The 259,058-nt window shown below is 42.9% G+C and overlaps 4 protein-coding genes, 1 long non-coding RNA gene and 1 other non-coding gene across 21 annotated transcripts; 2 read left to right on the top strand and 4 right to left on the bottom strand.

The window, feature by feature from the left end:
* Window positions 1–32,761: 32,761 nt before the first annotated feature.
* Window positions 32,762–206,961, bottom strand: utrn (utrophin). 12 transcript variants are annotated; one of them, XM_034579148.1, is made up of 80 exons: window positions 206,524–206,961; window positions 204,012–204,174; window positions 186,877–186,938; window positions 186,486–186,578; window positions 185,018–185,095; window positions 183,467–183,559; window positions 182,754–182,926; window positions 181,349–181,464; window positions 180,572–180,732; window positions 177,021–177,251; window positions 175,479–175,660; window positions 174,328–174,478; window positions 173,948–174,067; window positions 173,348–173,449; window positions 173,031–173,138; window positions 172,689–172,868; window positions 172,024–172,190; window positions 171,785–171,908; window positions 171,612–171,699; window positions 170,834–171,078; window positions 169,469–169,637; window positions 167,553–167,680; window positions 165,646–165,783; window positions 165,441–165,554; window positions 165,098–165,253; window positions 164,743–164,913; window positions 164,463–164,654; window positions 163,523–163,657; window positions 162,335–162,484; window positions 161,389–161,550; window positions 160,857–160,988; window positions 160,398–160,571; window positions 160,150–160,305; window positions 159,856–160,026; window positions 159,021–159,200; window positions 158,249–158,377; window positions 157,497–157,667; window positions 157,285–157,341; window positions 156,396–156,593; window positions 155,567–155,704; window positions 155,318–155,413; window positions 154,594–154,764; window positions 154,214–154,386; window positions 153,167–153,317; window positions 151,545–151,720; window positions 151,033–151,168; window positions 150,397–150,546; window positions 149,898–150,050; window positions 149,692–149,793; window positions 149,272–149,392; window positions 148,442–148,659; window positions 148,231–148,348; window positions 147,902–148,107; window positions 146,899–147,053; window positions 146,005–146,194; window positions 105,720–105,892; window positions 104,002–104,158; window positions 94,605–94,734; window positions 92,181–92,449; window positions 90,958–91,104; window positions 87,900–87,978; window positions 86,142–86,202; window positions 77,948–78,009; window positions 76,682–76,756; window positions 73,073–73,274; window positions 71,745–71,830; window positions 70,156–70,313; window positions 66,181–66,347; window positions 63,676–63,787; window positions 60,347–60,483; window positions 54,468–54,506; window positions 53,890–53,955; window positions 50,803–50,868; window positions 43,177–43,338; window positions 41,303–41,540; window positions 37,644–37,719; window positions 37,324–37,407; window positions 35,506–35,531; window positions 34,205–34,318; window positions 32,762–34,150 (listed from the first exon to the last, which is right to left on the bottom strand). In XM_034579148.1, exons 2-79 carry the CDS (start codon window positions 204,082–204,084, stop codon window positions 34,310–34,312), a joined length of 10,665 nt encoding a protein of 3,554 aa, XP_034435039.1. In that variant the 5' UTR covers window positions 204,085–204,174; window positions 206,524–206,961; the 3' UTR covers window positions 32,762–34,150; window positions 34,205–34,309. The 12 variants fall into 12 exon arrangements, with proteins under 12 accessions (XP_034435039.1, XP_034435041.1, XP_034435040.1 ...); XM_034579150.1 differs by lacking the exons at window positions 204,012–204,174; window positions 206,524–206,961 and adding an exon at window positions 194,530–194,650 and having other exon boundaries at window positions 156,396–156,410; window positions 156,444–156,593; XM_034579149.1 differs by lacking the exons at window positions 204,012–204,174; window positions 206,524–206,961 and adding an exon at window positions 194,530–194,651 and having other exon boundaries at window positions 148,442–148,641.
* On the top strand, window positions 57,157–57,692 carry LOC117757946. The gene is made up of 2 exons (XR_004613205.1): window positions 57,157–57,487; window positions 57,537–57,692. It is a non-coding gene; the product is annotated as an uncharacterized LOC117757946 (long non-coding RNA).
* A 3,669-nt stretch (window positions 206,962–210,630) lies between the features above and the next one.
* trnal-uaa lies at window positions 210,631–210,713 on the bottom strand. Its single transcript has one exon. It is a non-coding gene; the product is annotated as a tRNA-Leu (tRNA).
* Window positions 210,714–212,287: 1,574 nt separating this feature from the next.
* Window positions 212,288–220,146, bottom strand: LOC117757954 (syntaxin-11-like). Of its 4 annotated transcripts, none has more exons than XM_034579179.1 (3): window positions 220,117–220,146; window positions 214,129–214,246; window positions 212,288–213,491 (listed from the first exon to the last, which is right to left on the bottom strand). In XM_034579179.1, exon 3 carries the CDS (start codon window positions 213,484–213,486, stop codon window positions 212,584–212,586), a length of 903 nt encoding a protein of 300 aa, XP_034435070.1. In that variant the 5' UTR covers window positions 213,487–213,491; window positions 214,129–214,246; window positions 220,117–220,146; the 3' UTR covers window positions 212,288–212,583. The 4 variants fall into 4 exon arrangements, with proteins under 4 accessions (XP_034435070.1, XP_034435069.1, XP_034435068.1 ...); XM_034579178.1 differs by having other exon boundaries at window positions 214,129–214,259; window positions 220,117–220,135; XM_034579177.1 differs by lacking the exon at window positions 220,117–220,146 and having other exon boundaries at window positions 214,129–214,355.
* stx11b.1 (syntaxin 11b, tandem duplicate 1) lies at window positions 215,130–218,119 on the bottom strand. 2 transcript variants are annotated; one of them, XM_034579182.1, is made up of 2 exons: window positions 217,775–218,119; window positions 215,130–216,651 (listed from the first exon to the last, which is right to left on the bottom strand). In XM_034579182.1, the coding sequence occupies exon 2, from the start codon at window positions 216,638–216,640 to the stop codon at window positions 215,747–215,749; it is 894 nt and encodes a 297-aa protein (XP_034435073.1). In that variant the 5' UTR covers window positions 216,641–216,651; window positions 217,775–218,119; the 3' UTR covers window positions 215,130–215,746. The 2 variants fall into 2 exon arrangements, with proteins under 2 accessions (XP_034435073.1, XP_034435072.1); XM_034579181.1 differs by having other exon boundaries at window positions 215,130–216,647; window positions 217,767–218,116.
* On the top strand, window positions 219,375–254,727 carry mthfd1l (methylenetetrahydrofolate dehydrogenase (NADP+ dependent) 1 like). Its single transcript, XM_034579176.1, has 27 exons — window positions 219,375–219,780; window positions 220,938–221,022; window positions 221,288–221,338; window positions 221,431–221,484; window positions 222,225–222,349; window positions 222,990–223,090; window positions 223,994–224,130; window positions 224,767–224,866; window positions 225,122–225,189; window positions 225,284–225,381; window positions 226,024–226,197; window positions 226,461–226,597; window positions 227,440–227,486; window positions 228,495–228,602; window positions 228,866–228,940; window positions 229,656–229,758; window positions 231,174–231,250; window positions 232,752–232,892; window positions 234,369–234,437; window positions 238,610–238,721; window positions 243,592–243,731; window positions 244,972–245,013; window positions 246,605–246,708; window positions 246,847–247,024; window positions 247,770–247,877; window positions 248,120–248,272; window positions 253,327–254,727. The coding sequence occupies exons 1-27, from the start codon at window positions 219,551–219,553 to the stop codon at window positions 253,414–253,416; spliced, it is 2,907 nt and encodes a 968-aa protein (XP_034435067.1). The 5' UTR covers window positions 219,375–219,550; the 3' UTR covers window positions 253,417–254,727.
* Window positions 254,728–259,058: the final 4,331 nt, after the last annotated feature.

Below are 259,058 nucleotides of genomic sequence, written 5' to 3'. Positions count from 1 at the left end.
ACACACACACACAATCCCCCCCCTAAATTATCCTGCAACTCTGAGGGACTGTGAAACTGCCAAGCTGATGGGAGGGCAGAGGGGGATTGTGGGTAATTTCATGTCACATTTCCAGCAGACTGATGTTTCTTTGGACAGATAACAGCCTACAGCACACAATGACAGAAAAGTCACAGTGAACCCTCTCTTCAAAAAAACCTTTTACGAAATGGTTCTATATATTTTTTTTATTTGGAAAGTATTTGCTATTTTTCCACATCTATAAATTTGCATAGGCAAATGAAAATAGCTTGTTTCTCTGAATGTTGACATTATTGGCTGCCATGTCTCATTGCCTCTGCGAATAATACGCTTCCATTACCGAGCGCAGAGCGTGGAAAACTTAGACGACACACCGATTCTCAGACTTGTTTCCATCCCATTAAAAGGGCAGAATGGAGTGAACCTCCATCAACCTCTGTGATGAAGTCAAACATGTGCACTCAATATTGTTCCACTTTTTCCAGGCAATCCACATTCACATTAATATTTCAGTGCACAGCTGGAGCAACACCAAGGTTTGGCCGAGCATGAATCATCAGAACAAAAGATGAACAACTGATTGGAAAAAGTTTTTGGATTTGATAATTCTTACTTTCTAGAAAGATACTAATATAGTCTCCATTTTAACCCAATAAGACCAGAAACACCAACATATGCATTCCGTATATATCCTTATAGGACTGGGTGTGACGTCTGCATGCTTCTTAAAGCAGGTGAGGCGTAAGTTTTATATGATGCTGTCGTTTTTTAAGAAACGTGAACAATGAAATGCATCGAGATTAACTGTTTATGTCGAGATGGTGAAATGCATTCTGGGACAAGTATGTGTTTGTTTTTCTAGTCCAGACGATGGCTGAGGAGGAGAGCGAGGAGAGGGAGGAGGTGAAGATTGGCCCGATGTAACGTCATTACACTCTCATCAAGATCATTACATTTTTCAACCTGTGACAAAGACAAAAACATGTATTTAAAACCAACTGAGAGCTTGAAACTTTCACTGCAAATCATTGCATTGCAAAAGTTGATAAACCACAATGACCTCAAAATGTAAAATAAGTTGTAAATGTGCTTGTAAAAAGCTTTATTTAAAGAGCGCCTCAGGTCTTAACTGATTAAATAAATGTACTTTTAGAGTCTGGGAAACTGGTGACAACTGGCTGCATTTGTTCTCATTTGCAACAATTAAGTGTTGAAGTTAATTCTGCGCGCCTCTGATTCTCTCTCCTGACGGACTCCTTCTCTTCCAACAAAGATGAACTCACCGCTGTATTTCGGCCAAACTAAACCTGTAAATACAGTCACACCACCGACGCCAGCTCATTTGAAATCAACTCTTCAACAAAGCAGGGAGCAGGAAGGATCCACAAAGGTCTGTAGTTGCAGCAGTGTTGTTCAGTGCTGGCAGAAACAGCAGCGGCATTAGAGGTAACGAGACCGAAAACTTCGGGCTAATTAAAAATAATGAGCTCCGTTTGTTGTCCCTCGTTCTCGTGACTGGTTCGAACCTTGTCCCAGTTTAACATAATATTATTTGAGATATGTAAAGAAAATAAAATTCTGTTTACCACCGAGATCCACCTGAATCACATTCACCTGCAGCTCCTTGACGGCAACCTGAGGAGAAAACACTAAGTATGTCAGGCTGAAAATAAGGAAGTGTCCAATACTATTCATCCCTTTCTGATTCAGATACCTGGAAAAACCTTTTTGTTATTGTTCTCCTAACCCTGTATGGATGTAATGAATGCTCTGGCTAACGCTCTTAAAACAGTACTTCCCAGTGGCAGTACAACACAACTGCTGATTTGGAGCAGTTAAAAGAGAGTGACCTCCGGTAAGAGGAAATTCCAGATAATTATTTTAAAGACGTGGCATCGGATCGGTACATAGATTTGTCATTTTCTGGTATCAGTATTAGACCATCTCTAGTGTTCACGCTTACTAATTGGCTTATTTGACCAATTCCAACACCATTTTCTTAAAAGTAAATTAAAGCTGTATGCAGACACTGCAGACAAGTACTGAAAGGTTTAAACATTTTTGCTGACCTGCATCTGTGCCACAATGCTTCCTGCATTTCCACAGCCGATTATCACTGACTGTCAATCAGCTGCATATAAATGGGATTCGTAGAAAACAGGGTTACATCATTTCTGCCCTTTGGTCTCTGTACAAAACTTGATTATTTTTAGTTCACCTCCCTATTCACTCCTCTTCCTCATCTTATTTTCAGTCTTCTTTCTCTGCTCTGTTTGCAGGTTGCTCAGGTAAAATAGCGGTTTCTGATCTAATCTGGCTCCTCTGCTGAATCACAATGAACCTCATTCCCTATTCTATCACCCCCTCGTTCCCTTTCACCCTCCGCCTTCACTTGTTCCTTTTTTTTTTTTTTTAGAGCTTCTCTCTTTACATTTAAAGTCTCATCACTTTTTTTCCACTTGTACTTTCCCCATCAGCCACTTCTGGTATTGTTTTCCTCCATATTTTGTAGAAAAACAACTTATTCTATAATATTACAGGAATGTAAATATGCATTGTCCTGCTGAGAGAACACATCCTTTAAAAGCTGTAATTTCTAATCAAACAGATGATTTATAATGTTTTATTATTAAAAATAGACTCAGGGCAGTGGGGGGGCTGACAACCCTGTCTCATCGTCTTGTGTCTGCTGTTAATTTAGTTTGGCATCTTCATGGGTAGGAAATTGGAAAATGTTTGGGGCTGTGCTTCAGTGGACACAGTAAATGGTGCATCGTCACACGCAAGCAAGAGCAGTCAAACATTAACTTCCCCAGCCCTTCCTTCAAAACCCCAAATGTTATCCAACACACACACACTCACACACGTGATGTTGTCAGCACACGATATTCAAGTGTTTCACTTCGGCATGAAGGTCGTCATGGCAGGAATTCACAGTATCTCCTGCCAAAAAACAATCAGGAATGTTTTTTTCCTTGCTCGCTGGTGTGGAGGGCGAGAAAAAGATCGAGGTGGGCCAAAATCAATGGAGAGTAAGAACTTGGTTCAATGCCTTCAAAAGAGCGGCTTCACGTGCCAACCCCCATGTGAAAAACTCAAAGTTAAACGCAGAGGTCTTCAGTTTGCTTCCTTGGGTATAAAGACTAAGCCTAAACACATCACACAGTGTGTTGAAATGTTGCATCAATTTGCATACATCCAGGTTTTTATGCCGTACTATTTGGAACTTTTGAGGCATAAAATAAAGCTTCCTCCCAACGCTCTTGTCTGTCAACGATTATTCTCCCTGTACATTTGCACACAACAGAATAAAACAATCTACGGGCTTATTTTTTATTACGTATTCCATGCAGGAGTGAATTCTAACTGCCAGTGATGATAAAATCCAACTGGCTGCTCAGCATCTATCAATGCAAAGACTCCAGAGTATCATGACAGGTGGGTTCGACTATGGAGGACCACTACGGCTCAAACTCACTCTTATTAACAGCCATCTCCTTTTTGCTACTTCAGGCTGCTCTGACATGTCCGCCACTTTGTGTGCTGGCTGCCCAAACTACTGCCTCAGTTCAAGAGCCGCCCTGTCAGCATGAGGACGGAAGCGGTTTAGCTGAAAAAAACGAGACAGAGATAAGAAGTGGAAAAAAGCTGAAGTCCTTACATATGGTCCTTAGACTCATGTCATGGAGCTATGACTTGTGGTTACAGCAGTGAGCGTGTGTCTGTCCTTCTTTGGCCATTTTGTGCTGCATCCGAGAGCAGTCGGGTCCAATTCACTGCCGTCAGTTGCAGGGACAAGGAAGCAGCACAAGTGAGATGCATTTGCAGGACATTGTCCCGATCTCACCACTTTGAGATGCTTTAGTTTGCATCACCCTTGGCACGTAAACAACAGACACAGAGCTATGTGCTCTTACGTAACAACTCTCCACAGCCTTCTGCTCCATTTAATAAACAGTCTGCTGACGCGTGGCAGCGCTGGAAACATCCCGCAGGCAACAAGCAAGCAAGTTGAATGAATTTCCTTAAGTAGTTGGAAGTTTTCGTATTCTCAATGAGCAACACAGAGCTGTTTTGGGGGAATGAGGGAGGTGGGTAATCAGAGCTGCGCATCCTTTTGTGCTTGAGTAAAATAGAAACAAGATTTAGTATCAATTATTTTTGGAGAGGATTAAGATGGCAATTCAAGTTGAGCATGAATTTAAATAAATGTATACCATCATTTTCTGGATTTGCAGAGTGATGTTGCTTTCTTTTTTGTTGCTGGTCCAACAATTCACTTGTTTTTTCTGTTAACATTTTTCACTGAGAAAAATATTAGCCAATTTTTTTAAATTAGGTTTTTACATATTTCACCGTAGACAACTGTGTGTTTCAGTTGTGTTTGCCCTTTAAGAACAATAATTATTTTAGGACTATTTTGAGTGTCTACTGCAGGGTCTCATTTGAAAGATGTGATTAATTGATGCTAATTATTTTGAAGGTAGGATTGATGGAGAAAAATAATTGCCACAATGCACCACACACGCACTCCTAACTAACAAAGTTATTCAAGTGAATTCAAACTCTGGACGAATTCAAGAAAATCCCGAATACATAAAGCAAGGAAACCCGTATACAAGAGGACAGTGTAGGATAAGGTTAGGTCATCTCTCTGCACAGGTAACAGGAAAAAAATGATTTAACCCTCAATTCTGAAATCAAGAGTAAACTTTAAACTCTCCTGGACTGGGGCCAGATGCAGGACGTCAGAAGACAAAAAAGAAAGCAGAGAGCATGAGCTGTGAGACACAACAATACACTTCAAAGAGGGATTGGGAAATAACCATCACTACATCGATGAAATTGAGAATCATCAGTGATGTATACGATGATGAGTATGAGATTGGTTTTACCCATTTGCGCTGTGCAGGAAAAGAGAGATCCACTCAGGAGTCGACCTGAAAAGTGCGTCTGATTGAGTTCTGTAATTTGGAGGCAGAGACAATAGAAGGCTCTGATTGCCGGGATGCAGGGAGACAAAAGGGAGACGGATGGGAATGAAGAGACGCAAGAGCGAGAAGAGAGGGCTGATTTTGTACAAGTGATTGGGCCACGTCCTGAGGTTGTCTGCCACTTTCATCTAAGGGAAGCCACTGATGGCTAATGATGAGCATAAATTCGAAAATGGAAAGTAGAAAAGAAAGAGAAATAACCGAGAGTGTGGACACAATGACGTTAGAGAAGTTAGAAATCCTCTCAATAATATTCTGGAGACTTAGAAACCACTGAGGTGTAATGGCAGTGGTACTTAATGTAATTAAAGCAATATAGTTAAGTAGCTACTTAACATTTAGAATGAAGATGACCAAAGAGTATTTTCCAAGTGGGCTGCTGGAAAGGTGGGCCATCAAAAAGAAAATCCATTAGGTTTATACTGGGGCCGTTTTCTGTGTGTCTGTCCCAGTGGATGTCCAGGCAGGGGAGTTGCAACAGGCTAGGGAGAGCGGGCCGTTGAATAGAATCCTTTTTATTGTCATTGCACAGTGTACGAAGAAATTTAGCAGCAATCCTCAAAGTGCAATATATACATAACAAAAAAAAAAAAATAGAAGTAAATACTCATATAAGTGTATATATGAGGTAGAAAAAGAGGTGAAATTTAAATATAAAAACAGTAGAGACAGGCCCCATGGGAACGTCTGATTACAACAACCCAGAACCCGGCTATGTACAGGAGACAGCAACAACTCCATGGTCAGAAACTCACCAACGAGACCCAATGCAACATGCAACCCACACAGAAAGACTCCGGGCAAACTGGGATTCAAAAACCTCTTCATGTTCCTTGTGCCGTGCTCCCAATTCAATTATAGGTCCACTTTCCATCCTGGGAAAGTGGACTTTTAAAGACTGAAATAATCCCAATAGTTTGGAGTGAAATACAAGAGCAGAAATATAAAGAGCCCCGATTAATCAGACGAAAGACACCCCCCCCCCAGCCCATGTTTAGGAGAAAATGCGAAAACACTATTCAACAGACACAAGAATATGAAAGAAACTACTGTAATCTCATTACAAACACTGTGATACAATGCTCTGAGTGAGGCGGCCTATTTTAATGAGTCTCTAATTGACAAGCACCCCAGTCCCACAGAGCGTCCTCAGTGACACGCGCGCAGCTTTCATGTTGCTCTTTTCTTGCTGGTGTTTTATTATCCTTCCCATCTGTGTCTCTCTGTTTTCGGCTCTCTGGGGGTGGGGCAGCCAAGGCTGCTGGTGATTGCATCAGGTTTTAATATCTGTCTGCTGGATGTTTTCACAGACAGAACACAATGGGCGAGAGTGGAGGATATTGAGTGTGTCGAGAAGGGAAGCATCTGTCCCATTTCCACCCACATATCAGCACCCAGTTCCCGTAACGAACACAGAACACTGGATGCACACACTCACAGAACTCCCCTGTTGAATGTGAGACTGTGTGTGTGTGTGTGTGTGTGTGTGTGTGTGTCTGAACAGAAGGATTTTTTATGGTCTGGGCAGGCACCAGAGCTGATGTATCAGAAAAACAAAATGGCACAGTCATACTGGTGATACATCACAGTCAGCCTGTGTAGCAGAGCAGCTGGTGACCAACGGTGTATTATAATGCCAATGACTTTTCCCATAATGCTCACAATGCCGCATGCCAAAGTGTTAAGATGTCTAGACAAACTGAGAATGTGGCCTTCTTCAGGACACAGACAAATGATAACCTTCTTGCACAGGAGGCACATAATGTAGCTGCAGTTGCATTAAGGTTGCTCTGATTCCACCCATCAAAAATGCTGCATGTCAGACTAATAGTACTGTAAATAATGATAATACAGCTGTGTATAAGTAGTAGATCACTCATACTGGGCGATGAAAACACGTAAATTCATCCCGTCTTTCCTCAACCACTTTTCTGGAAGAGAATCTGTAAATATTTCTAGTGTAAACTCAAAAAGGAGCTTTGTGTTTGGTCTGAACGCAGATTTGTACCTTCACTCAAATTAGTGACAAATTAGTTGAACATTTGTAGATTTGCCAGTTCTTCTTTGACATATCGTCCATTTTGTATTTATTTCAGATTCCTCATTTTGTCCACATCTTGCTAGCAGAGCTGCAGCTTGTGAGCCTCGTGATTACGTGTCACTTTACCAGTGTACGTAATTCTCATAATGCACAAAACTACATTTGTCTCTTTTCAGCATAAAGCTGGTGTTTTTGTATTTACAGTTTGTTCCTTACATCTCAAAGTTGTAAAGGGTAAAATATATAAATATATTATAAATCGTGGGAGTAAACACTGTAGAATATAATAAAATAATGTATATAACTTTAATACTGCAGTGTTTTCATCCTCCTGCCACGGTTGACCAACTCTGTTGTAGCTTGCTACTGCTGTGGTACCTGGATTGTCTTCACAGCCTGTGTGTGTCTGTGTGTGTGTGTGTGTGTGTGTGTGTGTGTGTGTGCAGGCGAGCCACATCAGTATTGTCTCTTGCTTTATCCTCTCAATTCCATCAGCAGTTTTGTATAATTACACTTTAAAAAGAAGCAATACAATAAAAGTTGCTTTTTTTGGTTACCCCATATGTTCTTTAACCTCATTGTTCTAAGTGACATCCAAATGTGGAGAAATGGTTATTATAATTTACCTGTGTGTCTGAGAGGAGAAATAGAACTCTATATGATCTATGATCTATGATCCCTCACCTTATCACTTGCTTTGAGGAGCAGATTTGGATGTATTTATGATTCAATGCAAGTTTTTGCAATTACTAAATAACCAAGGTCAGCATTTACAGAGTTTTACTTACCAATCCAGCAAAATTTGATGATAATGGTGCAAATAATGTGAACATGTATATTTCCACACTGCGAACTGGACAAAGCCTTCCTCTAAAAAGCCACACAGCACCTAAACACCACAAAAGATCACCTGACGCCTTAAAACCCGAAGCTTTAAGAGCAAATAATCCAGAAAGATATAAGATATAAAAAAAAAAAGGCTATAGAAGCCATCTCAAAATAATTTCATGTTGACATGTGTTGTCCTACGAAAAACAAACATTAGGAACGTAGATGTATTGATTCATTTATTTTTTCCGGCTTTTTACATTCTGCTAAGAAACTGTCCAGATCTTGGCTTCCAAGACAAATCACCCACTGGTGCATCCCATCAGTCAGAGCTGTGCAGCAATGCCTATTACTGATATCTATGTGACGTCTGTTGTTTAGTCCCGAGCTCCTTAAAACCCTCAATCATGTTCTGTAGCGACGAGAGAAAACCCAGATATGGAGAAATCATTTTTATGGTTTCTGGGGAGGAAATCAGCCCCAATTTGGAAAAGAAATCTCAGTGCTTGATGTTGGATGTTGTTGAATAATAGACAGTCCAACTGGCAGCAGACACGCCACTCTGTCCACATGTCTCCTTTTAGTGAGGACACCAGCTTGTGCCCTGAATGCAGTTCAGGAATTAGATGCCAAATCCCCAGTGATCTGGCAGTGGTGAAGCTTAGATAATGGTCAATGATTGCTACTGTCAACTGGGAGGATATGAGGATTTGAGAGTTTAGCTCATATCAGCCCCCAAACGTTGGTATAACTCTCAGTTGTAAATTTTGTAGTGTAGAAGCTCCTCAGCCATTTATTCATATTTTTCATTGGGGACATAATGACACAGGAAATAATTTAGGGAACATGACTGCAACACAATAAAGGCACAGGATGTTATCGAGACGTCCTGTAACATGGACAATAGTGCAAAACAAGGTTGCAGAGACTATCGAGGGGGTGACTCACCGAGATACAAGATTGAAAACTGCGCATCTTTTGAAAATCGTCCAAACAGCAGAAAACCCGTGCCAGCAGGAGGAGTTGGAAAGCAGTGGTGCAGATGTAATTACCGACCTGCAACAAGGGGTAATCCAACGGAGATTAGATGTTGCTCATTTGGAAAAGAAGAACAAGGACTCAGGAGTGAGGTCTCGACGTAATGAGCTCATTATCAACCTGATTACACCCAATAGGTCACAACCCAGCGGGCTAAGTTCAAAGAGGTGCAAGGGATACTGGGAAACACTGGGATTGCTCTACTCGTCAGGGTTTAGGCTGTTTTTTGTAGCGAAGAACCGGAAACCACAGACACAGGGTCAAAGGTAAAATATAACCCAATTTCCAGGACACTGGATTTAGCCATTTAGGAGGAGACAGGCAGACATTAGGTGGACGGAAAAGTTTAATTGGAAGAGAAAAGGTTAATTTGGTTCCCCCTGAAAGAAATGCTACAGACCAGAAACCCTCTCTGACCGACCTCTACACAAACAGAGGTGGACACTAACTACAGAATCTAGTATGAATATGAAGACCGAGGTGGTAAATTGCCATCTGCTGAATCGGTTTATTCAATCAGCTCACAGCATAATCACTGATCAACACTGTGGGTGCTTTCATTGACTCCATCAACTTGGGTTGAAAATATGTGAAGAACAGGGATTACTCTGGGTAATCCTCGGCCATAATTCTCCTTTGTATGTCAAGAAAGTAAAATCCGTGTTTAATGGACTGCACTGTATATTCAGTTAAGTGAAAAGCTCATCCTAGCTTATAGCTAGTCTAATTCTCACACCTACAATACAAGAAAGAGAGGTGCATATAGTATATACTGACTTTAATAAAGAATTTGGACGAATTGTACAATTACAACAAAATGCATCTTTATATTGAAAATGTATAAAACAGCCTGATATTGTATATAGTATTTTCTTTTTTATGGTTTCTATTCTTATGTGTATGTATTTCTTACAATTCCCCTTGAGCTGCTGTGTTAATTTTTTCTATGGAGGACCTATAAAGGTGCATCTTATCTAATCTGACTGTCAGATCTGTTCATTCTACTTATTTAAGTGAAGTCAAGCTGAGTACAGTTTGAAGGTCTCGATTGTGAGGTTTTTATGAGGCATTTGCACATAGTGTAAAATCACAAGTGTGTCTACAAAATCAGGTGACAGCAAACACTGACTCTTCTTCACAAATGATTCCACTTTGTTAAGCAGAGAAAATAATATTGATTATTCCCCCTTCAGAGTGAACATGTCTCAAAACCTTCCAGAAACCCAGAAGCCCTTTAAAAATAAACCCATTAGATAACTTTTAAATGCCTAACAGTAAAATGGTGGCTTATTTTCTGGTCAAGGAACAAAACTGAAAAAGGGTTAAAACTATGTGTCTAAAAGCTTGAACTTTAATAAAAAAAAAGAGAGCCATGTTTAGGCTGCAAAAAGTGCAGGGCAAAGAGGTGAGAAATGTACAAAAATAACCAGTATTCTACTCAGTATTATAGGCGTCAAACATTCATATGATTGGAAAGACTGCTCCCTAAATCAGTTCAAAGTTACTGCTGACGTTCTGCGATTCTAGCCTGGAGGAGAAGAGACATGTGGGGGTGCAGAGTGCACGCCTGTGGAGACCAATATTTAAAAGCAGAGTGAAGGATGCTCTTAATCTTCCCATTGGTATCTTGGAGTCTGTGTGCACCGACCCCTCTCTGCACGCATGGTGTAATGAAAGCAGGAGTCAGTGTGTCAGCGTCCCGATAGCACCCTTCAGTTCCAGGACGGTGGCTGTGCTCTCGCCCTCGGGTCCCAGAGCAGGATCTCTTTATTCCGCTTGGATCCTCGGCTCTTTGTAGCCAGCTGCTGCCCTACTTGGGTTTCTCACTTTCGCCCCACTGCTTACAGCTTGTGCCACTTTCATCAGACGGCCCATTTGAATCCATCCCACCTTGAATAATTGTGCAGGTCAAGGCTCTGTGTGGTTTGGAAAATTGTTCGACATGCAAGTTTTACTGCCGTTTTCAGCATGTGGGTAAATAGGCTCATTTGGAAAAAGCGGCATATGGCGCATGGGTCTTGGTCTGGCTATAAGTGGCACATTGGTTTTATTTCTTTCTTGTAAAGTCTTTCTCACCCAGCTCGTGAATAAGCCGTCTGTTTGGTATTCAGTTTGAGCCGCTCACGCAGTAATCGAGCCCGTATTACCCCGTTACATCAGCACGGGCCATTTAACATTACTCAAGCAGGATTGCGGCTCATTATAAGAGGCATGGGAGAGAATGTCTAAAAACGAAAGAGGTGCATTGTATTTATCATAAATACAGTCAGAAGGTGTGCAGGTGAAACATGAGCCTTGTTAAGAATTTTGCAGCAGGCAGCAAATTCAGAACCTTCTTTACGACGATATGACGTCAAGACAACATTTATTAAAGCTTCTCTCCTGTTATCATTAGCTCGGTGAATTTATGAAGCTGGTAATAGATGTGGTTCCGTGCTCGTTAGGAGACCCCGTGTCCGTTTGTCAGGGATTAACGAGAAGCGGTGTTCATTAAGAGCAGATAAGCCACGGGAAGAAGGTTAACCAAGGTCGTCCCCTTCTCCCATCCATTTCAGGTGAGTGTCTCATTCATTTTCCGTTTCGTTTGTTGTTAATATTTGTTGTATGATTACGAGCATTTGCTGAGATAAACACTGGGATTAACGGCGATGGGACAAGCGGTGAGTCAGATCTGAGGTTGGACAGAGAGCGAGGGCAGACGGGGACAAACAGGAAGTGCCGTCGTGAACAGTCGCCCTTTGCGGTCCCTTCAGTCCGTTACGGTTCAACTCTTGAGAGATGGATCTCCTCTCTCCTGTAAAATCAGCGCCTCCAGCCACTTCCTGCCTCAAACATTTCCCCCCCCGGTTTCTAATTTTGTGCTCGTCGGAGTTTACACGTTCAACTCTACCTGCCCTCATCCCGTCTCAGGCTCTCGGCTCCTATATTCATCAGCAGAAGGGTGAAAATAACGCTTTCCCTCTTGTACGCTCTAAAACTGACAATTTCCTCACACGATTCAATGCGGACACGTTCCAAATGTGACTGGCAGTGCACAGGATGTGTCAGTGCTCTTCAGGTCTGAGGTGTGTGCATGTCTCAGTGTGTGTTTTGTTGCATTGTGGGAGTGGAGGAGGAAAAGGGCAAGGTTCAGTGAAATTCAACAGCTATAGTACATGACCTTTACAACAAATGAATCCCCTGTTTTTTTCAGGCCAGAGAGGGATAAGCAATTCATCCATCCAGTCAGTCGCAAGAAAGCAAAGTTAAACTTTAACTGAAACTTTTTGTTTACTTTTACCTGCAAGGTAAATGTGAACTAAGGGCACTGGAAAAAAATGTTGTGCAGCTAGGCCTGAATGCACACGCAAGTTGTTAGCTGCTATATTAATATTTAAAATCACAAACATTCACTCTTTATAATTGTATAGATAATTATCAACAAATTACCAAAACCCCATGATTTCATAGATCTCTCTGGCAGGCTATTAGTTTTACTTCACATATTTCTCCAGACACAATTATCTGCTGATGATACCGTTTGTTGCAATGTACTGAGCATTGAGTAGCACTCCTTCTAATCATATAATGTTAAAATAATATAGTAAAACTAAATAAATAACAGTAAAAATGTAATCCATACACAGGACACTTAATATCTTGTCATGGTGCTGTAGCCAAAGATAACTAGTGTCCAGAATCCTTAGGCTCCACCCCCTGGAGGAGAGAAATTGTGGCCAAATAACTGTCATTCACTAAATTTACTCTCCAAGATTATGTCGGATGTTCTCTGCCAGAAATTACCAAGAAAAGAGATATTTCACGTCGCAGGTAGCAGCTCAGTTCATCATCGACTCAGCCTCTCTGGTGAACTGCACCTGCACCTCGCTGGCACTCTGAATTTCCCTCGCATCGTTTCTCAGACGACTGTTTCAGGACACCATGGATCAGTGAGTGTGAAAGCATTCCTACAATGATTCACACAGTGGCTGGAACTGACTTTATTTAGAGATGGGGGGGGGGGGGGGGGGGGGGGGGGGGGGGGGGGGTTGGGGGGGTTGGCATCGCAATTGAGTCATACACTCGCCAGTAAGCTGCAGTTTTCTGTGAAAAAGTTTCATTCCATTTGTGAAAGCTTCACCACCTGTTATTTCCCTGTCTCGCTTCATCTCAGTGAAGTGGGTGGACTGCTTCGGGGGGTTGGCTGCGTTTGGCGCACTCATGGAAAATGCCATTAGATTGTCCACAAGTGGCATTAGGAACCTATTTCTAGGTGTTATCAGGGTGGATGCTGGCTGGTTCCTGCATTCCTCAGAACCATCTGTTGGCGGTTTGAGAAATGCCATTACTGGTCATAATCATGTCTGACGTGATTACACCAAAGTCTGAATTATTACCTGCTTCCTGTCTTCACAGGGCCGGAAGACAAACAAAGACCTATAACATCATATCATCCACTGGTCTGACATGGCTGAGGAGCATTTTGATGATTCAGACACACAATAGGTGCAATTAAGAATCGTGTGTGTGTGTGTGCTTTTATAGATTATATTTCCTCATAATTTCATCAGAGATTCGAATGACTTGTTCATGACATTTAATAAAAGCTATGTATTGAACCCTAAAGTGGGTAGAAATGGGAGTTGGGGATTCTTACAGTGATGAATAAAATCAGACCTGACCAAGCTTTTCATACAGTCACTAGACCAAACTTACTATGATTACTTAAAGGTCTAATGTGTGTTTTTCAATGCTTCAAATTAAAAAAAAACTACAGGCAGGTTGCTTGAGTGTATTTGATTCCTTGTGGCTTTTCTGTGCATAAACACCCACAAACTGTTTGAATGGGCCTTATTATAAACAGGCGGTGGCATTTTCAACAAAATGACAAGAAAACAACCACTGCAGCTATTTTGGTTGCGAAACTGCCTCCATGTTGAATGATCACATTAAATAAATGAAAAGAAAAAACATTTAAAAAGGATTAAAATGTCACAAGAGGAAGTGAATGTGCACTGTACAAATTGCACAATGTGCAAATTGGACCTGCAATAAAATGCAGTACTTTTGTCCTATTAACAGTTAAGAGTTTGTGCAGTGTGGCCTGTGCACACTTTATTCAGTGAGGGAGCCACGGAGCCTGATATTGCCAGAATCAATTTCGGGTAATATACAGAGGGAGTCTTTAAGAGCGTGGGCTGGCTGGCAGCAATATCAGTCCCTGGTAAAGTGGTTGCTTTTACAGCATTGCACCCTCACTAACACCAACAGGACACTTTAACATTAAAAGGTGACGAGCAGCAGAGCAGAGGCAACGGATAAAGAAACGGGTATTAAGTGATCAATGACTTTAAATCGACTAGGTCAGCAAACGTTCAGTGCGACTAGCGACCTGAGGAGATTGGGGAAATGCAGCCACTCCTTGTAGCCGACGTGGACACGACCTGGGTGCTGTTAGAGGTCAGAGAGACACGGGCTGGACAGGTCTGCAGAGGAAGTACATGCAGACTGTGGCAGCCAATAAAGGGCTCTACTGTGTTTGGCTACATGTTTTTTATAAATGTAATATCAAAAATGAAATAGCCATTTATTATAATAATCATTTCCTCTACAGATTCACCCTTTGATTCACTGTTATTGATGCACCTTCACTCTGACAAATCTAGATTAGTCACTAAATACAAGAGTTTAAATGGAGTAAAATTATGTTTTTCTGGAGGCATCTCAGGGGTTTGTCCTCTAATTAAAATGTTGACAGCCTCTCACTGCTGGCATGTGTGGAGGTTTATTATTAACATTACCAGCCAACGACCCAAACTAAATTAGTTTAAAACCAGAGGGTTTTCTGGCCACTGCTCAGAGCCACTTGTCTCGATAATTGGCAGGAAGAAAAGACACTCAAAACTGAAACAATATTATAGTAAGTACCACACGTAACTAAAACTGATCTCATATGTAACTTAATTTGCCCAAACAGGTGGCGCAGTGCTGTGATTCCCGTCCATCCAAGCACCTAAAATGAACGACGTCTGTTGCCTTTGATGAGTAATAAACAGTTTACTGCTCATGACATGTTTCTTGGTGAAGGTATTCTTTGTATCATTGGTATTGAAACATCGTCCTCCAGCTGCCACAGATATCACCAGGTGTTTGAAACAGCTTTTCCAGGCGAGGGCATTCGTTTGAATGATACTGTGATCAAAACCAATTTTCTCTCGGCCTCCTGTTATTGGCCACGAAAGAATTAAATATCTAATAAGAAAAGAAAGGGAGCATTGCTATCATGCCTGCGAAGATGAATGCAATTTGAATTGATCCTGTTTCAAATAAATGAAATGGCGGCCCGGCATCGACACAGCCTGAACCAGCTTCCTTGAAGATAAACTGTTCATTAAGGGAAAGCTGGGGGAATTCAAAAAAGTTTCACGTACGTGGAGAACTGGTCGCAAGTGGCAATGGTTTATTTTGGCCTTTCTCCAACGGAAGTAATTGGATTGTTAAGGTAAATTACTGCCCTGGGCTGAGGCTCAAATCTACATGGCTGCCACCGACTTCCACACTTATACTGAGGTCCTTGAAAAATGGATGATTTGAAATAGTGGATACCAGCTCTTTTACAGGGGGTCGGACCCTACGGCTCCGTTCTGAGAGCCTTTCAAAGGAAGAGCACATTGTTCACACACAAATCCTCTCGGTGTTCACGTGAAGGGGAACAGCCCCGAGAAGCTGACGTCTCGGTTCCATTCATTCTTACCAAAAGAAGCAGATCTTCCATGAACATCACATCATTAATCTGAGATATTGTTGCTATCTGGACATCAGTTTGGAAAAGTATCAGCTAAACATTTAGATTTCTTGTTTTCGGTGACACTGGTGTGAAACTGAACTTTCCTCCCCAGACCGAGAAGAGAAAATATATTTACTTTGCAGGTAAATGTATCATCGTGTTTGCTTCTCAGGGCTACACACTCACATTTCCACTGGTCAAACTGGTGATAGCAACTGTCTCAGTAAAATGCAGCAACTTTAAATGGGAGTTCCTCTATGTTAGAGACAGTGTTGAACCTGTCCATGAGCCTTTTATTCTCCTCCACTGAGCAACTTCTCTCATCTGGAAAGGAGTGGCGAGGGTCAGTCCCTGCAGGATTTGTGTTTATCACTGTTGTCGTCAACATCAAAGTTTTAAACTGTGTTGTCAAGCTTAAACTCTGTTGACATGGTAACCGGCCTGAAATGAACAGGCCACATTTCCTACAATGCACTTGCCCTCATACTGCAACCATGGGCACTGTGGTAGGCATTGTTGTATTACTTTTTCCTGAGTGGGGGCTTCTCATTGGCTCTCCCTTAATTTCCCCCAGCCTCCTCCTCTCTATCCTCACTTAGATTTCTTAAATAATTAGCTACATACTGGTGCAGATTGGGTGAGACCAACTGGGACAATTGGGGGGGAAAAGTGCTATTTTCAAAACCACAATGGTTAACACACAACATGCGCCATTGGGAGACCAGACAATCATCATCATGCATCCAGACAAATGCGATGCTTGAAATTTTAATTTGCACACCGTCAGATGGTCCCATTTTTGTTAGAGCCCTGCTAATTATCCTGTCCTTTGTTTCATCATCGCATTCATTCAATGGGAATGCGAAACCAGGGCAAAGTCAAATCCTCCCATCTTTACCCTCCTGACTGTCGTGTTTCGTCTTGAGTGATGAAGCTCAGGAAACTGAAAATGGTATTTGCCAGAAAAGCTGTACATTTTTTCCTATGCAGAATATTCAACCCTCCTCTGTCTGGGAGGGTTTGGTTGTGGAATTAATAGCAACAAAATAATTTATATACAGCTAATACTCAAGAGATCTGTGTGGCTGTGCACAATGACCAGACCAGTGCACACTGTGGTAAGACCTATTCATGGGCTGGAACCACAGCAGCTCTGAGGTACTTGTCTGAGGATGTAGATAAGGAATGTCACCTGGTCATGATTGCCAGAGAAAATACACACAAGTACACGCACAAGTACACACGCGCACACACCAAATTCAAAGAAAGAATTGAAACTATGACCACATCAGCCGACCATGACGAGCCTGACAGGTAATCTTGCGAAAGCAAAGAAAAGGGCATTCAATATGTATCTGCCTCGAGTCTTTTTGTGTGTGTGTGTGTGTGTGTGTGTGTGTGTGTGTGTGTGTGAAGATGGGAAATTGATTTGGTCACGTCGGTGTGTGGAAAGCCCAAATGTCTCGGACTCTTCAAACCTCACAATAACATGCAATGAAAAACTAAGGTTGGGAAGAAGAGAGAAAGATGTGCGTACAAAAATGTTTTTTCTTAATTTTCTAATGATGCAACGCAAATGTCCCACACCAGCAGTTGTGTGAGAATCAATATGTGATAAGGTTTATCTCACTTGTTTATGTAATCTAACTTTCTCTCACTTTCTTTTTATCTCCTCTCCCTCCTGCTTTGAGCTCCAGCTGCGGCTCCAGTCACTTCTTCACCTTGGTAGTGTTGCAACATGACACTACTTCTGTAATTGTGACTTATGACACTGCAGTGGCGATGATGATTTTGCAGCAGCGGGTTCACCACTGCATTATGTATATAGTGGAAACACCAAATTTCATTTGGCTTATCTCTATCCTGGATGGATGCAACAGCCTCGCACATTCACCAGGAGCATTCATAAAAGCTTTTTACTGCTCCCCTAGAAAAAAAAAATACAGGAAGCAATGCAATTCTACAACAGTTAAAGGAGACATTATGCTCATATTGCGGCTCCCAATTTTAACCTAGGTTATTACTTGATAAAGTTTACATGCAGACTGTCACCTGCTGCAGCTCCTCTTGTCAGCCTCTGTCTCTTTAAGCCCCCATCCTGTTCTGTTCTCTGTTCTGATTGGTCAATCCAGTGCGTGCAGGAAATGTTGGCCTACGCTATCGCTCTACCTGGCTTTGTTAGGGGGCGGGGCCGGACTAGCCGCTGGGCGTGGATATGCAAATGTGGTTAATCATGGTGTGGAAGTATCAGACAACTGAAGAAATGAGAAAATCCTTTTACTTATGGCTTTTTGACTTTAAAGACCTTTTACAATTTAACCCACCTTTAAAATGAGACCGTAAAAAGAAAACCATCAACTACACATGGTCACCTATAAAAAATAAAAAATAAACACATGGCAACCAATACTCATGCACGACAACACTGTGGTCTTATAGTTTTCTATATTAATAGAAACCAAAAATAGCAGCATCAGGTCACAAGAAGTAAACACAGTGAGGGGGGGGGGCCTAATTACACTGGCTCACATCCCAATCTCAGTGCCAAAATTTGCCAAGACATTGGATCAATGTTCTCTTCCAAATCACAAAACAAACAAACAGAAAAAATCGATTCCTTTCCTGTGCAAACAGAGGACGTGCTAATTCAGCTGAAGCTCATCTTCAACGTGATTAGAGCAAAGCAATGTGGTATTATTACGAAAAATGGATCTCGGTGTTCAGCAAACAAACAAGACAACAGATTTATACGGTAAGGAAATGAAGCTGCGGGGGGAAAAACATCAAGTATTTTCCAAGGCCCTCAGCACTCCACGCGCACACACACACACACAAAGAAAGTAACACTAACAACTAATTAGCTTGCACACATCCTTCTGTTGGAGAGGAATGAGCCATGTGAGGGGAGCAGAGGTGTCTCATATCAATCCATCTCTTCCCACTGAAAATCTCAGCTCATCACATTAGCATGAGACAGTTTTTGATATAAAACAGCGAGCTCCCAGCCTCCCAGTACACCGCCTCGCACTGGGCTTAGTCCCGTGCGACGCCACAACCTGCCTGGAAAACAAAAACAGCACAGTAGCACAGGGGGGGGGTGCAGGTTTTCACATACACAAACACCAACAGTGCATCAGGCACACACATGGGGGAAAAGTCCCCAAAGTTTAAATCAGTTGGAGGAAGATCAGACAATTTGGCATCAAGTAGTGGCTGCCGAGAGAGGTACTATACAAGCCAAAAATGTGTGTGCGTGTGCGTGTGTGTGTGTAGTATGTTATCAGTGAGGTTTCTTACTCTTTATTTCTTTTTCGCACTTCAGGCCAGAAAGTGAAGTGTAACACGGCCTGAAATCATTATCTGCGTGCAGCAGGTCGTCTCCTGCCACACCATCGACCCCCTCAATCCTAAAATGTGAGGTGTCACCATGGCAACCTGCTCCAGCAGACCCCGTCATCGGCGAGATTAGCACAGATTAGTGTAAAGCTGCTGCTCCGATTCTGATGAATTCTACCGGGCTTTTCCGACGCATTGTCTTGTCTCTGGTAAACAGTGGTTTGTACAGTGTCCGACGGAGATAATCCTGTACAAAGGGGAGGGATAAGCCTGAATCAATAATGGCCGCACACCGCGAGCCTGTCATGGAAACTGGCGTCCGCCTCACTGAGGGGTACAGGTGTGTTTGTCCAGGGTTTGTTTTGAAATCAGGGGGAAGAATTAGCTTTCAGGATTTAGAGGTAAATCTGTGGATTATAATGTAACACGTGTGTGTGGTCCGGCTTTTCATCTGGCATACAATGAAACTAACTCTTCCTCATTTACTCAACACTGAACCTTTCTCGGCAAAGATCCGATCAAAGTTCTAAACCTCATCAGTTAAACCTTACAATACAAGGAACAGTTTTCCATATATGTTTTCTTTGGAATCCAATGATGAGGACGTACAACAAAGCTCAGGAAATCAGCACAAATAACAGCTACAGTAAATACCTGCAAATTCAAGTCTCATTTGTAACAGTGCTCAGTTCTGCCCATTGGATTTGTGTTTGTATTATCTGAAGACAAAGCGTGATTCAGAAGCTTAGTCTTTGTAGATTTGTCTTTTATTGTGTGATGCACATTCAAAGCCTTTTTGTGGCTTTTGGCTACAGGTTTCGGTTTATAGAGGCGAACTGGACGATCATTTTAGGAAACGAGAAAGGCTCTCAGTGGGGTGTATATCACTGCCAGGTCCAAACAATCGTGAATGTCTCATTCTTATAGTAGACACATAAAATAAAACTACTGCCCTGCTGTTGTAAACATCCGCCAACCAGTGCAGCTCTACATAAAATAAGTTCCCAGACTCAAGTTTAAGAAATTCAACTCAAGGTGTTCTCGCATTGACCTTTGACCTTCAACCATCAAATTCAATGTGGACATTTGTACAAACAATTCCCTGGAGGTTTTTTATGAGCTCCTTAGTCCGCATAAAAAATATGTTAATGTGTTTTTCTCCAGCCCCTTCACTCACCTATGTTTTCATATCTATTTGGTGTTTATATAATGTTGCTAAGAAACAGATGGGTAAAATGTAAAGTAAAGAATACTGTAAACATTGACAGGGCACACATATAATAGTAAAGTGTGATCATGGAATCGTTTCCTTGAATCACAGTGTGGAAGTCTGGACTACTGAATAAATATTGGTTATAGAGCACATCCACCATCCGTATAACATGAAGTTCTTTATATGTACTTTAACTGTGACTTTAAACCAATACGTCCCTTCAACGTTTTATTCAAACACGGAAGAGAAAAATGAAGACATGAAGGACAGAGCAAGAGAGACAGTGAGAGAGAGAGAGAGAGAGAGAGAGAGAGAGAGAGAGAGAGAGAGAGAGAGAGAGAGGACGTGGAGCAATGACAGCAAAAGATGAGGGAAGTGAAGGAATCAGTGCGAGACAGTGGGAGAAACGTGGGAGAGGGATTAACAGAATTTCAGCAGCAGAGATGCGAGCTTGAGGGTGGTGGAGGAAAGCGAAAAGGGAGCAGAGAAGGAGAGAGATTCATTAATGCAGGGGATTGATATGGCCCATTACGTGAGTCCCAATAAGACTCTCTGGGCCGAGTAATTCACCTGCAATCATTTACCCTCCAGTAGGTTTGATCACAGGCACAAAGGCTGCATGGTGATCATCATGCAGGAGAATTAAGACCGTGCCGTATGCATGTGTGCACGTAGATCACATAGCTCGTGCACCTTCTCTCCGTCTCAACACAAGGTCGCTCTCACAACGTCTCAAGGTCAAACACTATTTTGTTTCCTTCCTGCTCCTTTATTGCCGTTTCTTCCAGGAGCTGTGATAATTAACAATTAACCTTAAATCGACAAAGCTTGTCAGTGCTCACACTTAACTCGTCCATTGGTTTCATGTCAGCGCACGGCCGACATTAGCAGCATTCACAAACTTAATATCTCACACAGGCCGAAGTACGTGAAGTCTGACCTTCCAGCTATTGAACAGATGATTAACCTTAATGCTCGTTTAGTCTCTGGTTTGCTTCATTACTCTATGAAATTTTAATTACAAAGCTGAAATCACGTTCTGAAAGCCCTCCCTAGAAATCCATTTCCAAGCTCTCGCTTGAAGACGATCAGCTAATTTGTTAAATTGAATCTAACCCCATGTTTTTTTATAGCTCATTACAAGAGACAAAAAAAGCTTCCACCGGAGTTTGGGTCGAGGAAATTGTCAGCTCAAACTTGGAAACGTCTTTTGTCCTCGGTTTTTGTCATTTGTTAAAATTTCCATATGCCAGATTAGCTGCAGCAGAAGCCCACATTAGACACTTCTTCAAACCTCTTTGCTGATTCGAGTTCCAGAGCTTGACAAGGAATTCTCCAAAGCAGATGTTGTTTTCAATAGTTAATGGAAAGATGTCTCCCAGAGAAGAACTTGCAAAACTCCAAAGCTATAGACATGTGATACATCTAAAACAATACTCAGGCCCACAAGAGCACACAGCTAAACAAAGCCCTGCGTCAAAGTACACAACATATATAAGCCAAAGCAACTGCATCCGTGTTCGTATTACTTGAGTAAAAACACAAATGAGCAGCAGCTCCGCCAGACATATGGTAGATGCTCACACTCAGGGGCACCACTGATCATTGGGCAGTAAACAGGTTTATGTTATATTTAGCTGTTTTGCTCCACTTTTGCACTTTGGCTTGTCCCTTGTCAGCAGGAAACAGAGTGTGCACACAAGACAGGGCTTACCGCTCTGGTTCAGCTGCTGTCAGTGCACAGCCTCTATTGTTCACCTGAGGATTTGGCAACACAAACAAGTTGTTGTGTTGTGCCGTGTCATCCCGAGCCGCCGCCTGTGAAAGAATAACCTGCTTTCCGACCGCAATCCGCGGGTTCGGAGCCCGATTCCCAGCTAATTCTCATTAAGACTGCACCGCAACGCGAAGGCCCCACCTGATTGGTTTCTGCTTTTTGACAACATGTTTGCAGACGGGAGGAAACGGAGGAAAAGTGGGGCAACACTTTCCCTGGCATCTCTTGTCACGCATGAATAATGGAATAGAGACATGTAGGGAGGGGGGGGGGGGGCGAGGAAATGAAATAGGGACTGAGATTACAGACAGATTCTCATTTTATCACGAGAATGAGAAAACAAAATAAACATATGACTCCTCCCTCCCACACCTCAGAGCAGAACTAAGGCTGTACAATAGTGGTTTGCTGCAGTCAATAACAAATGCATTGATGATCCTAACTATCAATTTATGTATCGGCATGTCTTCCAAATTTCTGCCATGTCTCACATGCTGTGTTATGATCTTGCTAAAAGGGAAGTTATTTGGTTTCACAGTGCAGCGTCACTGGTTTTCTGTAAAGGGATTAACGAAGCACTGAAATGAGAATAATATTATGTAGGTCATTAAACTATTCAAGGTTAAGGTAACTAGGGAACAGATGGCAACAGTGGATGGAGGTGAGACACAATACAGATTGAAAAAAGAACAAATACGTCAATGAAAAATTGAAGATGGAAGGTGGTTAGAATGTTGATGGAGTTCTAACTCAACTTCCAGGCTTGAGAATTTCTCCCAGAAAGTTCCTCTAGAAAAAAGGAAAGTCAAAAGTTGTATAAACTTAACTAAACTCCAACTGAAACTAGATATTAAGAAAAACTATAATTACCATCTCCACCAATCAGAGCAGTTTTAGTGTACATACAGTACTTATTACTTCCACAATCATATGAGGTCACAGTGACCTTGACCTTTGACCACTGAAATCTAAACAGTTAACCCTCGAGTCCAAGCGAATGTTTTTGCAGATGCATGTACAGACAATCCAAAGACACAATATAACATAATTCAAACAATAACACTGAGTTAGATTCACATCCTCCTGAATGAAAGCTTCTGTAGTAAAAATCTTTATTTCTAGACTTTTTCTTTATTTTATAACTTCACTTTTACTTCCTCTCATGTAGTTCATCTATATTTTACTTCAGTTTAGGTCTTTTCTGTTGTTTTTTATACCATTTCTATTCTTATACCATCATTGTTCACCACAGCTGTGCTGCCACGTCCAAGGCCGGGTCGGAACCAGATAAGAAAGCCTGAGCTGCTTCGCCACTGCCAAAGAAACTGTTTACAAATCTCTGATGCTCCTCTTCACTTTGCTCATTCTCACATCTCATGTAGCCGATGTGTGAGTCCGTCTGCAGACGCTGGATTAACCGTCAGAAAGACCGGCGTTGACTTTTCTCTGTGTTCAACTGAAACTGCCACCATGACACGTCACTACCTCACCCGACCCCCACACTCTCTGGCAGAAAGTCTCGAGGGGAAAACATCTCCCATGTGCACGTTTCAGCGCCTCTGACTGAGCAGGATCACTTCTTATCCGCAGCTCCTGGAAACGCCAATTTAGAAGAAATGAAAATAACAGACGCCAGGGATGGATATCTCCTGCACTCCTCACCTGGCGGATTATTGGAACAATTAGTTATTCAGGTATGATCAGAAAAAGGAGCAAACAAGCGTCTGTGTCTGAGCTCTCATACTGTATCACAGAGCAGGGAGATGAATGACAAGTGATTCAATATTCAGTTATTCACAGCAGAACTCATAAAGATGGACTGAATCTGAAGTGGCTGCCACCGGCTGACAGCTTGATACTCGACGTACTTTTCTCTTTGCTTTGTCTACTTTATTATTTCTGCTTATATATGTCATTGCTACTTTAGCTCAGCGAGAAGCTTTGAGTCTATCGGTTGAAATAAACAATATTGTTGCTTTGAGGTTTTAAATCACACACACACACACACACACACACACACACACACACACACACACACACACACACACACACACACACACACACACACACACACACACACACACACACACACACACACACACACACACACACACACACCATTATTCACTGACATCTTCTCCGATTCCGCCTCAGAGGGATTCCCTAACAAAAAACTGATAACCACCTGTATTTAATCAGCATGATCGAGAACTGAAACTGTGCCGCTGCACGTCTTATATCCTCCTGTCACATGTCAAAATATTTGTGAAAAGGGCCTAATGCTCTTACTGCATCTATACATCCTGTTCTCCACACTCTCTATGGCAGCTGAGGTGTGGCTGCTAGTCATTCTGTGCTGCTTACACGTCAGGTGAACCCCCCCCGGCTCAATCAGCTCAAAATAATGGAAATCAAACACTATGACGACAGAACGACAGAAATATAAATCATCGCTCCGGCAAAAAACCTTTATCTCCCGTCTGTTTGTATTATCTGCGTTTCTCATCTGTTTTCCTGCTCATTTTCTCTGCAGCACTTGTGATAAAGCTGCAGCACGTTCAGACGCTTCATTAACAAACTTGACAACGTGGGTTTACTACAAAGAACCATTAAGGAGACAGACGTCATTTCAAATACACAACCTCGGGCTAATTTGGAGCGTGTAACTGAACCTGTCTGGCACAGAAGTGTAATCATCGCTGGGTTTGCTGGCAGCAAGTGTGTGTTTAGTTTTTATATACATGAAGAAGATTGTGTAAAGCCGGAGTCTCAAGCGCTCTTGTTTCGGGGCATTTTTACGAAAATTGACGATGAGCAAAACACCTGCGAGCACATTTGCATGTCAGGAGTTCAGCCGCATTCGAACATCAGAGAATCATCTGCATAGCAAACAAATTATCATTATGCAACAGTGATCACAGCCCCCTACAGTTCTAGAAACTTTTTGTTGTAATTTCCCTGCACCCTCTCAACCTTCGCTTTCACAACATGGACCACACAGCTCACGGTGACATTTTTCCTTTTCAGCGCCTCCTCTCAGATTCCACCAGTTCTTCTGTATCGTGGATTCTGCATTTCAGTATCGGACTCGCATCCACATGCTGGTGATGTGGCAAACGCCCAGCACCATGACCGAGGGCCATCTTTAAATTATTCATTGCTTCTCATTCTCAACCTGCAGGATTCTGGCAAAGTGTTGTGGAGCGTCGAGATCAACCACAACCTGTCAGCCAGGAAGGTGAGAGGATTCGCCCCCGGCTGATGGTTTGTTGGGAAGAGGGTTGATAAAAAACCACCTGGGATGCTTCGCCTCAACTTGCCAACTCTCACAAACTGTACAGGGAAATGTGTAAATCAAACTGCTATCGATTGGACAAAATGGATTTGGGCCCCGTGATTAGTAATTCTTGTTAAACAATAAAAGTCCATTTTCTATTTCCCCACATATATATTTCAGCAAAACTCCCTAAAGCCCGAGACAAAACGCCCATCATATTCTGTTAGAAGCTCATCTGCTGTGTTTACAACTGTGTTTTGATTGGTTGGTGCCGGCGTCGCGGCAGCAGGCCACTAAATACTGCGAGCAGGAATGCCAACGACCTGCCTGAAGCTAATGGGCCATGCTGTAATGAAACTGGGAAGATACTGACTGATGACCTGCACACCTCCCACTGCTCCCATCTCAAACACACCCATTTCACTTTGTCTCACTTCATTAGTCCTGGGCCCTGACCAGGCAACCTGGCTGAGGCTGTTACACACATTTATCAAGTGCGCCATATTCAATAGTCTTAAAAAGCTTGTTAAAATCATTTGGGCTTCAGAGAGAAAGAGAGTCGGAGAACTCCACACAAGTGCATCTGTTCGAGGGGAGAATCAGAAAGAGTTCAGACCACTTCACTGTCTTCACACTCGTGCAGTGTTTACCTGGCCTGTGTGAACGTTGGTTGCAGCTTTCTTTCTCAAACTGTTAAAGTGACCTGCACTAATGGAGCTGTGGCAAATTAAGAGCTTCACCGCTGCTGCTGCTGCACAAAGAGCTGTTCACCTGTTGATCATAGTTTGGTGAAGCTCGACTCAGTTCGCTGAACTGGAGACGTTTGAGATTTGTGAGCCACAGACACAAAAGACATTTCTGGAATTACTAGAAAGATTTGTCATGTTTGCTAAAATCATTTTTTCAATTTTCCCTCATCGATCTCAACTCAATATCCCACTATGACAAATCTGAAAACAGAATTTTTATATATATATATATTTTTAAAAATGAATAAAAAAAAGGAAAAACTGAAATGTCAAAATGAAATAAGAATTTAGACCCTTAACTCAGAACTGTATGATGCAACAAGCTGCACATACCGGTCATTCTTCTCTGCAGAAGCTGTGTGAGGTCAAATGGAAACAGACAGTGTCAGGTCCCTGCAGTGATCTTCGACTGGGTTCAGCTCTGGGCCTCTCACAGTTTCCCCTGCGTCGTCTTGGCTGTTTTCTTAGAGTCACCGTCCTGTTGGAAGATGAACATTCGGCTCAGTCTGAGGTCCTGAACGCTGTGGAGCAGATTTTCATTAACATCCTCTCTGCACGTAGCTCCGTTCTGCTTCCCTCCACCATGACCAGTCTTTCTGTCCCAGTACATGGATGGGTACGCCTCTGCAGCCCTAATAGGATTTTCAAAGTATGTATGCATTTCTGAACATGAATATTCAATATACTAAACTATAGGACTGTACTTTAGGGTATTGTTAATCATTAGCATCTTTTAACACTTCATTGCGATCACATGCTTTTCTTCATATTTCATATAATAGGCTCTGAGGTATTGTTTATGCCTGGGATCGTTGTTTACTGCTCATGGTTAAAGCCAATGTGTGTGATCTCTGAATTTCAAATGGATCCCATCGCTTCCCCGTCCACACAAAGGAGAGGATGTCAGTTGACCTGACTCGTCTTCACCTCATAACTTTGGGTTCAGCTGCGAAGGGCCGGCTCTGAGTCGACCCTGCGAGAGAAGGCGAAACGTGACTTCAGCCGCCTGTGATGAGTCGATGTTGGGTCCTGCTATGAATTATTCATATCAAACCCTGGAGTTCCCACTGTCCTCTAATAATTCTGAATTGTACATTTGATTCAAACTAAATTCTACTTTATTCATCTGTTTGATTAAGTCCTTTCTGTTGTGTGCCCATTATGAAAGTGTAACTAATGCAGTTATTCATAGAAACGGAGCTGTAATCATCCTCCATTCATCGCCCTGATATTTAGAAACAGGAGATGGCTGAACAGGGAGCTTAACTACCTCTGATTATACACAGGGTTCCCACACCTTCTTAAATATCAAGGTCTGAGTCACAGATCACAGCTAATTACTGTTACACCAGCAACAACATCATTTCATAACTGGAACTAGCAGGAAGCTCACAGACCACAATTAAAAGTGAAGAGGATTTAATGTGTGAACTCCTCTGAACTGAGCATCGGTGAAGTGATGGTCAATTATCTTCATGCAATCAGCGCTTTTTTGCTCACATAAAAAGAAGAGGAAACATATGAATTCAATTTCAAATTTTCTATTTCCTATCTAATTTTTATTTTCAATGACTTTTCTAAAATCCACAAACTTTTAAGGATATTAAAAATGTACTTAAGCTATTTTAGCAAAAGGCTGCAACAAAACAAAATGCATAAACACTAAAGAAGTCTAAATACTTGAATAGGGATAATAATAGTTAGCATATGACCTGGTGAAAATGACTGCCTGCTTGAAATATGAACATGTAGAAGAATGAATGAGACATTTTACAAAATAACAATAAAAACAAATTATCTAAAGTAAAAGGAGCAACAATTTGAAAAGTCCTTGTTGCTCTGTGCCGCACTCAGTCCGACCAGCACATAAGAGTGATATAAGAACGTCCACTTGACACATCTCCTCTGTTTGTTTTTCTTTAAAAGCTCACAAGAAAAAATGCTGATATCGGACAAACGCCCAGAAAATTCCCTGAAGCATCCAAAGTGAAAAACCTGAGGTCGATGCCCTGCCACGAGAAGGTCCGGTGCAATTAGCTGCTGAAAATTAATTGTCAAAGAGAGAGCTAATACTTTGCTAATGCTAACTCACCATGTGCACTCAGCACATTCTTGAGATCTAAAGTGCACCGAGGACAATAAATTTCAGCAGGGCAGTACAGCGCGGGAGCTATTAAAGCCGGACGCTTCAGGAGGACACGAGTCTGACTGGAGTTTGTGTTAAATTGGGACATTTACATCAACGACTACTGTGTCAGCATCGCAGAGATTCAACTGCTGACAGGACACAAATAATGAAAGAAAAACTGGCTCTCCTTCTGATCTGTTTCAGCTTGTCCCCTCCAGGCTAGCTTGCCTTGTACTTATCCCCTCTTCCCTTTCCCTGACTCCATCTCTCTGGGGTCCGGCCTGCAGCCCATATCCCAAAAATGTCCTAGTGTCCTGCCTCCGCCCTCGTCAACATCTGTTCCCCATCCCCGCCCGGTGCCAGGGACGGCTTCCCGCCAAGTCGCCCAGTTCCAGCAGCACCAGCACCGGCTCTGCCGCTGCCGCCTGCCAAGCCTCCGATCAAAGGGGGCAGCTGTCGAACGGATCTGCATCGAGGCAGCAAGTTTAGCCGCATGAATAAGAAATGTGCACAGAAAGAAAATAAACGTTCAATATCACCACCGTCCCATGAGAAAAGTGGTTTGATTGGTCGTGGACAGCTGAAGCCATACGGCCGAAGCCTGGAGGAATCATCGGAGTCTGTCCTCACACCAAAGAGAATAATTAGCCGATCCCAGATGGTGATGCTCAGAGGAGAACAGGGGGAAACAGGACAAGAAAATTAAATTGATTAGATATTATCTGTTCTCCTGTGAGAGGCCTCTGCACAACAACAATGTTTCTGCACAGTATCTAATCCTCTGGGGGGGGGGCAGCTATCGTATATAAGGTGCCACACTGGGAGTACTTTAACGGCCGAGTACTTCGGGACAAATGTATCACTTTATTGCTGTTTGTCATCTATGTCACCTGCTGCCTCTGCGCTCGCTGGCTGTCCCACAGCAACATGTCGGGGAGGAGGGGGTGTTCACCGCTACTCCATTATCCATGTGTTTGTGTGGGAGAGAAAGAGAAGTACATGAAGCTGAGTGGATCAATGCTTCATACACAGCTCCACAGTGAACTAAGATACATATTCGAAATATTAAAAGAAATAGGAAAATCAATATGTGGTTGTTCATGTTGATTTTGAAAGTGGCCGCTGCGAATAGATCGATATATGGGAAATGATTAAAGAGAACTTCCTGCGTAGTTTACCTCAAGTCAGTGAGAGAGAGTTTGGATACAAGAGTTGCTGACGTCATCACTTACAGACCAATGAATCAACATTATTTTACAATCTGCTCTCAATAGCAGCTTCTGACGTCAACTTGTCAAAAGTTACTTTTGTCACTTGCAAGCTGCACGTTCATGTTTCACAAGCACCGAACACCAGACTTCATAGCCAATAAAGATGTTAATGATTAACAGTCGTACATTTTAAATTATATCTACGTCTGTCCCACCTGATCCTTTGTGTCGTTTAAACGCTCTAAACACAGTTTGTTTTCAGCAACCGTGTTTTTTTCTACGTTCCGATTTGAAAGCACATGAACACACAGAAGTCGGAATAGCGACTTCTCGACTTGGGAAATGAGAACTTCTGTAGACACTTGTGCAGCAAAAAGTCACAACACATGCAAATACAGGTACGCGCTGCAAATTGCATAAATGACATCAGAAATGTTTCCAGGGGACCAAAAAGTGATGAACCTGGCTGTAGTTCAATGCTTTGTTAAGTTCCATCACCACTGACGAGTAGCAGACTTCAGTAACTTCACAAAAACCTCCTGTACCAACCTGGAAGACACGTTTAAAGATGGCGCCTGATCCTCCACAACACCCGGCAGGTGTGAACAGGTGGAACAGCCGCTGATGAGCGTCTATTAGTGCTCTTACGGTAAAGGTCCTAGGAAAAAAGGCCCAACACTAACAAAATGTATATTTGACCATTTATTTGATTTCCACACAACACATTAACAAGTGTAATGACATTAATTATTATATATATATATGTGTTTTTAATGAAAATAAGAAAAAGTAGCTACTTTTTCTTTATAGTATTCAAAATGTGCACTTATTAAATTTATGTTAAAAAAAATCCTTGTGAGGTGACAAAGATATGTCTCCTCACTCTTGTTCATGGTGACCCCCCACTGTCTGTGTGTCGAGCTTCAGAAAATTGTACTGAAGACATTTTGAGAAATTGAATAGAGAAATATTTGAACACAAAGTGGGTGCTGAGGCAGAGGAAGACTGACAGCTCTGAGAGGAGCTTGTGCTGGGTTCATGCTGGTAACTGTTATTTCTAAGGTGAAGAATAAAGTTTCAGAGTCAGAATCTGAACCTCAGAGACGCTCTGATGAACAGACATGATGACCTCACAGCTCCGTCAGCTGAGGAAGGTCATGTGATAAGGTTAAAGCTTCAGAATAATCACCAAACTGACCTTGAGTTAACATCATTTTATACCTTTCCCTTTGCTAAAAAGCAAAATGCACTGTAAAGCGTAGAGTCACATTTTTTGCCTCAGTGAAATTGTCTCACTCGTCTCCATCCATTTTAATCATGTAAGTAATGACCATCACAGCCCCCTGGTGGCCGCTTTGGCAGTCGGCCTTTAGTCCTGCGGTCTGATGAAGTCTGGCAGGATTCTGTCGGTTAATGTTTCCCGACGTTCAGTTTTCCACGTCCACAAGCTACCAGCTCCAAGCGCTGTTCTGCAGCCGGGCCCGACCTCTGACCTCCATTAGGACGGACCAGAGGATTCCACTAACGCTGTTATCATATCATTAACAAAACATCCATTATACGAGCCGAGTTTTGAGCTGTGCTGCAGAATGCTAATGGCTGCTCAGCGTAGCAGGCGGCTCGAGGAGAGGAGCTTCACTGGAGCCTGACAGGCTGATGTGCTGAATCACAGAGAGCAGCGTCGGAGCGGGACTGAAAAAGGCTTTGGGACTCGTGCAATCGGGTTTGGACCAAGTTTCACATGAGCAAGTTACAATAATTAACCCAAATCCGCCTTTACATGCAGCCTAATTGTCATATAAATATTAATAACAAAGCCAGTTTTTGCACCGGGAGCCAGTTAAGACCAGCTCCCCTGTGTGTGCTACTTTGTTACTTCCAATCTTCTTTACTTTTTACAAACAAGCTGAGTCCTGCTGTGCATCACAGATGTTGTGGCAATTGGCAGTGAGTGGTAAACTAATTAAAACACCTCTGGGATCCCGGAGGTTTGCGAGCACACCGACTGTAAAGAGTTAAGAGAACATGCAGTAGCCCCGGATTCAATTAGGGTGCAGCACCGTTTGGCCACTGTTGCATTATTGAAGCGTGTTATGAAATGGCTGGAGCCTGGACCAGAGATGATGGGCAGTGCTATTAGGAGAAAACTGATCCTGCGTGGAGAAGTCGTCTCCTTGAATTACTCTGTGAGTTACTTTGCCACAACACAAGACGATGGTAATGGATCTGGGGATTGATACGTCAGTGATCACGTTCCTACTGAACCGTGGTAAAGAGGAGAAAGTCGTACAACTCAGACTTTCTCCTAAACATTCTGTCAAAATAGGAAGAAATTCCCTCCGGCAGAGTTGAGATATGTTCAAGAGGACAAAAACGTGTTTTTTAAGGCCACCTCGACCTTGACCAGCTAAATGTAATCAATTAATCAGTGAGTCAAAGTGATTTGTGCCAAATCTGAAGGGATTCTCTCGATATGTTGTTATGGCAACGTGATCACGGGGCTAAAAGGAGTTTGTGAGGTCACGCTGATCTTAATCTCTGACTTCCAAATTCTAATCAGGTCATTGTTTACTCCAAGTGAATATTTGTGACAGATATAATGAAGTTCCCTAAAGCTGTTCCTGATATATCATAAACACGAGGTCACCATAGCCTTTGAACATCAAAATCGAATGGGCTCATCTGTGAGTCCAAACAAATGTTTGTGACAAATTTTTACGAATTCGCTGGAGGCGTTCCTGAGATATTGCGTTCACAAGGTATGAAGGAAACAGTGACCTTGACCTCTGACCAACAAAATCTGAAAATGAACTTGGGAAGGAGAAGTTAAAGGAAGGGAACAAACAATGTTATATTGGTGCGGTCTAACAACTGGAGTCTTAAGACATGTTAATCTGACTGGTTGCTATAATGAGCTGATTTTACACTGAAGAGACTCGCGCTGTCAGATTTGATCTAAAACCTCCAACAGGCGACGCAGCCACGCAAGACCGAGGTAAATACCTTTAATCTTTAAGAATAATCAATGCGACGTCACTGCGAGTAATGCTGCTTGAATGAAAGCAGGTATTTGTTATGGTTTGAAAGAGAGTTGAGTGAAAAGAGGAGAGGATAATTACCCTTCATCATTCATTTGGGTTTTCAGGTGCAGCTCAGCGCGCTCACAGCAAACATGTAATAATGATCCAACCTCTCACTGCACGAGGTCTTTTGATAAATAATAATGTTCCGCTCCTGGCTGGGCGACGCTGAGGAGTCGGCACTAATGGAGTTTACATTCCTCAAACCTCCTGCTTCTAAATTCAGGAGGCGAGCAGCTCTGCTCAGTGTGTGTGTGTGTGTAAGAGTGAAATAAATAAATAACAGCTGAGGGGGGAAAACGTACTTGTTATAAAAATTTTATTTAGAATAAAACAACATAGCCATATTACATGTAGTGTGGTCAATCTATTTTACATACCTCAGGAGAAACGACACAGTTCTGCCACGGTTGGGTTCATCATGATTGTAATCATCATTAAAAACTACCACCACCACCACCATCTACATCATCATCACCATTGCATCATCATCATCATCATCATCATCATCATCAGTCTACAGCCAGAGGAGGTTAAAGTAGTGTTGTTCAGTCTCACAAGTTTTACAGGATAGCATATAGCACAACAACACGCCGCGGTGAGGGACCAGTGCTAGAAGGCCAGTGGAAAAACCAACAACAGGTAGAGTGACGCTCATGGTCGCGGGCGGCTTCGCTTCAGCAGGCCACAGACTCATGGTGATACAGTAAGAACTTCAAACTTGGTACCTCCTCGTCGCAGTGTACACAGATACAGTGAGCTAAAAGCGTAGGGCGCTAAACCAGGTTGTTCATGTTTGTGTAAATGATCACGACTGTTTTTTAAAACAACGAACCACAAAAACAAAACTGTGTCTATGAGTCTGAGGTAGCAAGGCAATCATGGCTTTCCTCTGATTTCTCAACATATATCTTTATTTAAAAAAACAAACTATTCTACATAATGACGACGGGGCCTCGGAACGAACCCCGGATTCAGAACAACTTGAGATTTAAATCTACATTTTCCAAAAAGGTCTCTCTCTCTCTCTTTGTACACAGTCCCACTTTAAATTCCTCAACTCTCATCTCGTCTTCCGCACGTGGAACGGACAAACTGTATAGGCACAGAAGGGGTAAACTTTACATTAACAAATCGCAGTCAACACAAAGTCTGTCGGCATGTCGACGCTTTAAAGGGGAACTCGATATCAAGCATGCTACGAGATAGATCTTTAAAATAAAGCAGACACTTGTGACAGCCTTAAAAACCATCCTTTCAGCCACTGAACGTTATGACTCAGTGACCGTGTGTGTGCTCCCAAATATGGAATAAAATCTGTGGCTAATGGCGACTCGGGGCTGGAGGGTTCCAAGCAGTGGAATGACATAAAAACATGTAACAGTTTGATTCCCAGTGAAGGCAAAACTTAACAAGAACAAAAGACAAACCCCAAACCACCCTCTGAAAAACAAGAAGCAGGTTTCACTATACAAAGCCCTGTGCCATATACTCTTCTGCTTATCTAAACAAATCACTGACAAATGTCGAACCAAATTCAGGTACAATCTACAGTTCATAAAATGTACAATTTGCATAGTACAAGACAAGGTGGTAAAAGTAGTTAAGTTGTCCGGTCCTGTGCGTCTTTGGGATTCAGGGTCTTGGGGGGGTTGTTTGTTTGGGAATGTTCCTGTCTCCTCCAGCACTCACTACACACACACACTCACAGACACACACGCACTCACAGACACGCACGCACGCACTCACAGACACGCACACACACACACACACACACACACACACACACACACACACACACACACACACACACACACACACACACACACGAACGTCATCCTGTGTGGTCCTCACATCACCTGTAAAACAGAACACAAAGACACAATCGTCATATTGGATCAAAATAAAGTTACACAGTTTAAAAGCCAAGTCTCCAGGATTTAGTGGCATCTAGTGGTGAAGTCGCATATTGCAACCAACGTCATCCTCCTCTTCCAAGCATTTAGGAGAACCACAGTATATAAAGATGGACGACGCGTCTCTACTTCCTCCAACTGTACAAAGAGGAAGGTAAAATATCTCAGATACTGATGGCGGCATATTGTCGTATCGAGATTCAGCCGACCAATCGGCGAGTGAGTCTCAGCTGTCAATCATGACATTTCACTTAGCATCCAACAACTCATTTAAACAGAACTTACTAGAAACATGAACACTAAAACCTAAAAGGATGAAAAAATATTTGAGAAAAATGTATTTGTGTGTATGTACTTTGACTTTATTGTTTGGCCCAAATCCCATCCATTAACATGGAAGAGGCAGGATTTATGCCCTATACTGCAGCCAGCCACCAGGGGGTGATCAAGATGATCTGCCTTCACTTTTGTTATGTCATCCATCTTTATATACAGAGGAGAAGCTGAAGGGCTCATTCTAAAGTAATGGAAATCCATCGATTCTTGGTTTTAGGTTATTCTCAAGTCAAAAAAGATAATAATAAATATTTTGTTGCATTTCTGCCGATAAATCCTCCTGAATCCTACACACACTGAAGTACAATAGTGTGTTTGGGTTCAAGAGGATCCACAGAGCGTTGGTACACAAAGAGCAAAAGGTGAAGCTGCCTCGTTTGTCTGAAAGACATCACTGTCTGTTAACATCACAAGCTCAGACAGAGTAATGGCCGTCTGAAAGGTGGTGAATACGAGTCAGTCCCTCACGTCTGTTACAGTCCATTAGGAGCTGGGTGGGGGTGGGGGTGGGGGGTGGGGGGGGGGGGGGGGGGGGGTGAGTGCAGATGAGGAAGAAAACATAGCTGTCTCGGAAATGGAAACACGCAATTAAAGCTATTCAGCCATAACCTAACTTGCTCTGACTGAGATTAAGTTCAGAGGTGTAAAATACTGGAAGCGGTAAACTGGAGCATTATGGTCATCGAAGGAGAAGGAAGTGAAAATCAAAGGGGAAAATATGAGCAGCAGTCAATACGTATTGATTCCTGGGACTGATTCACTTTACTGGGTTATGCAGAGGAGCTCGGTCTCACCTGTGGTCTTGAGGGGAGACTTGAGGCTGTGGGAGATGAAACAAAGAGACAAAAGAGCAGTTAAACACTTGAACCCAGCTCATCTCTGTTTTCATGAGTTTGAGCTAAATGATCAGCCTCCGGGTCCGTCTACGTTCTGCTGTTCTGTGCTGCTCGGCCGCCGCCGTGCCGCCGTGCCTCCGAGCGCTGCAATAACCAAACGCTCGTTGGAGCGTCTGCCCGATTTAAATGGATTTTTAACTAAAGCCCTCATAGGAGTTTTAATTTAAACAAAAAAAAATTAAAGGCTCTGAGTCACTTTTTTTGAATCATTGTATTTATTTTACTCAACTTCCCCAGAGGTGGATATTCCATCAAACTCTGCTATAAAGAGTAATGCGGTTACTCTGAGGTTTTTTTCCTGATCATATGAAAACTATAAATTAATAATAGAAAAACCTCAGGGCCCTATTTGAAATCTGTGGTTGAGAAAATATTTTATCGGAGAATCAAAAACACAAAGTGCCGATGCAGAGGAGCCTGAACACAGCACACAGGTTTGTAAAGAGCAGCCTGTATATCAGCGTAGACCAGACCTGTTCAATTCATGACTACAGATGAGAGAGAGAGAGAGCTCAGATGAGAGAGATGCCATTTATTTATACATATCACACACACACACACGCGCACGCACACGCACACACACACACACACACACACCATCTACAAACAAAGCTGAGTGACAGTGTGAGGCAGAGCAGGCGAGTGCGTGAGACTGGGAAAGATGAGAAAGAGAAGAGAGAGGGATTGACACGAGGAGTGAGAGGAAGTGAAGGAGACAATCAAAAGACGGAGGATGAGTATAGTTGAAATGTAAATGATGATTGCATCGGGAACGTTTCTGCGTTTCTCCGTTTTTATTTCATCTATCGCTGCCACGTCGTTCTCATCGCGGCCTGATGAGCGTCAGAGATGAAAAATACCGACAAGGATAAACAAAGTAGACAACTGATGAACTGAATTCATTTAAATACAAAAGGAATGAAACAACCATCTGTAAAATGATCTATGTAGATGAGCAATGAAATGTGAAGTCTTTTATTTGATATGTGACGGGCTGTGCACAAACTGGGGACTCAAGACTTTCATGCAGTAGATGCCTTGTTCACAAGCTCCTTCTACAAATTCCTGTTTATTATTATGAATTATAATATGTACAATGTAAGATTAAAGCTTTAAACTTTCATTTTGTTCTAAAAAAAGTTTGTTATTTGATCAATAACAGTCATAAATTGACGGAAAACGAATGGACTTTGATCAATCAGCTTCGTGCACATTTCAAGCAAAAATGCAAAACTTTTTCCAGTTCCTGATTTTCTGCTCGTCTTTGTCACATTACGACGTGAACTAAATATCTCCGGGTTTTTCGGTCTCTTGCTTCAAATCAACACAGTGTCACTTTTGTATTTTATCTTATTTTAGAGTCCCAAAGATTAATAGAGACAGTTGTTGTTGATCGAAACAATCATTGGAGCCTTTTAAATTATTTCTAACTGAAATAAAGGCTACTGAATTACATCTGGTGGAAACTAAACGATTTCTTGTATCGCTGTTTCAAGAGGGTACAAACTTGCCTAAATCCACATCTTACGCGCCACTTGTGAATTTTCCCTGTGAGGGATGAGTTATTAACAGTCAAACGGAGCAACGTGCACTATTTTTCTGCTGACAAGCGACCTTGTGGTGAAACACAAATCTACCCTCAGAGGCCGGGGAGACACGGTGGGAGAGAGGAAGAGGAGGAGGAGGAGGAGGAGGAGGAGGAGCGGGAAAACTTACGACTGCATGCAGGGAAGGAGTTGTTAATCTGCTCCATTACATCTGCCAGGTCAGAGCTGCTGTTGTGGGAGTCAAGCAGCTCATCTACACACACACACAGACACAGACAGGGTTAAGGTGACAGGGAGTTTAAGTTACCATAGAGAACGTTGATAAGGTGCCAAACCACAGTGAGCAACAAGTTTCCAAATTTGCAGTGTGAGAGTCAAACTGTCAGTGCACCTGCTTGATGCTTTAAAATGCTGAATTCAAAGCACAGAGCTTCTTCTGTCAAGATCAATGATGAGTGTTTCTGTGGCTCTGAGGTCTGAGTGTCTCACCTGAGTTGTCAGTCAGGGGCCCTCGGTCTTGTCCGGCGGGAGAGGACACTCCGTTTACCCTTGCGTCCACTTCCGGCTGAGAGACAGAGGGAGAAAAAAGAAAAAAATCCATCAGCTCAACATAATTATTCCGCCTGGCGTCCGCTTGACAACTTCAAAATCAGCCGTGCGTCACTGTGGCAGGCGGAGACGGGGAAATACCAGGGGGCGCGACGACGAGGCTGTCATGTCTACAACAACATTTCTCATAAACATGTCTCTGCCAATGTCCCAAGCTGAGGTTCACCTGCTACAGCATGAATCACACTCAAACAACCATTTTCATGGATTTATAGTGTTGTGGAGAAAACGCTGAGGTATTTTCAGTGAGTGCAGCTGTGGATAAAACAAACAAACAGGACTGATGACTTGAAAAATTTAAATTAAGATCATTGATCCTGGCTGAAGATAAAACAAATATTCTTATGTCCATAATAAAATATGAAAGACGTGTATTTGTCTTTCTATCCACAGGTTTTCTGCACAAAAACCTGCAGCTGAGAAGTTTATTTGCACCTGAGGCTGATCTGTGCAGCGAGCACTAATGTTGCAGAGAGTGAATCCAGACGACCTTCAATTATCTGAAGAATAATATTGATAATCAGGGTTTGTTTAAGGGGTGAGATTGTATCACTGCTCATTTGGTTCAAAGTGCCGTCCCTGCTCTGCAGCCTCAGACTGACCTCAGATCAGACTTATAAATAAACTGGGGAAAAACACACACAGAATAACGACCTCAGATTCAAGTCACGCCTGATAAGAAAGTTCTGATAAAACAAGGCAGAAAGACAGAAAAAGCCCAGTCACTCCACAGAACGTAATAAAACACTGTTTTAAAACAATCAATTTGACATGAGGGTTTTTTTGTAGCATGAGGGTTTTTTTGTAGCTAAAACATTGAAGACAACTGATCAATGTTTGAAAACACGCTCTGCTGCTCTGATGCACAGAAGCAAACACCTGAGATCCGCTGACATTTACGGCAGAATCCCACATTCCCTCTTCCCTTTAGCTTTTTCCACAGCAAGAAACCAAATCAATGTGCCCCCCCCCCTCTTTGCATCAACCCTGTTCTCCTCCTCCTCCTCCTCCTCCTCCTCCTCCTCCTCCTCCTCCTTCATCTCCTGGTGCCCCCCAGCGCCAGTAAAGGCTAACATGTTGGAAACGTCTCCGGAGCGCAGCCAGTGTCTGGAGGCTCGTCTCAGAATAGCAGGGTTCAGGGCCGTGGCGAGCCTTTCGGGGGGGGGTGGATTTTAATGTGTGCCATCAGGCTGGCCGGGGTTATTGCTCTGCAGCTTGGCAATAACGCTGCGGTTGACAGAAAGACATGTTGACGTGTTGTCAGGACTCTGGGGGCCGGATTCAAATGTCAGACAACGGAAGTTGTTATTTAGAGTGTAGGTAAATAAGTAAGACAATTTCATTTATACGGAAGCTTTCACACAAAGTGCTTCGCTGCAGAAGGGATAAAATCACAAAACACACGAGGCACCAGATCAAATATGAAAGAGGAGACATTAATCATAAAATACATGTTTCCTAAATGTCTGTCTGAACTGATGCTTTTAGCTGCATTTTAAAGTTAGTCTTCAGAGTCCAAAGTCCTCAAGCTTGAGCCTTTTTCAGACATGAACTCCTGAAAACATCTGAACTAATGAAGGCGGACATTTATTCAGACTTTGCCTTTTGCATATGAAGAACTCAGCAGGAGATTCTCAGAGTATGAAGTGTTCACAACAGGAGGTTCAGGTGAAGGGTGACGGCTGAGTGCAGGAGGCAGGACGTGACGTATACATGCTGCTGCGGAAATCAAATGTTTCGGCAACTCGACAAATCGTTTTTCCAAGTTGACATTTTCGTCTGCGTGTTCTACGTGTAAGATATTTGATATTCATATTATTTTAGTTTTTATTAGTTTTGCATCCATTGCATGATAAAAACATCAACAATCATCCTGCTGTATTCTCACAGGGGCTCACTCAAGAGTTCAGAGTTTCCACTCTGCGACTGGCACGGAAATGTGACTCAGACATTTGCCTTCTCACATTCAGCCCCTCTGGATATTATCAGGAGATTATCTGGAGTTCAGTGCAGCTCTGAAAGCAGCCGTATTGGGAGACTATTCCAAAGCTTAGCGGCTTTAGACTGGGAAGCACCATGTCGATCTGCAGCGAACGGGGGGGACCTGATGGCAGCCTGGACAGGGTGCATGCTTTATGGGTGCAAACACCCCGAGCAGCAGGTCCCCTGTTTCACTGCTGGCTGCTCGGACTGTTTACTGCCATCCCCCCACTCTGTCCCTCTCGTTTCCTGTCTGTCCTATTGCCGCTATCAAATAAAGACATAAAAAATGCACCCCCCCTCCAAAAGAAAAAAAAAGGAAACACAATAATAATAAAAGAAAGTTGCTCTTCATCCATTAAAAATCTGCAGAGTCACTTCAGCCGCCTTCCTCAGGCCATAGTTGTCGTGAGTTATGACTGTGCTTCCAGCCCCACATCTACCAGACAGAGCCAATAACGGCTCCGGTGTTTGCTCAGGCTGATTCGTCAGGATCGCCGGTTGTTTGGTTTTGGGAGATTGTGCAATTTTCTACCGTGAAGAAGCAAAGCCACCCTTAGTGAGCAATTAGGCTGCACACAAACACACATCTGAGAGCTATCGATGGAGGGACCGGAGATGGATGCCGCGCTCCTCGGTGGAATGTTAATGATTTGATTAGGATCTAATCTGAGCGTTGATGAGCATGTTTTGTTATTCGAAAGGCACAAAAAGCTGAGGATGAAAACGGATGGGTTATCAGGTTTTGGCTGAGGGGAAGTCTGTGTTAATGAGGGGACAAGTTTATGTTGATGACCGAATGAATCCCTTTAATTTATTGTTATTCTGCATTTGCAATATATTTTACGAGTTGTAGTGAAACAGCGCTGCCAGCTGCTGTCCGGTGTGTGTGAGTGTGTGTGTGTGTGTGTGTGTGTGTGTGTGTAAGAACTGGGATCACTGGCCTGATGCTATTCAGGAACAAGTCTAATAAAGAAAAAGCAAATTATGGCAGAGATAAACTTTAAATCACTGTCGTGTATCTGCAAAAACTTTAATTATGGGAATATTCATGGGAAAATCATTAATTATAGGTATTTATCTAAAACTGCATGTAACTAAGATACAAAGATGGGTTCGGTGGCGTAAGTGTGCTAATAGGTAATAATCATCAATTCCATTTTCGCTGGTAATTTGCTGTTCATCTCGACTTTTTAATTTTGACACACATTGGTGCGATTTTGAATCCAAATATCCGCTCCCTCCCTCCTTGTTGCTTTGAAAGCTCACTCATGACGCCCTCCTTCTACAGCTGATCACTATCCTTTATGTCACTGTGATCGCACCCCTTGAGGTTTTAAGTCCTTGTCTGGGTTGTTTTCTGTCACCGCTGCACTTTGAGTCCAATTTCAGCCACTCTCCATTTTACAGCTGTCAAGGTGAAACCCACAACAGCCAGAGAAACCCGGGTGCTCTTTTTTTTTTGTCCGAGGAATGACAATGTATGAGTCTATGAAAATCCATCTGTGGCTCCTCTCAGCCACTAACTGTCCAACAGATCAGTGGAAGTGTCATGTCACCTGGTGCAGTAGCTGTCGGAGGCGGTGGAGCTGAGACTCCAGCTGTTTGTTGTGTTCCTCCAGGATGTGCATGCGGGCCTCCAGGCGGCCCTTGTGTTGTCGCAGTAGCTTGGCCTCTGCGAGCAGGTCGGCCTCATCGGGATGGGCAGAGGAGCCATCCGACTCCCAGGGGCTGCCGGCGGGGGCCCCTCGCTGGCCATGCTGCTCCTTCAGCTGCTCGTACTCCCTCTGCAGGGTCCTGGGAGTGAGGATAAAGAAGAGATAGTATGTACACAACCACATCTGTATTCAAACACGTTTCCTGAAAGCTGGGCATGCTGCAGCCAACAGCACAAGAGGGGCTTGTGTGATCTTATGGTGACAAATATGTGGTTCAACATTACTATTACTATGTTTTCACCCGTCTGTTTATTTGTTGGTTTGCATGTTTGTTAGCAGGATTATGCAGAAACCACTGGACAGATTCCCACTACACTTAATGGAAGGATGAGATATAAGTGTTACAGTGTAAGATAGAACTTTTCTCAACATTTTCTTTGATTTCCCAGGGAATCATTCATGGATCTTGATTAAAAACAGGCATATTTAGGGAACTGATATCTCTAAGTGTGTGAAATCTGGTGCAGCTTGATGGAATACATGGAGGTATGCTGTTTACTGAGTACCATCCTAGTTCGTAAGATGGATTACACAAGAAGTATTGAATCCTTTTGCACCGTGAGCCAGAGAAGAACTCATTATTTTTGAGTGCTGATCCAGTTAAAGGTGCAAATCCAGGAATTGTTTTTTAATCACTTTTCTTTAGGTTTTGTGAAAAGCCATCTTTCAACATTTTGGTCAATTCTATAAAATACTGAATGGATCCTGATGAAAGATTGCGGTCAGCAGTATAGCGTCACAACAAGAAGGTTCCCAGTTCAAATCCCAGCTCCCCTGTGGAGTTTGCATGTTCTCCCCGTGTTTATGTGAGTTTTCTCCCAAAGTTTAATGAAGGCATGCAGGTGGGATTGGCTCCAGCTCCACCTGCGACCCTCAAAGGATAAATGGCGTAGATAATAGATGTATGGATCTTGATGTAAAAACACTCAGCTACATCTATGGTGTTGAGATGTAAGAGAGAGTTTGGCCTTGGAGGAGGTATTCTAGTTTTATAGTTTTTAGTTCTTTAATTCCTGAAGGACTCAACAGTGCGGGGGGTGAAAATGTGAACACGTGAAAATACCACAGACTCCTCTCCTTTCTCAGTTCGAAATGGAACGACAGACCCCCCGCTGAATCTCTCGCCTCTCTCCCCGCCTCACCCCCTCTCTCGGTGCATAACCATAAGCTGCAGTGCTTTACTTAAGTTGGCATTTATGAGCCTGGCAGTAAAGCTCGCTCTCTCCCTCCTCCCTCTGCTCTCCTGGAGCGCCCGCGTACGTGGATAATCAGTGTTAAATCACCACAGTCGAGCCACCGTCTGAGCATCTCCCCGACAATACATCGTACACTGACTCTGAGCCATCGCCATTTACTAATCAAACCGAGGAAGGTGTTGGCGTGCGAGACAGATGGGGGGGGGGGGGGGTACGGGAAGTGTGTGTATGTTTACGTATTGTGCACTGGAGAGTGACATTGAGCATGTGTACTCGAATGGCACCAGGAAGCAGAGTAAACAGTGCATGGGAATAAGAAAAGAAAAGATTAACACAGATTTATTTGAAGTATTTGAAACATTCAGGTTCCATAGAGGGGACTTTTCTCAACCTCATATTGATATTGAAGAAATCTGAGATTATCCACGGACATAAGTGATACTTATTATTCTCTGGGTGTTGAACAACCTCTTGTCACTCTGAGTTATCTCACGTCGCTTGCATGATAGAATGCCGTACCTCTGCTCCTCCTCCAGCCGAGCGATGATCCGCTCCAGCTCACCCCGCTCCTCCCTCTCCACAGCCTGGAGGATCTGGGCAGGACTCTGGGGCTGACTGCAGGGGGAGCCCTCCCCTCCCAGCGTCTGGCAGTACTGCAGGATCAGGGCATGCTCGTCATCCCTGTGGAGAAAAGTAATTTTGTCCCAGTTAGATCATTTCAGCTCACTTTCTGTACAGTTGCTTCAGAGGATGTCATTGTCTTCTTTCATGAACCAATTTCCTTGTACAGCTAATAACACAAGGTTGTAACAAAGGTGTGTGTGTGTGAGGAAAATGCCACCTTTCTTTAAATACGGATAAAAAACGACAGCTTCCATGCAGCTAATCTAAACAAAGATCGTGGTACAGCTGCCACCGCGATATGCCAGATCCTAGCAACTGTAGGTCTGTGACACTGTAAGCTCCCCCCATCCCTGTGGAACGCAGACGTGTCAGTCTCTACTGATCTGATAAGTGGAATGAGGGAGAGCTGTGAGGAGACGGGGGGGGAGCAGAGAGGAGAGACAGAGCCTGGCAGACAGATGGAAAGATACGGGGGGGGGGGGATGGCTGCTGGTGTGTAGCTGTACATGTGTGTGTCCGTTTCTTTATGTGTGATCTCAGTGATCGGGGCACAGCTGTCACCTTCACTCCGAAAAGAACGACCTCATCCTTGAAGACCTGACAACCAGACGTGCACACACAGCAAAAAAGATGGCAGACTGTTATTTAAAAAGCCCTTTTCGTTGCTAAAGTAACTGTCATTTTCAGACACACTTTGACAACTTGAGTTTGGCTGAGAAAGTTTAGTGGCAGGGCTATATCTGGGTAGTTTTCATGAATCCAGCTCCAGTTCAAGTGTCTGCTCGTGTTAAAGCACCTGTATGTAACCTTTACTGAGGGACAGCGCCCTCTGCAGCCACTTGTGGTGATTCATTCAGTCGGGCTCACTGTGCCAGTGATAAAGTGGTTTTCACCGACAGAGAAAACAAAGCCTATAAATCTGACTGTGTAGCCCCACTCACTAAAGTGAAACATAACTGAATGGTGGATATAACCCATGATCCCCGGCTTCCTGAGCCCAAAGAGCTGCTGCTGTAACAAATTCACCAAACTGCAGGATATTGCAGATAAATGCAGTTTAAATGCTTTTTAACTGATCTGTGGTTCAGCATTAGTCTTGAACATGCCGGGCCTGATTCTGACGGTTTAAGCCGCTGACTATCAGTTTGTTCTCACTGGAGATCGTACCCACTCACCAAAACTGCATAGAAGAGATGTTATGGGTGAGGAGTGGGAGGGACAATTTTCCATATAACAAATCAGTGAACCCTCATACTTTTATTTTAAGAGGAAGAGTTGCTTTAATATCCTGTTGATACATTGCATTAAAACAAATATATCTTGACCAAAAGTTCTGTTATGAATATTAAAGGTATTATATAAATAAAACAACACTCTTATAGTTATGTGGGAGACAATGAGTTGTCAGATAATCAGACAATTGTTTATATTTTATACACCAATAAAGTGAAAAGTTATAACTCATGGGTACACAAGAGAATTGGCCGTGTCAAGAAGGCCAAGAAAATTAAGAATCAGCACTAATTCCTGTTTTCTGAGTTGCATGTTTTAGATTTATTCGTTTTTATGGTTTAAACATACGCTTGACACCTTTTAAAACATTTACAGGGTTTACACAAACACACTTATCTGGGCACGGCCATAAGTGAGTGTTTAATCCTTGGCTATAATGAGCACGTTAATCAAATACGCTCCGGAGGGCAGGCTGACAAGCTGAAATGTCTAAAGTTTTTCAGAAGACAGCCTTGAATCGCACCATGGGAGACAATCAATGAGTGAGCAGCAAAGATATTCAGAATGCCATTATCACCACATGCATAACAAGAGAGGTTACAAATATTAAGTATTTATAATATTCGTGATTGGGGCAAGTGGAGCCGGTGAGAGGTGCAGAGAACGAGGCTTTCACTTGTTCAAATAAAAGAGACCAGTACGCCGAACCAGTAGCCTTCCATGTAGACCTAAGAATAAAAACATTAACCAGCCTCAGCTCCTTCTGTCATTCAAAACTGAAGTTCGGAACCTTTCTTCCTTTAAGAATTGGATTTGCGTCAAACTTGGGTTCAACCAACTCATGTTTTTTTTTTGTGAAATGAAAGGTACGACCGATGAAAGAGACATGAAACAAATTTTAAAAGGAGAGAACACAATGTTTTGAACCTTTCTCCGTTAAAGAGGAAAACACTACGCAGCTGTTTTGATCTCCGGCACCTTTTATATTTACAGTTCCTTCCAGAAGTTCTTTCTTTAAACATAACTTTTTCGAACTTTGCCGATACAGTATGTACGCACAGTATGCTTGTGGTTATTCATCAGTTTCCCTCTGACATGACGACTGACGCCAAGCTGAAACTGCTGATAGACTACACAAAGAAAGCTGGCAGACACAGAAAGATGATTGTTTTCTGTGGAGAGTGTTGAAAATAGGTGGCAGCGAGGCCGGCTGGGGGGCTGGCGGATGAGCTCTTGTGCAAGCGAGTGACCAATTAGGCCGGTCCCTGACACTGGGAAGAGGCAGCAGGACTATGCAGCGGGCAGGAGGAGCCCAGAGGACGGCAGGAAGGGCGGGGGGGGATTATTACATGTGAAGACGGTCACTGTACAGAGGCTGGAGCCGGCTCACAAATCAACTGCTGAGGAATACTGGGACAAAGAGGAAGTGCAGTAGAAAGGACTGCGGAAGAAGAAGAAGAAGAAGAGAGACGATGATAGAGGAGGAGAGCTTCATTGTGGGGGGGAGGAATCAAATGTGAATAATGGTGATGAATGGCGAGGCTATTTGCTGCAAGGCATTGTGGGTATGGGTGATGTTGGGTGAGGGTGAGCAGAGGACACAGCTGAGGGAACTTTTACAGTCTCTGTCTGACGATCGTCTCCGGGCCTGAATACCTCGGCCAAGGAGGTTATGTTTTCACCCCCTTTGTTTGTTTGTTTGTTTGATAGTAAGCAAGATTACACAAAAACAACAAAACAGATTTCCACAAAACCTGGTGGAAGGAAGCGGTATGGGTCAGGGAAGAACCCATCAAATTTGGGTGCAGATGTGGAACAGGGGGCGGATCCTGGATTTGTATTATTCATGCTTTCTCTTACATTTCTAGATAGGCTGTTTTTCTACAATTTCGCAGTTTTCCCAATAATAATTTATGGATCTTGATAAAAAAAATAAAAAAGATCAGCCTGTAGGGAACTGATATCTGTGAGTGTGTGCAGCCTGATTGAATTCAGGGAGACTGTTGGCCCTTCTGGTTTCTAGCCATTATATCGCAAAGCAAGCAGCTCCTCCAAAGCTGAATATCAGCTGAGTAGACAGAGCGAGATAAAGAAAGAGAAACAAGGAAATAGGGGATATGAGAGAAAAAGCAGGGACCTCTCCCTCGGGCAGGGGCTGCATGTCTTTCATTCCTCCCCTCTGGTGCGATATTAAAAAACCTCTCTCTCTGCGGACCTCCACATTTGGGGACTGCTCATTGTGGAAGTGTATTGTTTATGACGCAGGGCTTCAAAGAAAAGTATCTCAATGTTTACCTCTGTGCTTAGCGTTCAGTCTGAAGGTTGCCTGGGCCCAAAGGTAAAACATGATTAGACTACATCTAAAAATGATGAAAGGAGACGAGAGAGAGAAGGAGGGGTGGTGGAAAGAGAAAGGGGTGGAGAAATTAAAGAGAGAGCGACGAGCGTAAAGGGCAAAAATATGAAAGACAAGGAAAAGGGGACAGCGCTGGGGAGAGACTGGAAAGCGAGAGATAACCAAACAAAAAAAGGCCGGGCGCGAAAAAGAAAAAAAAGGGGGAAGCTGAGAGTCTCTGCCCTCGGTTTGTGTCCTGAGGCGCTGATGACAACATTGTGCTGTAGCTGGAGGTCAGAGGAGGCAGGCAACACTGACTTCCTAATTAAGGATTCCCTTTTAGATAAAAGCTACACAGGACTGAAATGAAACAAGCAGTGAGGCCACACACAAACGCACACGCAGGCTCTGAAAGATCAGAAAACACAATCTGAGAGACCTAAATGTGCAAATTGGCCAACGCAGTCAACCGTGTTGTATCTGTGTCGCCAAGACGCGGCCAGGAAGACACCTCCCCCTGAACAGTCGTGCAGTTCGGGGATCGTTTCTGCGAGCGTGCGTCCTCAAAATACAACCGCGCGGAGCGGAGTGACAGACAAAGAGGCTCGCGTGGAATCAGCTGGAGGCGGGAAAGAATAAATCTCACAATAGAAGAGAGGAGAGACAATCAAACACTCACACACCAAAGGCGTTAAAAGAAGGAAGGGGGAGGAGAGTTATTTCTTAGCTGAGAAGTGTGACAGCACAATGGCTCCGTCTTTAGTGAAGAGATACGGCTGAGGGGACTGTTTTACTGTCGTATCTACCAAACCACAATGCTGCCATTTTAACATAGGATTTCAAAGTCACTTCTCCTTAAAAGTGGGACACATTGGTGAGTAAAAAACAAGGATCCTCCCCCGATTCTGTCCTTTTCAAATGAATGCAAATGGGATTTTATCACAGCACAGTAACATTTCCCTGCAAAGACCTGAATTAACTCAAGCTGTAATAAAAAACGGTTTTCACAAGTAGCAATTTCCATCAAAGACGATTCAACATTAATTAGCTCATAGTCACAATTAAGAGTCAACGTGTAGGGAGTCAATTAGGATAAGTATCCTCCGTATAAGAATAAATTATTTCCGTGCAAAAACAGCAATAACAATCCATAAGAGGATAAAAAAGTTGTATGGATGTGCTTCATTTTCATTTCCAATTAGTGCTACTGTTTCGAGTGCAATACACAAAAATTAACATCATCTCTCAGAACCCAAAGTTCTCTAGTGAGAGGTTGGTCTTTATATAATACACAGAATAAGACACATTCGGCTTTGCAATACAAAAAAGTACGATAGGATGAAGTACTAGTATCCGTTCTAGACACGCCTCTTTGAATGGTTCTCCTAAAGCAGCTCTATAAGACACTGTCACTTTTTAGTTTGCATGTTTGTTGTGTGCAGAGGTCTTTACCAACGTCTATGCTGCAGAGTGAAGTTATAAAACGTTGTGTTCATCCTACCTGGTTTATCTGCAGCGAAGATTTTATAGTACAGATTTGAGAATTATAGTAAAGTTTATATAGAATTTGCTTAAAAATGTTCAGGTGTGTGGTTTACTATAAGTTTCAATGATTAACAATTGACTTAACTGGTGGTATTTTATTATACATTGCATGTCGGATATGTCAGTGGCCTGTTTAAGCAAGCGACACAACTTTTCAAAATAAAAGCTTGGTAATTCAACTCGATATAAAGCAACGCAGCAGAAAAACGAATGTTGTGCTTATACTTGAAGACAAATAACCAAACAGGAAGGGATTCCATGAATGTTGCTGTCATGACGGAGATCAGCCACTGCGACTCCCGTGAATGTCTACGTCAAATGATCTGGCGGCGATTTTGACCAGCAGTTTGACCCAGTTGCTGACAGCTGCTGTCGTTTATCCGAAGAAGTAGAAGACGACATGTTTAACTCCATCTGATTAACAAGAATGAAGCCGAAAAGATGAATGGTTCACGAGATCTGTGTTCCCCATACAGACAGACAGACATTTGTGGAAGAAGTCGGTAGATACAGTACATACACACACAGGTGCTATATTGTGCTTCATGCTGATAAGTACAAAGCCGTTCTCGTCAAACTGAAAAAAAACTGACTGACATTGAAATTTCCTTTTTTCTCCGGCTATTGTTCTCTTTTTTTTCTTCCCAGCTACATTATAGCTGCTGTTGTTTTGCAGAAACGCACAGAATGAAACTCTCAGAGAAATGACACTGATGTATAAGTGAGTGAAACTGTTTTTTTTTCTCTCCCTCTGCTGTTAAAACCATTAGCCTTCATCCAGCCATCATCTTCCTCACCTCATTAGTGCTCCACACACTTCTGTGTTCGAGCCTCTGTGTTGTTTCAGAGCTGGCAGCAAAACATAATGGCTGCTTCTCTTAAGTAAAGCCTCAGTACAAAGCAGAAAAGCGAGAGCGAGGAGGAGGAGGAGTGGGGATAATGTGTTTGTCCCGCATTACGAGTATTTTGAGAAGAAAATAAATCCACCTCTGCCTCCACCTTCCCCTGATTTTCACTTTCTATTCTTCTTTCCTTCGATTGATCAGCTGAAAAGAGAGAGATCGGAGAAACGCAGCTTTTGGGAATCTTCCATCGAAAACACCTTCTGTTCCTGAAGAGCCCTATTCTGAGAAGCAAGGTCGGATGGAGGTGAGGTGTGGGAGCAGCGGTCTGCACAATGCACGCAACTACAGCGAGGAATTCAACCCACAACAGACAGATGATGGTGCATCACTTCATCTTCACTGAAGACTCTCGAAAGGTTTAAACATCTTCCCATGTGAATCCACTATTGTGCTGTAACACTTTATTTTGGAAGAATTTCGTTTTCGTCTGAAAACTTCATACAAGCAATCTTTTTGCCCTCAGTCTCTCTTTTGTTGCTTTGTGCTACTTTCTTACTTTTAGAAAAAATAATCTGCACACTCAATGTCGTACAAGCTCATGCACAAATGATTGATTTCAATGATTTTCACACATCCATCCATGAACTGCTGATTTACAAATCTGTGAAGAAGATCTAGGATCAGGGAAATCTTGAGATCTACAAGGCAAGTGACAAGTACTTTTGTTTCCACACACGTTTCCCTCCTCCTCTCTTCTGTTGCTTTTGCACACTAATCTATTCTACATTTTCCAACTCTGTAAAGACGATCTGGTAAATCTTGAGATCTACAAGACAACAGCAAAGTGACAAGAGCTTGTGTCCGTGGGCCCAGAGGGCGTTTGAACCTTAAGAGCTCATTCCCCTGATTAGGATCTTGGTTGGGAAGACAGACTAATGCGCCCCCCCTTCAACCTGAATGGTCTGTAGGAGACATGCACATGCACTTGATCACAGCAGAGACTGATGCTCCTTATCAGCCCCCCCCCCCCCCTACGATTTCTTCTCCTCTTCCATGTTCTCATCTCCTGTCATCAGAGATAACTGGTTGTTATCAGAGATCCTGAAACCAATCACTCCCACTGCTCAGTGTTGGCACTCTCATCCATTACATTTGTCCCACAGCCCACTCACCTTCCCGTCTTACTCAACCACATCCCATTGTCTTTTTTCTTCCTGACTCAACATTTCTATTGCTCTTCCAGTTCTCTCACACTCTTTTCAGGAATGTGGAGGCCAACCAGTTTTTTTGGTCTTTGGCTGGTTTTGATAAGATGAAGCCAGGTAATGAACGTGGATCTGTCACAGCAACATGATGAAGCTAATTATCAACAAATATGTACAGAGAAAAACTAAATCAGTGAGAAAAAAAAATGTAATCTTCAGCTTCCAAAGTGTATATATGAAAATAAAGAGGTTTCGATATACGTTTGTAGACACGTGGTAGTTTAAGCGAGAAAATAATACATGTTTTTTTTTTTTTTGTGACGTGTAAAATGAAATATTGGAAATGACAGTCACTTACATGCTTCCTGTGGCTGAGCTGCTGTCTGTGGGCAGGGAGCCGTTGGAGCGTTCCATCTGGGCCAACCTGAGGTAAAAAAGAAAAAAAACATCAGGGACCAACTCGCACACATTTAAAATCTGTCATCATCTCATAAAATTTCTGAACGTCAGTGTAAACAAAGGGGGGTCTCAGAGGCACAGCGGCACACCAATGAAGATTTGTAGTCCCAGAGCAGGATAAATGACAAAGGCCTAAACCGACTATTGTATTTCTGTGCAGAAACATATTTTTGAGACCGTGTCTGCAGGAGCATTTTCTCTGGGCATAGATCCACACAGAGAAGTGATGCTAATGAGGCTGGTTCCCCCGATTAGAGCCTGTGTTCAGTCGAACTGTGATACAGCAGCAGCAGGGTCGTCCAGCAGGTTAATGATATGATCCACACACTGTACTGTGGGATGAAAGTGCACTAAACCAGGATAAAGGTGTGATATGTCGGTTAGATATACTTTATGCTGGAATTGCATGAATCAAATCATTTTAAAATGCAAATCTACACGCCACAGTATAATCTCCAATGTCAGCATCCACAGTTCAGTTAAAATTGTAATTCATACGCCTCGTGTCTGTGTCAGCGCTGATAAAACAGTGCCGTCAGAAGCACTGAGCGAAGGTTAATGGTGCGTGACCGACGGAAGGTTACAGGCCGAACACAGCAGCGCCGCATCAGAGGACCACTGATGATTAAAGGCTCGTGTGGAAGGACACGCTGGGGTCTGTTTTGACGTAGCTGTCCGCTTTGAGGAGATGAGATCGGAGAGATTCCTTCAAAGGGCTCGATGGGATTCATGCAACGTGGGATACTTGAGCATCTTAACATTCAGACTTTCTCTCAAAATCGGACATGACAGGTTTTCAGTCTCGGTGCAGCGGAACATTAGTTTGAGGATGTTGGCGATGATTTACTGCCGCACACACGCTGTGTACATGGGTGTGTGGATGTTCGCTGCAGCATCGTTTGAAGTGGGTGGAGGGAAAAAGGAAAAAAGCCACCGGGCCAATCTGTTGCTACTCGGATCGCAGCAGTAAATCTATAATGTCAGCAGCTACAGTGGGAGGTAGCTGCATGTTTTCTAGGTTCACTAAGCGAGCGTGTTGACAGTTATCTGACATTTAATGTATGCAGGGGTTTTTCTTTACCATTAGAAAGCTTAGGCAGAGCGCCTACGCATTTTTACACAGCACCTAAATCAAGTGAACATAAAAAACGTACTGTTCTGCTCTGCGGAGCGAGGACACCGCATTGGCCCTAATATTAGAAAATATATTTTTCTTTAAACTTGGTTTTTAAGCTAGAATTAACGCCCTGTGGTTGTGTGTGCTTCTGTTAACCACTGCAGCTTCAGTCTACATACATGACATCACCGTGACCTTTGACCTTTAAAAACCAAAATCTTAATAGTCCATTTTGGAGTCCAAGTAAACGTTTGAACTAAATTTGAGGACATTGCCTCAAGCTGCTTCTAAGCTGTGGCTTTCACAAACCAAATGAATGATTTGTAAGGTCATAGTGACTTTGGACTTTGACCTTTGACCAGGAAATTCTAATGAGTTCATCCTTGATTCCAACTGGATGTTTTTTAACCTAATCTGAATTCCTCTCAAAGCGTTCTTGAGATATTGTGTTCACAAGAGTCCAACGAATGGACAACTCCAAAATATATTTCCTCCGGCCACTGGCTGTCGAGGACGCAGAGGCATAAATGTAGAGGTTGATTATTTCACTAGACCTTTCTTTTAAATTGCAATGACTACCAGTGCAACTACATTCTTTTGTTGCCTTACTTTTGCTAAGATAATGAGAGTGGTTCGTTCTTTAGTGAGAGTAAATTTGCATTACAAGTGTTTAATATGTCCAGTTTAACTTGCAGGAGATTCTGAAGGCTGCTGTGATGTGTTCGTCTCCCACAGAGGGAATAAATTCATGACAAGTGAAATCGAGTTTTAAACATCTCCCGACGTCTTTACAAAAATGAGAAAATCTGTCAAACGGACAAGAATCACGCCTGTCGCAGATGATGAGCTCAAAAAGACTGAGCCGCAGGAAAAAAAAGAAATCATGTGAGAAGACAGACGTGAGCGATGAATCAACTGGCTACAGTAACTCAGTCAGCTGACCAGCAGCCACTGGGACAGTGAGCTGTCTGCAGACGCTCAAGCGAACAGAAAGTTTGGTCGGCAGCCAAACGCCGTTACATTGTCAGATGGTTGTGAGAGCTTGAGAAAGTTGCAGCTCAAATCCATTCATTACGAGCCTTGTTGTAGCAGTGTTATTTTGTTTGGCGCACAGTGCGATCACTCACAAAGAATGTGAAGGATTTCTTCAGCACATAGAGCTCGCTCCATCACTGAGCATATTTGTTTCTCTGTTCTCCGGGCTAATGGAAAAACAACACCGGGAGTTGTGTTTGTATAGATACTGTAATAAGATTGGATTTCTGCTTCGTTTCAAACATATTCCGATGGGTTTTATTCAAAATATCTGCACTACAGGCTGCTTATGATACTGAATCAAGTTTTTGGTTTTTATTTTATTTAAATCCATCTACTGCAAATCAAATTTATACATTTATATTTCTGCGGATCCTTTAAAATAACATAATATGGTGCTTTTTAACTTTGTATTGATTGGTAAATGTAATTTCGCCTGCTTCCAGGCCGCTGCTGTTTTATACTTAATTCATGCTTTTAAAATCACTGTACAGGGATTTGATTTGGTTTTTCTTATTGTTGTCAATATTAGATTATTGTTGCATAGTCATGCATTTTAAATGCAAGGCAAATGCGAGTTGGAGTGAGGGAATTACACTCTGGCATTTCTTGGAAAAAGGTTTGAAACAATAGAAAGTATTTATTTATTATTTGTAATATATCATCTAAAACAAAGATAAACATTCAGACGGTCCTTTAAAAGTTGGTTTCTTGTTCTGTAATCAAGCTCTTGAGATTCTTTTCACGTGCAACATACAAACACAGTTATCAACTCTTTGGATGTGTGTTTGTGGCGTCTGACATGACGAGATGATGGCAGTGGAATGTGCGTACCTGCTGGCATACTGCTCTATCCTGGAATGGGTGTCATCATGAGAGAACTGAGGTGACGGGGACAGCCTGGAAATGAAGGGGAGGGGGGGTAATGGAGATGAATCAGATTGGGCATGCTCACACAACCTCGTTAACACACACACACACACACACAAACACAGGCACATGCATGGACAACCTGTTTGCACACAGCCTAATGGCCCCTCACAACATCACCTAGAAAAAAAACCCAATCGGATGATCGTAGAGAGAGAAAGAGGAGAGCGGGATGATCTACGGAGCGGTTGGATGGATTCTGACAGCCACTGCTCGGGTGAGCGACTGAATTCTAGTCGGATGCTCTAGAGAGGAGCAGGAGGTGGTGGGAAGGAGACAGTGGGGTGAGTTTTGTTTTTGGTTGCATGTTCAGCCAGTGGATGAGGCAGGCAGGCAGGCAGGCGGGCAACATGCAGTGCGGTCATGGCTAAGTTGGTGTGAGGACGTAGGAGGGAGGTGAGCGAGAAGAGGAGGGAGTGAAAAGGTGGTGCATTCCAGTCTGGACGAAGAGGGGTGCAGTTTCTGGTGTCGTAGATACTCACTCGTACTGCTCCGGACACATGCTGATGAGGGTGACGGGACTGTAAGAGAATCGGAGGGAGAGGAGGGAGGGAAGGGTACCACAAAAACAGTTGAGGGTCAAATAAACACAGCAGGTGGAGGCAGGGTCTGTGACTCAACACACAGGGAAGTCATGTAAAACACACGTAAAACAGTCACCGGTACGCGACACCACATGTCGCACCCCTGTGGCGTGTTGTAAAAACCTGCTTCACAATAGACCTGGGACACATTAGATGTAGGTTGACGGATTAAAAAGCGGTCAAAATGTGCCAGTGGGCGCCTCTGCACTAATGGACCCTGGTTGTGTGGGTGAAAGCTTTTACAGAGCAGGGTTGAGTACGTCAGCTGCTGTTACACACGTTAAATTATACGATATGGTCTTAATACATTTATTTTTCTCATTTATTTCCTGCAGGACTTAATCAAATGGCATGCCAGGAATAAATATACAGCAGAATCGATTCTCGGGTTAATGTATTATTGACCACAAATATCAATATAATGATTCCAGATTACCCTTCATCTTATCTTCTTCACACTTGACATTTGAGTATTATGGGCCCGAAGAACTGTTGTGTTGAATTTGGTATGATATATTAAATATGAATTAAATGTAAATTCTGCTCTTTGTCCAGCAGGGCCCAGACACACGTCCGTGAATGTACCAGTGGCAAACCATCGCCTCACGTTCACTTCCAATCTGTGCGAGTGAGGAGGTGCACAAAACATCCTCAAATCGCTGCATGGCTTCGAGTGGAGTTTGACTTTGCTGAGCTCTGACCCGTGATATTCACTTTGTGTGACCTCGCCCTCAGGGTTCTAAGGACTGAGTCTTGGATTCGGTCTTTAGCTGCTGCGGCTCAGTTACTGCAGGTCACTTTTAAAGTTGTAGAGAAAAAGCTGCAACCAGCATCACCACAGGCCAAACAAACAGCCAAGTCCAAACAGGCAGACAGCTAATGAAGCTACTGCTCTTTAGTGGTTTTGGGATCTAAAGCATTAACAAGCAGGAGGATAGAGTGTATGTGTGTATGTGTGTATGTGCCACAAATTTCACAGTTTCTGGTTCCTAGTTTGTGGGAACTGCTGCAATTCTGAGAGACACACAGAATAAACTGTTATCTGTAAGCGAGACTGGACGACTTCTAATGTCATAAACACAAAGAATCGTGTTGTTTTCATGCATAGCAATTGGTGAGATAACAGTTGACGTTGACGTTCTTTCGCCTTGCTCTTTTTGTTCTCACATTGAAGCAGGGGAAACTCAGCGGGACACGTGTGGCATGGTGGTTAGGAATCTCATGGCTGGGCGGCCAATATAGTCACACTTCTGTAGCTGTGAGGAGAATTCAAAATGTAGCCGGGGATTTGTGACAGAATAGAAGTTAAATAAAAAGGAGGGGGTGAGAGAAAAGGAGAAATCGGGGTCGGCAGGGCAGACTGAGCGAACTACTGCGAGCGGGAGCTGGAGCGGTTTACGTGCCCCTGACCACAGAAAGAACAGTCAGTGTGTTCTTTTTTGTTTTTAACGAGAGCGATGACAGTTTTCATCGGCGTCAAAAAGTAATAGGGCATTGTGAAGTGTAGATTGTTTTCCTGTCAGCGGAATTTGTCCAATACCAGCATCCAATGACATTACTTTAACCTTCAGATGGGCGCACTTGAGCACTAGTAAAGGGAGAAACACGCGAAACAGAGAGAGAGAGGGAGGAAGATATTGGACTTGAAGCATAAGAGAAAAAGAATGGGGAAAAAGGCGAGTAAAGCAGAGAGAGAGGAGGAATTCACGACAGACCTTGGGAGTATTTGAGGTCTGACAAATGTGGCTGCATGTTGTGCCTGCTGAAGTATAATAACAGGGCGCGGTGCAGAGCTCTGTTCACATTTCACTTCATTTCATTTCACTGGTGTCGCGCTAGAATTCTGAACAGACGGAGCTGCAGTCAAAATCTGTGGCAACGAGGAACCAAGAATATATAATACAGTATTCATGAGAGATCACCGCCAGTTGATATATTATGAGCATTTTAAGTCAACCGCCTTGATTTTAAAAAGAAAAACGTGCTTTAAGCAATAATGTGGCCTTTTTCTATTCAATCTGAGAGCAAATTACGAAAACCGAAAAGCAAAGTGAGTTTTCAAAATGACACAAAATTAGCCGCTTCCGCTTCTCCGCCCTTTTATGTGGTGCTGACCAGACTGAGCTCGCAGAGAGTGAGCGAAACTCAGTCGGGCAGAAAATTCCTCAAACACCATCAGTTTAAAGATGGAGAGGATTTAACAAAGCTTTTAATAAGAGAAGTTAATGTCTTGATTTTTGAGCTTGTGGTTAGCAAATGGTAATGGGCCTTGGTTGAGCAATAAACACCCTCACACAGGCTGTAAATCCCGGGCTGGTGCGAACACGAGGAGCTCGGTGTTTTCCACCTGCTTCTTTCAGAGAAGTTGGAATGGACTCAGAAAGAAGCTGAAGCCAAAAGATCTGATGTATTTTGTCATCGTTTTATGTACTCGACACATCACACAGTGGGTTTCGTGTAGTTTAGTCCATCATGGTGCGGTGGTCTCTCTGTCACTGTGAGCGCTGCTTCTCTCTGCTTCTCTCTGCTTCGCTCGCTCCTCTGTTCTCTCTCTGTCAGGAGTAAAAGAGCATCTGAGCCTGTTGACTCCTGCACCTCCTCCGCTAGTGACTGAGAGATTGACTCAGTGACGCAGTTAGAGATATAGAGAGATACTCCCGTTTTAATCATTTTGCTCATATTGTATTATGGCTGTATAATGTGAATCAGAGAGTCTAGTGGACATGTCTTTGTGTTTGCATATGAACATATACAGTATATACACTATACAATCTATATAAATGATATGTTTTAATCTATATACAGTGGGTATGATTGGAAGCAGATCATTATATGAGGGATTTGGATGCTAAATTAATAAATTCTGTATAAATTCCGCTGCGTCTGCCTTCATCACCAAATCGTCCAACCATAAATTGGTCTGTGGCTTCTTCCGAGTATGAAACAGACTCGGATATTAGTAATTAGTTTTTTAAGGAAAAGTCTGGAGCAACGGACTGGGACATTTGCCTTCTCACATACAGAAACCCTAGTCCTACTTACAGCACACTTATCTCCATATAGTGTACACGTACCAAAGCAAAGGGGATGTTTCCCTAACTATAAATTAAAAAACTACTTTGCTGTCATATGCCGATAAAAAGTTTACAAACCAAACATTTTTAGGACCTGATCCTGAAGAGTATAAAGCAAAAAACGTTAGTCACTAAATTCCAAATCCACGTTCAAAGCCCTTAACCTCTCAACTAATGCAGCAGAATCCTCTATCTGGTGATGTCGGGTGAAAGGCAAAAACCAACAGTGAGTGGGAAAAACCATTAGAATTAAGTTCTTTCACATCAAATATAGCTGCGACAAATCAGAAATCCTATCTGGCGTGAAATTAAGCAAAGATTAAAGTGGGAGGTGAGAGTGGGCGGTGGTTTTGCTCTCTCAAGGTGGAGGGGAAACGGAGTGGGTGGAATAAAAAAATGATGATGATACAAGTGCAGAGAGACAGAGAGTGAGTGCATTAGAAAGGGCAGTTATACAGGAGACAATCTAATATTCTCGGCTGCCGCTCCAGCACTTGAAAAATTATAACTTCTTAGAAGTTCTCTTTGTTAAGATGACCAATGGAGCCTGACAGCGCATTAGAAAGGATTTAAGGGGACATTAAAAAGAAAATCAAATCTCTTATTATTAAAAGTACACAGCAGAAGGAAAGTGGAAAACTTCTATGGCGTTCAGTCCATTACTCAGCAGTCCATCAACGAAGCTGAGAAATTGGGAGCAATCACTTTCTTATTACAGGCAAAATGGCAGCATACGATATGATGTTTACTTAATCTGTGTAAATCCTCTTTATGAGCAGGGACTAGACCTTGCTCCAATTACAGAGGAATCCATTTCAATTTGGGTCAGAGTTTTCATTTTCAGTGATATGAAGATGAGAAGAGCCAGAAAACGGTGATGCTACACCACAGGCCTCTGAGTGAATGAGCATTATAACACGGATCCAGAACTTTTACGCAGCTTTAAAGCTAGAAATCGCACACACAGAGGCTTCTCACTGCGCATTAAGCTGTCTCTAGAGAACACATGCCTGTGGTAACATGTGGATAGCTCACGGCTCGCAGAACAGACTCAATGCAGTGAAAAGAGATGGGGAAAATGATGGCCGTGAAACAGAACTAAATTTCCTCCAAGTCTCCATTCCCTCCTGCCATATTTCGAAAAGATCTCCACGTTCTCACCCGCTATTCCTCTATCTTTCTGAGGCATTTATCAGACAGGCAGCTCTGCAGGAGTCATTTTTCAGAGGAAGGGAAGTGAGAAGGGAGCGAGGTGGGAGGCGTGGGGGAGGACAGGCGAGGACGGGAGGGATGAAAGAGGGAGTGCAATCCATCTGCGGGGCGACTGCGTGTAACTGGATGTCGGAGGGGGGAAATGTATCGTAAGTGAACAGGTGAGTCACTGTGTGTGTGTGTGCGCGCGTAGACTTCTTTGAGAGTTTCCTGAGCAGAAAAGATACAAATCTAATTTGTGCAAAAGTAAAAAGGGAGCACGGGCGAGAAATGTCCGGGTCTAACGTGAGCAGTGAGTGAGTGAGTGGCAGAGATAAAAGAGCTGATGGATAAAACGCAGAGAAAACAGTGCGACAGTCTCCGAGCACACAGGGCACAGCAATTAAGACTTTGTCAAGTTGAAGAAAATTAATATCACGAGTCCTGTCACCTGAGTAATATTGCCTCGGAGGCTAAAGTGTTGTAAATGAGAGTCTGTGTTGCAAACCGGGCACATGACGTTTTTGAGATATGTGGCGAGCAGGGAGGTTAAATTAAAAGAAGCCATCAAGTTGCATTTTGGGAGGTGGAGGATCCAAAGTTTTCAGGGGCTTGAGGCAACATCCACACTGACGCATTTTGGTGCATGTGCCTGGATCATTGTCTCCAAATGCTTCAGGTTCTTCTCCCGCCATAAAACACAAAGTTTTCAAACTAATTCTGAGCCAACGTTACCCCAAACTTCTCCATTTAAAGTCTAGGGATGGTAATCCTGGAAAAGCAAGGGAGGGCTACACTTAGAAATATGAAACCGATGCATCCCAGCCCTACGTCCCCCCTAAGAAAAGTCCCTTTTCCGTGACTTCCTCGCTATCGTCTCTGCTTCAGGAGTTAGGGTCTGTCTCTCCGGCTGAAGACTCCAGGTTGGCAGGCAGGTCAGTTAGCGACAGACCGGTACGCCAGCGAATAATCTGGTCCAAATGAAACTATTACAGTCCTGCAAGGGGCCACTTTTCCCCTGACCGCTTTATTTATTGATGGCTGTCCGGTCGTGAAGAGGATTTCAAGTACGAGAAAAAGTGTTTCAGAAGCAAATGATTCTCTTCCTTTAAGGGATCTAACCCTCCAGGTAGGTGTGAGAGCTCGATGTAGACGTAAGAAAGATGTGTTTTAAATCTAAAACATATGAGTGTGGATGCAGCCAGTGTCACAATATGTTTTGACCTCTGCAGCATCTATGTTGATTATTCATATTTGAATCTGTCTCTTACTAGTCCCAAACGTGCAAAAGTGTCTCAGTGTATAGAGCGAGGACGTAGGATACAATCCCACGTGGTCACAGGAGACACATTTATACTCTGAACAGGAACTCAGCGGCTTGTGGACCCAACAGACATAAAACTAAACGTGGTCTCTGGTTCATCCATCATTCAATTAAGAGTTTTTATTGTACCTCCGCTCATCAGACTTTAGCACTGCCCCGATTCGCAAAGACACTTAGATGTTACTTACGTTTCCATGTTGTCTCCTTCCAGGACCGTCTGGACCGGCAGGTAACCGAGCCGAGGATGTTTGGCAAAGTACTTCTTCGATCGGAATTTGTTCTTCAGCACTTTGGTGAAATCGCGCATGTCCTCACCTGATGTCGTCTGTGAGATACACAGAGAGAAAGATGGTTTAATTCAGTGAGAGTGTGTGTGTGTGTGTGTTGAGTGCACACATAAGCAGCATATGCATTTGAGTAGAGGAGAGCGTGTGTTGTTAATTAGACACTTAGCAGAGGTGTTCCTCCTGCAAAGTGCTTTCTGCCGCGCAAGCAAACAACAAATTACCACAACAGTCCGACCAGAGGGTGAGAAAATCCTTTCGCAGAGGATTCAGGCAACTAAAACTAAACACACACACACACACAAACAGATAAATACGCAACTCCCTCAGTTGAAAGCTATGTGTAAATTAACATATTTACTTCGCTTGGCTTATTGACTAATTCACACTATTTGAGACGGTAGCATGAACAAACCATTAGCAAATAAAATACAATTACACACTGAAGCTGGAGACGGATTTGTGCAAGTTAAATGTGTGTTTTTGTGTAAGCTCCTTCCTTTTTTTTGGAGATATATTCATTTTAACAATGTTTTCTTGCCTTTAATAGATAGTGACAATATAGATACTGACAGGAAACAATGAAGCGAGAGAGAAAGGCAGCGGTGTGACGTGCGACAAAGGTCATAACCAAAGCAGCATCTCCTCTTAGGAAAGGTATAAACATTGAAATTACAAGCAATCGATAAAACACAACAGCAAATTTGTCTTCATCAATATCCCTGACAAAAGCCCAATGAAACGATATAAATGCCCCTCCTATAAAAAACTAAACGCAATAAAAAAAAGGCAATATTGCAGCCATAAAGTAAACAGCACAACGAAGATGAAAAATCCCATTAAATGACCACAGAGTTTCACAAAAGCCACTCTCCATCTGCAACTATTATTCAATATGGACTCAAGTTTCCAAAGACATAAAGTAGAAAGGCAATTTGATTTGAGCACAGGGAGAAGCGTAAACATAATTATATATAATGCTCACATTTTCTTGAGAGAAAACAAAGCCAAACAATAAAAAAAACTTCTCACACTCTCAGGTGTCGAATAAAGTCGGGTTTAACTGCAGGATTTAAAATGACACAGGAAGTTGGTTCAGATAAGGTTTTATTCGATTCACCCCCGAGCAGGAACTACAGGTTTTGGTCTTGGACTCTTGGAACAGCTCTGAACTGCTGGACTTCTAACAAACTCCAGTGTCTTGTGGTTCAATTAACATTTGTAAAGTTGGATAAACAGTGTTTTTGAAGAGCTTGACCCACACTGTGGTCGATCAATATCTTGAAAGTAGTGATGGTGATAAGTTGTGGCTGGTTACTGGCAGACAAAGAGCTTGAATTTAAGGTAAATCAAATAGTAACTGCATGTAATCTTGTGTCATATCAGACCTCTTGGTAATTTACAGGCTTCTTTGCGACAGGCTACTGACATTAGCATTGTTTCTGCAGCCTCCTGCACCAATTATTTTATCTGTATGATGGGATTTTGCATGTGAATAGAAAGGATCTGTGTAGGTGAGGGAGTTTGAGCAGGCTATTGTTGCCCCACAGTTAAATCTGCATTCATATGCAAATAGCTTTTAATACAGATTAGCCAAAATGTCATCTGGACCTAAAACACCTAAGTGATAAAAGAAACTAGTCAGACTGTTGGGCCGGATTTTCACTGTCTACAGCCGAAGCCTCAAAATATTGGCAGTTGCCCCCAGAGGCTAATTCGTCCTCAGATGATACACAGTGGGCTCATAGACTGCCGATTATTATGCTTCTGATGTGTCATCATGGCAGTATTATCAGTGTGGTCCGTAAATCCACGATCTCATTAAAAAAACAGTCCTGCCAGGCTGCTCAGATCAGTTTGATGACCCGCTGTAGAGAGTGGAGGACAGTGTGAGGAAGCAATTACTGGGCAGGTCAGAGATACACTGATATACATGGATGTAAACAAATTCGTTTGAAATCAGGTCTAATGACACGCGGCAGTGAGGGTCACGCTGTAAACAAATCTCACCGCCATTAACACGACAAGCTCAATTGTTAGTTTGAGGTTGATTTGTAAGCAAAAAGCATGCGAGTTCATTTTTTACTGCTTGCATGAATTTGAAAATACATTTCATACGCCGGCTTGTTTTGAATAAATCAATAAATAAACCCGACATTAAATCACTTTGATTTTAAGATGCAACAGTAAAAGTAAAAATGTGGAAAAAGTCAGGAGGAAATGCTGAACCTCCCCTCTGAGGTCATTGTGTGTTTCTTCTTTTTCGATTAAAGTTGTCGATCAGTAAAAACTTGAGTGAGTAACATTCCCTGTAGCTGAATAATAATTTTGCACAAACCTTTTTAAGAGCTTGTTGCTGCAGTAAAGTTAAACACGGTATAATGTTTTTATTTCAAAGTTGCGGCAGGCGGCTGCCGGGCATCTACACTCAGGGAAGAATGATCACTGCTCCCTACAGCTGCTCCTCCGAAGTCAATATCTATCCCATTTGCAAAATTGAAAAAGCAAATTAAAAGACCAAAAAAAGAAGGAGAGGCATCACCGCTCCAGTCAATCAGAGTTTGATGTGAAGCAATACTGGAAAGAGTTGGCTCGCAAGTGTGTGATTAGAATTGAGGAGAAGAGAGCAAATGTTCAATTTCCCCAAAGGCCCCCCCCCTCTTTCTCATATTCTTCTCTCTGCGCAGTCGTAAAAGTGAAATATGGCTTTCTGGCAAAAAAATTTAAAAAGACCCCAGAGAGCCATGACCATTTTAGCGTTTCTTCATGTAAATCCAAATAAGCCGGAGGTCTGTCGGTGGGGTTGATTGTGGAACAAGTCGGAGGAATCGAATCGGGAAGTGAGACAGTGGGGGGGGGGATGCAAATCAGATCAGGTGCACATAAAAGGGAATACTTCTGGCAAAAGTAAGCTCACATTGTTAGACGCTTGTGATCCACCCCTTGAACATCATGCACTGTGACTTGCAAATTCTCGAATTACCAAACATTTGGAAAAGTAACACGACGGAACATTTTCAAAATAAAAGCCCAGTGGTTTATGTAAGAATATGACAGAATAGAAAGTAACCAGAGTCTGACAGCGTCTTGTGAATTTGTGTGCTGTCATTAAATGGACGGGCATGTGTAGAAGAGATAGGAGAAGACTTGCTGAACGTGTGTCCATGTGTGTCCATGTGTGTGTGTGTGTGTGGGTGTGTGTGTGTGTGTGTTTGTGTGCTTCAGTCCCTCACCGGCGTGCAGTACTCCACCATGGGGTAGTTGAGCTTGTGGCCCTTGGCGGTGCGCCCGGAAAAGAAGCAGCTCTGACAAACGTCGTAGTTGAAATGCTTCAGACTGCGATACCTGGGGAGAGAGGGAGGCGAAAAGTGAGATAAGTTGAGTTGAGAAGTTGTGTAAGTGTGTGTGTAAGTGTGTGTGTGTGTGTGTGTGTGTGTGTGTGTGTGTGTGTGTGTGTGTGTGTGTGTGTGTCAACATGTGCATGTAGAGGACTGCGTGACTGAGTGACAAAGTAAATCGAAAGCTGTCAAGGAGGCACCAGTGTAGCCTGGAGATGAGTCATGTTGGAATACTGCATATGTGCACACACACACGCACACACATGCACACACACACACCTCACTATTCTGACAGTGTGACCGACAGTTGGATTTCTATCAAAAACACGACGACGTGACAACAGCTGTCGGGATGTTCTCCCCTGCAGCCACTGTAGCCAGGAAGCCATTTAACAGCTAAATTGAGACAGGAGCCTTTCAGACATAATAGCTTAAGTCCTTTATCTGTCTCTCGTCTGCAGCTCTCCCAAGGTTAGCGGAGTGCTGAGCACAGAGAGAGAGAGAGAGAGAGAGACATATATTAAAGGATGCAACGCCGCACACGACGCCGCCAAGTCAAATGCGCCATTACGTACTGACATTGGCGTCGTTAGCCTGGAGCGTCGCAGGCTACAGCCGCCAATGTTTCATGTATAGCCCCCAGTGTATAAATCTAGCTATATAAATCTATATACATACATGTACTTATGCATATTCATCGGCCGTTCCGGTAAGGCACTAAAACCCTCGAAAATAATATATTGTTTGCGAGTATTCAAGGTGGCGGATCTACTTCATGCTTCTTGGCACGGGTACATTTTTGTGAGAGAGATGGACAAAGAGAGAGAGAGAGATGGACAGAGAGGGGGAGAGAGAGACTTATTGTTGTTCTGGTTGTAGCTAGCGAGCTTATTTGCTGAGACAATACTTAACGACTACGAAGATAATAAGCTTTTTCAATAATCATATCAATAACTGTTGATTATTGCTATTCTTTAAATAGTGCGTCTACAAAAGCCACAACCATTCCTGTAAAAATGCTGAATAGCCTTAAACAGCAAACCTAACACAATAAAAGTAAATGAGATGGTCGTAAAAACAAAGTTTAAAACAAAAGAAGAGAAATAAAACTGCATCAAAATTATAGGTCAGCAATTTTATTATCATTATCAATTGCACAAATTATCCTAAAACTCCCGCAAAGGCCGTTTGTATCCCTGGCACTTCGTAGCAGAGGCCAGTTTTAATTATCGCTGAGAATGTAATACATGCACGGAAAACGTTTGCATGAGCGCACAGGAAATGGTGCATGTTGACTGCGGTTCGGTTGCTTGTTAACTATCCAGCTGATTTGTGACAGTCGAGTTGACAAAGGAATATCCTCTGACATTTAAATGCTGTTTGAATTTCCGGATGATCTCATGTGCCTCGTCTGTTAAAAAAAAAGAAAACGACTACGAGAAAAAAAGCACATCTCCCGTTATAACACAACTGGTGTCATGTCTCACGGCCGCACAAAATGCTGCTGTGCATTTTTTCTTGCTCTCTCGCCGTCTCCTCCCTCCGTCGCTGCCGCTCATCGATCACTGACAGAACCTGGGAGACATGTGCTTCATCAAGTGTCCGACTGTATTTCTCTTTCTGCTGGCAAAGCAGGGGGATGTGAGGGGGACGATTCTGCCTCCCGATGTCACTTAGCCTGGTGTTGCACCTCTCTACGGGCGCAGAAAAATACTTTCCCCTGCCAGAGTCGTCCCTGAAAAACTGAGATTTGTGATAAACTGATTGAAACTGCCGCACCGCCGCCCGCGTCCTTTACCTGTTGTTACTGTGTAAGTCTAAGTGAGCGGGGACCAAATGAAACTAAGGCACTTAAGTGTGTGTTTTTATTGTCAGTATCAGAGGGTGGTCTGTTATGGATTGCTTGCCAAGCGATCAGCTCCCTGTGAACTTTGTGAATGTGGTGCTGTGGAATATGTTTGTGTGTGTTGTTGTTTGTGTGTGTGTGTGTGTGTGTGTGTGTGTGTGTGTGTGTGTGTGTGTGTGTGTGTGTGTGTGTGTGTGTGTGTCGCAAACCTCCGGATGGTATTTAGTCAGTGGTGTATCAGCTGCTGACATTTAGATAAATGCCTGCCCTCCAGAGCAGATCTGCCCTTTATGCTCAACAAGGAGAGAACAATACTGTGTGTGTGTGTGTGTGTGTGTGTGTGTGTGTGTGTGTGTGTGTGTGTGTGTGTGTGTGTGTGTGTGTGTGTGTGTGTGTGTGTGAGAGATGTTTGTGTTCGGCCTGTAACATGTTGCAGCCTTGTCACATCTATTTATCACGTTTTATCCACTAATACTTAATTAAATGCTAAATATTAGCATGTGTGTGTGTGTGTGTGTGTGTGTGTGTGTGTGTGTGTGTGTGTGTGTGTTTACCTGAAGCCAACAATGGGACATTCCTTGCAGATGTTACACTTTGCCTGATGCTTCGCCGTCTCTGCGGCGGCGACTCTGTGCAGCACAGGAAGCCAAACCATGGACTGAGGCTCCAGACGCATCCAATCAACAAACTGCCTGGGCTCCAGCTCCACCTTATTGGTCACCTGGCCATAAAAGAGGCGGGGCGAAAAAGTTAGACACTTCATCTCAAAGTTTGGGAAAACAGGTGAAGTTTAGCGTTTGCAGCCAGCTGATAAACTCTAAAGGCATAAGCGTGAAAGAGAAACATGACCGACACCATGCCAAGAAATGTATATGAGGCTCCAACTCTTTTGCTTGTTACCCAAAGTCTAATAAAGATGAAGACAAATTTAAGATTACCATACATATTAAAGTGACGTCTCCCTCGGGCGCATTATGGCCTTGAATTGTGGACGTGACTAAATAACTTTTACAAGCCTCTTATTCATGTTTATTGGCTAAAATTTCTTAGAGTAAACATTGATTTACTCCAACATCCTCCCTGACCTTGTCCTACACTTCCCCCGCTGCCATGCAACAGCCACACAGCTCCGTGCGAGTGTACAACACCCGAACCTCCAAACTGCCGCTTTAAAGATCTGGAGGAGTTCATGATGAATTAACGAATCATGTCAGAGTTGTTAAAAGTGTCCACAGTCCAACCTTTGTCCCTTTTGCAATGAACTAACTTACAAACTTGATACAGCAGAGTTCACGATGTACTGTATTTTTAAGTAGAACCTTTGTTCAACTGCAGGTTATAATGAGCCCTTCGAAACGTCAGCTCAGGGGAAAAGCTCTGACATGGCTGCTGTTACCGCTAAACAAATCAAAGACGACCTTTCCATCGTCCCTGACAGGCAAAAAGGGCAACAAATGCAGCGAAGGGCTGAATACATATGAAATTGGAGGAGAGAATAATCAAAGGGAATAAAGCACATATCTCTGTCTGTGTGTGTGTGTGTGTGTGTGTGTGTGTGTGTGTGTGTGTGTGTGTGTGTGTGTGTGTGTGTGCGTGCTCCCACGATCCCCTCCCAAGGCTCATGGTGTGTACGACTGTCTCAGTTTTATTAGCATATCCTTCTGAAAATAAATTCACGCTACAAATCAAACTAAAAGCAAGCACATTCCAACCTGAAAATTGGAAACAGGGATTGGCTTATTAAATTAAAATTCACGGTTGGTTATCAGAGACAACATTCATCAGTCAGCCTGTGTGTGTGTGTGTGTGTGTGTGTGTGTGTGTGTGTGTGTGTGTGTGTGTGTGTGTGTGTGTGTGTGTGTGTGTGTGGGAGAGAGAGATAGGAGACATTTTATGGTGCTGACCCAAATGTATTCATAGCACCAAATATTGAAAAAGTCAAGTGCTCAAATATTTACGAAGATTTCTCCTCTTCTGTACTCGTGAAAAGTTTCTTGATTAAGTTTTGCCAACTACAGTTCAGATGCCTACATTTATGCAAATTCAACATTCAGGAAGTTCTGGGTAATTTTATATAAAAACATGTTTATGCTTCTAAAAAGGAAGGTATCTAAAAGAAAATTGCTTTTGGTATTAAATCTGAAACTTTCAAATGACTCCCAGCCTTTAAGATAATGTAAAGGGTTAGGTTTCATTTTAAGTGAGGTTTAATAATCAATTTTTAAAAACACACGTTGGTTGTTTCAGTTGGGTCTAAGATTGTCTGAAGTTAAATTCCATGAGAAGTGATGACGCTGCCCATGAAACTTTTTCGCCCTGCAGTCATCTTTAAATCCTCAACCCTTCAATTTGACCTTCCTCAGCATCTCTCCTCTACGTCAGACTCATCCTCACCTTCCTCTCCTCCTACTTGTCACCTCACTGTAGAATTATGGCGCTTAATTACCGCTGGGGAGAGATGGCTGGAGGGATATCGACGCATAGAGACGGACGGACGGATGGATGGATGGATGGAGGAGAGGGACAAAGGAAGAGTGAAAGGTGGCATATTTATTGCAGGAGCAACCTGTTCATCACAGGCCCATTAAAGCAAATGGACTGGGTGACTGCACTGTCACTGGCAGGGCAGACTGAAACACAGATGGGACAGGGCTCTGCTTGACTGTGTGTGTGTGTGTGTGTGTGTGTGTGTGTGTGTGTGTGTGTGTGTGTGCGTGCGTGCGTGTGTGTGTGTGCGTGCGTGTGTGTGTTTCTACCTGCCAACTTGGTTTGATGACTGAGTGATTAATGAGCACCTGGACTACAGCCGGCCCAGCAACTTATGATCATGTCTGTAAATAGTTTGTGCACGTTCTTGTGCTCATGCATGCTCGTGTGCGTGGATGTGTGTATCAATGTGTCATCCACGCAGTGAATTGTAGCCAATGCGCCAAGGAGTTTGGCCCTTTACCTTTTGCATTATTTTGAGAAAGACAAGGTTTGAAAGTGCCTCACTCGGCTATTTTGGGAGCCGCAGCGCAGGGTATCAGTGGAATTTACAGCTTCCTAATTTTAATGTTTGGCATTTATGACTGCCGAAGCATGAGCCAGGGGAGAAGGAGGGAGAAAAATGAAACGGTGATCCCGGGGGATGAAGACATCATTAAACGCCAGTAATGTCTCGAGATAAACCCGGTGGAAAGTGGTTCGCTGGCCGCAGTAAAACACCAGAGGACAGCCAGCAGAAGCCCGGGGGCCATTTTCAGGCTTCAAGATTGGTCAGCACAGCTTAAATATTAAAACACTTTTATAGAAGTGAGAGTGACAGGAGGTGGATGGCCGGGAAATGCGGAGGCGACTGCAGGTATCTGATGACAATTTGATTTTAGGGAAGATGCAGCACAGAACTGAATACTTTGTTTTACATATTGCAGTATTGATAACTGTCCCAAAAAAAATGTTACCAGGTTAGTTGTGGCAGATTGTGATTAAACAAAAAAGTTAGGGACTAATATGCTCAGCAGATTACTCCTTTTGGGCAAACAAAACCAAATCTTATTTTTTGCATAAATTCTAAAAAATTATATTGTGTGCATCCAACAAACATTGAATACAACCGTGCATGAACTCGGCAAAACCCAGCAGCATTTTCAAGAAGCAGAGGCTCCTTGAAAAGAAGTTGAATACCTGCAGAGTCCCACTGAGCTGCACATCTTACCAATAGATGGCATGCACGACTATCCATTATCTGTAGCACTTATCCTTGCAAGGGGGCTGAGGCTAGACAGGTCTCACGCACGACTAACCCCAGAATATTGAGATATTCCATAGTCCAGGCAGATCACTCAATATCACGGAGGCCTTAGGTACTTATTAGATTTAATAAGATGATTTTTTTTGTATTTGATCACATTTTTTTCAGTTGAATTTGGTGATTTAAACAGTTCATCTGTTTGTTTTTTTTGCTTCATTGCCATTTTCAACCCATACCTGGCAATTAACATTAAATAAGAAAACTTTCTCCAGACTGGGCTTCACCTCACTCACGTGCACCTATAGAATAGATGGAATATTACAGGAGTCTTACAGGAGCACCGCATCCACACAAATACCTCTATACAGACACGCAGACATATCCATACACCCACATACATTATACATGTACACATACATCTACACATGCATTGGGTTTTTATATCCAAATGTAAGGGGAGCAGGATTCCTAACAAAACTAATTGGTGCAAATCTCCTTCAATAGAATAAATTTGTATCTGTGTTCTAAGTGATAATATTCTAAGATTGACAAGACTTTATATGATGGAAAAACATGAATCATGTGGATTGTTGTGCATGTGTCCTTTTTAACACAACTGGTAACAACATGGCCAAAATACAAATCTAAAAATATATTCCCCTCCGCTGCCAGTAAACCGTACAGTATTAAGAACAATATGTGATTACTAAAACCTAATCCCCAGCTGCTGTGCTTATTTATTCCAGATGTGTGTATGAGCACAGTGATGCTTTCTGCGTGTTGCATTTGAACATACGTGCTGGAAGCAGCTGCGGACGCTGGGCTCGATGTTGGAGCCGCCGAAGGCGGCCACCTCCCCCAGCTGCCTCGGAATCTGGATGGCTTCGTGCAGGAGAAGTCCGAGCTGCCGCTGGTCACACGTGTCACCTGCCGACGCCACCTGGCTGAAGAGGTCTGGGTGGGAGGAGAAGAGGAGGCAGAGAAAATATGAGAAGAGAGGCTGTGAGGGAAACAGTCATAGCATGTGGGTGATATTTAAAGGAAAATATATAGTGTGGGTATAAATACACTCGATGTAGAGGGAGAAAGAGTAAAAGTATTGCAGGGAGAGGGAGGGAAATGTTGGTGTGTGTGTGTATGTGGGTGAAGTGTGGCATGGAGGACACATGGAAATGATGCATTTTTTATCTTTCTGTCTCACTTCTTGCACACCAGGCTATTTTCCTCTCTAATCTGCCGCTCCCTGCCTCCAACTCGCCACCACATTCTCATATAGACTGATAGAGTTGTACTGGACGTGGATACCTGCCCATTGACACGTGCTGTAGGCTCAGCCAGTGTCAGCTTGCTTACGGCGGTTGTATTTTAGATAGAAGTTATGAAACGTCTCCGGAGCTCGTGCACAAACTGAGCAAAGAGAGGAGAGAGGCTAATGCGGAGGAGCAGGGGAGGGAGAAGAAGGAGAAACGGAGGGCATGACAGGTCTTTCTGCTCCGCTTGCAGCTGACTTTGATCTCTGTGTGAGACCTGGCCCTGACACTAGCTTCTGTTGTGTGTGTGTGTGTGTGTGTGTGTGTGTGTGTGACATGCAAACACAAGGCGCTTGTTTCATGACCCCTTTCCTCCACACACACTTTGTGGCATCTGACGGTTCAACCCCCTCATCTCCAACTCACGACTTTCTGCCACGAGATTACATTTGACATAAGCAAATGGCTCCTTGCCTGGTTACGTGTGAATGTGTGTGGGTTGCTGTGCAGCTATATGCACGGGACTGAAAGACAATGAGACTTTAAGATAGTAAAAGGAGGAGGGATGCAATTAACCGTGCTTGATACCCTTCTCAGGCTAATAGAAACTGCCAGTGGAACGAATAGGCTCAAGGAGTCCATGCCATGGCAGGAGAGAGGGAGGAGGGGAGGAGGAGGCGGAGGGGAGGAATGAGGATGGAGGAAAGAAGGGAGGAAGGAGTAAGTAAGACAGGACAGAAGACAAAGTGGCACCGTTAGATGGATGAACAATGGTGCGAGCAGTGACAGCGGAGGAAGAGAGAGATAAAGCAGTCGAAACACAGAGCAGAAAACAAAATGAGTCTCCTCCCTGTGCAGGGAGCCGATATTCACGCTCCCTAATCCTCAAAATAAATCAGAATAGAGAATTAAATAAAAAAAACAGAAGGAGCGCGTAGGAGGTCTCTCATCCAATTAGACGACTCGCTCTCCAGCCCTCTCTCCCTGGCTCTCCGCGAGCCTGATTAATACTGCTGGGATTACAGCTGTACTGGAGCAGTATGGGATGGACTCGCCGCAGACTGGGTTCGTATTGTGTGTGGGGGGGGGGGTGTTTATATTCCTACCCGCTAATACCTTCTCACCGTACACTTACATTTGTATTTCTCCTCCAGGTGACCCTTAGACAGAGAGAGCACGCCGATCTTCATGGACAGGACGCGGATCTTCCCACTGCGGCCACTGCAGAGAACACAAACACCGGCAATTAGGCCTTTTATTGTATTTAATGTGGGATTATACGTTTGTGTCCAGTAGCGAGAAGAAAGGATGTGAACCCTTCTTAATTCCTGCTTCTTTTTAGTGTTGACTTTATTAGCCTAAGAGTTCACATACTATTTCCAGCTAAAGTTATTATGTTATTAGTTAAAATAATTTCTTCATAATTATAACTATGAGGATAAAACAATATTTGTTAACATTTGCCTGCTAGTTTGAAGGATTACAAAAGCTACTTGAGGGATTAATTTGAAACTTGTTGGAAGGTTGAGTATGGGTCAGGAACATTTTTTTTAAATAATAATTTTGTATATCTGGACCAGTGGAGGGATCCAGGAAGTCTTTTCACAAACTTTAACATGAGATAGGGTGTTTTTTCTTTACATTTTCATTGATACATTGATGAAAATATGAGGGCCGTTGAGTGTTTGCCATTTGGTGCAGATCCAAATAAAAACCTGGATCTAGTGAATATAAATGTAGTTACACAAGGGGACAGTTGGGCCTTGGTGAAGAAATGTGCTCTGAGTGTCCTTCCACTTTAAGATCTTAGTATCGAAATACAGATAATTCCCAAGGGTTCACTTATTTTCTTCTTACCACTATATATCCAGTGTGATTATGTGTTTATTTCAGTGCAGTTCTGAACTATATGCGACAGGAAATCATTATGTGCTTGGAAAAAAAACTTAATTGTGTGCATGTTCCCTTAGTTCCATCTTTTGGAAAGAGCGATTGAATTTCTAATTGCATCGTCAGTACAGCCACAGAAAAATGTTCAGACCAGTAAATAAGATGTTTACAGCCTGAATAGACTGCTGTGTTTATGCTGTTCAGACCAGTGCAGAGCATATTTGCCCATTTGTATGGGAATTTCCAAACAAACACAGTGTGCAACAGCGATTTGAATGCCAACCGCTCATGCCGATGCATATAGCATGTTGACAATGTCAGAATATGAAGCGCATGAGTCTATAAATATGTACAAAACAATCATTATGCAACATCATCATTATGCACAGATGGCACCAACAATAAGGGAATTTGAAAATTCAAAGCCTCGGCACCGCCACTTTCATCCAATCTGATTCAGGACATTTTATACACTGTATTTAAAGATGTAGATGGCAACGTACACAACGTGGAACAAATTCCTGCCTGATGCATAATCCTCTGCCCTGAACGCAGAGCAGTTGGCATACGTACGTATCGTAAACGTTGAGCAGCCAGTTGAGACACATGTCGACGCACAGAGGCACGTTGACCAGGTCCTTGTGCTCCTGCTCCAGGCCGTCGTAGATGGACGTCAGGCAGTTGATGACGTCGGGGACGGAGAGCAGCTGACTGTTGTTGGTGAGTTTGTGCTGCTCGAAGGTGTTCTGTGCCACGCTGAGGTCCAACAGGTCCACTGTAGGTGAGGAGGAGGAGGAAGGATGAGAGGGGGTAGATGGAAAAGATAATAGGGGACACCACAGGGCAGAAACAACGAGGAGACAGGAAGGACAATTATTAGGAGAAGTGAAAGTGAAGAAGGGAGGAGAGCAGGCGGAGGTTAACGAGAACAGACAGAAGGAACAGAGGAAAAATGTAAAAGAGAAAAACCCCATGAGGAGTGATGGGACAGAGGGACAAAAAAAGGCAAATTAGAACCATCAGTAATCTTCTCTTCTTGCTCATTGGGCTTTCAGCAGCAGACTATTCTTAGAGGCACTTTCAAAATGCAGACTTGACTGATATTTTGTCCAAAATAGTTCATAACAGCAAAGCACGGAAGTCTGTGGGGAGCACAGACGGAGGACAGACGGATCATTGCTGTGAAATATTAATACGAGAAAGAAATCTGAACAAGAAAAGACAAACGAGACAAAAACATGCAAGACAAAGCACTCTCGTTTCCACTAATTTAATTTTTGGTTACGTCTATGACAAAAGGAAGGATTGTTAGAAATCAATGTCTCAAGCAGATTTCCATTATCTTCCATACTTCAGCTTTGACTTATGTTAAGAGTAAAGTGGAATATTTAATAAAACTGGCTAATCAAGTCCTCTGGGACAACACTATTAAACTGCTGCATAGACAGACACAAACACAGAGAGATAACCACGAGTAATAGTAACATTGATCAAGTAAATTACACTTTCTGCAGCTGTGATGCAGCAGATTGTGCCACAGACAAACACACACCAACTGAAAAGCTGTGGTATATATATATATGCTGTTTTAACACTGAGAACTGCCCCAGTCTGACTCCTGAAATATTATTTTTCTGAAAATAAGCAGCAGATCTGCCTGTGGGGTGAGATTATTTCACCTTTTCTAGGTCAGGGATCTGCCTTAATCTGTCTCCCATCAAGATACTGATGCTCCTCGACGTGATAAAGAAGAATCTGAGACGAATTAAAAGTGAATGTTCTGCGCTCTCAAAACACAGTCATATTAATAGATCATATGCTTTCAGGAAACAGTGTTTAAATATGAGTTTACAGATCCATCAAGGGCGAGCTCAGATCCCGATAAGAATCCTAATCAGTGTTTTATAAACGGTCCAGTGGAAAGGTCAGCACCTCATCTCTGTTCAGAACATGACTCCAGGTGGTAAAACACATGCACAGTGTCTGGTCTGCTATATTGGATGAATTAGTTTGACCAAAATCACAACAATTACAGTGTAACATAGAATATAACAACGTTTGTTTATCAGTAGGATTACACAAAAACTACTAAACCGTTTCTATAAAATTTTGGTGCGGATACAGGTATTTTCCCTGCAGCGTTTCCCAAAGAATGAATCTAATCTATGGCAGTAGTGGGGGTGCCCACCCATTAACTTCCCCCCCATGTGCTACAGACTCTGAGTGACAGATTCACTGACTACAGAGTGAAGAGAAGTTCTGCTGTGAGAGAGAGAACTGCATTGCATGCCACTTGCACCGCTGCAGCTGAAACTAGGAGGTCTGGCCGTCTGCGTGGAAAGTAAAAACTTTATGGACGATAGGGCGAGTTGAAAATCTCTAATGTTATTAGGAGTGTTTCAATTTGTTTGGTTCATTATGAATCTGTGCTGGGACATATTAGAATATATTGGCCTGCCACAGTTTAGATGATAAATGGGAAACACTGATTTGACATGGAGGGAAAGGACATTAGTCCTGGCAGGGGGATGAGCCCTTCTAGTTACCATTAAAATAAATTGCACAAGTATATTTTATTTTGACAAACTCCTGCATTAGCTAATTTCAGGGTTAAATCAAACCATATTACTTCAGATTTACCACAAAAATACTGAAACACAAGAGGCTCAACATTTTTTTTAATGGCCATGTTTTCACCTCTTTCTCCTCACTTAATTCTCTTCATTTGCTCCTGTCACTTTCACCTCCTCTGCGGCTCCTTGCCTTAAGTTACCCCAGACAGGACTAATTACTGGAGTGTATCCACGTGGAGGGAGCTCAGCGGGGCAGCCATGCTGTCGGAAAGCAAAACTTCTCTCACTACGCATGCACGGATGGAGCTCAGAGGCTGGCACATTAGCGGGATGCCACGCAAGCTCATTTGTGCTTCTCCAGCCCCCCTGGCACAGACTTAACCCAATTAGCCGTTTTATAGTATCCCTGTTTGTTAGTGTGTGTGTGTGTGTGTGTGTGTGCGCATCATTCTCTGACATACACAATAAAATACACACACTTTCATACAGCACACTCAGGTCTTCAAGCAAAGATTCCACATGAATCCAGGCTAATAACTAATAACTACTGATCCTTCTGTGTGTATGTGTGTATAGAATCTCTCACACACACACACACACACACACACACACACACACACAGAGAGAGAGAGAACAGTTTTGGGACTCTTCTAATCTAATGGATGAAATTGAATTGCAGCGCCCCAAGTCGAAATCACTCAGGCTAATGCATTCCCGCCACAAACGCATGCATGCAATCAGAGAGAGGCAATATGAGATAGGAAACTAAAACTCCTAAATCACTCAAGCTCATTAACAAACATAAAAAACACCACAACGCACTTTGGTTCCCACGAATATCCAGGTGCACATGTGGAAAAGCTGCACACACGCCCACATGAGACCAGGTTATATTTTATCTGTTTGTTTCATACACGCACACAGAGCAAATTTCCTACAAACAGCGGGATGTAATTGAGGAGTGTGGGCTCGCAGTGTGTGTTGCTGTAACGGTGTCAACCGCTGGTTAATGGTTAACATTTGTCACCATTATTACACTGTACGGGGCCCAAGTAGCTGCTGCCGTGCTGGTTGAAACCTCATGAGAGGGGAGTCAGCATACACCTGCAGTCTGTGTGTGTGTACAGGTGGGGTTGATAGCCACATGAGACTGAAAGAAGTAGCTTCCTTCATCAAAGCTTCCATTATAACCAATAAAACAGTGGCTCTCGCTTTGAAAAAAATGGTAATAGAAAAAAAACACAGCAAAAAACAAATATCCCACCTGTGCACATCCAATGAGTCTCTGCTCAACAGGCTTAACAAAAGCACCTGCTGTGACTGTGCATGGACAACACACACACACACACACACACACACACACACACACACACACACACACACACACACACACACACACACACACACACACACACACACACACACACACACACACACACACGAACACCCCAACCCTGTGCTTGCAATTTAAAAAATGAAAAAGCATCTGGCAAAGATCCAAATCATCGCCGCATCCCCTTGTTCCACCCAGACTTCAAAAGAAGTGGACTACAACTGTCAGAATTAAGGTGTGCGTGCACGTGTGTGTGACTGTGTGTGTATTACTTACAACACAGTGCTTTCTGTAGTCGGCGGATCTTCATGGCTGTTCGGTATGCTGAGAATCTCACATTGTTCAAGTCCGCTACAGGCAGGGATAGAGACAGAGACATGAACAGATGAAGGACAAAAAGAGAACAGAGGCAGAACATCAGGAAACATAACAACAAAACAAATCCTCCAACTGGGCATCAACAAGCAGAACCTCTGTTCTCAGTGGAAGCCGACTTTCTGTTAGTTATTGTCCACAGGGGGAGCGGCTGCTAATGTGAACTGTATAATTAGGTTAGTGATTTGGGTCTCGGTGGGGTGCGGTGCTATTTGTTGAGCCGCTGGCCTACAGCGAATGCTCCCAAAGTTTCACAGCTTATTACTTATCCGGCTGCTCATTTATGAACAGTCATACGGGGCCGCCCCGCAGGGACGCGGACGTGCATACGGATATTAGCAGAAAGCGGGAGAGAGGGAAATGATCAGGCTGCGATTTTAAAGAAGTTAAATGTAAAGACTAAACTAACCGGACAAGTGAGAAATAGATCTGTGGGATGCGGGTTGATCCCCGACCACGAAACCAGCCCTCAAAAGGACCAGAGGATTATATTACATCATTTCCTCTCGTGTTAGTTTTGCGTGACGATCATTTGTGATCTGTGTGCGTGTGGTACTCGCAAATTGCTTTTGTGAAACAGGCTCATTGTCCTTTTAAAGATCAGTGCACTGACATTACTTTACTTGTTTATTAAAGAGTCATTTCAACCAAACGGCAGAAAAATATTTTATTTTACTTTGAACAGTATTCTGATATAGTACGACTCCGTGCATGAATATATCATTAGTGAAAAGGTGAAGAAAATTATGTCTGCTCTGTAAGTAGTTTGATTTATTGGCCCATGGTCTGAAAAATCAATCTTTGGAAATTTTGGCTACATCCCAACACGCCGGAAGAGAGAGACACTTTTATTTGTGGTGCTCAGAGCACTGACATATTACATTTAGAAAATGAAAGACGAAAACATCTGTTTTCAGAATCAGCTTCCCTATGAAAACACACAGAACTTACAGATTTTATTCAGTTTTTTTCTGCTGAAATGCAACAAAAACACAAATAAAATGATCCTCGATTGCACTGTGGTGGCGGCACAAATGCAAAAGACATTTAGAGTATTCAAAAACCAGGGCAGATAAATACAAATCAAAACACTTATTTGAAAAGAACCTCAGCCTTAGATTTTTTGAAATAAAATCCACACCACGAGTGACTGTGAGTGTTTCTCACCTAGTGACTGGTAGAGTTCTGTCATCTTTGGATGGTCCCAGCAGGTCGTCTGCGTCTGGTGACTGAAAACCACAACAAGAGAAAACCGTGAGACGAGACACAAACACACACAAAGAGAGAGAGAGAGAGAGGGAGAAAGTGACAAACACTTTCAAGAATCACCGCAAAGGACAACAATAAAACAACGACAGACAAAAGCGTTTTGAAAGCAGAGCTACACAATGTCAGGATGAATACACATGCGTCACTCTCATCATCATTATCATTTGACAAACTTTGTTGAAAACTATATTCAATTCTTTTGATGCCGCTTCCCGAAATGAGGACAGAGGCTACAAAATTCTCCCACAAGTCAAAATAAATAACACGCAGAAAATGACGTCCTCTGAAAGAAACAACAAGAAAAGACAGACACACACACACACAAACAGACGCACAAATAGACACATCGCTCTCATCATCACAGCGTCTGTCTTTTCACATAAAGGGACAGAGCCTCAACTCCCTGTTTACATTTCTACTACAGAGAGAAGCCTCACACACACACACACACACACACACACACACACACACACACACACACACACACACACACACACACACACACACACACACACACACACACACACACACACACACACACACACACACAAAACAACAACCCAAATCTACTAAAAACCAACACTACCAAAAAAATACATTAAATAAAAGTTGTTCCAGTAATGATCTAACATGGCCGTCTTCACACACAGGGCCACAAAAACATAATTCTCTCAAGCTGCAGCTGCCAATCAACGCGACTGTTTGAGCTCTGCCGGCCGCGGTGTGGCTCTGTGTGTATTTTAAGAAGCCACCTTAGCTGTCAGAAGCTGCACTCAGATCTGTGCGCTACGTTTGAGGAGGAGATGCGTTTTCTTTCTTTCCTGAATTCAGAGGCTCCCCTGTGGTTCCTGCGACGGCTCGCTCTCCGCTGGCAGCCAACAGGAGGGGAAGTCAAGAGCTGACAGTAAGCCGAGGTGGCAAAGTGGACGAGGACGGCCGCCCCCTGCTCGTCTCGTCCGCAGATGTTCATGACTATTTAACGGCTTCATGACCCTTTTTCACACCTGCACAGGCACCTGCTCTGACCTCCCTGTGCAGTGGACACGTTGCTGGTTTATTTAAACGAACAAGAGCTCGCCTGAAAACCTGAAAAGGTTAGAGTGAATCCAAGTCAGGGGATTTGCTGATATTTGCTGCGCACACATGCAGAGTTGGCTGACAGCTACCACCACAAAACGCCGCTGTCACTCAAGTGTAGAAGGGTACACTACAGATAAGATAAAGCGAGTTCAAAGATGGGACACACAATCAACTCCCATCGCAACAACAATCTGTATCATATCTTTGTACACACAGCACAAAGCAGGTAGCATTTCCATCAAAGGGATTAGACAGCTTGTGCTTATATCAGTAGCTCATGAATGCCATAATGAGGACAACTGTGTTGTCAGGTTCAACTGTCCTCAACGCTTTTCCCTCGACGTGTTCCCTTTGTAATGCCACAGCAATTCTTTTGTTGTCCCGGAGGAGCAAAAAAACCCCCAAACAAACTGATGACGCATATAATACAAAGCTGAACACAGCTCAGATAACGCAATGCAAACGTCCATCGGCGAGGGGAGAGACGTCAGAGACTATGAAAGGGCAGAAGGAAACTTTATGGCATCTCAGTGAACCTCAGCACAGCGTGAGGGATCTCACATCTAAGACTGATATGGACTTTTTGCGCCGATGTAACTGCTGATATTAGGGAATAAAACATTTCTGATACTGATATATCTACGGATTACAGAGCCCCCTGGTGACATTGGTGGGAAAATATTGTGTGTCCAAATATTGTGTGTCCACAAGAATACTAACTCCTAGTAAAGTCCTCCCTTCTGATAAAGAAATGAAAATGAGGTTTGATATTTTACTGTTTAACTTGAAAATAATCACTTTTTTACATAAAATGTAAACATACATGTTTTCATATATATATATATTTATATATATATATATATGTTTTTTGCATTGCATGTTCTGTGGAGTAAAAGATTTCATGATGGTGCATGTCAACAAACAAACTCTGATACCGTCTGTGAAAGGCTCATATCCGATAAATCAGTCGGGCTCCAGTTGCTTTCACGTCTAATCAGATTTGTGTGCACACCGGTATTCATGACTGATTTATATCAGATTAAGCTAATCAAATAAAGCATGGGAAGTATTAAAGCCTTGGAAGTTCGTAAAGTTAGGAGTCCAAACTTGAGTTGATGTCTCACAAACACAGTGTCGGAAAACACAGGGTTACTCGACCCTCTGATGCATCATTAGGACAATACTGTAGTGCAGGTAGAATGCCTGTATGTTGCTCTCAGGACAAGTAACACAGGAAGACAGACTGGTTGGTCAGAGGTTCATCCAACAGCAACATCCCGACCCACAACATGAGAAGAACAGAACCAGAGAGAGGATTCTAATGATGGAGGAGCAGCTCAGCTCAGTCTCAGATTCAAATTTTGTTCAACGAGAACTAGACAAGATTTATGATTCCTTTAAAAACATCTTATTGCTGATCTTGATCTGTGCTTTAATTTCAGAAACAATGAGATGATGAATTATGTAAATCACTCATTTAATCATTTAACATCACAACCACATTCATTTAATGATAGTTTAGCTGTTAAATTCATGTGGAAATCACACATGAAATCCGGGCACAACCATTTTCAAATCGCATTTGATTGACAGCTTTAACACCAGCCTATATTGTAGAGACTCAAAAGGTCGAACACACCAGGAACTGGACCAAACAGGTCAGATGATCAAGGTGCCCATCAAACCTTCCCAGTCATGGGACACAAGGGTGGTGAAATAAATGTTATTAATCGACCAACAGTAAAATGATTGCTTCTAGGTTCAAGGCATTTTCACATTTTTATGTATATATCGATGTTTTTATCCTAAACATAGTTGTTTTCCCGTCTTGTATCATTGTTATTGAATATCTTTTGGATTTTACAGTGATGTCAGACAAAGTAGGGAGGAGATGATCTGGGTTCTGGGAACTTGTGATGGGCAGCAAATAACTTCATTTCCTGGGATAAACATAAAACCACTTCTGTATCCATAATAACCCCTGTATCCATCTTCTAATCTCATAACTTGTAAACAGGTCAAAAATAAACACATGGTAATTAAAATACCTTGTAAAAGAATCAGTTTCCTGGTAATTCAGAAGGTCGCTAACTGTGAGCGAGAGCGACCGGGGAAGAAGCCGCTCGTGGTCTTATAAAAGACATGCGACATTTTCCTTCATAAACATCATTTAATGACATCGGGAGCGAGAATCAACACAGGAAATGGGGTCACAGGAGGGAATACTGCGCCAGACGGGAAAGGACGAAATTTATGTAGCCGCTGAGGAGCCGTGAGGGAGAAAATAACCTTTTTACAAGATGTTTTTATGAGAATTTCTTTCTGTGCAGGTGTTGGACGAGAGGATGTGAGCCATCTCACCTCGCAATTAAGCATATCAAAAATATTTACTATGTTCCGTGACTTTTGCTCTGTTGCAATCCAACTGAAGGTTTTTTTTTACCAATTTCTTTCTTCTTCTCTGCTGCATCATATTTGAGCAAAAACACATTCTCCCTCTACGAGTGGCTGTATCTGTCTTCCTGTCACTCCAACAAGAGGCAGTGACAAAATTCCTCTTGGATACATCCATCCCATCCCGGGCAAAGGGGGGGTGATTTTATCCCGTCTAACGGTTGGCTGCAGACCAGCCAACACTTCTGCACAACACTTCTCTTTCCTGCTGGGAGTTTGTCACTGTCAAACACTCGGAGGCAGTCATGAATGATAATGAGTGTGCAGAAGAATGATTACGAACATATCTGGATATCCAAAGAGGCAAGATTAGTCAAATATCTGATTGAGCAAGGAGAAGATTTCAGGACGTTTTTTCTGTCGGTGACAGCGACCTGCCAGACCACTCACAAAGTGTCTGTGGCAGGTGATAAGTGTCTGTGTTCAACGCCTGACTTCTGCCTTTTTCTGGCTTTTACATCTCCTCCTCTGCCTCTTTAATTCATCTTTAAAAAATGAAACCACTCCTTCATCAGAGTCATCGGAATACTAATAGTAAGGATGGTCCCAATGGTCCAGATGCAAAAGAACCCAACAACGCACGTCTGGATTTTCACCAAACTTTGCGTGAATATTAATTGGGAGGGTTTCTCCACATTAACTGGTTTGGAGGACGACTCCACGAAAGAGAACTGTTTGCTTGTTGCTTGAATGTGCACAGTGAAAACGATATCCTGGCTGCTTGCCGAAGATGGTAAAATCATTATGGATGGCCACCGATCAGCAGCCACCATCCACCGACCTGGGTAAGATCTGACTGTGACAGAAGGATGTTTTTTTTTCGATGCCATTCCATTTCACTATACTGCAGAACCTGTGTTTGAAGCACAAACTATAGGATTTTCACCTGCACATACATTCTCTCTCTTTCTCTTACAGGGGATCTGGGGGATGGCAAAATTGACAGGTTGATTAAAGGGGATGTTTCTTTGGTCGTTCTAGTTTAAAGGGGATGGCATTCAACCATATCCCCTTAAAAAAACGCCTATCGAGTGTTCTGCTTTTGCAAGACAGTTCAAACAGCTTGCAATTCTTTTTCAAACCTGACATGTTGAGGAAGGTATACACATTGTCCATGGATGTATATAAAGGCTGTCAACTCCGCTAGACACATGATTTACCAGCACCCACTTTTTCCTGGCAAAAACATTGCAACCCAGAAAAGCCTTGGAATGAAGGCTGATCTTTGCAGAGATGCAGTCTTGCTTTATTTCCGCTCAGAAGGCCCTCAAGACTCGCTCAATTGCCAGAATGGGGCAAAATGGGACAGCATGCGAGGCAGCCAGCATGAGGCTGCTGCCGTAACTCGTGTGTCGCCTGAACTCCTCACTGCAGGGGCTGGATAAGGTGCAGGTTTAATCAGGGGCCCTTTGTCAGCCCGAAGAAAAGCCGGAGAATTCGAGAGGAGATGGAAAAAAGAGACGAGGAGGGGGCCTGTGGAAATGAATGTGTCAAAGACTGATGTGGGTGTTCCAATGCTGTCACAGCGCTGAATGTGACCTGCGATTAGAGATGGATTTAGAGTTCAGTTTTCAGGCTGCAAATTAAGTGGGTTTGCGTGTATGTGTGTGTGTGTGTGCGGGGGGTGGGGGGGGGGGGGGGGGGGGGGGGGGTGGGTGGGAGGAGGAAGATTAGAGAGGCCAGGGTACAGCAAACTACATCCATTTCAAAACGAAAGAAACACCACACACTGGGGTTGAAGGAAAATTGATTCTTCCTGTTTTGGTGAGGCAGCACCCAGATGATGTGAGAGCCACCATGGGGAGAAAAGGCCCTGGTCCAACCATCCTAAAGGCATCAACACAACATATGACATGTGCCCAGAATGAGTCGTACACTTCTTTGAGTGTGTGTCAGCGTTTCCCTGCCAGCGTGAGGGTGAGTGAGTTCTCACCTGGTGATCAGATCTCACTTCCCTGCACTATATGCAAACAAAGACATCCGTGGTCAACAATGGTCGGATGCAACAAAGCACAATTACTAAGCACAATTATTGATTTTCTGTTACTTTTCACATTAACTCACATTTACATATATCAGCAAATATCTGTACTTTATACTTATAGTCCTGTAAATGTTTTAAAGAAATCAATAACGAGAGCAGCACTCGTTGGTGTGGAAGAAACACCTCATATGGATTTGAAGGAAGCCACTGCAGACATTAGGACGTAGTAGATTGCTGCATTAGGAAATAGGCTATACTCTGCAAATGCTTTTTATTTAGTATATTTAAAAGCACATACTTACTTACTTTTACTTATGTAAAAAAGCTAATGTGGTACTTTTATTTGAGTATATTTTTGTCTATTTATTTGTACTTTTACTTAAGTAAATAAAATGTGTCTATTTTCTCCACCACTGGTTGTATATGTGTTGGTCTGTGAGGGAGGAAGAAAGAGAAAGAAGGGCAGGTGGGGCTGAAAGAATCAATACACTGTGTGCAGCTCGACAAAATAAGATTTAACTTATTTGAAATCATAAAAAATGGAAAATCCATATGTGGAGGTCAGTGTTAATATTATAGCATTGGCCAAATGATTTTATATGTTGAGATTTTTAAGTTTATGATTCATAAAATGTTTCTCTACAAGTTTACACCATACTACTATATAAAAAAATGGTATCGCACATTTTGAAGAGAGTCAACCTATCACGGAGACGAGACTTGTAAATCTTCATTGCTGAAACTATAATTGTGGATTGCTCAGTGGAGGCTGGCCTCATTTATAAAAAATGACCATTTCACAATTTTACCGAGCCACTGACATTTCAACTCAGGGCGAAGGGCCATTTAAAGGGATCAGCCTTAAAAATAGACACACTTTACCGCCGTCAATCACAAAGTTAAGGCTGTAACAGTGTCCCAGCAGAAATGATAGAGAGAGACAAAGAAAGCGCGACTGACAAATGATCGCTGAAACTGCCTTCCAAAGATTTCTCTAACCACAAGGGTGAATTCAGGTCTGGTTAGTCAGCAGTTTGCTGACAGACGTTACATGATTTCCGGATAATGAGGTGAAACTTTTAAAAGTTTTCAAAAACTGACACATCCTGAGGAGCAGAGAAGGTGTCCTAGTTGCTACCATCATCTCATTGCTGGTTTAAATAAAAAACTGCTGTTTGGCCTGGTTTGGTAAATCAGGAAGCCACCTCATGTCAAGCTAAAGCTGCTATAGTGACTGTTAGAACAGCGTGGGAAGATGTCCACAGTGGATTCCGACAGGTACTAGTATATTCAATATCAAAAGAAGGTGCTGATGTTGGACTGAATGAGAAATGTGCAGGTGGAAAAGTTTGAATTTTAATACACACTGAGGAGAAGATCAGTCGAAAGAGTCGAGGTGGGAGTTAAATATTTGATGTGTGCATGAGGAATATACTTGAAACCACAGCTTCTATTTAAACATTAGAGGGTGATGTATATGAGAGGTCACTGGAGGTCAGCGCTATGATGTGGAAAGGTTAAAAATAGGTGAAGTGTTACCCACAGAAAAATGCTTGAGATAAAAAAGAAAATCCTGAGTAGACTAGAAACATCAAAAACTAAAATTCTACTTCATTCGCACCATACTGCCCACATGTTGGTTTACTATACGCTGAGGAGGATAAAACAAATGGAAATACAAAGAGAAAGTTTGACGATCTGACAACACAGGGAATTTTGATTTAGTTTAATTTCTTTCCTGACCTGATGGGTACAGTTCATGGCCCATAAATGACTCATGAAGCAGCTGCATATAATTGATCCTATTATGCATATTATTCACTTTTTAAATAATTTGACCTTGTCAGACCCTCTACATTTTCATCGAAAGAAAATTAGTCTGAAATAAGAGATGCAGCTTGCGATGAATGGCCACAGGCAGAATGTATTGTAGTAAAGAGTCAGATGAAAAACAAACCTGAAACCATTAATATCAGAGATGGAGATAAATACCAAAAGGAATAGTTCAACACAGGACCATGTAAGGTCAGTGTGCAAATAACTGCATTACAGTAATAGATGCATAATGTCATTCCGCCAAATTTGCATTCTGTGAAGTGTCAGCCAACTTCAACTGATCCCGACATTTGTGTTTGATCCGAGCCCCATTTGGCAAGAACAGGTTTGGACAAAAATTTCGAAATCACAATCGGGTTCAGATCTGGTCCGTCACCTTGGCTGGGCGGATGTTTTACAGTGCAAATGTCTTTAATCGGAGACAGGGACACACAGACTCGGTGCAGCTTTAGTCTGGTTCGGGTTGGGCTTGGTTTTTCTTTAGGACTGTGACAGGTTGGGACAGAAAGATGCGGCCCGAGCCTCACTCTGGTTCACAGCATCTCCCAGTTAATGTCTAGAAAAGCAGCTTTTATCCATCACACAGTGCACAGCCACTGTCTGGACAACAAATGGCTGCTTTGCCTCTCTGACACTCACTAGGCAGAGTCCAGCCCCCCCAAAACCCCTAAAAATAATAAAAATCATTGACAAACACAGGCACAAACAGGGCTGTTGAAGCCGGTTCTCGCCACTTACTTGATGTAATATGGAACCTTATTCTGGGAAACTGCTCGTTGCCAGGGGAGCTGTACGGAAGCTGCAAACAATGGGAGAAAAACACCATCTTAATTATGCACAGTTTAACCATGAAGTTTAGCATTCAAGCCTGACTCGAAATAATTCTCACATCCAACACATCCATAATAACTTTACCATTAACAACTGGGGGGAACATAATTAAAAGGGGCATTGTTTTCTCAGATGAAAGAGGGAGGAGGGATACGCTGAGGCATGAAAGGAAAAAAATCTGTTGACAAAAGGCTCCACGTGCATGGATTTAAAATAATAATAAATACTGACACATCCAAGGCAATCTTAAAAAATGACTGATACATTGTTAAAAGCAGCGGAATCTAAGACTTCAGAAGCTCTCAAGAGCAATACGGAGCAGAAATGTTTCCTGATTTATCGCCCTCCCACTTCCCCTCCTCCTTGACACAGCTCCACGCTCAGATACAGAGATGAAAAGACAGTAAGAGAAAGATTAAGCAAGATTGGAAGATATACGAGATGGATAGGACAAGATAAGAGCACAGTACTTTATTGATCCCTGAGGGAATATTAAGCTACTAGTGTAATGAGAGCGAATGTGTGATAGAGTAGATAGTGTCATACGGAGCCAGGAAGATGAAAGAAGAGACGGTGTGGTGTTTTGTCTGCAGCCGTTGCTGAGCACTCAGCAGGGCTCACTTAGTAAATTCGTGTCTGATGGTGACACAGCACGGCGTCGGAGCTCGCCACCTGCTCAGGGCATCGCACGCCGTCCATCTTATCTCCGCGTGTGACAGCCAGGAAAACTAGAATCAGTGCAGTTTCTGCTGCGCGTATTTCTCTTCTTTCCAGATTCATATGAGGCTGCTGCGACTTTTGACCACTGAAATCTAATCAGTGAGCCCAAGTGAATTGTACCAAATGTAATGAAAATCTCTCCTGGCAGTCTTTTTATATTACAATCACAGGGACGTGAGGTCACTGTGACATTGACCTTTCACCTCCAGGCACCAAAATCAAATCAGTTCATCTTTTAGTCAAAGGGAAGGTTAGTACAAAATTTGAAGACATTCCCTGAAGCTGATCTTTATATATCACCAAAAGAAGTGATTTAATTCTTGAGTCAAAGTGAATGTTTCTGGCAAATGTGAAAGGATTCCTTGACGGTGTCACCACAAGGCAAAAAATGTGGTTTGTGAGGTCACCGTGACCTTTGACCACCAAAATCTAATCAGTTCATCCTTGAGTCTAAGTAAACATTTGTACCAAAGAAATTCCCTCAAGGCATTGTTGAGATATTGCGTTCACTAGAAAGGTACGGACAGAGGTTCACAGACGGACAGACGGACGGAGAGAGAGAGAGAGAGAGAGAGAGAGAGAGAGAGAGAGAGAGAGAGAGAGAGAGAGGCTTCTTTGTTTAATGTTCACACTCGTGCATTTGTCTTTTTTCTCGATCTTTGTGTCTAACCCACTCTCTGCTAATGACCACTCTAAAGAGGGAGAGAGAGGAGAGAGCCAATGGAGAGCTGTAATTAAGCCTTGCATTATTCAAGAGTAAAGTGCCTCGTCTGCAAACTCTGTCCGCAGGCACCCACATATCCAGTGAGCATGACAGTGAAGCGTATAACATCTGAAGATGAGACGATAGGACATGAAAACACTCAGCGATCTGAAATAGTGGGAATGAGTAGAAACAAATCAGGTCCTTTCCAAAAAAGAGAGGATGATTGGCGCTGTACTCACTGGAGAGGAAATGTTGGGAGGAGGGGCCAAAGTCTCGGTGGGCTTCCTGAAGTAGCTTCAGCCTCTCGTCAACCGCCACCTGCACGAAAACCAGACAGAGAGGAGAGAAGACAGTCGGCTGTGAGAGGACTTCATCATGAGTTACATTTCAATCCATCCAACCATCCATTTTATTATCCATCATCGGGTAAGCAGGACATTCCAGACACCCCTCTCCCCGGTGACACCTTCCAGTACCTCAAGGGCGATCTAGAGGCATTCCCAGGCCAGATGGGATTTTTTAATCCCTCCAGCAAGTTCTGGGTCTACCCCTGGGTCTCCTCTTAGATGGATGTGCCCTGTTCAACCTCCAAAGGAAGGGCGCATACCTTTTCTTACAAAGGTACCTCGAGCATAGATCGATAGATTAACATTGAAACTGTGGAGAAAGATCATTTCAGATAAGTCTTTTTTTGCTATGAAGAACTGTACCTGGAGAATATAGGTGAGACCCCAACTCTCTAGAAGACCAACTCGTCTCACACTACCCGAGTGAGACGTACCTGAAAGGTGTGGCTCACGTGGGCAGTGTGGTCCCTCTAATCTGATAACGTGGGCCCGGAATAGAAAGCAAGATGTTATGCAACGCGCCCGCTCCTGAGTGTGGCCCAGGAGTCTGACATTGAGAATGCGAGGGGATAAGTGATAAATTGAGAGGATAAAAATCAGGTAGACTGGTAAATCCAGCCACATCCAGACCCCCAGGCTAAATTCATCGTCTGCTGTTGAGGTAACTGAAGGATTTCAGAACTGGCAGAGCGAGAGATGAAGGAGTCAAGAAATGTTGGCACCGGCACACAGACCATGACCCTGAATAATGTTGGGATTATGTCGCGCCTCATGTCGTCTCATTCAAGCAATATGATCAAAACAATGTTTTTTTCCTTGTATACTCTGCATTATCTGTATTATTATAAACCTGCAGGACATTAATAAGGTGAAGCTTCATACAGTTTTTAGTGATCAATCACACACACACACACACACACACACGCACACACACACACACACACGCTCCCGCTCCTGCTCCTGCTCTCCTGTGCAAGCTGTGTATTGACCTCTCGTGTGCCCTGAACGGCTGTGGGATTGCTTTGCTTCATCAGTCTGAGAAGCAGGACAATATTGGCTGTAATACTGACACAAACAGACACACACACACACACACACACGCACACACATACCCCTAAGGTATTATGGCAGCCACACCACAGCTGCCCACACAGGGAACCTGAAGAATTGGCACAGAAAGGCCGTTAGCTTGGACTCTGTGTGGCCACTAATGGCTGTTATGGTCACTGTCCCGCCGAGAGGAAGATGAGAGCTGAATATACATGAAAACCAAATCATCCGGCTACACAGTCAGAGCTGGTTTATTAGCAGAGCTTTGTCCCTTCCTGCAAACTGAAAGTAAAAAGAGCAGACAACAGAGAGACAAAGTGTGCGTCGTCCACTGAGACCCTGCGCTGCTCTGACTCTGTGTTTGAGTTATGGTCATTCTCCAGGCAGAAAGACTATCAGAGTGTGTCCGTCCACAACATGGGAAGTTTCACAGGGCTACAAATTAGCCCCGATACCCAGTTTCACTCCGTGGCAGTGTCCTGCTTTCAAAGGGATGGTTTTCTCGGTTTCTGTCTAAGATTTCATTTTTCTTAACGTGTTTCTGGCCACAAGCCTTTTTTTCTGCCCACGTACTCGGCTCACTTATCTTCTGCAACGATGATGCATGGTCCCATGCGAGGAACCTTCACATGAAGTCCGTCGAAATCCAAGTTTCCATGTCGGTATCTTTGAAAGCACAGTCTATTTATGGACCTGATCTGATTCACACATTTGATTGACTCCGTCTCTGAAAGCACCACTGATGTTTAAATAGCCTCTTCTTTAAAGGCTCCATGGAATGAAAAACACTTGTTTGTTCATTTATCCATTGTTATCATGTCAATTTCCTTTTCCTGTTTCAATTGTCTCATCCTGCACTCTGGGGCGCTTATTTATTTTGCGTCCAATGAAAAGGCACTACGGGCTTCGCATCTTGGCTCGAACACAAACCGCCTTACTCCCCAAAAAAGCGATTAAATCATGGTTGTCATCTTCGTCCGTTTCATCGGTTAAATCCGCAGGCGTAGGAAAACGCGGTGGCGGGAAGTCCTCGACAGTAGAGAGCCGGCTGTCGTCACGGCTTTCCATGTTGAGCTGTTAGCTTCTTTCAAATCTGGCACGGGGGCGTAAAGGACTTAAAACGCTACAGGCTACTGCAAATGTCAATCAATACCCATAACAGTTCCCCGCATAGCTTTGTGTATTTAATGGACATTCGTAAATATGTGGAGTTAATTAATGCTCTGTTTCATGGGAACTTTTATGAGAGGCTGAGAACACAGTGTAGAAACTGTTAAAACAGGACAGTCGGCCATTGACAGGAATGTTTCTTCACAACTTGATGGTTTAAATGTCCACTTTGCTAAACTCTCGTACTCCCTAATTTATTGCAAACACAGCTTCTCTTCTCTCTCCCTCTGGTGACTTGTAAAAAGACTTTTCCACAACTTTCGCTCGAGGACTGAGACGCGCTCGGCTCTGAGAAAGTCCCTCAGCGGATCAGACCGAGACTTTCGAGCACGTCGGGAGCCAAGAATGTGACTAGTGCGCTGTGAGAATAGTGTCCATTGATGTGAAGTGACAAAGTGTCGCGCCGAGCACAGAGCTGTGTTCAAATAAAACAGGTACACAAATGGGGGAACAACTCCCAGTCTCCAGTGTGTTTGGCTGACACAAAGTAAAATCAGCATGCACAAGCCGAGAAAAACCGACGGAGACCCAGACAAAGACACAAAGAGGAGATGAAAACACACAGGCAGGCTGGGAATGAGGATCTACATATATTGAAGGCAACATTAATTTGACAAGTGTGGACAAAATACTGAAGGAGGGAAAAGAGGCCAGGCAACAAAAGGGTTTTGTGGGAAAATATCATGTTAGCTTCAACATCCGCGGATGATTCGGGAGGATTTTTAAATACCTGCAGCAGTTTCCACCTCATGTTGAGCTGGTCCAGTTGTCTGGAGGCGGTGGAGGACAGCTGGATGTCCAGCGGGTTCAGCTCTGCAGAGAGCTCATTGACGAGTTTGACGTCCTGTCGTAAGGGGGCCACCTCCTCTCTGAAGGCCTGGACAGAACATTTTATATTATTGCAATGTTAATGACATATACTGTTATCATATTATAATACAATTATAATACATATATTAGTCTAATTTCTTAATCGTGACATTTGTGTTTTTACTACAACAGAGTATTGGGCCATATTGAAGAAACTCTGAGACTTTGAGAATTATGTCATATTATGAGAATAAAGACTTAATATTACAAGAACAAAGTTTGAGTAAGTTAATGAGGAAAAAGTCATAATATACTGAAAAGTTACCCCTTTAAGTGGCACTAATAATCCGTCATACTTTTACAATGAATAACATGTTGCAAAGAAAGTTGTATTTCCTGTTTTATTTGAACTTCGTTTCCTGCGTTGATCACACACTCACTCTGTGGAGTTAGGTTTGGTTGTGCTATAATTTGCATTTACAGTATAGACTTCATTACTATTCTCTTTGGTTGTAATCTCATATATTGTACGACAGTGACATGACCTGTTTATTAAGTGATATAATTGGTCACACGGAGACGATCATTTCGATGAGGTGGTGTAACAAACAGCTACATTAACGCAACAGTTGTCTTTCCTCATGCAACCTGTGAACCATGACTAACTACAGTCAGAACGATTTCTCCTTTGTCGCTCCTTCATTCATTGTTTACTGTTCATTCGGAGATGCTGTCATTCTTCTGCTTGTTAACTGAACGTGTTGCCTCTTTCTAGGTCGGTTCTTTTCAAATTTAATCGAAAAGCAAACTGTCAAACAGTGTTCATCAGCAAATTAGTGCGTTTTGGTCTTTGGAGCATTGAAATCGTGACAGATTCCACATCCAAGTCTCACTCACATTATTGCACATATTTCATGTACGTGCAGTTTGATTATCACGTTTTACTTGATCAAACTGCAGTTAAATCAGCAATTTACGAGGTCACCGCCAGCAATTCTCAGTGAATGGATTCAGTGAAGATTTTAAGTTAAAGGACACTGAGGGAAAGAGGGGAAGAGGAGTGAGTTGTCTAATGCCTGTTTTACTTTAGGGACACATACACACACACACACACACACACACAGACAGAGCACTGTGACTCACCATGGTCTTGTCGATGTGGTCCTGCAGCGAGTCGATCAGCAGATCCCCCACAGGCTGCCAGGTAGCTTTGGCCTCCTCCGCCTGAGTCAGCCGCAGGTCGAGCTGGTCCATGGAGCTCTGCAGCTCCTGGAGTCGCTCCAACGCTCGCTCCACCTGACTGTGCCAGCCGCCCACGTGTCCTTTGAGACGCTCCCACCGCTCCCTCACCTCGCCTGTCTGCTTGCGGATGGCCCGAGCCAACCCCCGGGCCTTCTCCTCTGGGGTGAGGTCTGGAGGAAGACATCAGAGTAAACAGGCAGGTTAACAGAGAAGTAAGTTTACTTGTTAACAAACACAGTTTTCTTGCCCTTTATTGGTCTATGTACTTGTTCCAGTGTCCTCATCAAATCCAGTCAAATCCTTTCAGCCGACCGGCTTATTTTATTTCATAACCCCAACTACTATATGCACCTTTTTTACAGACGAGCTGCAAATGAGAGACGGGAGAAGCAAAGTTTCCACAAAATTCAATTCTCTCCTTCACTCACTCAATTAGAAAGTCATTTATATTTCAGGAGCATGCGGACAAAGAGGAGCCAAAGGAGTCGGCAGATGAGAAAACTGCTCTCCAACCACCCATTTCAACTACAAAGAAACAAGAGCAGCTTTTCTTCATATCTCCAGGGTCATGAATGAATTAACATCTTCACCTGTTGCACCTCTGCAATGTCTCTTTCCCCCTATTATCTCCATCCCTGCCCCATTCATACACACACACACACACACACACACACACACACACACACACACAGGTCTGTGATTAGCACCAGGTAGCGCCACATGCAGACACACATAATAAAGAATGTGGGTTACAAATAGAACTATCCAAAAATTACTTTAGTAGCATTAAAAAGAAAATACTGAGAGAGCGAATGTGGGACAATTAAAATGGTTAAGACTTTAAACACAGTGTCAATCTAAGAAATCCCGTCTCCTCTGATTACACGACGAACGCACCCTCTGATCTCAAATCAGCTTTTTATCTATTTATATAGTGAGACGACGCTTTGATATCCGTACGAAAGATCACACACAACAAGCCGATCGGTCCGCGCTCTGAAGTCTCACCACACCTCTACACAGCCCCTTGGCTTGCTTTAATTATTTACACAGCAGGGATTCGGTTTAAAGGGAAATGCGCTGACTTAACCGAGACTTCTGCTGCCGCATACGACAGATACCGAGAGGAAATGCCGAATGAGTCGAGGCATATTTGATTCTTGGATTCCCCGTTACATGTTGGTATTGCCACCCACTCAGATATTAATCGAAAGCCGAGGATCTTTGATGCGCGGCTTCGCCCCCTTTTTCTATTCTCATTTCCTGGCAGATCTCAACTGTGTCGCATCCAATAAAGGTGAGAAAACACCCGCAAACACTATCATCACAGTTTAGTCTTCTTGTCGATGTGACACCTAGTGACAGAAACCCCTCACTTTACAAAACTGGAAAGAGGTCATCTCTCTTGTGTGGTCCTATTCAATATGTGGAACGCTATTTTTAACCACATGCCAATTTATTTCAGTGTCTGGATGTAGAGTGTGAAATTTATACTCAATATAGTGGCCTAAAAAAAAGAATCACACCATAGAACTCAAATGAAGTGTTTGTGGTATGTAAAGAATCTCACAATAGAATGATTCACTTCATTTTATAGATGCAAATATGTGAAATGTGCCGGTCAACATCTGTCCATGATGATGTCACTGAACCAGGAAGAGAAAGAGAGGAAGAAAAAGAAGAGAGAGAGCCTTTGTCTGAGCTTTGACTTGATACCTGAAGACCCACTGCAAGATCAAACCACCTGATGCTTAATGTAACCTCAGACTTTAATAGAAATTGTCATGATAAGGAAGCTGTAATAACTGCTACAGGATACTACAGGATTTTCAACTCGATTTCTGTGACGTTGCAGATTTGAGGCTGATCTGAAACGATTATCAGGCCAAATGATCCTGTATTGCTCGCAGATTTTGATATCACTGACTAAATCAAACCCTTCCCGATTAAAAAATCTGGGATACTTGTGTAGCATGAGAGGATCAGGCATTGGGAGAGTGATCTTAAACCTGCAATAACCAACGAGACTGAACTGCCTGGAAAGCGTCACCAACCGGATGATCGCTGCTTACTAAAATTGAGGTGACAGTGGTTGTTACAAAACATTACACAAACAAGTGCAACCCTCTGACGACAGTATAGGTTTGTTTTTTAGGTTTCTGTGAATTCCCAAGTCTCTGGAATCGCAAATCAGAGTGTGTGGTCCTGCGTTTCGACTGGATCATCTGGTACGTGCTTTACCACTATGGTGTCCTGCATTTATAACATTTTAAAATCCTCTAGTGTGCAGCAAGCATCACTGCTACTATGAGAGATGAAACGTACCAGTTTTTGGCTGCGGGTTCTTGCGTGGCTCTCCAGGACCCTCAATCGGCTGGTCAGCGAGAAACATCCTGGCCTGGTCCAACGTACTGTTCACCAAGTGCTCACGCTCCTTTAGCTCTGCCCGTATCCCCTGTAGGTATGAAGCACAGAACAGTGGAATACATGAAATCACAGATTGCTCTCATGGACAGAAGTGGTTCGAATGAAACTTAATTTGAGGCAGTAAAGATTGTCCATTGATTTTAAAGGAGACATATTAGACCCTTTTAAGTTGTTCTTTCCTCTCGTGTGTTGTACAGGAATTTAAAAAGGTCTGCAAAGTTGGAGTCATGTCAAAGAGGAGCTGCAGCAACGGACAGTTTGAGGAGAGATATGCGTTTTCTAAACATTAGAGCATGAAAACCTTTTCAACCAATAACCCAAATTGAAACTATGAATCAGAATATGACTTTAATACGTCTCCTTGAAAAAAAGAACATGATGTTTTTTGTAAGTATTTTAAAAATGGGGTTAAGAATAACATTTGATTATTCTCTCCTGATCTCGTCTTGTTTCCACATTGCTGCCCCCCCCCCAATCAACGAGTTCTGCTTCGATCAGCTGCGACTGTCAAAATATCACAGAAGTCTCTCATGATTAACTCACGCACTGCGAATGTACACAGTCTACACGAGAACAACTTAGGGTGTTGACACGCAGCTTATGGAGGAGATAAACAACCCTCTCAACGGCTAATTAGGTGATTACTGCATAACAAAACACTTCTCCCTGCCCAGTCTTCCCTTATTAAAAGGAAAAGCAAGAGGTGAAGCAGAAATAAGGAGAAAGAGAGAGAGAGAGAGAGAGAGAGAGAGAGAGAGAGAGAGAGAGCAGCTATCTGATGAGCGTTGGTGGAAGTGGGAGCTCTCACAACAGAGCAGTGATTGAAGGCGAGAATCGGGGGGGTCAAACTGGGTTACTTCCTCGGGGTCGATGTGAAATTAGCTGAGCGACCCTTCGAATAGAAGTGAGTTGCTGGGAGCTATAACCCTGCAGAAATTATCATTACAGGGCCGGCGAGCAATACCACATATCCAGTTCCTCTTCTGAGACAACGTACCACACACACACACACACACACACACACACACACACACACACACACACACACACACACACACACACACACACACACACACACACACACACACACACACACACACACACACACACACACACTTCAGGCCCTACAGTACAGAAAAACTGATGAAAAAAGTTCACAAAGTAATTTGATGGACGTTTTTTTGTTGACGACTCAGCTTTGCCGAAGCTCACAGCCGGTCATAAAACTAGAAAGAGGGAGCGGGCGCGTCATGTAAGAAGATAATTATTCTTAATTATTCACTTCGTTGCCCATCCGAGTGTGTGATTTCTTTGTGAGGAGGCAGCGTTCTGTAGTTTCTGGGCCCCGTTGATGAGATGGGACGACTCACTTAACGGACTCATTGAACAGACCTGGGGGGGTGAAAATGAGATGCCGAAATTCGTTATTTTTTTTGTGGTGCAAACAAAATTGAGTGACTGAGCACCAAATGACAACATGCTGAGTTCAGTGGGATCGAGTATATAGTGTAATTTGAAGAGATGGGGAAAACGCGGGGGAGTAGGGGGATGGGGAGGATGGGGCGAGTCAACCTTGAGACGTACAAACCATTTTTTGTTCTAGTTTGAAAAAACTAAAACTAATTTCTGGGAGTAACTTCCTCGACAAGTAAAGTTGAGACCACTGCGATGAAAATCCCACACACCTTTGTGCCAAAAACTGAGCATCCGGCAGAACACAAATTAAATCAACCCCCCCCCCCCCACGCTAATAAATGGTTTGCTCCGTTCCAATGATTTCCCCCTCGCTCACATGGAGGAAAGATAATCGGCAGGTAGCTCTGAGAGGGGACCTTGAGAGATAGAAACTAAATGAGGTGATTGAGGAAGAGGTGTGTGTGTGTGTGTGTGTGTGTGTGTGTGTGTGTGTGTGTGTGTGGGGAGCGGAGATAAGAGGAGGAGGAGGGTGGGGAAATAAAGCTGTGAGGTACCAGTAAAAATTCAGCTCCTCCTTGGTTTTTTGTTCTGCACACGGGATTGAATGAGTGTGAAGAGGTTGAGTTCAGCATGTCAAATATTCTGATATCAGCTCTGTTACGTCACATTTAAATTCTTTCCTCCTAATCACAGACACAGGAGGGAGCTCCATCATCCTGGTGGAAACGTCCCCGGTCGGATAAACCAGAGACGCCCTTTTAGAACTGAATATGAAGGGAACTATCTTTACAACACAAACCACGCAAGCTGTCTACTCTACAATATGCTTTTATCCACTATGTCTTGATTTTAGAAAAAAAAACTATATCTCTCTCAATGTTTTGTTATTAAAATTCACAATGTGTTAAACTAGCTAATCACGTTAATATTTAATTATACAGTTACAGAGCTTGATTATAAACTGTCAAACAACTGGAGTGGATAAAGCATCACAACACATTGGAGATCATAGAGGTTGCCGTAGAGATGAAAACATTTCTGGTCGACTCCCATCAAGCCCTAAGTGCTCAGAGACAAAGGAAAATATACAATTTAATAATGAAGATGGAGCGATATGACTGAAAACTCAGTAATAGCTCCATACTATATGCACACTTATTTTTGCACATTCCCTTCAGCCCGTTTTGACTGCCCACCTCAGTATGTATGGATATATGTGTAGGTTGTGGTTGATGAGTGGATATGAAAGAGCATTTATTTTTTTTATTCTCAGATTTTATTTCCATCTTTATATTCTTCTTTTTGACCTCATTCTATTTTTATCTTTATATATTTATTGACGACACCACGTGGAAACTGTCGACTTCTGTTTCCAAGGTCACGACTGACCCCTGAAACCCTGTTTTATTATCATACAAATAATACTACCCAGCCTTGGTCAGCTTTAGGTAAGTGTACCACTTGCCTTTCACAATAAATGTTGAAACTTACGACTGCAGTTCCCCCCCCAGACACCTCCCTTCAATATTAACTGCCTCCAAAGAGACAAACAAATCCTCAGCAGGCTGTAACAATGGCGAGTGCAGAGTAATACCCCGTGTAACAGCCGCTCCTCCTGTCATCCCGCCACCGGGTATCCTCGCAGTTCAGACAGTTAACAACACCAAAGACCTTTTCCGAACGTGCAAACAAGTCCCTTTTTTTTTTTTTTTTTACATTTTGTAACCTCAACACACTCGCATGATCAAAGTGCCACACAGGAGACACGGTTTTCAGAGGTAGATATCAAACGCACGTACGGCTTTCAGGTTAAGAATCAGGCGAATCCCAGCTGGCTCGTGATGAGTCATACCACATGGTTTCTATGTGAAAGATAAAAAAAAAATGGCTTATTCTTTTTGAACAGTTTTCAGTATTGGAACGCCAGAATTAGTCGAGGCTTCTGTGGTGAGTGAAGACCAGGAGAAGAAAAGCCTCTTGGCAGAACCCCTTGCAGCATCCATCTTGTAGCTATGAGTGACCTTGGCTGTGTGTGTGTGTGTATTTTGGATTGTTTGTGTCCAGGTCTGAGTTTGTGTGTGCGTGTGTGGCCAAAACAGCACAGCAAACTCTTATCACCGTGTACTCGGCGCTGATGAGATAACATCGCAACACAACCACTTTCGGAGCCCTACCAAACATCCCTCTTCCTGCTCTCGACCCCCTGATGCAGTGGCCTCCTCGCAATTTTACCACAACCCCTCGTCTTCTTCAAGGATGAAAAAAGGATTCCGAAAGGATCACTACAACACTCCAGCTCCTTTTTTCTCAGGCAAATATAATAAACTCAAAATGCCGAAAATGATAACAAATGTAATGAAAAAATTCCTGGATCAGCCCCTTAATCCGGATCCGCACCAAATTTTTATGGATTTTTCCTTGGCCCACGTCCCATCCTTCTTCCAAGTTCTGTGGAAATCCGTTTTTCTGTGTAATCTTGCTTACAAACAAACAAACTAATCAATCAAAGCACAGACGGCTGAAAACTCCTCGGTGGAGTTAATAATATGAGTATTTTTTGTACTACAGCCTGAACAAAATGATCCAGATTAGATTTTTGTTCTTGCTCACAGTTACACAGCACTTGATGAAGGAGTCTCAGTGTGACTTTAATTGCTCCTTTGCCCGTAGCATCCGCTTCTTGTAAAAGCTCGTGATAGGTGGTGCTTGTTTAAAATCATACTTTCTGACACGCTCTACTGATCCACTGCCTCCAGCTTCGGCCATTTTAAAACAAGTAGAGACGCCCACTGGCTGTATTATGCCCACAGAAGTGTCAGAAATAAACATGCGACTGCTTTGCTGCTAATAAAATAGGAAAAAGCAGAGTTAAATAATAATGTATACATGAGTTTCTTCAGCGATAAATCCTGACTCGACACGGTTGTTTTTATGATTTTTCTTTAAAATATGTATTGGATGTTATGTTTATTTTACAGTGCTGTGCTCCTGCAATTATTTACAAGGATTTTAGAGAAGCTTGTTCTGATGCTTCTGGCAGGAATGAAAAATAAAAATGAATCATATGGTCCTTCTTTCCCAATGGAACTGGAATTTTTAAGCATGAAATAATCTATTATTATTTAACATGATAGTACTATGGACAACAAAGTGATGATGCACATGTGGTGATTGACAGTAAACACTGCACTGACATATTATTTCTTTATAATTTGACATGGTGAATTTACAGCATATTCACCAACATACATGGAGAAACATTAGCATTCACGTAGGGAGGCGAGTCCACTGCGCCGCTCCTTTTTTAGTCCTAATGAATTCCTGAGGGAAATATCTGGCTCTTTAGCTATGAAGGTTCCAATATGGTCACCAATGCCGGTTAATTGGTGTTATGAGTGTGGATAAAACATTTTAAATTTAATTTGGATTCAGTCACGTTGGCTGGGGCTTTCTACTTGCTTTTTTAAGGCTGCACATGCCTGTAATCGGGAGGAAACATTGGACTCGGGTCGGGTTCATACACAAAAAACAGAGGGCCTGTCAAGTTTGGCTAATTTTCTCTCTGGCTCGGTTGGGTTTGGACAGAAAATTGCGCCCCCAGGGTTGCACTCTAATTGGTGTTTGGAGAGATGTTTTGTCGAAATATTGAATGCATGCAACTATAATGAAACTGATAATAACAACACAGTTGTGGGCCATAAAACAATCAAAAATAATGACCTTGTAGACGTCCAGGATTTGCAGCAGGGTTTATCTAATCATCTGAGCCATTTTCAATATGAAAAGATTCATTATAGCAGCTTTAATGCTGCAATATTGCTCAGGTGAAGTCATGTTCCCCCGGTGGTGGATAATGATGTATTTTCTTTACGTGGTATGTACGTGACACAATGATAAAATAATGTATTTAGTGTCATGGAAGCAGAGGAAAAAGATTAGAGGTAACTGAAAGCAAGGCAATCACAGTATTCAAGAAAGAGATATGATAGAATCCAGCGTCGCACTTTAATTTAACTCCCGTCTGGGATCTGTCCCTTCAGGTGCAAATGGCGCTAATCAATCATGCAGGTAAAGTGATTTAAGACGTTTTCTAAAGTGGAATATTAGACCCTCCTCAATTTAGAGTGGGTAATCGTATACCATGTAAGACTACTAAGAAAACAAGGTCAACTAAATTTGATCCAGCTATTGTTCTTCATACTTATTCACACTTGGATGAGTTTCAGAACAGACCTGATTGGACAGTCCTAACACTGTAGACTAAAGGCCAACTGTTGCTGAAAGATAACAGTCATTAAAAGTGCCCACAGGCAGTTGGTCCCCTGTTCCCACTCGCTTTATCTCAAAGCTGTTAATTTAATACAGCAGATTGATGAGTTTAATCGGACGGATGCTGACGGAGGCATTTTATTGGATAAGTGAACGTGCGATTAATAAACGCTATTACTGCCAATTAAGCCGAGGAAATCAGACGCAGATCAATACGCGGAGGAGGGAGCGGGAAGTCGGTCAAGTAAGATGGGTCAATAGTGCTCTCCGTTCAGAAAGGACAGAAACGAATGCAACAGTTGATGTATCATATTTGTCCTTTTCTAAATCTGCTGACCTTGTTTCCTCCACATTAAAACCTATTTTCTCCTCATTGAATTTGAACCATTTCCTGCTGTTGTTCATCCCTTTTCTTCCGTGGTTGTTTAAACCACCGTTCCCTCATAATGCGTTTCCCTGTGATTCTTCAGTAACAGAAAATATCAGTTTTTCTCTGTTGGACAAAGTGGCTTATGCTTCCTTTTATCTCTCAAAGTCCCAGATATAAAAAAGAGGAGAAAAAAAATACAAGGTTTCTCCATTCTATTGCTTCCCTACCTCATAGATGCAGACAAAACCATAGCAGTACATATTCCCTTCATCTCTCTGACAGAGCAGCTGCTGCGTGTGTGTGTGTCAGCAAGTGATAGAAGTGTGCGTCGACGTATGCATGAGCTATGCAGGAAACTCTGTGTGTAGTGTGTGGACGTAATAGAGCATGACGTGTTCAAAGCCCCGGCTCTTTGTGCAGCTCAGCCTCCTCATAACTCTCAGGGTCCTCCAGACCTCCAGGCCAATCGATTAAGAATACAGAGGAGAAGGAAGTGGAGAAAAAAAAGTAAAACAACGTCCAAAATGAAGAGCTCCCCTTCCCCCCATTCCGCTCCCCTGTTCCATTATTTCTTATTTTAGCTTTCTAAAAGCTGGAGACCTGTAGATGGGAAGGAAGGGGGTAAAAAAAAAGTGTCGAGAAAAGGAGATGGGGCGACCAACATTGGGCTGGACACCACAGAGAAGAGAAGAGAAAGAGGAGCTGAGAGAGGCTGATGAGGAGAGGAAGGTGAAAGTGGAGGTGCAGGATCTGCGGGGGGGGGACCTGCCTCTGCATCAGGTGACAAGTCAGAGACAAACATCTCAGACCTCAGAGGACACATTTCGATTAACCTGGACAGACAAATTGTTTGAGTAGTTTTTTTCCGTAACCCTCGCTGACTAACGAATAAACAAAAGAAAAAATCATTTCACCAAAAAAACAACTTGTCCTGGGTAATAACTTTTTAGCCATGATCTTTGGGGGAAAGTCTTCTTCTTCTGTTTTATTTTCAATCTGTTTTCCTTCTGACTGGTGATTCTTCATTGAATCATTATAAGACTACACTTAGCAGGCATTAAAGCAGCCAAGAAATTGATCATCTGCCACTGGAAACGGCCCCACACTGTCTCCACCGCAGATCAGTTATCCATCTCTCTCATTGGGTGAGGACGGGGTTTAAAAGTGAAATATTTTATAGACTTTTTGTATAACTATATTTCTTTTCATTCGTCTTCCCTTGTCAGTATTTCTTGTTTTTCATTTCGTCTTCTCCTTCCATGTAACATTACAGAGATGTGTTCAATACACTTCCTCCTCATAATTGAGCACACATCTCATTTCAGCGTTTCCTGAACGGGTCGTGCCTGTGTGCCTGATTGCTCGATTAGTCTTCATTGGTATCACCTCTCCCAAATGTAATGGGAACAATTTTATGTAATATATGATTACATAATCACATTACGAAACAAATTGTCCCACTCTAATAAAGCCGATGCACATGCACACACAGATGTGCTTTAGTCATAGGAGTGTGTGTGTGTGTGTGTGTGTGTGTGTGTGTGTGTGTGTGTGTGTGTGTGTGGCGTTTGCCCCTGAGGGTGTCTACTGATCTGTCTAAGTGTGTCTGTGATCCTGCGCCCACGCCTGATTGCACATGTGTCTCCTCTCACAGCATTTTGGAGAACAAAATAATAGCGTGGTGAGCGGGGTGCAGAAAAACGCATTACAATGTCACGAGCGACATCAACAGTAGCGGCGGCGGCCGCGCTGGCCGGCGAACCGGGAGTAGCTGCGGGGCGAGTCATCTATCTGAAAGCAATTACGCACAATAACCAGTGGTTAGAATAAATAATACAGTGGGGAAGACGGATGACGAATGGCAGCGGTGACAAAGATATGAATGGGTTGGCACAATGATGTTATCGATCGCTTGTTAGAATAAATGATACAGTGTGGTATAAGGCAGATAAATAACAATAATTCTGAGAATGAAATAGGTGGAACAACAGTATTGATCGTGCAGTAGTGATTTTGATTTTGCTCCCTGAAAAAAAAACAAGCTTGTGTATGAGTACTACTGAGCTATTATAACAACTCCGGGGATTATTAACCACGGACACATAAAAACACAAAGCTGTGATCAGGCCCGACTGCTGCGACGTGTAGTTTAACTGATGCACTGGAGCCGCAGCGCTGATGAGCCTGATGCTTGATAATGTCACAGTGTCTTCTTGTGGCTTCAACTGTTCAGCATTTGCGTAGGAACTGAATACAGTACGGGAGGGTTATTAAACATGAGACTGTGCAACAGCGTTATAAAATATTGTGAATCAGCTGTCTGGGTTATTAAATACAGTCTGGAACGTTATAGATTGTTTTGTCTGTTGTAAGGTTCTTTGTCCTTGAAGCATATATCTGTTTATCAGCGTAAGCCAGTGCTGTTGTGATTATAAAAGTCTGGCCGCAGACTGATGCTTAATTATGCAGATAGCAATCACCAGAGTGATAAGTGTGTATTTGTCAATATATACACACACACTCAGGCACAGGTATAAATAAAACAGTGAACGATGGCTTAGTTTAGTGTTCCTGCTTTTGTAAATGCCAGTGTCTGGACTTTTAGTAGAACCATTGCAAAGTTAAAGCGATATGGCCAAAGTTATAAACATTTTCACATCAGTCGATAGACAATTATAATGATAAACATCGTATAATTATTTTTTTAGGGTTTAAGGTTGCTCCTGAGTGAAGGTTGTGGTTTTAATTTAAGATACATTTTACAAATCTGACATAGATTCATTGTGTTATACTTCTTTACTGTAATTGCACAATGCATAAGCAATATTAATGTATAATGGACTTTATACGTTATATGGTTATTGCTGAAAAAGTATATTGTGATAATAATAGATATTGTTTTATAGCCCAACGCTACTTTGACGTCTGCACACCACATTTGGGTGTTCCTCTTTATTTGGGCAGGTTAGAGCCCTTCTCAGGTTGTTCAAACCACATGAGTCAACAGTGAACGATAAACTTCTCCACCAAAACATTATGATTATAGCAAAGTAAATAAAAAATGTAAAACCTTGTAAGGGCCTTAAATTCAAAATGGTACTTAATGCATCAGGGTGAGAATATGACTCATGTAAAAAACTCAAGAACACATTTTGGATGCTGGATGAGAACAATGAGAGAAGAGGTGTGATGAATGGTTTACAGCGTGGCAGGAACACTGCCTGCGGCCGTGGTACATACCGTGCAGTGGTTCTGCTGTTGCAGTAAGATGGGCACGTCTCCTCCGATGGGCATCTGCTGGGCCAGCTCCTCGTCCTTCATGCAGATCCACCTCCACAGCTCCTCCAGGAGGCCCAGCAGACGAGACCAGCGCTCGGCACTCGCCTCCAGGTGCGCTCTGACAATGAACAGCATCGAGGTGAAATATAACTATACCTACATTCTATTCATGAGTAACATGCTTTTCATGATATGCAGATTTACATGAATATAAAAGTAACCTGGGCAACTATGCAAGGCTAATACTTTTTATACAGAAGTAGAGCCACTTAAATTCATCATACAGCTCATGGAAATCAACCAAAAAGTTTTTATCACCACCAAACCGTGATAAAAAGCCTCACAGTTGACCACTCCAGAGCGGCTGCTGCCCTTCAGGAGTAAATGTTATTTGTAAAAGCGAACACAGTTGGCTGCTAATTGTGTGGGTGGTACCAAGCATGCAATATGTGTTGATAAGCGCTTTTGTTTTCCTGCTCTCCTCGGGGCATAATGTATCTGAACACTGTGCACAGAGACCTCCTATTGCCACTCGCCGAGTTAGCCTTAATTACACATGTAGTGCAATTAAGGCATAATGGGCTGTACACAATCAACATCCAGAGCAGCGCACCACCCACACAATCACACACACACACACACACACACACACACACACACACACACACACACACACACACACACACACACACACACACACACACACACACACACACACACACACACACACACACACACACACACACACCTCTCACTGTCAATTTTTTCTCTCACTTGTCTTCCTGTGGAACAAGTCCAACCTATTTTGTCTGCACTGTCTGACCTTGACTAACACCCATTTATTACATTCCACTCAAGCTGTACAAGTTCCAGCACAGTTTTTTTTATTTTTTATTTCCCCCCAGTCTCTCTTTACTCTCTCTAACCCTTCACCTTGTCCCTGTGGCTCCGTCGGGCTCCTGTGCCACCGCTCTCTTACCCTCACCTCCTCCACTTTGTCTTTGAACATCTCCATCTGGCCCTTGTCAACTTCACTTCCACCTTCATTTCCGTCACCCTCCACGTTGCCAGCCATCACCAATCACATTTATTGATGCCAAGGTTGTGGCTGACGCAGCGCTGTCTGTGTCCTCAGAAGTTTATGTGAACTGTCAGGTCCCTTTTTTGTTTTTTTATCCCTCTGCGCCAGCTTAGATGTATGGGAAATCGGACAAATGTGGTTTTTCCATTAATCCAACACATGAAAGTCATGTTCCATCAATGTTTTCTTTTCATGAGCGAAGAATACTGCATGGTCCAGTAAATAATAAGGAAGTATTAAGAGTTGAGCACAGTGTATTTGTGATGTAACAGAGACTCAGAGTAATCCTCGAAATGTGTCAGTATAAAAAAATATTTCTGGTTTCCTGGAGGTCAAGTACTTAATGGAATTCAGAGTTTCAGTTCTTCAGAGCTTTTCTTTTGAGAATCATACTTTCTCTCTTAAACTAACTTTCACAATTCTCTGTTTGTGTAAAATATGAAACTGAAGCATGAGACCTACTTGAACCATTTCCACAATCATGATGTGGGTTTTTTTTTTCTAAGAGCAGCAAAAGAGCAGCGAAGCAGCCTGACCCAAAACACGCGAGAAAGGAAAAATAAATCCATTTCTATTTCAAAGTTTTGGTTTCACTGACCTAATGTTGGCTGATTTGGCCTTCAGGTCACTCCAGCGTTGATTCATGTCATCCAGCCTGTGTTGGAGGAACACGGCTTCCTCCGAGCTGCCCAGAGCCTTGACCATCTTTGACTTGTTCCCGTCCACGCTCTTGTAGATGTCATTGTGGGCATCGATCTCAGCCTGAATGTCCTGCAAACACACAGAGGAACTGTCAGAGCCGACCGTTTCTTCGGGGTAAAGTTTCTGTGCACACGGACGGGACGGCAAAAAAGTAGTCTGCATCACAAACGCCCAAAATTGGATGTCACAGTCTTCTACGCTGTCACAACTGATTATTCATGAACCGAAAATAACATTGGACTAGTCTTGGGGGAGTTCACGGTATACTGCTCGCAATATATCCAGAGGGCAGAGAAGTTTATATTTTCATGAAACATCCTCAAGGTACTTTTTGACTTTTTTGACAAGAAAATATTTCAACTTCTACATTTTCACTGAGTCGGAAAGGCCCGACCCCGACCTGAAGCACGTCCCAGAGCAAGTTCAACATCTGTACTAGAGCGCCATTAGATTGTGCCACGGCTACTCCAAAGCAAGCTTAGCTAATTAAATGCTGGGATACAGTATGCAATTCTAATGTAATGCAGAGCTACTCTAAAAAAAAAAATGTGTATGTGGCTCCAGGAGTCCATCACATGCAATAATGTGACAGAGCACAATTTTTCCGTGTGTGTGAGTCCTGAACACGGCGGCTCTATTACACAACCATATCTCAAAGGGTGTGTGTGAGAGTTTGTGTGTGTGTGTGAGGGTTGAACCACAAGGGGGGCTGACGCAAGAAGAGGATCCTGTCAAATGTGTTATTTTTAGATGTGTGAAACTGCTCCATTTTCTCCTCCGTCTCTCCCTCCCTCTCCAACTCTTTACTGGGACAACCCTCAGTTTAAGCCATTTCAACTGCAGATGAAGAGACGACCATACGGCTGGGTGTTACAACACCTGCAGCAGATGTGCAAATGGGAAAGATTCGTGTGGATAAGGGTAATGACGCCTATAGGTTGCAACAGTAATAAAAAAACATTAATAGAACTGGAAGAAATGACTGATGTCTGGTGCCTGTAGTTGCGTATCCTTCTCAGATTGGAAATTATGCAATTAACTGGGTTTCATTTTACATTACTGCCCTATCTAGGGAAACACTAATAATGTCTCTGCATGGTTTTAATTTTGGAGTCTGCATTTTAGGAGTAAATTATCAATAATAAAAATACATTTATTAACTTTCAATTAAACCTCCAGAGTAAAAAAAAAATGTTATTTGAATAGAATATTGAATACATTTTGTTCCAGGGGGGAAAAATAAAGTGTAAAGCAATGGGAACTGGTGCACACACAAACACATGGTAGACACAGATAGAATGGGAGTAAGATGCACATGACAACACATACCATGTGCACGTTAAGCAGAACATGTGACTACACATGAGCTACTCTGGAAAACTTGTTTGAAAAAAGCAAACCAAAGTCCAGCCACAGTAGAATGGGACGACACACAAAACAACTGTCAATTGCCACAGTCATCTGAAGCAGTGTATGTAATATACTGAATGCCAATAGGTATTTACAAAAGGCTGAGACAAATCCCTCTGCTCTGATCTTCAGGGGAATCGTCTGCTGCCTTTTTGACACAAATCAAATTCCTCTGAAAGGCGACAGATGAGAGAAAGAGAGTGAGAGACAGACAGACGGAAGAGAAAAGGAAAGAAAGACGGAAAGGCAAACAAAAAGTAAATTACAGAAAAGTAAAAAACAGAAAGTCATTCGGGCCACTGAGCCTGTTGGCTGCGTTTCAAGTCATTACCCGAGTGCTTCCTTTTTGTTTTTCTTTTAGCACTTGCACTTCCCCTGGATGTAACACTGACTGCACTCACGACAGAGGAGCCACAGACGGAGCGGTCATATAGAGGCACACACTGTATATTCATTTACAAAAGCCCCCTTTAAATCTAACTTCACCCACTGAAAGACCACTTGAAGTTGGAGGTTTATATATGTCAACTTGTATCCGGAGCTACTTCTGTGTGATCACTTTCACTCTCATACACTAACAGACACACACACACACAGACTAAGCATAAACATTTGAATGGCACAGTTCACCATGTCAACTACAAAATGCCACTATTCTAGTTTTAGTCACTGATTATTGTAGAAAAACAAATCAAAAGAGTCTAAAGTTAAAGAAACTCAAATTTGTGTTTTTTTAATTACCTCTGCCAAGGAGGTTACATTTTCACTACTCTCGGTTTGTATGCAAGCAAGATTACACAAAAAAACTGAACTCCTCAGAAACGTATTAATAAGATATTCTATAGGTCAGGGAAGAACCCATTAAATTTTGGTGTGGATCAGGGAATTTTTTTTATTCGCTTTCTTTAACATTGCCAGATAAATATGCATTTTTCAACATTTTCACTATTTTCTCAGGGAATAACCCAGGGATATTGAGTTAACAAACAGGAACTGGTATCTATCAGTGTGTGAAATGTCGTGCAGCTTGATTGAATTCAAGGGGACTGTTGGGCCTTGGTGGAGGCATGCGCTCTGCTGAGTGCCATTCTGGTTTCTATCTGCAATCACACACTCACAAAAAACAAGCTAGGGAGCCTTAAGCTCAACTGTGAAGATGCTGAGGTCTGTGACACATATTTATGAGCACTCATAACACAGTCGGCTACTAAGTCATGTGAAACCCTGCCTCTCTGATCTGCTAAAACACAATCACTATACAGATGTGCACGTGTGGGTTTGTAGGTAAAAATGAATCACATGCACATTGTAAAAAGTGTTGGAGTTTGTTGGATCTAGGCCTGGAAATCAAAGTTACAACAAGTACTTTATAGCTTTATGGAGTATAAAACATTAAATACATGTAAAATACACACAAACTTAATGTCTTGTTTTTGATCCTTTAACCCAAAGTAGGTGTTTTATATTGAAAAACAACAGTGGCCTTGCAGGGCTAATCCATATTTCTAGAAAACACAATTACAGTAAAGGTCTACTTTGACAAATCAGGCTTAATTCAACTCTGGTTTTCATCCTATATTAATTCTCTCTCTCTGCATGGTAGCACTCCCTGATAAGTAGCATAGCAGGACAGAACAGATTATTCCATTTTAATGAGTCCAATAATGACTCAGACCTCATAAAGCTGACTACGTTAGATCACAACTTCAAACACGACGGAGACCAGGGTGAATCTTGGCTGTATTTGCATTAATGGTACACAGCAACTCATAAGTCACCGACAGGCCAAGAACAAGCTGTCATAGAAAGTTAGTCCTTAACTCCGAAGATATATACCTGTTCAAACTTTCCGAGAAAATCCCGCAAGCTGAAGTTCAAGCCAATCATATTGGAGCGTGTGCTCTGACTCCTCCCACTGTCTACATCTTCACTTCTGTCACACAGGTAAAAGGTTGGTGAGGAGACGGGACAGATGGGTAAGTCCTCCAGTGGTTATGGTCAAAACCTTCGAGGTTAGGGCCAAGATCAATGGTAAATCCAAAGTTTGAAGAATCTGGAATCCAACTACAGTGAAACCCAGCTGTTGAAAAATGTTCAATCACAAGACGGCCAAATCCAGGTCGTGGTCCCGAAACAGGCGATCTACACATTTCACACACCCCTTGGCAGCACCTGTGCATGCATGCCGGTGTGAGTGCTCGCCCAATCCCACCGCATGCTCGTAGCATCCTCTTTGGGCAGGCAGCCAGCCGAGTTAGGGGTGAGAGCTACCCTGCAGTCATGCTTCAGAGCCGGGACTGGGATTAACAGGACGACCGGTGCCACTGGAGGTCTGACAAAGTGGCAGCCAGAGGCTGGAAACCGAGTTCCTTTGGCCCGGAGATGGGCACTGAAGCTGGGAGGGAAATCCAGCAAATCTTGGGCGGAGGTCTGCAAATTGAAGATAACGGTTTGTGTCTTGAGGGACAGGCAGGCTGATGCAAAACGCCAAGATGACGAGGACAGGTCTGGCTTTCTCCTTCAGCTTTGCTACGCTTCCCTTCCTCTACTTCCCCTCTGGGCATGAAGGAAGCTGTTTACACATCGTCCGGCAGTCCAACCCTGGGCAGGGCTGGGGCGTTTGTTTTCAATTGCTCAGATAAAAAGTACCTTATCCCCGGCCGTCAGTCACACAGCCCTACACACTTCACAGAGGAGAGACGGCGCAAACAAAGAGGCACATGGTTTGCCCTCTCATTCCCCTGAGTGAAGGTAACACGGGCTCAAGGAGACAAAGTTACCTCAGTGTCTGCCTTCCTACCCGGCTCCCAGGTCTCCAACTCCAGTCTGCTCTCGCTCTATCACACCCCCCTAATCACTGCCATGACTGGGCCACTTAAGTCAAAGAATGCCTCCTTCTTTTTCTGGAGCCACGTGTTGGCAGGGAGCTGCCTCAAGGTTCGTCGTCTCGATCCTGGGCAGCCGGTCCGACTCGCCAACTTCTCTTCAGTTGGAGCGCTGATCTCTTCTCCTCTTGAGTAAATGTTGATCTATTTGTCATCCCATCCTTTCTTCTCTCCTGGCACGAGACAACTCCTTAAAAAGTTACATTTCTTCTTCACTTTTTGATTCCCTCTGGGGTCACACAAACACTCTCCCCATCCCTCTCTCTCCTTCCTATGTTGCTCCCGTTCTCTCCGGCCACTCGTCCCACTCTTTCACACAGCTGTTTATTATTTTAATCAGTATCCTCCCTTTCCCCTCCTCTCTCTGCATCTCTCTCTCTCCCTCTCCCTCTCTCTCTCCCTCTCTCTCGCCCTCCAACTAACTCAACACACTACACACCCACTTCCTGAGGCCTGTGCGAGCAGACAGCATGGTAGAACGAGTTTCAGAGAAAGGTTTCGATCGAACAAGGATCAGTATTCAGAAAGGCCTGAACGGAGAATGGCTGCAAAATGGAAGGGATGAACGAAAGAAATTGGGAATTGAGAATGTGCAACAAGACAGGAAGAGAGGAATAAAACGGAAAAGGATGTTTGGGAGGGTTAAAAAAAAAAAAGGAAAGTGAGAGGCGGGTTCCAAACTTGCAGAGCTACACTGGTAGCATTCAACATATTTAGATGAGGAGTGATGCAAACAGAAGAAGACGGAAGTTTGTGATGATGGTGTAAACCTCTATTCCTGAATTTGAATCAATTAAAAACCTGTTATAGTTCAGATCTCACAATTTAAACCCCATCTGTCTGCAGAGAACTGTATTAAACAGGCCCTGAAATTAATTCTAGAAACTAAAGCACAACTCTTTGAACTCAATAAATGTATATAACATGGTTTGAGGGGCTTGGATCCCTGCTGCGGTCTATAGGGCTATGTTGAAGAGGTGCAGGCGATAAAATGCATTCCATATATTAAACCTGGATGTGTGTGAGTGTGTGAGTGTGTGTTGGCATTTGGAACAGAAGTGGAAACATGTGGTGTGCATCAAAGACGTGCAGACAGATGGCTGTCAAGAGAGAGGGAAAAAACAAAACAATGTGTTGCATATTCATAGGACAAAGACTTTGAAGTGCGCTTAGCTGATTAAAAATATTTACATACCTAAGGCCCCTAAAACTGCGTTTCTGACGTATGCTGACAAATACATGCTGTTTGAGGGCTTACCAGTGAAGGATGTAAAATGAACTGGCTGGAATTGACACATTTGATGAGCATAACTAATTCACCAATGAGCTGAAGCTAAGATTTAAAGTAATAAAAAGTATGACAACTTTAAGTTACCAAGGGTTTTGATACTTTGGCTTATTAAGGATGTAAACACACAAATCTATAAATGGAGCTCATCGCAGGATACGTGGGGGTTAATGTTGGGCTACATTACTAAGCTAAGTGGATTAGGACCATTACAGGGGTAAGAATGTAACGCTTCCAGCTCTGCAGGCAAAAAGGGGGAGAAGAGAAAAATAAAGTTAAGTGAATACGATGAGAAAGAGAGAGTGAAAACAAGAGCAGAGGAGCAACACTATAAGACCAAGAGAGGGACAAGGGAAAACAACATCCTAAAACAAACGATAAAATATTAAAATGTCAACGAGGCCGAGCAAAAGAATTGGAAGAAAGAAACTGGAAGAGAGCGAAGGAGAGTAAACAGAGACGAAAGATAAAATAGTTATAATTCTGTCCTCTCCATCGATGCTTTGGTTGCTCAACTTTTCCTGCTGCACATGTTTAGTCAGTCTTGTTGTGACTGACTCAGCCTTCCAATAAGTTAAGTTAAAACTTTACAGCGCCACGAAAATCAATATTCTTAGATTAACAATGTATAATGTGGACAGCATTGCTAATGGAGCGATGAACCCACAGAGAATTAACAACAACTCTGCGGTTCCTCTCTGATCTGCCGAGAGTTTCAGCATGAGCTCATTGTTTGGTTCACTCTCATCAACCTTCATTTCTTTGGTGAAAAAAAATCTATGTTCTCTACCTGCTAAGCACCAGACACCAGAATGCAGAGTGCAATTTAAAAAGCAATAAGCAGCTAATGACCCAGATACAGTATTTCCCTCAGGAGCTGGTGGAGACCAAACATGGAGTCAAAACAAGGATTATGTACCAATACTTTGATTTGCTGCTCCAATAAAGATTTAATACTATAAAGCCATGGAAATCTTTGACAAATTATTTGTGTAACAGATAATTATGTCAACGAGGGGCCAGGTAGGGTTTGTAGATTAATATCATTTAAAGCTAGCAAGAGCAGGCTACCGAAATGCAACACATAAATTCCACCCCACCTCATCAGCCCTCTTGTTAAAAACATGGCCCCATAACACTTGAAGGTGCTCTGACTGACACCTGTTAGAGGCTGACTTTTCATCACTCGCTCGCTAACTTCTGACTAACTGGCACGTCAGCTAGAGACAGACAGGTGCACCAGCCAATCATTTCATTCGGAACAACTTTATCAATTAATGGCTATCAGGATTTCAACAAATAAGATTAAAAAAAAAACTACTTTCAAGTGTTGCTAAAAACAGTTTGGCCTTTTAAAACCCAAGTAGTGAGAAAACTGCCAAAAAAGGAAAAGAGTCAAGGAGCAACAGCAAAAAGCGAGGAGGAAGGAAGCAGAACAGTTTTCTGTCTGAGATGATGTCAAGAGGGAGCAGGGGCCATACTGTCGAAATTAAGTTGGACAAGCATATCGCAAGATCACAAACAGCAAGTGAACCAGCGTGAGCAAACAAAGACAAACATGGTGACATACACAGAGACACAAATACCCCCTGAGCCCAATACTAACAGCCGAGCTCTCTTTCAGCACTAAAGCTCAGTCGCTATTCCCCAGTCGGCTCATCAAAGATTCATTCAATTACATTTAATCCAGGTTCTCTGCCACTGCAGTGTATAGCATCTGACAAAAATCAATGTGGCTGAAGCATTCCACTGTAATTCGCAGGTCCTCAAACAGGCCACATCCGATGAAATCACTTCCTGTGCCCCCAGGTTATCAGTGACACTCCTCTTCCTGTTAGGAGGGCAGCGTCGTTCTGGGGAGATCAGGGCCCTGATATGTGTTTGCATGTGTGTGTGTGTGTGTGTGTGTGGACTGGAGAACAGAGTAGCTCTTATTTGCACATTTGACAGCAAAACAAACGAGTCAAACTGTGGAACAAATCGGAGTGGGGGGGCGCAGAGATGAAAGAACTGTTCCTGTGCGTTAAAGGTCCGGCGCTCTGCATTCAGATGAAGGTTGTGAGTGGAGTTTTACTCAAACAAAACAACGTAAGCCTTTTCTTTTTCTTGCAGAGTACAATCCCAGATTTATTCATCTAATAGATGAATAAAACCGCTTTGACAAAATGTTGAAGTTCAATAGCATTAGAGTCATCTGAACTTCCGTTTCCCTGATAAAGTATATAATGTACCTGGAACACATAGAAATAGGTTATATATATCTGCACAAAGAATTCATGCTCCTCATGTTGCAGTCCCAGAGTTCATGAGGAAATACTTGTATCTGGCAAAGCCTGTCCACATGACTCTATCTAGTTCCCATCAGTGTGTCCTTTCGAGTCCAGATCAAAACCACGATAACATAAAGACAAAACAAGAGCAAGCTAAGTGTAATGGAAATCAACATGACCCGGAGAGCAAAGTCAAAGCAATAAAGCATGTCCCTGAATCTCTCAACTGTCGTCATGCACATTACAAAGCCGCTGTCGGACACTCGATTGACACCTGACCTTCAATAATGTGACAGAGCTGCCATTAGAGACGATAACTCGAGTCAAAGGTCACGCCGATCACCGATAACTTATTCCACGGGTCCAATAATGGACCACGATTCACATCCTCATACGCAAGAGGACATCCAGAAATTCATATGCAAGCTCCTAAACCGGCAAATTGAAATTGATTAGGAGCGCTGTGTGCTGCTGCCCAATAATCAGCTATTGATTCTGGAGAGGCTTTTGAGATTTTGAGTCTACAAGACACTTGGGTGCTGGATTACATGTAATTATTTCCTAAGAATGCGTATTTAAATACAGCAAAAGAAACAGGATGAATTAGGTCTGATTTCATGAAATGTTATTACTACTCTGGGTTCAACACAAAGCCAATGAAAAATGATTACTTCCTGGACCTTTTTAACCAAATGGATTTCTGGTTATTGACTGTTGAGGAAACCGGAGGTCTGCGGGGGGCGCTCTAACTTCTTATCATCCTGCTCGTCACCGGCGTTCAAAGACCTCTGCCCCTCCCTTCTTCCTTTTATCACTCTTTCACTTTCGCTCGCCTCCTCACAACTATCTGAAGTGCTCTGCCTCCCGGGAACTGAGAATCGGGCCCATGGTGGGTAGTCTATCAGCATGTAGCCTCAGTGCACTACAGTAGAAGTGACGTGATTGGTTCTGAAGCTGCTGTCGCCTCCACCACGGGCCGGGATGCGAGTACAATTAGCGCATGAAACCGCGCACCTGCTGTGTTGGATAGGGAGGAACCAGGCCTGGAAAGGTTAGGTGACTGGACCAATTAGTGCGCCGCGCTAACGAATGAGCTATTTCTGGCTGTAGAGGACGAGAGTGTGAACATAAATGAAAAAGGACCGTCGTGCGGACTGATGGCAAAATAATAGGCCGTCACACATCATAACTAAGACGTCCCAGTTGGTGGGAAACTTAAAGACGGAAAAACTTTGAATGTGTGGACTGAAAAACTAAATCACAAACAATATGTTGCACATGTAAGAAAGTCACAGGCCCCCCGAGAAGAAAATAGCAGGCGTCATCAACATTTTATAAAGACGGCAGATGGCCATGATCTGTGGGCTGGCCTGGAGCAGGACTCATGAAGAAACTGATGTTTGGACAGAGACAATGATGAATTAGGACATGTTTAAGTGAATGAACAAGAAAAAGGGAATAAAGACAAATGAAGGAAGAGCCAGAGAGACAGTAATATCAGTAAAAAAGCACAGATGGTATCATCGGAATACCCTCAAGAAGGCACCACTACCGATAAATGTGCAGAAAGGGAAGTGTTTAGTTACGAAGCCATGACAAGATTACCTTAGGTTGTTTTCCAGTCATATGAATTGCTTGTTTAGGAGCCAGAGAAAACAGATCCTCTGCCCCCAACCTCAACAAAATTCTGAGTCTGATACCAGCCCATAAAATCCACCTGGTGTTCATACACTTTCCATGGAATTTACTAATTCATCAACATCACCTCTACCACCCACACGTCCTCTTAAATATACTCTCTATATCAACCCAATAGCTTTATAGATGGATTAAAAATAAGAAGAAAAAAAAAGGGTGACTCATTCCGGATAAATTCGCTTCATAAATATTAATTCTACCCTGAGTTTCACCCTCAACTTCAAACATTCTCTTGGCCTTCAAGTGACAAACTGCAGGAAAACAACAACACAATTCAGAACAACAAAAGGATAACTTCAAAATCTCTGGACACTGTGAGCTGTGAAAAACTGACCCACTCACATATTGTTTACCGCTGCCTTTTATTGAAGTTTCAGACTCGCAGTTCAGCTCTGGAGCGACATTTACTTTCCCGCCGTCTGCAAGACAATTTATTGTGAGTTCACATCGTTCAGTGGCGGGGAAGAGTCGCCCCGATAGGAGTGGCCCCCGATGGTCGGGGGTCCAGCTCAGAGCTTGCAGGGATGAAATGATCTGACAGTTTCTGTGCCCCCTCAAAAAAACTTGCCAAATCGATCTTGCAGGATCGGCCAGCTGGGATTTTCAGATGACGACTGGATGAGAATCAGACCTTCATTACTGTTAAAAAATCTATATATGATTTGCTTCCCGTTGATTGAACCTTGTTTGGATCGATGGCCACAACCCGCATTCCCACTGCGCTCTGTCTCAATTTAATGACTATAAATACTATGTCACTGTAATAAGCCACTCAAACGGCACACAGGGTACACACGCCACTGATTGGTGCTAGATGATGGATATTTCTCAAAACTGAAATCATCTAGTGGTCGGGTTTGTGTGTGTGTGTGTGTGTGTGTGTGACTGCGAACTACACACAGAGTTCCTGTGCAGCCCCTCAGGGACAAACCAATGGGTGGGACTCACAACAGAGCTGCAGTTTGGGGGGGAAAGATAAGACTCTGGAGTTTCCAAACCGCTACACATGTGTGACTTTTCCAAACACAACACCATTGATTCTGATTTATCAAACTCAAAAAAATTTAACTATGGAGCTATTATAAATTATTTTTAAAATGTCAACTTTTGGAGTGCTGGGGTCACTTTGGCCACTAGGGGTCTCTCAATCAACAATAACAAAAGACCTGGTTTGATTACATTGCAAAACAATACAAATAGTGGAATAAAAAAAACAACAGACCTGATAACTGGCTTTGTTGTATGTGATTTGCGCGAAAGCAGAAATGGACAAAGTCACGGGTAAAGAAGATAAGACGCAACTACAAGGCATCCAAATCGAAACGTCCCATTACCTTGAGTAAATTTGGAAATTTCTCTGGGTTTGAACATTGTAGGAAACATTCATATGATGTAAGCACACAAGTCAGCAAAAATATATGTAATATAGGTCTAGTTGTCTTTAGACATTTAAAGAATTGTTATATATTATATTTCTGGAAGCTGCTGTTTTTTAACCACTTGAGGAGAGAAGGACATCAAACCAAAGTTATAGCTAAATTGAACATTGATTTATGGGTTAACAGCTTTTACTGGCTACTATCAGCAAATGTATTCATGATCACACATCCATCAGACACAACGTGACACAGGACTCAACGCCTGAATGGAAGTCCAACCGATTTGCATTTCTGCCCACATTAAATTCTATCATATCCTGGGGAATATGACATGACAGCTTGGTTAAGAAACATAGAGGACATCTGAGATGGATGAGACAAGTAAACAACGTTTTCATTAAAGGAGAACAAAGGGTCACGGGGAGGAGGAGTCGGTGATGAGACATGATTTTTGAAGCGTTTGGCCTGACAGCAGAGATGTTCATAGGAATTAAAACACCCGGCAAATCCCCGGTGAGCAAGGAGTCAATGTTCAATAAAGTGCAGCTGAAACGAGGGGTAAGATACATGAGCGGTTAATACTCCATGCTGTATATCATGATGACAAGCCAGGTTGTTCAGCGCTTTTTGAAAATATCATCTTTTGAACCTTCAAAGGGACAACGCTCAGACAGAGAAAACCACCTTTTCCCCTTCCAATCCGGTTCTGTGATCACACCAAAGGGACATTCAAATACAGAATTACTGGCAAAGCAGATGAAAACAAAGGTAGCGGTGCTCAGTGAGTAACACAGGAGAGGAGGTCGTGAGCAGGAGGCGATGACACTGACGTTGTGGGTGCACAAGTGTCTGATGACTTCTTTTTTGTATCGCAGAGGCAGCTTTCTGGTTATACAACCTGTGTGCTCCCTCCACACCCCTGCATCTCCATCCAGCCCCTCAAACTCTTCATCCCTTCTCTTAGTCATGTTCGTCTTCCTCCACTGCTCCCATTAACTCCGACTCCCTCCTCCGCCCCTCCCGCCCTCCTCTATCTCTCGCTTTCACCACCTCTATTTCATCCTACTCATCTTCTTTCTCCCCCACCTCGTCTCCACCTCCAAAGTTAGTTTATTGCTCGGGGAAGGTGAGTGAGATATCCAACCTCCACAGGTCGTCCTCCCCCTGAGCACATCCCTCCTCCCGTCACCAAAAATGGCCGGTGGTTGGCTTATTACTTCCTGCGATGTTTACCGCAGGAGTTGGGCTCTTACAGCACTGCAGCGTTTTCTGTCACGCTGTGCCGAATTACTTCACCTATCACTCACGCGCGACTCCGGTCGAAGTCCCCGTCTTTATTTGTTCCACTCCCCACCTGATCGACAGAACAGTAATTTTCACTCCTGAGAGAAATTACTCATTTTATGGTGCGTGGTCTACAGCGCTCCGATATCCAGTGGAGCCACCAGATTTAGAATAGATTTGATTCTGTATACGTTTTTTACCTGGTCTAATCCGCTTTAATTCTGATGATCGTGCAGAGAGTTTAATGGTCAGTATCCAACTGGAAATCGATTACAAGCACCACTCTACTCTATGAAAATGGTTTGTCGTTTAAAAATCCTATCCTAAAATAAGTCTTGTTATATTGTGTCTTTTTCTCCAGTCTCACTAACACAGACTTTGGTTGTTCCCTGTTGACTTCCACCCAGACAGACATAAGGGCATACAGTCAGCTTAGGTAACGTTCCGTGTCTTCGAGGCCTCATCAGGTGTCTCACGAGGGAGCAGATCCCAGCTCTTATAATTGTGAAACCTGGAGTCAGGACAGCAGACATCTCCTCGCCTGTACTACTGCTCCCTGCAGAGGAGGAATCAAGACGACTTGAATGAACTTTTTTTCACTTTTCATCCCGCGCACCCTCATCAGAGTTCGGAGGAGACAACCACTGAGTTTTCCTGAACTCTCAAGCACTTGGACGGGCAAAAATGTTTTCCGGACAATGCAAGTAAGGATAAGGATCATCAAAGCAGTTAGTTGTACAGGCAGTCCAATAACTGAGATATGTCCTACTTAGTAAATGTAAAATTATCACAGCTCAACTGCACAGCCTTGTTTCTATGACTGAGCCACAAGGTGATGTTATGAAATCTCCATCTCTCCGCAGTTGATTTGCTTTGCCGCTTCACACAACTCTTAACTCTAAATTCTAGCAATTACTCATCGCACCAATTAGCTTAACACTTGACCCAATACACAACCTTTTCATGCTACTAATGAGACACATTCTCCGGGACGTTCACTAAGGCGCAAATGGGAAATCTGCAGATTCATTGAGATGGAATAACTCCTCACAACATTTGGATGCACCCTGGAAATTTAACCACCTACACTTTCTAATCAAGGAGAAAGTGATGTGGCCAGTTGCAAGTCATTAAGGTGCATTGAGCTTATTTTGAGGCCTAGAGGATGTGACAGGCTACCATTAATCTGACAACCAACCAGTTTTTAGAGCCCATTAAATCAGCTGGCCATACAGCAGAAACCACCAGGTGCTATTACAACTAAATGACAGTTTAATAGTGATATACAGTGGACAGGACCAAGCATCATGCCTGTGAAGCCACATACTGCCACACTATGTTATCTTTATATGGCTCAAATGGTCGTCTCTTGGATTGGCATGTTTACGTGTACTATATGTGAATTGTAAGTCACTGACATGATAAAAACCCAGACACATGCACAGTCTCACAGATATTTATGCACTGGAGTGACAGGACAATCGTTTTTTTAAGATATAACTCAAACATCCACCTAAAACCCAATGTAGGACAAGCGAGGGTACAGATACACATGTACTAAATGCCAGACCGACAAAGAGACATAGATATATTCAACAGCCAAATCATTCAAAAGAATAGCTGTGATGCAAAATGCATCTTCTCCGGAGTTTATCATCCGTTATATGGGCGTCTTCACGGCCATTTTTTATTGGTATTTTTAGGGTTTTGGTAAATTTCCTCTCAGAGCAAAATGTTTGTTCTACAACAAATCATAACGGGGTGACTGTTCAGGAGCTGCTTCTTTACATGTGGATTCTTGAACTAATAAATAAAAAGAGAAGCAGGATGTGTTTTTTGGGTTTGAGACCAAAATCTTCCATTCTATGTCAATGACTATGCATAAAAATGGACCTTGAGATGTACATTCATTTTATGTTATTATTACAACAGTGCATGTCCAATCATCACAATATTTCCTCCACAGTCATTAAGGGCCATTTTGAACCACTACTGTATAAACTGTTGGAGAGAATTTGGCAGGCTGTAAATGAGATCCCCAGAGGCCACGCTTGGTTCGACAGGGCCAATTATAGGGGATTTGCCTCTTTTGTGTATTGCCACACAAAGATTGATGGTGTTAAATTAATCTATTGGGATGTTACATGCATTTTAATCAGAAGTCACGCCCCTCCGATCGATAGAAAAGTTTCCTCCATCCTCGAGTTTGTGGGATCCACTCATAAGATAGGTCGGATAAGTTAAGAGACCGAAAGGGCAAAAGCAGGCCCACCCCTACAACACTGTTGTTTCTCAATGCCTTTCACTAACACAACCTCACCATGGACGTCCGGGCAAATGCAATCCGCTTTCAATCAAATGTACGAGGAGAGGACGCAGTGACAGAGCTTTGAACTTGCAATTACAAGAACACTGCAGCGTTATTCAAATGAATCCGCTGGGACAGGGGAGAGACACGTAAAGATCAGAGAGGCTGTGTGTGGCCTGAAAAGACTGACATTTCCTTTTTGGCTCTCATTCGCTCAGAGGGGAAATTGTTTTGAGCCTGCACAAAAATATAATCACCCCCCAATTTGATCTGCGTGCCTTTTCTCCTGCTAAGACTCTCTGACTTATCAAACAAAAGCCGCACTCTCGGGAGTGGAGTCGTAAGGCAAGTTAGATTCTTCACCGAAAACAAAAGTCAATTAGTCTAATTAGAGGTAGAGACACAAACAATGAGTGTGCAAAAGCAAGATTGAGGGAGAGGTGTAATAAGAAGGGGAAAAAAGCTGTATGTGGGTGCGAGCACATTTCTCTGCTAATGTGTGATTGCACAAGCACGCCACTTAAACACAGTGGGATGTATGTGCTACCAAAAAGAAGTAAATGAATAAACAACAGCTGCTTCCATCACTGAGGAGCAGGAGCACGAGGAGTGGGAGGAAAATGAGAGAGATGAGGAGAAACGGAGGGGAAAGAAGCATCGCTTGTGCTCATCTGGGCCTCTGTGGCATCTGCCACCGCTCGGTACCTCAAACGGAGATGAGAGGGGGTAGGTAGGGCAGGAACAGTGGCAAACAGACAGGCAGACTGGGCCAGCTCCGCGGAGGCTATGACACGCGGTGCTCAAACCGCACTGAAGAGACACAAGTGTTACATAAGTATGCCTTGTGACTTCAAAGCCGCAGATGCATGCAAATATACATGTTAAACATACTCGTTGCACCTTTGGGAGATCTGTGAGTCATGTTGGGTGCATGACCGGCCACGTGGGGATTGAACTAATGTCTAAGTCAGCATAACTGTTGCAAATGTAAAAACATAAACTATAACGGCACTCAGCAGAGCGCAAACCTCGTTCAATAGTCCCCTTTTATGCATCCATGAATTATTTGCTTGAAAATTGGTGAAAATGTTGCAACTATAACAAACATTCTTGGATCTGCCCCTCGAGCCAAACAATAATTTAATGGGTTGTTTCCAGACTCATACCACATCCTTCAAGTTTTGTGGTAATCCATTCAATTATCTTTGAACAATATTGCTTACAAACAAACCTAACATAAAATACAACCTCTTTGGCAGATGTAACCAGAGGCTTTGTCTTTTTTATCGAGAAGAGTAGCATTAACATGTTTCATATCCAACCTTTCATACTCATCACTCCGAGCCAATGCATTTGGTCAGTTTCCCAGAAGCAGGGAATAATCTGCTAATAGATGCACCGGCGAGAACCTTAAGATCATTATTGCATCCGAGCTAAATATTGATTTTGTGTATTGTTGGCCTGTCAGACAACCTCAGAGCGATGACAAAAAACTATTTTACCTGACGCTACTGAAATCTGAAGGAGTGTGCATTCGTGGATTAAGAGCAACCAGAGAGAAAAAGTTTGAGTAGTTTTACAAAGTGTCCTAAATCTCCTCTGCTCATCATATATTCGTCAGCACATATCAAATGTCATTACATACATTTTCAAACATTAACGCAGCCATGATTCCTCATTAAGAAGGAACAAATTGTACAGTTCTGTTACCAAGCAACCCTACGCACAGGGCGTGTCTAAATCTTTTTTTGCTAGTTTAATGGCAGAAAAGGTCAGGCCATGCCAGTCGCATGCTTCAAAGGGGATGTACTTAGTCTCTTTATTAGTCATGGGTGTGCTGTGGCAGTAACAATAAATCAAAGGTCACGGGTTGTGTGACTGCCTGCATTGTGAAAGGATTGCTTGTAGTGCCGATCTTATTGAGTATAAACATCAAATGTCTATTAAAATGATTCATCTTTCAAAACTGTGGTCAATCTCATGCTCACAGGATTTTCTTTGCAGCTAGTAAAAAAAAAACATTGAGTCAAAGTCACTGGTAAAGAGAGCCATGCATCTGAGAAGCCAATGGGACGCAGTTAAGAGTTTCAGGACCAAAATGCAGCATAAGAAGTGAATCTTTCGACAAGTTTAAACAGTACATCAGGGATTGTTGCTCAGAGTTTGTGCCCTTGCAGCCAAAATCCCTCCTTTGAATACCCACCAGCTGTGTTAACAGCCGTTGGTTATTTAAAGTTTTCTACCCCAATATTAAACGAGTATTTCACATATGCAATAATTTAAACTGGTAGCTGTGTAGTAAAGTTTGATAAGGATTAGGACTAATGGATAAAAATGATAAAAGCAGAAAAGTGGGGGCTGAAATCTCTGCTCCCTTAGATGTTCTTTTTGTGATGCATGGACGCACGCACACGCACACGCACACACACACTTCTACTATCTTCTTTTGAATCTGTAAGCGGTGCCTTTGATCTGCCTCGATGAGGAAACGCATATTCAAAAGCAGCAAGAGCGAGAGATGAAAGGCCAAACCAATTATAGCGAACTAAAGCGATATCTGAAATATGCTGTTGTCCGTAAATACATGTTCACATTAGTTTTAATACGGTGAGAAAAAGTCCAAACACCAACACGTTTACATCTTTGCAGACTCTGCAAAAAAATCGTAATGAATGTATGAATTCATCTTGTTGATCATTTAAATACAGAGAGTTCCGACACATCATTAATACAGAAAATTAAAACTGCAAAAAAAAGATCTGAGTTGTGGTGCAGACTCAATGAAGACCCCCAATGAGCTTTGATGTACACTCAGTCTTTTCAGAGCATCGTCTATAGATAACTTTCTATTGTTGACATGGCATCAATTTTATGCTTAATCTCAGTGGACTGTTCTTCATTTGAATGGGTTCTCTGGATTACGTATTAGCTTGTCATCAATTTCACGGTTTGTTTCAAAGGCTTGTCTAATCGCAGAGGCCTCTGCTGTAACAGCTTTAACATGGAGATGCTTTAAAAAGAGCAAAAGTGGATTCCCCAGCACTGCTAGCATGCTCACCGTAACAACACCAATATGCTGTTGTTGCAATACGTTTACCACGATCACTTACGTGGTTTAGCGTGTTAGCATGCTGAGGCTAATGCGACTGTGATTTGTTTTTGCAGTAATTTAATTTTGATGGTGCGAAATGAACAAGTGTTTGCCAAAGTCATCACACTTTATCAAAAGGCGCCCATTACTGTCTATAGCAGATTTCACAACAATCCCTTTAATATTCGCGGAGCTATTTCACACAAACCCACAGATGGTTTGTGATGGTGTATCAAGACATTAGAATTCCTCCAGGAACCATGACCATGACAAAACGTGTAGATGATGAGATGTTTCAGGGTGGAATGAACCGGTGGGCTGGCCCGTCGACAGTCAGACTGACATATCCCATTACACAGTAAAAATAATACTGGTTGATTATTGGGTTGTAGGTTACACTGAAGGCATGAGCTAATCTCCTGAGTGCTTCTCCAAATGGGAAAAATTCTGTGAATGAAATAACCTTTCATGTCATATCAGCACCTCTCATGTCGTGCATCACTTCATACAGCAATGATAAGCTCTTAAATATAAAACATACTTCGAAATGCATCAGAATACTTAACACTGATCCTTTTAAGTGGCAGTAATATCCATCCATAACATCTGGGAGAAGTGGGAGATGACCGCTAAGATCCATTTTCACGCCTGTGATTTGCATCTATTTAGTGCTGGTGGGTATGAGTTGTGTCAGCAGCTGCTCACCTTTCGATACCCAATTAACCCTCCTCTAAACTGCTGCACCCTCATCAGCTTTATTAAGGTGGATGAGCGGAGAAGAGCTTGACTGATTTGAAATGATAAAAAATTCATTGTCCGATTCAGTCGTTTGAGACTGAGGGGTAAAGAAAATAGAAACCAACCAAAGGTGAGACTGGGGCAAATAACTTAATAGTGCAAATACTCAAACTGGAGCACGACCAATATGGATTTTCGGGGAGCGATCCTGATAATGATGATAGTCAGCGATAGTTTATTCAGTCAAATAAAAGTTATATTATGAGCTGATATTTATTCACCAATCGATAAATGGTGGATAAATATACTGTAAGAAAGAGGAAGATGTATGATGCACTGATGCTGCAGTCGCTGCAACATGACGCATTTTAACTTTATTTTATAACATAACAGTTGCGAATGAAGGAAGAAAGAATGAGAAAAGCACAGAGTCAGAAATACTGTGTAACATGAAATGATTCATCATTTGTGGGAGGTGAGGTACAATGTCTTCCCACAGTCTCCTTATGTGTTTAAATCCACTTCACATGGAATACATTCATAACCTAACTCGAGATGTAGCGGCTCTGTAGTGCCAGTCAGAGCTCTTAACTGTAAAAGCCACTAAGAGTCAGTTTGCTTAATATGGCCAGGACGGGCTGCAACAGACAGCAGCACAACTCCCTGTATTGCCGTGTAGTTCCTGTGTACTAATACAGTTCCTCTCTTTTAATGAAGCCTGAACTGCTGAGCCGGGCTCCCTGATGATGCCTGCCTCTGTAACTGAGCCCAGTATGTGAGATGTTTTTTCCCAGGCTAAAAAATAAAGAAATAATCAGAAGCTTTGAAGAATCCAGGACATCCCGGTGATAGATGTTTACCATCACAAGTATTTCAAACAAACACTTTTTAAAAAATGTATCCTCTGTGTGACGCCACTGGCCGAGTCAGCTTGAAACGGAAAGAACAGTGCGAGTAAAGGGAATCAAAGCAACAACAACAAAAGAACGTCGAGGATATCTCCATTCAACCATCTGATTGGGTGAAATTTCAAAAACAAGAATATATTTTGGATGTTATCTTTCGTAACTAAATCCAATGTTCCCACTTGCCACTTACTTTCCCCATCATTCTCCACCCCCCACCGCCGTGGCTGTCATCGAACCCACTTGGAGTCTGACGGCAGGATGTGATTTACACCTCACGCCTCCCTGTAAGTCCACTTAACCCTGACTGCAGAGTTGTGATGCAGTAATTGGCATGACTTAAAGCCCGATCTCTAAATCATGCAAGCAAATCGCAGCAAGCTAAAACACACAGACACCATCTAACAAACTAACACTGACCTTTTTTTCTTCACCTCAACACAGCATTCTCTAAACAACAGGTTGCTGTACTGAGAGCTCCATCTCTATCACACACACACACACACACCAGACACACACACACACACACACACACACACACACACACACACACACACACACACACACACACACACACACACACACACACACACACACACACACACACACACACACACACACACACACACACACAGGGTAAATGTACTCAACCCAATGGTCCAGAGTAATGCGTCTGCCTTACAGAGCTTTTTTTCCCCCAATGGTAGCCGCTATTGATTGCATCTCAAAATAGTTGCTCTAAAAGCTTTTGGGAAAGTGCGGTGAGACTCTTCTCTGGCTTCTTGTTTTCATAGTTTTTAAATATTGTGATCTTGTAGAGGCAAAGATTTAGGACAACACTGTTAGAACAAATCATAAGTTTACCATTTCTATCTTTGCTGTAAATGCTATATATATATTTTGGCGAAAAAATACACAGACAGAGCAGAACATACTATTCTGTAATCACACATTGGGCAGTCACTACATCGAACAATGTCAGTGACTGATGGTGACTTCGGTGACATTTGGAGAGTGTGATCACAGCTGGAGATATAAGTGTTGCTGAGTAATTGCCACGGTTGATCTGATCTAATTATCTACAGTGAGAGAAATGTGAGTTCCTATGCTTTGTACAAATTGATTGGCTCAAAACGATGCACATACTTTGCATACATTTTTCCTTTGTCTTAATAACAGCAAACAAATGTCAGTAAAGTAATAGTCTATTACAAGATAAATGTATGTAGGAGGACTTTTTGATCTTAGGTTTAAAAATCGCAACTTTGTGCGTTAGAAGCGTCATCAATCCCCACCACTCACTCGCAGTAAATCCAGCGGGGATCCTCTGCTGTGTTCACACATCGACTGCTCCTGGATTTCTACATACATTATACAAGGCGGAATAAGTCCGTGGACACTGCAGAGCGTCTTCCTCGGACATTTGCATTCACACGTGCACATCCTCCGGAGAAAATACAGAGGATCTGATGAGTTCAGTGCATGTCTGAAAGCAGCTTTAGAGTCTCCAATTAACCTAAACCCAATCTGCCTGTTTGTAGGAAGAAGCCATTAACTGGAGAAAACTGATGTTAACTCCACACAGATTGCTTCATGTATAAAATATATGAAATTGATGCTTTTCACATTCAATTTCAATTCACATGGAAACCCTTAATATTCTAAGTGGCTGCTTGAATCAAATGACCTGAGGATAAGGATATACAGGGAGGATATATGAAAACCACTCATAGTAAGTCATCTGCCAACAGCAATATGTAGCACATATCATAATTGTAAAGATCTTCCTATAAAAGTAGACTGCATCAGTTAAACAAATTGCCACAGACAGGCAGCACGGCAGTCTCACCTCGACTTAACCTTCAACATCAAAGCAAAATGCAAGATACCTCAAGGCAGGAGTGAAAAATCACATCAATTATTTTTCCCTCATTGAGACAATCCTCTGCTGAGAGAGGGAGACGATGAGGAGGGAGAGAAAAAAGAGGAGGAGAGTGAGATATGATACTGTAGCTGGAAGGTGAGACCTTGAGTGAGGGTAGCCAAGTTAAGAAAAGGAATTATGTAATAATCTGAGGCAGCAAAATGGGTCTTTCATTTACTGGTGTGTATACAATAACTAAACGTACCGTGTACAGGCGGTCGTGGGAGGGACGCAGCAATGAGCCAACACTGAGTCACTACAGTTTATTGGCAAAATGAACTACTGACACACACCAGCTCTTGTACTTGAAAATTAGCTCGAAAATAGAAACTGCTTTTTCCCAAATAGCAATTTCCTTTGACAAACAATGCTCCAAATGGGTCTGTTGTGCGAGATCTGTGCAACACCAGGCCATGGAAAATTTAGCTAAATATACCTTTAAAAAACAGTTTTCCTCAGGCTAGGTTTCCTGTTTGCACTGGCAACGTCGCTGTGGGTGTTGCTTTCTCTCCAAATGAATTTCCATGAAATATAAAGCAATGCACACACGATGGAGGGGGGGTGGGGGGACATCTGAGGTGCCGCAAATCACACTGGTGACTCAAATTTAATCACAAGATTTCCCAAAGTGCACGCTGTCTGTTGTGGAGACACAGCCATCATGCATAGAAAACGAGGATGAGATTCCATTAATATGCATGTACACACTACAAGCATCTGTATTTTTAAAACTAAAGTTCGGGTAAATAATTAACAATGACGAGATTTACTTTGCTCATCTTGCCAGTGCATATCAAGCTTAAATTAAAACCAAAAGACAAACATTAGCCAAAGCCATTAAGCTTCTGATGTCTAGAGTATAAATGCCGGTTTAGCGATTCTTAAATTTAGTTCTTCAAGTCTGAAACAACTTCACAATAATAAAGAAAGCAGCCACTTAGAGGTGTCAAGCATTAACAAGGTACTCGGTGCACTGAGTTCATTGGCAGAGATAGAGAAAGAGTGAGAGAGAGTGGTAGAGGCAGGAAGTAAAAAAAATAAGTAAGGGGAAAAAGAGAGTTAGAGACAGAGCGTGTGTGACGTCTCGATCTGTGCAGCCAATCAGTGTCAGAGTCACAAACACCAGTAAGTCTGTCGACTGTCAGAGCGATTCATCAATCTGGTCGGCTCCGTGACAAAGTGGGAAGAGTAGCACAGCTGCTGTGTGCAGGCTTGTGTGTGCGTGTGCGTGAGTGAGTGTTTGTGGTAGTTAATGAAAACAAACTAGTGAGCTTGCCAGATCGCTGATGAGTGAAGTGTCTATGGAAAGGTTGGAGCCCTAAATTGATTTACCACCTGTTAAATACCCAGGTCTGTCAGTTTGCTATATAAAAAAAGATAAGTGGCAAAGACGAACCAAAAAGTCGCTGGACTATATCAAACCATTCACAAAAAAAATGAAAAAAGCAGACAGCGAAGAAAAGTAAAGAAAAAGTGCACTCCCTCGTGTGATTGCTCCGCGCTGAAATAGGAGAATAGAAGTGAATAAAACACAATAGCCTGGAAAAAAAAACAGAAGTAATACCACAGACATAGCCTGAGACCATCTTCCATTACACAGGCTATTTGTCCCCTCCAATTCAGTCCCTATACATGCAGTTCCCAGAGGCAATACACACCAACATCAGCCCAACATCCCCTATGGGGAAATACAGCTCTGGGATTTCATCCAATCAGTATTACAACTGTTTTATATGATGGAAAGGCATCATGGCAGCAGTACAACCTGAACCTCTCAGGAGATGTGTTGGCTGGACATTTCTATTCAGAGTGAATTCACATCCAAGTAAGTGCACTGCAGTCTATTGTATTTTATTTTTTTTTTTTTACAGCAGCATTGAATTGCCTCATTATTTCCCATCAAAGACAAACTTAGGGAAGAGTTTTTTTAATCTTAAAAAATCACACGTCAGGCTGCTCAACGACTCATCTGCTTATTGTGTATGTGACACAACAAATGAAACGACCATGAGCCTTGTTTTTGATAGAAGTAAACCTCAGATTGTAAGAATAGAGAGAACAATTACTGAAGCCAGGTACAAGGACTCTGATGCATGCCATTCAGTGCAGGCCAGTTTTGTCCTAATTCAAACCATTAAAGTATCTGAACCCGAGATTTCAGTTGCTGGGAATGGAGAAGGAAAAGCTGCTTGACGCCAGACTGTAAATGATTATAAATCAAATCTCTTCTCTCACTTTACTGGCAGTCGGGCTCTTTTTTGGCCTTATAATTATTTTACTCGTAAATCACTTGACTTGAATTGATTTCATGCACTCTAGTCCCTCTTTCCGGGAGCTTTCTGGCCCGTTTCCTGACTTGTAGGTATCTCTGATTAGCCTCTGTTACTGCCACTAGGGAGCAGTTATTATGGAAAAAAGCAGTGCAAAAAAAATATTATGTTAAACAAAGAAAATAGTCAAATGTGTAAAGGAGATATATACTGCTTTTTCAGTTGGTCTTTCCTCTGGTGTGTTATTGGCACAGGAGATAAGAGACAGGAGCTAAAACCAAGTGGTTCAGGCAGAGGCAGAAAAGAGGAGCTGCAGAAATAGACACTTTGAGGAAAGTGATGTGTTTTTCTAAACATTAAAGCATGAAAAGCTTTTCAAGTGATAACACAAAATAAAAATATGAATCTGAATATTAGTACGATATATCTGTCTTTAACAAAACCTTAAAAAGGCATAAAAGTCACTCAGTTGCACTTGGCATTCAAATCAAGGATGCACAGCTCGTGGGTGATGAGTAATTGCAACAGAAATACTTTCCTTGGCGAACATTAGCCCATGTCGCCTTTTATGAAAGTGTAACCTTTACACGATGGTGCACTTCTTAAGCTGTGACCAAACTGCCTCAGCCCTGTATACATCTGCATGTGTAGGGTACGAAGACATTACATGTTTTTCATTATTTCTCCATTTCATCTCCTCTCGCCCGCCTGCTCCCTGGTGTCCGTCTTCCAAAGGGTTGCCTGTGACACTGTCATGGCAACAAGCATTTGGAGTTGATAATGCTTACAAGCAGCAGCGTATAGTATCATAACCCATCATAATAAAAAGACATTAATGCCGTTAGTCTTTTCATATGTGTGTGTTTTGCTACGGAAAAGTATTGAAAATCCATATCAGTGAGCTGCAGTTCCAAGAGGAGGAATATGGATCTTGTTGAGGAGTGAAATAGGATCAACTGTGAGGTGAAGTTGGATTTTTGTAGTGAACACAGGCCCATGTATGTTGAACCTTATTGTCCAATAAAGAGGAAGTTGAACCCAATTGCAAAGTGCCAAGTTTTGAATTGTGATCACAAGTGTGGCTCATAACTGAAGCAGAAATATCTCAGATATAAGCTTGTTTTCCTTCAAGGGGTGTCATGGTTACTACGGTAAGAGGCTCAGATACAGTATATACACAAATGGTATAACTGTTACTTCTTTGGGCTGCTGATTACAATGCCGCTGAGACAGGTACCGTCAACAGCGAGGAAACCTCAGGCAGACCCAGAACATATTGGGAGGATTACACTAAGTATCCCACCTGGCCTGGAAACAGTTTAGGATCCCACTGGAGAGGCTGAGTGACATTTGAGCTACTTGTTTTCCGTCATAGATTGCTTTATAGATAATGTTTTTTAAAACACACGTTTGTGAATATTTAAAAAAGCAAGGTTTTTCACAATCCTTTTCTGAAACCACTTGGGCACGTTCAGTAGAATAGCAAACAAATGTTTTCGAAAACACAGGAGAAGGGCATAAAGCTGTAGAATAGAGCTGGTGGATACGATGGAAACAGTGATATCTCTGTGGTGCTAACAGGAGACAGAGTGGAACGACGTATGGCGAGTAAGTAAAGAGTGGAGCTAAACTGCAGGGCAAGAATGCATCCTCCAGCCAAACAGAGGAGACGGACAGGGACAGAGTTAATGTCATGACGACAAAGGGGCCAAACAGAAGACTTTGAGCTATAAGTGAAAATGAACTTGAATTTAGTGCCATGTTGAGTGGTTCAATCAAACTCTGGAGTGGGGATTAGTACCTGACCTTAACCCTGACCACTTACCACCTAACATTGACCCTAACCACAACCAATTAACCTGGACCCCCAAACACCTAACATAACCATGACCTCTAACCACAACCAATTAACCCGGACCCCCAATCAGCTAACATTAACCCGAACTCTGACCGTAACTTAAGCGATAAAAAACAGCAACCAATGCCATTGAAACCAAGAAAACTTTTCACATTGGTACAACATGAAAATGTCAAGCCCACTTCCATGTATAGGATTTGGATTTTACACACTACCTGCCAGTGCACTCACATACTTTACATTTCACGACTTCTCTCTTGTTGTTTATTTGCACTGCACTCCGCAAATTGCTGCGTGGTGTTTTCTGATAAAGTTGATGTTTATGTAAGTGGTGGCTTTTGCTGTTTACTAGAACAAACACTTATTTGTCAATATCTTTCATGAAGGTTACATAGCTTGACTGCTAATATGCTTTATTAAAAGGTATTAAGGCTGTTGAAAAACTGAATTAATTTCTATGAGCATGTCTAAGCTGTTAATTATAAAAATTCCCACAGCATAAATAAATGCTGCCACTTTTTCGAGAAAAAAAAACTAGAATTATGTTTTTTCCTTTTTTTCCAATGTGAATCATGTACATATATTTTTACTATGTCAGCAAACACCCTTTCCTTAGCTGACCCAAAAGGCTTCCTCACGTTACAATGACTCGTAAGAAACGACCTTTTTATACTTTAACACTGAGAATTCAAACAGATGACTTCAGATCAAATACTTCATATTTTCCACACATATAAGCCCCTGTTAAAACTTTGAATAAAACTTGTCAGCCCAGCCAACACAAAGGTCAGGGTTAAAGAGCGCTTTATGAGCCACGTCCCCTCTGTGAGCTGGGCCCTCTGTGAGTGAGAGGCGACATTTAGCAGTGACTTGTAAGGCCACTCTGACTAAGCGAGTTATGATCCCACACAGAGCAGAACAGAGCAAAGCGAGACAGTCAGACTGAGGTGATATCAGACGGAAGGTCAACGGGAGGAAGGAGAGAGTCAGAGGGATTGGGCGTCCTCGTCTATTGCCCTGTCACTCATTTAGCCGCATGGCGATGTCTGGCAGGGCGGGGACTAAAGTGAGCTATAAATAGAGTGAGGCAGGATGGGAAGAGGACAGAGGACAATAATGATACATCAACCAGGTGGCGAGGTGGGCTCCTGTGATGTGTGTGGCAATTACTGGTCCCTCTCCGGGATGGAAAACATCAATCCCAAATTAAATGTTGATGAACTACCACAAATCGACATAGCGAATACGCACATAAACACACACACACAATCTATTTATAGCTCTGTCTTTGTCAGGACCGTCATTTCGACTTTGAATCATTTTTTCTAACCACAAACCGTTGAATTCACCCGACCCCAGCAAGATTGATCTGAACGTGGAGGCTTCCCTTGTTTTGACTATTAATGTGAGAAAGAAGAGAGTGAAAAGCAAAACAAAATGCATCAACACAATCTTCACCCAAACGTCCACCAAGGCTGAATTCTCAAAACCCTTATACATGAATCCTCAGTTTAACAAGTGGACACGGAGCATCCTTTGTATTCAGTGAGCTCAGTAAAGGTAATGACACAAACACACACACAAAACCACATTTTAGGCCGATCCCCCTCTGATGTCTGAAGCGTACAGGGTTTTTTCAAGGACACTTTCCAGCGAATCTCACAGAGACGATCTAATTAGTGTCATTAGCATTATCTAATTGGCGCTTTAAAATTGAAAGATTAGCTCTGGTGCTAACTGTGCTAACCTATTTTAGGATTTCCGAGACTGACAAAGAGAGCGAGAGCGAGAGCGAGAGCGAGAGCGAGAGCGCTTACAAGTCCATCACAGGAAATTAATTTAGCTCTGGGTATATAGTTTGATCCTTCAACCTCAGAAATAGACACATGGAGGCCATGAGAGGCGGAGGTTACGGCCGGGGGGGTCTGGCCCCCCTTCGCGCTCCCGCCCCCCACTCCACTTCACTAATTAACAATTGTTTTAATCCTCCTTTAATTCTGCAGACAATTGCACAATTTGTGCGAGTGTTTGTGTGTGTGTGTGTGTGTGTGTGTGTGTGTGTGTGTGTGTGTGTGTGTGTGTGTGTGTGTGTGTGTGTGTGTGTTGCACGGCAAGGGTCCCTCACACCGTTCACCAGATTAGTCGAGCTACTCTCCACCAAGCGTTGCCCACAGCGACCCAAGGTAATTGCTTTTTAATTAAGCCCCCGGTGCTAATCCCAATGATATTTAGCAGAGACACACACCAGCGCGGACTCATGCGCACACATGCACTTTCCTGCACATACAGAGGCTGAAAAGGGGACATGGAATGAAAAGAAGAGGAAGACATTCCACAAGATTTACCCGTCTGTACACCAGACCAATGTGTAATAGGCTTTGTTGTTATTACTCTTTTGTCCACACTGGTAGGTAAGGCCGGGAGAATATGAAGTCATTCATGTAGTGAAGCAACAAATGAATTTTCCCCTCGTGCCCAATCTGAGAATATCCCTTTAGACTGAAAATGAGCACCCAGATCGATTCCGGACATTGTGTGTGTGTCTGCGTGTGTGTCAAGGTTTGTGTGTGTGTCATAATCTCTCCAGTGACCCACAATTAGGCCCTGCACACCTCAAAGATGTAAACTTCTATCGAGCAGTTCTCCTCAGATGTTCCGAAAACGATACTGGCATCAGAAATGCCAAAAACGCTGAGTTGGGCATCAGCAAGTTCACAAATCTATGTCCCGATCCGATACCACTTCTTTAAGTTATATAAGTTTCACCCAAATAAAACTGCAATTTCTTTTCCTGGAAATCACTTTTTCTCTGCTGCTACAAAACATCAATTGCGCTGTATTGCTACAGGCAAGTACAGTTTCTAAAGTGACAAATAAGTAGTGATTTCCACGCTGGAAAGTCCCACAAGTAAAGCGGCAACATGTACTATATGCAAAACTTCAGTTATAATGGTTAAAAAGTATTTATAGTTAGTATTTATATAAGTTATATAGCCTAAGTAGTTCAATTAAATGCACTGGCATGAGATCTGTATTCTGTATCCGCCAATAAACAAAGTCCAAGAATCGAAATCGGTATTGGAAAGAGGAAAGATGGTGCAGCAACATTTCTACTTTCTTCTTCTGTCAGTCTATGTCTCTTTCTTTCCCTGCCCTTTCTCCAGATCCAACAATCACTTTCTCTTGTCACAACCACTATCTCCTTCACTTCATTTCTATCCTTCCACAATGTCTCTCTATCAATCCTCACACTTGTCTGCCATTTTGTTCTCTGTCATGCGTTTTTTCTTCCTCTCCTCCCTTTTGACTCACCCTCTTCTTTTTTTCCGAGGGACATCACATTCATCTCCTCCAGGGTCATCGGTGGAAATGTCCCAACTGTCAGACATTTAGGTGATAACTATGAAATATGCCGAACCAATGAACACCCTCACTGGCACCACAGTCGTAAATCTCATTTCAATTCTTCTCATCCTCAACCCGCTCGGAATTTCCTTTGATGTCATTGGTCCGATGTGTGAAGGTACCACGCGAGGGAAGTTCGGGCTTATGTTGGACCGTCTTTCACAAACACTTCCATTGCTCACGCTGATCCACTCTGATCCCTCGCTCGACTTTCTTGAACATCCCCTGTTTGATTGGGCCGTCTCATTTCTAATCTTATAACCACGACCTTTCTGATTTAACACCTCTTTTTGGTTTTTACTAAAAAACGCTCGGCGCGTGAAGATACACGTCAAGAGCAAGAGCTCCTTTGAGCAAAGTTAAGCTTTTAAACAAACTGCTCAGTATTTCAGAGAGGGATATTACTGACTTTACCCGTCATACTCATCAAACTCTCCCCCCATGCAATTTCTGCAGTGGCATCTGACTCCGGCTACTCATTCTGGTTGTTCGCTCTCTGGCAGATTACAGACTATATATAGCGTGATTTATCTTTAATCTCCCTGTGATATAACCGTGCAAACCATTTTCAGTAGTTCTTTGTTTTTGCCGCACCACAGTAGTTCCCTCTGAGCGCATCCTGAACGCACCGGCCTCCTCTTTTAACCAAAGCACTGATAACTTCCTTCTTCCCTCTACCGTCTTTTGGATATCCTCTTTTCTGTTATTCATGATCTTCTTTCTTGATTAACTTTTCCTACTTCACTCATTTTGGGGGCGGTTCTGCTTGTATTTAGAGGGAATTTTTTATAAGCAACATGCATGCCAAATACAAGAGGCGACGCACACACACAAACTCGCACCCAACCTTGGGCTATTAAGGCGACTCGCGCATGATGTGTGAGTGGGTGTAGTTTCAGCCTCCCAGGATCTGACCCTGCGTGATTAGATGTTGCCGTGTCAGAAAAAAAAAGACGAAGCATTTGATCAATGTTTTAGCTGCATGTAATGATCTGCTTCATAAGCGTGGCATCAAGGCAAGCTCAAGTAGCGTGTAAGCCATCTGTCTGCGACTTCAGGAAAAGATGGGCAGTTTTCGGAAGACGAGAGGAAAAGAGGGGGAGCATGAATGATTTAAGAGTGGCATGCAACGAGCAGATGACTGCATAAATAGAAAGAGGGGGGATATGAGCTAGAGCATATGCTGCGTATGGCTTACTGAGAAGTGGTATTAGGGAAATTGGTACAGAGAGGAATTATGACAGGAGAGGGAGACGACAGGTACAGTAATGGAAGGGAGTGTGGCTTTAAACTAAAAAAGTTTGATTGGATAAAACTTTTCTTTCCCTTTAGTATGATTGTACTGGGAGCCCTCAAGGTTGGTTAATTGATCAAAGTTTGTCTCCACAGAAAAGGCAACCTTCAGAAACAGAAAGCAAAATGAAGTTGTGAATAAGAGATTTGAAAGAGTGACAAATCACAGGAAATGTTCCCGGGGTCTTCCGCAAAACAGACAAAATCCAAAATCACACGGGCTCGGTGCGGCGCCGCGGACATAAAACACGAAACCACTGACGTGTAGCGGCAGCAGACGTTATCTTTCAAGCAAACGTGCCGCACCTCTTTTTTTAAAGAATTAACTACCCTTGACAAGGGAGAAGGGAAAGTGGCCAAAAGGTAGGGGAGACACACAAAGGAGAAAGATTGAGCAGTAAAGATGCTGCAGGTAGATCGACAGGCAAGGATGGAGGAACGGGGAGAAACGTAAGAGTGAGTGACAGACAGTGTGAATGGGATAAAAATAAACACAGTTTCTAGGTTAAATCTATTGAGTAGTAATTGGATCAATTCTCATGGCTGATGTTACCGACTGTGTGTGTGTGTGTGTGTGTGTGTGTGTGTGTGTGTGTGTGTGTGTGTGTGTGTGTGTGTGTGTGTGTGTGTGTGTGTGTGTGTGTGAGGCTGATGATGAGAGAATCACACACCGCCATCTCTCCTTCAATCTGAAACGTATATTCGGCAGCACCACAGAGATTGAGGCGCTAGTGTAAACAGAGAGAAAACCGCGAGTTAGTGACGTGTTTGTGGGCATCGATGGTGGCGGGGGGGGGGACGACGACACACATAGCTCTGGCCTTGTCAAAAAGTAGATTAATTGTCTGGCAGAGAAGAGAAGGAGGAGCGAAAAAGGAAAATGAAAATGATTTCTCCCACTTAGGTCGCCCCCTGGATCACACCCAGGTACACAGTGCAGCCGACACTGAAGGGGGGGAGCTGGAAGGTCAAGCTGGCAACAAAAATGTCACCTTCTCCCGATCTGCATGTTCCTCGTTCTCTCCGTTTAGAGTTACCTCTATTTTTGGTACTTTAAGATTGTATTTTGACCGTATTACAAATTCAATATTCAAGAAGTTGATTGTCATCACGGGAGCACAAATGAAATTATGACTCAAATCAAACTGTTTCCTGTTGTTAAGTTTAACAAAGGAAATGTTGAGTATGATAAATAATGAACAATATGTATATTGCATCATCTATTTAAGTGGTATGCTAAATATGATGTTTGTAGTGCAGTGTTTTAAGTGTTTTATTGCTCTATTAGAAGGAGAGGTGGTCAGGGCATGAAAAAAAGGAATGAAAGTACGAGATGGAGCTGAATGCATCACAGTGGAGCCTTTTGGCCACTGAGTCTGCAGGAAGCCGGAATCGTTATGCTGCCTCGACCGTGGTGTGATCCAGCTCGGCAAGTCTTGGCCGGCCGTAGATCACCATGTGAGATGAGTTAGAGAGTTCTGGCCGAGTCTGCCCTCTGAAAACAAACACGACTTCCATGACGGCTGGATCTTCAACCTCAGGAAGTTTTAGCAAAATTGAATCATATCATTTCAGTTCTTGTATGGCTGTGTTGTTTTGGTAGAAAAACATTTTGATCACATCTCACCAATACAGGGAACTGTGATCACATTTAAGCAATATTTATCCATATGTTAATATACTATATATATATAATCTTCAATGGAATTTCCCATTGACACTTTCATGTCTGTCTCTGCCTCCGTTTCTCTCTCTTCCTCCCTGGCTGCAAAGTGTTGTTTACTCTGACCGTCACATGTCGACAGTCCGGGTGGTTGCAGAGCTTTCCAGCACCATAAAGTCCATCTGATGATAAACCGCAAAGGCATTAGCAGTTTCGAGCTTGCTGTTGGGGCCTGTCTGAAAGCCACTAATGGAAATGTGTGCACAAAATCCATCGCTATAGTGCACCGTAACACAACACACACATGCACACACACACACAACACACAACTGGCTCGATAAATGCGTTTACTGTAAATGGGAGAGACAAAGAAGGATGTAGAGATTGAGAGAGAAGTAGCAGGGGGGAATTTGTCTATATTTATATTTGCATCTATTTAAATCTGTTGTAATTTATTACATATTTAATTTGACCACCCAAATCACCACTACTGACAATAGGGAGTCCATCTGCAGGGATTTACGTGTAATGTTGATGCAGATTCCTGTCTTCATTTCCTTTTATTGTTTCTTCTCTCTCCCAAAACTGTCCTGACGCATTTAAATGATCTGAATTTATGAATCTGTTCCCACTTAAGTCTCCTCTGCTTGTGAATCCTCCCCCATGCTGCGGAGTAAGTGTATGTGTGTATACTTATGCTTGATTGAGTAAATGCGTGCGTGCATGTGTGTGTGTGTCAGTGAATGAAATGGCTCTAAGCGTGCGTGAAAGGAAATATCTGCGATTTGTATGTGAGACGGGTTACTGGAGGGAAAGGGTGGGGGCGGGGGGGGGGGGGGGGTTGTGGCTGCACCTGAGGCTCCAACTGCTAATGCTAACACTTGCTAATAACCCGAGGGACCCTGGTGGAGGCTCAAGGACGGTGGAGGTCAGGCAGCTGGGCTCCGTGCCTGTGCCTGAGTCACCTGTCCTGAGGTATCTGTGAGCCAGGAGCAAAGGTGGAAGGATTGTTGAGCCCAGAGGCCAAAGCAGTTGCCAGACAAACAGTGGGAAAGACAAGCCATGACTCCACATTGTCACAGCTTCGGGGCTGATTCTAGACACACACACACACGGCAGGGGCCAATGCCACAAGATGAGAGTAGCAGGACAGTCCTCAGGAGAGAAATGGGCCCTTCAGCCAATTCTCAGCTACTGATTACACACTGAGAGACGGAGCAAAAAGAGAGGAGATGAAATGAGCCGTCTGGGCCCCTCTGTATGTCTCAGTGTAATCTAATCAGTCATTCTACCCACAAGGACATTAAACCAGTAAATTACTCATATCACAAATAAAGTAGAAGGTCACATGGGTCGAGGGAGGTGAAAAGAAACAATTGGGACTTTAAGGATTCAGTGAAATTCTCATTTAAGGCATATATCTGACTTTCTTAATGGGCGTGAGTGTGATCCTTGTGTGGAACAAATGCCCTCGAGTAGGACAACATACATAAACAAAGCCTCAGGGAACACTGTACGGATGTAAAATTAGTCTAATAGCGTACAACCTCATTATACATTAATGTTTTGTATCGAGAAAGTGGGAGAAGAAAACAATTCACGCAGCAAATAATAGATGCAATTCTGGAAACACTTCAAGTTAAATAGCTTCTGCTCCAAAGGCTGCAGAGCTCAGTATTATACATCAACACAATGAGTGCTCTTAAAGGGCCATGCAAACGGGCACACGCACCGAAAAAACGCTGCCATTGAAGAACGATTAATGCAAAAAAGACGAGTAAAAGGTTATGATCGAGTAGGTTTTATAAACTTCCCATCAATCGTAGCTCGGGGAGCCGGCTCAGGGGTCACTCTGCTCTGTGCTGCCACTGTGAGACATAGTGAGGACCAATATGATGGAGGTCAATAAGTTTTAGAAGATAAGCTTGGCTTTGCAGCTTTATTGGACTGCCAGGGGATGAAATACAGCCTGCGTCTAATGTAAAGCCTTTATGTCAGAGGGCCTGATGTCAAGGAGAGTTGTTGACTTGGTCACTCAGATCGGTTTGAACTTACGAATATCAAATATGGGCCTTTTTTAATATCTGCTCTCAAGTTCTCAACTTGTTCATTAAAGTAGAATATTCGAAATCAGACAATGGCCAGGTGGGTTGTTTTTAGAACCAACGCTGTCCTGAAGGAGCAGGAGAGGCCGAACCCAAGAGGGTGAGCCCCGAGCAAATCCATCATCGAGGAGTCACTGTTCCAGTCTGGCAGCCGGTGAGCGCGCCCCGGGGAGGCAGGACAAGCCCGGCATTACTGATTCCCCGAAGGGAAGGCCAAACGAAGCTGGAATGACTGATGCAACCCAAGGGGAGGGTAATCGAGTGTGGAATGACTGATGTCTCCCGCTGGTAGGGACGCAATCCAGGAACAGGTCCGGCCTCTAAGGACGTTGAACGGAGCCAACTGAGTGATCGTACTCCAGATTAGAGTTTACAATGAAGGGGAAGGACGAGGGATTCTGTGCATGTGCCGTAGAAGAGATCAGATTTCACCTGTTTTCCTTGTAAAATAAGCAGGAGGCAGAATGGCACATGCATGATAAATAACTGAGGAAGAGCAAATCTGTGTGTAGAACTCTCATGCCTAAGTCTCGACCTTTTGCCGTCTCTGTTGCTCTCTGTATTTCTCCGGTTTTTAGACTGGAGGTTGAAGCAAAACCTGTGGAAGTCTGTGACAGACTTTGCCAAAAACACAAAGAAAGACTGACAAACAACCACATCTACGCGGTAGAGACAGGGCCGAGCACTAAAGAGAGACGGATTTATGGATTAAGGACGGATTAAGTCGAAGTTTGTTGAGGCGTGATTGAAAACTAGTCCGGTGCATTAGTCCCTCACTCTCACTCTGGGCTGTCAAATCCCAGCAGCTGGTCCCCTCTGCCCTCTGACTCTCTGAGAGTCAGTCAATGTTGTGCCACAGCAAAGAAGATCAGCGATCAATAATGATCAACAAGACAAAATGACGACGAGTCCACCGCACACCACTGGTTGTTTCCTCTAAGGTGAAATCAATACGGCCGACAAACTGCGGTAACAGGTTACAGAGCGACACGACTGGGTTTAGTTTGTCATTAAACATCCAGATCAGTCTGTTCAGCTCATGCTAATTCATTCAAGGCAGGAATATGATCAGCCGTGTGTGTGATTTCAGCATTTAAATGACTCCACCATAACAAAGTCTCTTAATAACTTCAATTAGGGAGTTTAATTATTTATCACAGGCAGAGTGCAGATTTAATCAATACTTCACACACACAAATGTATTAGTTTATGCCTGCACCACTATAAAGTCAAAAGTTGCTTAAAAACTGACAGCATACAGTGAGAAAACTCAAAGCAAGCAAGTGCGCACACACACACACACACACACAACAGGGATGCACAGTTGGAATCATTGTTATGCAGGAGAAGTGCCAAAAGTCCTGAAGTCAGGTGTTTATAAATTTTTTATATATATGATTTTTTTTGTTCCAGCCTCAGTATGTGGAGGTGATAACTCCCCAAAAAACATTGCACAGACTGTCTTGACAACCAAATGACTTATGAAGAAAAGGACAAAAAAAAATAGAGGACAAACACTGGATGAGGGAACGACAGACAACTTGGTGACACTTAGGAAAAGAAAAGGAAAAACTCAAAGACCTTGCAAAAGCTATCACACAAACTCACAATCAGCTTTCTCAAATCCAAAAGCCACACTCCAAAAATACAGTAACAACAAAAAGTTTGCATATGCGAATATTTCCATCTGATTTCCACATTTCCATCTAAATAAAGAAACTCTGTCCTCCAGCGGACTCTCTCTCTCTCTCTTGGAGTCCACGTACCTTGCAGAGTTTGTGGTAGCGCGGCGAGGAGATGGCCATCCTCTGGAGCCTGTGAAGGAAGACCACCACTTTCTGGAGAGAGGTCCGGACCATGGCCATCATCTTAAGACTGCTACAAGCCTGCAGCAGCCTGCTCCTGGTCCGCATGCTAGCACTGCCCTACCCCGCTCATATTGTTCTCCCTCTCCCTCTCCCTAGCCAGCCGACCAGACCCCAGCCAAGCTGACGTGATGCGCACACACACACACATGAACACACACACAAAGAGGGAGGAAAACACACACACACACACACTTGCAAACGTACTCAGCTCAGCATGCCTCTATGTTGCGTCACATATACACACACAAACTACACAGAGTGAGCGCAGCCTCAGATAGGTCTACCCCTCTCTCTCCCTCTATCTCTCTCTTTATAAACAGACAGCTCCCAGCACACACACACACACAGTCACACACACATGTGATGATGCAGGAGAGCGGGACGAGACAAGACACTCACTTTCTCCTCCACGCGGACATTTACACGTGCACCACCGACCGCAAGAGCCAGAAGGGAATCAAACAAATCACTTGTGACGCTACCCTGCAGAGTCAGAGGAGGGTGACGAGGAAAAAGAAGATGAAGAAGAAGAAGAAGAAGGGGGGGAAAAAAAAGATCAACAGGGAGAAAAGAGTTGAAAGTGGCAGCAAGCTGGACAGGAGAGGAGAGAGGAAGGCGCGAGTTGCACCGGACGAGAAGAGACGCTGGTTACGCGGCTCACTTTTTTTACTGCCACTGATCCAGAGAGAGAGGAAGAGACTGAAAGGTAGAGAGAGATACAGTAATCCTTCTGGACCACAGAGAGAGAGAGAGATAAAGAGAGAGAGAGAAAGAGAGAGAGAGAAGAAATGAAGGAGAGAGACGAATCAAAAGCAGTAGTGTAAGGGACAAAAAATGATTCCTCCGGCGTGACGGGATAATGACACTACGAAGGCGACCTACAGATCAATGAGCGAGACAAAGAGAAAAAGGGAAAGAGAGCAACAGTGAGTGGGAGAGAAAGAGAGAGAGAGCTCCGAGCACAAATGAGATGCGCACACACTCACACTCACACACACACACACACACACGGACACACAACAGGGTTACGGAGAGGGAGGAGTCTTTTCAGGCATGGAGGGTTCCTGGAAGTTAAAGTCCCATTCATTTTCTGCACGGCAAGTGTTAGTGACGGACAGCTGGAACGCTTCCACGGCTGGACGACACCATCCATCATGAGTACAAAAGACGAGTAATTGTATTAGACTGTCGACCACTGTTCCAACCCTATAGTTTAAGTTATTTTAACCCAAATCATGATCTTTTTTTCCTAAACCTGACAAGTCGGTTTTTTTGTGCCCTAAATACAACCTGTGACAGTTCGAGTGCTGAAAAGATAATTTGAAACCAGTCTGTGCTGGGATGGAGCCGCTCGTACGAGACAGTCTCAGCTGTCGTTCATGATTTTTACAGCATCAAATAACTAATTAAAACCAAACTTGAACACTTGAACATCAGTGTGATTAGAACTACCTAAAATGACAGAAACCATTTTTGACAAATTTATCTTAATGTGTATGTCTTAGCCTATGTCCCATCCACTAACTTGGAGATGGCAGGGTTTTACAATTGCATTGTCATATCGGCCATCTTTATATACAGTCTATGGTACCGACTGTTTTAAATGTTGATTTCCCATATCTCTCTGGGGAGAGGGGGGATGTGTTCTTGTTGTTATGCATCGTCTTTCATTCCGTCGTTGGCAAAATGAGGCTTTAAAATAATATTAACTGAGAAGAAATGAGGGAGGCCTTACTGGAGAAGAGCAGATTGAAGATAAGAAAAATAAAAGGTGGGAGGAAAGTTGAGAAGGAAAAAATGTAGGAAGACACGGTCGAGACAAGATAAAAAGGTTTTTAAGCATCGTTTTATCTGTGCAGAAAAAGGCTAAATCTTTGGAGGATAAACCTGTTTGAAGCGTACATAGGTACAGTAGAGATGACATCAAGAGACAACGGGGGAAAAGAAGAATGAGAGAGGCAGGTAAAAGCACAGATACTGGAGCTGCACAATCAGCAGCTATCATAATAAAAGTGCCGCTCAGCTCTCGCAGAGCCGCTGACCACACAGTATTACGCACAGGTGGGTATTGTGCATCTATTCATGCTCTCTGTGATGCTTACTTTTATTCAAAGTGCAGCTGAAAAAAACCTTCTCTTTCTCCCAGCCGAGAGACAAGAGGCTTTTATTTGACGTGGGGGTGAAAAAAACCTCAGTATCGCCCAAGAGCTGAACGCTTCACACGTATCTGTGACTCATCATTCAAACTGACGCACACACACACAAATGGTATTTTTCGGCCTCGCAATACGAGACGCATTATAATACTTGGTACCTGCGTGTACTGTCACTTTATACAGATAAGGGCGGGGACTCCGAGGCTGGGAGGAGAAATGAGCACAACTAAATGAACACAAATACAAAACGCCTGTAAACCAACGCTCATCGACCCAGCCAGCTAGAATAATCGTCATTTACCAACAGGGCTCATGCACACACACAACAATGGAGAGAAGGGATCATGGTAAGCTGAGTGAAGAGCTGTGTTTAGACAAGGTTTAACTCGATACAGCGTCCAATTCAAGTTATTCCACCGGGTATCGACTCGGCTTCACAGGGAATTACAAGGGAGGCCGAGTGTTTTGTTGGCTTGGTGTTAAAGGCAGTGACAGTACTAGGTCTCAACTAAGGGGTTTGACATGTACATCTCCGCTGCTCACGGTGCCTTGGTCAACACACACACACACTCACACACACACACACACACACACACACACACACTCACACATATAAGGCAAGCCTGATAAAAGCAGCTCTTGAAGCTGTGCGCACCTTTGCACTTTTCTGCTGGATGCCATTAGTGCTACAGCTTCCAGTGTGGTGTGGTATGATTAAAGGGATTATGCTCCATATATCATGTACCACACACCAGCCTCAGTGTGAGCAATGTACAGTATTATATTCCATAAGATTAGGTATAAATCATAATGTATCTGGTTGTATTGGACCATTACAGGGGATTTTTCAGGTTTGAAATCCCAGAAAATGAGCTACTCACAATGTACTATCAAAAATAAAGCGACATAAAACTAAGTATTGTTCAAATTGTAACTAATTCATATAGTCCTGTCTACCATTACCATACAAAATATGTCAGAGCCTCATTGACTTGACATTTAAGGATGTTCCAGCACCGGTAGCATCAGAAGTACCTTCAATATGGCCAGTGTCAGACATGTTCGAGTATGCAAATCTATGTACCGCTCATATGTGAGTTCTCCTGATCACTCAACCAGTGCGAAGGCTTAAAAGAGCAGTTACTATTCACAATGACCTGTATCCAAAACTTCTGATTAAAGTAACTGGACACTGAGCAGCCATCGTGAGTTCAGTAAACCGTGGGGGGATGTCGGCACTACGTCAGCACTCGTCCTCTACGGCTCGAAGTCTGCCTCCGTCTCATTAACCCACTTTCTAAACTTAAGTGCCATCCATCAATTTCCACTCCAACCGAGACCGAGAGAGGGGAAATGAGGATAAAAAAAGGGATAAAAATAGACTTTAAATGGGCAATAACAAATGCAGAGAAAATCAAGCTCCACTAAATATGTTGGTGTGCCACTAATTCCTTGATTTATCAGCCTTAGACCGATTCTTAAACCACATTTACTATGCACAGGATCTTTGCCACGACTTTGACAGACTTTTTCGGAATAAAGTCAAAAGGTATAATGTTTGTGTCCTTTAACAGCTTGAAAGGGCTCAGAATGATGGATTGTGTTTGATACAATAAACGTAGAATGTGATCATTTCTTCCAAAATATCAAAAAAAAATGTACTCAATAACCATGTCCTGTTTTTAAATAATTGGACAATGCAAATGGGAGTGATAGCGCTGTGGCATTCAGGATGATGGGAACCAACCATTTTATTAATGGAGAGAAGCTTTCAGTTCTGACAGATGAGTGACCTTGTAGCATTTTCTCAAGGACAAGAGGGTTATCCGAAGACCAACGATCAAATCACTGACCATTTCTGAATAAAGAAAACGTACCAGAGTGAGAGGGTCAACATGTTATTTAAAAATAACACCTTTCAACTTCAGCGAGACGTCAAAACAGGAAGATTATCGCCCGTTTCGTCCGTTGAAAGGTTGAAGTGAAGTGATAATGGGATTACAATAATACATAAACCATAAGATGAGAGGTGTCAACAATTCCCTGAGGGAAGGTCCGGGTAAATGACAAGCCAGTCAGAGTGGGCGCAAACACACACACACAAAAAGTCACACAGACACACTCCGAGTTCCTAAGCAGCACAGAACAAGACGATCAATGAGCCACACTCATTGCATACAAGCACTCACACGCCCTCTGCATGTCCACCCATTTACACACCTATAACCAGCAGGACGTACACACACACACACAGAGACCAAACGCAGCCTCGGTTTTGTTGGTGAAAGATGCACTAATGAAGGATGACACAGATAATGGGCGAGCACCTGTGAATAGAGTCACAGTTCCTCTGTAAAAAAAAAAAAATAAATTATAGCCCTACCTCCAGTTGTTGCTTGAGCTCCTTCCCGTGGGCGGAGTCCTGCGTCAGGTCTTCCCTCTGGGAGGCGTCGGCCAGGACGTTAACGGTAGTCTCCGCCTCCTGGAGCCACTTGAGGAAGGACTCCAGCTCCCTGAGCGACATCTGCAGACCCTTCAGTTCACTGTCCAGATGAGTGTAACGGTCACTGGACCTGCCAATCAATAATGTGTCCAATATGTGACGACATATGGGAAAACACATGATTTATAGAAATCAAACTACTGTTGCAGTCGATACACGATCCAATACTGCTGCGACATCAGCTTCATACACTAAAAAAAGAAGGTTCTGCCAACTAAAAAAATTGATAATACTTAAATGAACTAGAAAGGCACTCAGTAGAATGTAGACCTCCGCCAAGGCCACATTTAAATTCACTAGATCCAAATTTATATTTGGATCTGCACACTCATAAATATCAGTCCCCTAAACATGTTTTTCATCAAGATCCATGAATTATTCTCTGAGAAATCAACAACAATGATAAGAAAAACACACTATCTCGCAATCTTAAGGAAAAACAATCCGGATCCACACCAAGTTTGAATGGGTTCTTCCTTGTGTCATGTCCCACCTAGTTTTTGCATCATCCTTCTAACTAACAAACAAGCGCAGACCAAAACAGAACTTCCTAGGAGGAGGTAATTAGGTTTTTCCAAATAACAATTAGTCCTTAAATATAACTTCTTAACTTTAAGTTGAACAAACTTAACCAATTTCTGTTACCAATTGAAGCTATTTTTTAAGTTGGCCAGCTATTTTCTGATTTCATGTTGTCCAGTGGCGTGTGCATATGAACATACAGACAGGTATCCAGGCGAGTGTGTGTGTATGTGTGTGTTTGTGTGTGCACACCTGTTGTTGAGGTTGTTCCAGGCAGCATTGTGTTTGTCTGTGACCTCTTTGATTCGCCTGGTGTCGTCGGTGGAATACTCCCGCAGAAGATGACCGGACAACTCGTTGAAGGCTGCGACCGTGCCCTGGCCCCGTCCCAGGTCCTGGAGAAGTGCCTGCGAAGCAATAAGCACGGTCGCGTTAGGATCATCAGGACGCTGGAAGTGTGACAGATGTGACTTAAACCTTGTGAGTCACCGTGAGGGGCCCTGTTGGCAGCAGTTCATTAGCCTGCACTCGCATCTGCTTTTGGTATTTGCTGTGAAAGGACATTAATAACAAATTCCCTAAACTCAATAAAATGAATCTAACTTCAGGGATTAAAAACACAAAGTGATTAGTAATACTGCAGCTCTGCCGTCTGACATTGTTTGTTTAACCTCTACTTAATCAACCAGGGTTAGATAAGACTTAACTGTTATTAATAAGGCCTGATTATTATTCTAAATTCACCATAACAAATAAATCTTCCACATATGACCCTGAGGCACATGTTCTGCCAACAAAAAGGTACACTTCACCTTTTTTTAAATGGACAATTACTCATCATTAAAAGAGCACATAAACCAAGAGTAGATGTGGAGCTGATGTGCTGCATTCTGTTGAACTCAGTTGCCCTCTAGTGTTTGGTTTCTGTAACGCGTCACACACACGCGCCTCCTGACTGAGGCCGACTTTTGTTTCTTCATCCTCTCGGCCAAGTCATCATCTCAAATTAAGATGATGGATGATGTGGGTGTAGGAATGTTATTAAGGTTGAGAGTGACACAGCAGAGAGGTGATTTATTCATTCCCGCCTCTTGTAGAAATGACCTCGATACTTTATGAAGTAAAGTTTGGTTCGGTCGGAGATTTTCCTCTGCATCAGGAAAGTGAGAAGTCAAATTCCCTGAGTTAAATTTCTCGCCATCTGTAATGACAAGGCTACAGAATCAAAAAGGACGCGGAGAGGAGGTTTCCTGACCTTGTTGTCAGCGAGCTGTTTAGTCAGGGGCTCTCTGCACGGCTGGAGGAGGTTGTGGAAGCGTCCTTCGTGGTGCCCAATAAGAGCCTTCACCTCCTTCCTCTGCTCCTCCCACTGGATACTGTGGGCAGTCATGTTGTCCAGCTCCTGGAGTCGAGCCTCAACACCGTGCTGAGTGTTGTCCCACTGGCTGCGTACCTTCTCCACTACAGACACAGACATGCAACATCATTTGACTGTGGGAAAATGCACTGGTATAAATAGAAACTGGTGAAGTTTTGGAACATCCTTGCTGTTGTATATCAAGCTTTGACAGAACTTGTACATACGTTTCTCAGTTATGGATGTGCGAACGTCCAGGTTAGAAGTCTTGTTTTTGATGTTCTGTGCCAGGGTGAAAATGTCCTCGAGCTGCGGGTGACGCTGCTCCAGGTCACTCTTCGTCACCTGCGAATACACAATTACACACATAGACATTATATTTCACATAAAATGCTGTATTTCTATGAAAAAACTCCACCTCCTCTCCTCCCTTCTCACCTGCAGACGTTCCATAGTGGCCCTGATCTCCTCCGTGTCCCCCACGGTGACGATGTTAGACTTGAGCATCTGCGTGATGAGCAGCAGCCAGTCGGCCAGTTCGGTGGCCGTCTCGTTGAGGTCGGTGGGCGCCACGCTTTCCGGCGTGTGCGGGGTTTGGTGGTAGGGGTCCTCGCTCATCAGACTGGCCATCTGCACGGCTGAGGGGACAGCAGACACTGAAGCGAGGGGAGGAAATACAAAAAAAAGGCTTCTTTAAAAGGAAATGATGCCATGAACAATAAAAGATGTTAAGATTGGGAGAGGAGGTGCTGCCAAATGGCTCTCACAGGATATTGGCATCACAATAAATCACGATGAATTAGGCACCGGGGTTTGTTTTAGTGTTACACAACCAGGACTTTGTTTCTCACCTCTTATTTATCATTTCATCAAGTATTTTTATACTTCAAATGAAGGCAAGCCAGTTACGCCTAATACAGGTAAATGTTTATTAGTTTGATGATTTTGATGCAAAAGACTAATTTTAAAACTTTCTCAGTCCATGCAGTGTTTCTGCAGGTTTTAAATTCAAGACTTATATCAAGTATTACAATTATGAAGGAATATCAGAGTTGTCGAATGACTCGCACGTTTCATGTTGGTCAAGTTTTTAGTTCTTAGTTAAGACACGTCTTAACTTACTGAAGAACTAGTACATAATAATTTACATTTTTTAAGGCCCAAAATTCAGATTTTTATATTTCTACCCTTTTTAGAAGCTGCAGAAACCCTGTCATGAAACAGAAATGAGACACATCATGAATCTAAATAAATGCATGTATGTTTACCATGCTGCTGGTGCTGGACGACAAGTTGGTGTTGTGTCCATGGAGAGATGGGCGGCTGAAGAGATTCCCTTATTCGACCATCCAGGGTTTTCCAATCAGCTGCCAGCTCCTCTACCTTAGTCTGTGTACGTACACACACACACACACACACACACACACACACACACACACACACACACACACACACACACACACACACACACACACACACACACACACACAAAGAGAAGCACATACATGTAATTAACTACAGAATGGAAGCGACAGAAAATAGAGTTCCAATCCCGATGTTAATAAAACAGCCAATTAAACTTTAATAAATGATGTGAAACTGAGTTACCCCAAAACACAATATGGTGTCATTATATGCTACACTGAAAAGTGGTTTGTTATTAAATTATATGACTGTGAAAACGGGACCTTTTCATGAGGCAGCAGCTGCTGTCGTCGTTGTAGCTCAATAGAATGAGCCAACAGCTCCTCCAGGTCCTTCTTCCTGTCCTTCATGGAGGCCTCCAGAGCCTGTGAAGCGTACAAGCTCGTTTCAGACCCAACGTTTGTGTGCAAGGTAACGGAAGCTGAAGTGTTTTATCTTGTGACGTGTTCTGGACTTCACACGATCTTACCTGTGCTTGAACAGGGTTCAGGCCTCTGGTTATGATTGTCTGGTGTGTGACGACAACCCAGTCGGTGAGTCGCTCCATCCTGTCCTGGAACTGTGCGTGACTTTGCAGGTTGGCCTCCACCTCCCCCACCTTGTCCAACAACTCATGGGTCACCTGCAGGGTAAAGAGGGCATCAGGCTTCATCCATACTACAATGTTTCAGCTTGAAAACTGTCTAAAACTATGTCATTGCTTCCAAACATCTCAGTTTCTGCCCGTCCAGATTAATACGCAGCCCTGGAGTTTTCAAACTAAAACTGAGCCAGCAGGGTTTTTAAACTTCTTTGTTTTAATGGCTCAAAAACTCTGGAATAGTGTGGACGCCAGGTGTATCTGTAGCAGAGTTGATAGTAATATGGCTGTAGTATAAGACTAAGTAAAGGAGGTAAGGAAGAGGAGAGACAAGAGGGTGGTGGGGATACACTAATAAAAAGCTGGTGTTATAAGTTGCAATTCTCACTTTGCTCCAGTTGAGGTTGATGGCTCTCAGTTTGCCGACATGCTGGTCCCTGCTCTGGGGGCTCACGCTGGGACTGGCCAGGATCTGAGGCGCGTGCTTGTTCAACCAACCGAGGCGCTCATTGTGTGAATCCATTTCCTCAGCGAGGGCCTGCAGGGAAAGATGCAGTGACCCTTTATTTAATAGAGAATCACTGATATATTGAAAACGAGAGAAAAGAGGAAATAAAGGAGAAATGTAGCAGTACTGCCGTGCAAGTCAGCAGTGGAACAGCTGCTCAACTTTGCCACATATATAATGTCGTTCATTGTACTTTCTGCAGTGTGTGGACCGGTGGAAAGTCAGGATCAGTTCGTTGTAAAGAGGGAATGAAGACGGAGTTTATGTCCTTCACCAAAATTGCATTTGCTCAAAACAGATGATGAGGGCATTTAGTTTGTTCTGTGTATGTTTGCTGAGTTTGACAGGTTTTGCTTATGACAAGAGCAACTTGGAAACAACTTGTGGAAACAAATAGGGGGAAAAAGAACAAAGTCAAACCCAACACAGTCGGAGCTGACCATAAAAATAGCTGACTCCACCAGCTCCTGGAATAATAACCTCTACGCTCCCGTGAATCTCTGGGCTTCGCTGTACCTTGAGTTCTTTGAAGCTCTCGTCAGTGGCTGTGACAGGCAGGGAGCTGACGGCGTTCTCCGCCTGCTCCAGCCACACAGCCAGCTCATTGCGTCTTCTCACCAGGTCTGACAGGGCCGGGTCCTCGCCAGTGAGCCTGCACACACCCACACAAACACACACACACATACTGTATATCGCATATACGCAGATAAGCATCTTCATTTCCTGCAGGTTGCAGGTATAATCCTAAAATTTACATTTAAATGACTGTCATAGGCGGATTAACTGCACTGATAACGTTAACCTGCCAAACACTGATAAAGAAACACCACTGACAGTGATGGAGAGTGAGCGCTACCCTCTGCACTTCATTGTCCTGTAAGACCAACACGTTATATAATCAAGACACAGCAACGGTGTGTATTACACACTCGTCAGAATCCAAATTGACGTTATCTTCCCAATGTTTTCAATCCATACAGGCTCATTTAACAAACACTGCATCCTGTGTGTTTCCATGGATAAGTTACCGGCGCTGTCTGTCCACGACCTGGCGCTTGACCACTCTCCAACGGTGACCGAGGCCGTCCAGCTTCTCTTCGAGCAGTGGGCCATCAAGAGATGACAGCTGCCCAATAATCTGCTCCCCGGTGCGGGATAGTACAGCCAGGACAGGTTGGTGACCAACCACGCCTTCTTCCAGCTCCTAAACACACATATCAATCAATCCATCAATCAAGCAGACTTTATTTACATTGCACGTGATGCAAAGTGCTTCACATAAAAACAACGCCCCCCAAGTAGCATAATAAAAAATAAAAGTGAACAAAATTGAAATATATAGAGAGGTATATAAGAGAGAATAACGTAATAAAGTCCTAAGAAAGAACAGATCAATATCAGTGTAATATCATCATAAAATCAGTGAAATCGAAATATAAAAGGATTGAAAGAGTGTGATGGACGGAGAAAAAGAGGAAAAAAGGAGAAACAGGGGATCAATAAGAGCCTAATCTGACTGAGGGCCAAATCCCCTGCTGACGTCCATCTCTCCCAGAAAATCTCTGATCGACACTCAGGCATGATTTGTGCCTAATCAAGATATATACGCTGAAACCATCTCAACTTCAACCACGAGGGGTTTAAATTGCCAGGACAGCCCCAAAGAGTTGTGTGACTGATTGTAACGTCCGCTGAAGGGTGAGTCAGCTAATTGATCTCTCAATCCCCATCCACTTGATCCCTCGCCGCGTTCTCAGCGACTGTGAAAACACGTGAAAGAGCCGGGGAGACGGAGCTTCGCAAATCACACTGATAAAAAGGTGCTAATGGCTGTCAGCGATAATGCCGCGGCTTCAGAGAATCTAATTCCCCTCCTTGGAAATGAAAGTGCCGCTTAAATTATCAAACAAAGCAAAATGAGATGGCCCTTCTCATCTTGCTCTTCAGTTCCTCACTTCTCCCAGATTCTGTCTCTGCATAATGAACAGCTAGATGTGCGGTGTGTTTATCAGGTACAGTGGAGCGCTCGTCTTTGGGGGAACAAAATGCAATTATCTCCCGTCTCCTTGTCTAACATTTCCAACCATCCGGCAACTAATACCTCAGACCCATTACTGGGAAGGTAATAATGTTGATCGCAGCTCATCAACAGATACTGTTGCCAGTGTTGTGACTCTGTATTTGACTAATTACTGTTATCGTGGAAAATGTTGAGTGTTTCTTTACCATCAGAACTTATTTACAAATACAAAAATATCTGTATACTTAAATTAAAGTAATACTGCAAAAATAGATTTGTGTTTTTGAACTGTAAACTTATATTATATTAAACATAATATTTAATATATATATTTAATACATTTATTACCAAATATGTAAAAAATAAATCATCAATCAGAAATCTATGGGGTGAACGCCACCTAGTGTTTCAACACATCATGGACTTTGCAGGGCTCATGCTTAAATAGAGTCAACCAAGTCTTGACCTTTATATATATTTGAAGAGGTTAACACCTGCTAATCAAAGGTGGGCGCCCCCCTGCCACCAGCATCGGCTTGTGAGTGGGCATCTGGAAAGCCGCAATCATTTTAAAATCTATGTTGACACCAAACCCCTAAACCACCACATGCTCCATCTCCCTCCACCCACCTCTTGGTGTCTTCGTGCAGAGTTCAGGTCGAGCTGTCCGTCCGGGCCGACGCTCTCAGACAGCAGCGTCTCGGTGTCAGTCAGCCACTGACTCAGGTCGTTCATGTCACAGTGGAACTGCCCCCACTCCTCTATGGCACGGTCAAAACTCCTGCAGCACAATAAGGACACACACACAAAGCATGTTGTAGTTTAACTTAAATCTGAGTTCATTTTGAGGCTGAGTTAATACGGATGGGTGTAATATATGAAGTAGAAAAAAGAGAATCAACAAGTTCCGGTCTGTAACGATAAAACCAAGTTAACACACTGGGGAAATTCCACGGATCCTGATAAGGGAAAATGAAACCGTTGACCTCTATTGAAACGCTTGAAAATGTCACAACAATCAGGAACCAGTGATGACACTATATTGCGTCTCATCCGAATAAATCGGCAGAGACCAAGAGGGTGATTATTTGAAATTTAAAAAAAAAAATCTTTATCGCACTGATGGTCTGCATGACGACTATTTCCTCTTTCACAGCAGAACAAATCTGATAAGAGCGACGAGGTGAGGAAATGAGTTTTGAGCCAGTAATTTTTACGAATCCTCCTCTATTTTTTGATTTTTAATGATGCCTCCAGGTCATTTGTGATGACAGATGGAGTACCAACCAGATCAGTTTACCAGTTTATTCTAGCATGTGCTTATACTGTACTCAGCAAATAGAGACTGTTTGTGCCCAAGGAACAATGTTGGAGGGAGTCAAGGTCACAGAGCTTGAGTGTGTCTGAGTGTGTTTCATGTGCTTGTGAGTGAGTGACTATGTGAACACAGCTTAATCCAACCTGAGGAGAAAAGAGAAAGGACCCACTCACGGAGAGACAGACATTTCTGTGAATGCTGCCTTCTCCAAAGAAACTGTTGTAATATCCTGTCTCACAAATTCACACCTGATAATAGCAGCGAGAAGTGCTATTGAAAACCTTTCTAGTTTTTAACTGACTGAATGTTTGTGCGATAAAATCTCGTGCACTGCTTGTATATGAGCTTGAAGCACGCACCCCTTGCGGTGGTTGTACATGCGGTTGAGGCGGTCCCACCCGGCGTTGAGCTGCGTGAGGCCGTCTCCGATCTGAGAGACCTGAGGGGGGGAAGCGTCCTGAATGGCATCAGGCTGGCGCTCGTGGATTCCTGTAACCTGCTCGCCCAGATGATCCAGATTCACTTTGATATTCTGTGAAAATACAAATGAAAGGTGAAGAAAAACGTAAGTTCATGCTAACACATCAAATTGTGGAAGCTCTGGCATATGTATGTATATTTCTGATCGCTTCTGAGGAAAAGAGATGTCCCTCATTTAAAATCATTTCCTCTATTTCAGCTACAAACCAAATGTTTTACTTTTCAGATTTTCCAGTTTTGTGTTTCATGTTTCACTGACCTTCAGCATGTCCTCCTGGCTGGAGAAGTCTTCATAGCGCCCCCCGCTGAGCTCAGACGAATTCAGAAGCAACTCGTTGTCAGCCATGGAGAGGAGCAGCTTGTTGATGTCCAGCAGGTAGTCGGAGGGGCTCAGCGAGGAGGCGGTGCTACGCTCCGGTGCAGACATCTCCTACAACACAGAAGCAGGAGAAAAATCATGAATTAAACTAACAAATCTTGTTAGTTAGCAGTAGGTGAGAATGAAAATGTCTGAGTCAATTGCTGCCAACATTTTCTGAGACTTATTCGTAAAATGTCCGAGTGAACCCGTGTGAGAAAACGGAACAGTTGGGAATATTCCCAGTGATCAAGGGCGTGTTGATGACATTTCCAACACGCAACTGAAGCAAAATATGAAAGAAAACAAACATCTTGGGATGATATAGAGATGTAACACGCCTAGAGAACACCAAAGACAACAAGAATCAAGAGATGGTAATAAGGGCCAATGCCATTGTCGAAGTGGTGTCACTTCAAACATGTGATTGTGTTGTTGTGAACGCGTCTGAACCACTCAATCTGCTGCTGCGTTGTTAAAATGTAAAAGGCAAAGTTCTGTAAACATCTCATAATAAAGAGACACTACCATCAATCCAATGAATAATATGCAGTGAAGGACACACTGCGATCTAAGTGACTTCCTTGTTAGAGCGTAGCACTAAATGCATGTGTGCACCCCTCACCTCTGCTGAAAACTCTTTTGTTTGCTCTGTGAAGGAGTGAGAAGACGACGAGTCCACAGAGACTTCGACCTGCCTGATCCGCAGCACCGTCAGCTCCTGTGGCGGACGGACACATTAACACAAGTTAAGCTCCGGCTGCATGAGTGCACTGAGGGAAAACATAATATGACAGAGAGCTTGGTTTGCTTAGGTAATGAGCCCTGCTTAATGAAGACACAACTTGTTTTTTTTTTTCTCCACACGTCTCACCCTGTGAGCAGAGTATTGGCTCTGAAGCCCGAGCAGCAGGAGTCTCAGCTCCTCCCTCTGGCCCTCGTCTGAAGTTTGCTGCAGCAGCTCCTCTCCTCTCCTCAGCAGCTCCTCCACACCGGCTTTCTCCTCATCCATCTGGAGTGGAGGGAGAACGTCAAAGGTTTTTTTTTCGTGGCAGAAAGTCAGTAAATTTGAACATATCTTATCCGCTGTGTATTCCATCAGTGGGAATAAAAAAAGACCGACTTACACACCAGTAACTGACTTTACCTGCAAGTTGCTCCTTCGCTAAACAATAAACAAGTTGCTGAGAGTGGAGACGCTGCAGACACTTACACAATAACAGCTTCCCAACTGGAACACTGACCTTGCTGTGGATTGGTGGGATTTGTTCAGCGGGCGTGTTTAACGTCATAAACCTTGATAACAGAGATTGAATTCCGGACTTGTTAAGCCTTGAAATGCCCAATCAAAGCTTGTTTTTAATCAGGCTGCGGGTTTATACATATATTGTAGCCGGTTGCCTGCCATATTCTTTATGGAACTTTTCATGAAACTTCAGGTTCACAGAGACAGAAAGAGAGTAACGGGAAACCTGGGGCATTTTTCTCTGTGTTCAAATTCCTCCTGAAAATTGCAAGAGATGGAAACATTCGACCATGAAATAGGCAAAGTGCCAATTCCACTTCCCACTATTCAACAGTATTTACAGCTCAATTATAATAAAGCAATTAATACTTTGCTGCTCATTTATCTCATAATCATCCGTCTGTTAAAAACTGAATGAAAATGCTACAAAAGGAAATTGAAGGGTGACCTTATTTACCTTGTCATCATCCAGGATGTTTACTGCATCCTGTAGTTGTTGTTGTTGTTGTTGTTGTTGTTGTTGCTGCTGCTGCTGCAGGGCCCTCAGGGTGTCCTGGAGCTCCACCTGAAGGTCCTTCACCTCAATGGAGACCTGAGGCTCAGCAGGATGAGCCCGACTCCGACTCTCTGCTCGGATCTCCTGGTTGTGACGGATCTGATGAGGAAGAGTGAAAACACACCACACACCTCGGTCAGTGCCAGTTAGAGATACGCAATTATCTGACTGCATGTTACAAGAAAACGATCAGCAGGGTATTATTTATAATACTACGTGATCCGCACGAAGCAACCCCCTGTGACTTAGAGTGCATGTGAACCGCGAATTAATTGAAAAGTGTGCATACAAGCGTGAAATCGTGTTTTAATGTCGCTACCAGGTTAGACAAACAGTTGTGTGTCCAAATGAACGTGTTAAAAGCAGCTGACGGTGAAAGTCACGGCCACTGGAGATGGGGAAGAATTGAAGAACCCTCCTGCATCAGATTGGCACAGTTTGTAGAAAGGCCACACATTTGAAGTCACCCTAATTTGACCCTTACATCGAGACAACAAGGGAAACTTTTTATTCAACGTATTAAACTTCAATTTAACAACTAAATATTGAATATTTTAGTTTAAAACTTTAATGAAACATTTATCACCTAGAATGTTTTGCATTGCACCCCTACCAAGTATATTGCTTTTCGTAGCTGTTTTAATGGACAGAGAGGTCCATGCGTCAAAACGGGTCTCAGACTTTTGTATCCTACTGAAGTTTGGATAAAATTAAATATGTCCCCTGTTTAATTTGGAATGTATTTTGTACTCAAGTCGTTATTAATTGACTTTATATGGTTTAATTGTACCTGCTGAGGTGCCTGCTGGATAACCTCGAAACCTCCCGACTCCAAGCTGGTCATCATCTGTAGGCAAAAAGATATGGAATAAATGCACCGATTGAACAGACTCATTTCTCTTTGACAGTTTAGTGTCACACAAAGACTGAATCCCGCCCTGAGCTTTGCACTAGTTCAGATCGTAATGAATCCTTGTCTGCAAACAATCTGTGCTTCTGTACCTTGGCTGTTTTGATGTGCTGAGACACTTTGTCAAAGTTGCAGTTGAGCTCCTCAAGTTTGGGCTCCACCACGTCTCGGCAGGCGGGCCCCCTGCTGGTCATCAGGATGATGGCCTGCTCCCTCACGTTGTCCACACGCAGACTGACGTCCTCCAGCTCCTCCATCATGCTCTGAGGACACAGCACAGATCAGTGCTGGTCAGCTCTTTGTCAGTTTAGGTTATAAGTCATTCTCTCTTAGACCAGATGGCAGAGCAGCCTTGGGTCAGACCAGCGAGCTCAGGACAGTGTGTACTGATCAAGGTCAACAGGCCCAGGCACCGGCTGATATTTAGCAGAGACCTTCAGTCAACAAACCTCTCTCTTGTCCCTAACATGACTTTCTCTCACTCTCTCTTATTCCATCAGGTTACGACAACCACACAAAAACATCTATATAGTGTCCAAATAATCTAAAACAAGCACAAAAAGTTCCTGCTGCGACAGAGAAAATCCAAAATGGTGCATTCAGAAATGATTGATCATTACCACACTAATCCTTTCATGTGAGAAAACATTAAATTCTCCCAGAAGCAGAGGCGATATCCGTCGGTGGATTTTGGCAGGTTGCATTTCTTTGCCAGAGGCAGTGATTTCCATAAAGAAGTTATATACTTCTAAGCCTGTCATGGTATAAGCTCAGCCAGTTCTTACTTATTCTTCTGACTTAAAAGTCAACCTAGAAATTACGACAAGCGCTTTTACTGCGTTACCTGCACCACTATCTCCCTCTCGGTCGCTGCGAGCCGCTCGGCCTCGTCCAGGTGGATCTGGGTCTGATAGAGCCACGTGCTGATGTGAGCCACGTTCTCGTCAAAGATTTCCACCTCGTTCTGATGACTCTGCAAAGACAGAAGAAAAACAAAGGTTCAGCGTTTTCATTCGGAGATGAAAAAAACTTCTGTAATTGCTGTAAGGTTGATCTCTGTTTCCCCAATTTTCGAGTCAATTTAAAACGAAGACATTTTATCGATCAAGTGAGTTTTCCTTAAACGTTACGTGATTTCCTGCAGCACATAATTACACAAAGGTGAATTCGTCTCGTTGTTTAAATGTTGTTTTATATTTTTGTTGGAGAGCTGATTTGAATGCTCCTGTTTTGTTCTTGATTTGATTTATTTTTTATTCTACTGGAATAATTTGACTTACAAAGCATAATGACATAATGTTTAACTTGTGGTGTAAATACTGTGTAGAAATAACCTTGTAACTTTTTTAATCTAAAAAATATTTCTAAACGTACCATGTGTTCCTGAATTGTACATTTAGGATGATAAATGCAGGAATAACTGATAAAAATAAACAGTTAAAAAGTAAAGCTGATTCTGCCTTTATCCACTTGGAAATGACGGCCAGTGTTGTATACACACACACAGTCCTATAGAAACGTCCTACTTGCTCAGACAAACAAAAAAATAATACAAAAAGAGGAGCACAGCAGCTTTTTGTTTATTAAGCCTCGCTGTTCAAAATATTTGCTCTCACCAGCACAGTGCTGAGCCAGTCCTCCGTCCAGGTGCGTACGCGGCCCCAGGATTCATTGAGGCCAAAGAGCTTGTCCTCTAGCTGCGCCTCGCTGCCCTCCACCAGAGTCTGCAGCCCGGCACCGGTCTCCATCAGGCTGGACAGCTCTGCCTTACGCCGCTCCGACTCCTTCAGGAGGCCCTGGTGGAGCAACACGCACATACAACACAAGTTCATATGATGGGCATCCAGGTTTTAATCATTTACTGCCAGACCACACATAAAATTACATGTCAAATAAAGCTGAATATTTGTCCTCCGTGATACACAACCTAGAACGAACAGAAATACTCAATGGTGTATAAAATGAATACACATCATATACACAAAAAGGGCATTTGAGGAAACCTACACACTTCCATGCACTGTGGCGCTGTTGCTGACTCGGTGTGAGCCTGTGACTCCTTGAAAGGTTTACAGTTTTAATATTGTTGCCGAATCTTTTGGGCAAGGGGGTCAAAAAGGTCTCGCTTCATTTTGTGGGATCGAATAAAATATTCAGTTCTTTAAGGAATTGAGGTCAGTGAGAGGAGAGGAGAGGAGAGGAGAGGAGAGGAGAGGAGATTTATGAAAACATCATAAATATTCTTCACATTTTTTCCATTGTAAGGTTGAATATGGCTTTATAACACTTTATAATTCTTGCAAATGTAATTCCCAGCTTTAAAAAGAGAAAGATTGGTGTTCAAGAAACATCCAACAGTCCCTCTGCTCCACCTACTGGCCTCAGCCAGAAACACCTCTTTCCTCCTGCTGAGGAGATGCTGTATAATACAAGGTGAGTGCAGCTGCTCACATTAGCCCATGCAATCTCAGCATCGATGTCGGCTGGCATGTCTCCACAGCCGTTCTTCTGCTGGAGCTGAGCCTCATTTGTGCTCAGCCACTCCTGCAGGGCGGCGCTCTCCTTCTGGAACTTCTGCGTCAGAGACAAAGCCTTCTCCAGGTCCTGCTTTCCCTCTGTCACCTGAAAGACAAGGAATGAACACTGGCCTCAGAGATTGAACGTGAATTCAATCCAACACGAGCTGCATTTTTATAGACAAATTAGAATGTGATTTGATTTAAACTTTCAAAAAGAATAAATCACCTGAGCCCCCAGGTCATTGTAGAGCAGTTTGAGAGCAGTAAGCTGTTCGTCCATTGCCTTGGGGTTCTCAGTCTGCTGCTTCTGCACAATCTGGCGACCGGTTTTTATCACCGTCTCCACCTCGAGCTTCACTTCACTCAGCAGTTTGTATAATTTCTACACAGCAAAAAGAAGGGAAATTAGTGTGTTTCAGGGCTTTATTAAACCAGTCAGTGTAGAATACAGAATGAGAGAGGCCTGGTTCTCACCATGCAACCATTGAGGTGGGACTGGATCTTTTCTGGCTCCGCGTCCTTGATATCCAGGATGTGCAGCTCAGCCTTGGCCCCCTCCAGGACCCTCCTACAGTCCAACATGCGCTGTTCAAAGTTAGCGGGCTTCTGGAACAGCTGGTACTTGGTGGAGATCTCCCTCAGCTTCCTCTGCAGAGAGAGAGAGGAAGTGTTATTACATTTATACAACTTGTTCACAACCTGGATGAAAAACAGCTGCAACAATTCTCCTGCACTAGTGCCAGGATTTTGTATTTGTCCTGCATGTAAACAATTTATAAATGACAAACTATTTCAATGTGTGAGTTCCAGACAGTAAAATTACTTTGGCACATTTCAAATGAATGGGAGTAGGTCATTATTAAAGTTATGATAATGTACTGGGGACATCAGTTTCTGTAGTTTCTGATGTTCTCCAGTAGGCGTCAGTGTTACCTGAAGATGATCCAGCATGGTCCCACTGCGGGCAGCCTTGCCATCAGCGCTGGGGGGAGGCAGGTTGGCCACGTTCCTCTTTCTCATCTCCTCTACTGTCACCTCGTGGGCTGCGATATCTGCCCCGATGGTCTGGAGGAAAAGTGGAAATCAAGACAAGGAGCGTCAACAACTTCCTGTGTATTTATATTTTAATTAGGTGCTTACAAGAGAGTTTATGTGAATATAAATACTGTATAAACAACTATTGTATCTTGAGATATCAGAAGACAAACCCACTAATGGTTTCTCACCCAAGATCTATTTAACAACCAAATAATAATATATTTCAATAAAGAGATAGATAGATATTTTCACACTGCTGTTGGCTGCTGACAACTGTTTATTGGGCTCCTACCTACAGGGCAATAACTTCCCAAAAGTGATAGTTAACACTCTATGAATTAAGATCCACAAGACTTGGATGCGTCATATCCCGTCTGGTGACTTCTCTGGGCGTGAGCGTGTTTGCAAGGTTGCGTGTGCCCTGTACCTGCGCCTCCTGCGGGAGCTGGAAGGCGTCTATGCGGTCGGTGAGGTAGGAGGTGAGTGTGTGGTCCAGCTGGCTCAGAGACTCCTGCAGGGAGTGCAGCGCCTGTTCGTTCTCCTTCAACGTCTGCAGCTGCTGCTCGAGGCCGATCTGCCGGTTCACCGCCTGGACGAGGACACGGGGAGAAAGTCACGTTGTTTGAACTTTTCAGTCGGGAAAGGATTTCAATTTATTTGGTTGTTCTGGTGTTTTACAAGAAAGACAACAAGAACAGGATGATGTGCAGAGAGTGGAGCTGACGTATGCCATCACTAACCAAAACACTCAAACACCTCATCTCAAATACAGCTTATTTCTGCATTATGGCATATTCCTTAAACCTCACATATAAACCAGGCTATATACATGTGTCTGTGCCACCAGCTGCAGTGTTTGTGGGTTTGTTGGAGAGAATGATGGACAAAGTGATAAAAAAAAAAGGATGATGGACAGGCAGAGCATTTATATTGTAACAACACATAAACAAGTCAGGACCCAGATGCTGCAACAAACACATAAAAACTATTATTTAAGAATGGAAATACTGAGTTTGGAGACGATGACGGAGACGATGCCCCCGGAGCCCTGCTTCATACAGCATGTTGTAAGCATACAGACTGCTTATGGATGATTGGACAAATAAAATGTGATTTAACTTTTAAGTGTGAAATTTACAGAAATGTATAAATTATGTGTTTTACGACTATTAATAGAAAAATAAAGATAAAAAAGGTGCAGTGTTTGGTAAAATTAAACAAACAAAAACACAAACTGAAGATGCTACAGTCAAATACAGCACATGAATGACTTTGAGAAACGTGACGCACTGGTATATTTGCAAATTATGTATTCAACTACAAACTAACAGTGAAAGTAAACATTTGCTGACACACAAACACAAGGTCCTCACCTGGTTGTTGAGTTGCTCGTAACGAGAATTGAAGGTCTCTAGTTTTTCACTAATGAGCTCGTCCAATATGCCGCCGTCAATCAGCGTCTGACCCAGCTCTCTGATTTGCGTGCGGTTGTCCCCGGGGTGGCGAAGCACGCTCTCCAACGACTGGCGGCGAAAGGGAGAGATGGAGGGAAGAGAGGGTAAGTTTGTAAGCAAAGATTTAGAGGAAAAGGGAAAGAAAGGAGCTGTTTGGTAAAACTACAATAACATCGAGAAAGCTGAGCGGATTCACAGTTTCAAAAAATTTGAGTAAAACATTGGAGGAAAACACCAGAGAAAAGGAAGAAATCCAGTAAATGAGTAAAAAGCTCAGTGTGGATGAAAGATTAGGAAAGAACCGAAAAAGCTGAACAAACATATGGAGCACAGATGCAGATGCTGGGTGTGTCAGATGAAGGCAAACCCCCAAAAAGATGGTGAACGACAAATGAGAGACAAGTGAGTGAGAGAAAGAGAAAAGAGAAAAGAGAGAGAGAGAGAGAGAGAGAGAGAGAGAGAGAGAGAGAGAGAGAGAGAGAGAGAGAGGCCTGTCAAGTGACGACACATGTTTGGTTTCAACAGTCATTGTTTACGTGGGGTCATTAAATGTGCTTTTCCTTCCCCGGGGTGATGGACAGAGACAGGGAGAGGGCGACAGCACCCCTCCCCTCCCCCAGAGGGGTGAGCCCGATTAGGAAGCTGGGAGAGTGGGAAGGGTAAAGGGTGAGAGAACGTAGAGAGAGAGAGACTGGGTGGGGGGGACAGAAAACAGCCAAAAACGTAAGGACAAAGCGGAGAAGGGGAAACGTCGTCTTCAAGGGTCTTCAATTGTCTTCAATATTATGCAACGTTACAGAAGCAGCACTGTGATTAAAGCGGATTTGACAGTGGTGCTGCAGGCGATCTACAGATATAGCAGCAGAGCAGAAGAAATTTAGAAGTCAAAGAGAATGAGGTGGTGAACTTATCAACAACTTTTTAAATGGAGCATTTGGTTTGAGAAACAATTCCCAAACTAATGGTGTCTTTTCATGAATGTATGTTTAATGATGAGGTGACTTTTCATCCTAGCTTCTTACTATTCTGGCTGTTTGTTTACCCTCAAGGCAGCAGGTACAGAAATATGCAGTGTGTGTGTGTGTGTGTGTGTGTGTGTCTGTGCACCTCCAGAGCTTCACTGACGGCCTCAGTACTCTCCGGCAGGTTGTCAGTGGCTTGAACCTTCTCCTCCACAGTGTTGAGCCAATTCTGCTCCATGTCCAGGTACTGAAGCAGCTCCATCCAACAGGACCACACCTCCTACACACACACACACACACACACACACACACACACACACACACACACACACACACACACACACACACACACACACACACACACACACACACACACACACACACACACACACACACACACACACACACACACACACACACACACACACACAGAGAGAGAGAGAGAGAGAGAGAGAAATGCATTTCATTATAGTTGTGCACAAGCAGAGAAACACAGATGATGTTACTAACAAGCGACAGCTCTGTTAAATATTCCCCCCCTTTCAATTTAAAAAAAAAAAACCGAATGAAAAACACAACAATATTTTAAAGTCTTAAACTCAAATTAAACAGCAGAACTCAAGGGACAAAGACGACGATGGTGACTAATGGGCTTCAGGCAAAGAATGTACACAAGCATAAGCACAACTCGGTGACGTGTCTGATCTTTACCCGGCGGAGTCTGGAGGGATGAGCGTCAAAGCCAAAGCCCCAGACTGTGATTTTACACTCACAGATTAGCAAAGAAAACAAGAATCACCAGTGTTTCCTTCCAGCTTCTCTTGTTCCAAGCATGGAAATTAACAAAAAGGACACAACGCATCAACCCACATGTCACTCTGACACTGAGAGCTGCAAGGTAATGGACAATCTGGGTCATTCCTTAAAAAAAAAAGAAATCTTATTTTCATGTAAATGACGAGGCACAAGAGCCTTTTTAAAAGGTGGTTGATACAGTTCATTTCTCACACAACCAGTATTTTCATCCACAAACAAAACGAAAAATAGAAATCGTCTTTTAACCTTGTCCGAAACAAACACGTTACCTCCAGAGTGTGGCACTTGCTCTTGAGGCGGTCGCACAGCTTGTGGTAGTTGGCCAGTACCCCCTCCAGCTCTGTCGTAAGCTCCTGTCCACTGCCTCCACCAGGGGGCGCTGTTTTGGACACCAACATGTTGATGCTGTCTTTCAGGATCTTTACCTTCACCTCCTTCTGCAGCACATCCTCTTTAGCCCTCTGCGGGAGGTAAGGACAGGTGAGGGGACGTCAACGGAGAAACAAGAGTTGCATGTGCACATAAAGCATGAAACTGTCGAACACGCACCTTCATCTCCTCCAGTGATGCCTCCAGCTCCTCGGGACTCTTGTACTCGAAGTCCCTCATGAGAAACTCCTCGTCTACCTGTGTCATCCACTCCTGCATCTCCGCCAAGTCCTTCTTCAGATTCACCTGCTTCTCCTGACGCTCTGCCATGCGCTCCTGGTGGCTCAGCAGCTGCAGAGAAGCACGTGTCGCCGGGTTTGTTAAGAAATATCCAAATAATCTAAGTAAGAATTTTCTTGCTGGCACTTTTAGATTTTTGGTTTGAATGACGTACAGTAGTAATAAATGAATTCAAGCTTTAAATCCAAGACCTATGTGACTTGTTTGGGGTTTAACTCATGCAACTGTTCCGCACCTTTTTGCTGAGCGTGTCCCACGTGCCCCGGGACTCGTCCAACTTCTCCTGCCCCCACGTGGCCAGTCCCGGGACTGCAGTGGCCTGCACGGCACTCACATTCTCTCCCATCTGCTTCAACGAACCTTCCACTGACTCCATCTCATTCACATACTCCTGATTACCAGAAAGAAAAGAAATCAACGATCCACATATTAAAACCTTTTTTTCGATGATAATCAACTTAGCAAAGAATCCATGATATTTATCGTTAGTTTTGAAAACAGTAAAATTTGCTTTTTAGTAGTTCAGTCATGTTTTTAAATGCTTTACCGCTGCTTTACTTTTTGTTATGTCCTCTCACCTTGCACTGGTTAAGCTCTTCACGTAGTCTCTCTGTCTTGCCCAACCCGGCGGCATCATGAGACATCAGCTCCTGAACCGCATCCAACCACTGTTCAACTTTCACCACACACACCTGACACCGGCAATGAACAACTGTATTATTACCATTCATATCTCTACCAGTAAGGACAGTTTTCTTTAAAACAAATGGCAGCTTTCTCTACCTGGTTGTCCTTCATGCTACCCAGGATGCACTGCAGAGTCCCCAGCTCCTCGCGGGCCTTGGAGGAAAGTTGACTCCACCTTTGTAGTTCTGCCGGATCGGAGGCTTGTTGCGTTTGCTCAATCTCTATACACAGGGCCTGAGGTGAACAAGAGGTCAGGTTTAATATAGCATGTCTAAACTGTTTGTGTGTGAGTTCTAGACAAGCATGGACACTCGTATACTGCTGGGGAAGAAATCTGTTAAAACATGACATGGAAACATGAAGCAAAACAATGTTTAGAAGAGGTAGAGGACATCCCTCATTTCTTGGATTGACTTTGTTAAAAATTTGAAAAAAAAATTGGTATTTTTGTAAATCTGGCTTCTCAGTTGGTTGCAATCTGCACCCTCACCACTAGATGTCACTGACTCCAACACATTGAAACTTTTCCTTCCTTCACAGTATTTAAGTACCGTGAAGTACTTGCTTTATAACCCAGGTAATCAAGGTGCTCCCTTTAAATCATGTTGCCACGTTAAAAACAATTTACTTGTTTATTGTAAAACAGGCCCACGATGGTTATCACCCTCTATAATTAGGCTCGATGTTAAGAGGACGCAGGTCTGCTGTCACGGGATTGAATGTTGTGGTTGTCAGGCTGACTGACTGGTTGAGCAGCTCCACACCGGGCTGTTAGGAACTCCGTGCTACAGGCATGGGCTCGCTGCCAGGAATGTGCCAAGACCAACCCCCCCCCCATCCCTCACCGGCACCATGCCCTGTTATCTGCCACGATAACTGGAGCCTGCACTGAGCTCGCATTCCACTGGAGATAGAAGAGGAGAGAAGCGCGCACACACACATATATATATATTTCCAAACTACATACCAAAACACACACACACACACACACACACACACACACACACACACACACACACACACACACACACACACACACACACACACACACACACACACACACACACACACACACACACACACACTTTTCCTTCTACAGAGAGGATTGATACAACACAGAGGGAAGTGAGTGACTGATAAAGGGCCTATTGTGTGCCAGAATAAAAATAATGACACAGTGACATACACACAAGCACAGACACAAACAAAGTCACTGTTGAGAATGAAATCCTGTCAGTTTAGAGGCCAGAGGTCACGTGCTATCAGCTTCATTCTCTATCCGTCAATTCCTCATCAATTCATCAAAGCCTTACTTTTTAAATTGTTTATTTGCTACAATTCTTTACTTGATTTTGTTATTTGCTTATTTTCTTTGTATAACCAGGAATGTCTTTAATCAGATTAAATATCTTTGATGAACTAATACAGGCAGTAACAATAAACTGCATAACAACAGATAATATGTGACAAGATCAGCATTAAACAACGATGTGTAAAAAAAAAAAGAAAAATGTTAAATACAATTTTTTTTATTTGAATGTTATTTATTTGCCAAATTATATTTAGAAAACTTAATAAAAATATGTTAATAATAAGATTAATATAACGATAAATTAAATAGGATAATTATACAATCTTCGAATCTCTTAATGAGACTTTCAGATCATATTTTGTAAAGACAACCTTCACCTCAAAGTTAATGTTTTAGTTCCTGGTTATGGTAAATAGTAAATGGTAAATTAACTGTATTTATATCAGGTTATTTTCAGTCCAAGAAATCTTTAAACTGCAGACTGTAGGAACCGGGGATCAAACCACCGACCTTCTGGTTAGAGGTTGACCCTCTCTACCACCTGGGGCTAGCTGTCTGTATGGGAGTTATCAGGATACCTTACATATTTAAATGGTGTTTGGTTGGAAGGTTAAAACATTTATTTCACATATGGTTTTGACTGAGAACCATGAAATAAGCCATCACACATCAGGACTATGAGACGTCTCACCTGAGCCCGCTCCACTGACGCCTCAGTGGTGGGGACGTCTGTTATTCCTTCTCTCAGAGTGGCCAGTCTGGCCTCCAGAGCCTCCACCGGACACGGGGCCATCTCCTCAGCCTCCGGGGGGGCCAAGGCTGGAATAGTAAAGAGAATATTAAGTTGAATATTACGTTTCTTACAAGAAGTTGAAAATATAATCACAATACACTCATTCTCGCCCCTTAGCTTGTTTTTAAATCACTAACTTTACTTGGCAGAACTTCCTGTTACCCCTCCTCGCAAACTTCCTTCTGCTAACCAGCTGTTGCTCTGGGTACCCAGGGCGAGACTTGAGACCCAGGGCGTCAGGGCGTTCACTGTTCGGGCTTCTCAGCTGTTACAACCTCCCTTCACCAACAAGCTGCCTCAGGATCCTCTTTTAAAAACGCGTTGTCATAAAATGGCTTTTGACCTGATATGTGTTTGTTTTATTGCTTTATTATATTCATTGTCTCTTGCCTTCTTAATTGCACTGCATGTGTTTGCTGTTTTATGTCCGTGAAGCACTTTGAAAGCCTGTTTTTTTTTATTTATGCTACATAAATAAAGTTTATTATTACAACTTATTAAATTCAAGTGTCCAGACTTTTACGTCAACTCTCGAGGATTGTGTTTTCTACCACAAGGGGGCGGTGAGCTGATTTGGGATACTCTCTCTCTCTCTCTCTCTCTCTCTCTGTGTGTACATGTGTGTGTGTACATGTGTGTGTGTGTGTGTGTGTGTGTGTACATGTGTGTGTGTGTACATGTGTGCGTTTTCTGTGCCGTAGGAGGATCCCAGGCAGCGCGTTGCCTTAAAGTAAATTTAGCTGCGCTCTCTTAACCAGTCAAACCTGTCATTCATGCCGAATGCATTATTAAAGACACGGCTGGACTCAACTTCTCTTTACCGATAGTGCAAATGTGATTAACTGAAAAACAGAACACCTTCAAAAAACTAACTTCAACCTAATTTAAATTGTAACATTAACATCCGTCCCTGCTCCTGCCCTCAGCCGTCTCCCTGCTCCTCTCCTTCTCTGCCAGTGTTTTAATTAGCAGGTGAGTTAATGCTTACATAATCCGGCTGTGTTTATACACACAAAGAGCATAGATGGAGCGTAACTGGGAGAGCGGCAGGGGGGTGAGAGATAGAGATAGAGAGAGGCCCCTGCAAGAGGCAAACTCCCCTCAAGCAGAAACAAAATGGTTTGCGTTGGCTTTCATCCAAATCTTCACAGTCATAAAAGCTCAAGAGGCAAAGCAAGACACACACACACACACACACACACACACACACGGTCCCACACACAGTCACACACACACACACACACACACACCCCTATGGTCATGAGCGGAGAAGCTCAGTCAACTCGAGCCTCCGTTTACAGACTTGCTTTTTGGCGCAGAGCTGTGCATGTAAATTCCAAGGAGGTAAAACGGTGACTGGTTTTTAAGGCTGCTCGGGCTCCATGTCACGACCTCAGGTGGAGATGGAGCTGGCAGCAGAGACATGATCTCACACACAATCGCTGGCGGCCGTTCGCACATCTGTGCACTTTTGGAGGCCATATAAGGGCATCGACCATTACTCGTGGCTTGCCAAGGTTTCGCATAAACGCTAATGTCAAAATTTACACAACCACGGTGGGACTGAGCTCTGCTGATCTCGGCCATCACTCTCTCAGTCCCCCCATTAAACCTGAAAGCTTTGAGCCGAGAGAAATGGATCTTTGTCTTAAAGGGGGTTTAAATCTTCTGTCCTGCAGCTGTCTGGAATCAGAGAATGTCACGAGGCTGCCAGGTCCATGAAAAGCATATGGGAGTGTTAACTCCCAGAGTTCTGCAACAGGTTCCCTTGCTCCGATTTAACACGTCATTTTGATATAGTTCCGCAGAAGTACCTTTGCTGACTTCTTCCTCTCTGCTCTGTAGCCGCTGCAGCGTGGAAGCGTGATGTGCAGAGACCACCACCATGCTGTCTTTCAGAGAGGGCACGGCGCCCAGCGACCCTGCCTCTGCAGAGAGCTGCTCCAGTCGAGGCCTCAGTGCGGTGACCTGGACGAGTCGGGACTGAGGAGGACGACAAGAGAACAGGGACAGTTAATCGATTTGCTTGTAATGAGGCGTCATCGTCATAATTGATCATTCAGCAGAGATCGTTTTCTGTTTTCTTGCGCATTTGGACAAAGAGGACATTTTACAGAAATGCCTGAGGATGGGGTTCTTCCCTCGGCATAAAAATGAGACAGCTAAATGTGAATAGTGATTATATATGAGCTCTAAGCAGCTGAGGCTACAGTTGCAGCCGCTATGATTAGTGGTTTTATTCATGCAATTTTTCGACTTCTTTATTGTAATGATGCAGAATGATGAGAAAAAAGATGGAAAGTGTATTTTTTTCAGCAACTTATTGAGCTCGATCTAACAGAATTTCAGAGTTTATTATTTTTTTCCTGTATAAAAATAGGAGAAACCTGCAAAACACACACACACACACACACACACTGCAACAATATGTTAGTCTAATGAAATTCACTGGCTTTGCCTCTCTATCAGTCTTACTCTTTGTATATTTCAAGTATTTGAGTCAAGTCTTTTTACTGAGTTCACCCTCATGCTGGTTTTGACTTCACCTCTGCAGTGAAATATTAAATACTTACTGAAGGGGTGCGATTGCATGAGCTGAATCTAAGAGGATTGACGAAGGGGTCAGAGGTGAAATTGAGGGATTACAGTCATACACAGGAGATCAGGGTGAATGTGGACTGAGACAATGACTCCAAACCCAAGGTCGGGTAGTAACAGTTTACATGTAATCAGGATGATGTAATCAGATTACAAAAAAAATCTTAACTACAATAAGCTCAGACAGAAATTTGTACTTAGATCATGGATTGTATTTTCTCCTAAAACTTTGAAAATATGGCAATTTCACAATGATAAGAAATATTATCAACTAATGAAAAGGTCAGTTTGCTGTACAGTGCAGGGTTTCTCTACTTTGAGGCAGAGGATAAAAAGAACGGTGTCAGGGTCAAGCTGCATCAGTCTGTGTAAAATAACCCATAGCCCTCCATTCATGGCAATATCACCATCACTTTGACTTCAAACATAGGCAACACAAGAGCAGCTAGGTATAATAATTTAAATACGGATATATTAAGATTAGTTTGCAATGTTTTTCCACTGGACTAAGTAGAAATCCCATGTAATTTGTATTCAATAATTCACATTTCAAAGTTATCTGACCCAACCCCCGATCTCACCTGACATTCTCCACTCAGGTTTCTCAGCTCGGCCTCGTCGCACTTCTCTACAGCCGAGGTTGAGTCCAGCCACCGGTCCTGCTCCTCCAAGACCCCGTCCAGGTCTGTGAGCTCTGCAGACACAGAGCTGACCCGGGTCTGAGTGTGAACTCGCTCACCAGCTGCCCCCAGCTCCCTCGCACAGACGTCCCACTCGGTTTGGATCAGGCCCACATCTGCTCTCAGCGAGTCCACACACACCCCCTCTGCGGAGACATACAGAGGCCGACAGATGTGTAAATACCCAACTAATTAAGTTTTAGGACATTTATTCTGAATGTGTCAGAGCCTGTGTTGTGAGGTTTTGATGGAGGAAAAAGTCACCAGAGAGGGTAGATGAAAAAAAAAAAAAAGGGGAACTGGCACCACGGATGAGAAAACAATATAAATGAGGAGAATAAAAGAAGTTGAGTATAATGGAAAGTTTAACGTGCGGTGCTGCTCCCTCACTTCACTGCCTCCAGAACAGTGTAAACTAAAGAAGAACTCCACTTCATTTCATTGAGCTCTTATATGAAGTCAGTAAACCCTGCAGGCTGACAAACTTTTTACTGCTCCACACATACAAACACAAACACATGTTGGGATTACTAGCATCGAAAAACTGAATGGCGATAACATTTTACACATGTAAATAAAGAGAGCAGCTGTGGAAACGTAGTAGAATCATACAAGACAAACACAGTTGAACAGAGAGTGGAAGATTTCTGCAGAAGCATGTTACTCTTTTCCTCCGTACCTCTCTCCAACTGGTCCATCAGGACCCGTCCCTCCTGGATCACTTGACTAACTGTGGCTTCCTTTCCTGTGAGGTCCGACTCCAAGCCCTGAAGTGATTGGAAAATAAAAGATTTTCAACTCATACGCTCTTAACAACAGTAACATTTGTCTGTTTTTATGCTGCATCTTCACCTTCAGCTTCTCCTGTAGGTCTGGTGTATGAGGTGTCGTCTCAGGGGGCGTGGACGCCAGAGCCTGAAGAGACGTCTTATACGTTTTGATCCAGCTGAGGAGCTCAGAAAGCTTGTTTTCAAACCTGCAGAGCAAAAACAAAACATAACATGTGCATAAGTGAGTGTTTGCATGTCGTTTATTTTTGCACTTTTCAAGTAAGGGTGGAATATTTTGTTCGTGCATGTCTCGGTTCCTACTTTCGCCTGACTTCTGCATCCGTCTCTACCAGGCGTTTCTTCGGGGGAGCGGGTGGGGCCAACTCCTGGTCAGGCCTGGACGCAGCCGCAGCCACAGGAACCATGTCCACAACGTCTTCTACTTCTTCCACCTGAGTCATCCCAGAGTCCGTCACAGCTTCCATCACCTTAGCAGTGAGTTAGAGAGTCATTGAGAACAGGGCGAAATCAACCACTGTTACAGAATCATACACAAACGTGGAGACAAAGCTTTTTCTTAGAGAACTACAGATAAACTAGTCTGATTTCACACACTCCCAATGCTGGAGTGGCTTTAGTCAAAGGTTTATCATTTTCTTCGAACAGCTCGGTTTTCTGACAAACTTAAAATCATAATTATGATGTTCAAGCTAGTTCTTTGAGCATGTTCTGCTGCTGCAATAAACATTTCCAACCCAAGTTGTCTGGCTGAACTATTTATTATAATAGAAGCTGAGTTTCTTTTTAATCGTAATATTTAATCGTAAGTGTAAGTGTTGCTTGTAAAGCTGCTATCTTTGCATTTTCAAATCAGCGCAGGTGTCCTAGTCACGGTGACTGTTTTAAATACAGTCAACAGGGAAGATAAACCCCCTGGACCCCACACACACACACACCCACACACACACACACACACACACACACACCTGGAAGGAACAATCCTCCAGCCTCTGCACCAGGTTGTCCCATCTATGAGCCAGATCCTCTGTGTCCACCTCGATCTTGGCTCCTGCCTCAGGACTCCGCAGCAGCGATATCACGTCCTGTCCTTCATCAGACAGCTGGTCCAGAGTTCTCCTCTTATTTTCCATGTCTTCCTTTAAAATCTAGAGGATTGAATTAAAAGAGATTAACATGCACAATGCACAGTTATTGTTTGACTGTTGCAGCTGGTGTTGAATTATCTGTTGGTTTACGATACATTATATTTCAGAGTAGATGCTATAATTGCAGCATAGCAATTAAACCAAGGCTGGGACTCTACTTACTGCTAATCGCCGCACATTGGTATTCATTTCACTCGGGTCCTTAAAGTTGCTGGTCTGTACTTCACTCAGAGCCTCCTCTTTTTCTGCCAACCACTCTCGAAACAAACTCTGCAGAGGAGGTGGGAGAGCAGCTTTTAATGTCACAAATTAGAGTTCAGCAGTCAGGCACATATTTCCAACACAGATAAAAGGGTTCATGGACCGTTTTGTGCATGTCAGTGCAGCTCAGTGACTCTAGCGTCGAACTGCATCATTTAATTACAAGCAAGGCAGAGAGACATGTGTCATGCCTGTATGCGTTTGCGAGGCCATCCTACCTGGTCCGACAGAAGCTGCTGCCACACCATGAAGACGTCCTGCAGCTTGTGCCACCTCTCCTCCGTCCAGCGACACACGGCTGCCCAGCGCTCACCCAATGTCTGAATGTGGGATAAAGACAAAAACGAATAAGAAGAAGCAACGGTGTGGGAAAGGTTTTACACCAGAGTTCATAGACAGAAAGAAAATATCACAAAATCCATCCATATAAAATTAATGTTGCCCAGTACCAGTCGTCCACTTTGTAGAAATAATAGATAGATGTATATAGACTAAAAGATGTATTGCTTAACAACCATGCAAACGATAAGAAAGTATGGAAATATGTGGGCAATGACTGTTACATCGTTTGAAATGGACGTATCTCTTTTCATACATAAAGGCAATATAAATGAGTTTTTATCCTTTAAGGGTAGCGGGAGGGCTGGAGCCAATCTCAGCTGGCGAAAAGGGGGGGGTACACCCTGGGCAGGTCACTAGTCCATCACATGGTCAAGCAATAAAGAAGAACAACCTTTTGCAACAATCAAATTAGAGTCTTTAATTGACCTAAACACAAAATTATGAGCCAAACAACAGCAATCAGCCTGTCAACTTACTTGTAGTTGCTCCTCCAGGGCAGCAGTGGCGCTCTCACCGCTGTTCTCATCCACCACGACCACCATGTGTGTCAGGGAGTTCACCTTCACCTGCTCGGCCTCCAGGTCGTTCTGAAGCTCCTGAACAGAAAATGCAAATAGTAAATTCAGCACAGGTCACAAATTGGCCATTAACAGAGCATCAACATCATTACACTATGAGCAACATGATCACAAGACACAAGTAGCCCAAAATCTGTTTTGCATCAATTTGGATAAACAAGAGAAACAAAGCAGGATATTTTTCTACTTGATCCTGTCCATGTTAAATCAATTACAATTTCTTCAATGACTAAATTCATCCAAAACAGAAAAGGCTTCAAGGGGAAATCTGTGTTTACTTTGTGCAGCTCTATCTGTTCTTGGTAGAGCTCCACGTCTTTAGGTGTCGCCTCTGTCTCGATGTTCCTGATTCGCTCTTCAGTCTTCGTGAGCCAATCAGAAAGCTGCTGTAGCTGCTGCTGCTGAAGATCCATCAGGACTTCGTGGAGCCTGGGGACAGAGAAGGGGAGAGTTGGGACAAAGGCCGACAGCGGAGTGGGTGTGTGGAGGTAGACGGGGAATAAAAACTATCGAATATTGAATAAACTTTGAGGTGAAACTGCCTGTTGGGCTGGTTATCTAACAGCCTGACAGCGGCACAAAGACTGAGGGAGTGACAATGCTGTGCACGGACTCCTCAGACAATGAGTCTTTTTAAATGAGGGTAAAAAAATACTCACGTGGACATCATAAATACGCTTCACGAACAACTTTGTGAATGTGGGTGTGTGTGGGTGTGTGTGGGTGTGTGTGTGTGTGTGTGTGGGTGTGTGTGTCTGAAGCATCATAAACCTTGATAACCCAGATTGAGCGGACGACTTGTTAGGCCTTGGGAGGCTTATCAGGTGTCACCTTCACACAGCTTGCAGCCTTAAACAGTCTTCACAGGAAAACTCATAAACATGTAGGATCCAACTGTGAGTCAGAGGAAATTTACCTCCACTTGAATTAGTGACTCATGGTGCGAGGGCCCTGCACACTACACTGTAAAAAGAATTGAATATTTTCAAGTTTTAGGTAGAAATGACATTAAGATAAGATAATTTCCCCTGTTTCTAACTCAAATGAACAGGCGTGCCATTTGCGAGGGTGTTTTAATATTACTGCGAGGGTGTTTTAATATTACTGCAGGATTAAAGCTACATTCATACTACAAAGTTTTTGTTTTAAAAAACGTTATCAACTAAAACGATCTGTCTACACCAGCGTTTTGGCTCTGCATCAGTTTTCATCCATAATGACAGCTGTTTTCTTCCAAGACAGGGGTCATGTGATAGGAGCCTGACGAATCAGTGAAGGCTACTGAAAAGACACAACCGGTTGTGAGTCTCTACGTCAAAGTTTCCAAAGATCTCAGTTTCTGCCCGTCCAGACTAAAATGGGGTATCCGTAGCTGATGCCTTTTTAAACAAGTGTGTGTGTGTATGTGTGTGTGTGTGTGTGTATCTACCTGGCCTGTCGGTCCATGCTGGCCACTCGGAGGCTCTCCCAGCGGGAGTTGAGGAGGCTCATCTGCTCCCGGATTTCATCCTCCTCCTCCTCGGTCAGGTTGCCCTGGGCGATCAGTTGGTTACCAGCTTGCAGCACATTACCCACACTGCTCTGGTGTGCTGTCAGCTCCATCATGAAGGCCTGTAGGGGGAGGAGGAGTAAAAGGTGAGGGGAAACACTGACAGCAAATCTCTGACTATGAAAGTTTGAAACTTTATGCTGTGTACTAAAAACAAAACAAAAGATGAGATCATAAACTTTAATATAAGGGTAAGATAAGTTAAGGGAGACATTGTCTAACCCCATACCTTTACCCAGATTCAGTATAACTCCCTGGCCACATACTGGTTATATAATCCGGGGCTCCATGTTGGCACTTGGCACCAGCAGACTAACATCTGGATTGGTTTCTCTCTCTGCCCTCTCACGTCACTCGGTGTAACAGATAAAAACACCCTGCAGAGGTGCTGGGCATCACCCTTGTATTAGTGTGTGTTGCCTGTGAGCACTCACTGAGGGGTGAACTCAAGTGGCCAACTGGGGCCAATTGCACAACAGAAGAGGAGAGAAAAACGCCTCAAAAGAAACAGAATAAAGAGCAAATGTGAAGGAATTTGGCTGCTTCTTAGCTCCTTAGAGGGGCTGCTATTTACTGGTTCTTGTAGTGAGCAAAATAAGGCCAATGAATTGAGTTATTGTCCTTTTCTCTGGATGAGTAAGCATTTTTGACTGCACCTCTGAGCCCATTGTTTTTAATGAGGCTTTGCTGGAGAAGCTGGAGTAAGTACGCGAACAACCAGGCCGAAACAAACGGGATTGATTTTTTCAGACCTCTTGAAAAGCCTGGCTGTTAAAGAGGCTTTTGAGTCTTGTTGCTCTCCCGTCTCACTACCAGCTTTCTGCTTTGACCTGGATTCCAGACATTAGACTTCACAAATATTCACATTTCAGCCAAGGGAATCCTGCCAAAGCCCCTTTACACACATGCACAGGCACAGACCCTGCGGCTGCACCTTCTCGGGCAAGTGAGTACTGGGCCGGGGCACCATGGGGTGCTACTGCGCCACTGTACTGAGCAGAATTCCTGACATTCACAACATGTACGGAGCGTGTACTGTCGGTTGTGGGAGGCCTCTATCTGTGGGATTCTGTTATGCTATATGTCAGAGTCAAACGTGGAGGGTGACAGTTCTAGGACAAAAACCAGGTGTGCTAGTCAGACATAGTGTATGTCAGGTATCTGTGCCATTGTTTGACACTTATATCTAAATATAATGTCTCATTACAAACTGATACACAGTATAGATTCATTAGGAGAGTTTATTGAGATGCTTGTTTTTAAGATTTTAGAGTTTTCATCTATTAACCTTTGAGAACCACTGAACAACTCATCATTCTGTCCGTAGGTGAAATAGCACAGTCATCGTTACCTCCGTATACATGTGCCTGCATGTTTTTGCACCTCTGCATGAGATAAGTCGGCCCGCTCCTCTCCTCCTACCTCGTGTGTGTGAAACTGCTCCTTGACTTCTTCCACGTCGTCCGACACCTCGTCCTGGATCTGCAGGGCGTCCTCGGCCGACAGCAGCCAGGTCAGAACTTCCTCCAGCGTGGTCTGGTAGCTGTCCAGGTCCACCTCCGGCAGGCTGCCCTCCGTCTCACCCTCTGTCTCCGTCAGCGTGCAGGGGGTCTCGGGCCGGGGGCTGCTGCCTGCTTCCTGCATCTTTGCACTCTGAGACACATGAGGCAGGTCATGAATGGACAGGTTGGCCAGAATATTGACACTGTTTACATTGTGTGTGTGATCATTACTGTATTGTATTAGAGTAATATATTACTAAAAATAAGCACTTTACAAACATTTACAGACAGCATTTTACTTTAACATTACACAGGGTCAAATCTGTTGTTTTTAAATTGAAAAAAGGTTTTTTTGCTTCTTTAACAAGTCCTATTCACATGGTTACATTAAAAAACACAAACCTGAACATCTAAATGACTCAGATTCAACGATTTCCATCAAACATTCAATTTCCCAAAACCTCCATTTGACTATTTTACTGGGAATTTCATTTGTCAACATCAGATGGCGAGTTTTAAAATAGAAGCAGACATCTAGGAGGGGCCAGTGCAGCTCTGGAGCATGCAGAGTGGCCTGTCCTCTCTCAGTTAAGAAGAAAAAAACAACTGCGGCCCTATTATGGCATGCTGGGAGGTGGTCCTGGCACGCTGGGAAGGTCAATCCTCATTCTAGGAACAGCAGTGAGCTTGAAACAAAGTAATATCAACAAGTAGAGTTGGGTGTATGGTCAGAGAGAAGGAAATGATTGTTCTAAAGAGAAAGGGGGAAGAGTGTGTTTATCTCCTCATCTCATCAGGAACACACGGAAAGCGAACGAGCCTGTGTAGAGGCAGTTATTGTAGTGTCCTTCATCAAGAACTTCCCAAAACAGCAATTATCTGAACTAGAGAGCAGCTCGGGCCACGATTTTCTGTCTGAACCCGAACCAGCCGGACAGAAAACTAACCCAACCCAACCCAACAGGCATTCAGATTTTTCGTGTCCGAACCCGACCGAAGCTCAAGGTTTTCCCTGATTGCAGACAGGGACAGCGTAAAAACATCAAGTAGATACAGAAACAGACAGTGGAGTGCACATGTAGAAGAGGTACTCTGCATCTAACCACCATCAAATTCAGCTTCAACAAAATCTAATTTAGGAACCTCATAATATTGTTGAACACCACATGGACGTGCGATGTCCTTTGTGGACGGCAGCACTGAACTGTTCCACGTTTCCATTTAAAACAAGGCTCGACAGAGCTCGACAAATCTGTCTGGAGCTGAAACGAGGAGGAGATAGAAATCTGTGCAGCGGCAGCCGGGCCGAGTCAAAAATGACAGAATTGCTAATGGGTGTGTAGGGACCAGTACAGTAACAAGTCAAACGGACCTTTGTTTAACAGGGCTGAAGTTACAAAGCTCTAATGTCTGAGCGGCAAACTCAGGGAAAAGGTCACCTGCTGAAAATATTCGATGACCTTTTGAATATTTTGGAGTAAGTTGCAGAAATGCTGCGAGTGAATCCCCCGTGTTGGAGCAGAGACAGAGCGACACAGAGAGAGAGAAAGAAAGAGGCATTAGAGAGAGAGAGAGAGAGAGAAAGAAAGAAAGAAAGAGGCATTAGAGAGAGAGAGAGAGAGAGAGAGAGAGAGAGAGAGAGAGAGAGACATTGGAGAGCGAGAGAGCGAGAGAAAACTGCAGCCTTGGTCTATTTATTGACTTGAATGGCTGTAAAATAGCTGTGGTCGCGCTCAACAGAACCTTTTATTATCACCAGATGATTTGCTCAACTCAATCCCTGCATTCATCACTTCTGCAGCTGGGATTCTGGGGCATGTCATATATTGCCGTGCACATGCCAGTGCACTAATCATCAGGGATGTTACAACTCTGAGAGATGGCAATGCAATAACATTACATCTAAAATAAAAGAATTTCAGGAATGCCAAAGCATGGAAGAAATTACTAAATTACTAAAAATCAACACATATCACATCATGGGAGCTTTTGTTTTCGAATCTCAAACTTTAGGAGGGGAACCAAACACAAGCATCTAATACAAAGAGCCTTTATTTCTCCTCCTCCCAGTTTCAGCATCTCGTCCTTTGAGGAGAGAGAGCGCTCCAGGAAAGTATACCCTGCGTTGGACCAATCAGAGCGCTATGTAGAAAGACTTTCCAGCACTCGTTCCATGGCGTGGGAAATATGTGCCCACGGACAATAAAAAGTTGGGGAGGTGGTTCCTGGATTTTCTGACTAGAAACCATTAAAATGTGCAGCCCTGCCCCAGGGGTTGTGTGGGATGGAAAGGGAGCGAGCACAATTAGGCTGGGAGGGGCTGCAAATTGATGTAATATCTACTCAATTTGATGAAATAAAATGTAGTGTTTTTGGTTACAATGAAACTGGATGTAAAGAAAAGGAGCAGGATAAAGCTGAATGGTGCATAGATTATGACCACAAGTTAATGAAACAGCAGAGAAGTCCATATAAATCACGTGTCACATACCAAAGCCCCTCGCCCGCCCGCACAAAGACATGTTTAATGCCCAAGTAACTTTCCTTGTCAACTCTCGGGCACACACTCCCTCTCTCACCAATTCATTCCCACATTTCCTTCCATCCCCTTTTCAGCTCTGTGTTTCCAGCAGCACGCAGCTCGCTCTGTTGGCTAATGTCAGAGTGGTGAGTCACGGCCCTGCTCCCTATTTGCCTGCGCCTGCTGTGTTTTTCATGAGCGGCGCTGGAGAGAAGGAAGGAGATGGCTTTTTCAGAATGGGAGTGACTCATAGTATCTGGCAACTCACAATGAGACACTTTGCAATTTTTTCCCTGCGCACGCACAGAGCAGTGTTGTGTGGCCTTCACGCTGAATGTTATCAGGAACAGAACGCAGCAGCAAAGGTTGAAGCACTTATGGGTTCAGGGTTTTTTTGCAACCACAGCTTTACAGCTGTTTTAAAATGAGCTGAGGTGATTTTATTTTTGCCAGGGTTAATACCACAGCATACAAATATTTAACTTGAAATAATCAAGGAAAACCATATGTAAAAACTTGGATCCTCCCCCTGATCAGGATCAACACCCAAATTTGATGGATTATTGGATGGGAGAGAGCTCCAGAAAGTGGGGGCTGCCACTCTGAATGCCCAGTGACCATGTGTTCTCAGGTAAATACGGGTGATGACAATGCGTAGACCTGTATCTGAGAACCACAGGGTTGGAGTACAGGGGTGGAGGAGGTCAGACAGGTACTGGAGGGACTTAGAGGTGAGGAGGGAGGAGGCCTGGACCTTGAATTTTGAATCTTTCAAAACAGACGCTGCAGTGGACTGTGTGAGTAGTTTTAAAGGTTGTGAGAGTAGTACAGTGATTCTCCCTTTGGGGTAGTGTGCAACCAACTTGTTCCTAAAATTAGAATCTACTCTAGTACCCTCGTGTTTCTTATCAGATGAGGTAACGACGACTGTAACACACTGTATATTTTACCTGAGCGCTGAGGCCCGGACCCGAGTCCTCCGATTTGAATCTGCGTGGCAGCGTCTCCACTTCCCTGATCGCCTCCATGCTCACATCTTTGGGCAGCACCGCGAACAGAGACGTCACGTACATGATGATGGACTTCTTATCTGGGAGCTGCACCGCCACGTCTAAGAGAGAGAGAGGAGGAGAGATGGTGGAAAGGAGGTGGATGTAGGGCAGCAGAAGATCAGAGATACAAATTAAAGGGAGGGAGCGAGCGAGCAGGAGATAAAGTGGAGAAAATTGCACAAGGAGAAAAGCAGCGTGGCAGATGGAGCGAGGCGGCAGTTGATGGTGACGGGAGAAAAATTATATGAGGAGCGTCAGAGGCAGGTTGTGCTGATTAGACGTGGCCTCGAAACAGGTCAGGTGTAACCGCCCCTGGGTCATGACATTAAAAAAACTGTCTGTATTTATGAAGCTTAAGTACATGAGCAACTACCGGTGCAACATAAACTAGAAAAACATTCTGAGCAAACACAGTTTCTTAGAAATCCTCAGCCAAAGACAACACCGAGTTACTTTCTCCCCTGTGAATTTATCCGACTGCTGGCAGGACATGAAGGACGGCTTTGTGAGCGTGGACCATGTTTTAATATGAGGGAATTTTGCAAAGGGTAAAAAAAAAAAAGGATTCCCTATTCGATCTCTAGTTTTCGGGGACTACTATAAAAGGTAGCGATTGTCATTTTCATGAAACTTTCTAGAGTCGATCTTGTCCAAATAAATACAGTGTGTCAGTACCTTCAGCATCCAGCAGCCGCTCAATAGCCAGCTGGTCTTTGGCTACGGTGAAGGCATGTTCCAGTCTTTCCACAGGGCTCAGCTTGACCACCTGATCCCAACTGAAGGCGTTCGGCCTGAGAACACAAGAGAACAGACGGCATGAGAGCAGCAACATGGTGGCAGTGTCATTGGAAGTTTCATAAAGATCATACCACTGACGCCCCTTTTCCACGGATCCAAAAACCCACTTACACCCACTGACATCTGCCTTTTGTCTGCAATTGGAATGGATAGGATTTGCATTTACTCCCAAATGACTCTGCAGCAGAAACCGGTTTTAATCTTTTCCGATCAGCAGTGATGGAAACGTGACACTCGGATGAACGCACTAAGATGAGAGAGGGCCTGCGTTTTCAGGTACGTTTGTGACGTTACACATTGGTGGTAAAAAAATCAATAAGACAAACTCCCCTGCTGGAAATGGGAAAGGAGTCAATCCCTTTTTTTAGCGGGTTTACCCAACTGAAAACCCACAAATAAGGAAATAAACACTTTTCCCTCATCTGAATGAATTGATATCAATATCATTTTTCAGATCCACAGCTTCTGTCAAACGTACACAAGTAAAATGTCATCAAAATATTTTTTTACATACCACAATTATTGAAATTATATAAACATGTCCTTCAAACAGACGAGTGGTACACAGGGGACTTGTGTTGAGGCCATCCGGGTTTGGAATGTGTGTGTTCACTGATCCACCTAAACCCCGGCCCAGGTCTAAACCAACACTGGCCTTTCTCACAGCTCACAGGCCCCTGTGCGTGTGCGTGTGCGTGTACACGCATGTCACTGGTAAGGACAAGGGGTTACTCAAAGGGGGGAAAACACCCCAAACACTCCTCGCCCGTCTCTTTCTCTCACACACACACACACACACACACACACACACACACACACACACACACACACACACACACACACACACACACACACACACACACACACACACACACACACACACACACACACACACACACACACACACAGCGAGCGTGTGCAAACAGTGACAGAGTAAGTCAAGCAGTGTACACAGAGCCGGCAGGCGTTGACCTGTCAACCTGACCTTCCGCCACTTGCACGGCCCGGGCATCTTCACAATCTCACACTCAGTCACAGATTCCTGCTTGTGCTCAGTATGATTTACATTCAGAGTCAAAGGGCAGATATCAAGGATGTAATGTGGACCTGAAGCAGAGGATTCATTTCACAGAGGCAAAATCACAACACCAACACAGTGCAGCTCCAGCAGAGTCCTGACACACAATGACATGAGTGGAGACAGATAATCTTCAACCTTCGTTCAGTCTCATCAGGTCACAGCGGTAAAACATGTCGTTGCCATGGAGACGTTTCTCCTCACCTGAAGTGGTGAAGGATGCCGTTGAGAGCCAGACCGTCGGCCCAGCTGGTGGTGAAGTTCAGCACGTTGATTTCTGCGTATGAGCGGGTGCACTGGCGCACCCAGCTCAGCAGGATCTTCTCACTGTTGGTCTGCTGCAGGTTGGACATGATGTCCTTCATGATGTCTTTTACCTACATGAACATGTGGGGAAATTGAAATGGGTTACAAAACTTTACACCATGTTTTTAGCCTGCATGTCCTTTGATAGCCCCCCCAAGAGGTGCGTTCACGTGTCCTTGTTTTGTGGACTCAAACACTTCACCCACCCCTCCATCAGCATAGTGGTGAGTAGATAATGGCTGAATTTTCATTTTTCTGTGAACTATCCCTTAAATGTAAACTAGTAGTAATGAAAGAGTGATGAAAGACCCGACCATTTTTTAACAAAGTCTCCTGATTAACTATTTTCCTCCGAGCAGCCGCTCACAGTCACATTTCAACAGGTCAGACGCACAAAGCGGTGGATGATTAAGTGTGTTTACATGCACGCATGAGTGCACAACAATACCCATTTTCCATCATCTGTATTTTTGATCCCTCTGGGACATCGGTGAGTTGACTGAGCAAACATTAATGAGTCTTTGTGTGTTCGTGTGGAGGATGTGGGTGGAAAGACAGAAGGTGTGTGTGTGTGCGTATGTACGTGTGTGTGTGTGTGTGCGTGTGCTCACCTGCCAGTGAAGGATAATACTCCAGATGAGGCCTAAGGTCAGCTTGTGGTTCCCATCCACAATATCCGTCCCTCCTATGTTCACCAGATCCACCTGAAGGAGGAGGCAGCCAAGGAGATATTAAAATCGCTCCAGCTCTTAATGAGGCTCCACTCTCTGCACTTTTACCAAACATGGGATTAAAGCACATTAACTGCACCACTCCAATGCTTCCTCTCAAGTGAGTCTGCAGGCCTGTCACACTAATTATACGAGGTGAGGTCAAAGTGTGCTGTGATTACATATACATATTTTAGACAGGATCAAGGCACAGAGTGGAACACGAGGTCAAGTGTCTGGTCAAGCTATGAAGTGACCTCTCTCGCTTCGTCAGAGTTGACCTCCGACCTGCCTCTACTCCCAATCAGCTTAAACCCGACACACCATCACTTCTCTCTCTTTTTTTCAGGGTCTCGGTCTGCAGCATATACAGTTACATCCGGGAGCACGTCTCTAAACTCAAATATTCCCAAACACGCTTTCGAAGCAACAAGAATCATCCAGCACTTCATGTTCAGCTCGGACCGTCACAACCTGCTCGGACTGCACAGCCAACGTTTTAGCAAATAAAAATACGAAAATATGAACTTATACAAAAAATACACAAGCATAAAAAGGGGGTAAAAGGGGGAAACATTGATTTAAGGCTTATCAATAACAAAAATCCAACAGATTTTTAAAGAGTGACTTTTTAACGTTAGCTGCCCCAGGAATCTTTCTAATCCAATATGTTTTTGCATGTCTTGGTCTAAAGAAGACACTCTTTAGAGAAATGCTTTTTAAGGTACACAATGTTTTGATTTGCTGTCAAACAAACAAACTGAGGGATAAAAACACAACTTCCTTGGTAATAAATGTGGTTTCTCTACATTTAATAGAAAACTCAAGTAGTTTTAAGATTTCTATTTATTGAGAAGCCATTATTTCCAGTCAGCAGACTGTAAAGGCTCGTGGGATCCCAGGCTTTTACTGCCAGCGGATTTTTTTGTGGCTCTTGTATGGGGAGACGCCATCAGGAGGTTACATGCAAACTCCAGCCTCTGCAAGTCCTCACGAGCATTCCCTGCCCCTTATCTCCCACTGCTAAGGCCAAGGCATTAAGACCAAGCATTGTACACAGAGAGGAGACGGGGGAGGCAGACTGACAAAGAAAAACACAGAACACAATGTAGACAAACTGACACAGTTCGATAAAAGGCCAGAGGAGAACATGTAGTCCTGGTTATTTACAGGAAGTGTAATAGGTATGAATGAAGTCAGTGCCACCGAGGAATATACACTTCCCTAGTCATGTCTAGCGTCTGGTAGCCACAGAAAAGTGGGATTTTTGTTCAAGAAACCACAACAGCACATATTATATGGTTCATTACAGTTCCCTCTTTCTGCCTATGCTGTGTAGCTGAAATAAAAACCCTGCACACTCTTTGGCCAAAGTGGCACAGGATTAAAGATACGCTAATATCTGTAATTTAGCTAAAAGCATCCACCAACAGCACCAGAACAGGTACTCACATTATTTTGATGCAGGACTTGAAGTACTTTGTTGACGTTGTTGAGAGAGTGCACTCTGGTGGAGCCTCGCTCTTTGGTCTGAGGAAGAGGAAACACAGCAGAAATCAGCCGACTGCATGATCACGGTTCACCAGCCAATCATTGAGAGATTAAGAAGCCTAAAGGAAACTGACAGTTTGTAAAATGCATCTAGTGATTTGTTGATATCAGAAAAATTTGTTTCCTTATAAACTGCGTGTGCAACATATTTATAGATTCACAAACCTAGGAGTAAAAAGTACAAAGGGTTTCGTGGCTGGATGGAGTAAAGCTGTGCCATCACTCAGCAGAGTGTTTCTCACTATACAATCATCCAGCCATTATCCTATCAGCAGTGTCCACAGGTCAACTCGTGGAAAGAACGGCAGGATGGAGAGATGCCAACGGCAAATCCTTTTCTTCACATACCCCCAACCACTTATTAGCACCTAATTATAGAATCAGTATTCTGGCATCAGAGAGTGTGTGTGTGTGTGTGTGTGTGTATGTGCGTGTTTGTCTGAATGTATAGCACAGAGACATGTGGCACTTTGTACAGCTACAGGTGCTGGAAAGCAGATAAGCTGTTTAAGAGGTGACGGGGAGGTGACAGTGATAAATGAGGAATATTCCAAGAAAACAAAAATGTGTGAACTCAAGTGGAGGTCGGTCACAGACAACGTACATAAAAAGTATTCATTCTGCTTATGAAAATTATTTTGAAAACGTTTCTTTAAACAGCTGTTTTCTGATAAAGTGCTTGTTGGGTAAACACAACAGTTTTAATTTAACTGCCTAATCTTTGTTGAGCAAAAGGAAAAACTGCAGAAAAAACTATGTAGAAATTGGCAAAGATTAAAAATATTAGTGAGTGGTTCTTATGTTTACATTAGACATTCAGTTGGACTTTACATGGGTTAATGCATGCATTTGTTTTGGGTTGGGGGGGATGCAGCAGCCAAAACAAACTTTAAAGTCTATATATTACAAAAGTTGTCCATGTTGTCCAGCTTGATTAGAAGCACTCAAGTGCTTAAACACACAAGATAAACAGCTGAAGTTCCACATGAAGACAAACTCAGAGAGCGTGTTAAAGTTGCCAGCCACTGTTTGAAATGCAGAAGTATTGATAAGATAAATCAATAGTGCTGAAACTGATCAGAGTTTGCATGGAGTCCACGTGTCTGTGTGGGGGTTTCTCCGGCTTCCTCCCACAGTTCAAAGACCTAACTTGTCTGCAAGTGAGAATGTGAGCATAGACGTGTGTTTGTCTCCACATGTCGAGCCTGTCGACCCGTCCACAGTGTGACCCACCTCTCACCCACTGTCAGTGAGGAACAGACGGATGAAACCGACCAAATCTTTGGGGGAATTTTAAACGTCAGACTGCAAAGTCAGACTGCATTCTTTAAAATGTTACAACTCTGGAGGCCTTTATACACAAACTCACCAGGACAGTTCCAGTGAGACCCTCCAGCAGGTCCAGCAGCTTCCTCCCATCCCTCAGGTCGGAGAACATGTCTTTGATGGGCGTCTTCCCCGTCTGATAGAGATAACAGTTTCAGTGGTGAGTTTTAAAGTGAACACCAAGCAACAAATGAGGCCATGTGTTTATTCCATCAGAAACAGACTCGTGGTCTTAGAACGGAAATAACCTGAATATCATCACAACACTTGAGTCCTACTTAAAAAAAAATTTATTTCAATATCAGGCAGATGAAACTTTTAGTTTTTATAAAGTCTTCTTGGGCTTTCAGAGTACAAGTGCAATGTTTCTAGTGTTTTGGATTAATGCAGCAGACGTTTGGCATCGACTTGAACCCATCGTTGTTTTACGTTACCTTGGAGAGCTGTGCATTTATCCATTTGGTGAACGTTTTCTTCTGTACTGCATCGTGCTCGTCTGTGGAACAGAGAGAAGATGGGTCAACACGTGTGCAGTCGGTAGGGTCAGACGCATAATGACAGCAAAGTCCATTACCACTGGTTTATTCTGTGAACCAACTGTCCGAGTTCACACCGACACGCTGCTAAATAGTAATTGTAGCAGGAGGCATCACCATTAAAAGCACCGTGATTAATGTGGCTGGAGCATTAGAAAATTGCAGCAGCAACCTGAGAGTAAAATGGGTTATTTGGATAATGTGCACAAAATGTCAGAAGTTGCTCAGTGTTAAAAGTAAAGGTAACGTGCAACGTCAAAACAAAAAAGCTGCACACGTCCTTTAAAATGCTCCCCTGGTTTCTGAATCTAATTCTGCAAATATTTCACATTCTCTTCCCTTTGGACTCCTTCCTCCCGCCCCCTGCTCCTCCTCCTCTGTTCTCTCAGACATGGCTCTAATAAGGCCTCATTGTGTGTCAGGCAGAGGGTCAGCAGCTTTGATGTGCCCGGGCGACGGCTGCCTCCTGTAATGGATCAGGGTGGCTCATAACAAGCCTTGGATTTTGCTCCAGAAAATTAACTTTTGACGATGTCCGGCATTTCAAAGAATATGGAGGAAAGCAGCCTATTTGTTGTGACTGTATTTATACCTCAAGATTATTGTTTTCTGAATCATAACTGAAAATTAAATGTGGTGGCACAGATTGTGTTAATGGTCAGGCATTATCAACCAGTGAAGACAAAATAAAGTAATGATTCAAAGGATGCTGTGGTTACAGCTTCTCAGATGTGAGCAATAAATATGAACTACTTCAAATATTGAAGAAGAAGAAGTGCTTTCTGGGAAACCAAATTGCAGTTTCATCTGGGTGAAAGACGTGATTCAGATTCATACATAGATGTTGCCAAACCCGGCATTTTCGGCTGCATCAGAGGCTTTTTCAAGGCTGGTATCGAAACATCTCTAATTTAAGACAGTGGAAGTTACAGTTTGTGTTTGTTTAACATTTGACTTGGACATTTAAGTGAAAACTATATAAATAGATGAACAGATTGGGAAAATTACCATTAATGCTGAAATACAAAGCTTAGTCAAATCACATTAAACAGGACAGACCCTTAGAGACTATGTACAAAGACACAGTAATGTTATTACCAATCACAGAAACTCTAGACCAGTATATCAAGTAATTGCAGATGCATTCAAGTGCTTTAGTTGAAGCATGACATTATATCAGGGAACCTGCACTTCAGGTACATTATTGAGTCATCAGGGATGTGACGACTTAAAAGCCACGTTGCACAAGTTTAGTTTTTCTTTTTTTTTTCTCATGGCCTCCCTGTAGCCTCCTAAATAACCAGCTGATTAAGTTGTCAGACTGCTTCACATTCGTACACCTGATGGAACGAGTCACAGCACCACAGACTGAGGTCTGACACTGACGCAGGGGGGTGGAGAGAGGGGCTACTAGTGTATATGAGCGTTAAACTGCCATTGTCATTCAACTAGCAGCTGTGTAAAGCACCATGAACTGAACAAAGGGTCAAAGGTTATGATCACCAGCCCCAGCAGTCGTGGGCTTCTTTGTTTGGGGGGTGTGTGTGTGTGTGTGTGTGTGTGTGTGTGTGTGTGTGTGTGTGTGTGTGTGTGTGTGTGTGTGTGTGTGTGTGTGTGTGTGTGTAGCCTCAGGCTGGGTGACAAGAAGCATAAAAAACAAGAATGTACTGCAGGAGGAGGCCGGAGGTGAGGGAGGTGAAGAGGTGAGGCGATGAGATAAACGCTGGTGGAAGAGAGGCGTGTTTATTGTAACTTTTTCCTAATTAGACTCAAAGTACTAAGAATGAAGGTTAGATGCTAGATTCTTGCTTAGAATCCTCTCCCATTATTTCTTCTGGATTTATGTCATTGTTTTTTTTCATGGTTTTGGTAGAAAGCAGAGATAATGTGGCATTAAGGCACAGTCACAGATATTGGAAGAGAATATTGAGGGTGAGAGTTCACCAAAGTTGAGATCTACGCTAAGATTTACCTCACCACAGGAAGCAAATATTTTATTTGCCTCCTCGCTGACACAGATTGAAAGTGAACAGGAGGCGAAGTTCGCCACTGACACATTTGCGACCAGGTCTGTCTGGGGTGCTTTCGGTTCTTTGGGAGAAAGAAGGAGCGCTTGTTTTGATGCAGCCGTAATTAAAATACAGCAGAATCTTTGATAAAACTGTGTATGTGAATTCAAGATCATGATTTTAATACGATTAATCGTGCGGTATTATATATATTGTAAATCTCTTTGAAGGCTCTGTGACTTTGGGCTATACAAATAAAACTAAATTGATTTGAAAGCCAGGAGGACGTTTCTGCAATTTCCATTTAATCTTAATGCTTCATACTTTGGCTGGACAATTCTATTTCTACTTTTTCCTACGCCAGTCACAGCAGGAAATTGACAATAATATTTTGTGCAATTTTATAAATTCTCCAAAATGTTGAGGGATGCAGCCGTCAGGAAGTCTGAGACAGGGGGCAACAGCTACGAGGAGTTATCCGAGTGGAAAGAGACGACAGGAAAGGTGAGATTCTTAAGTGAAGACAAAAGCAGAAGAGACTAGTTGCCTCCACGGCGATGCACTTGCACGGAGTCGTCTTCTCCATGGTCTATAAAGTGCTTTGAACCATAACAGTGTTAAAGGCCCTCCTGAGAGTATACTGACCCATTTTTCCACATAAACCTCAAGGATTCTTTCTTAAGAGGCGAGGAAGACAAAGAGGTGACGACTAAAGGTGGCGATGAAGACGATGTAAAGAAAGGCCCAGGAGACAAAGGAGGAGTTGTGTTGAAAAAGGTGGGTGCCATGGCAGGGGGCCCAATAAATCACATTGGTTAAGTTACAGGTGGAATGATTGTACGTGTCCTGACAGACAGGGTGTGAGGAGGTTAGACAGACAGGCAGACCACAAGACAAAACAAGATTAAAGAAAATGGAAAAGAAAAACAAGGAGGTTGGGCCAAAAAGATGTAGAGAGGTAGCCGGAGGGGGTAACATTTAAAAAAGCTGCTCACGAGGATCAGGACAGGTATACTACAGGTATGCTTTCAACGCCGTTGATATCAATTTTCCCCATGTTGAGGCCTCCTGTCCTTACAGCTTTACCAGCAACCTGCCGAGGGCCTCCGAGGCCTCTGGGAGGAGGCTCCCTGCGGGCTCAGGTCTCCTGGGCTCTGCTCCGTACCACCTTAACACGACAATACACCTGATTCATACAAGCTGCTCCCACTCACCACAGCACAGGAATGTCTTACTGCAGGATGGATCAAAAGGAGAGGTGTGTGTGTGTGTGTGTGTGTGTGTGTGTGTGTGTGTGTGTGTGTGTGTGTGTGTGTGTGTGTGTGTGTGTGTGTAAGTATACTGCATGGAAACACCATTACACATGTCCACTTATGCCACTTTGCTTATGTCTATTTACATCTTTCCACATTGGACATTATGTAATACGTAACTCTTATTTATTTGTATGATTGTAAAAATATATATGCACACACCTAAATAATAAACACACAGTCAAATCACGTGTGGTCCAAGACCAGTTGTCAACAGTCGAGTAACAGTGACAAGCTCTTACTGGGAAACTGTCTTTATGGTCACTTGGTCATATGATGAAGATTTCCCATCAGCCCAGTGAGTTGAAACGAACAAACTGCACCAGCACAGTGACGCAAGAGTCACCGGCACTTTGTTTGCAGAACAAATACTGAACCACGGTCAAATAATCAGTCATCACATTACTGAGCCACACGCACACGCACACGCACACGCACACATACACACATGCAGAGTCATGTACAGTGAGTCTGCTGAGAAACAAACGTTTCTCTTCCTCAACACCCAAACAGGAAGTGGCGATTGCATCAGGAAGAGTAATCCCCCTGGTATCTTGTCACAGCTCAGTGAGCACACACATGCTTTCAATATACTGCACGGACGCACGGACGCACGCACGCACACACACACACACACTCACACCACAGCATGAAGATCACAGTGTCAGTGCTTCAAGTTAGGTGCAGGATTCCCTTCCTGACAGAAAAAGACAAATCATCTCACTTTTCTAATAACTTACTAGACGGATGTGTCTCTGTGACCTCGAACATTTACATTCACAGCCTGTTTGAGGAGTTTTCTGTTGACACTAGAGTTTCAGTCAAAAAGATGTAAGAAAGCAAACACAGCTAAGGCTAAAAATTCTCCAAAACGCCCGAAGGTAATTTAGTTACAAGTTAAATTTTCTTAAATGTGAACACGATCTATCAAATTGTCAGACTTCTGCCCTATTTCCTTGACCCAGTGTTGACAAAAATTACAAAACAGAGTCAACAGCGCTGAGGAAATTAAGAAAAATGAGGCACTAAAAACTAAATATGACATAACTGGGCAAGATATTTACAAAAAAATTAAAGAAACACAAATGTTTATGAGCTGTGAACACATTAAATATAGAGTCTCCCGGTATATCCGTCCATCTGACTGGTGGAGAGAGCCTGTGACCACACAGCAGGGAGAGGGGGGGGGACGCACTGAGGTGGAAATCAAACAAACCATCAGGGTTTCCACGGCAGCGTCAAACAGTAAACATGAGAGGTCGGAGCCGAGACAAATATTTCCAAGTGAGCAGCAGCGAGCAGCAATTAACCAAGTTATGCTCGACCCTTAAAACGAATCTTATAAGATCTTCCTGGTAAGTGTTTTGACGAAGTTATAAAATGTGTGTGACCACTGAATGAACACTGTTAACATGACAACCACAACATTTAACCCCAGTACAAGATGAAGTAACTGGCAGAAAACCAGTGGGATGTGTGTCTGAAACATAGACAGCATATAACGATGGACGACATGACAGATTTAATATTTAGGCTTTATTTCTGGATCCTTTGGAGGAAGTGGAGACGCGTCATCCATCTTTATAAACAGTCTATGATCTGAAAATGTAGCTTTTCATGGGTTGTTTTTTTAAGGTGCGTAAAAGGGAAACTCTTGGCTCGGCAATTAAACGACTTTCAAGAAGAGGCCGCGCTCGTAAAGCGTGAACTTCACCTTGTTGGGGATCTGGAAGGAGGCTCAGCTGTTGGCTGTCTTGTCTGTCAGCGCGGCGCCACCCACAGCATGTTGGAGGGCACCAATCCTTACGCAGGACACACACACTCGCACTCGTGGGCTTTCGCGTCAAACATCGCATATCGCTCCACTTACACTCCCTCTCACAAACTTTCTCCTTCGCCTATATGTACACAAAAACGTACACACGCACACAACTTAATCCTTTTCACAGTCTGTTGGTGTAAATGTGAATTATTGTGACTCCGTAGGTTGGGAGGAATGCATAGAATTCCTATCATTTCCCACGCATTCCTCCCTCCTCCCTCCGGTGGTCACTTGTCTAAGCTTGTCCCAGCCGGCGCAGCCTTGTTGACACTCTTCCCTCGCCAAGATCTGGGAATTTGTAAGCAAAACACACCGTGCGTCCAGAGAGATTAACCCATATCCCCACTTAGCGAGCTTGAAAAACACCGCTGTGAGGTGCGTGCATTGGGGAAATCAGAGGGGGGGCACTGGTGAGGCGAGGGGGGTGCAGGAATTTAGTGGAGTCAGAGAGTGTTCTGATGATCTGTGAGCAGCACGCCAGGGCTCTTCGCCAACCAGAGGTACAACATGCAAACTGTTAATCATTGCGGCGGGTCGTAAAAAAGGAGATGGGTATGGAAAGAGAGAGAAGACAAAAACTTTGAAGGAGTTTGATTGGCTTCCACATCATCTGAGCAATTCCGAGCAATCCAATCAAACCGATATTTTGCTGTTACACGTGTTAAAAATCTAAAATTATTGGCTTTTCTTACTGTTTTTGGTGTCCAAAGAACAACCACTACAAATTTGAACTTATGAGTCAGAGGTTTGTTCTTTTTTATTTATTTAAAAACTAATTAGAAACGTCCAAAAAACATCTTCGAGAATGTGAACTTTGGTAAATACCTCATCATATCAGGTACATTTACCAAAGGACAAGTAGTCAAGCTACTGACCACCCACTTGAGAATATAATACCGTGCCTTCATAGCATATCTTGATAAGACTGCAGAAAAGCTATAAAAATACACAGACTGTGTCACAAGGTTTTGCAGCCTGAGTCAACTGCACCTTAATCCACCACCTGTGGCACACCTAGCTGCCACCAAGACCTGTGTCACACACCTTTCAGAGTTCCTACCTCGGGGTTTGAGCCCATATTCTGCCATCGTTCACTGTCGGCCTCCGCAAACTCAAACCAAATAAGCCACAAAAGCAAAGAGATAAAGTCCAGGAGTTATCAGCACAAAACTGAGTTTGACATTCCTGCCACCCTCTCCTCCTCTCTCCTCTGTCACTCCTTGACCAGTGAGGGAGGAAAAGATCAGAAGAATGCAACAGCAGAGAGAGAGGGGGGGGGGGGGGGGGGGTGAGGGAGAGAGGGGAGGGAAAGAGGGACACTGCCAATGAAAGGGAAACAGAACGGGGGCAGAACAGAACAGGACAGGGCAGGCCAGGGGTGGGGAATCATAATGCATTGTGAGATAGGGGACGAGCACAGATAAACACTGTTCGGCACCATCCCTGCGTGCAACAGGGGACAGAAGGCAAATGCTGGCACATGATGGAGACAAAGAGAAGAGTATCGGGCCGAGATCAGCGCCAAAGCGACACAACACGGGACAATGAGGTGGAATGAAGGCAATGGCTTACTTTTCTGTATTTGCTGGAAATCTACATAACCAAAAATTTAGATTAAACCATTTTCTGATCTTACACCTACACAGCATCTTGACTGAGAGCAATGAAACACATTAAAAAGAGAAAAATTTAAAGTAGCAGGGTGGAAAGGTTTTACTAAGAAGAAATATCACCTGTGTAACATGCACTGTGTAGCAGTAATATTGAAGTAAAATTCAGAGGGATCCAGATAGAGAAAGTTTTCCTAAAGCAAAAAAAGTTCCGGAACATCGTAATGTCTGAATGTCAAATCAAAGATAGTTTAATGCAATAATATTTAAACAATATTTAATTTGAAATTAAGGGATTACAATTAAAATAAATGTTCTTTTCTCATATCAAGTTAAAAATAAAATACATAACAAAAAGCTGTTTTGATGACAGTGACCATTAGCATCATAATAAAACTCCTTGGATACAAAAAGTCTTATGACAGAAAATGTCCCCTCCAGTATATTTCCCTTTCAAATGCAGTTTTGCATCTGAACAATCTCTGCAAGTTACACTTTTGACCGAGTAACTAAGTGAGGAAGTTAAATTTCCTTAGACTGAAAACAACACACAAACACATGAACAAAAACAAATCAGAATCTAACTGCTGTGGGTTTGAATTAGTGGGACAATCATCTAGAGCATCATTTGGGTGTTTAGTTTGGTTTAAAGACCCTCCTCAACAAAAGTAAAACAGTGGCTGGTCATTGCATTTGTACTTTAATGGAGAAACAACTTAAGTTTCCAGAAATACAATCTTTAGAATTCGATGTCAAATTCCTACAGAGATGTACGATAGATGTGCTCACACACTTACCCAAGTCAGGACTATTTTCATGCTTCCTCTTCCTTCTGAAAAAGTTACGCTTCCTCCACGACGTCCACTTACTCAAATTCATGATGCAAATGAATGTTTTTACAATAAAAAGAGAGAGAGAGAGAGAAACAAAAAGAAACGCGGAACAGGAAGACAAGGTGGCGGTGACGGTGACGGTGGGCGATTGAGAGAGACGGAGAGAAAAAGAGAAAGAGGAAGTAGAGGAAGTAGAGGTGTGAGAGCGTTCATCGAGCGTGCTGGGGAGTGGGTTTATCTGGGGTGCTGGGTCAGCCTGTCCGACGTGACATCACAGACACGCTCAACAGGAGGGTGAGAAAAGTTAGTGACAGGGACTTCTCAATTAAAAGTGACAGGTGACAGAGGGAGGGTTGTGTGTGTCTGTGTGTGTGTGTGTGACAGCTGCTTCTCCCCTGAAAACACAGAGCACTGACGGGGATGACAGCTCTCATTCTCCCACGTTGCAGAAATTGACAGCAGATAAACATGACCCACAGTGACCTGAACCTTTAAAAAGCTCTGCAGAAACTCTAGACTACAACGGCCACTTCCTTTTCTCGTGTTAATACGAAAGTGAAATCTATGACAATAGAAAAACTCGCAGAATCACAAATTGCAGGATCTAGAGTCAAAAGTGTGACATGTGCTCCTGGCGTTTGATGCAGCTCTGTGACCCAGTGGAACAGGTTCCATTCGCTCATCGACATGTTCAGTCAATCAGGACCAACTGAGCAAACAACCCTCTTCCCACAGAGAGGCTGAAATGCAGATATGGGAGCGAGAGCACAGGGAAAGTGAGGAAGGAAAACATAAAGAGAAAGTTCATTTTCCTGTGTTTTGTTTTCTCTCTTCCTCTCCATCTCAAAGAGGAAGCAGAGGAGGGAATACCAGCCCGGGTTCACTCGTGACCGGCCTCCAGGGTCTGAGTGAATTAAATCCACTTCCTTCCAGTTACAGTAGCTGGGTTGGGTTGGGTGTGCGAGGCTGGTCTTTGGAGTCGAGAGACCATGAGGGACTTTCCAAGGCACTGCAGTCGTTTCGTCTTCGCACACCACCCCGACAAAATCCATCTTCGAACTGCTTGAATGAAGCTATACGAGTGTATGTGTGTGTGTGCACTTGCAACACACACACACACACGCACGCACACACGCACACACGCGCACACGCACACGCACACGCTGGTTCTTCAGATCCGAATCCCACGTCTGACTAACAGTTGGATGAAATGAGTCAAGCCTTTTTTTGTGTCTAGCCACAAACATTGGATGAGTTTACATGACATTGAAAGCAATTTATAGGGCTGACCCCAATGCTTCAATGCTTCAGACGTTGCCATGGGGACCGCCGACCAAATCAGCATCGTGTAAAATTTCCAAATAACCCCTGAAATTAGAAATAATAACCCAACATTATTCATTATGGATCAATCCTACTATTAGAAGTTAATCTCAGACAAGGACGTTAAACCACATGACAAGTGGAAGATGTGGAAAAAGTGAAGCATCTGGAGTCACTTTTAAATTTTGAAAGATGAGCCCCAGAGGAAGTCATGTGCCAGATAAGTCAAACGGAAACTGGAAAATGTACCAGTTTGGCAAATCACCTAAAAACTGTAAGTAACTGCTGAGTCGTCTTAAATGTCAGTTTCTTCATACCATGAGTGATATTTGAACATCAGGACTAACTAAGACAATCACTTCAGGAAATACTGGACTCCGCAGTTCCTCCGTATTTTCTCCAGAGGAGGTGGGTGTGTCAACGCAAATGTCCGAGTGAGACGCTCTGCAGTTTCTACGGACTTTATCAGCCTGACCTCCTCGTATAATGTCGGTAGAAATCCAGGAGAAATCGATGTGAGAGCAAATATCTCCTGGCGTAAAAGCAGAGACACACACATAGAAGTCACAGACGAATGATGTCCACAGAGTTTGTGGTGAATAGAGCTGAGGACGGTGTCGCTGTTAACAAAATCACGTGATCCTGTTATTTTAAACACATCACAGGAAAGAGGGAGAAAAGCATAATGTCTCCTTTAACTAAATCACTTAAAATTAGGGTCAGTTACATGCCCTTAGTATACCTTTTAATATGCTTCCCATTTACCACCCAGAGAAAACCAGCCTCCTAATGGAAATTTCCACTGTGCAGCCTCACTTTGATGTTCAATGTGCTGCAGGAGTTTGTGATGAAATGGTGCAATTAACTTCTTTTTTGTTGTGGCCTCTTCCCTTTAGCCTCCCTTCCTGATGGGATCCTCACTAGTCACCAAACACACCTTAAGCAAAGCATGATGGGCGACTGTTAGAGGTGGTGTACATTTGGGATTTCCACTTCATTTACAAGGGATTTCTTTTATGATCATCACGTACCAGTTAGCACGACCACGAAATTCAAGAAATATCAAATTAGCTTCCTTTAAATGTGTTGTAGGGTGGAATTTTCCATAAAACATACCATTCAGAGGTGGGGGTGGTTGTGCTTAACACACACACACACACTCACTCATACAGAGCAGATGAGTCAGTGGTCCAACTAACATCCAAGAGAAAGAAATGGAAAGCGCAGTTCTCCCACAATGCCACAGGCCTCCACCCAATGACTTCGGAAGCAAGTTCCCATGTCAGAATACACAGAATCTCTTTGTGGAGGTGCATAACATGGAGCCACAATATCTGTAGTGGGAGACAGTGGAAGAATAGTCCTTCAAAGTTGTGATATATCTGTGATAGTACAAACTGATCATTACAACAGAATCAAACAACTTCAACTTGTTTGCACTATACACCAAGTTATAGCACCACAAGTCATAGAACAAGTAACACAAACAACTTAAAAAACTTCCAGTATGAAGAGAAAATGGGAATTTACAAGTGAAATACCACAGAAGCTTTAACGGGTTAATCTAAAACTCAGCCCTGTTTTTTTGTTTTTTTATTAAATCCTGTCATGCGAAGGGTCAGAAGGTAGATTGGGCAACATGGCTTTGTAGCCCTAATGAGCTAAGAAAAGGGGGCAGAGGTGGTGGGGGATTTAAACTGGAAGGGGTTGCTTTGGGAAAGGGCAGATTTCCAGAAAGAGGAAACTAGTTTGAGTGTGTTCAACAAACCACAAGAGGCTGAGACTGATAATTTTCTGCTGGAAGACTCGAAACGTCATATGGCCTGGGTGGAGCTGGGGTGTCTGCATGCTGCTGGATGCACATGCACCAAAGAGGCCGAGTCCCACACACACAACCGCACCCTGGGGAGATGTTTTGGCCAGTGTTGCTATTCCAAGAGTTCCAGCCAGGGTTTGAGAGCTAGTTTCCTCCCACTTCCCAGGCAGCCACATCGAGCTACTTGCTATGAGACCAACAAGCGCACACACACACACACACACACACACACACACACACACACACACACACACACACACACACACACACACACACACACACACACACACACACACACACACACACACACACACACACACACACACACACACACACACACACACGGGTCTATATATTGCCATGAAGACATACAGCTGCTCTCCCGGTGGACACGTCCCATTATGAAAGTCAAAACACACTCATGGGAACTCTCCCTGACCGTACAGCCAATCAACAAAATGTGGCGCTAAAACACCACAGCCCCAAAAAAATTAAAACAAATTCCAGTCGGGACATCTCAGAGCGAAGGGGCAGCCACAGTGAAAGCTCCTTTGTTTTGATTTGTGTTCGATGCTACCCACATGTGCACACCCATTTTTAGGTATTTGCATAACTGCGCATGCTGCTGCCCTCGCTGACAGTTTCTGTGCCACTGCAAGGTGGGGAATATCACCGCAGATAGCCTGAAGGTTTCATCCAATTATTTCTGAACAACTAATCCGGTCTTTTTCTCCACACACACCTCCACACACACACACTTTCTCGAATATTCAGATAAATTGAGAAAACATATCTTGTATGAAGCAGGCTGGTCGGTGATGGTGGAGAGAGAAAGATTCCTCTGTGGAGTGAGCAGGATATTTATCAACTGTGTATCAAGCAGCACGGCTCCATCCATTTCCACTTCATCGTCCAAACGCGCGCGCGCGCGCACACACGCACACGCACACACACACACACACACACACACACACGGCAGCTGAAATATGTTCAAGTACTGGGTCCACCCTGCTGCAAGAGGCCAAGTCTAGAATTAAGGATCAGTGACATGTAGCCGAGCTCGACGCCTGGTGACAAATAACACCCTCCACACCCTCCGTTTGGTGGTGATGCTCACATTCCTGATGTCTCATTTGATAAAACAATTGTGCTCCACGTCACACCCAAAGATAATGTGTGTGTAGATGACAACCTTTGTTTGGCTAAACAGGTAAAACTTAGATGTCCAAGTTAACTTTGTTACGGCCTTCCACTGTTCTCACATTTACAAAAGTACAAATAAGGGAGGGCCATGGTACAATTTCAGTTTTGATACAAATTTGAATTTGTCTATAATCGACCTTTTAAGCAAATCGAGGACATTCTGATATTTAAAAGCATTTGCACTCAGTCTGCTCTTATAAACTGGATCCAATTGGCCAAATAATATCACATGTCTCTGGTGGTGTCTCTTTAATGCATGACATATTTGAAAAACAGTTCAACCAGAGCGTGAAGCATAGCAGACGAGGAGCTGGTGCCAAAACAAAGACTCAACTCAATGTCAGCAGTGAGGCATATTGTCCGGTTAGGCCCAGATATCTCTAAACTTGGTCTGGCAATGGTCAGTCCTCGTAGAAGTAAAACAACTAATACAATACACAGTCATCTGTATCTCATCTGATATCACTGACCCACAAAGAGGAGTCCAAAAAAGATAAAATGGATGAAAAACGATGACAGAGATGGTCACATTCTACCTTGCTAACGATATGGTGCTGTTAAAAGCTGTGGGAAATGTGGGATTTAAGAAACGGATGCACAGTTTAAATGCACAGTGTTTTATAATGCAATTGTGTGTTAATAGGCTGGTTCAAGTCAGGATGTTCTAACGAGTACATTTTAGAAAATTGAGAAGAAAGAAATCATCCTTCAGATCATGGTTTCTTGTTTAAAAAGATTAGGATCCTAAACTGTATATAAAAATGGACATAGACTCCATGTTCGCGAAGTGACGCCAAAAAAGTCCATGTCTATAGAAGTATATGAGAAAAGTAGTTTATTGTCTCCATCAAAGGTTTCAAGTCTTCTTCAATACAGCATTATGTTCATTTTTCCAAATCATTGTCCCATTTAGCACAGTTTGCATTGGGGCATGGCTACCATGTGATAGCACCGTCCAATGGGTGCAGGTCGCAGGTGTAGGTGGGCGTGCAGTGTCCTCAAGCTCTCAGTCAGGCTCCACCCCTCGCTCCTCCAAATGTGGTTACTTATTGTTTCAGAAATGCTTCAAAACAGCAGTTCACAAACCAAACGTGTGAAGTAACGGTGCATTGCCACTTGATTGTGATGGGATAATTTGGATGGTATCATGTCAGTACTGGGCACAAGTACGCACTGAACGTCATGAGAGGGTGATGAGCGGGGGGGGGGGGGAGACAGGCAGACACAACAGAGAAGAGAAAGGTGGAGAACAACGAGACCAGGTCAAGTAACAGGAGCTGCGTACGTGTGGTTTTGAGAAGGCCACAGCCGAGGTCTCATGTGACAAATAAACAGAGAGGGAGAAAAAAAAGTCAGGTGAGTCTCCATTATTGTGTAATGGCCACTAGACAACAGCCCGTGACCCCGTGCATGATATTTGACCTTTCACATTAGTCTGCACTCTGGAACGGACAGGGGGGAGGGGGAGAGCACAGACAGGATAGGTAGCTACGCTTTACGGGGTTATAGGATAATCCAACCAGAAACACTGTCTGTTAGCACTCGCTGACATCTGTTTCAGCCCCTGTAGAACTCCTGTGTAGCAAACCACACACACATCTGGTTTCCCAACAGAGTTCGGTCACATTTAGCTGCAGTTAATGATCTTTCTGATGATTGTTTTCATTGATTTCTTTTGTTTTGCTGTTTGGTAACTGTGAGACGACCATGCAGCTTCCCAATGTTCAAGATGACGTCTTTTAAGATGCTGGTTTTTCTCTGGACCAAAAATCTAAAACCCATGATATTTAATTTACGATGATTCAAAACAAACAAAACTGCAAATTCTCACAGATGAGAAACGGAAGGCAGTTCATTTCTTTCCAGAATAACTTAAACAGTTCTGTATAATCAAATTTGCGTTAAATGAGTTTTCTGATCTCCGACTCAAGTCAAGCTTTTCAGTTGCTTGGATGACATTTCGGAAGCATCTGCTTAACTGTCAAATAACTAAAATACTACATCGCCACAATCTGATATTCTAGATTATGAACGAGTTAATGCTGCTCAAATGTGGCAAAGTGCCAAACTTAAGGAAAAGACGACTTTACCTTTAGTTTGTCATGTGGCTTTTGTGTATAAGATGTCTGCTAAGTTACAAAAGTCTGCTCCTGAGGGGCCTGAAACACCTTGTTTGCATTCCTGGATTTCTTTAACCATAAAGCATTTACGTCACCAAGTAACATGTAACATTCACACCTAACTGCGACTTAGACGTAGAGCTTAAACAGAGCGTTTCAGAGGAGCTGCAGCAATGTAAGATATAACCCATGCAATACAGCACGTAAATCTAGTTCTGTAGACTCCCCAAATTAAAATGATGCATCTCTAAATGGCCAAAATATGACCATTAAAGTTCCATCCAAAGTTATTTTCCTCCTCATGCACTTCTGTTTCACCGGCTCTACCCTGGTCCACCCTGGTCCCTCTTTCCCACTCGCCCTCTACTCAACGTTTTTCTCCCTCTTCCTCGTCCACTGTGGAAACTTGCAAAACAGCATGGAAAACATGAGCCACTCCCCCCACACCCCACAAGAGACACATATATACGTCTGCAACAGGGAGAGAATGACTTGAGTGCTGAGATCCGTCATAAGATCGGCAACACACACTCACACCCCTGCCTCGATGATCTCAGTCCTTAGTGCTGGTGTACAAATGGAGCACACACACACACACACACCAGCTGGAATAAGTCATCCACAGCTGCAAAATACCAAAATGTGAAACGCTCTCTCTGCATCATCGATACAAGTGTCGATACCTTTCTGTCAATCAGTAATGACAACAAAACAGAGAGGGGGCACGCTGCGTGAGTACACACTTCACTGTCGAGAATAAAGTCTTCAACCTTTCAGACATGTCCCTATGCCGGCCAGCATGGAGGTCACACTATGCTTTTTTCACAAGGGTCGTCTCAGCTGTGAAAACACCCTGCAGCCTGCCCCCCCGCCACACACACACGCTGGTCAATCACTTCTAACTGTCCATGTGTCAGCTCCATGTGGGCTACAGACTGTTATCATTACGTCGTTTACAGGTGTTTCGCCCGGTTTAACCTGCTTTCATGGGGTTCACACACGTTCTACATTATCCAGCAGAACACCTAACTCCAGCCATATTTCTGTAAGCACACCAAATACTCACATACCACAAACATTCATTCCTCACAGTGAAGATAAGAAGCACGTCGGGGCCACAGCCTGCAAGGTTACCTCAACTCGACCGTGCTGTGCTGTATTTTGAGGCTTGTTTTACTGTGCAGCTAAGCTACGTGCTAAATTTTCCCCTTCTTCGCCATAAAAGAAAAACATTACTTTAAAGGGGTTGCTAGGGAAACCCGAAATCTTTGTAAGAAAAGCATTGTGGTCGGGAGACAAGCATTGTAAATTACAAACTCCATCTGCACGGTGGAATTCCTGGCACAACGTCTGCCAGCGCTCTGAGGCTGGGCGGGTGCAGAGCGCTGGCACACGGACCCGACAGGAGGAATAAATCTACACTTTTTCTCTATATATTAAATTCTGCTGCGTTTGACACGTTAGGAAACACAGATGGAGCCAGAGGGGAAGAAACGATGTGGGGTTGACAGGGGGGATGGGGCAACAGTGTGAGGCAGGTTTGGAACTAGGGACCACCTAGAAAACAGTTGAACAGTCTACACTAACAAACCAATGGAGGTTACATGAGTTGCATTTAAATTCAGTTTCCGTACAAGGCATGAGACTTATTTTCTGTTCAAGGGTGACATCGCCACATGCTTATTTTGTTAAATCTAATACATAAGAGCTGCTTTCAGACATGCACAGAACTCTGTATATAGGTGCTATATGTAAAAATGCAAATGCCCCAAGTAAAAAACCCTGGAAATCATCCTGTGAGCTCATGTGAGAAAACAGCCTCTGGAGGATTCACAGCGAGCGAGTGGATACGTTGACGATGTTTCTAACAACGCAAAACTGAAAAAAACTAAAGAGTACAGACATCTCATGATGAAAAAGACGTTCCTTTATGTGTAGAAGATGCAGAATACGATGTCAACTTGGAAAGAGAACAGGTCGACGCCAGGGTCAACAAACACGTGTGATCTCAGCAGCAGAATTTATACGTGATGTCCTTCCTCTCGCAAAGTTTGTGTTGTTGTGAACACGTCTGGTCAGAGAATCTGTTACCACTTTTGTGTACGACACCTGAATTGGTATAATTATTTAGTAACTCAATAAGAAAATCATCATTACTCGTCATTATTCAATACTATAAACTTAACACATGATCCACCAAACTCAGATTTGGGTGTGATGCAGCTCATGAATATTCATACATTCATTTGATAATCATAAAGTATAAAACTATAAAACCTCCTGTAAGTTAAGAAGATGAGTGCTTGTAAGCATTAAACCCATTTTTTTTAATTTGGTGGCAGTTTGTTTTAAAGTAACGACCAACTTCACGACCCTGTTTATCTTTTTTTTTTTTTTTTTTTTTAAATCGCACAAAAACAAGCCAATAGATTCCATCTTGTTGCCGAGCTGGACACACAACATCAGACGCATGTTGACCTGAAAGGACCTCACAGCTCTCTGAACTAAAACCCTCCTCCAGGCAGCCAGAACAACAACCTGTTTGTGTGTCTGTCTCTGTCGCTGAGGGTGGCGTCTACAAAAGATGAACCTATGGAACGGAATGATCCGCAGAGAAAGGGATCACAGGGTGCGGCTCTCAAGACCCATCCCTGCATTCTTGCCTTCTCTTTTTTCTCTGCTGCCATTGGTTGCCTTTGCTCTTACTTTCTCTTTCTCGGAGCGAACGTGTTACGGTGAACACTCTTGCCTCAGTGCCTTGTTCCCTCACCGCCATGGGAACAGAGGTTAACTATGCACAACAAGATTTCTGGCTGTGTCAGTGTTTCCTTTCGGTGACTGCACGTGCATGTACAACAAACACTTGTGTCTATGCAGTTAAGAGACATTTTGTCAAACAGCAGGATTCACATATAGTTCATTAAACAATAAGTAATCACACATTGCAGCAATACCCATAATTATCCCCCTCCAAAAAAACATACCAGATCTCCATTTGATGATGTCGTTGAACTCTTCATTGGTTCCTCCCTCCGCAGCATCTCCGTGTGTTGCCATGGTTGCCAATTAATCCAATGCAAAATCACTTGAAATTGTGATAGGGAGTCCGACCTCTTGACACGCAGTGTGACAGCCCTCTGTCTGTACCTGTGTGTGAGAATGAAGGTCAAAGTCAAACTCCATCAAATCCATCAGTTGCCCAGCAACAAAACTTCACTTCTTCTTTTAGGCTCTTCTCTGCTTTAATGTGGCCGTAACTCTCATGAGCAGGCCAGGAAAGTTAGGTGAGCCACACACACACACACACAAAGCATTCACACACACACACACACACACACACACACACACACACACACACACACACACACACACACACACACACACACACACACACACACACACACACACACACACACACACACACACACACACACACACACACACACACACACACACGAAGATCTGGCACTTCACGAGGAACAGCGGTCGGTCGTTAAAACACAAACAGCTGTTTGAGACTTGCACCTTCGTGTCCACTCAGAGCTGCTCAGGAAGGAAACAAGGTGGTTTCACACTCTGGCCATTGACTGATGTGTAAAACGACTCCTTTACAGTAATTGACGGTGTAATACCTGGCAGTTATGCTGTAGAGGTTTGTAAAAGCTCAAGAGCAAAGTAGTCAATAATATCAGGAGTTTGAAACGCCCCCAAAGTAGAAGAGGTGCTGTTGTTTGGTCAGCCACCACAGACATTTGTTACCTCCACCAAGGAGGTTCTGTTTTCCCCCCCGTCCATTTGTCTGCTTGTTGGGTGGTTGTCAGCAGGACAATGCAAAAACTACAGATTACAGGGACATGGACTAAGAAAGATACCTCCAAAGTTTGGCACTGATCCAGATTGTGAGATTATGAGCGGGGTGGTTAATGCTGTTGCCTCAAAACCAGAAGGTCCTTAGTTCAGATCCAGGTTTCTGTGTGAAGTTTGCAAGTTTCTCCAGGTTTTCTCCCGTTGATTGAAAATTGGTGTGAATGGTCGTTTGTCTCTGTTTGTTGGCTGACGACCTTCTGTTCCAGTGTCAGCTGTGGTTTGCTCTGATACCGGATCGGATGGATGCTGCACCGTGCCGAAGGTCGTCCTCACAAACCATCACACTCGCTCAGAATCCAACGCTCTCCTCTAATTCTGCAGCACTTCAAGCTGGATTACAAAGATTTTCCTTGCAGTGTTTTTTCCACAGTGTAACAAGATATCAGTGAACACACACACACACACACACACACACACACACACACACACACACACACACACACACACACACACACACACACACACACACACACACACACACACACACACACACACACACACACACACACACTATTTTAAGTAGATTATCATTTTGTCTACCAGCTTTTGGCGAAACACGATCTTGTCAGACCCTGGACACTGGACTGTGTGTGTGTGTGAGCTAATATTTGCAAATGCCACTATTGCATTTCACATCCAGACAGGACGTTGTTGTGTGTGTGTGCTCAACCTTCAGTTAACTCCCCCCCCCCCCAAAAAAAGAGGGTTAACCCTAACCCCATCTGTCAAACCCCAATTGGACCGAATAAATGGTGCAGCAGCTTCACAGATTACATCCAGGCCCTACTTCTTACTTGACGGTCACGTGTTTGTGCTCTGTTTTTAATTCAGTGATTTAAAAAAAAAAATCGACCATTGTTCCCTCGCCAGATACAGTGATTGACCATGAAAGGAGTTTACGTGCAGTTTTATCAAGCAGTGGGGTTTCTGTTTTAGGGGGGGGGTGGGGGGTGGGGGGGGGGGGGGGTGATGCAAGAACCTAAAATAACTGTAAAGTAAAGGGAAAGGCAGCCTCCTCTCTCTGGCTGCTGTCCTTACAATTTCAGTTCCTCTCGCTGGGAGGAGGGGACTGGTTTTGACAACCAAGGCAAAACAACTGAGGGGGGGGGGGGGGACACAACCAGGCAGGTCAGTGTGAAAACTGTGTGGATCTGCAGCACATGTGCAGAACCAGTGTAATCTTCTGGTTTGGTGGACTTGGAAGGTTGAACAATAGTGTCAGTGACGAGATTATGACAGCGCGCACACACACACACACACACACACACACACACACACACACACACACACACACACACAGAGATAATGCTACACAGAGACTTTTTAAATAGTACATCTATTGTGGCCTTGTCGTGGTTAATATTTCATCTCTGAGGCATGACTGCAGAACTTTTCCTCAACATATGTCCAATCCGGTTCGCAGTGTAAACCCACATCTACATGCACCAATCTGGATTAAGCATAAAAACTGTTTTCTTGCGTGGTTTTTTAACTTTTAACACAAAAAACACCCAGACTCCACAGTTATTTAACATTTAACTCCTGATCCCCCCCACCACACCCACACACACACACACACACACACACACACACACACACACACACACAGAGAGAGACTCACACACTCACCTCTGCTGTCACCGAGGAGTCAGGAGACGTGCTCGCCTCACAACAAAGTCCAGAACGTGGGGCTACACAAGTGAGGCCAAAAGTTCACACACAACAAAGTGCATCGATCCGGTTGGTTTAAGGCATTTTCCACGAGCTACCACCCACTCGTGTTCTTTAATAGGCAACTAGCTGAGTACACAGAGTCGTGCTGGAGCCTCGAGCGCATCCAGGCTCCAACAATGTGCCCAGAAAAAAAAAGAGACGGAGCTGAACCGCACTGACCACCGCGGCTCCGAGGGGTGGGGGGGGGGGGGTCCGTCTACCTCCTGGACACCGAGCGACGGTTCTCGCGTCTCACGGCTCAACACCGCGGGGCTGTGAACTCAAGGTCCCGCAACTTTGTTCCTGTTGCTTCGCTTCAGCCTCTCTGCCCCGCTGCCCGCACCAGCCACAAGCTAGCAGGAGTTAGCTCGGGTTAGCGGAAATGCTTGGAACGCGTCCTTCAAAGTAAAAGCATCGAAAGATCACTGCGAAGTGGAAAGAGGTCTCACCTGTTGTATTTTTCGATAATGGTGCACTTTATGATATTGTATTATTATTATTATTATTAGTAGTAGTAGTAGTAGTAGTAGTAGTAGTAGTAGTATTGTCATTATTATTATTATTGTTGTTGTTGTTATTATTATCGTTCTTATTATCTTTGTTGTTATTATTACAATTATTGGTGTTGTTGTTGTTGTTTTTATTATTATTATTATTATGAAGAAGATGTAATTAAATGTATTAAAGAATAAATCCAGGCTTCTTGCAATGACACCCTTTCATCCCATTGCTTTAGTTTTTTTATTATATAGGGATTTAAGTTACTTTCATACTTTAAATATGTGCAAAATAACATGTTCAATATTAACTCTGATATTCCCACTCTTCTCTCGGTCTGGGTTTTGCTCAGTTCAGTTATTTCATAAACTTCTAATCGGTGTGTTTTATTGTGTATGTTTTGACCGGAAGCGGGTGGCTCCCCCTCGGTGGCTTGACGCTGGACTTGATCTTTAAAAGTTTTCCTGACGCGGACATGGAAACATGGCGCGGTGGGCGTCACGTGACGTAACAGCCACCACACCAGTGATTCCCACAGGAAAACCCAAAAAAAACTTTAAAAAGAAACTTTCACTTTGGAATTAGAACTTCTGCTTTAATCAGGACGAGAGGGTTTTAAAGACGCTTCCACTTTAAGGGACCTGGAATTCACCAGTTACACTAAAACAAGTATTTTATTGTAACATATGGGGAATGTGGAATGAAGGAAAAGTTTTGGCTGTGGAGTTTCAAGGCCTCTGTGTAAAAAACAATCTCCAGACTCTTCTTACTTAAGTAAAAGTATTGCAAACTGTTGTTAAAGCAGCAAAAATGTGCAATATAGTCTCTTTACATGTGCAATAATATTTATACTCATATTTATCAATACTCGTTTGCACCTTTTTTAATCTGCATTGTTTTTATCTTGTTTAGTCTGAGATTCTATTGTTTGACTGTATTTATTTGCAGCTTCTGCTTAGGTTTTTAGATTCTTGTGTTTTTGGAATTTATATTCATTATTTTATTGATGCATTAGCATGTAAACAGCGATCATAAGCAGCTAGTCAGCGTTGTCGATAAATGTAAGATACAGATAAAATGTAGTAATAATAATAATAATAATAATAATATAAGCAAAGTATGGCAAAATATCTCAAAAGTGTTTGAGATTATTGATTATTATTGTAAAATATTAATATTGGAGCCTAAACATAGAAACATGGGTACAGAATGTAAAGCAGATTCATTTCTTAGCATGTAAACCCAAGTTAAAGTCAGTAGTTGCATTGACATATTAAAATAAATATCACCTGATTGCCATTATTTTAGATTTAACATACGTCGTCAATAATAATTAACTTTATTTAAAAGGTATATTTCATACACATAATGGGAAAAAACAACAAACAGCAGACAGTTCAAAACACAGTTAAATTGTCTAATGAGGGAAGTAAAATCACACAGTAAAAAATAACTATAATAATAAATACAGCAGTTGTCGTGACCGTAAACCCTTCGACCGGCTTTTGTCTCAGGTTTCATTTTAATACACCGTGCGATGTGTTGGCCTGAAAAGCAAAAAGAAACTTTTCCAGGACCTGAGGGGAGGGAATAAAAGATGAAGGCCCACTGGGGAGGGTCTCATGAGGCTTTGGGGATGCAGAGATGTTGATCTTCCATTGTGAGCCCTCATCCTTCTCCCTCCCTCTTCTCAGCTGTCAGGCCTCTTTTGTGGACGCTTCCTCGCACAACTCGAAGAAGAAGCTCAGTTTCACTAACCAGCGCTCTCTTATAGGCATCTGACACCTATCAGGTGACAGGAGCTTTGTTTGCAGGTTGTTGCAGAGGGAGCAACAAGACAAGTGGGAACTCAAAACCATAAGTTCACTGGCATATTTACAAAGATTTGCATGAAAGAAAATGGAATATTGAAGTAAACTGTCTTTTTCACGTAGATATGCACTAAATATATTTGTCACAAAACTGGTGCAAGGGTCGTATATGTTTACATTCATTGTGTCTGTGAATCAAAAATAAATCTATATGGAATTTAAACAGGTTAACAGAGTTTCAAAGTGTTCCCATCTACACTTCTTACATCTAAGTGTCTACAGTGCTGCAAAACTTCTGCTAAACTATTTTTAGAAGAGCTGCATTTATTTTCTGGGCAGCCTTTTCTGCGGCGGATGCAGATGACCAGGTATCAATGAGTCCATGGCAGCGTCCTTGCAGTGGAATTGCAGGGATGAGAGGATGTGGGTTAGTGTTGGACTCCAGCCCGGAGACTCCTGAGGACAGCTTACAGCGCCCCCCTCTGTCCAAAGGGTGCAATCACTCCTAAAAGAGATTTGTTTACAGATCTTTTAGTAAACAAACAAAAACATTAAACAACAGATAATTGTACATTTTTTAAATACATTTACTGTGGTATCCCCGCAGGCTTCTGGCTTCTTCACATCCACCATATATGCCAAATGTATGGATATTATGATATTATGGATATTATTAGGAACTGAAATCATGATCGAGCAGGAGTTGAGCAGGTACTGTAAGAAAAATTCGGAACTAAACAGAGTCTAACTTTATTTGACGATGTTGTTGCCCGTCTTGGCCACATCATTTCATCAATCAATTAATCAATCAATCGATCAAATTGTATTTGTAAAGCCCGTATTCACAAATCACAACTTGCGTCATGGGGCTTAACAAGGTGCGACATCCTCTGCGATCCCTCAACAAGAGTAGTGACAAAACTACAAAATAAAACCCGTTTAACAGGGGAATAGAAACGTGAAAGCCACGTGTGCAGGATCCCTCTCCCAGGACGGACAGAGGTGCAGTAGATGCCGCGTGTAGATGAATTATTCTTGTATATAATCGTGTACAATCTCGACGCCATTCATCAAAGTTTGAAGTTGTGTTTTTCATATGTAAGTTAATACAGAGTCAACAGTACAATACTGGACGGGGAGGACAGGTCGGTTCAGCCGTGCATTAACTCAATTTAAATTTAACAAAGTAAAAAATATAGATATAACAAAAAGTCAATACAATACTGTAAAAATTCATCCACATTAGAGGAGGCAAGTGTAAAGTTTGAGGATGCAGGTGTAAAACCAAGGTGACAAACTGTTCAGGAATGTGCATCTATTTATGAACCCTGCAAACATGCAGGTTCACAGATGTGCACTGGATGGTTGGATGGGAATCAGTTGAGAAGCCTCAGTGATAAAATACAAAATGTATTGTTATTATTCGTAAACGTTGCATTTGAATGAAAACAGAACTATAATGAGGACGTTTATTTTCTTGAAGCGCATTTAACTAATGGATCACAATAGAAAAAGAAAAACCTGCTATGAAAACAGATCATATTAAAGAGAGATATAAATCTTATCAAGAGGTTATACTAACTGTTCTTACTTCTGTACTAGAGAGAATACTGTGATACTTACTACACTGGAAACACTATACTTGTACTATATATACGTGTACTGTGTACTCTAACACCATATATATTCTACAGTGTGAACTTTAACAAAAGACTACCAGGAGTGGGGTTCGAACCCACGCGGACATATGTCCATTGGATCTTAAGTCCAACGCCTTAACCACTCGGCCATCCTGGTTAGTACAGCGCTTCCCGTCACATCTCCGCTGCATAAACTAACCACCAACACAGGAATATCTTTCTTTATTTTGAGTTTTATGTCATGTAGCTACTGCGCATCATGGAGGATCGTGCTCGTTGGACCAGGCTGTTATCAACGATGCCTCATAACGGTGATGCTAGCGCAGTGATTGCAGCTACAGTCTAACATGTGCACCGAAGCACACATGCTAACGGTACAGCTTCATGTCAAAATACCTTCACAGTGTGGGCCGTGTTTGTGAAGGGATAACGTCATACCCACCCAAAACAAAAATGTCGGCTTGGTAGCCTGCCAGTATCCCTGTTGTCTCCATCGTCACTACGCAGCTGGGAAGTGAGCTAACTTCTAAGCTAGCTTGAATCAGCAGCTAATAGCGTTAGCACAGGCTAACTGGTAGCACAACTTTGGGGCAGACAAACTGTGCGTGATTCATCCGCACGTTGTTGAGCGTCTGGTTATTTCTGCCACACAGACTGAAGCAGGCAGGAAGCGAAGAGGAAACAACACAGAGAGGAACTTCTGTAGCAGCTCAGAGTTATGGCGAAGAAATTAGCAAATAAAAGTCCATAGAATCTTTGGGTGATTGTAAAGAGACAAACCTGAAAAGGACATTGGCTCTAAGATCACAACCATCAACAATTGTGTATATGTACACGAAAGACAATGAAATCAGGCACTAAATCCCTAAAGTGATATTTTTAATATTCATAACAACTGCAGATGAATTATACTTCATCCGAGGACTGATCAGAGGTGGATCTTGGATTTTTCTGAATCAGGGGCTATATATAAGGGGGCCACAATTTACACAGAGCTGCCAATTATATGTCCAACATTCAGGCACAATTCCTGATTCAGTAACGTTCACACTTACATCAGTCCTTGTTTACTGTTAATTCTGTCGCTTTAAACAAAGCAAAACATCTATGAAATCATTTCACAAATTGCTTTGGTTTCTAATTGTTTGCTTTTTAAGTGTTTTCAATTTTTTTACCTTGAATTTTTTATTTATAACTTGTAACTGTAATTTAAAAGGTTCTATATATTAAAGTGTGCTATCATTATATTACATTTTGAAAATTGTTCCCTGGTCAAGCACATCTTTTAGGATCACGAAGTCTGACGTGCCATTTCGCTAACATCTCTACACAGTTCTTATTTTACACTAAAGAAATAGCTTCGATAATATCAATGGCTCCTATGACGTGTCTTCTCCAGTCTGAAGTTTTAACAGTTGTCTGACTCTAGAATCTGGAGGAGCCAACTCTTGACTGATTTCCCCCCCGTCTCCTGTGGTCTGTGAGGCATAATTTCTTTCATTGTATATCAAAGAGCAATACAGCACGGCCATAAGGAACCTTAGCACGACGTTCCCGTTTGTGACTTGGATCATTTACTACAGTCCTTTAAAGTCACAACTCTGACAGCAACTTGTCAATTCTCCCCAATAACTCTCCCAACTGTCCTCATGACTCCAGTTAATCTGAATTTCCGAGGAGCACGTGAACCTCTTTCCCACATGACCCAATTAACTCGAATGGACAAACTGGTTTTAATTCACAACAACACACTTTATTTCACGTGTCAGTGAACGGCTTAAAATATTTATTGTTTCAACTTAACATCCTTTCCAATTGTCAACCTCTCTCATGGACACATTCACCATTAAACTAAAACTTGTAACTTTAAACCTTGTAGAGTTTAAAGCCACTCACATCAGGGACAGTTTACTATGTTAAAAGCATATTACATAAAACAAATATCTGCTGTACAAAACTTTTTATATCAGAAAATAATTAGTTCAGTTTAAAAATCATCCATAAAATGCATCAAGTCAAAATATGCTCTATAATGTTTGGTTGTGTCTCCAGCAGGGTAGACAGGGACAAAAGTGGAGAAAAGGATTTTTCCTCTTGTACTGTATGGCCTTCTTGATGTTAACGTTGAATTTTTCAACGTATTCCTCAGTACCGCACACATTGGTCTCAATGTTGTTGATCATGGATCCCTGCTCCTCCACCAGCACGGCCATGGTCAGGAACAGTTCGTGGACCTCCTTGAGCCTGGCCTCCAGCTCCACCAGTTCCTTGTGTCTGCCTTGGATCTTACACATGGCCCATCGGCTCGAGCGGCCACCTGGTGCCTGCAAACTCTGGGACAGCTCGGCCCACCCCTCTCCGCCTTTGTCCACCAGATCATCCAGCTGTTCATCAGATATTTCAGTCCCAATAATGGAGGCCTGCCTCTTGATCCTCCCCCGACACGAACTCCTCTGCATCTCCTCGGCCTGAGCGTAGTCACTCATGGCAGCATGGAAGGCTCTGGTCAGCGTGTCGTACTGAGCTCGGGCGATGCGGCAGAGAGCAGAGTTGTGACCTTCTTTCTCCTCCACCCGGCTGCTCTCCTTACCCAGAGCCTGCAGGCGGACGTACAGGGCCTCCCCACGTTGCTGGATTCCCCTGGCGATAGAAACAGAGTCTTTTTTGATAAGGGTAAGGCGTCGTACAGAGGTGCCAAAGCGCTCATTGATTGCGCTCAGATGCTCGACCTCTGAGTGGAGAAGGGAGATCTCCTTGCGAATGGAGTGAGCCTCCTTCAGGATGTTGTCAATAGCTGAGGAGCTCTCAAAAACCACCGCCTGTTGAGACAGAGTCAACCTGTCCACGTCGTACTCAGGTCCATAAAACTCTGGCTCACAGTCCTCCTGCTCCTCACAGATGGTCTTCAGCCTCTCCAGCATGTCCCGCATTCTGCCTGAAAGAGCATCATAAGACAAAATGTTGGTTATTTCTAGTCAGGCTTTGGGTTTGATGCATGAAAATAGTGTCAGATACATTTTTAAAACCATGTTGAAATTAAACTTTTTGGTTACAGGGATTAAATATACAGCCAACTGGCTGCTTGTATGTGCAAGTTGCTATTGCATAACCACTGATGAACACAATAGCTGGTCAGTTTTACCTGCAGCTTTTCTTTCTTTGTTTGAAAACAATGTAATCTTAGCTCAGTGGCATGTCGTCATTTCAACCAGGAACAAGGAAGACACTGAAAAACACATCTTTTATGACAATATGAACGCAATGTATGTTATTTATCCAAGTAGTTCTCAGTAGATTCTTTTTGTCAATCTTATTTTTTAAAAACCGTCCCTCTCCTAAAAGGCGCAGAGAAAATCTATTTCCTCGTACACTATATTTCTGAATTTTTAAACCTATCACAACACATGATAAACCAATTCACCTAACTTGTGAATTTCTTATTGACTGTTGTTGAATAAGTTCTATACTTTCCAAGCTGTCTATCACAAATCAATTATCCACTTGTCTCCAGGTGCCTCTGCTGCACCAAAATCAATTAAATATCATTCGGTTCTCATATTAAAGTGTCTTACCTGTTGTGAATGGCTCCAACAATATATCAGAACACGATGTCCCTTCAGTGTTTCTCACACTGATTTGTTTGGTCCAAGCTGCTCAGGGAAGCATCTTTTAGTTCTGATGAAGGGCTGTCTGCTGTGTGTGTCTGTGTGTGTGTGTGTTCAGCATGTGTGACTGACGCCCCTTCACAGGTGACAAACATGGGCCTTCCCACTGCAACACCGATCTGTGGAGATGCATTCTTTTTATGCAGGAAGTAAGTGCCTGGTTTGAGGAAGTGACACGTCATTCCCCTGAAGTAATGTGTCCAGAACAAGACAAACTCAGTGAGATACTTGACGTGTGTATCGTTCGACTCATGGGGATCAAGCTGCCGTACGTTTGTAGACTGATGACCAAAACATTTAATATATTTTAAAGTATTTATTAGCCTCATATTTATTGGATGTGTATTTATTAGTTTGTTTGTTATTTTTTCAAATTTTAAACTTGTTTTCTATACATTTGCACTGTTTATCAGAAGTAGCATCTCTTGTGCCGTTGTGCTGTTTTATCTTGTACAATGACAACAATGGCTTTCTATTCTATTCTATGCCAGGGATTATAGATGTTATCATAATTGTTACAGAGGTCAAGAAATGTAAAGTTTGGCAGTGCCCCTGGTGTGACTGTATATCTGAATGAGAATGTATTAATCTAAGTCTACATGGATACATCTTATTTTAATAACTCCTTATACTAATGGACAAATACAGTTTACATCCTTGTGCAATCATTCTGTGCAACTTCACTTTACTCAATTTAATTTCTAGACAATATTTCCATAGTGAAAAGTTTATGTTATGTTCATACTCTGTCAATTTTCCTTTTATTCCCTTTTTTATTCTCTTGTCAACCTCATTCTGACTGTCTGCTGCTGTAACAAGTGAATTTCCCCTGCGAGGGATAGATAAAGTTTTATCTTATCTCAAGTATATCAAATATAAATATGTTGATGTAGTTTTCAACAAGAACAAACACTCAAGTTATTTTTAATACAGTTGTTTATGTTAAATACAAGACTCGATGAGATAAAGACAAAAATAAGATATTATATATCAAGTCATTGAAGGGCAGTGAAAAGTAGCAGATTACAACACAGTGTGATATCTACGTAATATCCAGAGTGGCAACCCATGAATTTTATAGTTTAAATCTATAGCAATTTAGAAAACATCATCTAAATCAAGAACAACCACATTTTTACAATTTCTAAAACATTTTCTTTCAGCTTGATGTCTCTTTGAATGTCTTTGGTCAAAGACATTCAAAGAGAAATAATTGACTCATGATTGATTGATGATTGGACTTAAAATCACAGGCATCATGAAAACATAGATGTAATAATGTTCCAAAAACAATTTTTGCAACTGAATGAGGATTGATTCCCTTTGATGAGGAAGCAGGTGATAGCCAATAAAAAATGAAAACTTGTTTTAAACACCATTCAAGGGGGAATTAATTCTGATTTGAGATACCCGTCTCAAACCTTTTAAACAACCGTTAAATATCATGTTTGATTTCATTAGGATTTCCCTCTTTTCGTTGAATGTCCAGCTCTTTCCCATCCCTCTACCCGTCTGTGTACGGTCATTAGTCGACACATGGGAAACAGCTGCAAAACATCTTTTTGAACGGGTTGTTCTTATCGTGACGCTTGGCCCTGCCGAGTTTGACGAGGACTTCTTGTATGTTTTCGTCTGTTTTCTGCACGTTAGTTTGGATGGCGTTCAGCATGGGCCCCTGCTCCTCCACCAACATGGCAATGTCCAGGAAAATCTCATGGATGCTCTGGACGCGGGCCTCCAGGTCCACCAGCTCCTGGTGACGTTTCTCAATCTGAGACAGAGCCGATCGGGCCGTTTTACCCTCGGAGACAATGTTGTCTGTGAAGACGTTCCACTGGCCCGTCTCAATAATCTCCTCCATCTCCTCTCCTGACACCTCACGCCCCACGATCTCCATCTGCCTTTGGATCTGGCTCTTACAGTTCTCCCTGTGGCTCATCTCAGCCTCATTATAGTCAAACATGGCGTCGCGGAAACCGTTGCTGATGCAAGCATACTGGGTTCTGGCGATGCGTGTGATGGCAGAATTTGACCCATGTGCTTCTTCCAGTTTGTGGGCTGTGCCGTCCATCTCCCGCAGCCGAGCTAGAATATTCTCAGCCCGGGACTTTATATCAGCACCGATGGCGTTAGAGTCCCTTTTGATGGTGCTCATGTTGGTGGTGCCATGGAGCATGCGGGTGTTCCGCTCGCGGAGCCTTTTAATCTCCAGGCGGATGAGTTGTACCTCTTTGTGGATGTCTTGCGACTGGGAGAAGACCTCCTCCAGATCCGGGCTGTTGTCGAACACCACCGCCTCTTGGTGCAGCTCCTCCAGGTCCACGTTGCTGAAGGTGTCGGAGACAGTGGACTCCGCGTACTCCATCTCCTCCACGTGGCCATTGGACACCTCCTGAAGGTGGCTCAGTCTGTCCCTCATGGTTCGGCTGGAGATCAGGAGAAAGTTACAGATGCTAAAATGATTTTCTGTGTCTGGTTAGTTTTGTTCTAACTTACTGCGCATCAACAACACTTTGAATTTAAGACACATTCAGGAATTGATTGACTCTTTACCCCCATATAGGAGGTTAAGAGAACAAAATCAAAACAAAATACATGAGCCAACCACAGCACAAACCCTCTAATTTACATGTTTAAACACATCCACGTCTAATTAAAGTTGTCATGCCTGTTTGAAAGTCCTTTCCTTCTTCCTGCACATTCAACCCAGCCAGTACCAATCACTGGCCTAACAGGTTCTCAGAAGAATAGTCGAAGGTGTTGCTTCTCACCAAACTAGTTCTTTTAACTTGTGATCGCACTGACGTCTCTTTCCAGACATGTATCTTAACTTAGCATTAGTTAATGTTCAATACATACATCTGTATTTTTTGTTTTGTTTTGTTTGAGAAATAGAAAATAAAATAAATTCACAAAATGAAGTAAAGAGCCTGGTGACATAATAGACCGGAAGTTCTCAAACTTCAGGAACTCTAATGACTTTACAGTCGAAATCTTCCTTCTTTCAACGGAGAATATGAGCTAATATTCTAATCTGGGATAAACGTTCTGTCCTTTATGTTGAAATCTCCTGCATAAAATATTGAAATGTACACATTTTAAAATGGTTTTCTGGTTAAATATGTTCAAGGTAAATGGTAACAGGCAACTTCCAGCTATGTTGTGGGTACTTTAGGCTTTAATAACATAAAAATATGCTACATTTGTTTAGCCAGGGTTACTTAATAAAAAGGACAACTGAGAGTATACAGACATCCTTTTATAAAAACTACTTGAGTTGTGTAATCTGCCCTTTCAGTAGAGAACTGTCCTGTAGGCTACAAATAAAATATTGTAAATTACAAATGTTGTCACCTTTGTAACTACTTGGTATCCAGGAATGTTGTGAATACCTTCAGACTTTAAAAATAAAATAAACACATAGCAAATTTATGTTTGAGGCCATGTTTGCGAGCCATCACCTCATCAATATGATTATTCAAACTTATTTTATGATAGACTCCAACATCTCACGACCGCAGCATTAAAAAGTAAAAGATCTGTACCTGTTCTGCTCTGGTCTCCACAGAAATCAAACGTTGTCCTTTACTGTGAGTTGCCCGCGGTGCCACGGCACCATCCTACAGATCTGATACGAGCTGTTCCTGAATGTGAGCAGAAGCGAAGGGCGCAGAGCAGCTATGTTTAGAGCTGGAGATTCACCTGTGGTTGGTGTTGGAGGGGGTGGTGAGGAGCCATGCGACTGGGATGATGTGACTTCAGGAATGAGGCCCGGTCGGTTTGGCCTCGCGGTGGCGGCGCATGTCAGGAGCGTCAGTTGGACACAGACAGTTTGAAAAGGACGAGCAGCAGCAGCAGGGGGGTGTGATCCACCTGAGGGCCACTTTAAAGTCGTCTCTATACCAGGGCTCGGGAAACTGAGGTGACGCTCCGGACACGTGCTTCATAACAAACAGATGTTAATCACTAGTTTCTGCAACTTTATCCTGAAACTTGCAGCTTAGGTGGACGGTTTTATTTTGGGAGTGGTCATGTCTGCAGGAGGACGACCTGTGATGATCTGACGTCATGGTTTTCCCAGACACACCCTAATAATGACTTCAAGTACAATCTCTCTCTCTCTCTCTCTCTCTCTCGCTCTCTCTCTCTCTCTCTCTCTTTTAAAACATTTGTTTTCATTTTAAAAGATGAACAAAACAAATATATATACATGGGGTTGTTTACAATAACATACAGGGACATACAAGCCATATATGTACAATATACATATAAATCAAATAAATATCCTGTAGACTTCAAAGATAGTCAAAGTTTTAACGGCCTTTTTTATTGGATGATTTGGAAATTCGGTTTACATATTGTTCAACGTCTGTCGGAAAAAGAATGAAACAGGGTATTGCTGGTGTTACTGCGTTAGTTTTACTGAGGTGTACTTGATAAAATGACAGCTTGTAGTGTACAGGCATCCCGATGACTGGCCCTTTGTCTTAGCAAAGTCACTTTCTCTGTATCCAAAGAGAATTAACTTTTGTTCTCTCTTCATTGAAGTGTGCCCCCCCATCTTCAAACAGGATCAAGACACACTCTCCACAGAAAGTTAATGTTTGGCCCGTGGCCTTGTGTGTGTGTGTGTGTGTGTGTGTGTGAGCACTTTATGTGACCTTTGGCCTTTTTATCCTGGGATGCCTGTCCCATCACATGCTGCTCTGACATAGATAACTCTCTGGTCGCATATTGGTGGTCTGGGCTATCTCCAAGGTTCTTCTGAATCAGCCTGAGACATGGTTTTATTTTGTGTTGTTTCTCATGAATATGTTGACAATGTGCAGTTTTTGGAGTGTCCCAATATTTTCCAAGCCTATATGATGAGGTCATAGGTAAAAACCGAACTCTGTTTGATAATGAGTGACGCCATCACTAAAATAAACGACGACCATCACAGTCCTGGCGTCATTGAGAAGCTGCTGCTTTCAAGTGCGCCTCTGATTTATGAGGTTCATCCTCACAGTCTATTCCCCTATCCCTGCCTGGCTGTATTTTACTTTTTTTATTAGTATCTCACCCCCCCTGTCATTATGCAGGGTGGTTTGTTTGAGTTATTGATCATATATATCATATCATCATATAAGTATATTATGGGGTTGTTTTTGCGTGGCCTCCCTCTGAATGCTGAAATGTCCGACTGTCCCTGAAGCCGCCGCACCTCCTGCAGGACCCTGTCACCAGTGAACTTTTCTTTTTGTTCCTCCGGAGGTTCCGGACGCAGCAGGAGACACGAACTGGAGAAAACCCGTAAACATTAGAGATAAACAGGTCGAAACACACGGACATGAGGTTGTCTATACTCCGCAGAGCCTGTGGCAGTCTCCGGATACATCCAGGAAGCAGGGGCAGCGGTGTGGCGCACAGATGCCCGCCGGCTGGACCTGCCGGCTGCAGGCTGATCCTCCGGCCGGCCAGCGGCTCCTCCAGCGGGGGAACCAGCCCGAGAGAGGCCGTCCGCCTCGGGAAGAAGCACCGGAGGGAAGACGGAAGGTTTGAGAGCGACAGTTCTTTGAAGTAAGTAAAAAAAAGATACGTGACGCATTAACTGTTTGTTCTGTGTTGTTTACTCATCATTTTTGTAAATATCAAAGTTAAAAGAAACAATAAGAAGCCGTGGAGGAGAGTTTGGTGTGAAACGATGCGCGGCGGACGGTACTTCCGGAGTCCCCGGCGTGTCTGAGCCGCCAGTAGTGCACGTGTCCCCGGTAACATCCGAGGGTCTCCAGCTGATGCAACTTTCCTTCGCCGTTGCTAGACTCACGATGAGAATCCCTGAACTCACCGCGAACTGAACTCACACAGATGATGCTCCGACGTTAGGAGACATGTCCACATCACTAGCATCACCACGTGTGTGTGTGTGTGTGTGTGTGTGTGTGTGCGCGTGTGCGTGTTTACATGTTGATAAGTTTTAATGAAATTCACTAAAACATTGAAGAATACAATGGTTTTTATGTTTATTTCTTATTTCTCAATGGTTCAATTATCAAAAGCTGGATTTGATCTGGTTATGATAACTTTATGGATACAATATTGATAAGTGTATTGATCAGGACCAATCAGGAGGAATAGAGTCCCCATCTTCTCTATCGCCAATAAACACGCAACTATTTGTATTTTTCCATTTAAAAACTAGAATGGTACTCAGAAGAGTGCATACATATATGCCAAGATATGTATGATATAATTTCAATAGATGCAAATTTTTATTCTAAAATGTACAATGTCATGTTTGTCAACCACATAAATGTGTCAGGGTCTTTTTTGCATAATCCTGCTACCAAGCAAACAAGTGCAGATGAAAAGATGAAATCAACTCCATGGTAATATTTTCTGCTCATGTGGGAAGTGGTGTTTCAGATGGCTGCAGCAAAAATGGCCATTTTTTTCCCATTAATTCTTTTTTTAAAGAGATTCTACAGGATGGAACAACCTATTTTCACTTATTTTATTTAAATAGTGAGATTTGGGGAGTTAATCGCATAATTTATAACTGTGTATTTCTTCCATTCCACACAATTCCTGATAAGTAATGCTGAATATTGTCTCTTTATATGTTGGATCTTTAACCTTATGTATATGTTTGACTTGAATCTAAATATAATATGAACCCTGTGTGAAGCCTTGACATGGTTAATGCAGATCGCTAACCAGTTTATTTTCTCTCACAGGAAAGTGGTTCAGAGCACGAAGGAGGCAATGGTGGCTCTGCAGAGAAAGAATCCCTCAATCCAGCCTCTGTTAGCCATTATACAGGTATTTAAACCACAATTAGAGGCACTGTGTTTGGTTTCTATTTATAAGTATATAGGTTTTCAATCTTGTGGCAGACTGCCTTTCTATGTCAAACCTCAAATTAAAAAGGAGTCTAAAGAGGGTTTACTGCAGAGCTGAGATAATACACGAGTGGCCCCATTTCACCTTACGCCTAAGAGTTGTATTTCTCTACTGAAGCCATTGAGCATTCCTGTAGTATAAGGTCTGTGAGGTTATTTCACATTGTGCTATTTTTATTCCTAAGACAGGTGAAGATGACAGCTTGTTGGAGATCAATAAGAAAATGGCCGGAAAGGTATTTCTCTCTCTTTCTGTTTTATTGTATTTTGTCTGCAATTTTGCCCATTTATTCACAATTCAAACATTTCACCGTCTCTTGGTTCACAGATCGGTTTGAACATCACTCAGCTCTGCCTGGCAGAAGAGTGCAGTGAGGATGAAGTAAGTGAAACCGACTCACTCCCTTTGTGCCAGAACATTAGTCTGGGGTGAACTCTTACTCCCCCTCATTGTTTAGCATGTCAGTGCATGAGATACTCTTCCCTGTGGCAGTTTGTTGATGCATCATGTGATCAAGGTGGATAAGTGAAAAGTCAAGGTAATCTGAGCCTCACACAAGCTTTTACGTCATTTTATTACTGCTTAAATATGAGTCAGTATTGCTTGACTGTTACACTACCGATCCCTCATTGGGGATCAGTTCCGTGGTGTTTACTACCTTATGTAACTGGTAGTGGGATTCACTCTCCCTCTCAGCTGTGGGTCTCTGCGCTCAGCTGGAAGTTGACTCTTGAAACTCACAGAAAACAGAAACCCTCATAGGAATAGCTCAGACATTTCAACTCAGTGGATGATTTACATCACAGTACCTGCCCTCAGGAAGCCTCTGCTGCTCCACTGATCTACTGCTCTACTTTTGCACATATTTTCTCTCCCTCCCCCCTTTTTTCACCCGCGTCAGGGATTTCCATCAGCAGCTCTGACTTGTTAAATCTGAGGGTGCAAATTCTTTCACCCTCCCTCTCTTTTATGTTGTTAACACCACACATGTCCTTTACTTTTTGCATGTGATGTCTTGGATTTTGAGTATTTGTACCTGAATATTTTTCAATCTTACGTTTTCACAATTATTGCAGCTGTGGTTTGTAAATACTGTTGATTTTTTCCCCCTGTGCACTTAGATTATAGAGGAGGTGTTAAAGCTCAACGAGGACCCCAGGGTGCATGGTGTCTATCTCCACCTTCCCCCGGCTTCACTCACCAGTCGAGTGCTCGACGCTCTCAAACCTGAAAAGGACATAGATGGGTAAAAAAAACATTTGATCATTAAGACACGGTAGCGGAATTGTCTGTTGTCAAATACAAAATAATCTTCTCAAAAATATGAAAGTATGTGGCAGCCGGGCAGGTTTTAGTAAATCAAAAGTGCATGTCTCTCTGTCCAGATGGAGATAAATGAATTTACTCTCGTGGTGCTGGAGATTTCTGTCCAAATCAGAAAGGGCTGGAGAGAATTAAGTAAAAGTAGATGTAGTGTGTGTGTGTCTTCAGCAGACAATTAAATTAGCAAATTGGCAAGATGCCCTTTTTAATCATCACAAATTGAAGAGAAGTGGTTCAGCTGAGGACAAATTATCTAAAGCACATTCATTAAAAGGTTAGTTAAGGTTGTCCTCTGACAGACTGATACGAGCGACTTTATGTCTGTTTTTATTGCCTGATAAAATGTTTCCAAACAGTTACAGTAAATAGTATAAAAGATTATTTAATGGTGTTACACTCCTATCATTAACTCATGAATTGTGTTTTCAAGTCTCACGAAGGTGCTTGACACGCTCATCATCAGCACTTAACACATCGTAATGCTTTTGCCAGTAAAAAGTGTGAAGAATAATGCCTTAATTTTGATATATTATATATTTATGTCCATATTTGTCCTTCCATAGCATAACAGATTTGAATGTGGGACGTTTGGTACGTGGAGACTTGAGCAAAGGCTTTGTGTCACCTATGGCCAGGGCTGTCCTGGATCTGCTGGAGAAACATGGTGAGTTTCTGCAAAAGGACAAACTATACAGACACTTTGAAAGCAGTTGTGAGAATTTGGCATCAACAGTTTGAATCCATGGACCCAGACCTCCTTGTGTCCACAGTCCAGTCTGGTGGAGCTGGTGTGACGGTGTGCAAAATGTTTTCTCGGCACACTTTGGGCCCCTTAATACCAATCATTCTTCACTGACCAAGTGCGTCCCTTTATGGTCGTAACTGACCCAACATTAAATGGCTATTTCAGTCTTTCACACAGTTACTTGGGCGAGCCACCCACATATATCAACAGCCGTCCAAGAATATTTCATGACCCAAATAAAAAATGTTTTTATCCGTCCCAGAATACAGTGCCAATCTGTGTGCGATTAATAAATGGATATTCTCCACTCGCTCTACCCCCCCCCCCCCCTGTACCTGTTTTTCTGCTGTAGCGAGAAGCATACACTGTTGCTCTGTAGTAGTGCGCCATGAAGAGAGGTTTAATTCTGTGGAAAATGCATGACACCAGGCCACAGAGCAAAATTCCCCTCAAACTGGGGTAATGAACATGACAATCAAGTCAGTGTTCTTCAAAAGCCTCCCCAGTCACCAGACCTGAATTTAATAATTGGATGTGGACGTGTCAAGGAGTGGTTGACAACATTGGGACGTACAAGAAAATGGCAGACTCTGCACGCTAATTTGAAATGCGTGCTTATCCCCACAATAAGTAGAGATTCACTAATTCTATGCATTTTCCTGCATGGAAGCTGTTAAAAGCCTATTAGTCATCCATGTTTAGATGGTGAGCACTTATTTTGACCATGGATTTCTACATTTGGGTTGCTCGTGCACATAAAGCATTTAATGAGTTGCACAACTTGTAAGTTTATATCTCATGTTAATCGACTCGTTTCTACAGATAATCAATTGGAGGGAAAAACGGTGTTGCTGGTCGGAGGTGAAGGACCCTTCGCGTCGGCCCTCCAGTGCCTGATGGAGAAAAGTGGAATGGCTGCTGTCAAGATCAACTGGAGCTCCAGAGTCCTGAAGCAACAGGTGTGTTTTGTTTGTGTTTGTGATCATCTGCTCTTCACACACTTCACACACATCTCATATAGTCTTTACCTTTCTCACTTAACATCCTGTCGTCCTGAAAGGTGGCTGTTAAAAGTTTTCAGCTTGGTCCCTGAAAGAGAAAAGTGTCCTTTGTGAGCTTTGTTGTTTTTCTTTTAAGTGGAGACTTTCTTTTGACTGTTGTTGTTTTACAACTGAAAAGTCTTTGTCTTCTTCTTATGCTCCACACACTCATCTGATTACTCTGTCAGTGCAGTTATTTGCAATTTTACTTGTTTACCACATGGGGTCAGTGTCTACAATATCATGTAACGGAACAGAACTTCAACATCTGTACTAGTTGAAAACATTTTTTCTGGTACATTTGTCATACATGTTTATACCTGTCATACACAAGCTAATGATATAATAAACTTTATTTATATAGCATTCCAAAGTGCTTGTCAATGGCAGAAAAATAAAACAGACTCGTCAAAAAATCATCAGCAAAGCACACACTACTGTCTTCTACAAATTTCTTAACTTTATTCTAGAATTATTACTTGTCTCCTTTAATCATTATATTATTTCCCTCTTTTTTGAAAAAACATAAAATGTCCTTCTCTTTCCATATTCTAGGTGATGCAGGCGGATGCTGTGGTCCTGTTGGGGTCTGGGAAGATGGATGTCCCATCCACCTGGTTTAGACCCGAGGCTGCTGTCATTCGCTGTGAGCCAGGTATTGTTAAAATACAAAAATAATTACATCACTCTTCATGGAGGGTTAGTGAAAATAAATGACACCTCTTGGCATCACACCCTTGGGTTTTGCACAGATTTTAAACCTCACCGCTTCAGATTATACTTAAAAGCATTAAGTGTTGCAGTTCAAAATGAAGTCAGCTATAGCAAGCTGTTCCCCAAGTCTTTACCACTTTTTCAACATTCATATTTTTATTCAACAATGTGAATTAACCGTACTGTTTTCCTGTAGATGACCATGCCGCAGAGACGCCCTCTAAGTCTGAGTTATGGAGCCTCACAGCAGCTTACAGGACACAGGTACATCTTTGTTTTCACCCCATTTTCTTCAAATGTTTTGTCTTTGTGGTTCTTCCCCACCTCATTCCGACTGTTTCTTCTCTTCGTCGACTAGAACGTGGTACGTAGTTGCAGCCGGTGGATCCAGGAGCAGCAGTACCGACCCTGGCGTCTGCGAAACCTCAAACTGCAGCCGCTGACACCAGTACCAAGGTATAGACCACTATTCTGTCATGGGCTGCTTCTCTACAGCTACCTGGATGTGGAAGCTTTTCTTGTGTCGTACTGTTTTCATATGTTTACACATGAATATGATATGTGGGGCTTTCCATAAGGACATAGAGTAGCAAATGGAAATTATTGGTTATGTTTCCTTTGGCAATCAAAAAAATATGTAATGTAATGTTGGCATACTTCAGACTGCTGTGACGTCCCTCCTCTTTTTTCTATGACGGCACGGCTGCAAAGTGAGAACAGTCGAAACCAGCACATTTACAGAGCATAAAGGAAAACAATATATGTTTTTGTATTTCTTTGGAACTGTAGCAGTAAGAGAAACCTGATGTAGTTTGGGAAATGCAAGAAATCACTTGTGGGAGTAGTAGTAGTTTCATAAGTTCTTGGAGATCCTCTTGAAGCCTGGCAACGTTTATTATGCCATTTATTAAACATCTGATTAATTAAACAGATTAATTAAACTTGTATTTATATAAGCACTCATTACACGGCTGGTGAGGCTTATTAAATCAGAGAATTAAGGCCACAGATAATTAAAGGCCACAAAGAGCCGTAATAGTAACTGAGTAGTGTCGTAGTAGAGTCAGAATGATTTATCATGTTTTCTGTGTTTGTTAGTGATATAGAGATTTCCAGAGCTCAGATGCCCAAACCAGTGGACCAGCTGGCTCAGGAGGTCGGTCTGCTGCCAGAAGAGCTTGAAGCCTATGGCAGGAACAAAGCTAAGGTCCGACTCTCCCTGTTAGACCGACTTCATGCTGAGCCTGATGGGAAATATGTACTGGTTGCTGGGTGAGTGTGACTTACTGATCTGCTGAATTTCCTTCAGTGCCCTCTAGTGCTGAAATTAGCGACATAATAGAAGTAAACCCTACTGGTTACCATTAAGGGGACGATGGCAAGCAGTCAATCTGTCCATACTTCATTAGTAGTATTTGGAGTTTTTTTCTGAATTATGATTCCCAGTAATACATGTTATAGCTTGGTTGTACAGTGACTGTGGTCATGAAGTTAATGCATTAATGAATTCATATTCTTATTTTCTCCACGTCTAGTATAACTCCCACCCCACTTGGCGAAGGTAAAAGCACAGTGACCATCGGCCTCGTCCAGGCTCTCACCGCCCATCTGAAGCTCAACTCCTTCGCCTGTCTCCGGCAGCCGTCCCAGGGACCCACGTTTGGGGTTAAAGGTCGGCTATGATAATTTCCATATCCTTCCACCGCTCTGTACCCTCTGCCTTTCCAGTGATTAAAATATAATAAGATACAGTAATATCCTTTCTCATCTCATTCCAATAATCATTTTGTTTTCTCTAAAACAAATAACTTAAAGGGATAGCTCATCCAAAAATTTGAATTCACTCATTATCTACTCACCAATCTGCCGATGGAGGGGTGGGTGAAGTGTCTCAGGGGTAAACAGTGTTGCAGCCAAATCCAATACAAGTGAAGTAAATGGCGACCACTTTTTCAAATGTATAAAAACATACTGCTCCTGTGGTGTCATCCAAAAGTCTGTGAGCCCAGACATTCAAATTTGTGTCGAAACAAGTTAATTTACACTATGTTTTTATCCTAAATGTCCTCTTATATTCTCCTCTGGAGTTCGAGCGTGGATCACAGCGGACATTTAGGCTAAAAACATGATGTAAATGACATCAACTTTGAATGTCTGGGCTTGGGTGAACTGTCCCTTTAAGCCTTACGCTTTATTTTCATGTTTTTAAGGATGTCCAGCAGCTTGAAATAGTGGAAAGAATCTCTAAATTTTGTTTTGCTTCCTGTTGAAAACATTGAGGGGGCTCTGAACACGGACAGAGACTGGCGCCCAAAGCAGCGGCAGCACTTAGGAATGTATCAATAACTGCGCGATAAGCTATCTTTGTCAGTGTGAGTCTAGCGTTTCGTACCCTGCTACGTTTTATGCCGTGGGTGGAACGGTTCACCCAGAGTCCAACACGCAGCATTCCTCCTTTGTGCGTCCCTGCCCTGTTGTCTGCCTCTGACTGTGCTACTACTTCTTTGTGCCCAGGGGGAGCTGCAGGAGGGGGATATGCCCAGGTCATTCCTATGGAGGAGGTAAGACACACAGAAGGACTGGCGGTGCTTGCTTCAAAAGACTCAAGACGTGCAGAGAGTCCCACAAAATACGCACACTCGCAACCCCTGGAGCTGTGGCATAACATTGCTTGTGACTATAGGCTCTGTCTCTGAAGACGGAGAGGGAGGTTCAAAGCTGCAGACACGTAGTCTACGCTCTGACGGCCTCCTTTTTCTCGAAACAAAACACCAGCTTTTTGTTATGCATGTTGCTTCCATCTCTCAATCTTCTCTCTCTGCGCTCCTGTTAAAAAAAAAAAAAATCTAATGTTTAGTTTCCTGTAAAACGAAGGGCTCATACCAAGCAGAGAGAATATGAGCCATAATATTTTTAAAGACGGAGGGGACAAAGTCGAAACCTTGTGAAGGTTACTTTGTTCTTATCCTCATTTATCATGTGATACATTTACAGCCTTTGATCCTGTATTTTCTATGAGGTTTTATTATCCTTCTGCACCGGTGGTAGCCAGAGGATTTATGTTTTGTAGATGTCCGTCCATCCTTCACGTCTGTGAACGTGATAACTCGGTGACACCTCGAGGGAAAATGTTAAAATTTGGTCCAGAAGTTCACTTGGACTCGAACTGATTAGAATTTGATAGTCAAATGTCAAGGTCAAGGTCTGGGTTTTTTGACCTTGTGAATACGGCATCTCAAAAGGTAGTTCTCTCAGATTTGTCACAAATGGTCACTTGGCCTAAAAGATGAGCTGATTAGATTTTTAGATTTTGATGGTAAAAAAAAATAGAATATATAATAATTTGCCCGTAAGTCGAAAATTAACGCACTGATAATGACAAAATTTCACACCAATATCTAATATGAGATGAATGAAATGAAAAAGTGATTACGTTCTATTTCCAAAATGTCAAAGGTCAACTTCACACTCAGCTTCTTAAACACACACACACTGTGTACTAACACATAACAATAACAGTTCCTCCTTTTCTTTTTTCTCCTTTCTTCCCCTCTTATTTCATCCTCCAGTTCAACCTCCATCTGACTGGTGACATTCACGCCATCACAGCTGCCAACAACCTGGTGGCAGCAGCCATCGATGCCAGGATGCTCCACGAGGCGACGCAATCAGACAAGGTGACTCAGCAATAACTTTTCAGCCCATTCGCACACAGAACTTCAGAAACTGAACCTCCCTTTGTATACATACTACAATCTTATTATGTGGACATGTCAGAGACAGCTCTGTATCTGTGAAATCCCTTTTTGTATTGTGTGTTCGCTGTGATTCTTTCTACTCAGGACCTTAACCTAATCTCCCCCCAAGGCACTTTAAATGTACCTTTTTAAATACATGTACTTCACAATATTGTACCATAATGTTGTCTTGTACCTCTAAGGCTCTGTTTAATCGACTGGTCCCGTCAGTGAATGGAGTCAGACGGTTTTCACCCATTCAGATCTCCAGGCTTCGTGTAAGTCTGAACAAAATCACTAGTGTCAATCACAGCTTCTAACCCACGAGGTTGTTGTTCAGTTCTTGTTTAGAGAATATGCGTCTGTCCACTAGGGGACCTCAGTGAGCCTGTCTATAGTTACCTCCTCCCTCATGACGTGTTCTCCAAATATTTGTTTATAATACAATAATCTTGTCTGTTTTTATCACTAATATGGCTACTGCTATTTTATTTATTCTTAATGTCGCATGATGTACATTTTTAAATATTAAAATACAAATGACAGATGTTGTGGAGATAGAAAGGAGAAGTTTTAACCTGAGTCACCTCCGTGTTTGTCCGTCCTGTTGGATAAAGGTCTGTGGAATGAGAACTTAATAGGACTATAAAATATTTATTGCTCTTAATGGACGGAGTGAGAGAGAAATAGTAAGAGCTCTCTCAGCAAACCTTTTGAACCTGATGGCTTCATAGTAATTTAGTCTGGATTTGTTTTTTAACTGCTTGGTTGATGCCGTGCATCCAGCTAATGTGGACATATTCAGAAGTGTACTGCTACTTTGAGTATAATTATAGAAATTATTCATTTATCTCAATATATCAATGAATTGCTGTATCTAGCATTAGTGCCATAGCTTGGATCAAAATCTGGTGACACGAAGAGCCGAAACCAAAAAATGTAACTTTTCCAAGTTTCCAAGTTCTTTGATCTTTCTTCTCTCTTCAATTCCAGCGTCTTGGCATCAACTCAACAGACCCAGCGTCTCTTACACCACAGGAAGTTAGCGCCTTTGTCCGTCTGGACCTTGACCCTTCCAAGATCACCTGGCAGAGAGGTATATCTACAAGTGTAGGACTTAACACAACTTAAGGGAAATACAGTTGAATTTCAGTTCGTCTCTTCACCACCTTTCCCCTTAAACTCAAAATGAAGACAAAAAAACAGAGTTTAAATGTGGGAAATATATGGACTGTAGATTTTCACCTTGATATTGGGGGGGGATGCAGTGATCATGTTGACTTATCAGGCAATGTGATGTTATATGGTGTTGGCAGTATCAAATACACAGGTGCAAACTGACCATCGCAAAGCTGCTTTCATTGGACAGTGATTTGAAAATGTCAGTGTAACATTTTGTAAAAGTTTCTGCAATCATAGAATCTTACTGGTCAAAACCAATATAATGGTTATGACACAAATCTAATTTAAATAGATGTCTTGACAAACATCCCATGGCCCATAAAGATGATTTTTCTGAGGAATGTCAGCAGATGCAGTGCTGAATTAAAAGTACTTTCCTTTTTTTTAATAAATCAGTCTTTATTAGTACAGGCTGTTAAACTGTAAACCTGCCTGTTTGGACTGGTTTGTTTTCTTTGTCTGTGGTGATGCTGGTTGCAGCTTTCTTTCTGAAACTGTAACTTGAATCCTCATCAGTGAAAATCATTGATGACAACTCTGTCTGTCCTTCATATCGAATGAACACGTCTTATGTAGGAGTGTTGCAGGCATTAGTCTGAGGATGATAAATGTGTGTATAATATGAGAGGGATTATCTTCCTCTGTGGAAGCTGTGTGGGTTTAAAGTTGTTAGAACAACCTGCCCTGTGCTGCTATGACTGATGTGGTATTTACTCCAGCAGCTCCACGGGGGGATTCTCCAGAGACGAAACCCTGGAGATTAAAAACAGATTTACCACCTAATGTTTCGTGGGTGTGACCGGCGTGTCTGTGCGCTCGTGACACAAACCATGTTTTTTTCATTTTCCCTTCCATTACATCAAACCAGCATGAGAAAATAAGGGAAGACTGCTGTGGTTTCCTTGCCAGTCGTAACTACTGCAAACAGAACAACTGCTCTCTAGACATTTTATCAGAGAGCAGGCGAAGCGCTGAGTGAAGAAACTTTTAAAGTGCTTTCACTGTGTCAACACCTACTCACAATAAGAGATAACAATTTCTCTTTTTGTCAGTTGTTAGGATTTTTATGTGTGGAAGCCTGAGAATATGTGATATTTGATCCGGGCTGTAGAGGCATAAATCTTCTGTGTCTAAGGGGTCAGAACAAATTATATTTACTATTTTATTAAAAACGTATGTGTCTTTTCTGTCATTGATATTATGGAAGTTTTCCCTGAGCATGAAAACTGGCGCAACATCAATGACAGACAAGTCATAAACCTTTAAAATCTGATATTTTACCAGATGTTTGGCAAGAACTTAAAATGTCTTTTTGTCCTGATTTTCCAGTTCTTGATACAAACGACCGTTTCTTGAGGAAGATCACAATTGGACAGGCGAGCACTGAAAAAGGACAGATCAGAGAGGTATGTAGCTTTAATGCCTTTACAATCCCGATTCCTCTGAATTTATGACATTTCTTTTGAAATATTCTGGCACCTGCTGTCTTGGTTTTGTGTTTTTTGGACTGACGCACCCACAAGTTATGATGCTCACTCACAAGCTGGATTCAGACGTGCACTGAACCCCAGACAATCTCCTGAAATTATCCGGAGAGGTGAATCTCAGATGGGGCTAATGTGAGAATACAGCAGGAAAAGAAAATGCATATCTCAGGATGAACTATGGAAAGACAACAAGATTCAAGAGCTTTTGGCGATATGGACAGACGCCGGTTGGACAATCTCCTGCTTTCTTCATTCGTTAAAGACAAACTGTGCGGACATTCACCGGAGCTCATGTCTGAAAACTGTTACCGACAGTGACATCACTGCAGAGGCTTTGCTGCTGGGTGTCATTTACATGGGTGGAATATTATCATTATGTAGTTTTACAGTAATGATGTCTAAAAACCTACTCATACACACACACACACACACACACACACACACACACACACACACACACACACACACACACACACACACACACACTCTCCACCGTTTCCTTCTTTGACCACGATGAATTCCAGAAGTATTTCACCCGTATGTCTGTAGTAATGACTGCTAAATGAAATCCTGTAAATATACACTTTACCTCAATTGGAAGCAAGCTGGTGTAAGTGAAAGCAAATGTTTAAAGAAGCAGAAAAACGACCCGCCCACACACACACACACACACCTGGAGCAACCTCTAAGCGGGTTCAGCATATGCTTACATTTACCGCCATCAGTTCGTCCACTCTGTTTGCCTTTCATTCCTGGCCCCCCCCACCCTCCTCCAGTGCTGGATACACTATAGCCCCTCAGGGTATTATCACTGGGAGTGGGAATAGCAATGTTGTGTTCTTTAGTGGATTGATGTGGTTTAAGTTATGATTCTGTCTTTGGCCACGGAATGGAGACGTCTTTGGTTTTCCATGCTCTTCCCATTCACTCATTTTCTCTCCTTTCTCTCCGTCTTCAAGTTTGCGCTCAGTTTCACAGAAATCAATACAGAAAGTCCCCTCAAAAATGAGCTAAACAAGATGATAGTTTAATTATTTTTCTACAAAATCATCATTTTGAAACCAGGCCATGGTCATTTGACTTTTTCTCATGCTCATGTGATAAAGCTGGTGACTTTGATGTCTGGATCTCTTGTCTGCCAGTCACTGGGGGCAATTGTAGATTTTTTTATTGACACTGTGATCCCTACAACACTGTGGTCTCAAGACGAGTGAGACACTTTCAAAGCTATTTTTCCTTTTAAATTGTCACTTATCAAAATGGTGTCAAATATATTTTAGTTTGAAAGAGATCGTTTTGCGTCATAGGTGCAAACTTACACATGATTTCACTTTCAAAACATCCGTGAAACTGCATGAATTTCACTTTATTTGTTTCTGTTGTTTAAATTTTGTTTGATTATTCTTTTCTCGCACTGCAGACTGGGTTCGACATCGCGGTGGCCAGTGAGATCATGGCCATCCTGGCTCTGGCAGACAGCCTGGAGGACATGAGAAACAGACTGGCATGCATGGTGGTGGGGACCAGTCGCTCAGGGCGGCCCGTCACCACAGAGGACCTGGTGTGTGTTACTGTGTAGTCCTTTCTCTCAGGGAGTGTGGGAATTTCAACTCTGGCCGTGTCACAGTTTGCCCCGTCATCAATACATGTCAGAATTTCTACACTGAAGATATTCAGACAGCTTCAGTTTTGCCTCTCGATGTTTCTTAACTCAGTTACACTAAGATACAGAAAGGAGTTTGCAGATTGGGAGTGTCAGGCTTTGACTATTGGATTTTTTAAAGTGAAAGCTTAGTGTTTTCTGGCGGGAATTTATCCAACCCATTGAGGAAAGAGCTGTTTGAGATCGACCGCCCTCTAAAGCGTTTGATATTAAAGGTCTGTTGGCAGAGAGAACTGCAACTGAAGATGATGGATTGATACGAAAGATAGACTAGATAGATAGATGGATAGATAGATGGATATGAAATATGGATGGATGGATATATGAGAGACAAAAGATAGATGGATGGATATGAAAGATTGATATGATGGAAGAATAGATAGATGGATGGATAGATACGAAAGAAGGAAATATGGTCAGATGAGAGATACAAAAGATACATGGATGGATATGAAAGATAGAAATGATGGATAGATACAAAAGATAGATAAGATGGATGGATCGCTGTGAGAGGTTGATAAGATAGATAGATAGATAGATAGATACATATACTTTATTGATCCTGAGACAATTTACTAAACAAAGTGAATGAAAACATCTTCAACCTTTTTGACAACATGCAACTTACATTTATTAGAAAGAAACACTAAATAAATAATAATTAACATTGCTACAAATACAGAAAACGTTTTTAATGTATGACCTGCAACATTTCTCGGTTTTCAATGTGGTGAGTGCATTTCTTTTTTATCCTAGGGACACAGGCAGGGTGGTTGACGTGTAGAAAAACTCCTCATTGCCGTTATTAACTCTACTATCTGCTGTTTTCTGTCAGACTTTTCACCTACAAATGTCCTCATTTCCCACTTTTGTCCCAAACACACTGCAGCCCCACTTCCCCCTTTCAAAACAACGTCTCGTCTAGGTGTAACCTGTGACGAAGACGTTAGCCAGGCCTCTTCGCACCCCTCACCAGACCCAGATCTATGGGCTCAGCTGGCTGCGGTTTTACAACCGAAAGCTGCAGCCCAACTGTGTTGTTTCAGAGCCGCACGGGAGGATCCCCTATAAAGTTACATTAGTCCGGTTGGTCAGGATGCAAAAACATGACCACACCTGCAGAGCCAGACCCAGGGGGAATATGGTGTAGAGCTGTGTGTACACTACAGTATATGTGTGTTAGTGAGTCCAGATTGATGACGGGGCACATTTTGAAGCAAATCTTACTCTCTGTGTTACTGTCGTGCTATTTATCATTTAAAGAACTATTTCTTTACGTCAGCATCAGTTGTTTGTATGATTGAGGTAAAAATTTACATCTGAATCCCAATAATCTGTTCTCGTCTCTCATATTTCTTTCTTCCTCCCTGTCAGGGTGTGAGCGGAGCACTGGCGGTGTTAATGAAAGATGCCATTAAGCCCACCCTGATGCAGACCCTTGAGGTGAGGCACCCACATAACCCCACTTAAATAGTCGTTATCCGGCTCAACGTAGCGTCTTCTGATGAATATCTCGTTGAAGAAATAGGCTGAGGGTCCGCGGGGAGAGGGGAAGCGTGCACTAAACCTACCTCTGCTGTCAGAGAAAAGAGCAGAGTGCTCCAGTGGGCGCTTTTAAGAAAGGATGATAGATTGACCTTTTCCTCCCATGGCTCTTTATCTTAATAGCAGTTTAGCAGAGGGCAGGTGGAGCTCTCGGTGGAGGCCACTCGGTCCCCACTTACACAACTATCAGTTATGGGTGTGACGACTTATGCCATAACACTGCCTCTCGCAGCATCTGCTTCTCATTTGGATTTTGAGACATTGCCATAACATGAATGGACATGCGATCACACAGGCACACAAGCGACCCTAAACTGTCCCTGTACTACGGAGAAAACTCCCAACCCTGGAGAAATGGAGGGGAGTGGAGATTAAACACACTGACGACACACTGATCATCTCTGTTGCTGCAGGAGTCTGTTTAATGGAAGCACCGAGTTTACAGACTAATGTCTCATTAACTAACATCAGGAAGGGATGAGAATGTGACCTTGAAAATAATCCATCCCCCTGTGCTCGTCTTCAGGCATAAATATGACTGATAGAAAAATAATCACCATTTTAACACAATCTCTCAGCTGGGAATATTTTTACATCACAATATGACCTTATATTTATGTACAAACGGTTTTAAATTACATTGTGTGCCTCTGCGATTAACTCTAAAACATGTCTACACAAACCACTACTCTTAATGGTGAATATTATGTATTTAAATTTAAATTTTATTTTTTATTATTTTGTATTCTTTTGTCTACCTCTTTCTAACTTGCCTGCTGCTGTAACAACTGAGTTTCCCCGGTGTGTGGATCAATAAAGTTGTATCTTCTCTTGTCTTAAAATTGCTATAAATACAAATGAATTCTTGGATTTTATAAAACAAAAAAAACGTTTTCATACAACTATTAGGAAATCTTATACTACGGCTGTCGATATGGCCCAAAGTTATATTAAGATAAAAGTACTACACTGTGTTTTCACATTGTATATGCATTATGTTGTTAAATATTGAACTTTTGTAATATTTGTTGTTTATTTTCCCCTTAAATTAAACTTAATGTCTAATACGAGACACTGCTTCACCTTCTCGGGAGACTGGTGGAGATTTTTGTGATTTTCTGACATTGTATGGACTACATGATTAATCGAGAATCTATTTTACGCGTTGATCAAATGAACCAAATTAGATATTTATGTGTAGAATTTGTGTAAATGGTAAAAACAATCTTGGATAAAGCTTATCACTTAGTCTACATGGAAAATGACAGTGATTCCCAAACCGTTAGTCAGTCACTGAAGTTTATACTCCACACAATGTTTGCAGTCAAGCCTCTGATAACAGCTTCGACTTTCCTTTGTTGTTGTCGAGCTATTTTGTGTTTGTTTGCTCTTTGTTGGTTTCGAACAGAAAGCTTGATTACATGGCGGGATCGGGCGGGTAACACAAACACACACTGTCCCACATTGGGTGTTTTCATGGGTGTAGAAAGGGAGGGGTGGTGGTGGAGTGGAGCATTCAGCAGAGATTTGGTTACTTTGTTTTTTCGGAGGAAGCGCTGCAGTGCTGTTGTGTGAAACTGTTTCCTGTGTGGGTTTCCTGTGATTTTGGTCAGGGAGCTGGTATCGGGAACCGAGCGGGGGCCCCAAGAGCTCCATGAGAACTTTCCGTTGAGCTTGACCGCCCGTTCTCTTTGTGCCCTCTTCGCTTGGGATGGTGTGTTTGTGTGTGTGTGTGTGTTGAATACAGACAGATGCGATGCAGACGTTGTGTGTTTGTCTGCGAGAGCGTGTACATTCCTGTGATCTCTCAGATGAGGCAGGAGACAAAAAGTACATGAGGAAAAAGCGGTAGTTTCTGAACCCACGTCTACAGTCGTTCCGTGCATTTTTCAAACTTCCTGTCTACGTGGAGTTCCACAGAAGGAAGGCGGGCGAGTAAAAGCCTTGATAGTCTACCCTGTGACTTCCGGCCTTTCCAGCTCTCTAAAAATCTCAGCTGGGAATATTTCATTAGCGTGGTTCTCTCCTGCTGCTGCCGTAGTGGACAGTACGAGTGATCCACAGGAAGAGGATATAGTGAATCTTCCTGTTATTGTTCGTCTCCCTTCCTACTCATCATACAATCCGCTTGTCCACTAAACCGAAGAGGTGATACGTTGGACTTCTCGTTTATTTCCACTGTCATCACCCTGTTGTCGCTCGTTTGTTTCCTGAATCGCTTTCCCTCGTGCACAGATGTGGAAAGTGTGAAAAGTGTGAGCGGGGTCGAGTTAAAGTTCAGTCGTTGCAAACACACATGGAAATCCACGCAATGTATGACGTGTGTGTGGTGTCATACATTGAGGAATAGGGGAAAAAAGGTTATTGAATGGGAGTTTTTGTCATCAAACTGTGTTGCCCTCACCTCCTCTTCCTTTTCCTCTTCGTCTTCGTGCAGTTCGATGCCGCTGTAGTCTCTACCACTATTTGCAAAGACAAATAGAGTAGTGGCAGCGTTTGTCAGGGCCTTGTTTAATAGTTGATTTACTCCCCCAAGAGGGAGGTTGTTTATACAGGCGGAGGGAGAAGTATGCAAACAAAAGCTTAGAAAATTGTGAAAGGCCTTCCCATCCTTCCCCTTTCCTCCTTCTCAAGGAATTTGCAGGCAGTGTAACAATGGGTCAGTTGGCTGTCCACCGTTTTTCATCTTGACCAGATTTCTCAGTAATTCTCCCTCACAAGGATTGTGACCTTGAAGAGTAAATCATCCCTCGGTGCCTGTGTTCTTTGATGCCTTGCCTCGTGTGCGTTGGAGGCACCCTGCAAAAATATCTTTGAATAATTCACAGTTGTTGCCTGCAAACCTTTTTAAGAACAGATCTCCTGTCTGTTAGATAACAGCAGCCGAGAGTCTGAGCAGCGGAAACAGTTTGGAGAAGAACCAACACATACAGTCGTTGCGACCTGACAACTGAATAGTTATAGGACACATAACACATGGGCGCTTACTCCTTGAGCAGCAGGTCCCCGGTTCGACTTCTGCCTGGCCGGACCATTAACTGTGTAAATACTCTCTCCCCTTCTCTCTCACCCCGTTTCCTGTCTCTATCTGTTTTTGCAACAGTATTTTTATTATATACATAACTCAAGGTGCACAGTACATATAACTTGGCATGTGAAAGTATAAATGTAAAGACACAACTAACTTATTTAAATTCTTGAGAGGAAAATACATTTTCCACATTATGAGGCAAATTTTGCCCATTTCTCTTATTGCAATGTATGATTCCAAGCAACAAGTGTAAGACAAACCTTGGCTTCTCTCTAAAGACTCAGACCAAACAATATTTAGGATGTGTCCCAAGCAACACATTATGATTCACCTCCAGTTTTACCTCCATAGCCGAGCACATTTCTGTCTCTCTGGTTCAATTACAGAAACTATTTCCACCAATGCTATTTCATCTATTGTGATATTTAAGTCAGTATTGCACACAAATTGCAGAAAGTCTCATTTATATGTTACAATCAAGGTTTAGTTCAACATACTTCTGACCCAGAACTGGTCTCTTACACCTGCCCAGTAGTAAACATTAAAACTGTCAAAACCTTTTTTTTTAGTTAGGCATTTCATGTTTACATCGTGTATATGGCATCTTTATTACATGTATTGCATTTTCCATTGTCTCCTGGTTGTGTTTCTGTTTTTAAATCTTTGTAAATATCAACTGAAAGTAATTGTGTGTGTGTGTAATATATACAGAAAACGTGCACTTGAAGTGCTCTTGTAGTTTGTGTGTTCAGTCTTTAGTGAGTAATTCAAATCAGCAGGGGGAGGAAGCCTGGCCCACAGTCGGGCTGGCGTGCCAGTCGAGTACCTCTTCACTTGTGCCTACTGTTTAGACAAACACGGTACCAGCCAAAGTGCATCCACACGTAAATATTTATCCTGGACGTTTGACTGAAAGACGTCGCATTTAGTATGAAAGAGCTGGTTAGTCCTTATTTAAACTTGGTTGAAGAAGTTGCTGTGGGCGACACTGTTTTCTCAACTCCTCCTGTATGTTTGTGTGCCCCTCGTCTGGTTGCAGGGTACTCCAGTGTTTGTCCACGCCGGGCCTTTTGCCAACATCGCCCATGGCAACTCCTCGGTGTTGGCAGACAAGCTGGCTTTGAAGCTGGTCGGACAGGACGGCTTTGTGGGTGAGAACACTCCGCCTGTGCATACAGATCACACACACACACGAGCAAAGGCAGATGCACAACCTCGAAACCTCTTGGCAGTGACAGACAACAAGATGTTAACTGCCGAGGCCCAGATGTGGAGGGATTTAAGCTTCCTGAGCCGATTCAATGATAATATACATTTTACGACAGTCGTGAATTTCAGCTTGTTCCTCTGCTTTGTGACCTTTAGCCTACATTTGTCTTACTCCTGGTTCTGGCTCCGTTCTACCTGCCTCGGGTCGTCCACCGCTCTGGTGTCCTGCTCCTGCGTAACTTTCTAGGAAACCGCTGGAGAGGTTACATTAAATAACACAAGAGAGAGGGGAAGGAAGCAGATTGATAATCTTAAGTGTGCCTGGAATGCTTTAGAGTAAACCACACTAATCCCCTCAATGTCAAAGCATACTTGAGTATTTCCACTTTTATCTGTCCATCCATCACCCTGCTCTCCCACCCTCTTATTGACTTTGGCAATAGAAATATGTTTGGAATGCATGCGTGTGCAAGTTTGTGGGGCTTGTGGTGCATTTGATGTACGTGCTACTCTCCTCGAGACTTGTATTTATGTGTATTTGAGACATTTTATTTTGACTAAGGACAATAACGGGTCAACAAGGGTAACTAATTAAGACAAGCTGTCATCTGGGAGCGCGGAGGCTCGAATGCGCTTTCTAGACCTCCACCCCACTTGTTTTCCATCTGTCCATCTCACTCCCTCCCTCGTCTGTGTGTTTGTTACCTGAGCCTCAGGTATGCCAGGAACTCAACCTCCCTCCTCTTCCTCCCTGAGCAGCTGGGATGCATGTACCCCCCGCCTCACCCCTTCACTTTCCCACAGCCTCCCCTCAGCTCTTTTCCCTGATGCTACAAACATTACCTCCCTCGCACTGGAATCACTATAAAGAATAACAACTAAACAGCAAACACAATCTGTGTATTTTTAAATTATCGAGTTTCATCATCAAGTGGAAGTTATTACTGATTTTGGCACAGAATGACATGAACTTATCAGACAGGGTTAAAAACACTCAACAACATCACTAGATTAACTAAACTACTTTGATTAGACATAAGACGGAAGTGACACTTGACATTTTGGGAGTGTCCCTTATATTTGATAATCTTCTATATACTCTAAATGCTCAAGCAAATATGTACAAAATTAGTTTCCTTCAATATACTCTGCCTACAAATCATGGTGTAAGTGTCTTATCCGACCACCAGACCCTGCAGGTCCCCCTCAGCTGTGGGTAGAAACAATTTTGTTTTACTGCTTGCAGCTTTATTACAGTTTTTATTCACTCTCACTGGTCTCATCAGTCTTGTTCCCAACAGGAAACTATGCACACTACCTTCTAACAGGCACACGAACAGCAAACACCCAATGTTAGCATGTCACTGCATTTCACAGATCTCATTTCAACCATTGACTTGAGTTTAATGTTATTATATGAATGGATGTGAAAGTGAAAACCAAAAACTACAAAAAGCTTTAATAAAAACTGGGATCTTTCTTTTGAAATCTTTATACGACCACACCACAATGTCTTGAGTTAATATACGGTTGAGTTTAATTATCTCCAAACCTTCCTCTCATGTGGCAAAGGAAGAACGTGAACTCTCAGTGAACTCACCGAGGCAGCGTATGAAAATACTCAGGGCCTGTGCTTCATCATGCTCAGTATTACAGTGACGGTTTTTCAAGTCACTTTGGAATCTGCTCTTAAAATGTCGAAATTTTGTAGGGGGGGGGGTGTAATTTCATCGTGCCAGATGTGAGGGATTCCTGTATCGTTTACAGTCTGGGGTATTGAACACAAATGAGATGTGAGATTTCCCTGACGGCAAAGCCTCATTAAACTACAGCGACAAATCATTTGGGCTTTTTTAAGAGAAGTGACCGCTGACAGATGATGATGTAAAATATTTTCAGCCTTCGCAGCTTTCTTCAGCTACAGCTTTAACTTGTATTTCTGTTTTTTTTTTCTTTTCTGCTTTTGTTGGTTTGTAATTGTAAACTGAATATTTTTGTTTTCCAAACCCCTCGATTTATTGAGAAAACAACCAACAGATAAATCCATAATAACAATAATTATTAGTTTGAGCCCCACACAGCACAGTTTATTGTTTGAAAGGAAGTAGATGATGGTGTTGATATAGCCTATTTTCCAGTGTTTTTATTGGCCAGGGTACTGATACCACTGCTCTGACACCACCCAGCTCGCTCTCTGTCTCTGTCTCTCTCTCTCTGTCTCTCTCTTTCTCTCTCTCTCTCTCTCTCTCTCTTTGGCCCCGTTCACAACAACATCGACCTTTTCTTCCCCTCTCGCTCTCTGGCCTGTTAAAGGTTGTCGCACAGAACAGGAAGCTTGCGAGTGTTTCCTTATGACATCCTCTGTGGTCACTCTCCTGCCAGTGTAACGTGGAGGGGGCTCGTCGTATTTGCTGTCGTTTCTCATTAGCCGTCTCTTTTTGTTTTCATTCCTTTTGTCTCTGAAGTTGATTTGCTCCGATGTATCTGAGGTGTGACTTCTCAGAAATACTCTAGTGGCACTAATGAGAAACACTCAATTCTGTCCGTGACCCAACCTATTGTTGAGTTTCATGCCTGCAGGTTTTAAGTTTGGAGGTGATGCAGCCAATGCATTCTGCTTGACGTTAATATTGTCATTTACATTCATTTCATTTTCAGTTTTATTTGTGTAGTGACAAACCACAACATGCATAATCTCAAGGCACTTTACCACAGGCTAAACAAACAGCCCATTTCCAACAGGCAGGTTTATAACAGACACTGCACTGGTTGTACTACAATTGTTCTTCCTCTTTTTCTTTTCTCTTAAGAAATTTCCCATCCCTCAAATTTAATTTTAGCTTTTTATCTCTTTTCCATTCCCTGTCCCTTTCTACCTCACATCTCTTCTTAGTGAATGTATTTGAGAACAATTTATCCAATACAATCTGAGTTGATTTGATTTTTTTATCGATAATCAAAAAACAAAATAGATCTTCTATCTCAAAGGAAGCAACACAAATCATTTCCTGAGCACTGACAGCTTAACTGTTCCAGATAAATTGGGAATTTACTGTAAAATCTCCGCGCTCACACAAGCATGTAAAGGACATGCACATAATTCGTCACATTAATTTGCCTCCGGACATGCGTCCTGATCACATTTCCTCGCGTCCTTTAATACAATTAAATTACATGTTGAGAGAGTTAGCTGTTTGTTGTTATGTTCTATAAATGACTGCCCACGCACAAAAACACACACCTTTCACCAGGAGAGACAGACGTGCAGGACGGCCTGACAAATGAAAATGGCCCACAGGAAGTGGAGGGAGGGTCTGGACCAGCAACAGATGCTCTAGTGAGATATTAGCTAATAGAGCGTTATTATAATAATAAATGGTGATATGGACACTCAACATTGGCTGACAGCCCCTAACATTGTCTCCCTTCTTATGCAACTATTTTGAGTATCATTTAATTTTCTTTCCTCTAAAAATACGCCTTGTTTTATCGTTGAGCATCATCTTGACTGACGACAGTCGTGGCGGGAAGGACGAACTGATTGGATTTTGGAGGTCAAAGTTGAACTTTTCAGACAAATGTGTAATCGAATTATACATTGAAGTAATGACATTTTTCACAATCAAACAAAATCTAAAGGTCAACTCCATTGTGACACTGTGACAGCACTGTCTTTTTTTTTAAATGCTTGTTTTGGCCAATATTTAAAGCCATAACTCAGTTTTGAGGCTTAAAACTGAATAGTGGTTCATGCACACAGTATTTTTGATGGTTTTTATTGGTCTTAAGGTTACCACATGCAGTTTTAGGGCATGTTTAGTATTTTAGGTTGTTTTTAACATTGAAAGTGGAGTTCTTATCCTTCACATTCAGTCTTTGTACTAGTTTATTATTTTAAAAGTATTACAAAAAGCCCTAGTTTCTAACTCGCCTGTTCACATACAAGGAGTTGTGGTTAATTTGGTCTATTCCAAAGCCGAAAGGATCCAATCTTGCATTTTAGTGCCATTTAGGATTTAACTCATACATCTACATCATATGGACTCATGAACAAATACCTAAACAAACTTTATTCCCCTGTCTGACAGAAAGTCTCCTGCACTTGACTTTATTGTTCTTCCCTGGTGGTCATCAAGAGTTCATAAGGCTTGATATTGAACTGGACTGTAAGGGTAGTAAATACCGACTGTCAGGTAGAAACAGAATTCAATTCACGTGAATGTCCCATCACTCATTTTGGATTTTCACACACCAAAAAAGCACCGGAGTTGTCTCAGAAGAGAAATTGGAAGTCCATCCTTTTTTGCCCTATAGCCACGAGTTGTTAAAACCTCACTACAAAACCTGAGGTGTGAAACAAACCTTCGTCTTCCTCTGAAATTGAAGCTTTGGCCAGTAGCGTGTGTTGCAGCACAATGGTGCCACACACATAACTACAGTAACAGGAAGTCTTATCTTAACAAGGCCGTCACTGCAGGTGGACTATTTGCTTTGTTTGGAGCCGGTTCAAGAGGTGTGTGTGTGTGGGTCTGTTCGTATCTGAGGCCCTCACGCTGAACCCATGACTCAATCCAGCGTTACTGCTCACAAGGAAACACAGTCACACTCACTTCTTATTCCCACGAGGTCCGTGAACTGAGCCCACATGTGTATGAAGTTGTATTCTGATTTAATTCAAGCAAACATTATGATCAACATAAATTAAGTAGTGGAGAGGAAACGAGTAGAAAGATGATTCTGATCAGGTCGTTCTGTCGATGGTAGTAAACTCTCTAGATTTATCAATGTGTAATTTCCTCTGTGTCCTCACAGTGACTGAAGCTGGTTTTGGAGCAGACATCGGGATGGAGAAATTCTTCAACATCAAATGTCGGGCGTCGGGTTTGAGGCCTAATGTGGTGGTGCTGGTTGCAACCGTCCGAGCGCTGAAGATGCACGGAGGCGGTCCTAATGTAAGTGAACACATCACTGTTAGCTTAATACACTCTAACCAACACGAGGACTGCAATTAACCATTATTTCGACTATCGATTACTCTGAAGTGACGATAGAAAGTGACGAACCAGAAAGAACTCCCATTTAAGAAGCTGAAATCAGAGAATTTTTAACTCTTTTCATTAAATAAAAACCCTCAAAACGATGAATCAATTATCCGAATAGTTGGGGATGAGTTTAGATGTCGATTACCGATTGATTAATCAATTACTTGCAGCCCTTGTCAAAACAGTGACATGTATCCGTGGCAACAACTTTAACAGCCACCTCTCCTTCTTGTGAATATTTCAATGCCAGGTTTCTGTAATTCTTCACGTGTAATAACGTAGGCACTCACATTATCTCTGACATATTGGAATGTAGTAGATCAGCCATTAAACTCACATGTGATACATGTTGTTTACGCGATCACAGCCACCCCTCATGAACGGTAACATGCTGGTAAAGGTCAGGAAAAAAAAGGTGTTTTTAAGGAGCTGAAACTCAATAGAACTCAATTAACCCGTTTACGTAGTCTCTGAAAGTTATCTCTGTGCGTATCCATTTAAAGTATACATTGCTCTCCACACACGGCAAGGTTTCATGGCTTTTAAGAGATGATTGACTAAGAGCCATTCAGCTGTTTTCAGCTAGTTTTCCAGCATGTAGGATCACCTGCCGCCCCTCCACATACACACAGGGAACAACACACAGAATAAATAAATACATGAAGGACATGTGGTGGCATGAAAACATTTCTGATAACTCACGAGAGTGTTCCAATTTGTTTTGAAATCTATTTGATTGACCCACATGTTTGTAATTAATAAGATTATGGAAATCTGCTTAGAATTTCTTTGTATTTTACTGTTACTCAGCATCCCGTTCACGAGAAGGAAATAGTAGTAACCACCGGCTCTTCTTTGGAAATGTTGAAAAAAAGTAGGACCAAGCCATGAAAACATCAGTTCTCTATAACAAGATTCAAATTTGATTGACCCACATTCCCATGATTAAAATAATTATGAAAATCTACTTAGAATTTCTTGGTATTAATGTCTGGGACATTCATCAGGATAAGCAGCATTCACTGGCTTTTTCATGGGAAATTAGGACCAAGGCAAATAAATATATACAAAAGAATAAAACAATATAGAAAATTGTATCCATATAAAATACTGAGGTGTGTTAATATGTGATGTGTTTGTGTGTTTTCAGGTGTCAGCGGGTGCACCTCTTCCTCAAGAGTACATTGATGAGGTATGAGCTGTTTTAATAGATACAAGCGAGTGCACATACACACACACACACACATATATATATATATATATATATATATATATATATATATATATATATATATATATATATATATATATATATATATATATATATATATATAAGACAACTTTATAAGGAACACAAAGTTTTGCAGAAACATAAATGTCTTGATGTGGGCCCTAGAGTTTATACTGTGATTGTCCCTCAGGCCGAATGTGTGGAAAACTAGGGAAACGAGTCATTGTTTGGTTCTGTGTGTGATGCAGTGAAAGAAGATCCATCTGCTACGAGCCTCCAGCTTACCAACATTTAATCCCCCACCCGAATGCATACATACAGTCCATGGCCCATTAACAGGGTTACGAGCAGTCATTCGATTAAAAGCACAAATAGAACCTTTGCATGTGGTTCTGTGGTTTCCGGATATGTGGGCTTTAGCAGAGTGGAGGTGGGATTCTTATGGTGTGTGTGTGTGTGTGTGTGTGTCCATATTTGGATAGAATGACTGGTTTCTCAGGCAGCTTCAGCTGAGTAAATAATGAAGCCGTATGAGCATAAGTTAATTGTGAGGCCTGTAACGAGAACCAGAAGTACTGAGGGAAAACAGAGCCAGGGAAATGAATTTATGGGATCTGTATTGCCTTACTGCTCTGAGCCTGCGGGCTGCACAGGCTGCACACACACACACACACACACACACACACACACACACACACACACACACACACACACACACACACACACACACACACACACACACACACACACACACACACACACAGTGCAAGATTGCATTATTTTTGTTGAAACACGGAGTAGCTCAAAGAATAGGCTGTTAATGTTCTTGGAAGTAACTTGAGTTCTGAACGCACTTGCACACAACATGAGAATTACTGAAAAACCGCTCAAATTACAGTAGTACCACAGTCGTATTCTATCCTGTAATACATAACCACACCAAGTATAATGACTCCTAATACTAACAATATATGTATTTTCTTTATGTAAAATGTAATTGCTAACAAGGTGATTGGCATAGATTCTGATTTAACTGCTATTAGTTTGGATAACTCCACCTAAATGGGTGAGAAGGAAATGAGGCCATTTAAACTAAGCTTACACAGGAAGTACAGATTTCCTGTCATGCCCATCAAAAAATATCCATTTACTACTACTCGGCAGGGAAAGAAAAAAGCCTCAATTTGAGCCTTTCGGTGCCGGGGTTTTATCTCATTCACTACACTAAGGAATTGTTGATGTTGTGTGTGTTCAACATAATAGGAACTTGTATTTATTTTAAGGGGATAAATATAGCTGGGCAGTAGAGATGTGATATATCTAGAGGGAAGACACACACACTTCATATCTTCACCTAAATCAATCTTGCTGTAAGTTATTAAACGGGAGAAACCCTGAAGCTACATGAATCATCTGTTTTATTATGATGGTTCATATATTTGGTGTGCAGCCAGGAATAGTGCGTTTTATAGATCTTTTAAATTGACTTATAATGATGCAGACTTCCCCTTTTGACCTCACTCTGTTCCTCTTCCTCTGTGTCCTTCTCCAGAATCTGAGTCTGGTTGCAGGCGGTTGCCATAGCAATCTCAGAAAGCAGATCCAGATCGCACGTCTGTTTGGGATACCGGTCGTGGTGGGGCTCAACGTCTTCAAGTGAGGAACATGCAGTTATTAACTTATTCATTGGCCTTAGCAGTAGTGATATGATTCTCCATCTAATTATTTTTGTACGTAAATACGTACTTTGTTGTCATGGCCACTGCTCACATTTCCCCTGTGGTGATCCCTCAGGACAGACACCCAGGCAGAGATTGACCTCGTGTGTCAGATTGCGAAAGAGTGCGGCGCGTCTGATGCCGTGCCATGTCACCACTGGGCGCAGGGCGGGCGAGGGTCTCTGGAGCTGGCCCACGCTGTGAACGAAGCTGCCAGCAGACCCAGCAACTTCCAGTTCCTGTACGACAGAGAGGTGAGAGCCGTGTAATGAAACACACATCATCTTGTTTGATGTCTTTATTCAAGTTGTATGACAGGCAGCCGTCGTTATCCCTGATCCTTTCCCTTTCCTGTGTCGGTCACTCTCTGTTTGCAGTAAATGATGATGGTATCTTAAGGAGCAAAGCCAGAGACTGTGAGGATAAAAAACAAACAAAAAAAACATCAGCTGGTTTGAGTTAGTGAGTTTGGGAAGTTGTGACTTAAATTAACTTATTCTGTTACACTGACATGTGTTTGTGTGTGTCTTTGTGTGCACTTATTTGCAGTGTGCATGTGCCTGGATACCACGAGTCCCAACAATTGGCGTACAATAGGCCAAGGACTGATTAAATTAATGCAGTCAAATTAGTTAATTACTACCTCTGCCAAGGAGGTCATGTTTTTACTGTATTTCTTTAGTGTTTTGTTTTGTCAGCAGGAATATGCAAAGGGTACTGTACTAATTTTCACCGAACATGGTGTATGGCTGGGGTACGGGCAAGGGAAGGACCTAGGGGCGTTCATTCACAGTCATTAACGTTGCAGAAACTGGCATTTTTTATATTTCTAATTTATAAGAAAATATTCTACGAATCTGGGTATTGAGATCTGTGTGTTCATACACTTTGAAGCAGTTGATCAGATTCTTACCTTTTGCCTTTTTTTTTTTTTTCAAGCGCGAGAGAGATTATTCTCTTTGACCCGAGTGCTGATGTGTTTTCACCTCTGTCACGTAGATGCCGATAGCAGAGAAGATCAGAACAATCGCCCAGAGAGTGTACGGAGCGGACGATATCGAGCTGTCTCCAGCAGCTGAAGCCAAGATCGATTACTACAATCAACAGGTGAGATCAATGCTGCTGCTCCAACACGAGCCTGAGATCCGGCTACATTGCCGTTAAGAGGATCCCTCGTTTAGTCACTTTGAGTGTTTGCACCGTAACAAGCTTGTGTGTATAAAGTTGTAAAAGTGGCTCCAGACAGAAGTCATGCAGCTCATCTCCTTTCTCTATTTGTGTTTCACTTTCTCTCCCACTCACACTCACATACACATTAATGCATTACATTTTCTATTTCCTTGAACCAGGGCTACGGTGCGTTGCCCATCTGCATGGCCAAGACCCACCTGTCCCTGTCCCACATGCCCGACAAGAAGGGGGCACCCACGGGATTTGTTCTGCCAATCAGAGAAGTTCGTGCCAGCATCGGGGCCGGCTTCATCTACCCACTGGTGGGAACGGTACGTGGTCAGAAACAGAAACAGCAGACTAATGCTAACTTCATTGATTGTGCCTTATAGGTCACAGGTCTATAAGTACTTGCATATACAGCATACAGTTTTTAATTCTTTCTTGCCCCATATATTTCTTCAATAATCAATCAAAGTCTCAGTATCACTACGGTTGACAAGGGTGCTCAAAGCCATAGACTGTTATAAAGATGGACGGCATGACAGCTCCCTAAAAGTAAACCCATATCACGTTGATCGCCCACTGGTGGCTGGCTGTAGTATAGGTCATAAACCCCACCTCCTCCATGTTAGCAGATGGGACATGGGTACTTTTTTGTGTGGTCTGTTAAATAAACTCTTTCCAAAGACGGTTTCTGTAATGTATGGTGTAGGTCTTATCAAAGTGGTGATGATGATATTGAGACTTACTCACTATTGGGACTTTGATCCAGCAGCTTTACTTCACTATCACGTGTCGTCCATCATTCACAGTCTGTAGTTCAAAACATGTTTGTTTGTGTAGCTCGGTGACCAGGTGTCAAAACTCCAAATGACTATTTACTGCCCAAGACACTGAATCTCATTTTACAACCCAGCGCCCTTCCTTCACCTTGTTACTGTAGCATCCAGCTCCAGCACTGGAATCTCCTGCTGCTCACTTTGATCACTCAGGGACGAGGGCAGGAGCTCAGCTGTACTAAAAAAAGTTAATGTACAGCCCAATCTGCACTGTAGTTCATGTTGATTTTGTTTGTTGTTGTGGGGTTGAGCCGCACCAGGAGAAGCTGAATTCTCTCCTCTCTCATTGAGCTGGTTAGAGCTGATTTGCTGGAGCCTCTCGGTTGATGAAGGGCTGGGCAGGAAGGAAGCGGCTTCCTGAGCGTTTTGCGTCCCGCTGTTTCACCAGTGTGCCCTGGGGGATGGGCTTTGATAGGCAGAGGCCTAGGTGTCAAACGCCGGGCATGCTGGGAAGGGGTGGCAGTGTCTTGGGGTGGCGTCTGTCCAGCATCCCCGCCATGTCTTTGATCTGCAGTGGCCCGCGGAGCCACTGGCACGCTGATGACCCTTGAACTGTGACTCGTAACCCAAAGGGAGTCTCCAAATAGTTCTTTGAACTCTTTGGCTTAGCCCCTGTCTGCCAGACTGATCCACTGATTGAATTGTTAAAGTTAGAGAGAGGGTGCAGTCCCACCCTGTGTCCAGGTGGGCCCCTGTTTGTCTGTCTCCAGCCAGACCATTTTTGGAATAGTTGAACGATTAAATAGACAAAATGCCACAAGTTAATGCCCCGAACAAAAGTAGATAAACCCAATGGAATATGGGCAGAAAACCTCAGCATCGTACTTCATAATAATAATGATGTAATAGGCAGGTATCTTCCCGGAGGGGCTGCAAGATTATGAATAGTTTCAAACATGCAGCAGGAGTTGGAGTAAAATAATAAGTTACCAAAACTGAGGAAATTATATTTTGATGATAATCCCTTGTTTTTTTTATCTAGTACTTTTAGACTTTTTTGTATTTATAGAGTGAGCACACTGTTGTTAGTGTACTTCTTTTCTCTCTGACTGTGGAGACCATTGTTATTTCATTTGATCATAACTGGCAACAGACCCTCAGGTCACAGTTGACTCGGAAGAAGCAGAAAGATCTCACCAGTAAAACTCCTGAGGCGATGAGGGGCGTCAGTATTGGGGCGGGGGGGGCATTGGATGAGGGTTAAGGGTCTTTACAGGGTAAAGAATCAGGAAGGGGCTGATGTCACTCTTCAGATATGTGAGGGAGGGGTCGCAGGCAAAAACAAAACATCTCTGTAGAGTTCATATCCCGCCAGAGCAAACAGCAATGCACCATTAAACACAAACCAGTTCAGATATATTAAAACAGCTCCCTCGACATTCACCATGGTTTAAACTGGTTAATGTTTAACAAGATGGTTACAGGACTGATTGTATGTGAAAGAAAACATACACGAGATGAAAGTAGAGCCTCATTTATTTGGCCTCAGTTAGTCCATCGAGCTCAGTTCACATTTAAATCTGAGAAATAAAGCTCCCGTCTCAACCTCATCCTAATCTTTACATCTCATTAATATGTTTTTATTCCGTATATGCATCACCTTATATTTGCCCTGACCACAGTTCACTCTAACCATTTTCTGTTGTTTGGCCGAGGACGTTGTGTTTTCGTGTTATTAGCAGGACTGAGCAAAACTTTCCCCACTGGTTTCCATGAAATGTTTGTGGAGGGGTGGGACATGACCCAGGGAAGAACCCATTACATTTTGGTGCAGATCCTGATCATGTGGCCGATCCAGGTTTTTTTCCATAAATTTCTCAGAGAATAATTCATGGAACTTGATGGAAAACAAAATCTGAAATATTTAGTGGACTGATACTTATGGGTTTGTGCGATTTGGTGCAGATCCAAATAAAAATTCATATCTGATAAACACGGTTTCACAAGGGGATTGCTGGGCGCTTGGCAGAGCCGGGTTGCTCCTGAGTTATTACTCCATGCCCTTGTAGTTTTCACTGGGATGTCCATCGTGCTCTCACAGGTGAGTCTCTTCACTGCAGCTCCACTTTTCCTGTCACTGAACCATTCATCCCCTGATGATAGTCGACATAAGCAGCATCACTTTGACTTTTAAATTAATGTCATTTAAATTTCACACTTACAGTAACGCCTTCACTTCCCTCCCTCCAACGGTTCAATAATCCTAAATGGCCCAAGTGTTGGCTCGTGAATTCAGTTTCACAATCTCCACAATCCTCTTGAGCAATTGTCCTGATTGTTGACGGAGACTTTTCTCCAATAAAGTCCGAGGGGGTTAGAAATCCAGCTCCATCGTCCCCTCCGGGGTTTCCCCTGACAAAGGCACATTGTGTTTGGGTATAATGCGAGGACTTATTTGGCAGAGTGGAGTTTCCAACTTTAGCCACAGAGGGCTACGTGTTTCTGCGATTGCCAACTTGTTCTCAGGCTCAAGAGGAGGAGGACGGGCAGAACAGTGCATCTTCTGTTGCTTTGAAAACTTTGATGGATTGTCTTCACAGTCAGTAACATCTTGTGAGTCTGGATGCTGGTGAAGTAAAGTCTCCAGGTACATGATGGACACCTCAGATCACTGCAGCAACATCTGACACCTGCAGAGGTTGAGACTTGGGATATTAAAATATTGACTCAGGTTGTGTTTAAAAATGCTTAATTGAAAATTCTTTAGAATTTATTTTTTTTCAAATTTAACTGCTGGACATAACTGTGATTGGCTTTAACACTAGTTGTTGTATCCTGCTCACACTGTCGGCTCAGGAGGTAGAGAGGGTCGTCCACTAACCAGAAGGTCGGTGGTTTGATGCCCACCTCCTCCTGTCTGCATTGAGTGTCCTTTCGACAACATACAGGATCCCAAATTGTCCCTTGTCGACAGTGATAGAACCAGTGCTGCACAAAGAAGTGCTGTGTGAATGTGTAACGGGTGAATGGGACTTGTACATAAAAGGGAGTGGTTGATAAGAAAAGCGCGATATAAATACACTCCTCTCAAATTTGTATTTAACTTTTAAACTGCACTTACATCACTTTGCACTCAATATGTTCCATGAGAAAACAACGTGATGCAGTCATACTGATGTCCTGTAAGTCCTCTCACACTGACTCATGTGGTTAAAGCCTTTTGATGGACGTGGTCAGGACAGCGTCATGTAACCGTCCCAGCTGACATCACACCAGCCTACAATGAGCAGATAGCAGATAGCATCAGCTCTGTCAGATTGTGTCGCACGTACTCCCTGCTCTGTCCCTTCATGTACTCACACAGTTACGTTTCCGCAGACAGGAAATTGTCCGGTCACTTACTCCTGTCTCGTTTCCACTAATGGGCCCATAAAACTGGCCCCGGGTCAGAAGGAAGGAGGCATGCAAAGAATGCCTAATGAGCTGCACGATTTCGTTTTTCAGCTCGGACTGGACGATCTGACTGGGCAAAGTGTTTTTATGGGTCACACAGTTGCTTTTGATCAAATGCAGCGAGCGGACTACACTTTTTTACCGAGATCTGCGATACGTTTCTTTTGGCACGTGACAAAAACCTTCAGTTGCCGTGTTCCTCAGAGCAAACGCTGTCAACATCCGGCCTGTCAAGCTGTTGTTGACTGGACTTGGTTTAGTGTCCATTCACATGCTTTCTAATGGTCATGTCACAAATTTCATTAGGGAGAATTTCCCCCGTCAGATGTTTGTTTTTGTTCTTTGTGAATCAATCTCTTGAAAAACTCCTCTCTCACGGACAGGAGCGGCCTGTCAGCTGGCTATTGTGACAGGGTTCCAACATTATCTCTCACACACACACACACACACACACACACACACACACACACACACACACACACACACACACACACACACACACACACACACACACACACACACACTCTCTCTCTCTACCTATATTTAATTTATGTTAGTCAACTTGTGCATCGAGTAACATTTCTATCATTTACCTTTTTAATTCTTTCACCTTTTCGTATATAAAACGCAGCTTCTTATTTCTACATATTTGACAAATCAAAAGTGTGATTCTTAAAAACTCCCTGAGCGTCTGCATAGCCTCTTTTCTTCCGGCCACTGATCTTGATCCGCGGTTACGGTAGCTGCTCTTACCGCTATGTCTGCACACACCTCCTTCATTTAGCCTCGTCCCTGTGAGGCAGCCTTTTGTTATCGATATCGTGATGTCATTGAGAACAAAGCAGCCACTGTCCGCCGCTGAATTCATCACTTCTAAAGTGGAGGTTGTCAACACGTCGAAGGTCCGTGTCTCTGGAGTTACACGAGTCCAGATTATAGTCATTGAGCCCCGTGCACGTTGATTTTATTCTGTCTCATTTCCCAAAGTTTAGACACCAGATCGTAATGGATTCTCGTCTGCGTGGTCCAGAACAGCTGTGTTGTGGTCAAGCCTTCCACATGAGCTGCTGTTATTATGTAGATTGTGATCTTACCTTCTTATGAAGTCACTACAAAAGTTTTCACCTGCTGCTTTTCTTCTTGTTCCTCAGATGAGCACGATGCCCGGCCTGCCAACCCGACCCTGTTTCTACGACATCGACCTGGACCCGGTCACAGAGGAGATCACCGGGCTCTTCTGAGCATGCTCCACTTAATGATAACCATATCGGTATTAACACATATACATTAATAAAAAAGATTCTACCATTCCGGTCATTTCACAGCGCTGACGTTATAGGTAGTTAATGTTTATATAACCTGTTTCATGAGGCTTTATTTTCTCCCTGGAGTTTCCTACGGTTTACTACATGCGCCCGCTGCCAGGCCTCCAGTCTGTGAGGCTGCACTCGGTTCATCAGCTTGTTTGTGGCTCAGGCTCTCTGCTGTTTTTAAGATCTTCAGCTCCATGTGTGCATCGTAAAATCCATCCACCCAGCGCACGTCTGACAGGTTTTCATTACGCTTCCTTCACAGGAACATGTTCTAAAGAAAACGCACAAAAAATACAAACGCAGATTACAAACTCATGCTGTGTTTGCACATTTGTGTGATAAAGCCAAAGATTTTCTCTGTTTGGAAAAGTTACTGAAGTCTTCAAACCATTTTGACATTTTTTTTATGTTTTATTCTTTTGTGGAAAACAAGCGACTCAAATGTCCCCCAGTGGTGCCACAGATTTTATGTGCATCTTAAGCTTTTGTGTATTTATTAACTAAGTTGCTGATGCACACACAAAAAGCCTTTTTATGGTATTTACGTCTTTTTTCTTACACCTCTATACTCCTAACTCTTAAATCACCACGTTACAAGTTGCACTCGTTATTTTAAGTCAGTTTTAAGATATTTTTAAGTATTCTATTTTATGTGAGGAAATATATCCAGCCTGTAATCACATTTCAGTGTTTACCCCAGGAAATTGTGCAGCAGAGGAGCTATAAAATACCCTCACTCGTTTAATAGATGTCATTTGCTGTGTTAAATAACACATTTCCTGTTTTTCTCTGCTTTATTTCATTACAATGTTCTCATATTTTATGATATTTCTGGGGGGTTTCCTTAATTTCAAGCGAGGTGTCCCACGTCTGCAGTAGACGGCTGTGGGAATTTTACATTTTGGTACAACACATTCATCTCTCTGAGTTGCTCCCACGCAGGTGGTGGCTGGTTTACATGCAAACTAATGAATGTATCACTGCTGTTACAGTTACAAGCTAGTTTTGTTTGTCTGATACCAAATCCAGAATCTGTGTCCTGACTTGTGCCTTCATGATTTAAAACCTTAGAAATATCATGATGTGACCGTAATTATGTTTAATGTTTTGTTGTGGCCTACATCGAATATCAGATTTGAAGCCATATTTTGTATTCTTCTCATGGACAGTTGTGTGTTGAACATTTTGGTTCTCATGAACTAAATGTGCCTTTCAAATAAACCTTTCATTCACTCCAAAGCCGTGTGTTTGTGTTTTCTTCACAACCAGCAGTTGACTTGTGGTTCAGCTGTTGTTTGGTCACATGCGTTTTCTCCCTGTTGTCTCCTGCAAAAACAGAAACCTTTCTCTGTCTCACTCCACATTGCAACTTTTCAAGTTCAGCTTTGGAGGGGGGGGGGCACATATGCCTAAAAAAAAAAGTCGATGTTTGGGGGGGCCCTCCAGGCAGCACCCCAGGGTCCAGCACCTGTCATTATGAGGTGTTTGGGTTTGCAACATGGAGCCGATGTACGTGTGTGTGCCTGTCATAGCTGGCATTCCACACCTGCTCACTCTGTTATTCCCCGTGTTCACCCGGCAGGATCTGGCACTTAAAACTACACTCAGGGCGGCAGGAATGTCCTCATTTGTACACCAGTGCTCCAATGGCAACGTTTGTGTGTGTGTGTGTGTGTGTGTGAGACAGAGAGACTGAACCCTCTTGTTTTGAGCTGATGACAGATTTGAAGACGTGTTGATGAGGTCGGGGCTTTGTCACTGCTTTGTAACGCGCTGGAAAAATCCCTGTTTCGTCATGTCGGAGTTGTTGATGTTGAGCCTCTGCCTCGCTGCGGGGAACGTTCCGCTTGTTTCAGCTCTCATCTTTTACCTCTCATTTAATAGAGCGGCTAATTTCAGTACCAAGGACAGGTCCCCTCAGACGTCGGTGTGGGTTTGAACTCCCGACCTCCTGGAAAACTTCTCAGACGATTCCCGGCTCCATTACATGTCTGGGCTCCACCAAAAATCTCAGAGCGTTTCATTTTGCATCTTGTTAATCTGATTACTTACACATTTCTTGCAAGTTTGCACCATGGCTTTACTACAGCTGCTGTCAGACGTGCACTGAAATGTGGAGATCCCCTCCACAATCCCTGGAGGGACTGTGGACTGTTGATGTGCAGTAAACACACATGATCTCTGCAGCAGATTGAAGACGTTACATCCTGCCTCTCCCTGCTGCTCCGCCCCCTCGCCTGCACGCTGGGGAGAGTTTCCCCTGCTGTCTCTCTGCTAACGTTTGCTTTGCTTCCTGTCACGTTTGGTCCCATGAATTATCCCAATTATGCAAAATTGTATATATACGCTGTCCTTTATTTTTTTTTTCTTCTTGTTTTTCGGAGCTAAAGCCTTCATTTGCTGCTTGTGACAAAGTATCTGTCTGCACGGTGCCCTCGGCCAGACATCCAGCCTCAGGGCCACATTCTTCACTTGGCCGTGTCTGTGTGGGGGAGAAAAACTGCATTTCACAACATTTGGTTGTCACATTTAAAGATGTGTGTATATATGCTGTGTGTGTATGTGGCTGCAGGAGTCGACACTTTCCAATCTGTCCTAACATTCAAAGTTAATGCTTAGATTTGACAAATACATCTTGTTTTGATGGTTGTTCCTTTTAAATTTAAGTAAGACACTGATTGTATTTGGACAAAAATCCTTGAGTGGATTCGTATTTCCAGTAAAGTGTGAAAGGTCTGTTTAAGTGCGCTCGGTGCTCTTACATCATGAGATGAGCGGTAAGAATCTCCCTCCCCTGTCTTACTCTCCCCCTTCATCCCCCCGTCGTCTATCAGATGACATCAGCACTGCCACTCCGAAGGTCATTGATCACTCAGCTGCACATGTGTAATGAGGTTTCCTTGTCTTGGTTCGCTCTGTCTTGTCTCTCTTATTCTATGATTATTTTATTTTTTTACAACAAGAATAAACAATATGATGCTTTACTAGTCTGGGATGATTTTGTGCCACAAAGGTGATGAGACAATTTTATTCATGGGGGTTTGGAGATTCTGTTGTAACATCCTCCTGCTTCTGAAATACCAGGGTCAATACTGTGCATTGCATTAACGTTGTAAGACTTTGTGTGAAATGAATCATTTTCAAAATGTAAAATATTCACTGTTCCCTTCAAAGTTTTTCTGTCTCGACTGACACAAGACGTCTTATTACGTTATTAATGTCCTGACAGATGCTTGCATTTATCGAATATCATAATATAATTGAAAACAACTGAGTTCAAGATCCGGAGTTACTTCCATAACCACAGTTACAGCTTTTCTCATGTCCTGTAGAAACGTTAGTAGTTCAGGTCGAGGGCTAATGTTTCTGAGACTGTGTCATACAGTGTCTTATCTCGGCTGCTGGGGAAGTTGCCTTGTCCCTTCTAAACAAATAACCATTAACAGATACGCCTCGACTCCTTTGATTCAATTGAACACTGTAGTTCAGCTGCTTCATGAACTCTGATTGTCGTTTTTTCAGTTTTTGTTTTGTGAATTTCATTCCTGTGGAAATAATTGAAAATCTATTGGTGGAAGCTCAGTGTTCTGGCTCTGTTTGGGCCATCATGCCAGCTGGAAGGTCATCATGTGTTTTAAAGAGACGAGACAGACCATAATACTTTGGGGCTGACATGTTGGTTTATACAGATATTATACATTGGCTGAAATCATGTTAGGAGTTGAACAATCTCTTGTTAGCACTGACAACAAACCTGGACAATATTAATGTAAATAAAGGTGTCATCTGCATAAATGTGGACTTTTTTGGCCTCGACCTTTTGAGGAACGGACGGAAAAATAACCATTTCAGGAGCGAACACGTTCCGTAGACATTCAACCAAAAATCACTTGAGTGAGCGCGTCGCATGTCGGGGGGTGGATTTGGGTAATGTGGGACACCCAAACTTCAATCTGTGGATTGAATATTAATAATCATAAAAAAAATTGGTAACATTGAGCTTGGCATGCATGAAGTGTTTGCTAATGATTTCCCGAAACCCCCCAAAGATCAGCGGACTGACTCTTACACCAACAAGGTAACAAAGAGCCAAAAGAACAAAACGCTCTTTGTTTTACACGTAGACTTGATTGTTTACGCCAGATTCTTCCATTAGCTCATCATGTGTCTGTGGTTACTTTGATTTCATAACGTTATGATTTCTCTAATTTGATCTTCATGTGTCACTGCTGTCAGCACTGTGGATGGAGCAGGAGCTCTGAGGCCGTACAGAACCAGTGCATGATGGGAACTTAAATGCAAAAAATCACTGGTTTCTGTGCGAGTGGAACCTCACTTCAGCTTCAGGGACGTCGTGGACCATCGATTGTGTTTTTCCACAAAAATAATGTTATAAATTGAACGTTTGCATTGTTATTTGTCGACGTTTTGCTTTATATCTATTTTAGTCTTTAGTCCAAACATCCAGGTCAATCCAGACAAGTTTTTGAGGGCAAGTCATGTCCTAAGAATTTTAGAAATTTCAAATGACTACATAGATTGGTGCCATAAACATGAATTAATGCGACGTATATCCTCAGTTTATTTTCCATCTATTGACTTTGCTGAGTCTTTTTCTAAATAAAATACTCATATAAAGATTATATTGGAGTATTTCTCTGTTCAGAGTGTTTGTTTGGGATGCTGTATGCTGTGTTTGGGGTTTTGCTGCAGCGACCCTCCATCGTCTATAGGCCTGTGTGAACTTGGCTTTGAGAACTCGGGCTGTAATTTGCACGTTCTAAAATTCCAAACAAAATACATGTCCCCGACCGGCAATTAACGTTTAAACCTGAACATCATCTCCCCATCGGAGCGGCAGAGCTGCTCAGAGCATCGGGGACAACAAGTGTAACTGTACGAAACATCCAACCAGACAAACTATGAAGCTGCGTTTTTTGGGAAACCCTTGATAGATTTGAGCGCTTTTCACATTTATTTCGTTTTTACACAAACCACAAAGAAACATGGCTGTTTGTGTGATGTGAAAAAGTTTCACCACAAAGTTTATTTGCATGTAAGAGCAGATGTTAACCTTGTTAGCCAGAAATAAGGGCGGATAAAAAGAGAGACGAAGATGTTGTCGTGATGAAAAATGTTTTATATGTATCTGGTTTACGCAGTTTTACTACAATCGATATCCTTAAGATAATATTCAAAATGAGATATGGTAAAAGTATAGTGTGCTAAAGTATCCGAGGTAATATTCCTAATTGATAACTTTAGTCACGCCAACAAAGTTATTGTTAAACAGCATTGACATATATTACTTATGAAGAGTTGAAAAGTCAGAAACCTCACAACTTTCTTCACATTTTCAAATGTTACACATGTTAAATAAATAAATACATAAATTTCTCATGTGAAAGAACCTAAACTGTCTTAACTGTCTCAAAAACTGTGTTCAAACAGGTTCCCTATTTCACAGCTTATTATGTTTTATTTGGCTCTTTGGTGTTACGATAAAATGAAGCACAGTAAAAGTATGAAGCCACCTCTTTATAAGTCCCTCGTGTGTATTAGTAGTGTTT

Source organism: Hippoglossus hippoglossus, chromosome 24, assembly GCF_009819705.1.
Source record: "Hippoglossus hippoglossus isolate fHipHip1 chromosome 24, fHipHip1.pri, whole genome shotgun sequence".
Taxonomy (NCBI): domain Eukaryota; kingdom Metazoa; phylum Chordata; class Actinopteri; order Pleuronectiformes; family Pleuronectidae; genus Hippoglossus; species Hippoglossus hippoglossus.
This window is presented reverse-complemented; position numbering and strand designations above follow the sequence as displayed.

Excerpts from the sequence above, each read along its gene's own strand:
- mthfd1l (XM_034579176.1), top strand. The coding sequence starts at position 219,551 with ATGAGGTTGTCTATACTCCGCAGAGCCTGTGGCAGTCTCCGGATACAT. Across the intron at positions 221,485-222,224 it reads AAGAGTGCAGTGAGGATGAA|ATTATAGAGGAGGTGTTAAA; the intron begins GTAAGTGAAACC and ends CTGTGCACTTAG. Across the intron at positions 229,759-231,173 it reads CAAGATCACCTGGCAGAGAG|TTCTTGATACAAACGACCGT; the intron begins GTATATCTACAA and ends CTGATTTTCCAG.
- stx11b.1 (XM_034579182.1), bottom strand. The coding sequence starts at position 216,640 with ATGAGGGACAGACTGAGCCACCTTCAGGAGGTGTCCAATGGCCACGTG.
- utrn (XM_034579145.1), bottom strand. The coding sequence starts at position 194,611 with ATGAATTTGAGTAAGTGGACGTCGTGGAGGAAGCGTAACTTTTTCAGA. Across the intron at positions 146,195-146,898 it reads TGGAACAACCTCAACAACAG|GTCCAGTGACCGTTACACTC; the intron begins GTGTGCACACAC and ends ATTGATTGGCAG. Across the intron at positions 53,956-54,467 it reads ATGTGTCCGGAGCAGTACGA|GCTGTCCCCGTCACCTCAGT; the intron begins GTGAGTATCTAC and ends CTTCATTTCCAG.
- LOC117757954 (XM_034579179.1), bottom strand. The coding sequence starts at position 213,486 with ATGCGGGACATGCTGGAGAGGCTGAAGACCATCTGTGAGGAGCAGGAG.